General features: G+C 44.1%; 3 protein-coding genes, 1 long non-coding RNA gene and 1 other non-coding gene across 9 annotated transcripts; 4 read left to right on the top strand and 1 right to left on the bottom strand.

Moving 5' to 3' along the window:
• The first annotated feature begins 9,040 nt into the window (after window positions 1-9,040).
• On the top strand, window positions 9,041-29,429 carry ywhaz (tyrosine 3-monooxygenase/tryptophan 5-monooxygenase activation protein zeta). Of its 2 annotated transcripts, none has more exons than XM_033018948.1 (6): window positions 9,041-9,525; window positions 10,139-10,475; window positions 23,538-23,661; window positions 26,528-26,691; window positions 26,772-26,867; window positions 27,693-29,429. In XM_033018948.1, exons 2-6 carry the CDS (start codon window positions 10,182-10,184, stop codon window positions 27,750-27,752), a joined length of 738 nt encoding a protein of 245 aa, XP_032874839.1. In that variant the 5' UTR covers window positions 9,041-9,525; window positions 10,139-10,181; the 3' UTR covers window positions 27,753-29,429. The 2 variants fall into 2 exon arrangements, with proteins under 2 accessions (XP_032874839.1, XP_032874840.1); XM_033018949.1 differs by lacking the exon at window positions 9,041-9,525 and adding an exon at window positions 9,582-9,604.
• Window positions 29,430-90,329: 60,900 nt separating this feature from the next.
• On the bottom strand, window positions 90,330-90,521 carry LOC116972644. The gene has a single exon (XR_004411843.1). It is a non-coding gene; the product is annotated as a U2 spliceosomal RNA (small nuclear RNA).
• A 20,129-nt stretch (window positions 90,522-110,650) lies between these two features.
• pabpc1 (poly(A) binding protein cytoplasmic 1) lies at window positions 110,651-150,572 on the top strand. The gene is made up of 15 exons (XM_033018947.1): window positions 110,651-111,442; window positions 119,285-119,478; window positions 123,492-123,607; window positions 124,505-124,644; window positions 126,083-126,177; window positions 126,521-126,658; window positions 130,943-131,038; window positions 134,583-134,855; window positions 134,986-135,076; window positions 135,168-135,281; window positions 137,242-137,384; window positions 141,450-141,534; window positions 146,262-146,392; window positions 148,707-148,805; window positions 150,156-150,572. The coding sequence occupies exons 1-14, from the start codon at window positions 111,250-111,252 to the stop codon at window positions 148,791-148,793; spliced, it is 1,896 nt and encodes a 631-aa protein (XP_032874838.1). The 5' UTR covers window positions 110,651-111,249; the 3' UTR covers window positions 148,794-148,805; window positions 150,156-150,572.
• On the top strand, window positions 127,662-128,134 carry LOC116971819. Its single transcript, XR_004411629.1, has 2 exons — window positions 127,662-127,691; window positions 128,075-128,134. It is a non-coding gene; the product is annotated as an uncharacterized LOC116971819 (long non-coding RNA).
• A 26,054-nt stretch (window positions 150,573-176,626) lies between the features above and the next one.
• Window positions 176,627-283,398, top strand: snx31 (sorting nexin 31). Of its 4 annotated transcripts, XM_033018944.1 has the most exons (15): window positions 176,756-176,973; window positions 177,082-177,156; window positions 201,221-201,338; window positions 206,855-206,919; window positions 209,924-210,034; window positions 212,326-212,416; window positions 217,449-217,536; window positions 249,074-249,143; window positions 252,667-252,759; window positions 255,635-255,838; window positions 258,604-258,696; window positions 260,936-261,010; window positions 270,430-270,436; window positions 272,844-272,881; window positions 283,121-283,398. In XM_033018944.1, the coding sequence occupies exons 1-15, from the start codon at window positions 176,914-176,916 to the stop codon at window positions 283,217-283,219; spliced, it is 1,287 nt and encodes a 428-aa protein (XP_032874835.1). In that variant the 5' UTR covers window positions 176,756-176,913; the 3' UTR covers window positions 283,220-283,398. The 4 variants fall into 4 exon arrangements, with proteins under 4 accessions (XP_032874836.1, XP_032874837.1, XP_032874835.1 ...); XM_033018945.1 differs by lacking the exons at window positions 176,756-176,973; window positions 270,430-270,436 and adding an exon at window positions 176,627-176,682 and having other exon boundaries at window positions 272,822-272,881; XM_033018942.1 differs by lacking the exon at window positions 270,430-270,436 and having other exon boundaries at window positions 176,757-176,973; window positions 272,822-272,881.
• Window positions 283,399-288,358: the final 4,960 nt, after the last annotated feature.

Raw genomic sequence — 288,358 nt, 5'->3', positions numbered from 1 at the left:
CATGTCAGCATTCCTGGAAGAAGAAAAATCAGCTTGGTTTGCTGATTGCTGATTGCTATCCACTAAATGCTGCTCAAAATGCACACTTATAGGTGTTTGGTGAGAATAGAATAATGTAGATGTAGCTAAAATACTCGAACTTTCAAAATGGTAGACAATGCAATTTTCTGAGCTTTTAGTGAAGAGCCTGCTCTTAGATAAATGCGGCCAATAGCAATAGAGTTATACCCTAGAATTAGTCACTCCCTTCAGGAGGAAAAGGAAAAAATAGTGCAATAAAATTGTTGAACAATTTGTGATGTGGATAAGTGAATAGAGTGGTTGTGCAAATCCCACATTTATACAAGAGAACTCAACTCCCGATTATTTGCTATCCACATACTGCATCCATGTGTGGGAAACAGGTAAGGACTGGGGTTGCCTGTGACATTGCTCACTGAGGGACTGGAATGTACACAATGTTCAAGGTAATGTTTAGCGCGATACCAAATTAATCGTGGACCTCACATGGACTTCAGTTGTAATAGTTTACATGGATTTCACTCATACCTTTGAAAAAGCCACATACTGTATGGGAGATAAAGGAAACTCCATGGATCCAAGGCAATTTGGCAAATTGAATGTTAAACTGGTTTGGGGATGGGATCCAGAGGTTAAATGGTTATTTTGTGATTGGAAACCTGATACCAGTCACATACTATGGGGATTGGTGTTGGAACCCTTGCTGTTGATATATATATGATTATGATTTGGATATGAATGTGTGAAGTGTTAGAAAATTTCCAGATGATAGGAAAATTATTGGTGTTAGTGATAGAGAGGAGGGTAATCTTAGTCTTTGGAATTATACCGATGAAGGTAGTCACAGTTGCGCAGCGGTAGAGTTGCTGCCTTACAGCGAATGCAACACCGGAGGCCCGGGTTTTATCCTGATTACGGGTGTTGACTGTACGGAGTTTGTACGTTCTCATCGTGACCTGCGTGGTTTTTTTTCCGAGATCTATGGTTTCCTCCCACAATCCAAAGACGTACAGGTATGTAGGTTAATTGGCTTGGTAAATGTAAAAATTGTCCCTAGTGGGTGTAGGATAGTGTTAATGTGCAGGGATCATTGGTCGGCGCAGACCCGGTGGGCCGAAGGGCCTGTTTAGCGCTGTATCTCTAAACTAAACTAAAATAAAGTTGGCAAGATGGGCCAAACAATGGTAGATAGAAATTAATCCTGAAAAATGTTGGATGAATAATTTTGAGAGTTCCACTTTGCTTAGTTTAGTTTAATTTAGTTTAGAGATACAGTGCGGAAACTGGCCCTTCGGCCCACCATGTCCATGACGACCGATTACTCATACACTAGTTCTATCCTACATGCTATGGACAATTAACCAACAAACCTGCACACTTTGCAATGTGGGATGAAACTGGAGCTCCTGGGATAACCCACGCAGTCAGAGGGAGAATGTACAAACTCCGTACAGACAGCACCCGTAATCAGGATTAAACTTGGGTCTCTGGCGCTGTAAGGCAGCATGGTTAGGATATAATTAATGATACGACCCTTTGAAGTACTGAAGAATAGTGGTGTACATGACCAAGTATTCCTGACGGCAAAAACACAGTTGAACAAGGTCATGAGAAAGCATATGTATATGCATTTGTTAGGGCAGAAAATATAAGGACAGGGAGGATATGATACAGTATAAAACAGCAGTTAGACTGCAGCTGGAGTAGTGTGTACAGTTCTGGTAACCAGACTATAGGAAGAATATGAATGCTATATAAAAGAGATTCTAGACAATAAAAGATATTATAGACAATAATAGATATTATTATTATTATTATTATTATTATTATTATTATTATTATTATTATTATTATTATTATTATTATCTGGGATGTTGACAAGATAGAAAGTGCTGGAGGAATTCAGCAGGTCAGGTAGCATCTAGGGAGGAAATAGACAGGCGACCTTTTGGATTGGGACCTTTCTTCAGACTTAACAGACTAAAGGCACGGTTTAAACTGAGGTGCAGATGATTTTGATATTGATATTGTTATCTAAGCTTGAAAGAGTTCACAGAACATTTACTAGGATGTTGCCAGTCCTGGCCCAGGACTAGAGGGGGTGAGCTATAGGGAGAGGTTGAGTAGGCTGGGTCTATATTCCTTGGAGCGCAGGAGGATGAGGAGTAATCTTATAGAGGTATACAAAATCATAAGAGGAATAAATCGGGTAGATGCACACAGTCTCTTGCCGAAGTAGGTGAATTAAGGACTAGAGGGCATAGGTTCAAGGTGAAGGGGAAAAGATTTAATAGGAATCTGAGGGGTAACTTTTTCACACAAAGGGTGGTGGGTGTATGGAACAATAGACAATAGGTGCAGGAGTAGGCCATTCGGCCCTTCGAGCCATTCAATGTGATCATGGCTGATCATCCCATGATTGGGACGACAGATGGCACAATGGGCTAAGTGTTCGGCTGGCGACCGGAAGGTGGCCGGTTCGAATCCCGCTTGGAATGCATACTGTTGTTGTGTCCTTGGGCAAGACACTTCACCCACCTTTGCCTGTGTGTGAATGTGTGTGAATGTGTGTGAGTGATTGGTGGTGGTCGGAGGGGCCGTAGGCGCAGAATGGCAGCCACGCTTCCGTCAGTCTGCCCCAGGGCAGCTGTGGCTACAGAAGTAGCTTACCACCACCGAGTGTGACTGAGGAGTGAATGAATAATGCGATGTAAAGTGCCTTGAGTATTGGAAAGGCGCTATATAAATCCCATCCATTATTATTATTATCATCCCCAATCAGTACCCCGTTCCTGCCTTCTCCCCATATCCCCTGACTCCGCTATTTTTACGAGCCCTATCTAGCTCTCTCTTGAAAGCATCCAGAGAACCTGCCTCCACTGCCCTCTGAGGCAGAGAATTCCACAGACTCAGCACTCTCTGTGAGAAAAAGTGTTTCCTCGTCTCTGTTCTAAATGGCTTACTCCTTATTCTTAAACTGTGGCCCCTGGTTCTGGACTCCCCCAACATCGGGAACATGTTTCCTGCCTCTAGCGTGTCCAAACCCTTAACAATCTTATATGTTTCAATGAGATTTCCTCTCATCCTTCTAAACTCCGACTGCGGGTGCTCGGAAGGCCCCGACCACGGGTGAACATCTGGGAAGATCGGAGGGGAGGCTGGCTGGACTATGGTGCCTTCCTCACCAACTTTCTGTGTTTGTGCTTTTTTTTTAATTCTATTTTATTTTTAATATGTTTTATTATTTATTATTTATTTATTTTTATTTTTATGATACTGACTGTAAAGGGAAATTCATTTCGTTGTCTCTAATTGAGACAATGACAATAAATTTGAATACAATACAATACAATACAAGAATACAAGACAATACAAGCCCAGCTGCTCCATTCTCTCAGCATATGACAGTCCCGCCATCCCGGGAATTAACCTTGTAAACCTACGCTGCACTCCCTCAATAGCAAGAATGTCCTTCCTCAAAGGGGACCAAAACGGCACATAATACTCCAGGTGTGGTCTCACTGGGGCTCTGTACAACTACAGAAGGACCTCTTTGCTCCTATATTCGATTCCTCTTGTTATAAAGGCCAACATGCCATTCGGTTTCTTCACTGCCTGCTGTACCTGCATGCTTACTTTCATAGACTGATGAACAAGGACCCCCAGATCCCATTGTACTTCCCCTTTTCCCAACAAGCTGCCAGAGGTGGTAGTTGAGGCAGGGACTATCCCACTGTTTAAGAAACAGTTAGACAGGTACATGGATAGGACAAGCTTGGAGGGATATAGACCAAGCGCAGGCAGATGGGACTAGTGTAACTGGGACATGTTGTCCGGTGTGGACCTGTTTCCACACTGTATCACTATGACTCTATGACTCTATATGTAATGCTTCATTATTGCCACATGCACCAAGAAACAGTGAAAACCTTTGTTTGTGTGCTCTCCAGTCAAATCATAGGATACATGATTACTATGAAGCCAACATGAGTACAACAGCCCGATCTGATGTCCACAATATTGACCGTGGGTACGGGCAAGTTCACCAGGGTGGATGACGACATGCCACCAACTTTCTGTCCAATCAGCATAGTCTGATTATAAACGAGCATACATTATATGATTAATCTTGCACTTTAGCTTGCTGGATATCCCTTTAGATTAGATTTTAGAAACATATATTTTATCCAGAGTATAGTTGAAATCTGGAAACTGTTTTCTGATGGGTGGTGGAAGCAGTTCCACTCAGAACATTTATAAAGTGTTTAGATGAGCACCTGAAACACCATAGCATAAAAGGTGTAAGACAGAACTGCAGATGCTGGTTTAAACCGAAGGTAGACACAAAAAGCTGGAGAAACTGAGTGAGACAGGCAGCATCTCTGGAGAGAAGGAATGGGTGACCCGAAACGTCACCCATTCCTTCTCTCTAGAGATGCTGTCCGACCCGCTGAGTTACACCAGCATTTTGTGTCTATCTTTGGTTTAAACCAGCATCTGCAGTTCGTTCCTACACTGACACTGTACCCTATCTATGCCTCTCATAATTTTATATATTTCTATCAGGTCACCCCTCAGCTTGCAGCAATGAGTTACCATAACTTTTTGCGTATAGCATAAAAGGCAATTGATTGAATGCTGGTAAATTGGATTAGTATAGATTATTACTTGATTACAGCGTGGGCATTGTAGTCTGAAGGGCCTGTTTCCATGCTGGGTGATTTGCCAGTTCCCTGACTGATCATCTCCTAGTGTGAATGGAGTGTTAAAAATAATTTAATTTTCTTGTTGCTTTTAAGGTGACCTGAATCCTTAAAAGAGATACATGAAACTGCAGATGTTGGAATCTTAAGCAAAACCAAAAGTGCTAGAGAAACTCAGCGGGTCAAGCAGAATCTGTGGAGAAAATGGACAGGCGACATTTCTGTTCAAGAGCCTTCTTCAGACTGATTGAAGTAGGGGAACAAAGCTGTAAAAGAAAGATGGGAGTGTGACAAAACCTGGCAAGTGCTTAAGAGCTCTGCAGGTGAGAGAAAGAATATTTGGACCAGCCAGGAGAAAACAAAAAGGCGTGGAAACAGCCAGGATTGGGGATGGATACAATGGGAACTAAACTGGGAGAAAGAAACTAATCTACAACAATCAAAATAAAACTGTGGTGACCATAAATATTTTCTGCATCATTCTATGTTTTACAAGACCACAATACAAGGTTATAGTATTTAGCTACTGGTGGAAAAGCTTGCAAATGTCATATTGGCTGCAGGCAAACATCCTTCTCCACTGCTAGTGATACGATTTGAGGATATAGAATGGGGGACATTTTCTTGGGCAACATTTATCCCTGAAACAAGCTTCAAATATATTTTTATGATCACAAGCACTGTGGTTTTCATCATGGCCATGTACATCCCACCACAGGCTAATGCTAACCTAGTGCTAGCACAGCTGTACTCGGCCATCAGTAAGCAGCAGGATGCTCACCCCGACGGTGCCTTCATTGTTGCAGGGGACTTTAACCAGGTCGACCTATGTGCCACACTCCGCAAATTCCACCAGCATGTGCAGTGCCCTACCAGGGGCTCAAACACGTTGGATAAAGTGTACACCAACATCAAGGACGCATACAGAGCTCTCCCCCGCCCATCCCTGGGACAATCCGATCACCTCTCACTGTTTCTACTGCCTGCATACAAACCCCTCATCCGCAAGACCAAACCTGCAATAAGGACGGTCAAAATATGGCCCGAGGACGCCACCCTACAACTCCAGGACTGCTTTGATCACACCGACTGGGACCTGTTTGCACAACAGGCTTCCAGTGGTACAGAGATAGACTTGGAGGAGTACACATCCACTGTGCTCTCCTACATCAACTGCTGTGTGGAGACTGTCACAGTGGACAAGAAAATAGAGATGTTCCCAAACCGGAAACTCTGGATGAACAAGGAGGTTCAGGATCTGCTAAGGGCACGCAACAATGCCTTTAAATCCAGGGACACTTCTGCTTACAGTGCGGCCAGGTCGAACCTGAACAGAGGCATAAAAAAGGCCAAAGACATCCACAGGCAAAGGGTAGAAGACCACTTCAATACCGCGGACACCAGAAGCATGTGGCAGGGTGTCAGGGACATCACTGACTACAAGAGCAGCCCCGCCTGCCCCCACCGTTATATCACACTGGCCAACGAACTAAACACCTTCTTTGCCCGGTTCGAAACTGGCAACACCACCAGGTGTGGAATAACCCCGGCCATGGCGGAGGGACAGGCCTTAACACTGAGCACTCAGGAGGTACAGTGCGCTCTGCGTAGGATCAATCCACGCAAGGCTGCAGGCCCGGATGGAGTCCAGGGAAGAGTATTAAAGGACTGTGCTGGACAGCTGGCGGAGGTATTCACAAGAATCTTCAATCTATCTCTATCTCTGGCAACGGTCCCCAAGTGCCTGAAAACAGCCACCATAGTGCCGGTGCCGAAAAAGTCCAAAATCACCAACCTCAACGACTACCGGCCGGTTGCCCTGACTCCAATCCCTATGAAGTGCTTCGAAAGGCTGGTCCTCTCCCATATTAAATCCAGCATCCCTGCCTCACTGGACTCCCATCAATTTGCATACAGGGCAAATAGATCGACAGAGGATGCCATCTCTCTGGCCCTTCACACTGTCCTGACTCACCTGGACAGACAGGGCACGTATGTGAGGATGCTCTTCATTGACTATGGCTCTGCATTCAATACGGTCATCCCCACCAAGCTCACCACCAAACTCCACCAGCTAGGCCTCAGCTCACCAATATGCGCTTGGATCCTGAACTTTCTCACGGAGCGACCGCAGGCAGTGAGACTGGGCCCGCACCTGTCCTCCACCATCACCCTGAGCACCGGCACACCACAGGGTTGTGTACTAAGCCCCATGCTCTACTCCCTCTTCACTCACGACTGTGTCCCTGCATTCGACACCAACACCATCGTGAAGTTTGCAGACGACACAACAGTGATTGGGCTGATCACCAACGGTGATGAAACAAACTACAGAGCGGAGGTGCAGAACCTGGCGGACTGGTGCGCCAATAACAACTTGGCACTGAACACCTCCAAGACCAAGGAGCTGATTATTGACTTCAGGAGGTCCCATTCTGGAGAATACGCCCCAATCTCCATTTACGGAGAAAGTGTGGAGAGAGTGTCCAGCTTTAAGTTTCTGGGCACTCACTTTTCAGAAGACCTCACATGGTCCACCAACACCGCTGCGCTGGTCAAGAAGGCACAGCAACGACTGTTCTTCCTGAGGACATTATAAAAGACTGGTCTGCCCCAACAGCTGCTGACAACGTTCTACCGCTGCACCACAGAGAGCATACTAACGTATGGCATCTCTGTGTGGTATCTCAGCTGCACGGAGGCGGAGAGGAGAGCTCTTCAGCGCGTCGTCAACAGAGCGCAGCGGATCATCGGGACAGAGCTACCAGCCTTGGAGGGCATCTACCACACGCGGTGCCTCAGGAAGGCCCTCAGCATCCATAAGGACTCATCACACCCCTACCATGGTCTATTTCAACTACTTCCCTCCGGCAGACGTTACAAGGCCTTCTACGCCCGAACCTCCAGACTCAGGAACAGTTTTATCCCAAGAGCTATAGCGGCTCTGAACCTGCCCTAATGAGTGCCCCCCCACCCACCCCCTTTGGACAGTCTCCCTCAGATGGTCACGTCAATCAATTCAGCTTGCTTATTTATGTATTGTATTTATTTACCTTTCTTGTACATCAGTGGAGCTGCACACTAAATCTCGTTGCACTGACGTGCAATGACAATAAAAGATATTATTATTATTATTATTATTATTATTATTATTATTATTATTTATTAGATATAATTTATGAAATTTTGATCACTTCCAAAAGCAATCGAAAAGCAAAACTGTTGAAATAAGAAAATACAATGCTGCAAGTTCTCGGCACGTAAGGCAGCTTCCATGAAGAATTTCCAGGATTTTGTTTTTATTGCCTTCAAAAATACATTCATTGTCATTAAAGTATTTTAAGATGTCATAGAAACATAGAAAATAGGTGCGGGAGGAGGCCATTCGGCCCTTCGAGCCAGCACCGCCATTCATTGTGATCATGGCTGATCAATAACCCGTGCCTGCCTTCTCCTCATATCTCTTGATTCCACTAGCCCCTGGAGCTCTATCTAACTCAAATGGTGTGTGTGTGTGTCATGAAAATAAATGCTAGTTTTCTCTGATGTAATGTTAATATGCCAAATGGACCATAGGAATAATAAGGGTGCAGTCCATTATTTGTTATAAAATGTCATACATTGAATTATTAGATAGCCAAAGTATACTTAATTCTTTCTAAAAAAGTTTCACAATCTAAAATTGTGAATATTGTAAAACATCAGTGGAATGGGAGGCTGGTTTATGAATGCTGACACACGTTTTTTTTTTTGTCAAAACAGCATTGCAGATGGGGAAATCAATGTTAAGCTGACAAGTCATTTTGGGTTTTAGCATAGAGATATTCTTCTGACCACAGCATTGACGGGACTACATCTTGATGTACTGCGTTTGATTCTCTTGGAAGCTTAGCAGATTGTGTGATAAAAAAAATGTGGTGCATTGAAGAGGTTGACGTTTTCAAACACATTCTCTCCGAGTGCATTGTTTGCTCTGAGCTGTAATAAAGCTGCTGCTGGGTGTGTTAAGTGCCCTCATTGCCCCTGCTGGATTTCTACACACGTGTAGCATTGCGCAAAAAAAAAGCAATATCCCTGGCAACAGTCTCAAGGTGGAGCATTTTTTTTTTTTTAATTATTAATTTAACTGGAAGCTTGCATTTGATAAGAGGGCAGGGGTGGAGGGTGTGAGGACGATGCAAGATGCAAGAAAGAGCGCCTTTCCTTTTATAACAGAGATAATCGATGTAATACGTCATTCGTGCCGCCGTTGCCCCGGTAGCGCCTGACGTCATTGCGCCCTGCATCTCATTGGAGGAAACCCCGTGCGGCGGAGAGCCGCTGAAGGATCAGCTGAGAGGGAGAGAGTGGCCCCTCCCCCCCCCCCCGCAGCTCCTCCCCCACCCGCCCGCCCGCCCGGCTCACAGTGTGTGTGAGTGTGAGTGACAGAGAGCAACAGGCCCCTCCCATCCGCAGCCCCTCCCCCACCCGCCCGCCCGCTCACTGTGTGTGTGTGAGAGGGAGCAACAGGCCCCTCCCCCCCGCGGCCCCTCTTCCACCCGCCCGACTCACTGTGTGTGTGAGTGACAGAGAGCAACAGGCCCCTCCCCCACCCGCCCACCGCTCACTGTGTGTGTGTGTGAGTGTGAGGGAGCAACAGGCTCCTCCCCCCCGCGGCCCCTCCCCCACCCGCCCGCCCGCCCGCCCACCGACTCACACAGAGAGAGTGAGAGAGAGAGAGGGCGTCAAGTGAGGCGAATCGCGGCGGCTCCTCCTCACTCGCTGAGCGCCAGAGTCACCGTGAGGCTCACTCGGACAGCAGGTAAAAGGAATCGCCTCTCCTCATTCATTCATTGACCGGGCGGGGGCCGCAGTCGCAGTGCGGGATCGCGGAGGGGAGGGTAATTAAAGAAGAAAATAAAATAACAGAACGGAGGTTTAAGGGCGGAGGGAGGGAAGGAAGTAAGGGGGGGGAAGGAGGCTCCTGCTGCCGCTGCGGCCGCCGACACCACCGCCACCACCGCGGGCGAGGACGGCAGGCAGGCAGCGAGGCCCCGAGTGTGTGTGTGTGTGTGTCTGGCTCTACAGCCGGAGACCCTCGGCTGTCCCCGCCCCGAACCACGGCGCCGGCTGCTTTCATTTTGTCATTATCATCCCCCTTTTCTTCAAATATCTCGGTGGATTTCCCCCCGAGGGAGTCGCAATGGGGGGGGGGGGGGGGGTAGAGGGGACTGAGGCTTATTCTCTCTTCACCCCCCCTAGTCTCACTAACAATGAGGGGATCGCTGGGTGGGTAGATAGATGAAGGGTTGAAATCAATGGACGGAGGAGCTTTTATTTTCACGGTTATTTCTTTAAAATGATTCCTCCTCCCTCCCTCCATGTTCTTTATCTGTTCCATTTCTCTCCACCCACCCACCCACCCGCCGCCGCAGAGTGCGAGAGCGATCGACTCCCTCCCCCCCTCTTCCCATCGCCATGGACAAGAACGAGCTGGTGCAGAAGGCCAAGCTGGCCGAGCAGGCCGAGCGCTACGACGACATGGCGACCTCGATGAAAGCGGTGACCGAGCAAGGCCTGGAGCTCTCCAACGAGGAGCGTAACCTGCTCTCGGTCGCCTACAAGAACGTGGTGGGGGCGCGGCGCTCGTCCTGGAGGGTCATCTCCAGCATCGAGCAGAAGACAGAGGGCAACGAGAAAAAGCAGCAGATGGCCCGGGAATACCGGGAGAAGATCGAGGCCGAGCTGCGGGACATCTGCAATGATGTGCTGGTGAGGAGGGCACAGGGCGCACAGCAGGCAAATGTTCGGCTATCAGACCCTCTTTTAAAAAATATTAGCACTTTCAATTTAAACGAGGGTGCGGTGAATTCGGTTAATTTCCCAAGCCAATTACCTCATCTGTTTAAAAAGAACGTGTAAGAGACAGGATAGGTCGCCATTTACAATCATGCTGAATTCCTTGTAAATTTTTCGAATAATGCCCCAGTTTCTGCAGATTTTGTATTCGGAGGGTGGGGTGCCTTTAGAATGAGGGCGGTGTTTTCGATTTAGTGTTTTCGTCTGACGAAATTACGATCGGTTGTTTTCTTTAAAAATCATTTTCTTTTCTCCTCCCTCGCGTCTCGTTTCCCTTTCTTTCTGTAAATGGAGGAAACCTGGGGTTGTTCAGTCTGCTTTATCTCCGGTTTGGGGGCGGTGGTGGTGTTGTGATTGGTGGTTTGAGATACTACAATCCTTATTACAGAGGAGCCGCCGCATTTACTTGTCACCGCGTTGACCTTGTTTCTAATAAATCTAATAATTAAAAATCCGTCAAAAGGAAATGTAATACTGGGAAGAATAGTAACGGGCTTTTTTGGGGAGGTTCTAGTGAACAGTCTCGGATTAGGTGAAGGAAACGCAGCCAGATTTTTGGGCGTTGCCAGTCGAGGCCTTCCTTTAAACGCCTCCCGGCTATATTTTATAGTATTGTCTAATCCGTTAGTTACGTGTATGAGTTTAGATTTTTTTTAATTAACACCTCTTGGCTTTAGCATGTTGAGTTTGGTTGTTTGATCGCTTTAGATTACGCACATGCAAATATAACTCCTTGTTTAACTTTACTGTTTTATTGGCAATACTAGGCTTGGCTTTTATTGGGCGTGTCTTTGAAGGCTGCTGATAACGCTTTACTTTAGGTGACACTGTTGAAGAGAGACTATTTCACCAAAGGGTTATTACAAATCAGGGGCTGGTACCTCGTCTGTAAATCTAGTAAAGGGTGGGGAGAGGTGAGATTGTAGACGTCCTGTTTCTTTATCTTTGATTTCAGGTGAACTTTTCCTTGTAGGGTTTTTGTTGCAGTGGAGGAGAGTGGTAAGGAATTCTTGCACCATGAGGTCATTTTCTGTTTCTGCAGTGATCTTGATTTCATAGTTAAGTAGATTGGCTGATAGTTTATTTCCAAATAATTATCTGCGGTAACTGGCTGGTTTATTGTTCTTTTTGCTCACGTTTCATAGCCCCTTTCCAGAAACTTCCTCCTGCAATATGGAATAAACATGTACAGTGTTTTGATTGTACAGATTTATTTGTTCTGTCTTATTACACTAATCAAATGTGATAAATTGTAGTTTTTTTTTTAATACATTCATAATCTATACTGGATTGTCTGGGTAGAATGCCCAGACTGTTTCTAGGTTTTTCCTCATATTTATATTTCAAAAAAATGCTTATAATTTGAGGCCCACTTTCTTCAACCTATAACAGGATTGGACAGCTCAAACTGCACTTCCCACTCACTTAGTTTTAAAAGGTTTGGTGTAATATCAAAAGATTTGAAGCTCATCTGTCATTTTTACAGATTTTGTATATTAGTATTATATTTTCAATACATTTTTCTTTTGGTCTTCCTGGCTTATTTGTTAACTTTTTATTACTGATGCATTATGCAGCATAGGAAAATTAGTTGAGCTGACATTTCAATGCATGGACGGAGTCTGTGGAAACATTAAATGTTAGTTTGTGTGTTGGGCTTTATCCTAGCGGGATTCTTGGATAATTAGTTTGAAAATTTGTGCCCGATCTGGGAAATAAATCCCTGGCTACCATGAAGCATCATCACTCCAGATAGTTACATGTATGTCAGCTGTATTTATTGGAGATGGTATTAGGAATTTTACCAGAAAAGTGATAGTTGTGTCAACCAAAGTCAAACTTAGTAGAAGTTGGGGGTTGAGAATTCAATAACTTTTATTTTTGATCAGAGGTTCCAATAATTCCTGTACAAGAAACATTTGTACCATAATTTGTATTCATATAAGTTGCTATCAGAGATGAATTGTATAATTTAAAAAAATTTCCAATTGTTTTCAAGTTTACTTTTTTACGTCCTTTATGTGTGAATTTCTGAACGTGGCAGTTTTTATTTTACGGATTTGGTTTTAAATCTTTAAAATTAATGCACGTGTGTAAATCAACCATCTCAATGAGGCTGACATTAAATTTACTGGACTAATCTGTATTGACCATCCTGTTGCCTCTACAGATGCTGCTTTATCCACTGAGTTCTTTCAGCAAATTTTGCTTTGAGACGAATGAACAGCTTGGGCAAATAAGATTGCATATCTACAATTTAAAAACTACTTATACACTCAGGTCATTGACCAGAAGCATTAACTCTGCTTTTCTCTCCACATATTTGGTCTGACCGGAAGTGTTTTCTGGCATTTTCTGTTTTGTTTCAGATTTTCAGCATCTACGGTTCTCTTTTGCTTGCTTCTACAATGTACTTTCCAGGCCATTACATTGGATTAAAGCTGCAGAGCAATTGCCCGCCAAATATCTGTACCATACCCAACCTAGTCCATTTAGCTAATTTGTAGTGATTAGAAGCATGAGTTGTCAAATGCCACTTTGACCACTATTTTGCTAAATGCTACTATTTTGGTGCATCCAACACTGAAACTGTTTTGAATCATTCAGTTTAATTTGGTAAAATAATGAAAACAAAATCCAGACTTTGATGTATTGTTTTGTGATGATGCCTCAGCTTTGCAGCGGTCATTAATTGTTCTAGGCTGTGTTACCTTCACTATATTAAAACCAACCTCTGATACAACTTGCATTTATATTGTAATTAACGTGGTAAGACGATTCATTTTACAGAGTACCATTTTCTAATAGATTCTGACATCAATTTGCGTGAAATATTAATGCTAGTAATCCCTTTAGAGGAACATTTTACGATATATTGAGGGAAGTGGGAAATATTTGAGGGCTATTCAGATGGTGTGGCTGCCAGAGCCAAAACTGATGAATGGAAATGCTGGAAGATTTTGGGAGTAAGGAGACAAAGTCTAAAAATATTTTAGAATTAAAATCTGGACTTGGCTGAGTGGCTCAGGATCCTTTTTGTTTTGGGCCATAGACTGATAGACAAAAATGAGACTTGACTGCAGTCACAATCAGATGGATAATGGAAATATGCTTTTGGAGAAGGATTTCAGTGGAACTTTTCGCATCACTTTTTATGCAAAACTGATCAGTTGACAGTCTAAAGTATGTTTGATACATGACTTGACTGCATTGCAGTTGTATGTTGGGAAACAGGGAGAAATTCCTGTATTTACCTCCACTCAAGTACTCGACATTTATGCCCTGTAATACTGAATCTTAATACATTATTTATCAAGTTAGCCCAACCCAGCCAATATTAAACTTTATTGATATGCTCGCTTGCCCCCAAAAAATTACCTGTGCACAGGTCACCTATCAGACCCTAGTTCCAAAAGGGCATTACAGAATTATGAGTAGGAAAGAACTGCAGATGCTAGTTCTGAAGAAGGGTCTCAAGACAAAACTTCACCCATTCCATCTCAGATGCTGCCTGAGTTACTCCAGCATTTTATCTACTTACAAAATTATGACCTTGAAATGAATGCTGTCCTAAAGATTGTTCGAATGCAGGGGAGGATGAGATTGATTGTGTAAAGTGAGGAATGGACCAGATCTATGGATAATCCAAGAAAGAGCTGTCAGCAACATGCTGGAGAAATTAAATTAGTATCATTGAATTTCATTATATTTTGTCAATATCGGCAGCAGATTGGCCATAGTAGTGCTGCAAATGGACAAAGTTGGATGCAGAAGTAAAGAGCCATTTTTATTAATGGGAGACTATGGCATAAGGTGCTTGATGGTTATGGTGCAGTTACAAAGATTGTCAACTTGGGAATTGGCCTAGACAGGGAATGAAACCAGTGGATGGTAATCTGAAGATGAAAACGAGTTTTGATTATAGGGCGGTTCCATGTAGGGTCATCAGGTCAAAGGAGTAGCTCAATCATTCTGGAGTAATAGACAGCTTCTGGCATACACTAGTAACACATGAAACATGTATGTTCTTACCTGTTAGAAACTGCCAATATGGTCAAATTTTGTGCTGTAAAATATTGTGGAAATAGTGGTAACCGTGAGAGAAAATCGGCAAAATCACCAAAGAGCAGTATGCCAGCGGATTGAGGACACGTCCTGGCCCACGACCGCCCGGGGCTGGAGTCGCCCTCCAGTCTGAACCCGAGCACCAAGGTGCAAGCGGATCCCTCGGGACAGCCCCCACTCTCCCCCCAGGGACGGCCCACACACGACACATGGGGTGATTCACCCCGACCCCCACACCAGGGAGATTCATCCTCCCGGACCCCCACCACCACCATACGGGGTGATTCACCCCTGAACCCCACCACCACAGAGGGTGATTCACCCCCACAGGTGGTGATTTTCTTTTCCCCCCCCCTCCCCAGGCGGCCCGGGGTCTGCGAGTGTGGAACCACTCAGCGTGGTGTCCGGATGCTGGCCTGCTGTACTGGCAGCCATTTCTCCCCGCCTCCCCCCACCTCCTATCAGTCTCCTTTGCTCCATAGATGCTGCTGCACCCGCTGAGTTTCTCCAGCATTTTTGTGTACCTTTGATTTTCCAGCATCTGCAGTTCCTTCTTAAACACATTGTAAGTGCTTACCTGACGTTCGTAAGTGCTTGTACTCCAGAAGGTGATGCGTGGCAACAATACGGGTCACGGATCGTGACCTCGACTGCCGTGCAACCTCCCTATAATAGTAGATCATTAATGCGGGGATTGAGCAAATTTCTGCTGTTACAGGTGAGGAACATAGTCATGAAACCTGCTAGTTGTTAGCATATATATTTCTTGAGGCAAAGGCAGAAAATGCTAGAAAAACTTGGTTCAGCCAGCATCACTGGAAAGAGAAAATGAATCTTTTAGGATAATGACCCAAAACGACCACTTATCTCTATAGATGCTGTCTCAGTTTTTCTCGAAACTTCTGCTTTGTATCTGATTTCCAAAGTTAGTGTTTTGATTATCATATTTTACGTCTAATTTTCAAGAGGCATCTAGCTGAGTTAGAGCCCATCGGAAAAGTGCTAACGATTTTAAGGACTGGAAGAGAAAGACAACAATTGGCAAGCAAAGGGCTTAATGATTTTTAGGCGCTGATGGTTAGATTGCATTTTGGGGATGTGTTTGAAGAGGTGCAACATTTTCAAAAGGAGATTCGGGGTTTATGATTTCTGCATCCCTTCCCTGCTACAATATTTTGATCAATGAAATTGGTATTGGTTTAAAGCAGGTACAGGATACTGAGTTGGATGATCAGCCATGATCATATTGAATGGCGGTGCAGGCTCGAAGGGTGGAATGGCCTACTCCTGCACCTATTTTCTATGTTTATTGTCAGGAACATTGCAATACTATGAAACTTCTGCTATTCAGAGAAAACATGCCACACAAGTACATCAAGTAGTGCAAAAGAGAAAATAATAGAATATATACTGCTACAGCTACAAAGTGCATTTTTTTAACTGCAAGGATACCAATGTGGTAGATTGAGAAGTCACCGTTGTTTTACGAGGCCCATTTAAAAGTGATAACAACGGAAGAAGCTATTGAAAATAGTGGAGTGTCTTTTCAGCTTTTGTATCTTCTGCCCAGTGGAGAAGTCCTTCATTATGTTGGGACCTCCACTGGGCAGAAGTGGGGGGGGGGGGGGGGGGGTGGAAATTTATTTGATGGGCTGAGGTTATGGTGAAAAGCAAGTACCTTTCATAACCGGAGGACTCGGTGATAAGGCTACATTTTTGGTAATCAAGGCTGAGATTGGCTCTCGTTGGATATAATTGGGCTTGTTTGAAAAAAGGACAAGTCTGTGAGATCAGGGAAAAGAAAAAAATGAAAAGAAGAAAGATGGAAATCAAAATTGCTGACCGCAAATGTTCCAAGAAAAAGAAATGGCGCTTTGAAACGTTGTTATCTTAGTAATTGTGACTTTAAAGGAGACATCATGAGTCTCCATCATAGGTGCCACTCACATTGAGGTACGGAAAGGTCCTGGGTGTCCTAAAGTTGAATGGCCAGGATACAGAGTGGAAATTGCTATGTGCAAACCAACTAACCATTTCCGATTGTGGAAAATATAATTAAGTAGATTTGGTGTTGAGTAGATTTATCACTCCAACTAATAATGCATTACACCTGATCCAAGAATTGCAGAGACTACGCACAAAGTACAGGGTACAAAACAATAAATCGCTTTATATTTTTATCCAAAAGCATTTGAAAATGGTGTACAAGTTCAACAAAATTAGCACAGTGTTGGCAGTCTGATTTGGACAAGTTGATTATTCAGAAAATCATTTTTGTTATCAATTGGATCTCCTGAGTTTAAAGTTACAGAAACATTTCTTTAGTTTCCTTATTCCAGTCTTGATCTGTTGTCCTGTTTAGTTCTTGAAGTAACCTTGTCCGTTGTTTGCTTTCTTGATATTTGAGGATGGGGGAATCTGATTGCACGTGTAATTAAAAATTGTATAACCAGTGATCATTGACCAGCCTTGCATTTGTACTAAACTTTAATGCAGTTTCTAAGAATAGTGCCATTTCCAATTATTAAAATTACTAATTATATTCCCAGGCATTTGGATGGTAATCTAAACCAAAATTCTGATTCATTTCAATAAATATTTAACCATTTACAAAAACAATGCAGATCAGAAATTAAACTGATGTACTGCCTCCTGTCTGTAGGCTACTTTTTAATGACTTTCTCTGCAGGGTTAAATGGGGTTTTGGACTCGAGTGGCTAGACCGCCTCCAGTTTTGTGGCACTTGCATTGGAGTATTGCAATTAAGCCCTGTTCCGTCATTGGTGAAAAAAACCCACGGTGTAATGTTTGAAAATGGATTCAAGTAATTGGAGTGTCCAATCCTAAATTTAAGTCAGTTGTAATTTTTACAAGTGCTCTTTGAAAGACATTTTAATTCTCTACTCTAACTTACCTGTGCATGTTTCTTGGTGTGATCCAGAAATTATACTTGGGAACTTGGTTGCATTGATGGCAAACTTGAGCAAGACTGCCGCATGTTATTGTGTGCAAGTACAGTGCATTTGTTTATCAAGTTATAAGTAAAATTTCTGGGGCACTCCTTTCCCAGTTGTGCACATGAACTGAGCAATGAGATCCATTCCCTCTAGTACGTGATCCTGGGAAAAATATTTGGAATGTCTACTGTATCTATTCCTCTATATACTTCTGTCAGGTCTGCCTGCAACCTCTGGCGTTCCAGAGAAAACAATTTAAGTCTGTCCAACTTCTCCCATTGAGAGTAGGGAAGATTCAAACAAGAGGAGATGACTTGAGAATTACGGGACAGAAGTTTAGGGGTAACATGAGGGGGAACTTCTTTACTCAGAGTGGTAGCTGTGTGGAATGAGCTTCCAGTGGAAGTGGTGGAGGCAGGTTCAATTTTATCATTTAAAAATAAATTGCATAGGTATATGGACGGGAAAGGAATGGAGGGTTATCGTCTGAGTGCAGGTAGATGGGACTAGGGGAAAATAAGTGTTCGGCACGGACTTGAAGAGCCGAGATGGCCTGTTTTCCGTGCTGTAATTGTTATATGGTTCTCCCTGTAGGAAATGCCCCGTAAACCAGACATCATTCTGGTAAACTTCCTCTGCACCCTTCCCAAAGCTTCCACGTCCTCTTGTAATGGGACAACCAGAAATACACGCACTACTCTAATGGGCCTGTCCCACTTAGGCGACATTTTAGGCGTGTGCAGGAGACTGCGCTCGCCACATGTTCGCTGAAGGTCTCTGGTGGGTCTCCTTCATGGTCGCGAGGAGTTCCCGCATTCTGGGAACTAGTCGCAGCCTCAGTATGGTCGCCGCAAAATTTTCAACATGTTTAAGAATTTTCTGCGACCACAAATTGGTCGCCATGGAGAAAATCGATACTCCTGTAGTCGTAGGTGCATTTGTGGTGAGGCCGCCATGTGGTTATGGGTAGTTGAGGTGATCGTAGGTAGTTTTAATTAATCGCCTTTGCTGACCAGTCATTTTCATTGGCTCATTGGGGAATAAAAAGGTAAGCAGGAGTTTTCAGAACCGAGGATAACTGGCCGGTAATGTTAAATGTCCACCGAACTTCACAGCTGTGTATCTCTAGCTTATTAAGTTGTCTGGCTTCTCCCCTCTTTCAAAGGACTTACTGTACACTGCTAGCCGTCTTAATTACAGCGCCAACCTTCCTGTTCTGTATCACCTGGGCTTTGTACCGTGTGAATTTCAGACAGCGCTCCCCCGCTTGCCCTGGCCCACCCCCCTTTGCTCTGTGTGTGTGTGTGTGTGTTCCACTCTGACAGTCGCCGTTCCAGTTCCCGATTTTTCAGGCGACTGCCGGCAAATTGACAGTCGGCGGCAGTCCGCTGAAAAATCGCCTAAGTGGGACAGGCCCACAAATGCGCTGATGTCCTGCATCGTTACTTCCTGATTCTTATTCTCAATGCCCTCTCCTATGCAAGCAAGTGTACCATATGCCTTATTTACTATTATATTTATTTATGTTGTCACTTTCAAAATCCTTCTGTACATCAATGCTGTTAATGCTCATGCTGTGGGGCGTTGGTCTGCCACGGGGTTTCCTGACGACTCCCTAGGGGTAGAGATAAGGGTGTCGTGGTGTGTACTCGGACTGCTGGAATTAAAAAGCTTCTTTTGAATCCACCTGGTGTCCGGTCTTTTCCTGACCTTGACCAGGCCACTACAATGCCATTAATTATATTTCCCCTTTGTGTGTGACACCCCACTCCATCTGTCATTGCTCCTCTTATTTCTGTAGTGGATCTACATCCTGCTTTATACCTTGACAGCCTTCCTCAGTCCGCGACCCCAGCAATCCTGGTGTCACCTGCAGATGTACTAAAACCAGCCTGTCTATGTTCACGTCCACATCATTTATATTATATCACACACAACATTGGTCCCAGGTCATATTTCACTGGTCATAGACTTGCAGCCTGAATATGGTCGTTCTACTACAGCCCTGCCTTTTGTTAGTAAACCAGTTCGGAATCCATACGACCAATGTACTATTAATCCAATTCAGTATGACCAATTCACTATTAATCTTCTGGATGAGCCCAATATGAGGAACTTTATCAAATAGTCTGTTGAGTCTAAAATGTTTGATCTTGTGTATATTGTCACAGTCATGTTGTGGTAACTAAACCTATATATTGTCCACCAGCTGGCGTTTAACAAGCCACCATTGAGTGTTACATTTATTTAAAATTTGCAAATAATATGAAAGCAATTTGCCTTTAAGAAAACAATGTTGACTGATTGGCTGATATGATCAGATTGATCACGATACCAAGTTCCAAATGCTCAACTAGTCTGTTCTCATTTATTCCTACTTTCTCTCAATTGAGAGATGAGCACACAGTCCTATAAATTTAAGTAAAGGCAATAATTGATGCAACTTTTCCTTATGGGCTGTTTTATTAATTACACTTCATTGTTCACATTTTAAGATTCGTGATATTCTCAATAGATTGTATTTCCATTCCAAGGAGCATGGCCATGATATTTTTATTGGCTATTGTGCAGAGGTTGGTCTTCCAATCACTAATTCTGAGCCTGTTGGAGAATTTGTGTTTTTCCCATTATGACAATGTAATAACTAGATCTGTGGAATGTTTTCTGCTACAACCTAACTAGCTGAAGAATTTCCATGGGAAATCTGGTTAATCTCCAGCCTGTTGTGGATATCCTTAATTTGGGTGTGGCTATCAATGACAATGCCAGAATGTTATTGTCGTTAATAATCTTGAAAGTGGAGAGTTTTTGCCATGATGCAACATGATGCAAAACTTATTCTCCAAAACTGTTAGTGTTCTATTACTGTGCCCAATTACAATGTAGGAAGAGTGATATTCCAAGTCAGCCTGGTGTGTGATTTGTGTGTCCCTATGAGCCAAAACTCAATGACAATAGGTGCAGGAGTAGACTATTCGGCCATTCGAGCCAGCACCGCTCAATGTGATCATGGCTGATCATCCCCAATCAGTACCCCGTTCCTGCCTTCTCCCCATATCCACTGACTCCGCTATCTTTAAGAGCCCTATCTAGCTCTCTCTTGAAAGTATCCAGAGAACCAGCCTCCACCACCCTCTGAGGCAGAGAATTCCACAGACTCGCAACTCTGTGAGGGAAAAGGTGTTTCCTCGTCTCCATTCTAAATGGCTTACCCCTTATTCTTAAACTGTGGCCCCTGGTTCTGCACTCCCCCAACAGTGCTAGATATTGTCTCTTTGGCAGATTGCTGGTAGATCAGATGGGTCACCAGTATATTTTGTAGACATATAGTAGCCATGGTTTATTGGTAGTGGGGCAGAATGTATAGAATAGTTAGATCATGGGAGATGAGCGTTGGCTAATATTAGATTCTGGTGCTCCAAATCTTGGGGCTGCACCATCAGGCCGACACAATATTTCATGCCCTGAACTCTCACTGAAGATCTTGACTGGCATATGTAGCATGAATGTTACTTGCCCTCGAGCCGATGCTTGACTGCTGATGAGGACTTGCTGTATGCAGTACAGTTGCTTCATTTACTGAGGAGCAATGAATGGCATTGAACATCCCCACATCTGTCTTTTAAATGGCTGGTGGAGCAAAGAGGGCGAGTCATGGAACAGATGATAATTGGCCCATAGGCACTGCCCTGAGGAATTCTTGAAGTGATGTCTTGGAGCTAGGATGTTTCCCCTACAAGCCCAACCATCTCCTTTTGATATATAATTCCAACGTTTAGATTGTTTTCTCGATGTCCATTGATTTCACATTTACTGCGGCCCATTGATGCCACACTCAGTCAAATTATTCCTCTGTCAATGGCTGTCACTCTTGACTTCTAGAAATGATCAGCCAGTGCTTAGATCAAGGCATTGGCGGTCTGGTGAAATTATGTGGACATTGCATCAACTCTTCACATCTTGTTCAATGTCATGAGATACTTATTGAAGTCTTTCATCACCTTTATCAAGGTAGGTGATAATTGGCTGAATTTGATTTGTACAGCGTCCTCCATAATGTTTGGGACAAAGACCCATCATTTATTTATTTACATCTATATCACATGTGGTTAAAGTGCACATTGTCAGATTTTATTAAAGGGCATTTTTTATACGTTTTTTATACATTTTAGTTTCACCATGTAGAAATTACAGCTGTATTTATACATAGTCTCCCCCATTTCAGGGCACCATCTTCACAGGTGTTTTTATTTGCTCATGTGGGTTTAAATGCCTCCTTAATGCAGGTATAAGAGAGCTCTCAGCACCTCGTCTTTCCTCCAGGCTTTCCATCACCTTTGGAAACTTTTCTTGCTGGTTATCAACATGAAGACCAATGTTGTACCAATGTAATTCAAAGAAGCCATTATGGGACTGAGAAACAAGAATATGACTGTTGAAGATGTCAGCCAAACCTTAGGCTTACCAAAATCAACTATTTGGAACATCATTAAGAGGAAAGAGCACTGGTGAGCTTACTAATTGCAATGGGACTGGCATGTCAAGCAAGACCTCCACAGCTGATGACAGAAACATTCTCTCTACCACTGGTTAGCTGCAAAAATAGGATGGCCAGTTTACAGTTTGCCAAGAAGTACTTAAAAGAGCAATCACAGTTCTGGATAAAGGTCTTGTGGACAGATGAGATGAAGATTAACGTATCAGAGTTATGGCAAGAGCAAAGTAAGGAGGAGAGAAGGAACTGCCCAAGCATACCACTCCATGTGTGAAACAGTGGTAGGGATGTTATGGGATGTATGGCTGCTGTAAATGTAAACATAGTTGAAGCAACCACTGAGTTATTCGAACTCCAAAAATTGTCAATTCCAGAGTGGCCAAGTCAGTTACCTGACCTGAACCCAATTGAGCATGCCTTTTATATGCTGAAGAGAACTGAAGGGTACTAGCCCCCAAAACAAGCATAAGTTAAAGATGGCTACAATACAGGCCTAGCACAGCATCACCAGAGAAGACACCCAGCAACTGGTGATGTCCATGAATCGCAGACTTCAAGCAGTCATTGCATGCAATGGATATGCAACAAAATCCAAAACATGATTACTTTCATTTACATGACATTGCTGTGTCCCAAACATGATTGTGCCCTGAAATGGGGGTACTATGTATAAATGCTCCGGTAATTTCTACATGGTGAAACCAAAATGTATAAAAATGACCTTTATTAAAATCTGACAGTGCACTTTAACCACATGTGATTTTTTTTTTTCTATTAGAAATCACAAATTGTGGAGTACGGAGGCAAATAAATAATGGGTCTTTGTCCTTGGACAAAGAGAGAGATGACATTTCTTCCTTAGTGAAGAATTGTGATATGTAATGCATCATAAGTCTTAGTGATCAATACAGTTCGAATACCACAGGAGTTCAGAAGCTCGTGCATCTTGAATGCTTCCCAAGTCTATACTGGTATGCAAGGTGGTTTGATGCTGTTCATGTTTTGCTTAATATTGCTAACCTGTTATGTCACTTGTATCTGCTCATAGTATGGGGGCACAGATTGTTGGTGCCCATCTTCACCTTTGTGTGTAATTGATCTTAAGATTCTGGCCAGCAGTTAAGAGGTAGTATGTGGTGAAGTTTGGGTGTAATGGCTGAAACCAATAAGTTGGTTGTTTGAAGTCAGTGAAGAATACATGTGCTGCTGAAAATGTATTGAATGCAGGCGCCTTGAAGTAATTGCAAATATAGTGCTTGGTCTAATGTTCTAATGCTTCTCTTAGTGTATCCATGGAATATAATATATTTACAGTATTATCCAATAGCGTGCTGCTCTATACTAGTAAAATGTTTCAGCAGAAATCTAAATTTTCTAATTCGCGTTTTAATTCAGTGCAGCGTGGAATGTTGTGTAATAATTTTTCATTTTTAATAGTTGTCCTGTACTTTCGAACAGGGTCTTCTTGAGAAATACTTGATTGCCAATGCTAGTTCTTCAGAGAGCAGAGTTTTCTACTTGAAAATGAAGGGGGATTACTTTCGCTATTTAGCTGAAGTGGCTTCTGGGGATAACAAGAAAGGTATGTTGAAATGTTAAATATTGTGATCTGGTTTCAATTATTAAAACCAAATAAGAGTATTGTAACTTCATTGTTTAATTTGGTGCTATGATACACTATTTTGATTTGTCTAAATTGCTTTCATTCCCTTCCATGATCAAGCCCCCACAATCCTCTGGTGCAGAAAATTCATAGATTTATATTCTCCAAAAACGACACCTCGTTTATAAATATTCCTTGTACTTGTTTCCTCGATTGAGACACTCCCTCCAGTGGAAACATACAAAATCCTAAGGAGCATTTAAATGTTTAATAAGATCATCCCTGGTTATCTATGCAAAAAAATTGAAACAACTTTTTTAGCAGGTTGGATGGGTAATTATTGACCTTGGTGCTGAGGATCAATTACTGCTCTATATATATTTGTCGCCTTGGGAATCTGAGATCCACGTAAATGCATGCTTGTCTATCTCAGATAACCTCAAATATCTAACGGTGCAACACATCACATTTGAATGGTGTAAATAGACGACAATTTTTTGGCACCATTATTCCATGTTAATTTATTTTTTTAATTCAGGGTAGCCATAGCAACTGAAAGTATTGTAGGCAGTAATTTAAATTTGGGAAGGCAGTTGTAGTTAATAAATGTAGACATCTTATTGGCCAGAAGAAAGAATTGAGACCAGGTCTGGAGGCAGTTAGTAAATGAGGTAAAGGGATAAAAATTAATAGTTTCAGTGTGGCCTTGAGGAAACAGTGGGCTAATTTGGCAAATATGGGGCGATGGGAAAATGTAATGTACAGTAGGGAGATTGGCAGCAGTTTAAAGGTTGAACGCAGGAGTTTGTGAAAGAGTGTAGGATGGAAATTCTACATCAAAGCCACCAGGATCATTCCAGCCTTGTCCCGTATGGATGCTTTATTTTCCTTACTGTCTGTGAGCTTTTTGCCTTGAACAAGTGGTTTTAAATTTGTTTATAATTGTACACCTTTTCAATGAAGTCGAGCATTTGGTTCATGTCCATGTAGTCCAGCAACTAATTTCACTCAGCCTTTGTAATAGGGTTTTGTCATAGACTAACTGGATTCATATGCCTTTCAAATTGGGGGGGGGAAGGCGGGCTGTTTGTCTTTTCTGTAATTATTACATTGCCTTAATTACATTACCTGCATTCTTGTTATGACTTCTGATAAATGGGTCCTTCCTGTTATTTCTATGATTCTCCATTATCACTGGTTATGACTAAATGTTGTCCTGATCCTCCATCTTTCAAATAAACAACCACACTAAGTTGGATTATCCTCGGTCAACTACCTTCCATAGCTTAACATACCTAACTTTAAAAACATATACAGCACGAGTTGTCTATCGACCTTTTCATACTGACCATTTGTCTCTATTGGTGCCTAGAAATCTATTAATCTGTCTAAAATAGACTTGGCAAATGGGCTCCCAGAGTTCTCATGGATGGAGAATTCCAGAATATTCTGGAATCGCTGATTTTGTGGCCTCTTGTTTTGAAAATGTTTGACCCTTTGTCTGATATTAGGGCTATTTGGAGCCATTACCGTATTTTATGTTTTAATGCAAATGATTGCTGTGGGGCACTCTGGAAGGCCAAATGACAGTTAATGAGTTGAAGCCCATCCTCCAAAAAGGGTTGAATTGATGCAACTCTGTTAAAATCACTGAGCAAGTTAAGTTGAAAGGCTCTTCCTAAACAAGATAAAGGCATTGATTGAAGGATATATGAAGCTTGGCATTGGTTTAAGCAATGCTTCCCTATTGCATATTGCAATATAAATGAATACAACAATGTGTTCACAGTTCAACGTGTCATGCTTTTAGTGCTTATGATGCAATGAATATGCTTGAAGTGAAAGCCAAGTTGTAAACAGCATTTACATTTTGGGTATACAAAAAAACTGCAAATGCTGGTATTTTGAGCAAAAATCAAACTGCTGGAGGAACTCCGCAGGTTAGGCAGCATCTGTATTGTTTTCTGTATATCATTTTGGAGATGAGCAGTGATCAGATGGGCCAGAATCCTCTGCTTTTCTTCTCCCTTGAAAGTCAGGAAGGCAGTCATATGTGTCATTATGGATCCCAGGTAATTGATAATGTAGGATGGATAAAGAATTAATTTTAGGAACTGGAAATTGCTCACCATTACAAAGATTGAGCTTAAATATCAAAGTATTTCAAATAAGACATGAAACATTTTGTATTCCAATGTTGAACAGCATTTAGATCTTAAATCTTTAGTGTGGTCAGGGTTTGGCCATACATGGCCTTTAACACTTGATCGCATCCTAAATGAGATTTCACCTTAATTTAGTTGCAGTCGTGTAGCACAGAAACAAGCTCGCACTGTCAATGCATACCACATAATCATCAACACGTTCCATTTACGAGTATTTTGCCCTTGGCTATCTGTGCAATGTTGATTCAAGTGCTTGTCTGGATATTTGAATATTGTAAATCTGTCTTCACTTGCAGTTCACTGTCTATGCTGGCCTCTTTTTCCATCCATACTATTACCATTTACCTGCATAAGGAATGTATTTGTGTATCCATCGTCACCTCTGGCAGTGTATTCCAGATATCAACCACTGTGCATTTCAAATTCCTGCCAAACAATCTTTCTTATTGTCCCTATAAAAATTGTTATTTCCTCAAAATTAAGGTGAAGGATTAGACACTTTTGCTAATCCTACCCCCACCCCCAATAATTTTGTGCACTTCTCATATTTCCCCCCCCCTCAAACTTCTGCTTCACGGCAGGCAAACAATCCCAAATCTCCTAAGATACTGTATATACTAATGTACACCTAAATGCTTTAAAACGAATGCCTTGTCTTGATCTACATTTTTTTTTTATAGCCACAGTGCAGAATTCGCAGAAAGCCTACCAAGAAGCATTTGACATCAGTAAAAAAGAGATGCAACCAACACACCCTATCCGCCTTGGATTGGCCCTTAATTTCTCAGTATTTTATTATGAAATTCTTAATTCACCAGAACAAGCTTGTGCTCTTGCAAAATCTGTAAGTACAAACAAGATTTGCTTGGGTAAAATAGTTCATTGTGTAGTTATTACATCTAACCATGTTTCTTGTTCTAAAAGGCATTTGATGAAGCAATTGCAGAGCTTGATACACTGAATGAAGATTCCTACAAAGACAGCACATTAATAATGCAGTTATTGCGAGATAATTTGACAGTAAGTACTTGAAAACTTAACATGAAGGACGACAAATGTAGATGTTTTTTGGTCCAAGATTCACAATGCTATGCAACGGATGCAAATCACAACTTTTCACTAAATGATTGGAATGTGTACATGACTGTACATGCAAGGATTTGAATTGCTATTCCAAGATATTTGAGTAAATTTGGATTTGCTGGTTGTGAAAGGAATAGTAATTTGTGATGTATGTTTTAAAGCAATTAGTTGCAAATAACATTTAATTTTCTCTAGCCTTCTTTCGAGCCATATCAATTTCCATTCTTCTACACACAAGCCTGACTTCCCTAACTACTTAAACATATGTGTTCAAGAAGGAACTGCAGATGCTGGAAAATCGAAGGTACACAAAAATGCTGGAGAAACTCAGCGGGTGCAGCAGCATCTATGGAGCGAAGAAAATAGGCAACGCTTCGGGCCGAAACGTTGCCTATTTCCTTCGCTCCATGGATGCTGCTGCACCCGCTGAGTTTCTCCAGCATTTTTGTGTACTTAAACATATGGATTGCTTTGTTGCAATGTAAGCATTCTTGCAATGCCCAACATGAGGCTATGTTTCTTTTTGCCCTTCCAACTTATTAATATGCCCTGCAAGAGCAATTTGTATGGGAGACATTTTAAATAATAGTGATTACAAACTTACAAATTGTACAAGATTTTAAATGAGCAAAGTATTTGTAATCTTGAAACTAAATTTATTCCAAAATGGTGTCCCAAGATAGGATAATCACTTTTTTTCTATATGCATCTATTGCTCTGATTTATTGCATTGTGGAACTAATTGGAATTTCATCTTTCTAGTTGTGGACTTCAGACAACCAGGGGGAAGAAGCTGATGCTGGTGAGGGAGGAGAGAACTAATCTTCCGCCTTCTAGTTCTGTCTGCCTCATTCCTGAATCTTTGCCATCAAGACTATTTGTAATCTCTGCTGTCCCACTAGTTTCTATTTTAGGTCTTTGGAGAGCTTCTGTCACTTTTGTTGGGTCTCTGTGTTTCCCATGTGGTTTGTGTTTGATAGGGGAGAAGAGCCAATTCATATTGGGAACTCTTGTATTGTATGTTTCAGGTGGCCAATGTAAATTCAGGGTGTGGAATTTTTATACAAGTTTTAAATGTTTGGTTAGTACTCTGTAGCTGTGGTTTCCACAAAGCTAATGTCAAATGTTTCCTGTACTAGCAAAGAAGGATGCCTTTAACGTAGTGTCTGTATTGGGGAAATGGCAGATTCAGTGCGAGTCGTGCGATTTCTAGAGAGTTGCTAATCTGTAGATCAAACCTGCACCATCTATTACATGTCTCAGGATTTTTGGAATAGGGCAGAGGAGGATTAACATTCCATGAGTTGCGAGATTCACCATTGCTCATGTCTTCATTTTGCTACACATGACATCTGAACATTTTATTTGTATTTAAAAAAAATTATTGTCAACGTAAGAACAAATGTACAAGCAAACATGCAGTAAAAATAAACGCTTAACTTTGATAATGTACGTTTAAGAGGTAACGGCCTTCCCACGTGTTTAACTGGTAACTTCCTTTTTGTTTTAGTTTTTGCTTTGTGGTCTTGATTGCCTAACACGCATGTGGCTGTGAAATAGTTAACAGGGAAGTAATGAGATATATTGCTGTATGGCTAGCTGCATTCATGTCTTCTGAACTTTTCATAAGATAAGAACACAAGCATAATTGTTATCAAGAAAATGTGTAAAGTTGATGTAAGTGGAATAAAATGTTTTATGAATGGATTTTTTTAAATTTCAATTTGATTTACTAAATTATATGCTAATATTTGTGTCTCCAGTGGAATGGAATTCACAAATATAGTCTGGATGTATGAAGTTTGGAAGCTTTGGATAAATGCTCAAACTGCTGCCTCATAAATGAAGGAATAATTGTTCGGCATATTTTCAACCTAGATTAGTTGTCTGACAATGTCTTGGCCTATTCCTGAAACTGTTCAAACCTAAATGAATGGATGGGGAAACTTCCATTTTAACTGTAAATAGTACATTGGCAGTGTTTTCAGTATTTGCCTGAAAATTGTTTAGCTGTGCATAAGTAAAATGAAAGATTATGCATCATTTCCAAAACCTATGGCCTGGTTTGCTTTTTGGTAGACATCTTTACCAGTAGCTTTATAGTGGTATTTTTTCCTAGTTCCCTGGTTAAACAATACCTGTTTTACAATGGCAACTCCAATGTACTATGTTAATAAATCAATTATCCTTTGAAAATGATAGCATTAGATTTTTGTTTAATCTTCATTATCAAAATTAATACAACCCATGCAGAAATGTCTGGCAGAATAAGTGAATGGACCATAAGGGATCAAAAGACCAAAAATGAGAGAACAATATTAAATTGAGAGGAGGCAGTGAAGAAGGAACCAGCTACAGCAAAGTGTAACTGTTCACCGCTGGTGTCAAACCAAGTTTGAATTTTTTGACGGCAAAATCTGTACTGTCTTGTCATTTGAGGTAAAGAATAAATGTACCAAAAACAAAATTAAATATCTGGAATAGTATGACGAACAGAAATGAGAGTTTCCAGATTGTCTTTGTATTTTTGTCTTTGTGCACCCTCCAATCATCTACAAATTTGTGTTGGCTGTACTGTGGGTTTTTATCATCATGACTATTTTTCAACTGAAACTGGATGTGGACAACCTTTTTGTGTTTTTCCCCTGCATTGACACCTTTGAAGGATGAATTTTATATTTTGTGCACACAATTGTCCACGTTCTTCAGTGTTGTTAATGTTAATAATACACGTAGAGGTAATAACCTGTTAACATGAGTGTTTAAATCACACACATGGGTCCTCTGTTCAATTCAGCACTCAGGCCAGAGTGTACCTCAGCAGTTGGGTCCTAATGTCACTTCATTTTAATTGGGCTTTCATCTATTCTTGGTTGATGTTAAATGTCTAAGTAACGTCCTAATTTATACAAAAACATAACCTTTGTGGTTGATCCCTATCAATTGGAGTCAGTGATGCCAATGGAAATGTTACCAAATGATAAGGCGATTTTAAAATGTTCTGCCTCCTGTGAGTTATTGGAAGCGGGTATGGGCTACTACACAATATTTTGGCCGTTGGATGCCAGTCTTGTGGTGGTTTTGGCTTCATATTACTGAACACTGGGCATTTCATATCTGATTACAGCAGTGCAGTATTCACTGGATTGATTGCCAATACTGAAATGGGAGAAATATTAGGTGGCTAAATGCAGAACAACATATCAAAATCTTGCTTTGGTTTTTAAAGTGTTCTTTCTATTTCATACATAGATATATTTTTTAAACTTAAGTTATTACTTGGTGTAACAAAATTAGTTATTTTAAGCCGTCGGTAGAGGACCATTAAAACGCGAATACTAAATGCAATAGAGATTATAAAAGCCATTGGTTTTCATTAATCTTTTCAAGAATATTTCCATTCTATTTAAATCAAATAACATATATGTCCTAACCAAATGCTAATTAGCCCTAATGTGAATTTCATTATTGATTCAATAATTCAAATATCACTACCTTCATTGCTCCATGTAACGATAAAATACTTTTGAAACCTTTACTGAGGAATCTTATGGGGCATCAAAGTGCCCAATTGTGTTCAGAGTAATATTGGTGGATGAAAAACTACAGTAATTAATCTAAGAGCAAGAAAATCTTTTGCCATTAGGAATAATTTTGCTTAAAAAGAAATTAGCACTGTATAAACTCTAGAATTTGTTGTATAGCAAATTTACCTTAGTCAGTCCATTCATAAGTAGCCCATAAATCTCCAGTGTGTCGGACGGAACTCCAGATGCTGGTTTACATCAAAGGTAAGACACAATGCTGGAGTAACTCAGCGGGGCAGGTAGCATCTCTGGATAGAAGGGATGGGTAACGATTTGGGTTGAGACACTTCTTCAGACTGAGTCAGAGGAGAGAGAGTTACAGAGATGAGGAATTATGAAAAATGCAGATCAAGGAAAATGTAGAATAGACCATTGTTAGCTAGGAGAAGGTGATGGCAAAGCAAACATAAAATGTCAGACAACTGGGGGGGGGGGGGGGGAGAGGGGAAGCAAAGGTTACTTAAAGTTAGAGAAGTCAATATTCATAACCATATAACAATTACAGTACGGAAACAGGCCATCTCGACCCTTCTAGTCCGTGCCGAACACATAATCTCCCCTAGTCCCATATACCTGCGCTCAGACCATAACCCTCCATTCCTTTCCCATCCATATAACTATCCAATTTATTTTTAAATGATAAAAACGAACCTGCCTCCACCACCTTCACTGGAAGCTCATTCCACACAGCTACCACTCTCTGAGTAAAGAAGTTCCCCCTCATGTTACCCCTAAACTTCAGTCCCTTAATTCTCAAGTCATGTCCCCTTGTTTGAATCTTCCCTACTCTCAGTGGGAAAAGCTTTTCCACGTCAACTCTGTCTATCCCTCTCATCATTTTAAAAACCTCTATCAAGTCCCCCCTTAACCTTCTGCGCTCCAAAGAATAGCCCTAACTTGTTCAACCTTTCTCTGTAACTTAGTTGCTGAAACCCAGGCAACATTCTAGTAAATCTCCTCTGTACTCTCTCTATTTTGTTGACATCCTTCCTATAATTAGGCGACCAAAATTGTACACCATACTCCAGAATTGGCCTCACCAATGCCTTGTACAATTTTAACATTACATCCCAACTTCTATACTCAATGCTCTGATTTATAAAGGCCAGCACACCAAAAGCTTTCTTTACCAACCTATCTACATGAGATTCCACTTTCAGGGAACTGTGCACAGTTATTCCCAGATCCCTCTGTTCACCTACATTCTTCAATTCCCTGCCATTTACCATGTACGTCCTATTTTGATTTGTCCTGCCAAGATGTAGCACCTCACACTTATCAGCATTAAACTCCATCTGCCATCTTTCAGCCCACTCTTCCAACTGGCATAAATCTCTCTGTAGACTTTGAAACTCTACTTCATTACCCGCAACCCCACCTATCTTAGTATCATCTACATACTTACTAATCCAATTTACCACGCCATCGTCCAGATCATTGATGTACATGACAAACAACAGTGGACCCAACACAGATCCCTGTGGCACCCCACTCGTCACTGGCCTCCAACCTGACAAACAACCATCCACCATTACTCTCTGGCATCTCCCATTCAGCCACTGTTGAATCCATCTTGCTACTCCACCATTAATACCCAACCATTGAACCTTCTTAACCATTGAACCTTCATATTGCTGGGGTATACGGTGCCCAAGCAAAATGAGGTGCTGTTCCTCCAATTTGCCCCACGTTGACAATGGGGGAGTCCCAAGGCAAAGGTCAGTGGGAATGGGAGGGGGGTTTATAGTGTTTAGCAACCGGGTGATCAGGTAGGTTTAAGCAAACTGAGTGGCGGTGTTCTGCAAAACGATCGCTGAGCCTGAGCTTGGTCACGTCGATATATAAGAGTCCATACCTGGAACAGCGGATACAGTAAATGAGGTTGGAGTTGCAAGTGTGCCTCGCCTGAAAAGACTGTTTGGGTCCTTGGATGGAGTTGAGGGAGGAGGTATCGGGCCAGGTGTTGCATCTGCAAGGGAAAGTACCTGGGGAGGGGTATCACACTTTTTTTTTAAATTGCACCTTTTGGACTTCCCTTTGCCCACAAAGCTTGCTCCAATCAAAGTTGGTCTTGCCCTAATTTAGAACTATCTTGTGGACCAGCCTGCTCCTTATACATAACTATTTTAAACCTAGTAGAACTTTTGCCCAATTCGCAGAGAGTAGGTCAAGGTTTACCTTCTCCCATGGACGGCCTTCATATTGCCTGTGGCAACTTTCCTGAACACACTTGACAAATTCCACCCCATCTAATCCCTTGGTGCCATGGCAATCCCAGTAATATCCCTAATTATGACAACCCTGTTACTCTTCCAGCTGTCTGAGGTATTTCAGCACATTTTCCTTCCAATTCCTATTGTGCTTTGAGTGTGTATAGTACACTGCCAACAAAGTGATCATAACTAACTTTTTCTTTGCTCCCTGCCTATTCAGTCTATTCAAAACATTGAAGGTAGACACAATTCTGGAGTAACTCAGTGGGTCAGGCAGTATCTCTGGAGAGAAGGAATGGGCAACGTTTCGGGTCGAGACCTGACTTGGGTATCAACTGCCTTACCACTGCATTGCATCCTGTCACCTTGCCAATCTATTTTAAACCCTCCTGAGCAGCACTAGCAAACTTGCCCACCAGGATATACAGTAGGTCTCCTTCCAGTTCAGGTGAATCTGGAGATTAGTTCCCTTGAGTGCTTTTTAACCTTTTGCCTAACCGTATATTCCCTCTACAAGATCGCGTGCCTTGTCCTACATATGTTATTGTGCCAGTGTGCACAACAGCCTCTAGCAGCTCCCCCTCCCCCTTGTGAATGTTCTGCACCACTCTGAGACACACTGCACTGGGAGGCAGCTCCCATCCTGGAGTCTCATTTGCTGGCACAGAATCTGCTGTCTGTCCTAACAAATAAGTCCATCACAATAGCCCTGTCTGACTCCACTCTGCTGTGCTTCAGAAGCAGGCCAGTTGCCACAGACCTGACTGCTGCTACTCTGCTCTGAACAGACATCCACGACCGAGAATGGTCCACAGGGATTCATGCACTGTCTATTCCCTTCCCTGTAGATCACCCATCTACTTTCTGCCTAACTAAAGGGCCTGTCCCACTTGAGCGTCATTTGCGCAACATCATTTACGCGTCACGACGCACGGCACGTGGGACAGGCACTAGATGTGGCCATTCACTTACTCCGACCTATGACGCGCTCAATCTCCCAGACAATCCTGAGGGCGGCTGACTGCAATTCCCTTATTTGGTTAGTCAGGGTCTGCAGCTGGATTCATTTCCCTGACTTCCCACATCCTGCCGGAGGAGCATACCAGTGCACTAACTACTATTTGAACTGCATGAAGACCAAGAAAGGGTTATACAAATAAAGTCCTTACTTTATTCTTCCCACCCTCTGCTCAGCCTTTTCACCATAACCTCTTGAGCCAAAGCTTCAACACCTGACCTCAAACGCACAACACTTGCACTTCAACACAGAGCCTCTCCCTAATGCCCCTGTCCCACTTAGAAAACCTGAACGGAAACCTCTGGAGACTTTGCGCCCCACCCAAGGTTTCCGTGCGGTTCCCGGAGGTTGCAGGTAGTGGAAGCAGGTAGGGAGAACCTCCGGGAACCGCACGGAAACCTTGGGTGGGGCGCAAAGTCTCCAGAGGTTTCCGTTCTGGTTTCCTAAGTGGGACAGGGGCATAAAGGAGGCAGGCTCCGCTGGTGCCTATCTTCCTTTTCTACACCATCCGGTGCAGTCAATCCGAAATGCTAATGTCAGTTTATTAATTAAATCTCCCACATTGCTCCTCTCAGCTGCTCACAACGGAGAAACTAACCTGGCCTAAATCTGGTGAATTTTTACTACATTCCCTCTAACAGGCACATTGCTTTATGTGTAAGGAGATTAGAACTCTATGATATTCCAGATAAAATCTCAGTAGGAGCCTACAAATTGATGCATGATGACTCATTCTTTTGTGATTAAGACATTCCTAATTGACTTGTGTACTTTCAGCTGAATTTTCAGTGGTTCAGGTATAAGGGACCTGAGGCACCAAAGCCTTTCTTATCCTTCATTTACTGTATATAATCCACTTCAATTCAGTTCAGTTCTTATGCATCTGATTATAATGTGGGATTAATGTCTTATTCTTTCTGTATTCCGTATTGTATTGGGATGCAATTTGTCAGGTCGATCAATCTTTTGTTACATTACCACACTTTGTGTACATCTACATGACAAGCATTTTCAGGACATTGATGAGAGCAGCAAAGAAAATCAAAATTAGACCTGACCGTATCCTTACCTAATGAAGAAACGAGTATATGTTTGCGGTGATGTCATTATGCATGAATCGGAAGCTGGAATTTAGGCATATTGGTCCACAGCCTGCTATTGACTCAGGTTAAGACATTGTCAGCTTGTTACCTTTGTGGCCATTGATACCAGTGGCCATTGATAAGTTATTCAATCATTGATGGTTGAATGTCTAAGATTGTTCAGATTACATTTTCTTACTGAAATTGCTGGATTTTAATCCGAAAAGAGCGCACTGACCTTTTTCCTTGCCAAAGAATGAAGCCAATTGTAACTGTTGACTTGGTCACTGATTAAAATCTGCAAACAGCTCAAAGCAGGAATTGAATATTGAATGTGGCTCATTGGCATATCTATAGCTACATTGTTTACATGCATCAGAGATGGAATATGTCTTTAGTAATAAAACTACACAATACCACTTTTGCCAATATAGCTGTTTGCAGACCATTGCATTTGATTTATCTGGATTAGCTACGTAATATATATAATATATATCTGTGACTTGGTGTTTTTGACAAAGGTATTATGGAACTTTGACATTAGGATTTCAGGCGTAACAACTGATTCTTTATCAAGAGATTTGCGATCCGGCCCGTAACCCGAAATCATCCGGCCTGCAGGCGTATTTGTTTTCAATTAGTAAAAATAATTTTACATCTTGTTCCAGGCTCACCAGCTAATGGAAGTTTATAAACTCAGTAACACTTAATTCGACACACTAAACAGCAAAAGTAGACTGTATATAATCATTTATTTCCCCAATCTTTTGGTTTAGATTTCATATGTCATGAATGGCTAGTTTACAAACAGAAACATTGCATTTTTATTTGTTTTTTCAGTGCACGCGATGTACGAAAGAAAACACTATAATCTCACAATAATAATCATGTCGGATCGGTCTCCTTTTTGGAGAACATTGTTACTTTAGTACAGTTGCGTATTACTCAAAGTTGAACTCTTTCAAACGTATGCGTGCACAGTAATCTGCAGTTCACTTGCAAAAACTAGATGAGAACTTGCTGAAAGTTCACACTAATCACCGATCATACTGTCATGGTTTATTATGGTGTACGATAATCATGTGAGGTTATTTGTATTATTGGTCCCGTCACCGTGATCCCAGTGTGCTCCCTGCCGAGCTAGCCTGAAACAAAGCCCGTGATTGGTCAATAGGCGTCCGACACAATGTCAAACGTGCTTTGATTGGACAATTACTACTTGGAAAATTTGAGTTTTTTTCCATATTTTAAAAATATGTGCAGGTCTTGACAAGTTTCAGACGTGATTACTATTATATTTTTACATAATATATTATAAATACAGCAGATATAGGATGTGGGTCATGAAATGAAACCAAAAAGCACCTCGGCCCACGGTCTATAGCAAGATATTACTAGGAATAGGTATGTTACAATACTTACCTTCAGCGGCGCTGTAATTCTGCCACTGGCCGTGTGCGCGATTTTGGCGCCTTTGAGGGGGGGCGGGGTTAAAACGCATTTTTTTTCCTACCTTGTCCTGGAATATATTTGGTTGGAGTGCAAGCTTTTGCTGAAGAATCGTTCCGACGGGCGTTCTGTGTATTTTTTCTTTTTAAATCGCCCGACAATTTCAACGCTGGATTTTTAAATCAGCTTCTAAAGCCGTCAACGCCACCAACGGGGACGGATTTCAGGTACGGGACAGGTAAAAGAAAGCCGTTTATTTTATGTATAAAAGTGGTCCTTAAGATGCCTTTAATTCACATTTTAAGTTGCGAAACGGTGATTCTTTCCCCATACGAACCGGCAGTATTTTTGCTGCCGATATGGGTCTAACTTCACCGCAAACCGCAACGTTCCAAATGATCGAGTTCCAGAAAAACCCACTCGCAAGATGATTTAAATGGCCATTAATTCACAGGTATTAAACATTAAATTCCTTCCATTTGGCCTATAAATCCATGACAATGAGATTTAAATATTATGTTTTATTGTGAATTCTTGTGTGAATGTTATTTGGACGCTTAGGCTATTTAAAATGTTAATCTATTCTTACGAAATTGATAGATGTTTAGATCTAGTAATTGAATTTTGTAATTACCTACAATTAGGTAATTAACTAATTATATGCTTTAATTTCAAGTCATCTAAGTAAGATTGTTTCATATTTGTTTCAGAATGCTTCAATCTATAGTAACTGAAACATTTCTTTCAGTTCTCTTAATTTTTAAGTAAGTTATGGGCTTTTGACTGTCCTCGATCACAGCTTTTGTGTTAAGTCAATGGAAAAGCAATAGGGAACAAGACGCTAATTTCCGAGTATGAAAATGGCCATAACCTTTTTAATACTGAAGATATGAAAGTGAATTAGGTGTCAAATTAAACTTCTTTTTATGCTTTATCTGATGGGATAAATTACAGACTAGATTTTTTAAATCTCAGAATTTTGTAGCATTGCTACTAGGAAGCATACCTGTTTGGTCTGTTCAAATCATTGTACAATTTGTGTTTCACCCCACTGTTGTCAATTAAAAGGGCAATTGATTTGGCCACCACAGCCTTCTGTAGCAAAGAAATCCACAGATTCACCACCCCCTGACTGAAGAAATTTCTCCTTTTCTCCTTCCTCCTTTAATTCTGTGGCTATGACCTCTAGTCCTGGATTCTCCCACTAGTGGAAACATCCTCTCCACATCCATTCTATCTAAGCCTTTCATTATTCTATATCTTACCTTAGCAAAGGCATGGCCACTTAATCGCTTCCTCTCCAAAGTAATCTACACATGCCCCCACAATATTATTCAAGAGTCCGAAATAAAATTCTTAAAGGATTGGACTGACTAGATGCAGGAGAAATGTTCCCCATGTTGGGGGAGTCCAGAACCAGAGGTCACAGTTTAAGAATATTGGGTTGATCATTTAGGACTGAGATGAGGAAAAGCTTTTTCAGCAAGAGAGTTGTGAATCTGGAATTCTCTGCCACAGAAGGCAGTGGAGGCCAATTCACTGGATGTATTCAAGAGAGTTAGATATAGCTCTTCAGGCTAACATAATCAAGGGATATGGAGAGAAAGTAGGAAAAGGATACTGATTCGGGATGATCAGCCATGATCATTTTGAATGGCGGTGCTGGCTTGAAGGGCCGAATGGCCCACTCCTGCACCTATTTTCTATGTACCTAAAAAAGTTGCCAGTCACCCAAAAATGCCCACTATTTACAGCAAGTTCCCAATTGAGATACATAGATACATAGAAAATAGGTGCAGGAGTAGGCCATTCGGCCCTTCGAGCCTGCACCGCCATTCAATATGATCATGGCTGATCATCCAACTCAGTATCCCTTATGATACATTATGACCTCCAGCCATGGCAAGACTTGTACTATGCATAGTTACTTAATTTATACCTTAATTGTAACAAATCAATGACACTCCATAGCTTAGATGTATATGCACAAACAATTTAAGCAAACATAAGTGCACAAAAATTACTTCCCTGTGTCTCTGGATAAAACTGCCATCATTCCTTGGTCAACGACATTTTTGCATGGATTTTCACACAGTACAGTTTTACAGAACACACTACAGCATGTTCAGACAATTTGCGCCCATTGTCTGAACATGCTTATGCTTACTTGAGCTAGTCCCCAGGTCCAATCTTCCACGTGGTCTCTAAGCAAAATAGTAAAGCAGAATAGCTAGATAGACAATGAAGAAATCTTATCGACAGGATGACAGGTCTGTCATAACTATCAAAGATTCAATATTTCTGTTCTGACATTCACAAATATTAAAAAAATTACAAAGTATTTAAACACTAACTCATAATTGGAAGCAATTAAATACTTTTAGATTAGTTTATTGTCATATTCATTGAGGTACAGCAAAACACTTTGTTGTGTGCTATCCAGTCAGTGTCATACAGACATAATAATAATATCTTTTATTGTCATTGCACGTCAGTGCAACGAGATTTAGTATGCAGCTTCCAACCGATGTAAAAGAAAAGTAAAATAAATAAATAAGCTGTGTTACGTGACCATCCGAGGGAGACAGTCCAGGGTGGGTGGGGGCACTCAGCAGGGCCGATTCAGAGCCGCTATAGCTCTGGGAATAAAGCTGTTTCTGAGTCTGGAGGTTCGGGCGTAGAAGGCCTTGTCTGCCGGAGGGAAGTAGTTCAATCAGTCCGTTACAAGGGTGTGAGGAGTCTTTATGGATGCTGACGGCCTTCCTGAGGCACCGTGTGTGGTAGATGCCCTCCAAGGCTGGTAGCTGTGTCCCAATGATCCTCTGCGCTCTGTGGACGATGCACTGAAGAGCTCTCCTCTCCGCCTCCGTGCAGCTGAGATACCACACAGAGATAAGTTAATATGCTCTCTGTGGTGCAGCGGTAGAACGTTGTCAGCAGCTGTTGGGGCAGACCAGTCTTTTTTAATGTCCTCAGGAAGAACAGTCGTTGCTGTGCCTTCTTGACCAGCGCAGCGGTGTTGGTGGACCATATGAGGTCCTCTGAAATGTGAGTGCCCAGAAACTTAAAGCTGGACACTCTCTCCACACTTTCCCCGTAAATGGAGATTGGGGCGTATTCTCCATTATGGGACCTCCTGAAGTCAATAATCAGCTCCTTGGTCGTGGAGGTGTTTAGTGACAAGTTGTTACGTGCGCACCAGTCCGCCAGTTTCTGCACCTCCACTCTGTATTTTGTTTCATCACCGTTGGTGATCAGCCCAATCACTGTTGTGTCGTCTGCAAACTTCACGATGGTGTTGGTGTCGAATGCAGGAACACAGTCGTGAGTGATACAGTGTGGAAACGGGCCCTTTGGCCCACCTTGTCCCACCATCCAACATGTCCCAGCTACACTAGTCCCACCTGCCCGCATTTGGTCTATATCCCTCCAAACCTGTCCTATCCATTTACCTGTCAAATTGTTTTTTAAATGTTGGGATAGTTCCTGCCTCAACTATCTCCACTGGCAGCTTGTTCCATACACCTACCACCTTTTGTGTGAAAAAGTTACCCCTCAGATTCCTATTAAATCTTTTTCCCTTCACCTTAAACCTATGTCCTCTGGTTCTTGATTCACCTACTCTGGGCAAGAGACTCCACCCGATCCACTCCTCTCATGATCTTTTACACCTCTATAAGATAATAGATAATAGGTGCAGGAGTAAGCCCTTCGAGCCAGCACCGCAATTCACTGTGATTATGGCTGATCATCCACATTCAGTACCTCGTTCGTGCCTTCTCACCATATCCCCTGACTGCTAACTTTAAGAGCTCTATCTTACTCTCTCTTGAAAGCATCCAACGAATTGGCCTCCACTGCCTTCTGAGGCAGAGAATTCCACAGATTCACAACTCTCTGGGTGAAAACGGTTTTCCTCATCTCCATTCTAAATGATCCCTTATTCTTAAACGGTGGCCCCTGGTTCTGGACTCCTCCAACATTGGGAACATGTTCCTGCCTCTAGCGTGTCCAATCCCTTAATAATCTTATAAATTTCAATAAGATAGCCTCTCATCCTTTTAAATTCCAGAGTATACAAGCCAAGCCGCTCCATTCTATCAACATATGACAGTCCCGCCATCCCGGGAATTAACCTTGTGAACGTATGCTGCACTCCCTCAATAGCAAGAATGTCCTTCCTCAAATTTGGAGACCAAAACTGCACACAATACTCCAGGTGTGGTCTCACTAGGCCCTGTAAAACTGCAGAAGGACCTCCTTGCACATACTCAACTCCACTTGTTATGAAGGCCAATGTGCCATTAGCTTTCTTCACTGCCTGCTTTACCTGCATGCTTACTTTCAGTGACTGATGAACAAGGACCCCCAGATCTCTTTGTACTTCCCCTTTTCCCAACGACACCACTCAGAAAATAATCTGCCTTCCTGTTTTTGCCACCAAAGTGGATAACCTCACATTTATCCACATTAAACTGCATCTGCCCACTCACCCAACCTGTCCAAGTCACCCTGCATCATCATAGCATCCTCCTCACAGTTCACACTGCCACCCAGCTTTGTGTTATCTGCAAATTTGCTAATGTTACTTTGAATCCCTTCATCTAAATCATTGATGTATATTGCAAATAGCTGCAGTCCCAGCACCGAGCCTTGTGGTACCCCAATAGTCACTGCCTGCCATTCTGAAAGGGACCCGTTAATCCCTACTCTTTGTTTCCTGTTTGCCAACCAATTTTCTATCTATGTCAGTACCCTACCCCCAATACTATGTGCTCTAATTTTTCCCACTAATCTCCTATGTGGTACCTTATCAAATGCTTTCTGAAAGTCCAGGTACACTACATCCACTTGCTCTCCTTTGACCATTTTCCTAGTTACATCCTCAAAAAATTCCAGAAGATTAGTCAAGCATGATTTCCCCTTCGTAAATCCATGCTGACTCGGACCGATCCTGTTACTGCTATCCAAATGTTCGGCTATCTCATCTTTTATAATTGACTCCAGCATCTTCCCCTCCACCGATGTCAGGTTAACTGGTCTATAATTCCCTGATTTCTCTCTCCTGCCTTTCTTAAAATGTGAGATAACATTAGCTACCCTCCACTCCACAAGAACTGATCCTTAATAAATAGAACGTTGGAAAATGATCACCAATGCGTCCACGATTTCTATAGCCACTTAAGTACCCTGGGATGCAGCCCCTCAGGCCCTGGGGATTTATCAGCCTTCAGTCCCATCAGTCTACCCAATACCATTTCCTGCCTAATGTGAATTTCCTTCAGTTCCTCCGACACCCTAGATCCTCTGGCCACTAGTACATCAGGGAGGTTGTTTGTGTCTTCCTTAGTGAAGATGGATCCAAAGTACCTGATCACCCCTCATCCTCCTGCTCTCCAAGGAATAGTCCCAGCCTACTCAACCTCTGCCTATAGCTCAGACCCTCTTGTCCTGGCAACATCCTCGTAAATCTTCTATTCACCCTTTCCAGCTTGACAGCATCTTTCCCATAACACCGTGCCCAGAACTGAAGACAATACTCTAAATGCAGCCTCAACAACATCTTATACAACTGCAACATGACCTCCCAACTTCTATACTCAATACTCTGGCTGATGAACTCTGTGCCAAAAGCCTTTTTCACCATCTTCAAGGAACCATGCGCCTGCACTCCAAGATCCCTCTGCTCTACAACACTACCCAGAGCCCTACCATTCACTCTAGGTCCTGCCCATGTTAGACGTCCCAAAATGCAACCTCACATTTCTCTGCATTAAATTCCATCAACCATTCCACAGCCCACCAATTGGCCAATTGATCAAGATCCTGCAGCAATTTTTCATAATCATCTTCATGATCTGCAAAACCACCCACTTTTTTTTATCATCTGCAAATCTTGCCGTCAATGTTCTCATCCAAATTATTTATATAGATGAAAAACAGTAACGGGTCCAGCACTGAACCCTGAGGCACACCATTAGTCACAGGCCTCCAGTTCGAGGAGCAAACTTCCACCATCACCCTCTGTCAAATTTTCTAACTATTCAGGTATTTCTCCCTGGGTCCCATGCGATCTAACCCTCCAGAGCAGCCTATCGTGTGGAACCTTGTCGAATGCTTTGCTGAAAATATTATTCAAGATTACAATCAAGACATACACGGTCTTGTAATATATAGATATAGGGTAAAGACTATAACATTAGCGCAGGATAAATTCCAGTAAAGTCCGATTAAAGAAAGATTGAAGGTCTCCAATGAGGTAGATGGGAGGCCAGGACCACTCTCTAGTTGGTGAGAGAACTGTTCAGTTGCCTGATAACAGCTGGAAAGGAACCTTCCCTGAATCTGGAGGTATGTGTTTTCAAACTTCCGTACCTCTTGTCCGAAATGAAAAAGGAACTACCTACACCAATTTTATTTCGGAGTCACGTGAGTGACTACGTGAAGAACCCCGCTAGGACGCATGCGTATCATATCGCTACACGCATTGCAACGAGTCACAGCAGGGGGAACGACGTTCCCCTTAGCGGCAAAATTTGAAACCCGGGAACAGCAGGTAAGAAGACTCTGCGTTCCAGAATTTGAAGGTCGGGAACAGCAGGTAAGAGACTGCGTTCCTTCCACTTACCTTTTAGGTGGAGACATGGACCGGATCCACGAAGGCTGCGGGAAAGCTGGCGGGAGAGAACCGCAAAATTGCGGGCAGCCGGCAGCAGCAGCAGCAGCAGCAAACGGCACGCTGATCTCCCGTAATGGGAACAGCTGTGCCCGATTTCGCTCCCGCGCCGGCCCCGGCCGGTCGGGAGAGGAGCAGCCGCGAGCGACCAGTGCCCGTGAGCACCGGGGTCGGTTGGAGCGGCTGCAGCATGCAGGATAAAGAGCAGCCGCGAGCGGCCAGTGCCCGTGAGCACCGGGGCCGGTTGGAGCGGCTGCAGCATGACGAGCAGCCGTGAGCGGCCGGTGCCCGTGAGCACCGGGGTCGGTTGGAGCGGCTGCAGCATGCAGGATAAAGCAGCCGGGAGCGGCCAGTGCCCGAGAGCATTGGAGCCGGTTGGACCGGCTGCAGGAGCAGTACCCCTTGTGGGGCTGCAGAGTGGAAATACTCCAAAGTGGCAAAGCCACAGTGGGCAACTAATAAGCCCCACAGCAGTACTCCTTGTGGGGCGGCACAGAGTTTCTCACTCATCAGAGGGGAACACCGAGACTCAATCCTGGGCTGGCTGCAGGAGCAGCTTCAGGAGCAGCCGTGACGGCCATTGCCCGTGAGCATTGGAGCCGGATGGAGTGGCTGCAGGAACTGCAGCAGGAGCAGCCTCAGGAGTAACGGCTTCAGGAGCAGCCGCGATGGGCAGTGATCATGTGCATTGGAGCCGGTTGGGTGCCCGAGAACATCGGGACCAGCTGGAGCGGCTGTTGGAGCAGGTAAGTGGCAGCTTCATGAGATGGAGACTAGTCACAGAGGGGCAGCTAGTAAGTCCTACAGCAGTACCTCTTGTAGGGCTGCACAGTGTTCTCCCTCATCAGAGGGGAGTATAGGGGGTCAAGTTTGGGCTCCACTTGAACAGGGAAGCAGAACATACCCCTAGTACACTTAGGGTGCGGAAAACCTATGGGAAAACACTTACCATCAGGGAACTGCAAAACCTGAATGTTCCCAGTATCAACCAAAACATGGTAGGGCAGGGAATTGAAACGAAAGAATGTTCTAAGTCCTAACAGATGATAACCTGGAACCTCCCAACCTCCAATATTAAAATTTGGAGGCATCTTATCTTAACAGGGAAAGATCTTCACATAGAGGGAACTCTGGGACACATTAAGGAACGTCTTAAAAACTACTTCCTGAGAAATGTGCTACCCTCATCAGACACCGGCACCTCAACGACCACGGAGGATGCCGAAATAGTAACTAACCTACTAATAGGAACCAGGGAGGTTGGTGGGGGATAACAGATCTATCTGTATGCATAGAATTATTCTACCGACACTTAAAATTCAGAAGTACAGGGGTATACCTTAGAATTCTTCATTCCATTATCCTCCAGTTCAGCATGTACCGAACTGAATGTTCATGCTTACAGGGAAAGAAACAACTAAAGCGCATACTGAACTACAGTGCCCATATATTATAGGAGTTATGGAGGACATCCAACACGAATCACAGGAATTCGTGTCCTAAATATCCTTATCATAATTTAGAGGTGGTTGTCACTTCATCTTAGATTGACTAATTTGAATACTTCGTACTTTATATTCATTACAGATGGGAACCTTTGGTGCAACTAAGGGATTGATCCTAGGGTACTACATGGCAAGCATGGTATTAAAATACGCTTGCTATATAGGACTCATTGAAGGTGCCCACAGATGTATTTAACACAACAGATCGTCTGCGGTCCACCGTTAACACACTTCACATGGCAGTAACTTTGCCGTAAGAAAGGGTACAGCCTTTATGGAGGCTTCCAGGGAACTAAACCAGCCATCAGACTGGTAGTAGAATAATTGGCATTAGGGGCTGTGTGACAGCCACATGATATCGGACCTTTACATAATCATAGTACAGAGCGCAACACGCGTCACTCAAGAAATTATGTGGGGGTCATTCTGACCGACTTATGAAACATCCAAACACAGTTACCCGTCTATGGAACCACATACTGATGGGCCTTGGATTGGGATGCAACTAATTCCATCTCCAGCTGTGGGGGAGATGGAATGCTCAGGAGGCATCACTACTAACGTTGGGCATATATACCTGGGGAAGTGAGAGCTAGTCATGGCTTTAAGTCAAATTGTTTTGGGTTATATCACCATTATGTTAATCTACAAATTGACAACACCACCGGGGTAGCATATGTCAACCATATGGGTAGAAACATATCGACACCATGTGACTATCTGGCCAACAATATTTGTGAATTGAATTGAATTGAATCCTTCTTGTCAATCAGACCTTTCGGTCTGAACGAGATGTTGTTGCCTGCAGCCATACATGTAATACTAGCAGCACACAATGGACACGGGCTGGCATCCGCCGCGGTGAGTTCACCGGGCACCTCCTCACTGTGATGCAGGCAATAGTCTTAGAGTTACTGTCTCTATTAATCTGGATTAATAGCGTATCCAGATAGAGATTGGATATCAGCTTCCAACTACCAGGGAAACTGAATTTAGTGGCAGACAACAGGTCACGCTAAGTCTAAAAACTCTATATGGATGTTGGATAAAATATGTATTGCTGGAACAGCTGGTATGGAACACCAGATAACGACCTATTCACATCCATGCTCTTACCAGTTATCAAATTATGTTCTTGGGAGCCAGAACCTGGGGCAGTGGTTCAGATGTATCTTCGCTGATTGGGGAATCATTTATGCATCCCTCCCTTTGCCTCATCAGTCGGGTATTTAGGAAGAATCTATAGACTCCACGTCTCGAATCTTGATATACCTGATTGCCCTACGCAACCAGGGGTACTGGTGATATCAACATGGGTCACAACCATACATCACCATCCATCATAGACCTAACTCACTGGGTCTTCCCGCAACAAGGGGAGTTACCCATGTCACTATTATATATTAACCTATTTATTTAGAGTTGAAAGCACCTCTTCTACACCTGGGACTGACGGACCGAATGCGGAATTATTTCAGCGGGTCACAGACAGTCCACCTAAACATCAGTACTTGGTATCATCTAGTAATGGGAAGTACTGTCACAACAATAATCATCACCCACAGATCTATGAACATCCCGTCTGTTCTGGAATTCCTGGCAAGCCTCCATTACGATGAGAGGCTCAGTCATAGTGCCATCAACTGCGCCAGAGGTGCTCTGTCAATATACCTGTCGAAGGTACAGAGCGGCATTCTGTTGGGACAAACCCTGGTAAACAAACTCATGAGGGGCATTTTTAAAATTAGTCCCCAAGAACCAGGTACTCCCAAATATGGGATGTGAGCATTGTACTGACCATGTTAAGAAACTGGTCTCCAGCTACAGCTCTGTTCCTACGGAAACTGACTATGAAAACAGTCATGCTGATGGTCCTGGTCACGCCACAAGGGTCCAGTCACCACAGAAAATAAGGTTGGACAACATGATTAATTCATCTGGAATTTAAGGTTTACATCAGTGTAATAGCTATACAGAACAGACGGGTCAACACGCCTAAAAAAAACACACAAAAAAAACAGAATTCAGGGCCTACCCTACAGATGGTCATCTCTGTATTATAACACACTTACTATCATACATGAAGTATACTAAGATCATCAGAGGGAAGGAATGTCACTTTAATCAGCTACTAACAGCCATTTAAAACAGTGACAGTCCAGACCATCTCTAGATGGCTAAAACAAGTCCTAAATAGGCTGGAGTGGAAACTAGCATTTCAAATCTCACTCCACCAGGGCTGCAGCTACATTGGCAGCTATGAAGTTGGACGTACCAATGGACCAAATCCTCAAGACAGCAGGATGGCCAACGGAGGAATTCTCCAACGACTTTATAACAAACCAGTCATTGAACCTGAAACATTTACAGAAACAAATTTAAGTTCTGTAATATAATATACCCATAAATAGGGGCAATAATTGGTGTTCATATTTTTTACTGTTGGATTTCAATATCGTATTGATGTCTAATGATGTTAACTCTATTCTCCCCAAAAAATCAAGGCAGATGTGATGCATGGACTCGTTCCACGGCATGAAATCACAGAGCTTTAAAATCTTCACGTAGTCACTCACGTGACTCCGAAGTAAAATAGTAAGATTAAACGAGAACTTACCAGTTTGAAGTTTGATCTTTATTTTATGAGGAGGAACGTTGAGGGACTACGTGCCCTCCGCTCCCACCCTTGATCATAGTCTGAACTGGTATCTGTTGTCTAATCTTACTATGTTTAGTCATTATAGTTATCTGTGATTCCACACCGCTGCTTTGAAGAATGACACGCATGCGTCCTAGCGGGGTTCTTCACGTAGTCCCTCAACGTTCCTCCTCATAAAATAAAGATCAAACTTCAAACTGGTAAGTTCTCGTTTAATCTTACTATTCTTCTTTTCACAGCTTCCTCTTCCCTTTTAAACCAATAAACTTTCCAGACTTGGCACAGCTCAGCAAACAGGCTTCCTAGCTGAGGTGTTGGGAAATCAGCTGAAGATTCCTCTCACACAATAGGAGAGTGCAGGTGTCTTGAGATTAATAATCAACTGATTAGAAGTTTGGGATTGCCGATTTGTCCTGCCAGTATCAAACATCTGCTAGTTAAGGAATTAAAAGTTCAGAAATACAATCACTGATTTTTAGTAGAAGATCCACCCCAAATCTTTCCCTTTAGAACTTTTGTGTCTAAGTTTCAAGATTGAGTACAAATATTGTATCCTTTTCCTTTCGGGTTCATGGAGAACAAGGTTACTTTTAAAATGGACCCTTTTTTTCTGTTCTGTTTTATTTCTCTTTTTTTTCCTTTCTATTATCCTCTTTTTTTAAAATATCTTTATGGGTTCTTTCTCTCTATCCTTCCACGGACTATCAATTGTTAAATCCTGGAGTTGTACTCCAGGGGTTTAGACATCACTGCTTTCCTTAATCTTCTCTGTTCTCTCTTTTTCTTGCTTCTGTTATTTCTCTATTGTTAAATTTAAAACAAGAAGTTGTACACGAAATGTATTATGTTATATGCCACGGTTTAAACTACTGTACATTGCTTCTAATAAAAATATTAATTAAAAAAAATGGACCCATCATCATTCAACATTCAGACACTTAACCTAGAAACACAGTGACTAATTAATAAGGAGGTGGAAAATAGTCTAAATGTTGGGACCATAGCAACAAAAAGCATGCTGATAGCAATTCTGTAAAAACAAAGTACTGGAAATACCTAACAGGTCGGGCACCATACGTGACTGAAAAACACAAGTATTTCATCGTCTGTGGTCAGTGAATGCCACTATTTTTGATCTTATAATGGAAGCAAGGTCATTGATGGCAGAACTATATATGGTTCTAGTGGTAGTGGACCTAGTGAAACCCAAAATGAGCGTTACAGTGACTAGTACCATTTCACCACACCATTGATAACAATTTTTTTTACCTTTGCAGATGCTGAGTGTTAGGCAGCTCCGTGTGATTTTCCCGTATTTGTGAACACAATACATCTATTTTTTACACAGTCTGGTGGATGCCAATGCTGCCGTCCTGAATAAGGACTTGCTACCTTTCCGTTTCTTTGACACCTGAGGTGACTTATGAGACCACTGTGGGAGCTGCAGATGCTGCCATAAGTGGGTCGGGAGGTGCTGAGCATTGCCGAACATATGAAAGAGGACCTCGTTTACCAGGGTCTAGACGTGAGCCTTTATTGTCAGAGGGTGGTGCTGTAAAGCAGGGGAAAGGGCCTTGGTAGAGGACCTTTGTTTTTAATTTAAGGTTAAGTTTAATTATAGTCACGTGTGCCAAGGTTTAGTGAAAAGCTTTGTTTTGCATGCTATCCCAACTGATCAGAAATACCATATAAACAAATCAAACTCAAGTACAAGTCGGGGTGGGACAAGTCTTTGATTATGTGCTGCTTTTCCGGGAAAAAGCTGCTTTTCCAGAGAACGATGGCACAGCCTTTCTTGTCAGTGATCAGCAATGAGATTGGGTTTGTTAATGACCTGTTGGTTAGAATCATATTTTGTATGGCTTCACGAAATCTTGGATTGTTTTCTCTGGAGCATCGGAGACTAAAGAGAGACCTAATAAATGCATAGATAAGTTAAACAGTCAGAACCTTTTTCCTAGGGTGGAAATGTCAAAGACACAGCTTTAAGATCAATGGGGGTAATTTAAGTTTAAAAGAGATGTGTGGGCAAAGTGCGATGGGTGTTTGGAACACGCTGCTAAAGGGGCTGTCCCACTTGGGCGACCTAATTGGCGAGTTTAGAAGAGTTTAGCAGAGTTTGAAAAAATGTCATGTTGAAGACCTCCTTCGACTATGTAGATGACCTCCTTCGACCTCCTTCGTCTATGTTGAAGACTCGCTTCGACTAGCTACGACTAACTTCGGGAACACTGAATGGTTCTACCTCAGCTGCTATTGTTATTTATCTGTAATTTTTTTAAATATGTATATATTTTTACCTTTTCTTATATATTTAAAATTGCTCTTATGAATCGCACCGTGGGATTGACTTTTAAATTTCATTGTACCATGTGCAATGACAATAAAGAGATTCATTCATTCATTGGACACCGAATAGTGGAGAGTGAAGACGAACTCCTTCGATCTCCTTCGACCTCCCTTCGACTATGATGAAGACTATCTACAACTACCTTCGACTAACATGCCGACCTACTACGACTAAACCTACGAGTAAAAAAAGTATTGATTTTTTTCCATGGCGACCTTTTTTTATTCGCGGACATTTTTCAACATGTTGAAAAATACGCCGTGACCTTGCTGAGGCCTCGAGTACACGGGGACTACTCTCGAGCATGAAGGAGATTTACAAAAACCTCCTACGACCTCGTGTCGACCATGCTGCGAGTGAGTTGAGGGCAAACTTGCCAGAACTCACGGATTAGGTCGCCCAAGTGGGACAGCCCCTTAAGGGTTCAAGAAGGAACTGCAGATGCTGGAAAATCGAAGGTACACAAAAAAGCTGGAGAAACTCAGCGGGTGCAGCAGCATCTATGGAACGAAGGAAATAGGCAACGTTTCGGGCTGAAACCTTCTTCAGCCCCTTAAGGGTGCTGGTGGAAGCAGATACAACAGCTGTGTTTAGATACGGTTCATTGGCTATATTTAAGAGGGAGTTAGATGTGGCCCTTGTGGCTAAAGGGATCAGGGGTTATGGAGAGAAGACAGGTACAGGATACTGAGTTGGATGATCAGCCATGATCATATTGAATGGCGGTGCAGGCTCGAAGGGCCGAATGGCCTACTCCTGCACCTAATTTCTATGTTTCTATTCTATGTTCTATATTCATGAAGCAAATGTATAATTTAGCAGGACAGGCAATATGGACCACCTCTCAATTGATGGAGTCAAAGGTTGTAAAAGACAATAGACAATAGACAATAGGTGCAGGAGTAGGCCATTTGTCCCTTCGAGCCATTCAATGTGGTCATGGCTGATCAACACCAATCAGTGCCCCATTCCTGCCTTCTCCCCATATATCCTGACTCCGTTATTTTTAAGAGCCCTGTCTAGCTCTCTCTTGAAAGCATCCAGAGAACCTGCCTCCACCTTCCTCCGAGGCAGAGAATTCCACAGACTCACCACTCTCTGTGAGAAAAAGTGTTTCCTCGTCTCCGTTCTAAATGGCTTACTCCTTTTTCTTAAACTGTGGCCCCTGGTGGGGAAAATTCTGGAGTCAGTTATTAAAGATGGGATAGCAGCACATTTGGAAAGTGGTGAATTCATTGGACAAAGTCAGCATGGATTTATGAAAGGTAAATCATGTCTGACGAATCTTATAGAATTTTTTGAGGATGTAACTAGTAGAGTGGATAAGGGAGAACCAGTGGATGTGTTATATCTGGACTTTCAGAAGGCTTTCGACAAGGTCCCACATAAGAGATTAGTATGCAAACTTAAAGCACACGGCATTGGGGGTTCAGTATTGATGTGGATAGAGAACTGGCTGGCAGACAGGAAGCAAAGAGTAGGACTAAACGGGTCCTTTTCAGAATGGCAGGCAGTGACTAGTGGGATACCGCAAGGCTCAGTGCTGGGACCCCAGCTATTTACAATATATATTAATGATCTGGATGAGGGAATTGAATGCAATATCTCCCAGTTTGCGGATGACACGAAGCTGGGGGGCAGTGTTAGCTGTGAGGAGGATGCTAGGAGGCTGCAAGGTGACTTGAATAGGCTGGTTGAGTGGGCAAATGCATGGCAGATGCAGTATAATGTGGATAAATGTGAGGTTATCCACTTTGGTGGCAAAAACAGGAAAGTAGACTGTTATCTGAATGGTGGCCGATTAGGAAAAGGGGAGATGCAATGAGACCTGGGTGTCATGGTACACCAGTCATTGAAAGTAGGCATGCAGGTGCAGCAGGCAGTGAAGAAAGCAAATGGTATGTTAGCATTCATAGCAAAAGGATTTGAGTATAGGAGTAGGGAGGTTCTACTGCAGTTGTACATGGTCTTGCTGAGACCACACCTGGAGTATTGCGTACAGTTTTGGTCTCCTAATCTGAGGGAAGACATTCTTGCCATAGAGGGAGTACAGAGAAGGTTCACCAGACTGATTCCTGGGATGGCAGGCCTTTTATATGAAGAAAGGCTGGATAGACTCGGCTTGTACACGCTAGAATTCAGAAGATTGAGGGGGGATCTTATAGAAATTTACAAAATTCTTAAGGGGTTTGACAGGCTAGATGCAGGAAGATTATTCCAGATGTTGGGGAAGTCCAGAACTAGGGGTCACAGTTTAAGGATGAAAGGACCGAGATGAGAAAATCATTTTTTACACAGAGAGTGGTGAATCTGTGGAATTATCTGCCACAGAAGGTAGTTGAGGCCAGGTCATTGGCTATATTTAAGAGGGAGTTAGATGTGGCCCTTGTGGCTAAAGGGATCAGGGGGTATGGAGAGAAGGCAGGGATGGGATACTAAGGGATGATCAGCCATGATCATATTGAATGGCGGTGCAGGCTCGAAGGGCCGAATGGCCTACTCCTGCACCTATTTTCTATGTTTCTATGGTTCTGGACTCCCCCAACATCGGGAACATGTTTCCTGCCTCTAACGTGTCCAAACCCTTAACAATCTTATATGTTTCAATGAGATATCCTCTCATCCTTCTAAACTCCAGTGTGTACAAGCCCAGCTGCTCCATTCTCTCAGTATATGACTCCCGGCATCCCGGGAATTAACCTTGTAAACCTACGCTGCACTCTCTGTGTGAAAAAGTGTTCCCTCGACTCCGTTCTAAATGGCTTACCCCTTATTCTTAAACTGTGGCCCCTGGTTCTGGACTCCCCCAACATCGGGAACATGTTTCCTGCCTGGTCAGGTCTGGCAAAGGTCAGGTCTAATGGGTTTTTGCCGCCTCCGGCATTTCTCTCCGAGTTGTCACACATGACGATCATGTCCACTGTGTCTTTAGATGCTTTTAGTCTATGATTAATGGAGCAGCATTTCAGTTATTGGGAAGATTTAGGAGAATCCTGGTGGTAAATGTCCATGTAACAGACTGCAGGAAGATCTCTCTGTAGTTACAGCGGTCAACTTTATCCATATTCTTGGAAGTGGTCACAATTGCAGTGACTCTGAGATGTTTTGGCACATCTTTTTCTTCCCAGATGTAAGAAATTTGGATTTGTGACTCATTCCAAAGATTTAGAACCTCAGATAAGATACCTTAAAATCCCGAGGTTATTTTTAAGGTGGCATATGGCCTTTTTGACTAGTCAGCCGGCAATAGTGGCAACGTATTACTGCACTGTAATGTTTGGTTGGGGATGCAGCTCCTTCTGCAGTGCAGGATTTCAATACAACACTGAGATATTGTCTGAACCATTGCCCTTTTTCATCTCGTGCACTCAATCCTTTCTTTATCAGAAGGTTCAGTTCAGTTCAGTGTATTGTCACATGCACCAAGGTAGAGTGAGACTTTTGTTGCGTGCATGCTTTTCACGTAGCGAGTCAAATTGGTTAAAGACTAGATTCAACAATGGTGGAGACCTCAGAGCAAGGCCGATGTGGATTACACGCTGAATGTCCTCAGCGATCACATCCTGACCACAACATTATTGAGAATGGGAACTTCATCTTTGGTTTGTTGTCCACCATCATTCACACCAGGTCTGGTGAGACTATAGAGTCTTAATTTGATCGGTTGGTTATTGGATCATCTAGCTCTTTTTTGTTATTTAACATGGGGTGTAGTCTTATGTTAGTGTTGATGGTGTTCTCTTCCCTCTGCATTTCTTATTAGACCATGGTTGGCCTTGGTTTGCCAGTAATGATAGAGGGAAGGATATGCCAGGCCATAGAAACATAGAAACATAGAAAGTAGGTGCGAGAGTAGACCACCAGGTCCGTCGAGCCCGCACCGCCATTCGCTCATGGCTGAACACTAAACAGACACACTTACCCACAAACAGTAGACACAAGACACAGAACACAAGACACTACCCTCCCCTTTATACCGCTATCACCCCTCTCCACCCCAAGAACCTCGTGATCTCCTGGGGGAGGCAAAAAACCGGATAAAAACCCAGGTCCAATTCGGGAAAAAAATCCGGGAAATTCCTCTCCGACCCCAATCCAGGCGATCGACACTTGTCCAGGAGATCACTCAGGTCTTACTATACTAACCATACCTAGGTCCATATCCCTGCCCTCTCCCCGTAGCCCCTTATCCCCTTGGCAGCTAAAAAACCATCTATTTTAGTCTTAAATATATTTAAAGTTTCTGCTTCCACTGCTCCCTGGGGCAGTGAATTCCATAAATTAACCACCCTCTGGGTGAAGAAGTTCTTCCTCATCTCAGTTTTAAAAGAGCCCCCCCTTATTCTGCAACTATGTCCTCTAGTTCTAGTTTCCCCGATCATTGGGAACATCCTCGGTGCATCCACCCGATCAAGGCCCCTCACGATCTTATATGTTTCAATGAGATCGCCTCTCATTCTTCTAAACTCCAAAGAGTAGAGTTCCAGCCTACTTAACCTTTCCTCATATGTCAATCCCCTCATTGCAGGAATTAATCTTGTAAACCTTCGCTGCACTGCCTCCAGGGCTAGTACATCCTTTCTTAAGTATGGACCCCAGAACTGTACACAGTATTCCAAATGTGGTCTCACTAATACTGTGTACAGCTGCAGCAAGACCTCCGTGTTTTTATACTCAATCCCCCTAGCAATAAAGGCCAAAACTCCATTGGCCTTCCTGATTGCTTGCTGCACCTGCATACTAACTTTTAGTGATTCATGTACTAATACCCCTAGATCCCTTTGCGTTGCATTACAACGCAGCTCCTCCTCATTTAGAAAATAACTTGCCCTATCATTTTTTTTCCCAAAGTGAATGACTTCACATTTATTAGTATTAAATTTCATCTGCCAAGTTGTTGCCCACTCACCTAGCTTATCTATATCCTTTTGCAGACTCTTCCTATCCTCCTCATCCCCTACTTTTCCTCCCATTTTTGTATCGTCCGCAAATTTTGATATATTACACTTGGTTCCCTCCTCCAAATCATTTATATAAATTGTGAACAACTGGGGTCCCAGCACCGACCCTTGCGGAACCCCGCTAGTTACCAGTTGCCATCCCAAGTATGAACCATTTATCCCCACTCTCTGCTTCCTATTTGTTAGCCAATCCTCTACCCATGCTAATATATTACCCCCAATCCCATAATTTTTTATTTTTAGCAATAGTCTCTTATGTGGCACCTTGTCAAAAGCCTTTTGGAAGTCCAAGTATACCACATCCACCGGTTCCCCTTTATCCACCCGGGTTGTTACTTCCTCAAAGAATTCGAGCAGATTCGTTAAACAGGACTTCCCCTTCACAAAACCATGCTGGTTCTGTCCGATGAAGTCATGTTTATCCAAGTGCCCCGTTAGTGTTTCTTTAATAATTGTCTCTAACATTTTACCCACCACCGATGTTAGACTAACCGGTCTATAGTTACCCGCCTTCTGTTTACTTCCTTTTTTAAATATAGGTGTTACATTGGCCATTTTCCAATCCACTGGGACCGTTCCTGCCTCCAGGGAGTTTTGGAAAATTATCACCAATGCATCCACAATCCCCACCGCTATCTCCCTCAAGACCCTTGGATGTAATCCATCAGGCCCAGGGGATTTATCCTCCTTCAGTCTCATTAATTTCCCTAATACCACCTCCTTGGTGATCTTAATAGTATTTAGCTCCTCCATTCCTACCGCCCCCTGTTTATCCAGCGTTGGAATATTTTTTGTGTCTTCTATGGTGAAGACTGATACAAAATACTCGTTTAATGCCTTTGCCATTTCCATGTTCCCCACCAACAACTCTCCAGTCTCACCCTCCAATGGACCAACGTTCACCTTAGCCACCCTTTTTCTTTTTATATAGCTATAAAAACTCTTACTATTAGTTTTTATGTTGTTCGCTAAATTCCTTTCATAGTCTATTTTCCCCGTCTTAATTAATCTCTTAGTTATTTTTTGCTGACCTTTAAATGCTTCCCAATCCTCTACCCTCCCACTATCTCTGGCTACCTTATATGCCCTTGCCTTCAGCCGAATACTATCCTTTATAGTTTTACTGAGCCATGGCTGACTGTTCTTACCCTTACCCCTTTTTTTCTTCATAGGAATAAATTTTTCTTGAAGGTTATACAGTATACCCTTAAACGTACACCACTGCTCATGTACCGTCTTATTCTTGAGTCTGCTATCCCAGTCAACTTTGATCAGCTCAGTCCTCATACCTTCATAATCCCCCTTATTTAGACTAAGCACCCTAGCCTGAGTTTCAACCTGCTCCCCTTCTATTTGAATATGGAATTCGACCATATTGTGGTCACTTGTTCCCAACGAGTCCCTAACTATGACATTTTTAATTAATCCTGCTTCATTACACAGGACCAGATCCAAGATTGCCTCCCCCCTTGTCGGTTCTGTGACATACTGTTCTAGGAACCCGTCTCTAATACATTCTATAAACTCTTCCTCTAGTCTACCCTGCCCAGTTTGGTTTGCCCAATTAATATGAAAATTGAAGTCCCCCATGATTACAGCAGTTCCCTTTTTACATGCGTCAACTATTTGCAGATTTATGTTCTGACTAACAGCGTCACAGCTATTTGGAGGTCTATAAATTACACCCACTAGTGTTTTTTTCCCCTTATTATTCTCTATCTGTACCCAAGCTGTTTCACTATCCTGATCCTTCAACGCAATATCCTTCCTCTCTATTGCCGTTATTCCCTCCCTTATTAAAAGGGCCACCCCTCCTCCCTTTCTTTCCTGTCTATCTTTCCTAATTGTCGAGTACCCCTCTATATTTAACTCCCAGTCCTGATCCCCTTGCAGCCATGTCTCCGTAATGGCCACGATATCATAACTATATATACTTAATTGCACCGTTAATTCATTTATCTTATTACGAATACTCCGTGCATTTAGATAAAGCACTTTCAGATGATTTTTACTACCCTTCCTTTCCGTTTTTGCCCCTTTTACATCTAGAGCTTTATCTTCACACATTCTGTCTCCTGTCTCATTTTGACTTACCGCTTCCCCACTGATACCCTGCTCTATTTCCTCTACCCCTGCCGTTATTACCCCCCTTGATACCTCCCCCCCGCTACTTAGTTTAAAGACCTCTCTACTGCCCTAGTTATATGATTTGCCAGGACCCCAGTCCCAGCACCGTTCAGGTGAAGTCCGTCCTTACAGAACAGATCACCCCTGTCCCAGTACTGGTGCCAGTGGCCCAAGAAACCAAACCCATTATTCCCACACCAGTCTTTGAGCCACGCATTTAGCTTTTTAATTTTACGTACCCTCGCCGATTTGGCCCGTGGCTCAGGTAGCAATCCGGAGATCAGTACCCTCGAGGTTCTGCTTTTTAATTTATTCCCTAACTGCTCAAACTCCTTCAGCAGATCCTCCTTCCTCGTCCTTCCTATGTCATTGGTCCCCACATGGACCACGACCACTGGATCCTCCCCCTCCCACTGCAAATTTCTCTCCAGCATGAGGCTACTGGTGGTGGTGCTGCTATTGATAATTCTCAGAACCTTTGTCAATGCTTGGATTTGAGCTACCAGGTGTTCTGTGCCTATTCCATTTTGTGCACAAAACACTGCACTCAAAGCACTGCAGAGGGTGGTGAAAACTGCCCAACGCATCACCGGTTCCTCACTCCCCTCCATTGAGGCTGTCCAAAGCAAGCAATGTCTGCGAAGGGTGCGCAGCATCGTCAATGACTGCTCTCACCCCAGCCATAGACTGTTTACACTCCTCCCATCCGGGTGGCGCTACAGGTCTCTCTGTTGCCGGACCAGCAGGTTCAGGAACAGCTTCTTCCCTGCGGCTGTTACACTACTTAATCTGCACCTTGGTGACTGCCAATCACCCCCCACCCCCCCCCCCCTCCGGACACTCCATCCCCCAGAAAAATTGCACTAATGTATGTACATATATATATTCTGCTGCTCATTATTCTATGTTCGCTCTTCTGGGTGAGATACTAACTGCATTTCGTTGTCTCTGTACTGTACACAGCACAATGACAATATAGATTGAATCTGAATACACATTATGTTATTCTTGGTGTGAACACAAGACTGTGCACTGGTCACTCCTAGCAATTCTATCATAGTCAGTGACAGGTAGATTGATAAGAATTAGATCAAGTAGGTTTACCTCTTAAGTTAGCTCATTCATTACTTCCTGTAGATCAAGTGTGGTAGCTTCATCGTTCTGGACTCAGCTAGTTGGAGCTACCCAACCAGTGTAAGCGATGGACAATGAAATCCCTACCCAGAGTACATACTGCTTCCATGATACTCTCAGAGCTGCTTCATATGTTGTTCAACAAAGAGGAGCATTGATTCATCAGCTAATGAAGAATGCTAATCTGTGGATGGTTCCTTGCCCACGTATAGAAGGACTTAGTTCATGTTCAGATGAATGGAATAAATGTCAAGGATTCCCAAGGCTACTTCATCCTGAGTATATACCACTGTCCCACCACTTTAGGTGGGTCGCTTGGTCTGTTCTGCCAGTGGGTTAGAACATATCCAGGTCGTAGCAGGTCGCCGAAAAACCGGCGACTGGACCCCCTACGACAATGTCTACGACAACCTCCAACCTAGTCGACGTCAAGCTACCGACAACCGGGGACCCATTAGGACGTCCACCTACGACCACACCTACGACAACCTACGTCCACCCGCGACAAGCTACGACCCTGTCAGCGACAACCGAAGACGACTTAAGACAATTCAGTTGCCGGTACCTGTCGCCGGTTGATGCCGGTAGTCGCCAATGGAATTCACCTAAATCAGCACTGGCGACAACCTACGTCATCCTGGCGACAACCTACGACAGCACGTACTTCAGGAGAAGACAAGCTACGGTCGTTGGCGTCAAGCCCACTGTTGCCGAAAAGTTTTGAACATTTCAAAATCCCGCGGTGACCAGAAAAACCAGACCAGAAAGGTTAGTTTACGTTGCGCAAGATTAGTCAACCTGTTTATTTGGCAGTACTTGCTGAAATTTGAGTGTAGGCCAAGGTAGCATATGAGCTCATGAAATGCAGTCAGGAAAGGCGCATTATAATATTTAAATGGTAACCACGTCTTATGAATGGATTAGTTGCCAAGCATTCGTGTTGCCATTGTTGAAATTTGAAGTGGACGATTCCCAAGTCAGATGTGATTGCTTATTAACCTTTCATTGGATTCTATTGCCAGGAAGCGAGCGGGCAAGATCACCCCTGACCCCTCTCATCCTGGCCTCAATCTCTTTGAAACACTTCCCTCTGGAAGGCGACTCCGGATTGTCAAAGCTGCCACAGCCAGACATTAAACAGTTTTTATCCACGAGTAGTTGCTCTACTCAACAGTCAAAAATCTGTAGCCTCCCTTTGATCTGGTATTTTGTTGGTTCACATGCTTGATCAATGGTGTTTTATCAATAATGTTTGATTATTATTAATGTTCAGTGTTTTCTGAGTCATTCGTAACTGTCACTGTATGTCATGTTGTTACTTGTGGGCGGAGCACCAAGGCAAATTCCTTGTATGTGAATACTTGCCCAATAAACATACTTACTTACTTACTATTCCACTTGTTTTCAGGAGTTAATATTAAGATGGCAGATACATCTTCCCGATGAAGCTCCATAAGACTTGTTAGGCTGCATTTGGAGTATTGCATGCAGTTCTGGTTGCCGCTTTACAGATGTGGAGGCTTTGGGGAGGATGCAGAAGAGTTTTACCAGAATTCTGCCTGGATTAGATGGCATTAGCTGCAGGGAGAATTGACAGACTTGTCTGTCTGTCTAAGCGCCGGCACGTAGGGCGGGCGGACGAAAGATCATTGAGCACAATAGGTTACATTTCGGGTCGAGGCCCTTCTTCATACTGGGTCAGGGGAAAGGGAAACGGGAGTTATAGACGGTACTAGAGAAATGAATGGAAGATATGCCTATATCTCCTATTTCCCTTTCCCTTGATTGTAAGTCTGAAGAAGGGTCTCGACCCGAAATGTCACCTATTCCACTCTATGATCGTTGCTTTCGTCCGTCTGTCCGTGCGTTCGCTCGCTCTTGGTGCCGGCGCTTCTCCCCTCAAACGCCGCCAAACAAACACACACACACAGCATGTCCGGCAGATCAGTGCGAGCCGAGACCAGGAGCAGGGCGAAGGATGACATCAAACGGCTCATGACAGCTATCGAAAAAGTCGACCCGAAATATCACCTATTCCTCTCCAGAGATGCTGCCTGATCCACTAATTTACTCCAGCCTTTTGTGTCTGTCTTCGGTTTAAACCAGCAGCTGCAGTCCCTCCCTGTACAAGGTATGTGCCGTTTAAAAAGAAAATTTAAAAAAACATATAAAACATTTAAAAACACACAAACTGTTCCCCCACGACGCTCATTACATTGCGAGACTGAAGTCGGTCGGGGTTACTGAAATGGCGGAAGTTACGCTCCGGTGCGTACTACACATCAGTCCATTGTATTTCGCAGAAGTGGGCCATCTTGCTCTGCTCTAAGATGTTTGCTGTTGGCAAGGCTGCCATCGTCAGCGCCCCTGGTGGTATACGCAAATAATTGATGGGATATAGATCATGTTAAGGCAGATGAGATTCATTTATTTTGGCATCCTGGTTGGCACAGACATTGTGGACCAAAGGGACAGTTCCTGTGCTGAACTGTCCTATGTAACATCAGCAAACATCTTAGAGCAGAGCAAGATGGTCCACTTCTGCGAAATAAAATGGAACGGCGCTCCCGTCGGAGCGGCCCAGCTCGAGGGAGGAACGGCACTCCAGTCGGAGCGGCCCAGCTCGAGGGAGGAATGGCACTCCCGTCGGAGCGGCCCAGCTCGAGGGAGGAACGGCACTCATGTGTGGGCGATCCGGCTAGGGGCTGGAACGGTGCTCCGGTGGCTGGGACGGCGTTCTGGCGGCGGTGACCTGAGTCCGGGGTTCAGCCGCGGGCCAGCGGCTGCGTCCGCTGGACTGGAGGGCGGCAGCTTCGACCACCCCGGGCCGCGGTGTTTGAGCCGGCCCGTTTGCGGGGTTCGGTGAGCCGCGGGACTGTTTCTACCATCGCCCGGTGGGGAATCGCCTCAGCGCAGAGGGAGAAGAGGAGGGAAGAGACTGCAGCCCTAAGATTTTTGCCGCCACCGAGGAGGTGCTTGGAGGACTCACTGTGGTGGATGTTAATTTGTGTTTATTGTTGTTTATTATTGTATTATTGTATGTATGACTGCAGGCACGAAATTTTGTTCAGACCGTAAGGTCTGAATGACAATAAAGGTAATTCTAATTCTAATTCTAAAACAAATGAATACAAAGTCTAAAATTAAGTTTGAATGAGATGTGTGATCAGGTATCATTTGATATGAAAGAGCATGTTCCCTTTGCTATATTAGTGCCACAGTAGAAAAATTGACACTGATGTTTTAGTCTGATTTTTTTGTGCTGAATTGGGCTGTCTCTGAACTTTAAGTACTGGAATAACTCAGTCAGCATATCTGAGTTACTCCAGCATTTTGTGGCTATCTTCAGCATATCTAGTGGACTGGGTCCAGTCTTAAGAAGTCCAACCTGAAAGGTCACCTATCCATGTCCTGCAGAAATGCTGCCTGACCTGCTGAGCTACTCTGGCTTTTTGTGTTATGGCCAGGATTGCAACACCAGTTCTTTTGTCCCTAAACCTTTGTGCATCTGCACCTGACTGCGCCTACAGAGGGCGCTACAATGCAAGTTTCAAGCAACACTGTCAAGTCAAGAGAGTTTAGTGTCATGTGTCCCAGATAGGACAATGAAATTCTTGCTTGCTGCAGCACAACAGAATATAGTAGGCATAAATACATATCAGATCACTGTGTCCATATACCATAGAATATATATATATACACACATAAATAAACAGATAAAGTGCAATAGGCTGTTATAGTTCGGAGGTAGACAAAAAAGCTGGAGAAACTCAGCGGGTGCAGCAGCATCTATGGAGCGAAGGAAATAGGCAACGTTTCGGGCTGAAACCCTTCTTCAGACAGTTATAGTTCGGAGTTTATTTGAAGTTGTGTTTCTGATGAGTGTGGGGGAAAAGCTGTTCCTGAACCTGGGTGTTGCAGATTTCAGGCTCCTGTACCTTCTAGCTTCTACGATGGCAGCGGGGAGATGAGTGTGCGGCCAGGATGGTGTGGATCCTTGATAATGCTGGCAGCCTTTTTAAGGCAGCGACTGCGATAGATCGCCTCGATGGTAGGGAGGTCAGAGCCGATGATGGACTGGGCAGTGTTTACAACTTTTTGTAGTCTATTCCGCTCCTGGGCACTCAAGTTGCCGAACCAAGCCACGATGCAACCAGTCAGCATGCTCACTACTGTGCACCTGTAGAAGTTCGAAAGTGTCCTCCTTGACATACCGACTCTCCGTAATCTTCTCAGGAAGTAGAGGCACTGATGTGCTTTCTTTATGATTGCATAAGTGTTCTGGGACCAGGAGAGATCTTCAGAAATATGCACACCCAGGAATTTGAAATTCTTGACCCTTTCCACCATCGGCCCGTTGATATAAACGGGACTATGGGTCCCCATCCTACCCCTTCCGAAATCCACAATTAGTTCCTTGGTTTTGCTGGTGTTGAGAGCCAGGTTAGAGTGCTGGCACCATTTGGTCAATCGGTCGATCTCACTTCTATACTCTGACTCGTCCCCATCAGTGATACGTCCCACAACAGTGGTGTCGTCGGTGAACTTGATGATGGAGTTCGCACTATGTCCGGCCTCGCAGTCATGAGTATAGAGTGTGTACAGCAGAGGGCTAAGCATAAAGCCTTGAGGTGCTCCCGTGCTGATTGTAAAATTAAACTCTTATTAAGAACAGATTCAGGGTAGATTTCTTCCAAAATATAGTGCTGCTGAATTCAGAGCTGCAGGTTGCATGCATTGAGAATAAATTGGATAGAATCAACAGGGCACAGAGAGTGGGAGGGATGGAGATAGCAGCACAGAGCTACATTGACTGATGATCCAGAGACATGGGTTAAAATCAAAGCCACTTTATTGTCACATGTACCAATTACGGTACAGTGACATTGGGGTTACCATACAGCCATACTAAGTGAAAAGCAACAAGACACACAACCAGATAAAAGTTAACATAAACATCCACCACAGTGGATTCCACATTCCTCACTGTGATTTTTTTTTTTTTTTAATTTATTTATTTTTATTTAACCTTTATTTAACCAGGAGAAGTCTCATTGAGATTAAAAATCTCTTTTACAAGAGAGTCCTGGCCAAGACAGGCAGCAGCACAGTTCCACAGTTACAGACAATAATTTAAAAACAACAGAGAACATATAAATAGAGTCACAGTCAGAACATCATCAAACAAAGCATGTACAGACAGAAGAGCCCGCTTCAACATCATTAAGAAGGGACTTAAATCTGTTTATAGAAACCAGCTCCTTAAGTTTCAGTTCATTCTGCAGCTGGTTCCATGCGAGGGAGCAGCATAACTAAATGCCCTTTTCCCCAATTCAGTACGGACTTTAGGTACAGTTAGTAAGAACAAGTTCTCAGAGCGGAGCTGATAAGTTCCTGTGCTTTTTCGAATTACATACTTCTGCAGGTATGAAGGAAGAACACCGAGGATAGTCTTATAAATAAGGATATGCCAATGATGGAGTCTGCGGGTGGACAGGGCAAACCATCCAACTAGAGGAAGGCAATAAAGTTCAATCCTTCCTCTTTGTTCTCCCGCAGTCGGGGCAGTCAAACCATCCACAGTCGGGGTGATCAAAGACCCGCAGCCGTCGATCGAAGCCCCGTAGGGGTGATCGAAACTCCCGCGTCGGGGCGGTTGAAACTCTCTGGCATGAAGCTCCCGAGTCGGACTCTTCTTACCAGAGACCGCAGGCTTCACGATGTTAAAGTCCACAGGGCCCGCGGTTGGAGCTTCAATCCCCGGCTAAGGGATCGCAAGCTCAGCGATGTTAGTCCCGCAGACTCCCGCGGCTTGGAGCACCCGTCGGTCTCCAGGAAAGGCCGTCAACTCCACGAAGTTAGGCCACAGTGGGGACAGAGATACGATGCAGAATAAATTCTCATCTCCGTCAAGGTAAGAGATTGAAAAAGTTTCCCTCCCCCCCCCCTCCCCCCCCCACCTAAAACAAACAAAGGAACACATTGAGGAGGATGGAGGCCTTTACCTCGGGGGTAACATTAAGGTGGGCTGCACGAATGAAAACTCCAAATTCCACCTCGAAGATGCGCCAACGTTCTGCGAGGTCGCTGACGATTACCAAAGGATCGGGTTTGCGAAAAGACCCAGCCATAGCAAGATACAGAATCCGTGGCACTAAAATAAACTCAGGCAGAACAAGCTGGAGAAGTGGTTCAAGCACTCTGACACCATGTTTGTGTGCGATCCATTACAAAGTCAAGAGTGAACCATCAGTCTTTTATTAAGATATAAAGGAGGGAGAAAACCATACATTTCAAAATCATCTAAGTTCCGGCTGCAGTAACCTGACTAGCCAAAACCCGGACTGGATTACTAGGTGGAATGTGTGGCATGCATAATATGTGTAGTGGGGATTATATAGGCAAGGATTAATATAGTTAATCTACAGTATCCTCCACTGCAAGTGCAGGGTAATCACTCCAACTCTTGACCTCCATTACTAGGACCTCATACACTGCCTCTTACAACTTCTCCATCCGCTTTCACAGCCCCTGAGACATTCTGCATTTTACGACACATCTTGAGAGTAAGCGTGCAAAGAGCCTGCATGTGCTGCTCTAGGAAGGTCGTAGCTAATCACCATTTCTATTTTACTCAAGGGAACTGATGGTTTGACAGAGCCAACATTAAGTCTCATCTCTGATTGGTAGGTAATGGAGAACCATGGCGTGGAGGACAACCGTCCTTATAGTGAAGGTATTCCCACACGCTTGATAAGGCAAGTTTTAACCCAATTCAAGATGAGGGAATTACCCATATATTTCTAAATGAGAATGGGATAAAAAAAATTAGGGGATACACATGTGCCCTGCTTTTATCCTCTTTTGGCAGCAAGACAAGCATCCCATATGGTTTCCTCATCACCTTCTTAGAATCATAGATGGTTACTCCACAGAAACAAATCCTTAACATCAACCTTCCCAATGCCAACTCTAATGCCTATGTACACTCACCCCATTTTTGCACATTAAGTCTGTACAGTTTCTTGTATCTCCAAGTTAAAAAGTAATTTGGGAACTGAAGCCCAGGGAAGTGCATGAACCAGGGGCCCAGTGAGTTTCAGGGCGGTGCAGGAACCAAGGCCTCACTGAGTTTCAGGACAGTGTGGGAACCAGAGCTTGGTTGAGTTTCTAGGAGATGCTGAACCACTGGGAGATTTGAATAACCAGATAGCAGTTTTTCAAAATTGCACTGTACTTCCTGTGGCCTTACCATTCTTTATTGATGTCCTGGCCTTATTAGTCTTCCCAAAGTGCATAACCTTGCACTTATCAGCATTAAATATTATCTGCCATTGCTCTGCCCATCCTACCAACAGACTACTATCATCCTGCAGTCTCAAACTGCTCTCTTAGTAATTAAAAAAATACTTTGCATAGAACTCCTGTGGCATAAATATTATTTAAGTCTTCCTCTCCTCATCTTGAAAGAGTTTTACCTTAAGAGAGCAGACTTGAATTACCATCTGACAGAAAGTATTGTGGTCAAGTGTCAGCCAAGATTTTTGTGCATGAGTCTTCGAAGAGTGAATATTAAACACCAAGTCCAAGGCAAGAGAGCTATCAGCTAAGCTTATTTGTGGGTGGTGGTCAAATATCAAGTGAAAGGCATGAAAACCAACATTTTGCTTTGATCACAAACTATTAATTTAAATGATTAATTGTATGCAAAGTATGCTGAGAAAAAGCCAATCACCTCCCTAAGGAGAATACTTTTGCCCATGTGTTGTTAAATACAGCTTTGCAAATTGGCTTCTGCAAGACAGATTCCCACAGTAAAGGGATGGTGCTTTGCTGACACAACAGCATTAAGGGATCAGTGTTTAAGAAGGAACTGCAGATGCTGGATAATCGAAGGTACACAAAAATGCTGGAGAATATCAGCGGGTGCAGCAGCATCTATGGAGCGAAGGAAATAGGCAACGTTTCGGGCCGAAATCCTTCTTCATACTGATGGGGGGTGGCGGGGAGAAGAAAGGAAAAAGGAGGAGGAGGAGCCCGAGGGCTGAGGGAGAGCTGAGAAGGATCATACTTGTTGAAACGCAGGAAGCTTCCCGAGATTCTGTATGGCTGATCCATCCCTAAATGACCTTTTGGCAAGCTACAATGGCGAGGGGCACTAGATAGAAACATATTAGATCCTGAAGTGTTTAGTTTAGTTATTTTAGTTTAGGTTAGAGATACTGCGTAAAAATAGGCCCTTCGGCCCACCGAGTCGTATGCCAACCGGTAACTGGTTCTATCCTACACACTAGGGACAATCTACAATCCTGGATCACGGGAGAAAATGTACGCGATCACGGGGAGAACGTGTAAACTCCGTACAGACAGCACCCATAGTCAGGATTGAACTCGGGTCTTTGACGCTGTAAGACATAAACTCTACCGCTGCACCACTGTGCTATCTTGACAAGATGGGTGTGGGGAAGGGATTTTCTTTTGTTGGGAGAATCTTGATCTCAGAATCACTGTTTGAAAGCAAGGGGACTGTGATTTAGGACAGAGATACAGTTAAAATTAAGTTACTTCTCTAAACGGATTACTGATCTTTGGACCTTTCTCAAAGAATGGTGGAAGCAGTTTCTTTAAATACTGTTAAGGCAGAAGTAAATGGATTCTTGATAAGCAAGAGGAGGGGGCAAAGATTACCACAGATAAATGGGAATCTGGAGTTAATGTTATGATCGGTCAAGATCTTATTAAATGGTGGCTTATTTTTGCCCCTTATTCAATCTGAATTCTGACGATGCATTGTTAGCGATTTCAACATGACTTCATGCCTCAACTCTCCCACCAGAGCATAACTAAGTGTCAAAGAAACTGATAAAGGCACATATTGTTTCATGTTTCTCTAATTTTGTAGAGGGCTTCAGTGAATTCCTTTTTATTTCCTGATGACTCTGGAACAATCCTGATGGAATGGATACAAGGTCAATAGTTCATCTCAGGACTAATCACACCCGCAGGATTGTGAACATAAGGCTTCACTTCAAACATTTACCAGACAGAGGGTCAGTTAGTAACTTGGAACAGATTGATGACTATGGGCTGAATTGCGCTGGGCAGAAGCCAGTGGGTTTAGATTGGAGTTGATCGTTTTCTGCTGCTGAAACTTCAGTAAGTCTCGGAATTCCAGGCATGGACTAGCGAACATGGGAACCTGAGGCTTACTGAGTGACAGATGTCAATGCTCCTAACACAATGCTCCATTCCTGGACACTAGCAGCAGAACTTCATCTACCTATCATTTTGGTCTCCTAATCTGAGGAAAGACATTCTTGCCATAGAGGGAGTGCAGGGAAGGTTCACCAGACTGATTCCTGGGATGTCAGGACTTTCATATGAAGAAAGACTGGATAGACTCGGCTTGTACTCGCTAGAATTTAGAAGATTGAGGGGGGATCGTATAGAAACTTACAAAATTCTTAAGGGGTTGGACAGGCTAGATGCAGGAAGATTGTTCCCGATGTTGGGGAAGTCCAGAACAAGGGGTCACAGTTTAAGGATAAGGGGGAAGTTTTTTAGGACCGAGTTGAGAAAAACATTTTTCACACAGAGAATGGTGAATCTGTGGAATTCTCTGCCACAGAACGTAGTTGAGGCCAGTTCATTGGCTATATTTAAGATGGAGATAGATGTGGCCCTTGTGGCTAAAGGGATCAGGGGGTATGGAGAGAAGGCAGGTGCAGGATACTGAGTTGGATGATCAGCCATGATCATATTGAATGGCGGTGCAGGCTCGAAGGGCCGAATGGCCTACTCCTGCACCTATTTTCTATGTTTCTATGTTTCTACCTGGGTTACACACCTTTACGCAGGGGAATCAACACTTGTATCCTGTGCCAGTAACTCTTATATCAGAACTGAAACTCCACTGGATTTCTAGACCTCTGGATTAAAAGACAAAGAAGATAACAATACGTTTAAAATTGCAACATCTCATATTCCACGGATAACTTACAACCTAATGTTATGAGTGTTGAATTTTTCAATTTCTGATAACCCACACCTACAGGGTTCTCCTCGCATACACACACTCACATGTCCACTTAATTTTCTTCTCACCCGTACCCTCCTGCACCCAGTTCCATCTATCACCTACCAGCTTCTATCCCACCCTCTCACATACTGCTGCATGCTGGCAATCTTTCCTGTTCCCTCTCAGTTTTGACATGGGGTCTCGATCCAAAATGTCAATTTACATCTTTTACCCCCACAGATGCTGCTTAACCTGCTGTGTTCTTCCAGCATATTGTTTTAAAAAACTATATTTAGTTCCAATTTGTTTTAAATCATACTGCATGGAAACGGGCCCTTCGGCCTACTGAGCCCAAAACAAACATTATGCATCTATTTCCACTAATCTTATTTGTTCTGCCCACTTTCCTGTCAATTCTTCTTGCATTCTAACATTCAGCTAAACAGTAAAGACAATGTGTGGCAGATATTTAACCTACTGACCTGCAAGTCTTTGGGATATTGGAGGAATCTGGAGCACCTGGAAGAAAACCTATGCAGTCACGGAGAGAGCCTGCACCTCCACACAAGCAGTTCCAGAGTTCAGGATTGAACCCAGGTGACCAGATTTGTGAAGCAGTAGCTCTACCAAATATGTAATTGTACTGTCCAAATAATTACATATTTCAAGAAGAAATTGAAAAAAATATTTTCTCCAATTTTAGTATATCTTTGAATGTTAGAAATTGTTTAAAAGTGTTTAAATGCTTTAAAGCTTTCACAACTGGTTTGTCACAGTTTGCCTTCTGTCATAGCCTGCCAAAGCATTCATGGGACAGAACTTCTCAATTAGTTGCTTGTGGCTGGTGAGTTTGGCTGTGGACATCTGGTCCAGCTGAGAGTGAATGGGCAGGGAAGGCAGGCAGCAACTGCAGACAGCAGACTGAGTGCCATAAAATACAGCCGAATCAATTTGGCCTTCCTCATATTTATTTTAAAGACATTTCTACAGGCCAAAAGCTGGAAGTCAGACTATCAGAATCAGTGAAGGCTGGTAGGGTTGCCAACTTTCGCACTCCCAAATAAGGGACAAAAGGTCAAAATAAGGGACAAATTCCCGATGTTGCTGCACTCCATGGGCTGTACTATGCCGGGACAGGTGAGGCGGGGCCAGACGCGGTGCTCCCACCCTACAGACACCTCGATCAGGGTAGTAGCAATCAAATACGGGACAAGGGCGGTCCCGTATGGGAGAAACCAATTTAGCCCAATATACGGGATGTCCCGGCTAATGCGGGACAGTTGGCAACCCTATGGGCAGGAGAGATGGTGATGAGATACAGTTGGGTGGCCTCATGTGGAACCTGACATTGTGTAATGCTCTCCTAATCACTCTGCCTGTTATTAAAGTCCAGCATTCTCTTGTTTAATTTATCACTCTAATTGTTGTGCAGTATTTTATCTTCACCTGATTGTCTTCATATATACACCTAAATATCTTTATCTTTATTTAGAAAATGATTGCATTTCTCTCAGATTATATTACCAAAAATGGTTAATAAACAAAAGAAAAGATAATAGTTTAAAACTAATCTTAAATTTTAAATAACTATTAACACTAGAAAGAGTGTATGAAAATAAATTTCTGGGTGTGATTCTTGATCATAAAATCTGCTGCAAACCCCATATAAAACATGTGAGAGCAAAAGTAGCACGGAGTATTGGAGTGATGGGGGAAAGCAAGGCATGTTTTGAATGAGAGAGCACTGTATATTCTGTACAGCTCACTTGTGTTACCGTATTTAAATTACTGTGTGGAAGTATAGGGGCAACACCTACAAAACCACCTTACAATCACTAAGCACACTACAAAAAAGAGCTATTCGTATAGTAAACAATGTAGGATATCATGAACACACCAATATACTGTATTTAAAATTACACACCTTAAAGATTAAGGATCTGGTAGAATTTAAGACTGCACAAATAATTTATAAAGCAAAAAATAAACTGCTACCTGTAAACATACAAAAACTGTTCAAAGACAGAGAGGGGGGTTATAACTTTAGAGGGAAACTAAACTTGAAACAGCATTATGCTCGGACCAATTTAAAAAGTATGTGTATTTCCATTTGTGGGGTGGTTTTGTGGAATGGTCTTGACGAAACGATTAAACAAAGTATGAATATAATGCAATTTAAAAAAAATGTACAAAAGATATATCTTTGAAAAGTACAGTAATGAGGAAGGAGAATGTAAATCTCACAGATGTTAATGGTGCTTGTTCTTTTTGTTCTTTTCTTTTTTTGTTCTTTTTTTCTTAATAGCTTGATTGGAGTAGTTTTATTTGAATTGTCTGTTTAGTTTATTTTATTGAATTTTGCATTTGTTAATGGTGAAGAATGGGGGTAGGACTTGACAAGCATAGGCTTCTTCCTACCCCTATTCGAACAAGTCTAATGTGTATTATGTTGAAATTGGCTTTTGATTTTTTAATTTATGTATGTACATATATGTTATGTATATGTGTATGTGTGTATATGTGTATATGTATGTATGTATATATGTACATGTATATGTGTGTGTGTATGTATTTATGTATATATATATGTATATATATAATTTTCCTTTTATTTATTCATTTTCATCTTTTCTTTTCTTCTTATTTTTTAATCGTTCGAAATAAAGATATCATAAAAAAAAAAAGATATCATATCATACTCTAGCCTTCCTCTTTATCTTTGTCTCATTTATTCTCGTCACAAAATGGTTTTGTCCTTTATGGAAGATTTAGAGTTTTCATGCATCATTCAGTCAGTCAAAATACGTCCATATTACACTGTTACTGGTAAACCAGATATCCCTATCCAGGTTGCATCAGATCTGCAACACATTCACCTTAAAAGAATGCAATGATTTAATCAAAACCTTTGTGAATTTAAGGACTGAATATGAGATTACTTTCAACTATTTGTTTCAGTAACAACTATTGTCTATAACAGTTACATCCCATGCCCATATTTCTGGCCTGTCGTGGCTTCAAAACATTCCAACTACTTTAGTACTTTAGAAATAACTACTTTACTTGCTTCATGTACAACGTTGTCATTGCTACACTGAATATTTAGTGGTCTCTTGGCTAAATTCTAACTTTATACTGTAAAATTGAGTTTATTCAACACTCTTTTGCTTGCATTCAAATTTACACCCAAGCAATCTCTTGGTCCACTTTCTACATTAAGACACAAAATTCGGGAGTAGCTCAGCGGGTCAGGCAATAATTCTGGAGAAAACAGATAGGTGGAGAACATCCTCGAGAAAATGTATTTCAAGTTGGGACTGAATGTAGTCAATCTACCCGAAACATATCCCTTTTCTCAAGTGATGTTGCCTGACTCGCTGAGTTGCTCCAGCATTTTGTGTCTATCTTAAGTATAAACCAGGATCCGCAGTTTATTTTATGACATTCAAATTTACTGCCATGTTTTCATCCCTCCATGGCGCCATTACGCCAGCTTACGCACAAAGACACTGCTTGGACCTGGCACGAGCAACATTAGAGGGCGTTCGACACTCTTAAGCAGCAGATGTCTTGTGCTCCTACTCTTGCTTATTTTGATCCCACTTCTGACACCATGTCGAGCTCTGTTGGAATAACTTAAGTCACGCACAGTGATTAAGATCCAAAGACTTTATTAGCGTTACAGCATAGGCGACTTCATCTTAACACATAACTCAAGAGTGAGTGAGAAAGGACAGAGAAGCTTTCTGTTAAACTAGTGGGCATAGTTACAAAGAATGACTCATAACATGAGTGATACAGATCTACAAGTTCCTTGAAAATTATTTCCTGGTATCATCAGTGGCACAAACCTTTTTGCATTTTTGCCAGTAGAGGCAACCACACCTCACAACAAGGGACGGGACGGGGGGGGGGGGGGGGGGGGGGGGGGGGGAGGGGGGAGGGGGGAGGGGTACAATTTGCACACAACATCAAACAAAGAACTATATTCAATTATGTTGCTGTCCAGGGGGGAGTCATCACCCAAACATTTTCATAATTTGTACACAGTAACGCCAACCCCTCAAGAACATGCTACAAACCTGCAGGACTTTGTTGCCAGCACTCTTGGCAGCCAATCAGAGACGCAATAAAATAAATTACATCGGTGAAACAAATTTGTAAACTTTCATTAATTAGTTCGAAAAGTAATAGGTATGGGGAAAAAATCATTACCTGGGTGACGATTAGTAATCATTCAATTAGGTGATAAAGTCTATTTGATTTTCAAATAGCATTGGAAATGTTTTCTCTAACCCCTCCCCACCTCTCTCCTTCTTTTAACATGCTCAATAAAACCTATCTCTTTGCCCAAATTTTTAATCCCATCTTCTAACATCTTTCCATGTGGCTTGGTGTCCATGTTTTGATCACTCGTGTGAAGTCCTCCTAAATGTAATTTGTCTCTGTCATTTGAAGTGCAACATAAGTGCATGTGTTTGCTGTGCATGTATGTATGCTGACATCTGATTAAAACAAGGTGAGTCAGCACAGTCCAGGAAATGAACCAATGATTTTTCTGACCAGTGGGATTTACCGGATAAACTGCTCCATGCAAATCATTTAAGGTTTTTATAATGCTGCTATTATAGTCATTCATTTGAAGTAGTGCACAGAGGCCCTAAATAGTGAAAGATTTGTGTTTCTTCTTTGCGTGTATGTAAACGATTTAGCCCATTGCTTATATCCATCAGGAAATAGAAACATTTTATGATTAACAAGTTCATTTAAAAAATTACTGCAGTTGTCTTCTTGCTGGGACCCACGATTCTGACCATATAACAATAATTTGTCACTTGGTTGTGAACTGTTTTAAAATGTAGCTCTTTTACTATGAGATTTCCACATCAGCTACAGTGAAAGCTAATTTTACCTTTTGAAATCCTAACATTCACATTTCTCCTACTGTCAGCATGTCTCAATCTCCATAGCTGTGCTGCTTTGATTCTGCAGCAGGGATGAGTTTGTTAGTCGGGTCATCAATGGAGCTAAGCATATGGAAAAAGTGAGTGTGGGTGGTGAACCTGTAGACATCAAGTCCTTGAATAAATTTCGAACCATAAAAGTCTTCGAGGTATGGAGGAGGTTCAGCCATGGTTATATTGAATAGCAGGTCAGGCTTGAAGGCCCAAATAGCCTACTTATGCTGCTATCCTTTTATAGCACCCCGGAGACATGCAGCATAAAAACAAACCCTTTGGCCCACTTAGCCTGCACCCACCTTGTACCAATTTACACTAATCCTGCAAAAATCTCATTATATTCCCCCACATTCCCATAAACGCCCTCCAGATTCCACCACAGAGCTTACATGTATGGGCAACTTACAGTGGCTGATTAAACTACCACCATGCATGTATTTAGGATGTAGGAGAGAACTGAAGAATGGTCATAGGGAGAACATGCAAAATCCAAGCAGATAGCAGTCGTCAGGATTGAATGCCAGGCCGTAGAGGCTATGGAACTGCAGCTCTATAGCTGTGGCACTGCACTACCCTTTCTATGTGTGCATTCTTAGAAATGTTTATAATATACTTGGGACACATTGGGCTGGTCCCCAAATGCAATATTCCACCACTCACCCATAGCCCCCAACTACGCAGGCGTGGCTGACGAGTTCCCATTGTGACACCAGAGATTCCCATTATGATGCAAGTGAGGGCAACCCAAAGTCAGTCCGAGGAGGCCTTCAGCTCCATCGATGGTAGGCTGCACATCGGCCGGAGATGCCACCCGGCAAATAATTACATCTCCGGCAAGGTAAGAAACTGAAAAAAAGTTTCCCCCGAACCCCATCCCCTTGCCCCCACATAAAACAAACCGGGGAATATTTATACGAACTTTTAACACACACTAAATATCTTTTTGAAAAGACAAAAAGACAAAAAGACAAAAAGACAGACATACGATTGGCGGGACTGCCAATCGTTCGGCGCCCCTGGTGCACTCTTTTGCAGTTTTCAATGATTCAATGATACTTCAATGTTACTTAACTGTCATAAATTCTTTTGTTTAAGAAGGAACTGCAGATGCTGGAAAATCAAAGGTAGATAAAAATGCTGGAGAAACTCAGCGGGTGCGGCAGATTCTATGGAGCGAAGGAAATAGGCAACGTTTCGGGCTGAAACCCTTCTCCAGCATTTTTATCTACCTGTCATAAATTCATGTTTTTGCACACAATCCGGTAAAATCATACAGCATACCTCACCTAGGCGGTAGGCGAAGAGTCGCCAGATTTCTGGTGCCGACAAATTTACAAAAGTTAATCGAACACTTTTGGCGGTCCACCTTGCTCTCAGCGGCCCGTCTCTCTCGGTGACACGCCCGCCAGGTCGTTCGGCTCTGTGGCGCATCTTGGGAACCTTCTGCCACCGTGCGCCGTATTTCAGGAGCCTTTTACTTCCCTTTTTACACTTCCCTTTCTTAACACTTCTATGTGATGTCACTCTGGGTTCAGCAGAGGTAGAGGCAGGAAGGTGGCTCAAATTCCCATTCTGTCTGCTATTTTTAATTTCAAAATACTTTATTCAGGAAATAAATATATACAATACAGGTTCCGTGCAAGAAACTCCATCCGACATACACGGAGTGTATACATACAGTACATTTAATTTACTGAATTCACTCCCCAAGCACAATTTTACCCCACACCCTTGCCACTCATGTGGCCCACTGGTGTAAAATCCCGTCCCTTATTTTGAGGGGCATCTCCACCTCACCCTGCCCCCCATGTCCAGCAGCGGAAGGACACTAGACTGTGGTCCTCCCCCACAGAGCCTTGGCGTTGGCTGCACCAAGCTTCAGGGCTTCCCTCAGCACGTACTCCTGCAGTCTGCAGCGGGCCAGTCGGCAACATTCCCTGATGGACATCTCGCTCCGCTGGGTGGTCAACAAACCTCGGGCAGACCAAAGAGCGTCTTTCACCGAGTTGATGACCTTCCAGCAGCACTCGATGTCTGTCTCTGAATGCAGCCCTGGAACAGTCCGTAAATCACAGAGTCCTCTGTGACGGAGCTGTTCGGAATAAATCGTGACAGGGACCCGTGCGAACCACTGCAGACTCGCTTTGCAAATCCACACTCTGTGAAGAGGTGGGCAGCCATCTCCTCTTTAAAGCAGCTGTCCTGAGGGCAGCGTGCGCTGGTAGTGAGGTTCCGATGGTGCAGGAAGGATCTGACTGGGAGGGCTCCCTTCACCGCCAGCCAAGCCAAGTCTTGGTGCTTGTTGGTGAGTTCTGACGATGAGACATTTCGCCAGACAAGCTATGCAGTCTGCTCCGGGAACCACGCCACAGGAGTAATTTCCCTGCACTGCCTGCAGGACGTTCCGTGGGACCACTGTCTGATGGACTTGTGGTCAAAGGTGTTGGTCCGGAAGAACCTTTCCACAAACGACAGATTGTGCCTGCTGAGATGCTGTTGACTGGTGTCTTCTGGTTTTGGAGATGGTGAAGAAGCTGGCAAAGATTGATCCAGCTTCGCATATGCAGGTGCAGTCTTCATCTCTGGGAGAAGCGACAGTATTTGGTAGATTTACAGAATGGGAGGGCCTTGAGCAGAGTTTCCACTCCCATTTCCCCGTTCACACAATTTCTCCCTCATGGCCCGGCTGCAGATCAATTTTGACAATGAGTTGGAAAACAGTTTACTGCATATCAGTGGTCAAGGCAGTGAGGAGAGACATGCTCCGTCGAGAAGATTGAGACTGAGGAGTGCCTACGAGAGCAATCCAACAGGGGGGTCGCTGATAACGTAGGGGAGCCCAGAAGGGGCAGCCGAGAACAAACGGGAGGATTTGGCGGAGGGCTGCTGGGAATGAAGGAATGAAGTGTGGATCACCAAGAATGAAGGTGTGCAGTGGTCAATGGACAATAGACAATAGGTACAGGAGTAGGCCATTTGGCCCTTCGAGCCAGCACCGCCATTCAATGTGATCATGGCTGATCATCCCCAATCAGTACCCCGTTCTTGCGTTCTCCCCATATCTCCTGACTCCGCTGTTTTTAAGAGCCCTATCTAGCTCTCTCTTGAAAGCATCGAGAGAACCTGCCTCCACCGCCCTCTGAGGCAGAGAATTTCAGACTCACCAATCTCTGTGAGAAAAAGTGTTTCCTCGTCTCCGTTCTAAATGGCTTACTCCTTATTCTTAAACTGTGGCCCTTGGTTCTGGACTCCCCCCAACATCAGGAACATGTTTCCTGCCTCTAGTGTGTCCAAGCCCTTAACAATCTTATATGTTTCAATGAGATGCCCTCTCATCCTTCTAAACTCCAGAGTGTACAAGCCCTGCTGCTCCTTTCTCTCAGCATATGACAGTCCCGCCATTCCGGGAATTAACCTTGTAAACCTACGCTGCACTCCCTCAATACCAAGAATGTCCTTCCTCAAATTAGGGGACCAAAACTGCACACAATACTCCAGGTGTGGTCTCACTAGGGCTCTGTACAACTGAGTCTCCCGTGTCCTGAGTCTCCCGATCGAGGATGGCGGTCAGTCAGTCGCTGGTGTACATTCGAACCCAGTTGGCGGGCTCTCCACCTCAGGACCCTGCAGAGATACCTGTATTCAGGGTGTCCTCCCAGGTGGCACGTGCTGGCGACGCACTTTTTCCAACGGGGCCGCCGACTTCAAGGTGATCCCGATGGTGGGCGTCAGCCGTGCCATCCTGCTGCGGATGCCCGGCTTCTACCGGGACGTGTTGAGAGTCTGGAACCTGGTTGCCATCGACCGGACCCCCCCCCCCCCCGCTGGAGGAGGACGATGGCCCAGGATTGAGAACAGCCGGCCCTTGTCCCGCCCCACCGGGTATCAGGGGGGCTCAAACGTGTGGCATACTTGCAGCTGAGCAAACCCCCGCTCAGTCGGAAGTACTCGTCGGACCCAGGCACCGTAATCCTACCTGGGAACAGGTCCCATACAACTTGAGCCGCCTTTCCTCAACACCCTTCATCTCCCTCCGAGACGCAGGAAGGCGTGTCCTGTACGGGCTCCTCCTCCACACTCTGCAGTTCCTCGCCCTAGTCCACTGTCTGGACATTAAGTGGCGATTGGTGTTGCCTTCCGGTCCCTCCACACAGGGATCTTCCCCCTCTACATCGGGGACCTGGGGTGGAGGGTACTGCACCGATGAGTCCACTGCAACCTGTTTCTCTTGCAGTCCACAGACTCAATAGACAGTAGACAATAGGTGCAGGAGTAGGACATTCGGTCCTTTGAGCCAGCACCGCCATTCAATGTGATCATTGCTGATCATCCACAATCAGATTCTCCCCATATCCCCTGACTCTGCTATCTTTAAGAGCCCTATCTAGCTCTTTCTTGAAAATATCAAGAGAATTGGCCTCCACCACCCTCAGAGGCAGAGGATTCCACAGACTCACAACTTTCTGTGTGAAAAAGTGTTTCCTCATCTATGTTCTAAGTGGCTTACACCTTATTCTTAAACTGTGGCCCCTGGTTCTGGACTACCCCAACATCGGGAACATGTTTCCTGCCTCTAGCCTGTCCGAACCTCTCATTCTTCTAAATTCCAGAGTATACAAGCCCAGCCGCTCTATTCTCTCAGCATATGACAGTCCCGCCATCCCGGGAATTAACCTTGTGAACTTACGCTGCACTCCCTCAATAGCAAGAATGTCCATCAAATTAGGGGACCAAAGCTGCACACAATACTCCAGGTGTGGTCTCACTAGGCCCTGTACAACTGCAGAAGGACCTCCAACCGCTGGCCCGCGGCCTGTAACATCCTGAAACCGCGGTCTGAGGAGCTTCTAGCCATGGGCGGGGCGTGGACTTAGTATCCAGAGCGCAGCGTAGGTTCACGAGATTGATCCCTGGGATGGCGCGGACTGTCATATGAGAAAAGATTGAAAAGACTAGGCTTGTAGAAGGATGAAGCGGATCTTATAGAAACATATAAAATTATAAAAGGACTGGGCAAGCTAGATGCAGGAAAAATGTTCCCAATGTTGGGCGAGTCCAGAACCAGGGGCCACAGTCTTAGAATAAAGGGGAGGTCATTTAAGACTGAGGTGAGAAAAAACTTTTTCACCCAGAGAGTTTGAATTTATGGAATTCCCTGCCACAGAGGGCAGTGGAGGCCAAGTCACTGGATGGATTTAAGAGAGAGTTAGATAGCGCTCTCGGGGCTAGTGGAGTCAAGGGATATGGGGAGAAGGCAGGCATGGGTTATTGATAGGGGACGATCAGCCATGTACACAATGAATGGCGGTGCTGGCTCGAAGGGCCGAATGGCCTCCTCCTGCACCTCTTTTCTATGTTTCTATGGAGCCTGGGATCCGTCGCCAGGGATCGCTGGAGAAGAGCTCCGACCGCCGGCCTGCGGCCTATAACATCCTGAAGCCGCAGACTCCGGTAGAAAAGTGCTGATTCGGGACCTCCAAGCCGCGGAGTGTGTTCCACCGACCTATACATCAGGCCGTCTGTAGCGGCGACTACGGAGGGTCTATGGCCCCAACCACGGGTGAACAAAGGAGGACTCGCTGAACTTTGTTGCCTTCCACCACAGTGAAGAATGCTGTGGTGGATGTTTGTGTTACATTTTTTGTTGTGTATTGTGTGTTCTTTTTAAGTGTATCGCTGCTGGCAAATTCATTTCACTGCACGTGATGTGCAGGTGACGAATAAAATTGACTTTGACATCGGACTTATAGTAACTCCAAACATCGTCCGGATTTCTCTCACTCGCTGGATTATTTGGACATACTCGTCGGCGGGGCTGTGGCTGCGTTCAAGGTCTTGAGATGGAGGAGGACCCGTGGGAAGCGCTCAGGAGCACTCACCCAACTCCGGCGACGAGGATCACGCACACCACTCCCGAGCATATTCCTGGCAAACGTACGTTCTCTCAATAACAAAGTGGACGAACTGCAACTCCTGCGCCGGACAAACAAGGACTTCTCTCGAGCCGCTACCCTGTGCTTCACCGAGACCTGGAAGTGTGAGTCGACCCCGGACAGTGCGCTGCAACTGGCTGGCTTCCAACTTCACAGAGCGGACCGCGGTGGAGGCAGTGGTGACATCAAGAGGCGGTGGAATATGCTTCTATACCAACCAGGACTGGTGCAGCGACATCACGGTAATGTCAAACTTCTGCTCTCCGAACCTAGAATCATTCTTTATAAACTGCAAACCCTTCTAATCTCCGAAGGAATTTATTCTCGCTGGAGTTTACATCCCACCCCGTGCCTGCGAACGTGTGGCGCAAACGCAACTCGCTGACCAGGTAATGAGGGCAGAGAGTGACTTCCCGGACTCCATGGTCATTGGACTTTAACAAAGCTAACCTCAGCCGTGACCTTCCAAAATACAGACTTCATGTTACCTGCCCCACCAGAGGGGAGAGAACACTTGATCATTGTTACACGTCAATCAAGAACGCATATCGTTCTGTTCCCCGGGCAGGTCTGGGTCTCTCTGATCATTGTTTAGTTCACCTTATTCCGACCTACAGGCAGAAACTAAAATCTGCTAACCCTGTGGTCAGAATAACGAAAAGGTGGACAAGCGAGGGCATTGAAAACCTTGTGGATGTGTTCAGGGAAGCAACCACAAGCCTCGATGAGTATACAGACACTGTGACATCATATGTCAGCTTTTGCCAGGACAGTTGCATTCCAACTAGGACCCGGACCTGGTTCAACAACGACAAGCTCTAGTTTACTGCAGAACTCAGACAGGTCCGACGGTCTAAAGAGGAAGCCTACAGGAGTGGGGATGCAGACCTCTATAGGCAGGCCAAGTACAAGCTGAGAAGAGAAATCAGAGCTGCCAAGGAAAGGTACTCTGAGAAGTTGAAACATAGAAACATAGAAAATAGGTGCAGGAGTAGGCCATTCGGCTCCTGCTGTCGACCGTGAGGGTGTGGAAGGTCAGACACCCCGGTTCTCCTTACGGGCCTTTGTCCAGCATCCGCCACCATCGCCAACTCCCTCCACCTTCTCTCCGGTTCCCTTTCTTCGGAGACAAGCACGGGCCGGACTCGACAGCTTCCCTCTCCCAGTTCCATGGCGGACGAGTCAGGCCTGCTGTCAGGGTTTGGCCTCAGCTCGCCGGGACCTTTTAGAAACATAGAAACATAGAAATTAGGTGCAGGAGTAGGCCATTCGGCCCTTCGAGCCTGCACCACCATTCAATATGATCATGGCTGATCATCCAACTCAGTATCCTGTACCTGCCTTCTCTCCATACGCCCTGATCCCTTAATGCCCCTGTCCCACTTAGGAAACCTGAACGGAAACATCTGGAGACTTTGCGCCCCACTCAAGGTTTCCGTGCGGTTCCCGGAGGTTTTTGTCAGTCTCCCTACCTGCCTCCACTACTGGCAACCACCTGCAACCTCCGGGAACCGCACGGAAACCTTGGGTGGGGCGCAAGGTCTCCAGAGGTTTCCGTTCAGGTTTCCTAAGTGGGACAGGGGCATTATAGCCACAAGGGCCACATCTAACTCCCTCTTAAATATAGCCAATGAACTGGCCTCAACTACCTTCTGTGGCAGAGAATTCCACAGATTCACCACTCTCTGTGTGAAAATGTGAAACATAGAAAATAAGTGCAGGAGTAGGCCATTCGGCCCTTCGAGCCTGCACCGCCATTCAATATGACTATGGCTGATCATCCAACTCAGTATCCTGTACCTGCCTTCTTTCCATACCCCCTGATCCCTTTAGCCACAAGGGCCACATCTAACTCCCTCTTAAATATAGCCAATGAACTGGCCTCAACTACCTTCTGTGGCAGAGAGTTCCAAAGATTCACCACTTGTTCCTGAGAGGAGCAAGTTCTCCGCTAGTGACTCTTCTTCAGTTTGGTAGGGCTTGCAAGAAATCACCAGCTACAAGAGGAAAGCCCCCCCACTCTTTGGACAATCATCAGCTGACCAATAACCTGAATGAGTTCTACTGCAGGTTTGACAAGCAGAAACGTAACCCTGGTACCCCCTCCCCAACTAACACTTCTCACCTACTCACAGCCTGACTCCAGTCTGCAAAGACTGGACCCTTCTACACCCACTCCTCCCCAATTACCACTTCACACCTACTTAAAGCAAGACTCCAGTCTGAAAAGATTGGACCCTTTGCGACCCCAACCAACACTTCACACCCACTCACAGCCTGACCCCAGTCTTCCCATCCACCCCTCTCCAATTACCACTTAACACCCAATTACCCACTGTGATGCAAAGTGTAAACATCACTTCTCCACCAGCAACAATAAAATTAAAGGAGGTGGAGAGGCTGTTCAGAAGTCTGAAAAGCCGGAAATCTCCAGGACCGGACAATGTATCCCCCTCTACTCTCAAGCTCTGTGCCGAACAACTGGCACCGGTCTACACAAACATTTTCAACCAGTCCCTGCAAACCTGTACTGTCCCTGCCTGCTTCAAAGTCTCCACTATTGTCCCTGTACCCAAAAAGACAATGATTTCTGGTCTTAAAGACTACTGGCCAGTCGCACTGACCTCTGTAGTCATGAACAAAGATCTTAGAGCAGAGCAAGATGGGTTACTCTCACGCAAACGCGTAGTACGCTCATGGGCAGATTCATGGGTGATTATAGGACCCATTTTAGCAACCAGCCCCCGCCATCTTGCTCCGCCATCTTGCTTCCGGCCAAAGATCGGATCTTTGTTTCCGCAGCAGGGAGAGGGAGTGTGGGGCCCGGGGCAGCGGGGAGAGGGAGTGTGGGGCCCGGGGCAGCGGGGAGAGGGAGTGTGGGGCCCGGGGCAGAGGGGAGAGGGAGTGTGGGGCCCGGGGAGAGGGAGTGTGGGGCCCGGGGCAGCGGGGAGAGGGAGTGTGGGGCCCGGGGAGAGGGAGTGTGGGGCCCGGGGCAGCGGGGAGAGGGTGTGTGGGGCCCGGGGAGAGAGAGTGCGGGGCCCGGGGCAGCGGGAGAGGGAGTGTGGGGCCCGGGAGAGGGAGTGTGGGGCCCGGGGCAGCGGGGAGAGGGAGTGAGCGGCCCGGGGCAGCGGGGAGAGGGAGTGAGCGGCCCGGGGCAGCGGGGAGAGGGAGTGAGCGGCCCGGGGCAGCGGGGAGAGGGGCATAGGAGGGGGGGAGACATTGTAGTGTGGGGGCAGGCGAGGGAGTGCCGGGGGGGGGGGGGGTGAGAGTTGAGGGGTGGGATAGGGCCTAGTGTGTGTGAAGTTGCGGGGAGGTTTACAATGTTTCTTATTTAATGTCCCTTATCTAGTGTGAAATAAAGTTTATCATTGGATCAGAAGAAATATAATTGTGTGTGTTATATGATTATATACATTTATATCACATTCATGTATATGTGTTTATAAACATTTTATTCTTTAACAAGAATTAACAGAATTATGAACTAACAGAATTATGAATCTAACCCTATATCACGCACAAAAACTCCCCCCGCAATGTCAATTACCCTGCGAGTCGGGTCGGGTCGGGTAGGTTCCGGTTACTACAAAATCAACTCAAACACTGCTTGTGAGCCATTTAAAAAGAAATGATTTAAAAAACATTAAAAAAGACAATTACCAGAGTCAAATTTTATTCTTGACAAGAAGTATGAACTAACAGAATTATGAATCTAACCCTATATCACACACACAAACTGTTGCCCCGCAACATTGATTACACTGCGAGTCGGGTCGGGTCAGGTAGGCTCCGGTTACTAAAATGGGCGGTGAAAAATGCCCAGGATCCCCTCCGTAGCGTACTACACGTCAGCCCATTGTATTTCGCAGGAGTGGCCTATCTTGCTCTGCTCTAAGATCTTTGGTCATGAAGACCCTTGAAAGGCTTGTGCTGACCAAGCTGAAAAATATCACAACCCCCCTGCTGGACCATCTGCATTTTGCATATCGGGCCAATAGATCTGTGGATGACACAGTCAACCTGAGCCTGCACTTCATCCTCCAGCACCTAGACCGCCAGGATTTTGTTTGTTGATTTTAGCTCTGCATTCAACACCATTGTGCCAGAGATACTACACTCCAAACTTTCCAAGTTGACTGAGCCTGAACCCATCTGTCGGTGGATCACAAGCTTCCTGACAGACAGGAAGCAGCATGTGTGGCTGGGAAAGCACATCTCGGACCCGCAAACGCTCAGCATAGGAGCACCGCAAGGCTGCGTACTCTCCCCTCCCCTCTACTCTCTGTACACCAATGACTGCACCTCCACTGACTCCTCTGTCAAGCTTCTCAAGTTTGCGGACGACACAACCCTGATTGGACTGATCCAGCATGGGGAGGAATCTGGCTACAGACAGGAAATGACACAGCTGGCGTCCTGGTGCCATCTCAACAACCTGGAGCTCAATGCTCTTAAGACAGTGGAATTGATTGTAGTCTTTAGCAGAGCTCCCCATCCCACTCACCATCAACAACATCACACTCACATCTGTGGAATCTATTAAGTTCCTGGGACCCATCATCTCCAAGGACCTTAAGTGGGGGGCACCATTGACTCCACAGTCAAAAAGGCACAACATAAGAATGTACTTCCTGTGGCAGTTGAGGAATCACAATCTGCCACAGGCAATGATGGTACAATTCTATACGGCCATTGTAGAGTCTGTCCTCACCTTCTCCATCATGGTCTGGTTTGGCTCAGCCACCAAGCATTACATCCGAAGGCTGCAGCGAATCGTCCGATCAGCTGAGAAGGTTATTGTAATCTTCCCCCACACAGCAAGGGCCATGAAGCGAGCAGGTAAGATCATCTCTGACCCCTCTCACCCTGGCCACAAACTCTTTGAATCACTTCCCTCTGGAGGGCTACACTCCGGACTGTCAAAGCTGCCACAGCTAGACATAAAACAGTTTTTTTCCACGAGGAGTAGCTCTACTCAATAATCAAAAATCTGTAGCCTCCTTTTGCTCTGGTATTTTATTTAATTCACATGTTTAATCGATAATGTTTTATTATTAATGATTAATTTTTTATGTGTCATTCCTAACTGTCACTGTATGTCATGTTGTCACTTGTGGGCGGAGCACCAAGTCAAATTCATTGTATGTGAATACTTGCCCAATAAATTTATTAATTCATTCATTCATTCAATGTGTGAGGCTGCAGCCCCTGTTCCATTGTCTAAAGGGGCTGCTCCTTGCCTTCTGGCTGCATTTTTCACCCACCATCCTCATCTTTGGACACCCTGTGCATAGGGGAGAGGGTAGGGCCGAAGATGTCCTAGTTGAGTTACTCCTGGGCCTGGCCAAGCTGGCCATCCACAAGACAGGGCGCCAGGTGGAAGAAGGCCTGCCCCTTTTCCGGGGTTACGTCCGCACCCGAGTGGTGTTGGAGAGGGACTACATGCTGTCCATGGGCACCTGGGGGATTCCCGGGAACTGCGGGGGTTGAATGCATCCTTGACAAGGATTGTAACATAGTTGTATAGTTGTTTAATATATTAAATAAAAAAACAAATTTCGTTTGAACCTCTGGGTTCAAATGACAACAAATAAATTGTATTGTATTGTATATTTGTTTGTCTTGTATTATGGTGGTGGGTTCTGTTTTGGTTTTATTGTATTATATACGTTTTAATATTTGAATAAATATTTTTGATTTAAAAGAAAAATTAAGGTAGGCCCAGTGGGTCACTGCCTGCTACTTCGTGCAGCAGCAAGCCTATTTTGCCACTGCGAGGAAATATACTGATCAGTGAACTTTTGTAACTTTGTCGGTGCCAGAAATGTGATGACTCTTTGTGTACTGCCCAGGTGAATTTTGCTGTATGTTTTTACCAGATTGTATGCAAAAACAAAGAATTTCACTGTACCTACATAGGTGACAATTAAGTATCATTGAATTGAATTCCAATTCTGACTGCTTGTCTTTAAGGTGTGGCTAGGTTCCCTACCAGCATATCACATATTCCTGTGTTTAAGAAGGAACTGCAGATGCTGGAAAATCGAAGGTACACAAAAAAGCTGGAGAAACTATGTTTCCTTATGTTTGTTCATAAAACATTGTGTTGTTGGGCCGTTGGCCTCTGAGGTCCAGCAATTCTGCTCAGCTAAGCACAGTTTGCAGTGCACTGCGGCCTCTGAACGGGCCACTCTCCTTCCATTCCGACTATTTAAATTATTGAAAACTTTGTTAGTATTGTACCACAAGTGTGGTCCCATAATCCTCCAGAACTGTCTCCTTAACTTCACTGACAGGCTTCTTCCTCCCATTGGAAGCTAAAACTATTTCCCAGTGTAACTGCATACCAACAAAACACATCCTCTGAAAGATCAACTGCATTCTGCTTCTCCAAACATGTTGTTGAGTTAAAATCCAATTTACGATCTCAGATTCCTACCACTACATTAAACATTGAAACATAGAAATTAGATGCAAGAGTAGGTCATCAGTACCCCATTCCTGATTTCTCCCCATATCCCTTGATTCCGTTAGCCCTAAGAGCTACATCTAACTCTCTCTTGTAAACATCCAGTGGATTGGCCTCCACTGCTTTCTGTGGCAGTGAATTCCAGTCTCAAAACTCTCTGGGTGAATAGGTTTTCCCTCATCTCAGTCCTAAATGTCCTACACTTTATTCTTAAACTGTGACCCCTGGTTCTGGATTCCCCCAATATCGGGAACATTTTTCCTGCATCTAGCACGTCCAATCCTTTAAGAATGTTAAATGTTTCTATAAGATACCCTCTCATCCTTCTAAACTCCAGTGAATATGAGCCCGGTTGATCCATTCTTTCACCATATGTCAGTCCCGCCTGTAGTGGCCATTTGACTTATTTTATGTGTCATTAATTATGGCATTTGTCTTTAAGTTTTAGTCTGCCCGTAATTATGTGGGTGGGATTTATTCCGTAGTCAGGGGCGTGTTTGCTGCTGGGTTTCTTGCGCAGAAGCTTAGTTTTAGAGCTACATGGCAGAAGGAACACCCTTCAACCATGTAGAGTTTTGCCGAGACACGAGGAGTTTTCTTACGTTTAAAAGCGATATGCTGGAGTTTGACGAAGATTAAAGCATACGAGTCAGAGAAGAAGGTCGGATGAATATCTTATTGTTTTTCTTCTACTATAAAGAAACTATTAATCAAATGACTGTGGTATGAAGATTTATCTTTTGAGAAGCTCTGAAAGTCTCACGGAGAGCTCACATGCATAATACGACATTCTCCTGAAGCCATGTTGTCTCTTAAATGGCTAGAGGGAGTAATCTCTTGAACGATATAAAAATCTGCCGCTGCATAAAATCGAAGGGTACCTCTGACAGGTGGTGAGAGCCGCGTCACGAAACCAAGAGGGACAGATGACTTGGCCAGGATCTCAGTAGAGGTTTTGGCCAGAAGACCGGTTCCAGAAGAGGAACTGAAGACAATAGATCTCGTCCAGAGATGGCCTAGAGGTTTATCGACACGACTTATCTGAAGATTGAAGACATTATGACAGAACCGTGAGTAGAACAACATACTTTTGAATTTTAAAGCTGGGAAGCTTTAACCAGAAAGCTTGTTCTGCTGGCTTGGAAGTAAGCCGACAAAGTGTTTTTCCACTTTGCCTGGAGAAATCTTGTCTTCAAAACAACCTTAAGTTGTTTTGAAGCAAGATAAGACACATTCCTTTTGAACTAGCGTCATTATTAACTTTGTAGATGTTGAGGGATGTTGTCTAGAAATCCAATTTGTTATTGTTCTTGAGAAGATGTTTATCAACAAGACTAAAGCAAATTGAAGAAGTCCTTGTTTGTTCAATTTAAAGACTTGGCAATCTGCCAAGATCTGTTTTAAATCCATGGACCAAGAAGATAGAAACATGGAAACATAGAAAATAGATGGAGGCATAGAGACATCAGAGGAACCACAAGGTGGTGAAGTCAAGCTCAGACAAGGACAAGCTGCCTACCTGGAAGGAACCAAGAAGGAGGAAAACTCGATTTGGGAACAAGTTAACGAGTCAATTGAAAGCTACAGAAAACTCATGTATCAAGAAGATGCAGATAATATCTAGGCTGCCTACCAGAAAGAAACCGAGAAGGAGAGAAACAAGTTATGGGAACAGGTTGCCAAATTAATTGAGAAACAGAAGAAACTAATGGACGTTCAGTTAAGAACGTGATCAAAGTAGAATCTAATCTGAGACAACTATGGAACCCGTGCCATGAGGTTGGAGAGAAACAAAATGTGCTGCTGTATTCACAGCCGCCTCGGGAAGAACGCGAAAGACACACCCAGTGGTGGGAAGCAAGGGTGAAGTTATTCAATGAACAGATGAAAGAACAGCTGAGGCGACAAAAAGAGCAGCGGGAACTAGACACAAAGATGGCGGTGGTCAAATCAAAGAAGGAGATATTGGAAAGTGAGGGTTCAAGATGCAGCTCTAGAGCATCGAAGACGATGAACTCTGGACCAAGAGGAAAAACTGCTCCAAGTGAGTCAGCAGTTGGATCAATTCCACAATCGAGGTCCACCCTATTTCATGGCTTTGAACACCCATTGAAACAGTGGAAGATGGGTAAAACGTCATCTCATCAAATGGGGGCTAGACCGAAACAAAGTACTTACGGGGCCACTGGAGAGGCTCGGGACAAACCAACAGCTGAGTCTGCTTTTCCAAGGCCTGATGCACAGGCTCAAGCAAGCCAATTTGAGGCACAGAGGCCTACCTATTGTCTGTCAAGGCGCCAAGCCAAGGTTATCAGGATGGATTATTTGCATTGGTGAATAAGCAAGCTGGAATCCAACCAGATCATAGCTCGACAAAATACCTATCTCATTCTACTAAAAGAAATTCCTACAAATGATGGAGATCCTTTGCGGTATGAAGCTTTCATATGGGCATTAGAAGAAGTATTAGAAATGAAAATTACGGATGAAAAGGAGCGCTTACGATTTCTGGAGAAGTACACTAGCAGAAGTGTTAAAGTACTTGTAGAAAGTTGAAAATTAGCCTGACAGCCAAGGCTATAAAGAGGCAAGAGGGTTACTTAATGTTTTGGTAATGAACAGAGGATTGCTAACGCATACATGGGGAAGGCCCATGCTTGGAAAGAAATTAAGCCAGAAGATGGGGAGGCATTGAGTGATTATGCAATATTTCTTAGAGATTGTTGCAGCTCGATGAAAAATCTCGATCACATGGAGGAAATGAATCATGCAAGTAATACTAGAGTCATCATTAGTAAGCTGCCCAGAAGATTGGGAGAAAAGTGGTGAGATGAAAAAGGCGGAATATTGGATAAGAAGAAACGAATAGCCAGGCTACCAGACCTGGTGAATCTCTTGGACAAGGAAGGACGGCACATGTTAGAGCCACACCATGGGACTATTGAAGATCATAAACCAATAGCAACTAATAGTAAGATTAAACGAGAACTTACCAGTTTGAAGTTTGATCTGTATTTTATGAGGAGTTACGATGAGGGATTACGTGAAGAACCCGCTCAGTGCGCAGGCGCGGCATACTTCCAAGCAGCGGTGTGGAATCACAGATAGACACAGTTATTTGAAGTAAACATAGTAAAGATAAGGAGACATCAATTTATTAGTTTGATCCATATAATGAGGGTGGGAGCGGAGGGCACGTAATCCCTCATCGTAACTCCTCATAAAATACAGATCAAACTTCAAACTGGTAAGTTCTCGTTTAATCTTACTATTTTACGTCGGAGTCACGTGAGTGACTACGTCAAGACTTCAAAGTTCTGTGATTTCAAACCGTGTAACAGTTCATACTTCACTCGCTGCCGAAGTTATTCGAGGGAGGAAGTATGTTATCGTAATCAACCATGAATCTGTTTGTAAAAACAATAATGGTGTTATTAACAACAACAAGACCAATTGCTCCCCCGGGCTTAAATTATATATTTTTTGCAGATTCTTTTTCTGCAAACGATACAGGTTCTGTCAGTGGTTTGTTATAAAAGTTTGGAACGTATACTCCCTAGACCACCCTGCAGTAGCCAGGATGTGGTCCATAGGCTCGTCCATCCTCTTAGTTACTGACGTGGAAGCTGTCCTGGTGGAATAAGATTTTATACACGTTAGTATTTACTCCAGCAACTCCCAGTACCTGCTTGAGCCACTAGAGATAGTTTAGCTCGTCACCCGACCATGAGGTTTCCTGTGGCTGACCCATAAGGCTTTTTCCTCTCCCTCGGTATTCCTTATTGTGTCGATCTCTAAGTGGGTCATGACACATAAAACGTGGTTCAGGTGGGTATGCCCGGAATTTCATGACTGGACCTGATGTTCCTGGTCTGTTCTGTTTGGCCAACCCTTGAATGGGCATGTGACACTATCTGGTGTTATAACCATGTTGTCCCATCGCAGTAGATGGGAGAGCTGGCTCTTTGTGTTGATGTAAGGCCACCAGCATGTCCATCTTCAGGGTAGGCTGTTCCAGGGTGAGTGACCTGGCTGGTGATCATCCCCTAAGGTATGTCAGGATTTCACTGACATCCCAATTTGGGTGTACCTATTTCTGGGGAATGGATTGATATACCTCTCCTGTATCTGATCACCAGTGAGTGGTACCCAAGTTGAGTAGGCTGACAGAACATGTCCTTCATTGTGGTGAAGACCTGCCAGGAGCTCCAGTACAGTTTTTGTTATAGTTGAATGTGTAATTCCTGTTTTGGAAAACAGTGTACCATTTCTTGATGCTCCTCAGGTATGTTCCCTAGGATATGCGACGGAATGCTGTCATCAGGTTGATAGTGCTGCTGATCCAAGCACAGCAATGGTCTTCCCAATTCTGCAATTCTTTTAATGACCATGTCGAGGATCACTGGGAACCATGCTTGTGGACTTGGTCCACTGTAATTTGCGTAGTACCCGACTGATGAAGCCGTAGTACCTATTGAAGAGGTAGAAGGAAAGGAAAACATAGAGATTAGGTTCCCCCCACCCCTCAATACGCGGGAATGTCTCCATTGCCGCTGCCTTGAGATTGGTTTCATGTGACGTAAATTAGTACGTGGTGATTTAATTGGATATAAGGAATCGATATCTGATGTCCATATTGCTTAGTAATTTCAGCAAATATTTTTGGTTTAAATGTATGTTTACAGTATTTAGCTCACCTGATAGGTGAGTTACTGATGGTCAAACATGTTTGACGACATACGGTTTCCAATTGTTAGTAAATTGTCACCTAATATCGATGTTCTCCGCCCAAGTGGTTTGGTATATGCCACCACTGTGATGTTGTTATCTTATAAACGAACATGCAAATTTGGTGGATTACTGAGCAAATGCTTTACTAGAATTAAGTAAGTTAATATATAACATGTTTAAGTCAATTCATATTGGCATTAAGTATTACAAGCTCAGTAACACATCAGGACACATAAGATGTTACTCAAAACAGGTGGAAGTGTACAACCATAATCCTTCCTGCCGATAAATTGCATGATAGCACTACAGATTAATCCATTTGCCCCCATATTACAGGTATGGAGATAATTTTGAACACTAGTATCTCAGCTCAGAGGAAAGGTACAAAGTTCAGTAGCTGGTAATGCTGCTATATCCCAATTACTTTGCCACGTAGTTGATTGGTGGTTAATGCACCATGGCTGATAGTCTTAATGAATACCAGATAACAAAGTTGTGGATGGTCAACGTAAATATCTGGATATATATTTTGTGCACCGTTCCCAGAGGCACTGCAATACTGGGTCGATGCGTGGAGTGGACGGAGCAAGCCCCTATTCCATCTCCCTGTTCCAAAATTCAATTTAATATATGGTCCCTAGATAAGGGACGTATCAGATTATTAAACTGATAAGAACAGATACTACACTTGATCTTAGCCAAAAGGCCGAGAAGCGATGCAGCTAAAGCTGTATCCAAGGATAGTTTGTCGTTAATATATAGACATGCCATGACGGAATGTTTCTAAGTGTCAGGGCTAGTTGATTCTGGATAACTTTGACTTAAATGCCGCAACGCTCATCATGGTTACTCCATCCAGGTAATTGCGGTATATCCGAAACTTATATGAGAAGGTACTGAATAGTGTGCATCTTCAAGGTAGATGTCTACCATAAAGTATCCTTGGATCCATGGTAGTAGTTACAAATCCCATGAATGGGTATACCTGGTGAAATACTCAAGTGGTTTATCAACGATGGTGCGACATTCACCATCGTGGGAGGGTAGACCCCTTGGGGTGCTTGCTGAATTGGTGGCAAGATATTAATTCTATTCCCCTTGTATTTATTTTTTGGTATATAACTACCAAGAGTGATAGCTTCCTAACCAGGCGTGATTCACCCACCCCTTGTTAGTACAACCCTTAACCTTTATGTGATGGTAGGAACCATACTTATCTGTCTTCATTGTTGTTTTCTTCGGTTTCTGGTTCCTTGTTCTTGTAGGGACGATGCTTGTTGGGGGGTGGTGCATTTTCCCCTGGGGCCTGCTCTGGGCCGTGGCCTAAAATGCTACGGGTTTGGCATGCAGGCCCCGAGCTTTCACCAGTACCATGAGGTAGACGCACCTGGTGGACACGTTGAGGTACTGCTGTCTGGTTTAGTGTGGTGCTCATTCCAGACTCTGCCCTCTTGTGCCGAATAGTTTGAACACTTCGTCCAGTTTTTTAGGACTGGTTTGGTAAGTGCCAGGTAGCAGGATCTGTGCTTGTGAGGTCGGCGTTCTCATAGTCCTGTTAATTTCATAGATTGAGGGCAGGTTTGTGAGTTCATTTGAGAAGTTATGAGGTATACCGTTGAACAGTAGGGTCAGGTGTTTTGCCATACTACCCTGCCCTTCTGGAATGAGCAAGTGGACATGATAGCCGACGTCAGGGTACCAATTGCATTTAAAAAATATTTGGGTTAAATGCGCTGCTCAATGTATCCCCCAATAATGGCGGGCATTTTGAGTAAATGCAATTTAGGGGAGGCGTGATAAAACCAACGCCTCATGGCTACCTGTCTTGGAGAGGTTTTTTTTTTTTTGGAAAAGACAGGTAGTAAGCTGGCCATCAGTTGAGACTGAAAAGCCATCTCGCTAGTGGTGGAGCCACATAGCGGCCACACCCAGCAGCTCTTCCTGATCCTGTACCTCAAGCATACTCCCGATATTGTTCAGCCAGTGACCCCTCTTCATGACCAGCCCAGCCACTGGTCACCCCAAAGCTAACCACACTAAGGAGGAAGCGATGGGCAGTGCCTAGGCACTGTGGAGGGTATGCCTGAACCCTCCAGCGAGACTGCCCCTCACGTAGCGTGTCTCGCAGGAGCTCCTGTCTCTCTCCCATGCGGGTGGAGAGACGTCCCCTCCGACAAGTCGGAAGCCACCGGCCGGATGCCTCTTCGGATGGCTGAACATCCAGCCCGCAACTCAGGCACTAGCGGGACTGGCCTCGGCGCGGTGTGGGGATAGTGGAGCGCCCGGTAAATGTTCCTACCGCCTTCTTCTAGAGCTTTTGTGCCTTGTAGTAGCGAGAGCGCCCCTCTAGCAGCGCGTCTCGCAGGCACCTGCTCCGAGAGCCGCTCCAGCGGCTCAGGCGGCTCTCTCTCCCCCCGTGCGGGTGGAGAGACGTCCCGTCCCAAATCGGGAACACCTGCCGGATGCCTCTTCGGGTGGCTATACATCCAGCCCGCTATCGGGCTGGGCTCGGCACGGTGTCGGGGAATTGCGGAACACCGGGTTGCTCCTACCGCCTGTTGCTGCCCCCCTCCCCGACGGAGACCGTTCCTCCTCGAAAGGGGGACAGTTTTGTTCCAGAGCCTTTTTCTCTGCCTGTAAAACACAAGCAGAAAAAGGGGCTCCCCTGTAAAAGAAACCCGACCTCAGGGTACTCACCTGACGGTCCGTTTCATTCTGTTGCGGGAGAGCCTAACTCCCGCTGCCGCTGTTGCACTGCTGGCGTAATGCCGCGCCTGCGCACTGAGCGGGTTCTTCACATAGTCACTCACGTGACTCCGAAGTAAAACAAAGGTTCTACCTTTACCAAAACTGAAGAAAGATCAGGAACTAAGAAAAGCCGTTTTCCTACCACTATAATACCTGTGTTAACGACAGATAGAATGAAAGGAGATGTATATGCTATCAAGCAAATAGGATTTTGTTTGTTATATGTTGAAGTTGGTCACACAATAAGATGTTGTCGAAGATTCAAGAAGAAAGAATATGAAGAAAAGGTGGATTTCTTGAAAAAGAGGGGAATCTGTTTTGTATGTTTGAAAAAAGGACATATGGTGAGAGATTGTAAGAGTCCTATAATTTGTTATAGGTGCAAGCAATATCATCCTGAAGCACTTCACACTGTAAAGAAGCCACCAGAGCAAATAGAGATGGAGCCGGAGCAAACAGAACAGAAGGAGGTCAGCTACTAGTGATGCTATCACCTCGCCTCAAGTAACTGCTCATACTGGGGCCGGGGTTGAAGCCTAATCGGAACAAATGTTTTGAAGGCATTGGAATTTATACAGATTGTGAGAAGCTAAGGTGATGGACTGTATGCTGCGAAAACCCACCTTGGATGGGTTATCTAAGGCTCCTTGAGAACGAATAACTGAAATGGGAATCGGAAGAACTACCCTGCCATTACTAGTAATCAAATATCTACTGATGAATTAGAAAAGCTGGTGATGAAGCAATACAATCATGACTTCAATGAAAGTACCAATAAGGAATATGAAGAAATGTCTAGAGAAGAGAAGTTTGTGGATATTATGAACTACTCAGTAAAGATTGACGGACACTATTGTCTGGACTTACCTTTCAAACAAGAAAGTGTTAGTCTGCCGAATAATCGTCGTATGACCCAAAATTTGAAACGCAAATTTGGCAAGAATATGAAATTTCATGAAATAATAATCACTATGAAAAATAATTTCTACGTGGATAATTGCTTAAAATCCATGTCTAGTGAGCAGAAAGCAATTCAAATGGTAAAACATCTGATTTCTCTCTGCAATAAGGAAGAATTCACACTTTCCAAGTGGATCAGCAACAATTGTGATGTATTGGAAAGCATTCCACCAGATGATAGAGCCAATGAAACCAGAGAGTTGGATTTGGACAGACAATCTGTCAATGGAAAGAGCATTGAGAGCTATTAATGTTTCACAATTGAAATATGTTAACACAAAAGGAAATCCTGCAGATGAAGTTTCTGGAGAACTGACAGCAAACTGCTTCTTAAGTGATAAGAGTTGGATCAATGAACTAGAGTCTCTCTGTTAGCCAGAGAGAGAATGGCCAAAGCTTGAGCTAGGATTTGAAATCTCTGCTAATGATCCGGAAATTAAATCAAACTTAACGGTGAACGTTATTGCTAAAAATCCTGTTATAGTCTCGAAGAATTTTCACACTTCAACATTGTTGTTACAATACATCCATGAGTTGATCGGACATGGAGGAAGAAGTTTCTTGCTATCAAAACTTTGGACTTTTATGTTTTGGACTATGTACTGGGTATCATGCCAAACTCAGCGGCCTTGGCATCAACACCTCCCTCTGCAACTGGACACTGAATTTCCTCACCAACAGACCCCAGTCTGTTAGGATTAACAACCTCACCTCCTCCACTCTGACACTGAACACCGGCGTGCCACAGGGCTGTGTGCTCAGCCCTCTCCTCTACTCCCTCTTCACCCACGACTGCGTCCCTATGTATGGCTCCAACTCCATTATAAAATTCGCTGACGACACCACGGTGGTAGGACTGATCAGTGACAACAACGAATCAGCCTACAGGGAGGAGGTCCAGCACCTGGCAGCTTGGTGTACCAACAACAACCTTGTCCTCAACACACAGAAGACGAAGGAAATCATTTTGGACTACCAGAAGACCAGAGGCGGCAGACACACCCCCATCCACATAAACGGGATTGAGGTGGAGCGCATCTCCAACTTCAAATTCCTCGGGGTACATATCTCTGAGGATCTGTCCTGGTTCTTCAACACCGCCAAACTGATTTAAAAGCGCAGCAGCGCCTCTACTTTCTGAGGCGGCTTAAGAAAGCTCACCTGTCCCCTCAGATCCAGTCCAACCTCTACCACTGTACCATAGAAAGCATCCTCACCACCTGATTCACGGTGTGGTACAGCGGCTACACCACAGCTGACAGGAAGGCACTGCAACGGGTGGTGAAAACCGCCCATCACATCATTGATGCCTCGTTCCCTGCTATGGCTGTCCTTCACCGCACACGGTGTCTGACCCCTCTCACCCCAACCATGGACTGTTTGCCCTCCTCCCATCAGGGAAGCGGTACAGGAGCCTCAGGTCTCGCACAAGCAGGCTAAGGAACAGCTTCTTCCCCAACACCATTGCCCTGCTGAACTCACAGGCCCCGCGCTAGCCCCCCCCCCCCCCCCTTCTCATCAGTATTATTTATAGTTTATATAATTTATAGTTAAGCTCTTATTCACCAGAATATAGCACATGTCAATCTTTTGCACCTTAACAACTATCTGTATATATGTATATGCCTATGTACATACACCAATATATCCTCATTTGTATATATTGTCTTAATCAGCATTTTACTACTTTGCACTCTGATTAGATGCAAAACTGCATTTCGTTGTACATGTACTTGTACTATGTGCAATGACAATAACATTGAATCTAATCTAATCTAATGTTACGGGTTTGGTGCACATGGTACGACTTTAAACTAAAAACAGTGTTTTAATAAGATTAATAATCAAGTCATGCTTGCTTCTAGAAGGTGAAGGTGAAGCTGGAAGTCGATGAAGAATTCTGAATGCAGATATATAGTGCATTCTTTTTTTTTGGTTTTGATATATATTAAGCCTTTATGGCTACATTTTTGATGTTTATTAGTAATTGCCTCATTATATACTCGGAACAATTAGGGGCCAGTATGAAGTGGCCTTTTGGCTTATTTTGTGTCATTAATTATGGCATTTGTCTTTAAATTTTAGTCTGCCCGTAATTATGTGGGTGGGATTTATTCCTTAGTCAGGGACGTGTTTGCTGCTGGGTTTCTTGTGCAGAAGCTTAGTTTTAGTTTAGTTTTAGAGCTACATGGCAGAAGGAACACCCTTCGACCATGTAGAGTTTTGCTGAGACACGAGGAGTTTTCTTACGTTTAAAAGCGATATGCTGGAGTTTGACGAAGATTAAACTGTACGTCAGGGAAGAAGGTCGGATGAATATCTTATTGTTTTTCTTCTACAATAAAGAAACTATTAATCAAAAGACTGTGGTATAAAGATTTATCTTTTGAGAAGCTCTGAAAGTCTCACGGAGAGCTCACATGTGTAATACAACATTCTCATAAAGCCATGTTGTCTCTTAAGTGGCTGGAGGGAGTAATTTCTTGAACGATATAAAAATCTGCCGCCACACTGCCATCCTGGGAATTAACCTGGTGAACCTACGCTGCACTCCCTCAATAGCAAGAATGCCCTTCCTCAAATTAGGAGACCAAAACTTCACACAATGCTCCAGGTGCGGTCTCACTAGGGCCCTGGACAACTGAAGGACCTCTTCTTTGCTCCTATACTCAAATCCTCTCGCAATGAAGGCCAACACACCATTTGATTTCTACACTGCCTGCAGTATCTGCATGCTTACTTTCAGTGACTGATGTACCAGGATACCCAGGTCACATTGCACCTCCCCTTTTACTAATCTGACACCATTCAGATAATAATTTGCCTTCTTGTTTTTGCCACCAAAGTGGATAACCTCACATTTATCCACACTATCCTGCATCTGCCATCCATCTGCCCACTCACCCTGCAGCCTCATAGCATCCTCCTCACAGCTCACACTGCCACCCGGCTTTGTGTCATCCACAAACTTGGAGTTGTTATATTTAATTCCTTTGTCTAAATCATCAATATATATTGTAAATAACTGGATCCCAGCACAGAGTCTTGCGGCACCCCATTAGTCACTGCCTGCCATTCTGAAAAGGACCCGTTAATCCCTCTCTTTGCTTCCTGTCTGCCAACCAATTCTCTATACAAGTCAATACCCTAACCCCAATACAATGTGCTCTAATTTTGCACACTAATCTTTTGTGGGACCTTGTCAAAGGCTTTTTGAAAGTCCAGATACACCACATCCACTGGCTGCCCTCATCCATTCTACTTATTACATCCTCAAAAAATTCCAGAAGATTAGTCAAACATGATTTCCCCTCCATAAATCCATGCTGACTTTGACCAATCCTGTCATGGCTTTCCAAATGCGAAACAAATAATGGGGTTATCCAAGTAGTATCCAATTAGATAATTGTTAATAGATGAACAATGACTGGTAACATCAGAGGATAGCAGACACTTAAATAAAACACAAGGTGCTGGAGTAACTCAATGGGCCAGGCAGTATTTGTGGAAGGAACGGACAGACGACATTTCAGGTTGGGACCTTTCCTGAGACTGATCGGAGGACAGAAAGCTGAAAAAGAAAGGTTGGAAGTGAGCCAAAGCCTAACAAGTGATTAGTTGATGCGGTGAGGGGAGTTTGATTGGCATATGGGTGGAGTATATGAAACAGATTAGAGGTGAAAAGGGGACAAAAGGTTTTCAACAAAGAAGAGGTGTGAAATGGAAAGCCAGGACGAAAAAATGTGGGTGGAAGCAGACAGGGGGTGGGGGGATGAAGGGAGTAAAAGGGAAATACGGGTACAGTACAGTACGAAGGAGGGGCGAGGAGCAGAATGCCGGGGGGGGGGGAGGGTGCAGATGGTGGGAGAATGGATGCGCAGCTGGGGGGACAAGGGAAAGAATGAGAGGGGATAGGAGGAATATTACTTGAAGTTGGACAATTCAATGTTAATACTGGTGTTGTAAAATACCCAATCGAAATATGATATGCTGTTCTTCCTGTTTGGGTGCAGCCTAACTGGCAAAGGACAGTATGGGAAAGTGAAAGAAAGTTAAAATGGTGAGCAACCGGGAGATGCAGCTGTCCTTGGTGCACCGAGCACGTGTTCAGTCTTCAGTTTTGTCTCTTTTCTCTAAAATGTCTTGCACCTCAGGCTATGATTCTAGCTGTGAATAATTTCATCACTGTTTGCAATCTTAGTTAGCAGCAGCAAAATGGTCTCATTATTAAAAGATTCTCTTTCTAATGTACAGTGGCTTGCAAAAGTTTTCATACCCCTTGAACTTTTCCACATTTTGTCATGTTACAACCACAAACGTAAATGTATTTTATTGGGATTTTATGTGATAGACCAACACAAAGTGGCACATAATTGTGAAGTGGAAATTTTTTTACAAATAAAAAACTGAAAAGTGTGGCGTGCAAAAGTATTCAGCCCCCTTTACTCTGATACCCCTAAATAAAATCCAGTGCAACCAATTGCCTTTAGAAGTCACCTAATTAGTAAATAGTGTCCACTTGTGTGTAATCTAATCTCAGTATAAATACAGCTGTTCTGTGAAGGCCTCAGAGGTTTGTTAGAGAAAATTAGTGAACAAACAGCATCATGAAGCCCAAGGAACACACCAGACAGGTCAGGGATAAAGTTGTGGAGAAGTTTAAAGCAGGGTTAGGTTATAAAAAAATATCCCAAGCTTTGAACATCTCACGGAGCACTGTTCAATCCATCATCCGAAAATGGAAAGAGTATGGCACAACTGCAAACCTACCAAGACATGGCCGTCCACCTAAACTGACAGGCCGGGCATGGAGAGCATTGATCAGAGAAGCAGCCAAGAGGCCCATGGTAACTCTGGAGGAGCTGCAGAGATCCACAGCTCAGGTGGGAGAATCTGTCCACAGGACAACTATTAGTCGTGCAATCCACAAATCGGGCCTTTATGGAAGAGTGGCAAGAAGAAAGCCATTGTTGAAAAAAAGCCATAAGAAGTCCCGTTTGCTGTTTGCCACAAGCCATGTGGGGGACACAGCAAACATGTGGAGGAAGGTGCTCTGGTCAGATGAGACCAAAATTGAAGTTTTGAGCCTAAATGCAAAACGCTATGTGTGGCGGAAAACTAACACTGCACATCACCCTGAACACACGATCCCCACTGTGAAACATGGTGGTGGCAGCATCATGCTGTGGGGATGCTTTTCTTCAGCAGGGACAGGGAAGCTGGTCAGAGTTGATGGGAAGATGGATGGAGCCAAATACAGGGCAATCTTGGAAGAAAACCTGTTAGAGTCTGCAAAAGACTTGAGACTGGGGCAGAGGTTCACCTTCCAGCAGGACAACGACCCTAAACATACAACCAGAGCTACAATGGAATGGTTTAGATCAAAGCATATTCATGTGTTAGAATGGCCCAGTCAAAGTCCAGACCTAAATCCAATTGAGAATCTCTGGCAAGACTTGAAAATTGCTGTTCACAGATGCTCTCCATCCAATCTGACTGAGCTTGAGCTATTTTGCAAAGAAGAATGGGCAAAAATTTCAGTCTCTAGATGTGCAAAGCTGGTAGAGACATACCCCAAAAGACTTGCAGCTGTAATTGCAGCGAAAGGTGGTTCTACAAAGTATTGACTCAGGGGGGCTGAATATTTTTGCACGCCACACTTTTCAGTTTTTTATTTGTAAAAAAATTTGAAAACCATGTATAATTTTCCTTCCACTTCACAATTATGCACCACTTTGTGTTGGTCTATCACATAAAATCCCAATAAAATACATTTACGTTTGTGGTTGTAACGTGACAAAATGTGGAATAGTTCAAGGGGTATGGAAACTTTTGCAAGCCACTGTATATTCTCCCTAGCACTGGGCACGTCAAAGGCCTGAACCAGCCAGATTCAACTGTGTACTGACCCTGGACCCCTTGATCTGCATGGTCTATGATTGCACCCGCTGATACTTAAGGGCCTCTGATGTACAGTAGTTAAATCAGTGTGCCAGTTGAATGTGGTTGCTTTCATCACATTTCGAAGGTAGGTACTGGTTCGCTCAATTAATTTACATGATGCTGGGCCTACATTATCTTAATTATTTATCACAGTAGCTACATTGATGCCTGGATCATGGGAGATCAGAGGTAGAATAGTCTGCAAGGACGGATTGTACCTGAAATCAAGTATAGTAGAAAACCCGCCTGAGGCATAAACAACAACCTGTAATGTTATTAATTAAGATACACTATGCAACATGGCTGAGAAAGGCCAAGTAATTGCTGAGAAAGATAAGGTTGGTTACCATTTTTTAGTTACAACAGCTTCATCTGAGTGTCAAAGTCACTGCAGCACAATGTTGAAAACATGTTTTTAATTAAGTACCACCTTATCCATCATCCAGCTCTGTTTGATGTTACTTATCTGAAAATGTATATCCTGATATGGAAATCATTACAGTAAAATAAATTCTGAAAAATTGGAAAGGCAGGCCAAAGAATTTATTACTCTAAAACTATAATTAAATATATTTTCTATGGATCACCAAAGCCTAGGCCTTAGTAAGGCTGCATTTGGAGTTTTGCATGTAATTATTAGCACCCCATTGCAGGAAAGATGTGGAAGCTTTGGAGAGGGTGCAGAGGAGGTTTACCAGAATGCTGCCTGGATTAGAGGGTTTCAGTTACAGGAAGGTTGGATAGACTTGGATTGCATTTTCTGGAATGACGGAGATTGAGGGGAAACTCGATGGAAATGTATATAAATCTGTGGCATAGAGCCTTTTCCCACCATGGTGAAAATGCCTATCACTAGAGGGCATAGGTATAAGGTAAGAGGAGAAATGTTTAATAGAGATGCGCAGGGCAAGTTTTTTTACACAGTGTGGCGGGGGCCTCAAACGCATTGCTAGGGAAGGTGGTGGAGGCAGATACGACAGTGGCGTTTAAGAGGCTTTTGTATAGGCACATTGGAAGTGCAGGGTATAGAGGGATATGGATCATGTGCAGGGAGATGAGATCAGTTCAACTAGGCATCATGTTCGGCACAAACATTGTGAGCCAAAGAGCTCGATCCTGTGCTGTTCTATTTCTTAATTTCCTTGTCTGTAAATTACCTGTTCCATATAAAAGCACATTCCACAATCTTTCCAGACCCTCTGCAAAGAAGTTTCTCCTTAATCCTCTTTGGATTTATTGCTGACTACTCTGCATTTATGGTCTGAAGAAGGGTCTCGACCCAAAACGTCACCCATTCCTTCTCTCCAGAGATGCTGCCTATCCCAGAGTTACTCCAGCATTTTGTGTCTACCTACATTTATGGGGAGGTCTCCGACAAAGAGCAATCCAACCAAGACCTCAACGGTGGAGCAGGCGGAGGACGATGACTGGCCTTAGTGGAGCACATCACAACGGCTGGGAAGGCGGATGAAGGCTGCAGCAGAAAAGGGTTTCCGGTCGTCTTGGACTCCATGCCACTGGATCCTGACCCAGATCTGTTAAGGACCGTGGGGTGGCTGCCTGTGCACCAGTCTCCCCACGTTAACCAAAGTCTCGCACAGGTGTCCTCCAGATAGCACCCTGGATGGGGTGAAGGAAAACACCAAATGTAAACCTCCACTGCCTTGTGGCTATTACCTTATTCAGGAAAGATGAAGATTGGATCCGGCGGAATACGCGGAGGAGACCACCATTTGGCGGTCCAACGGATAGGAAGGCGTCGTGGAGCGCAATTAGGGCACAATGTTCACGCGGAACACTGATGGCCATCCACTGCATCCTGACCTATCGCCAGCCATCTTGACTATGTCTTGCCACTGGATCCAGATAGGCCGGGACGAGAGAATGAGGCTGACGGTTTGCGCAACTCTCCCTCACTTTAATCCAAGTCAAGCGCAAGTTATGATTTAAGGACCCGTACCGCCCAACTGGGCGAAGCAAGATCACCACAGGAGCGCGTGCAGCTGAGAAGAAGCGCACCACAGCTCAGAGGAAATGCGCCGCGCGAAAGGCTCGAGCCACTTCAACTTCTACTGCAGCAGCCAGTCAACTGTGTCCCATATGCGGGCGAGCCTTCCAGGCCCAGATCGGTCTCACCAGTCACCTCCGGACCCACAAACAAAAAAACTGAAGTCATGGTCTTCTTTGTCTATGAAGGACAAACAACAACAGTACATTAACTTTGAGGAGGCTGTAGATTAGGCATTGGTAAGAGGTACAGCTGGTGAAAATGATTCTTTACAAGATGCGATTGAGATACGGAGCTGACTGTGAAGCATGAAGCATCCTCCTGCTTCTTTGTTTCAGAAAGCCAGACATTTGCACATCTCAATGTTTTTGAGCCTGTGAGTTTTGAGATGGAGATGTCTATAAAATTCTCCTTCATTCCCATTTTCCAAAGTCCAAAATAGGTTACACAACAACTTACTGTCACTATGTATACAGACATATTCTAGTCTTCTAGTCCTAGAAAAGTCAACAAATTTAAATGTTTCTTGGATAGAATGTAGTGTGTGTGTGTGCATCTGCTCGAAAAAACGACGCTCTAACGGTAACATTTTTACATATTCTGGTAGAGATTTATCCCGTGGACTCTGAAATAAATTTACCTGAAAAATTCATGCTTTATTTCTCGAATTATTAATCAAAATGTTAAAAAATCTGAAAGACCTAAGAAAAAACCCCGCCTTGCTTTGGCTGATGACGTGATGACATCACAATGGATCTGCTTCGCGCGGCCTGCGCTATGTTCCACGCGCTGCGGGTGACATCATCCCCCCGACCACTCCCCCCCGTACTAGGGCTCTGGAGCGTGGAGCCTGCAGCCTCAAAAGCCTGCAGCCGGGAGCCGCCATCCGGGAGCGAGGGTGTATTGCGTTCGGGAACCAGCTTTCCCCTGTGATTACCCCTCCCCCCCCCCCGGGCTCTGGATTGAAGCCGCTGAACACGCAGTCCTTTGGTTGACGCACGCCCCGCTCCCTTCCTCCTTTCCCTCCTCCTCCTCCTCCTCCTCCTCCTCCTCTCCCCTCCTCCTCTCCCCTCCTCCTCCTCCTCTCCCCCCTCCTCCTCCTCCTCCTCCTCCTCTCCTCCCCGGCCACTCTCACTCTCCCCCCTCCTCTTCCCCTTCCCCCCCTCTTCTCCCCCCCTCTTCACCCCCCTTTTCCCTCACCTCTTCCCCCTCCTCCCCCCCTTTCCCCCTCCTCCCCCCCTTTCCCCCTCTCTTTCTCTGCCTCTCTCTCGCTCTCTGCCCCCCTTTCTGCCCCCCTCTTCTGCCCTCTCTCTCTCTGCCCCTCTCTCTGCCTCTCTCTCTCTCTCTCTGCCCCTCTCTCTGTGTCTCTACCCCTCTCTCTGTGTCTCTGCCCCTTCTCTCTCTACCCCCCGCCTCTAGATGTGTTGGGGGCTATGCATGAGTGGATAGGGCGGGGGATGGGGTAAAGGGAGCGAGTGAATAATATTAATATAATATATTGTGTGTGTGTGGGTGGGGGGGGGGGGGTGGTGTGTGTGTGTGTGTGTGTGTGTGTGTGTGTGTGTGTGTGTGTGTGTGTGTGTGTGTGTGTGTGTGTGTGTGTGTGTGTGTGTGTGTGTGTGTGTGTGTGTGTGTGTGAGAGTGATGCCGCAGGCCGCCCCCTCCCCTCGCAACCGCGCGTTGAGGGGACGGGACCCAACGGGTCCCCCTTGGTTTAGTTAAGTATAAAAGTTGGAGGTCCTGTTTCAGCTGTGTAAAACTTTAGTTACACTACATTCGGAGTAAGGTGTGCCATTCTGTTTGTCGTTCTACAGGAAAGATGTGGAAGCTTTGGTGATGGTGCAAAAGAGGTTCAGTTTCAGTTTAGTTTATTGTCATGTGTACCGTTGTACAATGAATAGCTTTTTGTTGCGTGCTGGTTAGCAGAAAGACAATACATGATTACAATCAATCCATTTACAGATACATGAAAAAGGGACAACGTTTAGTGCAAGGTAAAGCCAGCAAAGTCTGGTCAAGGATAGTCTGAGGGACATCAGAGGTAGATAGATAGTTCAGCACTGCTGTCTGGATGTGGTAGGATGATTCAGTTGCCTGATAACAGCTGGGAAGAAACTGTCCCTGAATCTGGTGGTGTGCGTTTTCACACCTATACCTTTTGCCTGATGAAAGAGGGAAGAAGAGGGAGTGGCCAGATTGCGACTCGTCCTTGATTATGCTGCTGGCCTTGCCGAGGCAGCGTGAGGTATAAATAGAATCAATAGAAGGGATGTTGGTTTGTGTGATGGCCTGGGCTGCTTCCACAATTTGCTGCAATTTCTTACGGTCCTGGATGGAGCTGTTCCCAAACCAAGCTGTAATGCATCCTGATAAAAAGCTTTCTATGGTGCATCTGTAGAAGTTGGTGAGAGTTGTAGGGGGCATGCCAAACTTCCTAAGCCTTCTAAGGAAATAGAGGCGTTGGTGTGCCTTCTTGGTTGTTGCTTCAATATGGGTGGTCCAGAAGTTCACCAGAATGCTGCCTTGATTGGAGCATATTAGCTTTAAGGAGAGATTGGACAAATTTGTATTGTTTTTTTCTTGGAGTGTTAGAGGCTGAGCGGCAACGTGGTCAACCTATCTAAAATTATGTTTGGCAGATATAGGGTAGATAGGGCGGAATGTTAGACAATGTAAGTTTAAGGTGAAAGGGGGCAAGTTTAAAGGAGATTTGCAAAGATTTTTTTAAATACAGTGTTTGGTAGGTAGAAACAAGTCCAACAGCAATGTTCAAGGGGCATTTAGACTGGGGAAGAGGCAGGGAATAGAGATACAGATCATGTACAGGCAGATTGGATTCATTAACTTGGTATCATGATCTGTGTGGACATTGTGGCATGAAGAGCCTGTTTGTGTGCTGTGCTGTTCTATGTTCTATGATTGCATCAAAGCCCCTGGGAGTCATGAAGATATGTGGATTAAGCATGTGGTCATGGGTTCCCTATTAGTTCATGGACAATGGGATGGTTTGTATAGCTGGGATCTAATCACTTTTCCCCGCCATTTTCCCAAGACACAGAAACCAGAGTCACAATATCTCCATTTTATAAGGAACATTGTTTCAAAGGGAAATTGACTGTTCTGTATTCAAGTTATTGTTGTCTGATTTTATTCCAATTTTCTACTGATTTTCCAACCAATAAAAAGTCTAATTCTAGGCTAGGAAAACTCCAAAACATCATGGCTTTACAGTTTCCAGTGACCTGGGAATATCTGAGGAGTCTCGTCGAGTAATGTTTCACAACGTGCCACAGTAACAAGCCCCATTAAATGCCAGATTATTGTAGCAACTGGATCTTGCCTGCCGGCAGTTTAATACCATATTTTGCCAGCTGGTTCCATCAAAAACAACTCCAAAGATTGACTTTAAACTTTTGGGAGCAGAATGCTGTAAGATGAGGAAGTGAGGGAGATGGAGAATGAAAGAAGGGCAGCACAATTGCCATTCATCCCAACATAGAAATTAGGTGCAGGAGTAGGCCATTCGGCCCTTCGAGCCTGCACCGCCATTCAATATGATCATGGCTGATCATCCAACTCAGTATCCCGTACCTGCCTTCTCTCCATACCCTCTGATCCCCTTAGCCACAAGGGCCACATCTAACTCCCTCTTAAATATAGCCAATGAACTGGCCTCGACTACCCTCTGTGGCAGAGAGTTCCAGAGATTCACCACTCTCTGTGTGAAAAAAGTTCTTCTCATCTCGGTTTTAAAGGATTTCCCCCTTATCCTTAAGCTGTGACCCCTTGTCCTGGACTTCCCCAACATCGGGAGCAATCTTCCTGCATCTAGCCTGTCCAACCCCTTAAGAATTTTATAAGTTTCTATAAGATCCCCTCTCAATCTCCTAAATTCTAGAGAGTATAAACCAAGTCTATCCAGTCTTTCTTCATAAGACAGTCCTGACATCCCAGGAATCAGTCTGGTGAACCTTCTCTGCACTCCCTCTATGGCAATAATGTCCTTCCTCCGATTTGGAGACCAAAACTGTACGCAATACTCCAGGTGTGGTCTCACCAAGACCCTGTACAACTGCAGTAGAACCTCCCTGCTCCTATACTCAAATCCTTTTGCTATGAAAGCTAACATACCATTTGCTTTCTTCACTGCCTGCTGCACCTGCATGCCTACTTTCAATGACTGGTGTACCATGACACCCAGGTCTCGCTGCATCTCCCCTTTTCCTAGTCGGCCACCATTTAGATAATAGTCTAATCCCAACATGGATTAGATAATTCATATTTATAAAGAAAACATGCTGTCCACTACAAATCATAACAGGATGCCCATTTTTTTTGTTTCATATCTCTGACCTGAGCACCTAAACTATACGTCCTTGATTAGTCCAAAGCTAAATGACTAAGTAATAAGTAAGGACCCAGCACACCTGACAGGCACACAATCTGAGAATATTTTCATCAGCAGTGAATACTTCCAGTTTTCCACTGATTTCTGAATTAATCAAAATTCACTTAGGAGCATTCCTCCCAGAGGGGAATTCCAGGAAAGGCCAAAGGAGGAGGGAGATGGCAGCCCTGCCGGCAGTCTGTTCGTTTTTTCATCCCTTTTGTTATTTTTAGCATTTTGTTTAAAGTTTGTTTAAAGGGGGGGTGGGAAATCCCATTGAAACCTACCAGATAATGAAAGGCCTAGGTAGAGTGGACGTGGAAAGGATGTTTCCAGTAATGGGAGCAGGGCTGCCAACTCTTACGCTTTGAGTGTGAGAATCACGCATTTGAACAAATTCTCATGCTCTCACGCTGATCACAAATTTCTCACGCTCTGTCATGAGAAATTCTGTAATTAACGAAAATGTCAAAACTCATATAAACTGCATGGGCCGCGGAGGGGGAGAGGAGAGAAGGGGGGGGAGGAGAGAGGGGGGGAGGAGAGAGGGGGGGAGGAAGAGAGGGGGGGAGGAAGAGAGGGGGGGGAGGAAGAGAGGGGGGGGAGGAAGAGAGGGGGGGGAGGAAGAGAGAGGGGGAGGAAGAGAGAGGGGGAGGAAGAGAGGGGGGGGGGAAGAGAGGGGGGGGAGAGAGAGGGGGGGAGAGAGGGGGGGGAAGAGAGAGGGGGGGAAAGAGAGGGGGGGAAAGAGAGGGGGGGGGAAGAGAGGGGGGGGGGGGGAAGAGAGGGGGGGAAGAGAGGGGGGGGAGTAAGTGAGGGGAGAGAAAGCTGGGACCAGGGGAGTGTTCAGCACTGGGAACCTAATCAGCTCTGATCAGAGTAGAATAGAGGGCTAGGTGTAAGGCTGGACTCAGGGTCAGGAATGAGAGAAGGTATGCAACTGGAGTCAGGGTCAGGAGTAGTACCAGGTGTGCAGTGAGACCTAGGTTGATCAATATGGGCCAAGTGTTTGATTATAATCTGGGTTAAACATAGAAAATAGGTGCAGGAGGAGGCCATTCGAGCCAGCACCGCCATTCATTGTGATCATGGACGATCGTCCCCTATCAATATCCCGTGCCTGCCTTCTCCCCATATCGCTTGACTCCACTAGCCCCAAGAGCTCCATCTAACTCTCTCTTAAATCCATCCAGTGATTTGGACTCCATTGCCCTCTGTGGCAGGGAATTCCATAAATTCACAACTCTCTGGGTGAAAAAGTTTTTTCTCACCTCAGTCTTAAATGACCTCCCCTTTATTCTAAGACTGTGACCCCTGGTTCTGGAGTCGCCCAACATTGGGAACATTTTTCCTGCATCTAGCTTATCCAGTCCTTTTATAATTTTATATGTTTCTATAATATACCCCCTCATCCTTCTAAAATCCAGTGAATACAAGCCTAGTCTTTTCAATCTTTCCTCATATGACAGTCCCGCCATCCCAGGGATCAATTTCGTGAACCTACGCTGCACTGCCTCAATCACAAGGATGCCCTTTCTCAAATTAGGAGACCAAAACTGTACACAATACTCCAGATGTGGTCTCACCAGAGCCCTATACAACTGCAGAAGAAAGCCCTATACAACTGCAGAAGAACCCTATACAACTGCAGAAGATGATCCATACATGAATATACTAAGATCATTCATGTGCTGCACATGTTGATCAGAGCCTGGGCTCTACTGTGGAATGTAATTAGGAATGTAATTTAGTCTAACCTTATTCATAGCTAATCCACTTTAAAGCATATATTGCATTCAAGTGCAAGTTAAAAGACTCCCTACAGTATGCACCATATTGCACAATTTCAAGCTGAAAAATGCAAAAGCTCCGTACCAACGGGAGGGGGGACACAAAATAGATCAAAACAAAAAATTGACTACAAAACAGATCAGTGTGTCCATATACAATTATATAAATATATACACACATGAATAAATAAACTGATGAAGTGCAACTAACAGATAATGGGCTATTAATGTTCAGAGTTTTGTCCGAGCCAAGTTTAATAGCCAGATGGCTGTGGGGAAGTTGCTATTCCTGAACCTATTTCTTCAGGCTCCTGTACCTTCTACCTGAAGGTAGCAGGGAGATGAGTGTGTGGCCAGGATGATGTGGGTCCTTGATGATACTGCCAGTCTTTTTGAGGCAGCGACTGCGATAGATCCCCTCGATGGAAGGGAGGTCAGAGCCGATGATGGACTGGTCAGTGTTTACTACTTTTTGTAGTCTTTTCCTCTCCAGTGCGTTGCGCTCAACAACAAATAAACCTTATGTTGCAACAATTGTTGGAACAAGTTTAGGCTCTGTAATTCCTCCTTCCTCTCTATTTCTTCTACAGATGTGTACCTGACCACATATTGTTGGAGCAAACTGGAAATTTTACATTAATAAAATGAATCTGGCCATTTTACATATGTTACATCATAAAGTCTTGGCTATGGGAAATACCAAATACTCGGCTTGTACTCGCTAGAATTTAGAAGATTGAGGGGGGATCTTATGGAAACTTACAAAAATTTTAAGGGGTTGGACAGGCTAGATGCAGGAAGATTGTTCCCGATGTTGGTGAAGTCCAGAACAAGGGGTCACAGTTTAAGGATAAGGGGGAAATCTTTTAGGACCGAGATGAGAAAAACATTTTTCACACAGAGAGTGGTGAATCTGTGGAATTCTCTGTAGGTAGTTGAGGCCAGTTCATTAGCTATATTTAAGAGGGAGTTAGATGTGGCCCTTGTGGCTAAAGGGATCAGGGGGTATGGAGAGAAGGCAGGTACAGGATACTGAGTTGGATGATCAGCCATGATCATATTGAATGGCGGTGCAGGTTCGAAGAGCCGAATGGCCTACTCCTGCACCTATTTTCTATGTTTCTATCATGTCTGAGGCAATGGATGAAGCAAATAGTACATTTGCACGTTATAGAGGCTGTAAAAGTACACGAGAAAGATCCAAATAACAGCTTATAATGTTGTGTTAAATGAGGAAAGACCAGAGGGGATCATAGAAACTTACAAAATTCTTAAAGGGTTCGACAGGCTAGATGCAGGAAGATTGTTCCCGATGTTGGGGAAGTCCAGAACAAGGGGTCACAGTTTAAGGATAAGGGGGAAATCTTTTAGGACCGAGATGAGAAAAACACATTTTCACACAGAGAGTGGTGAATCTGTGGTATTCTCTGCCACAGAAGGTAGTTGAGGCCAGTTCATTGGCTATATTTAAGAGGGAGTTAGATGTGGCCCTTGTGGCTATAATGCCCCTGTCCCACTTAGGAAACCTGAACGGAAACCTCTGGAGACCTTGCGCCCCACCCAAGGTTTCCGTGCGGTTCCCGGAGGTTGCAGGTGGTTGCCAGTAGTGGAGGCAGGTAGGGAGACTGACAAAAACCTCCGGGAACCGCACGGAAACCTTGGGTGGGGCGCAAAGTCTCCAGATGTTTCCGTTCAGGTTTCCTAAGTGGGACAGGGGCATTAACATAGAAACATAGAAATTAGGTGCAGGAGTAGGCCATTCGGCCCTTCGAGCCTGCACCGCCATTCAATATGATCATGGCTGATCATCCAACTCAGTATCCCGTACCTGCCTTCTCTCCATACCCTCTGATCCCCTTAGCCACAAGGGCCACATCTAACTCCCTCTTAAATATAGCCAATGAACCAGCCTCGACTACCCTCTGTGGCAGGGAGTTCCAGAGATTCACCACTCTCTGTGTGAAAAAAGTTCTTCTCATCTCAGTTTTAAAGGATTTCCCCCTTATCCTTAAGCTGTGACCCCTTGTCCTGGACTTCCCCCAACATCGGGAGCAATCTTCCTGCATCTAGCCTGTCCAACCCCTTAAGAATTTTGTAAGTTTCTATAAGATCCCCTCTCAATCTTCTAAATTCTAGAGAGTATAAACCAAGTCTATCCAGTCTTTCTTCATAAGACAGTCCTGACATCCCAGGAATCAGTCTGGTGAACCTTCTCTGCACTCCCTCTATGGCAATAATGTCCTTCCTCAGATTTGGAGACCAAAACTGTACGCAATACTCCAGGTGTGGTCTCACCAAGACCCTGTACAACTGCAGTAGAACCTCCCTGCTCCTATACTCAAATCCTTTTGCTATGAAAGCTAACATACCATTCGCTTTCTTCACTGCCTGCTGCACCTGCATGCCCACTTTCAATGACTGGTGTACCATGACACCCAGGTCTCGCTGCATCTCCCCCTTTCCTAGTCGGCCACTTAAGGGATCAGGGCGTATGGAGAGAAGGCAGGTACAAGATACTGAGTTGGATGATCAGCCATGATCATATTGAATGGCGGTGCAGGTTCGAAGGGCCGAATGGCCTCTACTCCTGCACCTATTTTCTACGTTTCTAATAATGTAAGAAGGGTCTCGACCCTGAAACGTCTCCAGAGATGCTGCCTGTCCCGCTGAGTTACTCCAGCTTTTTGTGCCTATCTCCGGTTTAAAACAGCATCTGCAGTTCCTTGTAACACAAATAATAACGTGACATTTCCACTCAACATTACACATACCAACCACTTCGACAGTCTCGGAAAAACCCCCCCAAAAGGGGGCGGAGGATTACTTTCAGGTCAGGGCGGAACTATTTCCACAGCGCGGAGGAAGCGCTCTGACGCCCGATTGTGACGTCGGCGCCTGTGCACGCGCCGGCACGATCGGTTGGCTGTTGGCGAGCGCGAGGGAGGAAAGCGGGCGTGCGCCGCCGGAAGTGACGCGGGCGCAGCTATAAATACGGGCGAGTCTACCGGTTGGACCCTCCGATCCCCGGCTGTGTGTGTGTCCGTGTGCACCAGGCTCGATCCGAGCTCTCTCGTCAGCACACTTTTCTGTTCTCTCTCTATATATAAATGGTTTAAAAAAATAGAAAAAAATTTAAAAAAGAGGAAAAATCTTAACCCAAAAAAAATTTAAAAAGGAAATCCCATAAAAAAAAAAAAAAAAAGGCGGTGGGGGGTTTTAAGGAAAAAATAAAAGGAAAAAAAAAAAAAAACGCACCGGAGTCAACGAGAAGATTCTCAACGTCTCGGAACTCGAGAGGAAAAAAATTAAAAAAAAAGAAACCGACGACTCGACAAGCAAAGGAACCCGCGAGGAACGGCTCGGAATCGTCACCAACCAACCAACCACCCGCAGGCGCCGCCATCTCCTCCCGGGACCCCCTCGCCGCCCGCCCGCCCGCCCGCAGCTGACATCTCCCTCTCTCACCTCTTCTTAGTTAAATCTGGTAATCCGTTCCCTTCTCAACCTTCAACGGCAAACAGATCAATTGGAAAAAAAGGAGCCCAGCACCGAGTGAATCCTCCGTCTTCGCCAGCCGCCGCCACCACCACCACACACGCTGTCCGCCGCCGCCATGAACCCCAGCGCGCCCAGCTACCCCATGGCCTCGCTCTACGTGGGCGACCTACACCCCGATGTGACCGAGGCGATGCTGTACGAGAAGTTCTCGCCGGCCGGGCCCATCCTCTCCATCCGCGTCTGCCGCGACATGATCACCCGCCGCTCGCTGGGCTACGCCTACGTCAACTTCCAGCAGCCGGCCGACGGTGAGACCAGCATGGGTGTTGGGGGGGCGACTGGCGGGGAGGGGAGGGGTGTGGGTCGCCGGCCGTCCACGGACAGAGCCCCAACACTCGGGGAGAGAGGGGGGCGGGGGGGTACCGGCTCCATGCCCAGCCAGGCCCACGGTCGAGGCGGGCCATGTGGGCCCAGAGTGAGATCCCGGAGGCCGCCACGCGGCTGGCGATTCGCGATCGGCGCGGCCTACACATGCGAAGTGTGATTTGAAAGGCGTTGGGGCGGATGAATGGGTGTTAGATTTTGTAAAAATATCATTTCGTGACACGGGGTCCAGCTCCTGTTAATGAGCTGATTGAACCATTTTGTGTGGCGGAAAAAACTCGCCCTAGTGGTCATGTGGGGGTGGCCTTGCATTTCGACAACTTGGTGCGTACCTATCAGCATGGTTGCAGATTATCGCAAAGAAACAGATATGTTTCTTTGCAATGCCCTCGTCTCCCACCCTAAGTTATAAACTTAGCTGACCAGGGATCAGGCGTCCAGCTTGTTATATCTGGTCAGCGAGGAAGTGAAGATCGGTATGTGCTACCGTTTCACGACACGTATTCCGTGTCATTCTCAGCATAATCACATTTAGGAAAATCCGGCATTGAATCATGTATTTGAATGAGCAAGCGCTGAATTAGCAAACATTTGTTCATCAAGTATCACTAAAGACAGATTGTAGGGATATTACTGATTTGTGCTGATTGAACTGTTCAAAATTGACATTGACAGTTAGATCATTGAAACAAACCATTTCTAAATTGGGCTAGGATTGCGGGGGTAGTCAACAATAAGAAACTTGCAGAATGGACAAATGGCAGGTAACGTTTCTTGGCAGGCGAGTGGAGGATTGATATTATCTCTAAACCCAAGGTGTCAGCAAGATCATTTAAAAAAAACTAGGCACTGCTGGAATATTTCTGGAGGGTTAACTTGAAAAGTGGTTAAATTGGTGTTGGGCCGCATTTTACATATTTACACAACCGTATCCAGTTAAGCTTGCCATATTAGAAAGGACAAAGCCCAGTTGAAAGGTTGTACACAAGATTTACAAAGCTGGTGAAAATGTCTCAGAAAAGAAAGCTGAGGGGTGGCCTAATAGAACTCTTTGAATTTGTAAATGTTCATAGCAGTAGCTCCAATTAATACTTCTGCTAGAGAAAGAGATGGACAAGTCAATATTAAGCTAGTCATAAAATCTGATGGGTAAATGGATTTAAATTTGCCAGAAGTGAAAATGAGGAACAACAGCAGTGAAGAAAGCGAATGGTATGTTAGCATTCATAGCAAAAGGATTTGAGTATAGGAACAGGGAGGTTCTACTGCAGTTGTCCAGGGTCTTGGTGAGACCACACCTGGAGTATTGCGTACAATTTTGGGCTCCTAATCTGAGGAAGGACCTTCTTGCCATAGAGAGTACAGAGAAGGTTCACCAGACTGATTCCTGGGATGTCAGGACTTTCATATGAAGAAAGACTGGATAGACTTGGCTTGTACTCGCTAGAATTTAGAAGATTGAGAAGGGATCTTATAGAAACGTACAAAATTCTTAAGGGATTGGACAGGCTAGATGCAGGAAGATTGTTCCCGATGTTGGGGAAGTCCATAACAAGGGGTCACAGTTTAAGGATAAAGGGGAAATCTTTTTAGGACTGAGATGAGAAAAACATTTTTTACACAGAGAGTGGTGAATCTCTGGAATTCTCTGCCACATAATGTAGTTGAGGCCAGTTCATTGGCTATATTGAAGAGGGAGTTAGATGTGGCCCTTGTGGCTAAAGAGATAAGGGGGTATGGAGAGAAGCAGGTACAGGATACTGAGTTGGATGATCAGCCATGATCATATTGAATGGCGGTGCAGGCTCGAAGGGCCGAATGGCCTACTCCTGCACCTATTTTCCATGTTTCTATCATGTCTGAGGCAATGGATGAAGCAAATAGTACATTTGCACGTTATAGAGGCTGTAAAAGTACACAATAAAGATCCAAATAACAGCTTACGATGTTGTGTTAAATGAGGAAAGACCAGAGGACGCTTTCACAACATAAGCACTCAGCATTACTTTTGCTGTGCCATCTATCTGTATAGGCTGATCACATCCAGTGCTCATGATGGGATCTATAAATGCAAGTTTAATTGATTACGACCTCACTCTTGAGCCATATACCGAAACTCAATATACATTTATACATTGGCCGGAGTGCGCCTCTGGGGCAAAAAAGGAAATTGGTGTTGTCCAATTTGAGAATATAAATGAAAATGTCTCCACTTATCATTGTCATAGCTTAAAAATGCTACTGAATATTATTTTATTACATTAGTGCAGTTATTACCCATTACCTATTTCTTGTCGCAGACCCTACAAGTCTTCATTGGCATCTCCATGCACAAATATATGCACATTTTAGTGCTATCCATCAAGGGAACATGTTGCAAGGGCTCAATCATTTGTCTGCAGTTAAAGACCTAACAAATAGGCCAATATAAGTTTTGATTCAAGCTTTTGGGAATGACTGACAGACTCATTGAGAGGCTGAGCAGTGTTATAGTTAATAGAGGTCTTGTAACTTTACTCTTCGGACGTAGTCAGGATCATGAGTAGGTCAGTGCTATGCTCTTACAGCATGACTGGGGAATTTAGGGAAACCTCTTGTCCCTGGTGAGATGTGTGTATGAAGTGTGCCTGGCTGCAGCTCCTGACTGACTGCATCAATGAACTGGCGATGGGCATATTCAGGATTATCTGGGAAGCCAAGAGCATCATAGATATGAGTTTTAGCAAGGTGGCCACATCTAAGGTGCAGGCTATTGGTTGGTTGTCCACTATGAAAGTAAAAGGAGTAGCAGACAATGCAGGGGAGATGTGTTAGAAAGAACTACAGATGCTGGTTTAAATTGAAGGTGGACACAAAATGTTAGTAACTCAGTGGGTGAGGCAGCATCACTGGAGAGAAGGAATGGGCGATGTTTCGGGTTGAGACCCTTCTTCAAACTGATGCAGGGGAGATTACAGATATTGAGAGATTAGAAACTACAGATATACTTTGGATACTGTTGGGTGGGGTGAGGGATGTCTTTTTGGAAATGCCCGTAGCAGCAGCAGCCATGTTTATGGCATCATGACAGGCTCTGAGGCTCAGCAGGAAAGGGTGGGCTTGAGCCACAGGTGATATTTTGGAAGCTGGGTATTGTACCATTTCAAAAGTGCTGCAGATACACAACAGAGAACTGCATGCTGGTGAGTAGCCTGCTGTAGAAGATTGTTTTATTTACTGGGAGCCCATGACTAGAGTCATGGATCTATACAGCACATGAATGGGCCCTTGGAATCACCATGTCCATGTCGACCAAGTCGCTCGCAATTTGCCTACAGTTCTCTAAACCCTGGGAATTCATACAAACCACCCAGGTGAAAAAATAACCCCACTAATCCTTTAATCTCTCATCTCACTTTAAGGCTATTGCCATTAGTTTTAGAATCCCCAACATCTGAGGGAAAGACTGAGCATTCATGTCATCCATGTCCCTTATGATCTTTTGTACCTCAATAAAAACACCCCTCAGCCTTCTACACTCCAAATAAAGTCTCGGCATATCCAACCTCTGCTTATAGGTCATGCCCGGGTAACATTCTGGTGAATTTCTTCTGCTTAATTTCTTTCCACTTAATGACATTGTGACCAGAACTGCATACAATACAGGGTATTTAGGGTCTGAAGAAGGGTTTCGGCCCGAAACGTCGCCTATTTCCTTCGCTCCATAGATGCTGCTGCACCCGCTGAGTTTCCCCAGCAATTTTGTGTACCTTGCATACAATACAACATTGGTTGTCTCACCAATGGAATACGTCGCAACCTTTGTACTCAAAACCATTGTCCTTGAAGGAAATGTGCCAAATACCACCTTCACCATATCATCTACCTGTGTCGCCAATTTTAGGGAACCATGCAGATCTACTTCAAGATCATAGTGATAGGAGCAAAATTAGGCCATTTGGCCCATTAAGTCTACTCTGCCATTCAATCATGACTGATCTATCTCTCCCTCCAAACCCCATTCTCCTACCTTCTTCCCATAACCCCAGACACCCGCACTAATCAAGAATAAGGGGTAAGCCATTTAGAACGGAGATGAGGAAACACTTTTCATACAGAGAGTTGTGAGTGTGGCATTCTCTGCCTCAGAGGGCAGTGGAGGCAGGTTTTCTGGATACTTTCAAGAGAGCTAGTTAGGGCTCTTAAAGATAGTGGAATTGGGATATGGGGGGGGGGGGGGGGGGATGGCAGGAACGGGGTACTGATTGTGGATGATCAGCCATGATCACATTGAATGGCGGTGCTGGCTCGAAGGGTTGAATGGTCTACTCCTGCACCTATTGTCTATAGTCTAATATATCTATCTCTGCCTTAAAAGCATCAATTGACGACCTCCACAGCCATCTGCAGCAAATAATTCTACAGGTTCACAACCCTCTGACTAAAGAAATGTCCTTTAATTCTAAGAGTCTGATCTCTAGTCCTAGACTCTCCCACCAGTGGAAACATCCTTGGTTCTGCTACTCTCCCCAAGGTTCTACCATTTATTGTGCAAACCCAGCCTTGTTTGGTATACCAAAGTGCAAGACTCCGCACGTGTTGGAGTTAAATTCCATTTGCAAATCCATGGCCTACTTTACAAACTGATCTCGAACTTGTAAACTTACATATCTTATGTCACTTTCTTCTGCACTACCAGTTTTGATGTACAGGTAATCTGCAAGTTAGCTGCATTATCGTCCAAGACATTGGCGAGGGTGTACTTGGAGTACGGTGTTCAATTTTGGTTGCCCTGCTAAAGGATAGATGCCATTACATGGGGACAAATGCAGAAAAGATATTGTGAGAAATCGCACGTTATTCTTTGGAATGGAGGCGACTAAAGAACATATACACAGAGGTGTATAAAGTCATCATGGGCATTCCTACGATTGTGGAATGAAGAACAGAGGATGGTATGTACAGTTGCTCAATTGGTTGAGGCAAGTACAGAAACATCAATTGGGCATGTAAATGGATAGGAAAAAATTTGAACGATACGGATACCAAACATTGGCAGGTGGAAATAGTGGAAATGGACATCTTGGTCAGTCTGGGCTAGTTGGACTGAAGAGTGCTTCCATATTATTTGGCTCTGAGGGGATTAGGTGGGACAGAATCTAATAGCATTTGAATAGAAAAGGATCGTTTAGTAGTCAGCATTGCTTTTTTGCGTAGAAAATCATGCCTCACACATCAGTTTTTTTTTTAAAGAGGTGGGTAAGTAATCGAAGGAACGTCAAATGAATCTTGGGAAGTCAAACCTAAAAGTATGACTTTTGCAGTGAACAATAGGGTCTAGAGCAGGGGTTGGCAACCTTGTTCTGCATAGGGGCCAGGACACAAGTCTGAGCGGATGGCGGGCCACATCTATCACGTGTACGCATGGATCCCGCCCTGGATGGCAGGCATCAAATTCGCAGCAGGTAGACACAAATGCTGGAGAAACTCAGCGGGTGAGGCAGCCTTGTGCAATACTTGCATGTCTCACCCGCTGAGTTTCTCCAGCATTTTTGGCTACCTTCGATTTTACCAGCATCTGCAGTTCTCTCTTAAACGTGTTCACAGAAGGTACATGACCGTGCCCGCGGCTTTGTGCAGGATGCGGTACAGCCAGAGTCTAGAGGTTTGTTGTGGAATAAAGCACTCTAGGAGTACAAATACATAATTCCCCAAAGGTTGTGACAAGCCATCTTGCTATCCCCTGCCTGATATTTCTAGCAGATTATTCCACTTTTGTGCCAGAGTCTGTAGCCATATTTGCCCTTCAGGTCCCTTTTAATTCTTTCTCCTCTCACCATAAACTCATATCCTCTTATCTTGATCCCCCTGCTTGTGGAAAAAGCATTCACTTTATCTGTTCTAATTTATATGCTCCAAGGTGTAGTTAGTCTAACCTCTCCTTTTAACTAAAACCTTCAAGTACTGGTGACATTCTAGTAAATCTTCTTTCACTCTTTCCATCTGAATGAAATCTCTCCTATGGAAGGGTATCCAAAACTGTACCCAATACTCCAAAGCCCAAAGACTTGTACAACTGCAGTGTAGTATTCCTGCTCTTGTACTCTATGCCTTGACTGGTGCAGGACAGTGCCAAAAGCCGTCATCACTACCCTATCTGTGACAAATCTAGTTTTGATAGGCACCTTAATTTGCTGTTCAAGTAGTTGTGGCTTCGGTTTAAACTAGCATCTGCAGTTCCTTCCTAGATAACTTTATAGTGAGTGGTTTAAATCAGTATGGTTGGCAGTTTTGAAGTAAAGGATAAGGTGGGAGGGGGATTAAAGTGGATCTTTTGGAAACTGGTCGAATCTCATGGAAACTGGATATTGACATATTGAAGACCTGCTGCACCAATCTGCAGTGTATGTTGGAGGCAAACCAATATCCTAGCAGGCAGGTTTGCGACTGCTACATGGTGGGTTTAAAATAGATTGGCGGGGGGTGGTATATAATTCAGGATTGAGGAAGGTGATAGGCTGGAAGTTATATGGAAAGTGATAAATTCAGTGGACAGGATAGGCAGGGGCCATGACAAGGAGAGGGAGGAAGGACTATTAGAGTGAGCTGCATTCATTTTAATATGAGAGGCCTGACAGTTCAGATAGATTAATGTATATCTTGCCATTTTTAGCTTGTACAGAAATCTGGCTAAGGGAGGGGGATAGTACTGGCAGTTTAATATTCCAGGGTACAGGTGCTGCAAGGAGATGGAGGTGGGGAGTAAAAGAGGAGGGGCTGTTGCTTTATTAAGGGAGAATGTCATGGCAGTAATCCAAGATGACATTTCTGATGGTTTACCTGAGAAATAAAAAAAGTGGATGGTCTCCTTGTATGGAGTGTACTCTCAGCCCCCCAAATAGTCAATGGGAATAATGTTTCAAAATATTGGTAGGTATTGGCAAATATCTCTGCCAAACCTTTGAACGCCCTTAAAGTGCCATTTCAAAACAATAAATATTTAATACAGGTGGTAACTTATTTTAAGGGAATAGTTTGAGATTGGTGAAGTGTATTTTGATGATCAAATGTTGTTTTATTTCTTGTAAATAAAAATAAATATACCTAGTTTGATATTTAATGACAATCACCAATACTGTGCATGGAAGATTTGGTTGCTAGCATTACAAATTATTATGGCCATATATGAAATGGCAGCATTAATATTGCTTTGTTCCAGGGAAGGCATTGCCGTTCACAGAAGAATACATAGTCATGTTCAATCCGATTATCTCATGTCTTTCCAAGGATGGATATGTGCAAATTATTGTGTGTGGAAATTGAGAAGATACACACTTGAAATAATACATTTTACTCAAATTAAATAGGTCAGGAGTGTAAGGGGTGGAGAAGATGAGCAGAATATAAGGACCCTACAATATTGCTGTTCCAAGTTTATGTTGTATGCATGGAATTGTCAATGGTAAGCTCTGTTCCCCAAAATCAAAACTTTCGGGATATAAAACCTAATCCAGGGACCAGCACAAAATTCTCAATGAACCAATTCTTAATTGCAACAGTGGAAAACTGCATTCTCAGAAGTGGTTTGTTAGCTGTGGTTAAAACTGGAATCCCATCTGTATTGTCAAATAGATGTAAAATTCCGGGACATTTTATCAGCATTTTGATTTTGTTGGAGGTTTGCTAGTTCCAGATTGGCAACGTTTTCCATGTTTGACCGTGACTGCATTTCATACCTAACAGTTGTCCACAAAATACTAAACAAGCATTGATTTTTTTTCCTTTAGCTGAGCGTGCTTTGGATACAATGAATTTTGATGTTATCAAAGGCAAGCCTGTTCGTATCATGTGGTCTCAACGTGACCCGTCTTTGCGGAAATCTGGTGTTGGCAACATCTTCATTAAGAACTTGGATAAATCGATTGATAACAAAGCACTGTATGACACATTTTCAGCTTTTGGGAACATACTTTCTTGCAAGGTGAGCATTAATTATGTCTGAAATTGCATGTACCTTTCTCAATTTTGAATTCAATTTGAAAATTGTGCTCATATAAAAACACATGAGCTTACTACCTATATTACTATCCACAATGTGTTAAAATTGATTGAAAAGCATTCTCTGCTATAGTCAAAATAACCATATAACAATTACAGCACGGAAACAGGCCATCTCGGCCCTTCTAGTCCGCGCCAAACACTTACTCTCACCTAGTCCCATCTACCTGCACTCAGACCATAACCCTCCATTCCTTTCCCGTCCATATACCTATCCAATTTATTTTTAAATGATAAAATCGAACCTGCCTGCACCACTTCCACTGGAAGCTCATTCCACACAGCTACCACTCTCTGAGTGGTATTCAAAAATAGTGTGCCATCCTTCTGAACTGGAGGCAATGGTGACTATGCTCCACTTGTTAAATGTATGTTTTGAGCTTAGTTTTTATTATTTTTTAGCTGTGTATATGTGGGGGGTGGAGGGGGGGATGTGGGGGAAACCGTTTAATCTCTTCCCTGTACGGGGACCCAACATTTTCCCTGTCGGATCTCCGGTGTCGGTGGGCCTAACATCGAGGAGCCGGCGGCGGCCTCCATCCGGGACTAACCTGAGGGCTCCAGTCGCGGAGCCTGCGGACCTGACATCACGGAGCTGGCCGACTTTGGAGCGGGAAGAGCTGTGGTGGTGCTCGACTGCAACCCGACTTTGAAGCTTCGGAAGCTCCAGCTGCAGGCCTGGTGGACAGGAACATCGGGAGCTCGCAGGTCCCTGGTGGGAGACTGCTTTTCGGAGCTCCCGCAACGGCAGCTTCTCCCGCTGGAATAGCGGGGTTGAAAGGACACGGAGCGTGGCCTAACATCGCCCGGTGCGGGTTAGTGGCCACGGGGACTTACGATCGTCACCGGGGGCTCTAACATCGGAGCCCCAGTTCGCCTAGAAGCTGCAGTTGGACTGCTGGACCGCTGGTTGGCCTGCTTGATCCGCGGGGTTTAAAGGACACGGAGCTGGGGCCTAACATCACCACGTCACCTAACATCACATCACTAGTGTAGCGAAATGGCCATGGGACTTACCATCTTACCAAGCGGGGGGCTTTAACATCGAAGCCCCAGTTCGCCTCGATGCTGCAGTTGGACCGCGGGAGAAGAACAAAGGGAAGAGATAAGACTTTGCCTTCCATCACAGTGAGGAGGTGTTGGAGACTCACTGTTATGGATGTTTATGTAAACTGTGTTAAGCGTGGTCTTGGGTTTTTTTGTAATGTAAAAAACTGTAGTAAATGTAATTTCGTTCAAACCTAGGTTTGAATGACAATAAATAGCATTCCATTCCATTCCATACCATATATCTGCATCCTTACCGATTTTGCATTACATCCCCTGTTTAGAATAAACAAATGCAGGCTCTTTGCCCTCTTTTCAACCCAGATACTTTTAAGGCAAATCCCATTTTTCTCAAAGAAGTCTGAAGAAGGGTCTTGACCCGAAATGTCACCCATTCCTTCTCTCCAGAGGTGCTGCCTGTCCAGCTGAGATACTCTAGCATTTTGTGTCTCTTTGGTTTAAACCAGAATCTGCAGTTCCTTCCTATATTTGCACATATGAATATTTGTTTTATATTGCATCGTAAGTTCTCCTTTCTGTACCAGTATCCTCTTATTCCAGGTCAAGGACTACAACATCCACAGCTTTATGATTTTGCAGAATTTGGCTTATCCAAAGCTAACTATGTATCCTATCTTGCATCCTTTGAAAAATTGTGGCATAATTTTTCTGGGTGCTGCACTTATAATTTTTATCCTCGTCTTCAAATCATACAAAGGTAAGGATGTGGACAGGAACATGCGACTGGGATGTTATAGAGGTCACGGATCCTGACTGGGGCTTGAAGCCTAATGTTCCATGGTACAGGTACCATGGGTGAGATGGATCAGTGAGTAAAAGGAAGATAGTCTGAGATGACATTACTGAAAGGTTGTCCAGTGAGGCAATATGGTGTCGCTGAGAAATAGAAAGGGGATGGTCTCCTTGTTGGGATTGTACAAGTTAACAGGAATTGGAGGACCAATATGCTGAGAGGTTGTCAACAGCTGCTCGTGTATGAGAGTTGACATGGTAGATGTTCAAACTTTTCCACTGTAGACTGAAACTGCCATTTAAAATGGGGTGGAATTTATCAAGTGTATTCAGGAAAGTTTCTTCAGGCAATCTGTAGGGCCCTACGGGGGCAAGGGCAAAGCTTGACATACACTTGGGGGATTGGGTAGGGCAAGTCTCTGAAATGTGCCTTTTGGGACCAGCGATCAGTGTTTTATTAGCTTTCAAATGGTTATGGATAAGGACAGGGCTGGTTCACAAGTTAATTTTTTTAATTGGGGCCCGGCCAACTACTATGCAGTTGGCAAAAACTTGTAAGAGTATGACTAGGTTGTTGGGCAAAGGGATGTCTGGAAATATGATACTTTCAAAAGAGCGATAGTGAAAGCTCGAGGTATGCATATTCCTGTTCATGAAGGGCAAGGTTGGAAGGAATAAGGAGCCCTGGCTGATGAGAGAAGCATGGGAAGTTAGTTTTTGGCAGCTGGGATCAATGGATTCCTGTGGAAGTAGGGGCTTGAGGAGCATATTTAAGGAGGAAATTTGGAAGAGCATAAAATGTATCTGGCAGATAAGAATCCAAAGATATATTATGTGTATTTTGAAAAACAGAACAGGAGAGATTAGGGCTCCTCAATAACCAAAGTAATTATCTAAGTGGCAATGTGGGTGATGGACATGGTCCTCAATGAATATTTCTCTTTTTATTGTGGTGAACGACATGAAAGCTAGGGAGACACAAAATGCTGGAGTAACTCAACGAGACAGACAGCATCTCTGAAGAGAAGGAATTGGTGACGTTTCGGGTCGAGACCCTTCAGACTGATGTCAGGGGAGTGGGTGGGACAAAGATAGAATGTAGTCGGAGACAGTAAGACTGGTGGGAAAACTGGGAAGGGGATGGGTTAGAGGGGGAAAGCAAGGATTATTTGAAGTTAGAGAAGTCAATGTTCATGCCGCTGGGGCGTAAACTACCCAAGCGAAATATGAGGTGCTAGGGAACTTGGGAAAGTTAATGGAAATGTCTTGAGGACAGTCTGTATCGCAGTTGAAGTGGTGCTGGCTGTTGTAAGATGTATGAAGGTGGATACATTTCCTGGACCTGACCAGATATCTAAGTATACTGTAGGGAGCTAGAGAAGAAACTGGAGGTTTCCTGACTGAGATGTACAATGCTTGGACAAGGATGAGGTGCTAGAAAACTTGCATGAAAGAGGCTAATGTTGTGCCTCTATTTAAGAAGGGCTGCAAATAAAAACAAGGCCACCTGGGTTGACTTTTTAGCCCAACACCTGTGGCAGGAAAGTTGCTGCAGAGGATTTTGAGGGATAAAATGGGAGTGTGATGTGTTGTATTTTTGAAGTCCAACCAGGTTGGACAGTCGGTGAACGGTAGGATCTTGGAGTGTTGCAGAACAGAGGAATCTAGGAGTGTAATTACATAGTTCCCTGAAAGTGAAGTCACAGGTAATGGCACGTTTGTTTAATGTAGAAGTTGGGATGTAATGTTACAGTTGTACAAAACATTGGTGAGAATGAACTTATAGTAGTGTTTGTTTGACTATCTTTGCTTTGATAATATCTTGGATTGCTTTATTCGCTTTTGCGTCCTTCTGTTTCCTGTATACCCCACAAAACATTTTAAGCCTGCCTCTAAAACGTTTGATCACCCTCTTAATTTTTTCTATCTAAATCCACGTCTGTTTTGATCCGATTATGCCTATTGATGCGCCTTGGGAGCTTTACTTTTAAAGGTGTTGTTTAATTATATGTTGCTGTACAGTTTCAGAACTTAATATAGAATGAAAAAAACTATTTTGATTTGCTGGTAAACACTTCAAATTGCTTCGCCTGAGTGTGTGTGTTCTTGACCAAGAATTTTGTTTTCCACACTTAGGTAGTCTGTGATGAAAATGGTTCTAAAGGCTATGGATTTGTCCATTTTGAGACCCATGAAGCGGCAGAACGAGCCATTGAAAAAATGAACGGCATGCTTCTTAACGATCGTAAAGTGTAGGTATCAAGATTTTAAATACGTAAAATAAAGAATTGAAACCATTCGCTAGTATTTTGCAAATATACAACAAAATCTTGTATAGTGATTTCATAGTACTTCATAGGATTATTATCAAATATAAGTAGGTATTGTTTTAGACAATTGAGATTACATATTTGTTTTATATAGCGCCAGAGGGGAGACATTCTGGCAATCCTTTTGAAGAGCCACTGAAGACAGTAGCTTCTGATGATGTTACCACAATTAGAAATAGCCAAGCTGCTGAACAAGGAGGGTAGTTCTTAATGGGCTTTTAATTGTTATCTAGTTGAAATTGTAAATTTGTTGTTTCCAAAAAGTTTTTGGTGAATGTGCTTAACTGTTTTTTTAACACTTTGGATGACAATCAATTTAAAGTGAGGAAACTTAAATATGCAACATGTTCTCTATCTTGAATAATATTTGTGTAGCACCTAGTTTTTTTTAAATCCACAGTGTTCTTTTAAAATATTTATTATCAAAATAATTCTCATGTTCAAAAGTGCTGTGAATGAGCTGGTGAATTGCTGGGCAAAATAGATTTGGAAGTTGTGTATCCTAGGATTATTTGGTTGGCTAGATACACTCGTATGGTAATGGAGTCAGATGATTAGGCTTAGTTGGGTTCTGAAGGAAACTATTCAATCTTGGTTTATTCTGCTAATTTTTAGTGGCTTTTAATACGATAAATTTGTCAAGGTCAGGAAATGAAGCTTGAACCCGACAGCCCCTGTTCAGCTGTTATTTGCTGTTCAGTTTCAAGACTAAAGACTGTATTGAAGTGGTTACGCCCAAATATTCTAAGTGCCAATCTGTAATCTGCGGAAGAATTGTAAAAATTAAAATATCATATCAAACTCACTGCTTTCTTTTAGTTTTGTAGGTCGCTTTAAATCCCGCAAGGAGCGTGAAGCTGAACTTGGAGCTAAAGCAAAAGAATTCACCAATGTGTACATCAAGAACTTTGGGGAAGACATGGATGATGAGAGGCTGAAAGAAATCTTTAACAAATTCGGTGAGTTTTCATTTATTTTTAATTTGTCAAACAAAATTTAGAGAAATCACAAAACAGTTTTTATGCAAAAGTAAAATTAGCCTGACTTCATTGGAAAATACTTGCAATTTAGCTACACTATTGATAGACTTCTCAGCCCCACCCATTCCCTTTGATTGATCAGAAATGAATTATATTTCCAAATTTTTGTTTATGGTTTAATGCCCATGCAGTCATTCTAGTCCAAATTTCCTGACTGCCAATGCTTGGCTCAAACATCTACCTGCAAATATCAGTAGTTAATTATGTACATTATGTATGCCATGGAGCTGTGACAGATGTATATGAACATTTATGTCTGAATATTCTCAATTGATCTGCATGCTTATCAGGCACAGAATCAAACATATCCTGAATAAAATGTATCTACCCATGAGTCCAATTTTAAACTTCAATTAAACGGAAACTATCTAGTTAATGGCAAGATATACAATCACAGGGATCTTGGAGTCCAAGTAATTTCCTGTAATTGGTAATTAAGGCATATGGTATATTTCCTTCATTGGTTGAATCATTGAGAGGAAGTCAGGATGTCATATTACTGCTTTGTAGGTCTTTGGTCAGGCGACATTTGGAGAATTGTGTGCATTTCTGGAGATGTGGAGACTTTGGAGAGGATGCAAAAGAGGTTTACCAGAATGCTCAATGAACAAACTTGGATTGTTTTCTCTGAATGCAGAGGCTGAGGGGCGATGATTCTGATAGAAGTATATAAAATTGAGGTATCGATACGGCAGGTAATCGGAACCTTTTTCCTAGGGTGAAACGTCAAAGGCTAGAGGACGTGGTTTTAAGATGAGAGGCAAAGTTTAAAGGAAATTTGAAGGGCAGTTTTTTTAATTCAGTGGTGGATGCCTGGAATGTACTGTCGGATGGGTGTGGAGCAGGTATGATAGTGGCATTTGAGTCTTTTGGATAGGCACATGAATGCGCAGTTAATCGGGGGATATGGACCACGTGCAAGCAGAATAGTTTACCTTTGGCGGGGACTTTGTATGTGAAAGAGCCTACTCCTGCACTGTACTGTTTATGTTCTATGAAAGAGGAGGTGCCACGGTGCTGCAATATCTGCATGATGGCCCAGAAATATGTCTTGGATAATTGGCACGCTGCGCCTCTGCTCAATTGCTCGTAGCTTGCAAGAAAATAATTTTGCCCTGCAACTAGTTGTTCAACATGAAAAGTCAGTGTTAAAATTCCAAATTGTTTCATTAATGGATAACACCAGTTAATTATTTCCTTTTGTAACTAGATTCATCCCCATTCCTTCCACGTGGCGCATAATGATGTAACTGTTTCTGTTTGCTTTTTTTAGTTCATTAGATTTTTTGACTAGCGAATGCCTGTCAGATGTAACTGCCTCTCTAACGCTCTTGAATTTTGTTCAATTTCCTTTTAGGAGCATTCCTTAGTGTAAAAGTTATGACAGATGACAGTGGAAGATCGAAAGGTTTTGGCTTTGTCAGCTTTGAAAAGCACGAAGATGCACAAAAGGTAAGCAGTTGCAGTAATGTTCTGATGTTTGAGATTGTGACAAGTCTGTATGGACTTTCTACATAACTTGCATAGCTAAGATTTAAATTCCGTTTAAGTTCATAACATGTTTCAACCCCCTGCGGTGGAGGCCTTGTAGGGAGAGTTTTGTTTGAACATAATATTAGCACATGAACACTCTGAACAGAGATATTAAACAGAAATTTAACCTGCATTATTTATGCTGTTCTACTAAAATGTACTACTAAAAAATACTATGGCTGCCACAGATTAGTTTTGCCTTCCGTATGTGCTCTTGTTGCATCAAGATCCTGCTTTTAAAGTTGTTAAATGTTTTTTCCAGGCTGTCGATGAGATGAATGGAAAGGAAATTAACGGGAGACAAGTTTACGTTGGCCGGGCACAGAAAAAAGTTGAACGACAGACAGAGCTGAAGCGCAAATTTGAACAGATGAAACAAGATCGGATCACAAGATACCAGGTGAATAGCAAAATTGCTGGTGTTTAAGGGTATTGAACTAAAGCAAGAGGAATTTAATCAAAATTAGCGATAAATGTTTCATAAAAACATACTCAGTGGGCTAGACAATATTTGTGGCGATAAACGTGTTTAACATTTCTGAAACCTTGGGTTAAGGCCATCTCATTTTGTTCTGTTATTGCTGTTCTTAAAGTACCTGTTTATAGTTTTTCCTTTAAAAAAAAAAAGCTGCTTTATTGATCTTGAAGTTTGACCCACCTACTCCAATTGTGATTTTCTTTACCCAAAATCAAATCAAATGAGTGTGAATGTAATTAATGGATTACAAATGCTTGGCTGCCAACCTGGCTGGTGAATGTAGTTTAATTTATTGTCACGTGTATCACGATACTATGAAACATTTTAAAAGATATCTGTTGTCATCTTTGTGTGTTTAGATTAAGCGTTCGTGTTTTTCATTACCAAACTTGGTGGTGTACTAGGGCCTACTCTAGTTAAATGTTGTGCATGGATATTGTAATTTTTGTTCATGAGATGTGGCTAAGAATGTGTTAGATTTATTGTGTATCCCCATTTGACCTTTGGAAAGCAATTACCTACCATGAGACATTGAGAGTGCTTTCACAATGTTTCAAGGCAGCTCGCCATCTTGTGAAGGTCAGTGGTGTTGAATAATAAGCGATGGATTTTAGCAATATCATCCACAACTCATAAATAGCAAGGCACCTTGCATGATATACCGTATTTCCCGACAATGAAGACGCACCCCATTCTGAGTCGCTAAATTTTGAAAGAAGGCTGGCGGGACCGGATCATGGGTTTGATTAGTCAGTAGAAAGGAAGACAGCAGTCAGCCCTCCGCCCAGTAGTTACCTGCCAACCACCACCTCCACCGGTTGCGCCTGTGCTGAAGGACACTGCCGCTGTCCGGTCCCGGCCGTTGCTCGCAGCCACACGGGTCAGTTGTGTGCCCCGTGAATGACTGCAGTTCCCAGGTTGGCTCGCTTGCCCCAGGTCTGGCTGTTGCACCCAGGTCAGCTCACGTGCCCCAGGTCTGGCAGTTGCACCCAGGTCGCCTCGCTTGCCCCAGACCTGGCTGCAGTTCCCAGGTCGGCTGCGTACCCCAGGAATGGCTGCAGTTCCCAGGTCGCCTGCGTGCCACGGGACTGGCTGTAGCGCCCTGTTCGGCTTGCTTGCCCCTGGACTGGCTGTGACACCCAGGTCGGCTGCGTGCCCCGCGAATGGCTGCTGTTCCCATGTCGGCTTGCTTACCCCAGCTCTGGCTGCAGCTCCCAGATCGCCTGCATGCCCCCGGGACTGGCTGCAGATCCCGGGTCAGCTCGCCTGCCCCAGGATTGGCTGTAGCGCCCAGGTCAGCTGGCTGGGGCGCCCAGGTCGGCTGGCTGGGGTGCCTAGGTTGCCTGCGTGCCCCGTGACTGGCTCCAGTTCCCAGGTCGCGAAAACTAATTGGGGGAAAAAATACCCCTTTGTTAGACCTCATTGTGTCCCTCCATGTTTTAAAAGCGATTTGGCAAACAAGCTAACCTTCGGCATCCAAGACGCAGGTAAATTTTCGGGCCTTATTTTAGGGTAAAAAATAGTGTCTTCATTACCAGGAAATACGGAATGTATGCACATCGAACTCGGCAACAGGCTTGACAGTAAGGGCTTTGATTTTGAAGATATGATAAACATCCAGTCGAGATGCGCTATTTTGTGGTGTTTTCAGTGCAAGATTTGCCTGTTGCCTTCAAAATAGGTGGTTTTGCTTTGTTGTGAGCCAAGGTGAGCTTCTTCAGTAGTTCACTGATGGTTTTCGTGAACCATTAATCCAGTTCCTTACATGATGCCTAGTTGCTGCTTTGGAGCTCCATTCTACATTTGGAGAGGATTTGGGTTGTTAGGCAGTGAGCCACCTCCTCCAGAATGAACTATCTAACTTGTCATTCTAACTACATTACGTGTGGCTGGTCCAGTGAACCTTATCGTGTTAGTGGAAGATTTAATGTCAGTACATTATGGAGGATTTAATAGTGATGCCATTATATGTAAAAAGTCAGTGGTTACATGCTAGTGATTGAAATTTGTGTGAAACAAAGATTTGCCACTTATTAACCAGACTTGCTATATGCAGCCACAGTTTATTTATAATGAACTGTAAGCACAGCTCGACACCACATTCTACAATAACCATTTCCATTTCTGATTTTTAAAAAAATATTTGAGGCAGTGAAGGGTGATTGATATTGAGCATGCTCCTTTGTATATCTAATTGAATGTTTGATCATTCCCAGCACTTTATTCAATTTCCACTGCCACCCAATGCTTTTAAGGTTTCTAGGGATCTTTGATAGCATGGAAACATAGAAAATAGGTGCAGGAGTAGGCCATTCGGCCCTTCGAGCCTGCACCCCCATTCAATATGATCATGGCTGATCATCCAACTCAGTATCGTGTACCTGCCTTCTCTCCATATCCCCTGATCCCTTTAGCCACAAGGACCACATCTAACTCCCTCTTAAATATGGCCAATGAACTGGCCTCAACTACCTTCTGTGGCAGAGAATTCCAGAGATTCACCACTCTCTGTGTGAAAAATGTTTTTCTCATCTCGGTCCTAAAAGATTTCCCCCTTATCCTTAAACTGTGACCCCTTGTTCTGGACTTCCCCAACATCGGGAACAATCTTCCTGCATCTAGCCTGAACAACCCCTTAAGAATTTTGTAAGTTTCTATAAGATCCCCCCTCAATCTTCTAAATTCTAGTGAGTACAAGCCGAGTCTATCCAGTCTTTCTTCATATGAAAGTCCTGCCATCCCAGGAATCAGTCTGGTGAACCTTCTCTGTACTCCCTCTATGGCAAGAATGTCTTTCCTCAGATTAGGAGACCAAAACTGTATGCAATACTCCAGGTGTGGTCTCACCAAGACCCTGTACAACTGCAGTAGAACCTCCCTGCTCCTATACTCAAATCCTTTTGCTATGAATGCTAACATACCATTCGCTGTCTTCACTGCCTGTTGCACCTGCATGCCTACTTTCAATGACTGGTGTGCCATGACACCCAGGTCTCGTTGCATCTCCCCTTTTCCTAATCGGTCACCATTCAGATAAAAGTCTACTTTCCTGTTTTTGCCACCAAAGTGGATAACCTCACATTTATCCACATTATACTGCATCTGCCATGCATTGCCCACTCACCCAGCCTATCTAAGTCACCTTGCAGCCTCCTAGCATCCTCCTTACAGCTAACACTGCCACCCAACTTCGTATCATCCGCAAACTTGGAGATGTTGCATTCAATTCCCTCGTCCAACATTAGTGTCAAGACCATTTGTATCACTTTCTTGCTCCATTTTTGGACCAGGGCTGAAAAAGGTGTGGAGCAAAATGAGTCGAGCTTTTTCAGTGGGTGCATTATTGTAGCACATGGATCGGCACATCTGAACAGTTCCCACATTATCAAATAAGTAGCAGTGTTAGTTGTATTGGAAAAAATGGGGCATGATGTATCTAGAGTATTTTGTTCCTTGACATCCCATGGAGTGAACTATAGTTGAGGAATGACATTTCATGTGACGGACTTGAAGATCAGATGGATTATCCAATTTGTTTCTGTCTCATAAATCCAAATACTTGAGTTGGACTTAAAATAAGCTGCATGTGTTAAGTACTGTGATTTTAACAGAGATTCCATATATCAGAAACTCCATGTTCACTTTCAGGTGGATGTAAAATATTCTGTTTTGCATTGTCATAAGGAATAGGCCATTTGGCCCATCAAGTCTATTCTGCCATTCAATCATGGCTGAGCTATCAAGATCATTTTAATAAAGAGAACCGTGAACTTGGTGTAACAATTGTCCTTCAATCAATATATTTGAAAGTGACCTGGTTATTGCAGTGCCGTTGACAGGAATTTGCTGTCTTGAAATGGCTGTTTCCTAGATTAGAGTAGTGACTGCATTCCAAGGAGTTTACAATTAATATGCCATGGAACATCTTGTGCCTATCAATGATGATAGGTAAATACAAGTTTTTCTTCCTTGTTTTTGTAATCGGGAGTTGGCCTCTGTCGTTGATGGAAGTGTTAACAAATCTCTTTTTCCAATGAAGTGGAATTCTTAAGGAACTGCGTCATTTTGTTTGTGTCGCTGCTGTGATATTTGCTGCTTGTTTGTTTAAAGGACAAGGCAATGTCATTGTAACATAGCTTGTGCTTTTTAAAGTACATTAATGTTTAACTATCATTTAATTTAACGTGGACGTTTTTTCAATTGTAGGGGGTCAACCTTTACGTCAAAAATCTGGATGATGGTATTGATGATGAGCGACTGCGCAAAGAATTTTCACCATTTGGTACAATTACAAGTGCTAAGGTACAAAGCTTTTTTGTGCTAATATTGCTACCATGTAGCCTGTTATAGGAAGAATGATTTTGTGCCAGAATTATAAAAGTGGTACGTTCTCCCTGTGACTGCTCTGGTTTCCTCCCACATCCCAAAGGCGTGTGGATTTATAGGTTAATTGGACTCTAAATGTTCCCCTAGTATGTAGGAAGACAAGAGTGTTTTATTGTCATATGTCCCAGATAGAACAATTAAATTCTACGAACACATACGTACACACAAAAAACAAACAATAGTAGTACAATAATAATTCAGAGTTTATTTGAGGTTGTAGTGTTTAATAGCCTGATGGCTGTAGGAAAGAAGCTGTTCCTGAACTTGGACGTTACAGTTTTCAGGTACTTCTTCCTGTAGATCCACAAGCACCCTTAATTTTGCCACAGAAGGCTGTGGAGACCAAGCCAATGGTTATTTTTTTAAGGCAGAGATTGATAGATTCTTGATTAGTACGGGTGTCGGGGATTATGGGGAGAAGGCAGGAGAATAGAGTTAAGAGGAAGAGGTAGATCAGCCACATAGTATAGTAGGCTTGATGGGCTGAATGACCTTATTTTCTGGGCAGTATTTTTGAAGATACATTATTTTCAACAAGAACATAATTATTCTTGCTTTATTGTGTGAAAGAAACAATCCTGTCCAATCCTTTAAGAATTTAATGTTTCTATAAGATCCGCTCTCATTCTTCTACATTCCAGTGAATTTCTGTTTATATGTTTATGTACATCAATATACTTCAGGCATTACAAGAGAGAGTTAATGATATAATTCCATTTACCAGGACTAAACCCAATGTTTGATTTGCATTGTGTTTGGGAGCAGTGACAAAATATCTACCACCTTTACTCATCACACCCTTTTCAGAGCGTACACATGCAGTATCTTGTTCCACAAAACAACTTAACATAATAGGGAATGTTCTGTTCCATCCATTCACACGTGTTCCCAATAATGCAATGTATTTCTGAAATTGTAAATAGGACTACTTAAATTAAGTAGGGTGAAGGAAATTGATATTAATAAACCAATGGAACTAATGGAAACATTCAGTAGAGCAGGTAGTATTTGTGAAGACATAGAGTGGGTTATGTTTCGATTCCCTTCCCTCACAGAAAGAGAGGTTCTAGTTAATTGTTTTTGATAGCTCCAGATGTGGGAGTCAAGTTTGCATAAAATGCGGCGATTTTCTTTATTTCGGTTTTGAGGAGCCATTGAATAAGCGGGTTCGGTATTCCGACTGCACATGTCCAGATCGTAGATCACTCGCCATAAACATTGCTGGTAGGTGAGCAGCCAAACAGACCTTCCTTTCATCCGTATTTTCCAGCTTTGAATCTTCTAGATAAGAAAATACTGCTTTTAAACTGCCTATCTCCTTGTCCAGTGGCTGTCGGTTGGCCCCCTTGGTGCTGGCGGGGGCCAAGCCCTAGTCATCGGCGGGGATGCACACGGGGGGTGCTGCAGTGCCTCGGTGGGTCAAGCAACATCTCTGGAGAAGGGTCTCGACCGGAAATGTCACCCATTCCTTTTCTTCGAGGATGCTGCCTGTCCAGCTGAGTTCCTGCAGCGCTTTGTGTGTATCCCCGTTGATGGTGTCGGCTTCTGCTGGGGGGTTGGGGTGGGGCGGGGGGAGCGGGTCAATGCAAAAAGGTGTTGGGGTCAGGAGAGAAATCCAAAACATTACAGCTAATAATGTGTTCGGGTTTGTAGTAATAAAGGAGAGCAAGGAGAAGAAGCATGAGAGGAATGGAAATTGAGAAGCAGAGGACATAGCTTTAAGGTGAGGGGGGAAAGATTTAATAGCAACTATGGGGTAACTTTTTCACACAAAGGGTGATGGGTGTATGATTCGAGCTGCTGGAGGAAATAGTTGACGCAGGTATCATTGCAATGTTTAAGAAACCATTAGGTAGACAAAAGTGCTGGAGAAACTCAGCGGGTGCAGCAGCATCTATGGAGCGAAGGAAAGAGTCAACGTCGAACACCTCCGCTCGGTCCGCATTAACCAACCTGATCTCCCGGTGGCTCAGCTCTTCAATTCCCCCTCCCATTCCGAACCTGATATCTGTCCTGGGCCTCTTCCATGGCCAGAGTGAGCACCACCAGAAATTGGAGGAGCAGCACTGCTTGGGCAGTCTGCACCCTAGCGGCATAAACATTGAATTCTCCAATTTCCGGTAGCCCTTGTTGTCTCCTCCCCTTCTCAGCTCTCCCTCAGCCCTCGGGCTCCTCTTCCTTTTTCCTTTCTTTTCCCCCCCATCCTACATCAGCCTGAAGAAGGGTTTTGGCCCGAAACGTGGCCTCTTTCCTTCGCTTCATAGATGCTGCTGCACCCGCTGAGTTTCTCCAGCACTTTTGTCTACCTTCAATTTTCCAGCATCTGCAGTTCCATTCCTTTAAGAAACCATTAGGCGGGTACATGGCTAGGACAGGTTTAGACAGATATGAGCAAAACACAGACAAGTGGGACTAGTGCATTTGGGACATGTTGGCCAGTGTGGGCAAATTGGGCTGAAGGGCCTGTTTCCACGCTTAAAGACTATGGAATTGCAAAGTAAGGCAGCTTGTATGTGATAACTTTTAGCCAATTAATAGTGATTGGGAGGAAGCAGCTGGAAGGAGCAATATGACCAGGGGATATTTGCATAAGATCATAAATGAGAGAAGTAGAAATAGGCCATCAAGTCTACTCCACCATTTCCCTCCTGACCTCATTCTCCTTTCTTCTACCCATAACCTCTGACACCAAAAGCCCAGCTGGAGTTAGGCTTTAAATATAGCATCCTTAAAAATCGTCACATGGGGAATATGAAGAGGATGTGTCTGTCCTTTTGTCGGAGGATCTGGAACTAGGGACCACTGCATAAAAATAACGTATAGCCCATATGGAACAGAGATGAGGGAAAATCTCAGACAGTGGATGCAGATTCTGGGAATATTCCTAAAATAGATTGTCAATGTAAATGGTGAAGAGTTACAGTGGGTAGGTGGGAATGCCGAGTTTACAAACAGATCAGCTGCCGTCTGAATAAATGACAGAACTCCAGGAATGAGAAGCCAACTCTTCACTCACATGTGTGCATGTCTTAAGGAGCTGCCATTCAGGACAAGTAAAGTGGGCAAGAAGGGAAATGCCATTGCCTGTGACCTAGCTGCCTGATGGTGAAAGGCTGAGGGGATGCCCAAAGGCTGGAGCTTTAGTTTAGTAGTTTATTTTTGTCATATGTATCGAAGTACGGTGAAAAGCTTCAGTTTAGTTTATTGTCACGTGTACTGAGGTTTGTCAGTGAAGACTCGATTAAATTTGTAATAAATCAACATCTTAAAACAAAGAACACCTATTGGCATTTTGCTTAATCTGTGGAACTTCAGGTATTTTTTGACTAATTGTTTAAATTAATCTTGATGGTAGATATTGCCAAAATGAAATTTTAAAGGAAAAATATATCAACTTTTTACAATTTTATAATCTACACGTAATGCTTATTTATCAGGTCATCTCTCTTTTACTGTACAGGTGATGATGGAGCATGGGCGCAGTAAAGGCTTTGGATTTGTCTGTTTCTCTTCACCAGAGGAGGCTACCAAGGCTGTAACTGAGATGAATGGCCGGATTGTTAGCACCAAGCCTTTGTATGTTGCTCTGGCTCAGCGCAAAGAAGAACGGCAAGCTCATTTGACAAACCAATACATGCAGAGAATGGCGAGTGTCAGAGCTGTTCCCAATCCTGTTATCAATCCTTATCAACCTGCTCCACCATCTGGGTATTTCATGGCAGCTATCCCTCAGGTAAATATAGTAAAAGAAAAGGTGGTAGTGGGGGTGAATTTTGTATTTACAGAGCATGTAAATGAGCTTTTAATGTAATCACAGCAGATATTTTTAGTTTTTGATAAATGATTAACTAAATTATTCACAGGCTCAGAACCGTGCTGCATATTACCCAGCAAGTCAGCTTGCACAGCTTCGACCAAGCCCTAGATGGGCTGCCCAAAGTGTCAGACCCCAACGTAAGTACAAGTGGTTTTAAATGTACTTAACACTTGTGTAGGTTGCTGTTTGGATAGTTTATCATAACTTAACTTGGATTTTTCTTGTTAGCATTCCAGGGTATGCCCGGGAGCATGCGTCCAACTGGTCCCCGACCACCAACCATCAGCTCCATGAGACCAACTTCAGCTCAGGTGCCACGTGTCATGAGCACTCAACGTGTTGGTGAGTTGACAGTTAAGAATGTGTCTTAAACTTGGTGAAATTCGTAGAGTTATTAGTCGGGCATGTTCCACTATTTGATTACATTTGGTCTTGTGTCTTTGATCTTTCTTCAACTGTTTATTTTATCTTTGTAAACTACCTCTGGTAATTTGGTCATATAGGCAAGGTGACTGGTGGTTTAAAAAAAAAAGTGGTAGCACATTGGCTCTTTAAAAGAAGTAGAAATTATTTTTACGGTGAAGGTTTTACTACAGCTGTTAGGATTTCATGCCCTTCAGAAGGTAGAGGTCCCACACACTTCACAACCAACTAATTATTCTTAAAACTGGTCTTTGTTTTACATTAGTGTGATAAAACTGCATTCATCTTAAAATCCACACTGTCATGTTTATAGTAATCAATTTCATTGGGCTGGAGCTTTCATTGCTGAGGAATCCTGATAATTCCATTCAAATCTATTGGCAATTCTTGGTATAAGTGCTCTGAAATTCAAGATTTTTGCATGTGGGAACCCCTGAGCTTTGTTAATCAAACCTTACCTGACCCGGGAAGTGATTTCATGAAGTGCTGCAATTGCCCTGAAGTTTACTTATTGCGCTTGTAAATCAGGGCAAGAAGGGTAACATTTACATTTGATTTTTTGTTTTCAATGTCTCAATTGTTTTCTGGGTGAGACATTAGTTTTTCTTTAGATCATTTTGTCATTAATGTTGCTGTTCGTGCAACCCTGTTGTGGCCAGAAACATTTGGAAGTATTAGATGTACTTGACAATTTGATAGCTGACAAACGGGGGTTGGGGAGGGGCGTGATATACAGATTTTATAGCAGATTTGTGGGCGATGTAAGTGTGGCCCTCCCAAGTAACAGCAAGAACAAATGCTATGTTTCCTCTTCAGATTTGATTGTCTTGGGGTAGTAAGTTGATGTAATTGGATCTGGGGGATAAATGTGTACATGATATGCACATTAACAATCCATGTTTTGTGGAAGTTTACCAATGAAAGATTGGTGAAACATGGTGTTTTGATTTTCATGCTATATTAGTTGGGACTGTTAATGTAAAATTGTACGCCTTGAATTGCCGTTTAAATATTTAAAGCTCTTCCATTTTTGAGAAAAGGCTTTGTATACAGGGTTTAGCTGCCAAACGTTATTGAAAGGGAGCTTCATTTGATTGTGTTCTGCCATTCTGGGTTGTGATGAACACTTTGGCTTTCTGCCAACGGTGCAATGCTTTAGGAATGCTGAATCGTCTCGTTATAATGAGACTTGCTAAATCAGGCCCCTATTTGTCCTAGTGTGCCATATTTAATAAAAATATATTATTAGCTTTTATCTCATTACTAGGTGCAGCCATTCGGCCCTTCGAGCCTGAACTGCCATTCATGGCTGATCATCCAACTCGGTATCCTGTACCTGCCTTCTCTCCATACCCCCTGATCCCTTTAGCCACAAGGGCCACATCTAACTCCCTTAAATATAGCCAATGAACTGGCCTCAACTACCTTTGTGGCAGAGAATTCCAGAGATTCACCACTCTCTGTGTGAAAAATGTTTTTCTCATCTCAGTCCTAAAAGATTTCCCCCTTATCCTTAAACTGTGACCCCTTGTTCTGGACTTATTAGGCTTCAACAATATTTTTCATTACTGTGAAATGTTTTGGGGCATTGAGTTGTGTGAAGATTTTTGAACAGCTAAAATGTTATATGTTAATGGTTGCTGCGACTAAAGCAGGTTGCACCTTGAATATTTGGGTGGGATCATGCTTTTGCAGTCAACTTTTCCTTGGTGAGCTGTATCATTTGAGTCGGAACTTGTAAATCTGCTGAACAACTTAGAATTCAAATTATGAAGTAGGGTTTAAGTTACTACCTTGATTTTAAAGTAACAAAATATCAAACTGAGATGGCTTTTTCTGGCCGTGAAGGTTTTTGAACTTTGAGAATTTTTTTTTAAAGCTAACACTGCAACACAGACAATGGGACCTCGTCCTGGTGCTACTGCTCCTGGTGTTCGTTCGTTTACACAATACAAATATGCTGCAGGAGTCCGCAATCCTCAACAACATCTAAATACTCAGCCTCCAGTTGCTATGCAACAGGTACTTTTTTCATTTCTGATTTGGGCTGCACATGTTGAATAGTGTGCGGTATTAGTCAGTGCAGGAAAGATGTCATTGTGGTGGAGCAACGATTCACTATGTTATTGCTTGGATTGGAGGACTTTAGTTATGGGGATAGGCTGGGCTTATTTTCGCCTGAGCTTAGGAGGTTGAGGGGTGACCTGATATGACTGAGGCATCGATAAAAATATCATGAGACCCTAGGTTAAAGATGAGAGAACGAGCATTAAAGAGGGTCTAAGGAATAGGTTTTACAGACTGGTTAATATCTGAAAAGTGCTGCCAGAGGTGGTGGTGGAATTGGATACAATTTCTATAACAGAATGTTTATATACTTGCATACCATGGTATACTATAGTCTGAAGAAGAGTCTCGACCCAAAACGTCAACCATTCATTCCTTCTCTCCAGAGATGCTGCCTGTCCCGCTGAGTTACTCCAGCTTTTTGTGTCTACCTTTGGTTTGAACCAGCATCTGCCATTCCTTCTTACACATACTATAGACTATCCAGCTTTGTAATATTGCAATCTAGATTGGTTCAATGCGCAACTAAGTAATTGTCTTCTGGGTCAGACAGTAAATCAGTTCATCTTTAAATATATTACTCTAAAACAAGATAATCTCATTTATATTGAAAATCAAAACAGCTGTAGGTGCTTGAGTTTGGGGAGGTAATCAAACGCTCAGGCGTGGAAAGAAAAACATTAATTTCAAGCTGCAACTTCATTAGAAGTGGGACAGGGAGAAATGCAAGTAGGAGAAAAGGTAGGGAGAGACATGTAGATCAAAGTGTGATATAAAGAGGACTTGAAATGACTTAATGGGGATAGTAATCATTACCTTAAGACGCAAAGACCTGAAGTTTAATATTGATTATAACAAGTGGCCTGCATTTTACCTTGCACAAAGATTGGAGCTTCATTGTCCCAGCCTCCAACATTGTTTAGTGCCCAAGGCCAGATTGCTTTTTAGCTACTTTTCCAATGTTATACCTTAAGAATGGAAGTGGGAATATTTGCTGCTGATTGTGTAACTTTCCATTCCATTTTTATTTCAGGAGATGAATATCTAGATAATGTTTAACTATTTGATATGTGATATTTGTGCTGCATTAGTGCTAGCAATGACCATTGAGCCCTACACCAACATTGAGCCCTACACCAACATCTATAACATATAACAATTACAGCACGGAAACAGGCCATCTCAGCCCTTCTAGTCCGTGCCGAACACTTACTCTCACCTAGTCCCATCTACCTGCACTCAGACCATAACCCTCCATTCCTTTCCCGTCCATATACCTATCCAATTAATTTTTTAATGATAACATCGAACCTGCTTCCACCACTTCCACTGGAACTCATTCCACACAGCTACCACTCTCTGAGTAAAGAAGTTCCCCCTCATGTTACCCCTAAACCTTTGTCCCTTAATTCTCAAATCATGTCCTCTTGTTTGAATCTTCCCTACTCAATGGAAAAAGCTTATCCACGTCAACACGTTTATCCCTCTCATAATTTTAAAGACCTCTATCAAGTCCCCCCCCCTTAACCTTCTGCGCTCCAAAGAATAAAGACTTATCTTGTTCAACCTTTCTCTGTAACTTAGGTGCTGAAACCTAGGCAACATTCTAGTAAATCTCCTCTGTACGTACTCCCTTTATTTTGCTGACATCTTTCCAATAATTTGGCGACCAAAATTGAACACCATATTCCAGAATTGGCCTTGTACAATTTTAACATTACATCCCAACTTCTATACTCAATGTTCTGATTTATAAAGGCCAGCACACCAAAAGCTTTCTTTACCATTCTATCTACATGAGATTCCACCTTCAGGGAACTATGCACAGTTATTCCTAGATCCCTCTGTTCAACTGCATTCCTCAATTCGCTACCATTTACCATGTTCGTCCTATTTTGATTTGTCCTGCCAAGATGTAGCACCTCACACTTATCAGCATTAAACTCCATCTGCCATCTTTCAGCCCACTCTTCCAAATGGCCTAAATCTCTCTGTAGACTTTGAAAATCTACTTAATTATCCACAACACCACCTATCTTAGTATCATCTGCATACTTACTAATCCAATTTACCACACCATCATCCAGGTCATTGATGTATATGACAAACAACAGTGGACCCAACACAGATCCCTGAGGTACTGCACTAGTCTCCGGCCTCCAACCTGACAAACAGTTATCCACATTGAACGCTGGTATCTCCCATTCAGCCACTGTTGAATCCATCTTGCTACTCCACTATTAATACCCAACAATTGAACCTTCTTAACCAACCTTCCATGTGGAACCTTGCCAAAGGCCTTACTGAAGTTCATATAGACAACGTCCACCTCCTCAATTTCCCTAATAACCTCTTCAAAAAATTCAAGAAGATTAGTCAAACATGACCTTCCAGGCACAAAATTGTTGCCTGTTGTCTGTTCCTAATCAGACCCTGTTTATCCAAATGATTATATATATTATCTCTAAATATCCTTTCCATTAATTTGCCCACCACTGACGTCAAACTAACAGGTCTATAATTGCTAGGTTTACTCTTAGAACCCTTTTTAAACAATGGAACAACAAGCGCAGTACGCCAATCCTCCGGCACCATTCCTGTTTCTAATGACATTTGAAATATTTCTGTCATAGCCCCTGCTATTTCTACACTATCTTCCCTCAATGTCCAAGGGAATATCCTGTCAGGACCTGGAGACTTATCCACTTTTATATTTTTCAAAAGTGTCAGTACTTCCTCTTCTTTGATCCTCATAGTTTCCATAGCTACCCTACTTGTTCCCCTTACCTCACATACTTCAATATCCTTCTCCTTGGTGATTACCAAAATTGTACACCATATTCCAGAATTGGCCTCACCAATGCCATGTACAATTTTACTTCTACAATCTAGGGGTTACAATTAACAAGTATCTCAGATGGTTCAGGCACACTTTCTGTAAATATACAAGTAGCAGCTGTGTGGAATCCTATGATGAATTATTCAACTCCTTGCAGCCCAAAGCCTTTCACTTTCTTATTGCACATCAGGTGCCAAATTATATACTCTTCGTATTCATGAATGCAGGTTCAACAAGCGTGATGCCATTCAGAACATTCTTGATTTATTGGCATCCTTGTCCTGAGCATTCCATCTCTATTGCTATTATATGATGGCTGCATTGTTATAGTCTACAAAATGCACCGCTATTACTTGCTGTGGTGAGCACCTCTGATCTCAACCACCAAGTATAAGGGCAGGATGTGCATAAGGACACTGCAAATTCCAATAAAGTTACATGGAAGTACATTGCCATTGCTTGATTGTCTAAACACTAACATTTCATATAATGTTTGAGGGAGTACCATCACAAATTAAGTGGATCAACTACCTAACTCACCACTGAAGGACTGATAAGTAGTAAATAGTAACCTTGCCAGAACTGTAAATATGTTAAGGAGAAGCTTTGATGCATGATGTAACTTACCATGCAAATGCAAGGTTTAGTGTCTTGCTGTATCAAGTGCCTATTATGGTAATGTTCAGTGGTATATTGTTTCCTGACATTCAGTGATATAACAGCAACACTAGAACTCATGCAGTCAATGTCATTACTGACAAATTTAGCAGCCAGTTTGTTCACTGTATGACTTTTTAATATTTTGAAGTTCATGCTTTTCAATTGGACTCATATTTTAATTGCTATGACCACTCTTGGGTTGAGTCCATTCAATAAGAGAACATTGGTGTTGTACAATAGGCTGTACATTGGCAATGAAGCCATTGGTTAAATAAAAAGGCTTTTTGGACATTTTTTTCTATTCTAGTATGTATATTCTCTTTACATAATCTAATAACCAGAGAATAGCAATAGTTACCAGCAGAATAGTGTGCCAGAATTCCATGGTGCATAAAAATAATGCATCTCTGGTGTGGAATGGGCATTAAATCCATAGGTCATAAATAGGATTTTAAAATATAGTTGGGGGCTGGATAAAATGCAGGAAAAAACATTATTTAATGTGTACTCTTCCATTACAGCCTGCAGTTCACGTCCAAGGCCAGGAACCCCTGACTGCCTCCATGCTGGCCGCTGCCCCTCCCCAAGAACAGAAGCAGATGCTGGGTAAGAATCTGCGGTTAATGCTGGATCTGGGAACAGGAAATGCAGTTATTTAACTATTGAGATACTGCTTTAATGTTGGAATTTTTGCGGGATGACTTTCGTTAAAATCAGTCATCTCGATGGTTGATCTCTTGCACTCAAAACTGCAAATAATTAAAATTAAATCCCAAATCTGGCTGCGTCCATGGTGAGGAAAATAGTTAATTCCAGGTCAATGACCTTTCATCAAAATGGCACCAAATGCAACATTTGCTATAATGGTAATTTCAAAGTGGTTGGTCTGGGTGTGAATAGTGAACATTCTTGACTTGGTTAGTGGTGTTATAGAAGTGCCTGCTCTAGTTTTGTAGTATTTTCAAAAGAATTGATGCTTCAAACATGGATGAAAAGCTTGGAGAAGTGAAAGCACAGCACAGCTTTCACAGCTGCATTGAATATGTCAGTATAATTACATAGAAAATAGGTGCAGGAGTAGGCCATTCGGCCCTTCGAGCCTGCACCGCCATTCAATATGATCATGGCTGATCATCCAACTCAGCATCCTGTACCTGCCTTCTCTCCATACCTCCTGATCCCTTTAGCCACAAGGGCCATATTTAACTCTCTTAAATATAGCCAATGAACTGGCCTCAACTACCTTCTGTGGCAGACAGTTCCAGAGATTCACCACTCTCTGTGTGAAAAATGTTTTTCTCATCTCGGTCCTAAAGGATTTCCCCTTTACCCTTAAACTGTGACCCCTTGTCCTGGACTTCCCCAACATCGGGAACAATCTTCCTGCATCTAGCCTGTCCAACCCCTTAAGAATTTTGTAAGTTTCTATAAGATTCCCCCCTCAATCTCCTAAATTCGAGTACAAGCCGAGTCTATCCAGTCTTTCTTCATATGAAAGTCCTGACATCCCAGGAATCAGTCCGGTGAACCTTCTCTGTACTTCCTCTATGGCAAGAATGTCTTTCCTCAGATTTGGAGACCAAAACTGTACGCAATACTCCAGGTGTGGTCTCACCAAGACCCTGTACAACTGCAGTAGAAACTCCCTGCTCCTATACTCAAATCCTTTTGCTATGAATGCTAACATACCATTCGCTTTCTTCACTGCCTGCTGCACCTGCATGCCACAGCTAACACTGCCCCCCAGCTTCATGTCATCCGCAAACTTGGAGATGTTGCATTAAATTCCCTCGTCCAAATCATTAATATATATTGTAAATAGCTGGGGTCCCAGCACTGAGGCTTGCGGTACCCCACTAGTCACTGCCTGCCATTCTGAAAATGACCCGTTTACTCCTACTGTTTGCTTCCTGTTTGCCAGCCAGTTCTCTATCCACATCAATACTGAACCCCCAATACCGTGTGCTTTTAAGTTTGTATACTAATCTCTTATGTGGGACCTTGTCGAAAGCCTTCTGAAAGTCCAAATATAACACATCCACTGGTTCTCCCTTATCCACTCTACTAGTTACATCCTCGAAAAATTCTATAAGATTCGTCAGACATGATTCACCTTTCGTAAATTCCTGCTGACTTTGTCCAATGATTTCACCACTTTCCAAATGTGCTGCTATCCCATCTTTAATAACTGACTCTAGCAGTTTCCCCACTACCGATGTTAGACTAACTGATCTGTAATTCCCCGTTTTCTCTCTCCCTCCTTTTTTAAAAAGTAGGGTTACATTAGCTACCCTCCAATCCTCAGGAACTACTCCAGAATCTAAAGAGTTTTGAAAAATTATCACTAATGCATCCACTATTTCTTGGGCTACTTCCTTAAGTACTCTGGGATGCAGCCTATCTGGCCCTGGGGGTTTATCGGCCTTTAATCCATTCAATTTACCTAACACCACTTCCCGGCTAACCTGGATTTCACTCAGTTCCTCCATCTCATTTGACCCGCGGTCCCCTGCTATTTCCGGCAGATTATTTATGTCTTCCTTAGTGAAGACGGAACCAAAGTAATTATTCAATTGGTCTGCCATGTCCTTGTTCCCCATGATCAATTCGCCTGTTTCTGACTGCAAGGGACCTACATTTGCTTTAACCAATCTCTTTCTCTTCACATATCTATAAAAACTTTTGCAGTCAGTTTTTATGTTCCCTGCCAGTTTTCTTTCATAATCTATTTTCCCTTTCCTAATTAAGCCCTTTGTCCTCCTCTGTTGGACTTTGAATTTCTCCCAGTCCTCTGTTAGGCTGCTTTTTCTGGCTAATTTGTACGCTTCATCTTTTGTTTTGATACTATCCCTGATTTCCCTGGTTATCCACGGATGCTCTACCTTCCCTGATTTATTCTTTTGCCAAACTGGGATGAACAATTGTTGTAGTTCATCCATGCAGTTTTTAAATGCCTTCCATTGCATATCCACCGTCAACCCTTTAAGAATCAATTGCCAGTCAATCTTGGCCAATTCACGTCTCATACCCTCAAAGTTACCTTTCTTTAAGTTCAGAACCCTTGTTTCTGAATTAACAATGTCACTCTCCATCCTAATGAAGAACTCAACCATATTATGGTCACTCTTGCCCAAGGGGCCATGCACAACAAGACTGTGCACAACAAGACTGCTAATTAACCCTTCCACATTACTCAATACCCAGTCTAGAATAGCCTGCTCTCTCGTTGGTTCCTCTACATGTTGGTTTAGAAAACTATCCAGCATACATTCCAAGAAATCCTCTTCTTCAGCACCCATGCCAATTTGATTCACCCAATCTATATGTAGATTGAAGTCACCCTTTATAACTGTTTTACCTTTGTTGCACGCATTTCTAATTTCCTGTTTGATGCCATCCCCAACTCCACTACTACTGTTAGGTGGCCTGTACACAACACCCACTAGCGCTTTCTGCCCCTTAGTGTTTCGCAGCTCTACCCATATCGATTCCACATCCTCCAAGCTAATGTCCTTCCTTTCCATTGCGTTAAACTCCTCTCTAACCAGCAACGCTACCCCACCTCCTTTTCCTTTCTGTCTATCCCTCCTGAATATTGAATATCCCTGGATGTTCTGCTCCCAGCCTTGGTCACCCTGGAGCCATGTCTCCGTGATCCCGACTATATCATAATCATTAATAGCTATCTGCACATTCAACTCATCCACCTTATTGCGAATGCTCCTTGCATTGAGACACAAAGCCTTCAAGCTTGTTTTTATAATGCTCTTATACAAATATGTTGAAAAGTGGCCCTTTTTGATTTTTGCCCTGGATTTGTCTGCCTGCCACTTTTACTTTTCACCTTGCTACCTATTGCTTCTACCCTCATTTTACACCCTCTGTCTCTCTGCTCACACATTTAAGAACCCCACCACCTCTCATTGTCTATTATTTTTTTCTTCTTTCCTCCCTACATGTTGGGTCTGAGTGCTTCCCTTCTCTGCCTCCTGCCTCACACACTGTCTACTAGCCTTCTCTATTTGAGTCCCTCCCCCCCAACCGTTCTAGTTTAAAGTCTCCGCAGTAGCATTTGCAAATCTCCCTGCCAGGATATTGGTCCCCCTCGGGTTCAAGTGCAACCCATCCTTTTTGTACAGGTCACACCTTCCACAAAAGAGGTCCCAATGATCCATAAACTTGAATCCCTGCCCTCTGCACCAGTCCTTCAGCCACGCATTTATCCTCCACCTCGCTCCATTCCTACTCTCACTGTCGCGTGGCACAGGCAATAATCCCGAGATTGTTACCTTTGCCGTCCTTCTCCTTAACTCTCCTAACTCCCTAAATTCTCCTTTCAGGACCTCTTCTCTTTTTCTACCTATGTCATTGGTACCTATATGTACCACGACCTCGGGCTCCTCTCCCTCCCATTTCAGGATATCTTGGGCACGTTCAGACACATCCCAGACCCTGGCACCAGGGAGGCAAACTACCATCCGGGTCTCCTGACTGCGTCCACAGAATTGCCTATCTGACCCCCTAACTATAGAGTCCCCTATTACTAATGCCCTCCTCTTCTTTTCCTCTGTACCGGAGGCCCGGCCGCTGTTGCTACCCCCAGGTAGGCTGTCCCCCCCCCAACAGTACTCAAATAGGAGTACTTATTGCCATGGTGTACAGCCACTGGGGTACTCTCTAGTCCCTGCCTCTGCCCCTTGCCCCTCCTAACCGTGACCCACTTGCCTGACTCCTGTGGTCTTGGAGTGACCACCTCTCTGTAACTCCTCTCTATGACTTCCTGGCTCTCCCTGACCAGACGGAGGTCATCGAGCTGCTGCTCCAGGTTCCTAATACTGTCCCTTAGGAGCCCCATCTCGTCACACCTGGCGCAGATGTGGACCTCTGGAAGGTTATCAGATTCCTTGACCTCCCACATCTGACATCCAGAACAGTAAACTGCCCTGGCCCTCATTCTCCCCCCTTACCTAGGATACAATACAATACAAAATACAATACAATACAAACTGCTGGAAGAAATCAGCAGGGATCTGACTCCCAATCAGCTGGCTCCCTCTTGTCTGCTTCCACCAATCAGCGGCTTCCTCATTCTTGTGAACATTCTAGTGAACATTCTTGACGTGGTTAGTGGTGTTATAGTAGTGCCTGCCCTAGTTTTGTAGTGTTTTCAAAATAATTGATGCTTCAAACATGTTACATTGGATGAAAAGCTTGGAGAAGTGACAGCACAGCTTTCACAGCTGCATTGAGTATGTCAGTATAATTACTGCTAATTTTTAACGTAATAAGAAGGTTGTCTTTGCTATATCTTACAATTGAATACTTCCTTTCAGGTGAACGCCTTTTCCCACTGATTCAGAGCATGCACCCAAGTTTGGCGGGTAAAATTACTGGGATGCTTCTTGAGATAGACAACTCTGAACTGCTTCATATGCTGGAGTCCCCAGAGTCTTTACGCTCCAAGGTAAATCTTTGGTCTTCATTTCAAATTTGAGATACTTTTATCATTTTGCAGATCTCTACAAGTTTATAGAGAAAGTGGATTCAACATGCCGTCTAATATAAACATGCAGTCTAATAACAATTATAGAATCATAGAGCTGTAGACCAGTGAGCCTCAAGTCAATGGTAGGGAAGCTATTTGAGAGAAGGGGTTATTTAGGGATAACCAGCACAAGTTTGTACACTGCAGGTCATGCCTCACTAACTTGATTGGGTTTTTGTGAGAAGATGATGGAGAATAATGAATGTAGGGTGTTTGATGTTGTACACATGCATTTTAGTAAGGCTTTTGATAAAGTCCACTCATGATCTGGAAGATTAAAATGTTGGGGTGCACAATGTCTTGGTCGTATAGATTCAGAGCTGGCTTATTCATAGAAGACTCTTGTTGTGGTGTGGTGGAAAGTAGATATTCTGGCTGGAGGTAGATAGGTTGGTAAGTAGGTTTGTTGACAACAATAAAATTGGAAGTGTTACAGTGAAGAATGCTGTCACTGATACGCGGGATTTAGATCGGCTGCATAAATGTGGAGAAATGGCAAATAGTTTAACCCAAACAAGTACGGTATTGCAGTTTGGGAGGTTGTATGTAAGCAGGGAGTTAATGGCAATACCCTTAACAGGATTGATGTGCAGAGAATCCAAGTTCATAGCTCACTGAAGGTGGCAGCATAAGATGCGATGGCAGAGAAGGCATATGGGGTGCTTGCCTTCATTGCTAGAGCTTTGAATATAAGAGTCAGGAAGTCATGACACAGCTCTAATGGACTTTGGCTAGACATCCATTGGAGTATTGGGTGCAGTTCTGGTCGCCCAGAATAGGAAATATGTGAAGGTTTTGGAGAGGGTGCAGAGAAGGTTTACCACAATGCTGTCTGGATTAGAGGGTATCGGCTACAGGGAGAGGTTGGATAGACTTGGATTGTTTTCTCTGGAATGTCGGATGTTGAAGAGAGACTTGAAAGAATAATATAAAATGATAAGAGGCATACATCAGTGAGAACGTTTTATTTCTCCAAGGTGGAAATGTCCACTAGAGGACGGGATGGGTGAGAGGGGGAAATGGAGATGTGCAGGGCAAGTTTTATTTAGAGTGGGCACCTAGAATGTACAGGCAGGGGTAGGAGCAGATACAATTGTGGCGTATAAGGCTTTTAGATAAGCACATGGTAGTAGAGTGTTGAACTGTGCACCGTGTTCGGCACAAACATTGTGGGCTGGCCACAGTTCTTGTGCTGTACTGTTCTATGTTCTATGATCAAGAGTTTCTGTATAGATTACTGTAGCTCCCTCTGATTTATGTTTAAGAAAGAACTACAGATGCTGGTAAATCGAAGGTAGACACAAAATGCTGGAGTAGATAGATAGATAGAATTTATTTGCCACACAACCAGGGTCGGTGGAATTTTGGGTTGTCAGCAGCGATACAATAATAAAGAACACACAACTACAATAAAAATGTAACAGACATCCACCACAGCATTCATCACTGTGGTGGAAGGCACAAAATTTGGCCAGTCCTCCTCCATTTCCCCCCCCGTGGTCAGGACCAGAGTCCAGAGTCGGTCCAGGAACGGCTCTTCCTCACCGGAGACCGCGGCTTTAAGTTGGTGTAGTGCGCAGGCCGGCGGTCGAGATTTAAAGTCTCCGCCGCAGCCAGAAGCACCGTAGACTGCAGGGCCGGCGGTCGAAGCTCCCCATCCAGGGGTGATGTTAAGTTCACGTTTGGCCGCGGGCCGACAGTGATGGCTTCTTCTTCCCCCCCCCCCCGGGTCCCCCACGAGGGATCCCGCCCGGGCTGTAGACGCCGCGCCAGCTGGAGCTCTGCAGACCGCGACTTCAGGCTGCCGGCTGCCCCGGGCCAGCGAAACGGAGCGCTCCCCTCCAGCGAGCCCCAGTGAGGGCTCACCCGCTCCACGACGAGAGTCCACGCTGCGCCCGCCGCTGAAGCCCCGGCGCGTCTCCGGGAAAGGCCGCGCCGATCCTTGATGTTAAGGCCACGGAGGAGGCGACCTGGAAAAAGTCGCCTCTCCATGGAGGAGGTGACCGAAGCGGTTTCCCCCACACCACCCCCCACACAAAACACATCAAGAAACATCAGTAACATCAAACCAAGAGTAACTCAGCGGGTGAGGCACCATCTATGGATAGAAGGAATTAGTGATGTTTTGGGTCGAGATCCTTCTGATTTATGTTCAATATTTAATTTGGTTCTACTAAAATATTTTACTATGTAATAGGTTTGGTGAAGAATTAACATTTTTATTGTAATTCAGGTTGATGAAGCAGTTGCTGTACTGCAAGCCCATCAAGCAAAAGAAGCTGCTCAGAAAGTAGTTGTGCCAAATGCTGCTGGGGTTTAAAATTTTCAAGAGGTGAGTAATAAAACAAAGTGCCCTTTCTCAAAGATCAGAGCTTGGTTACTATGAGTAGTTTGTTGTATCGAATCTTTGCAGTAACGGTTCCAGGATTGGCTGTGAGGAAGTAAGCTGTTGCCTAGAAGCGTATCAATTAACAAATATCCAGATTCTAGAAGAGAGTAAGATGGTTGGATGTCGTGGTTATGAAGCTGTTTTTTGCTAATGTGCCACAACTGTTCCTGTCTGTGCTGAATGCAAGACTGTACTTGAATGTTATAAAACACTTAAGCTATAGCTACAATACTGCATTCAGTAACAGAACAGGAAGTGATAGTATTAGAAAGTGTAGAGTGGGGATTAGAGGGTCCCATCTGACTAGAATTTTAGCTATGAACAAAGATTGACTAGCCTGGCTGTTTTCTTAAATAGTCAGCTAAGGATATTTTAATAAAATGATGTAAGCAGGCCAAAGACTGGGGCAGCTGTAATGATGAGTGTTTTTATACATTTTATTTGAATTATCTTTATAAATTCTCCCCTATTAATGCTTTTTGGACATCCTGTGGTCTCTGGCACTGTCTCCCTGTGGAGCTTGCACATTGCATGTTCAAATTGTTGTAATTAACTCCTGTGGGAAATTATCTGTGGAATGGAATTGGACGAGACAGCCAGCTTTTGCTCAGCAAGGAGCTGGCTGTGTGGGGTGGGGGGGGGGGGGTGAACTCGGAGAAAAGACAGGGGAAGAGCCATGGGGGGGGAGGTGGGAAGGAGCAAGTGAGGGGGGGGGGCAGATGGGTAGTGGCTGGAATTGGCGGTGTGATGGGGACTCACAGCGGGCACTGGTCGTTCTCCTCTGTCGGGATCGGAGTCTCCGCTTTCTGTTTGGTGACATCTCCGGGCTGGGCTGGAGCTCCCGCGCTGGGTCGGGTCTCCCACGCTGGGCTGTTTGGGGCTGGGCTGCTTCGGGTCCCTCTGGAAATTGTGTCCAGTTGGAAACCTCCGCCAGCCATCCTCTGCTCCAGTAAAGACGCGATGGCGCAGGAAGGGGGCGGACCTTCCCGGGGAGTGACAGGGGAAGAGACTAATTTGCGCAGCGCTGACTGGCAGGAGAAGAGGTGCAGATTTTTTAATTTATAAACTTTGCTAACTTTTATGACATTCAACCGATCGGACGAATTGCACTCGCAGCACAGGCGAAGGGTGAGTGAACTGGCGATAAATCGTAGTGCTATCTTGAACCGTTTTTGCGCAAATAGAAAGACCGCCAAACTGGAAGATAAGATTAGAGTTTTAGTTATGTATAGTTGTATGCTTTAGAAGCTTTCTGGGTGGAATTAAGTAAGATTTGTTTTTATTTTCTTTTAGGAGAGGAGGACAATGAAGCTCGCATTACAGAAGAAAAAAATATCTAAACATTGGAAAAAGTTAAAAAATTTTAAAACATCGTAAAATAAAAAATGTATACAAAAAAAGAAAGGAAACCTCTAAGCTTATGAAATGAAGTCACTGCCAGGTCTGGCATAAGTGATGCTAGTCCTTGACTTAATCGGAAAATACCCAAAAAAATTGTAAAATGAAAAGTTTTCTAGGCCGGGGTAGGTGTTTTATGCACAGAAATGTTTGATGCATTCCTTTCTTTAAAGTTTTGTAATCCATTACTGTGGAAATGCTCAGCAGATCCACACTGTGTTTAGTTGGCAGTGTGTTTGATGGTTGAGCATTAGAAACTGAAACTGAATTGGATTATAGAATGCTTGCTTTAATAAAAATGCTGAATAATGATTTGGTGTTCTGAATTCTTTAATATTCATGCTTGGACTTTCTGTAGATACAGTGGTATTTATTATGCAGAAATAGTATGATAAAAGATTTGATGCCTGGTCTGTTTTATGGAGGTACAATAAACCTTTGTTTAAACTGACCCCTTTATAACAGATTTTGGTCATAGCAGACGGACTTGCTGACCCACAGCTGGTTTGCACCACCTCCCCAGCCCCCTGGCTTCAGAATCGACCCCTAGCTTGCATGGTGCACAAGCAAAACCATCATTCAGCATGGTGTGGTTGTGGATTTATTGTAGCCCCTGGAGGCAGTGCTTTCTTCAGGTTACTGCCACCGACAGGACGTGCTTGGTCACTGGGGCTCCCTTTGGTTGCCGCATCTGATCGGTTGGCCCGTTGCTTTATCCACTCAGCCTCACGTCTCCTCCCCGGAGTCACTGATCTACTCCGCCCTGGAAGCGATGGCTGACAGGAAGGAGGGGTAGCTGGTGAGAGGAGAGGTGGCCCCACGGTGACTGATCATGTTCTATTGGTGACAGTGGCAACTGAACTATAGTTTGTTGCACAAAAACAAAATCGGGTTTAGGAATGATACTCAACGCGAGTGCATGCCCTGACATTTTTATGCTCATTTTTGCAATGGCTTCATGGAATAGTTAGCACAACCAAATGAATCTAAAGCATAGAGGGACAGAATTAGAAGAATCTGTTCCAATGTTGACCCATCGCTCAATGAAAAGCAAAATAAATGACTTTAAGAACTGCAGATGCTGGAATCTTGAGCAAAATATAAAGTGCCACGCTTGAAAGGGACAGACAGAATGGGGAAGTGGTTTTGAGATCAAGATCCGAATAGTCATAATCTTACTGAAAGGCAGTATAGGTCTTGAGAGCTAATTGTTTTTCTCTACCATGGCGATTCCTTCAACAAAGTATATAAGATGGGCATTATAATCGACACCCGAAAGACAAATCCTCTGCTTTTCAACTGCACCCTTGATGATGAGCTCCCGGTCAAAGATGGCAGATGGATCTAGCAAGGACATCTTTTGGTCGGCACTAGCAAGTTGGGCCGACTAAGGATCACTCGTCATATTTCAAGTGCAACTACAATCTAGACATTGTTGGTGAAATCTATGGCTTTTCCAGTACTCCAATTCTGCCTTCAATCCTTTGAAGAAAAAGGTGGTTTGAAAACCAAAATATCAAACTTGATACAAAGCTCATGGTTTATAAAATAATGAATCCATGTTTGAGATGTTTAATAGAATTTTAAAATTACATTCAGACATATTTTCATCGAGGATAGGGAGAATGGCCTGTTTTTTGTAGAACATCTTGAGAGGGGAAAGAGTAGATTAGGATTAATTTTTTCCCCCATTATTTGATTATTTTAAACCCTGTGGTTGATTTGGGTTCAGATCTGGCTTTAATTTTATATCCCAGCAAACCTCTGTCAATTGGTAAAGGCAAAGGCTAGGATGTGAAATATTTACAACACAAGACTGATCAAAAGGGGGTCAATGTGGTTGCAGAAGGAGTACAGGAGTACAAGTTGCATTTTGTTATAGCACCTCTCACAGCCATGACATTGCAAAATGCTTTTCCAGTCTATATTGGTACAGGAGCTTCAGGAGAGATGGGGGTGAGGAAAAAAGAGGGGGAATTACATTGTTGGTTAAGGAGGATATCACGGCTGTGTTTAGAGATGACATTGCAGACGGTTCGTCTAGTGAGGGTATGTGGCTGGAGCTGAGGAACAAGAAAGGGATGATCACCTTGTTGGGGTACTATAGACCCCCGAATAGTCAACGGGAATTAGAAGAGTAAATGTACCGGGAGATTGCAGACAGCTGCAGGTCAAATAAGGTTGTAGTAGGGGATTTCAACTTTCCCAATATATACTGGGAAAATCATAGCATGAAGGGTTTAGATGGGGAGCAATTCCACAAGTGTTCAGGAGAGTTTTTCTTAAGCAGTATTTGGAGATCCCACAAGTGATAGGGCAACGCTGGAATTAGTATTGGGAAATTGGGACGGGCAAGTTAATGAAGTGTGTGTGGAAGAGCCTTTTGGGACAAGTGACCACAGTTCGATTAGGTTTAAGATAGTTATGGATCGGGACGGAGAGGGTCCACGTGTTAAAATGCTCAACTGGGGTAAGGTCACTTTGAGGGTATGAGAGAAGGTTATTTAAGAAGGTTCAATTGTTGGGTATTAATAGTGGAGTAGCAAGATGGATTCAACAGTGGCTGAATGGGAGTTGCCAGAGAGTAATGGTGGATGACTGTTTGTCAGGTTGGAGGCCGGTGACTAATGGGGTGCCTCAGGGATCTGTATTGGGTCCACTGTTGTTTGTCATGTACATCAATGATCTGGATGATGGTGTGGTAAATTGGATTAGTAAGTATGCAGATGATACTAAGATAGGTGGTGTTGTGGATAATGAAGTAGATTTTCAAAGTCCACAGAGAGATTTAGGCCATTTGGAAGAGTGGGCTGAAAGATGGCAGATGGAGTTTAATGCTGATAAGTGTGAGGTGCTACATCTTGGCAGGACAAATCAAAATAGGACGAACATGGTAAATGGTAGCGAATTGAGGAATGCAGTTGAACAGAGGGATCTAGGAATAACTGCATAGTTCCCTGAAGGTGGAATCTCATGGAGATAGGGTGGTAAAGAAAGCTTTTGGTGTGCTGGCCTTTATAAATCAGAGCATTGAGTATAGAAGTTGGGATGCAATGTTAAAATTGTACAAGGCATTGGTGAGGCCAATTCTGGAATATGGTGTACAATTTTGGTCGCCAAATTATAGGAAAGATGTCAACAAAATAGAGAGTACTGAGGAGATTTACTGGAATGTTGCCTGGGTTTCAGCAACTAAGTTACAGAGAAAGGTTGAACAAGATAGGTCTTTATTCTTTGGAGCGCAGAAGGTTAAGGGGGGACTTGATAGAGGTCTTTAAAATGATGAGAGGGATAGACAGAGTTGACGTGGATAAGCTTTTTCCATTGAGAGTAGGGACGATTCAAACAAGAGGACATGACTTGAGAATGAAGGGACAGAAGTTTAAGGGTAACATGAGGGGGAACTTCTTTACTCAGAGAGTGGTAGCTGTGTGGAATGAGCTTCCAGTGGAAGTGGTGGAGGCAGGTTCGATGTTATTAAAACATTAATTGGATAGGTATATGGACGGGAAAGGAATGGAGGGTTATGGTCTGAGTGCAGGTAGATGGGACTATGTGAGAGTAAGTGTTCGGCATGGACTAGAAGGGCCGAGATGGCTTGTTTCCGTGCTGTAATTGTTATATGGTTATTTGAGGTAAAAGGAACATCGGCGGAGTGGGATGTTTTTAAAAGTGTTCTGAATAGAGCTCAGGTCGTGTACGTCCTCATTAGAGTGAAAGGCAAAGCAAGCAAATGTAAGGAAGCTTGGCTGACGAGGGATAGAGGCATTGGTTAAGAATAAAAAGAACGCATGGGACGGGTATAGACAGCTGGGATCACGTGCATCCCTGGAGGAGTTTCGGGAACTGAGGAGCAAACTAAAAAAGATCAGAAGGGCAAAAAGGGGCCAGGAGATAGCTCTGGCAGGTAGCATAAAAGACAATCCCAAGAGATTTTATAAATACATTAGGGGTAAAAGGGTAACTAGAGAGAGAGAGAGAGAGTGGGACCTCTCAGGAATAAAAGCAGTCACCTCTGTGTGGGGCCACAGGAGATGGGCAAGGTCCTCAATGAGTATTTCTCTTCTGCATTTACCGAGGAGAAAGACAGTAGGACGGAGGAAATTGGAGCAGTCACTGGAAGTGTCATGAGAGCAGTGATGGTTACCGTTGAAGTACTGAAGGTACTGTCGTGTTTGAAGGTAGACAAAGCTCCGGGGCCTGATCAGATAAATCCGAGGACATAGCGGGAAACCAGAGGATTGGAGGGTGGCAAATCTTGTGCCTCTTTTCAAGAAGGGCTGCAGGGAAAATGCTGGGAACTATAGGCCAGTGAGCTTAACATCTGTAGTTGGTAAGTTATTGGAGAGTATTCTGAGGGATAGGGATATACAGGCATTTGGATGGACAAGGACTGATTAGGGACAGTGGCATGGTTTTGTACGTGGGAGGTCGTGTCTCACAAATCTGATTGATTTTTTTGAAGACGTGAGCAAAAAGGTTTATGAAGGCAGAGCTATAGATGTGTACATGGACTTTAATAAGGTGTTCGACAAGGTAGGCTGCTCTGGAAGGTTGTATCTCATGGGACCCAAGGAGAGAGCTGAATGGATAGCAAATTGGCTCCATGGAAGGAAGCATAAAGGTTGATGAAGGCGAAGATGTAGATGGAAGGAAGCAGAGGGTGATGGTGGAAGATTGCTTCTCAGAATGGAGGCCTGTGACTAGTGGTGTGCCACAGGGTTCGGTGCTGGTCCTGTTACTGTTTGTCATCTACATCAATGATTTGGATGAGAACATACAGGGCAAGATTAGCAAGTTTGCTGATGATACAAAACTTAGTAGTTTTGCAGATAGTTGTTATATTCCGGTCGGCAGAATAAATAACAACTTACACGCAGGCTACCTGGATCACGAGAGAGAGCTTTATTACCCAACATTCCCTGCTTATATGCAACACCAACTCATTAACATATACATTACATTGCTCTCCTTTTTTAAGTATTAAATCTAAGTACACAATTACAATTTTGTTGTGATGCTTGATTTAAACCAGTATTTATGAAATCTTAAATGATAAACATAATATTTTATTTTACAGTTACACATTTTCATTTTACCTAGACAGTGAGTTACGTAAATTACAAACCTAATCTGACTACTGGTTTACAGATCCTGTCTGATCGTCTAACAGTAATAGGTGTAACAGGTTTAAGTGTTGACTCAATTGTAGGCTTGTTTGGCTCTGTTTTAGTACCCTGACTTTGACCAGAGGAATCTGTTCCTTTGTCTGTACTAACTGAACTTTGTGTTTCAATCACAGTGGTCTCTTCCATCTCAATTTCAGATAAAAACGCAGGGATTAGGACTTTATGCTCAGTTTTTGGTTCATCTTTGGCAGGAATAATTTGATCAACATTAACACTTTTGTTCCTATCTCCAATTTCAACTAAGTAACTTTTTATTCCACTCACTTCCACTATTTTCCCAACATCCCATTTGTCTCGACTGGCCTTGTTGGGAGGACTGAGAACACAAACCTGCTCATCTGGCTTGAAGTACCTCTTCTTTTTGTGGGAGTCAAAATGGCGTTTTTGACTTAACTGTTTTTGCTCAACTCTCAAGGCCAAATTGGGTTGAACTAGGCTTAGGCGTATTCTTAGCCTTCTCTTCATCAACAGCTCTGCAGGTGAGTAACCTGTTGTGTGTGGTTCTGTACTTCAGCAAGAAACATAGAAAATAGGTGCAGGAGTAGGCCATTCGACCCTTCGAGCCTGCACTGCCATTCAATATGATCATGGCTGATCATCCAACTCAGTATCCTGTACCTGCCTTCTCTCCATACCCCCTGATCCCTTTAGCCACAAGGGCCACATCTAACTCCCTCTTAAATATAGCCAATGAACTGGCCTCAACTACATTCTGTGGCAGAGAATTCCAGAGATTCACCACTCTCTTTTTCTCATCTCAGTGTTTACGCTCTGCTGCACAACCAGACTCGACTCCCCGACCCATCGGTTTTGTTACTGTTAATGACAAGACCTTCACTGCGAAGTTGGACACTGGTGCCAAGGTCAGCGTAATATCAACATCACTCTTCCACCAGATAAGGTCTAATGAAAGTTTGACTGCAGACCGCTCTGTGCTCCGATCGTACGGAGGGGAGGAGCTGACACCTGTGGGGAGGGTAACTTTCCACTGCAAGCTACAGAAAACATCTCGTGACCTGTCTTTTTTTGTGTTGGATTGTGATTGTGTGCCTCTGCTGAGCAATCAAGCATGCCAGGATCTGGGTCTGGTTGCTTTCGACAGCACAGTCCATGAGGTGAGGGTGGTGCTGGACCCTGTCTCTGAATACCCTGACCTCTTCGATGATCAGCTCGGTAAGCTGCCGCTTGTATATAAAATTACTACTGACTCCTCCATAACTCCTGTGTGCCGTCCGCCTCATAGGGTCTCTTTCGCGATGAAAGACAAAGTTAAAGCAATGCTGGACAACATGGTAAACTTGGGGGTGCTAGAAGCTATCAGTAAGCCCACGAGCTGGGTGTCTACGATGGTTGCCACTATAAAAAAAGGGAAGAATGAGATACGGGTCTGCATCAACCCGAAGGACTTGAACTGCCATTAAGCGGCCCCACTACCCTATGCGGACTGTTGAGGACGATCCAGCATTGCTTAATATTGTGCTGTTTGATTAAATGATGCTGTTACTATGTTGCAGGCTTGTATAATTACCCTGCCGCTGTTTATTCTACAGGAAAGGATGTAGGTGGTTATGCATGCAACCAAATATGTAGCTGCCTCATTACCATTTGACACTCCCACCTTAGGTAGTATAACTGTAGTATCTGCATGCACCCTCCCTCTCTTGGTTCCAGTACGTGTGTAGACCAGTTGTGGTCAGTGCTGGGACGTGTGGATGTAGTGTCTTAATAAAGACTTAGTGAAGGATTAAGGACCACGTCTAAATACATCTACATGGTGTCAGAAGCGTCTTTGATGCCATCTCCATTGTGGTAGCAATCTTGCATGCTTTCTCGAATGTAAGATCTGGAGTGTTCATGAGTTTGGACATCCACTAGACCACAAACAAACCTGTCGCGTAGTGTCCGTATTTACTGTTTAAACTGTTAAACAATACTGCATGTTGCAAAACAGTCTTGCACTGTATTTAAAGGATGAGTTCACAAACTCTATCCCATCCTCATCGCCAATTTTGTTATATTCCGGACGGCAGAATGAATAACAACTTACACACAGGCTGCCTGGATCACGAGAGAGAGCTTTATTACCCAACATTCCCTGCTTATATACAACACCAACTCATTAACATATACATGAATATGTATGAATACATTACAATAGTGAAGATGGTTGTGAACAATTGCAGCAGGATCTGGATCGATTGGTCAGGTGGGCAGAGGAATGGTTGATGGAATTTAATACAGAGAAGTGTGAGGTGTTCTATTTTGGGACGTCAAACAAGGGCGGGACCTACACAGTAAATGGCAGGCCTCTGGGTAGTGTTGTGGAGCAGAGGAATCTAGGAGTACAAGTGCATGGTTCCATGAAGGTCGAGTCGCAGGTAGATAAGGTGGTCAAAAATGCTTTTGGCACTTTGGCCTTCATCAGTCAGAGTATTGAGTATAGAAGTTGGGAGGTCATGTTGCACTTGTATAAGACGGTGAGACTGCATTTAGAATATTGTGTTCAGTTCTGGGCACCATGTTATCGGAGAGATATTGTCAAGCTTGAAAGGGTTCAGAAAAGATTTACGAGGATGTTACCAGGACTCTAGAGGGTGTGAGCTATAGGGAGAGGTTGAGTAGGCTGGGTCTCTATTCCATGGAGCGTAGCAGGATGAGGAGAGATCTTGGAGGTATACAAAATCATGAGAGGAATAGATCGGGTAGATGCACAGTTACCCAGAGTAGGGAAATCGAGGACCAGAGGACATAGGTACAAGGGAAAATATTTAATAGGAATCCGAGAGGTAACTTTTTCACACGGTGGTGAACAAGCTGCCAGATGAGGCAATTGAGCCTGGGGACTATCCCATCGTTTAAGAAACAGTTGGACAGTGTTACGACTCCCGAATGCAAGTACTTCAGAGCCACGTAACACAAGTCAAAAACCAGGTTCAGGTTCAAAAAACAGTTTTAATTGTTCATTGGAACACAAAACTCAAACCTGATTTAAACAACCCAGTCAGGGATATGGATAAACCGACAAACAATTTAACAATGCTCCAGCCAGCCACACCATGGGCCGTCGAACCGGAGATTCCAAAACCTGCCCAAAGAGATACAACCCTGAAACCAAAATACACGAAAACTCTAAGGTCAGCCCTTATCCGTCCCAATACAATATCTGATAACAAGGAATGGTGAAAATACACAAAGTTCTATGCCATGTGGTCAGGCTGCCTCAGCCCCCACCAACAGACTGCTCATCAGTCAGAGTCCACGACGAAGAGAGGAATCCTGGGAAGTTCTCGTATTTATACTTCAGATGAGTCACCCGTCACCTGACGCAGCTGGGCCAATCGGGTACAGGAGCCTTTAACCCCTCGATTCCAGACTCACAGCCACGAGGCCTGTACTTGGGATAGAAACAGAGAAGTAAGTACATAGCATTCACCAGGGGGGGGGGAAGTGCCTAACAACAGGCACATGGATAGGACAGGTTTGGAGGGTTATGGACCAAGCGCAGGCAAGTGGGACTAGGGTAGCTGTGACATTTTTGGCCGTTGTGGGCGAGTTGGGCCGAAGGGCCTGTTTCCACATTGTATTAATCTATGTCTCTTTATCTAGCCAATGAAGTATGCCCTGAAGTGTAATCACTGTTATAGTACAAGAAATGCGGTGAAAGTGTCTGGTACACCAAACTCGCAATCGCAAAATCACATTAACCAGATAACCTGTTCTGTGTTGAGAATAACACACTGGGCAGGAAGGGTATGTAGAAACAATGAGAGCAGTTCTCCAGGCCTGAAGAAATCAACAAGGAACAGAACAAACAGGAGCAAGACCAGTTGGCTTCTCAAGCCTATTGTGCCATTCAGTAAGATCATGCCTGATCTGGTCTTGGCCTCAACCACTTCTCCACTCACTCTGCCTGTCCCTTTATATCCCTTGCAGTTTAAATGCCTGTGTGTCACAATACAATACAATACAATACGGTTTATTTGTCACATTGCACATAAAGTGCAAGTGAAATGAATATGTCAGCAGCGGTACAATGATAAAGAACACACAAAAACACAATAAAAATTTAACATAAACATCCACCACAGCATTCATCACTGTGGTGGAAGGCACACAATTTGGCCAGTCCTCCTCCATTTCCCCCCGTGGTCGGGACCTCAACCCTCCGCTGCCGTTGCTGCGGGCGTCCAGATGGTAAAAGGACAAGGTACAAGTCCAGGTAAGTCCAGGATCGGCTCTTCCCCACCAGAGACCGCGGCTTTAAGTTGGTGTAGGCCGCAGGCCGGCGGTCGAGATTTAAAGTTTAAAGTTCCCGCCGCGCCGCAGCCAGAAGCACTGCAGGCCACAGGGTCGGCGGTCGAAGCTCCCCTCCAGGGGTGATGGTAAGTCGCCACCGCGCCCGCGGTAGAAGTTGGCCGCGGGCCGGCAGTGATGGCTTCTTCTTCCCCCGGGTCCCCCATGAGGGATCCCGGGCTGTAGACGCCACGCCAGCTGGAGCTGTGCAGACCGCGCGCGGCTTCAGGCTGCCCCGGGCCAGCGAAACGGAGCGCTCCCCTCCAGCGAGCCCCAGCGAGGGCTCACCCGCTCCACGCCGAGAGTCCACGCTGCGCCCGCCGCTGAAGTCCAGAGCGCGTCTCCGGGAAAGGCCGCGCCGATCCTTGCTGTTAGGCCACAGGGGAGGCGACCTGGAAAAAGTCGCCTCTCCATGGAGGAGGCGGCCAAAACGGTTTCCCCCCACACAAAACACACAAAGAAACATTAAAAACATACTTTAAAACATACTAAAAAAAATAAAAAAAGTTGAAAAAACTAACGCGCTGCTGACAGGGCTGCCGCCATTGCAGCGCTCCCACCGATAGTGTCACAACCTTCAATCTATCCAATGACTGTCTCCACAGCAGTCTGGTGGAGAGAATCCAAAAGATTTGCAACCTACTGATTTACATCTGAAATGGGCAGCCCCTTATTCTGAAACTATACTATGTCATATCTCCAATGGAGGAAATATCCTATCTGCATTCATAGAAACATAGAAACATAGAAAATAGGTGCAGGAGTAGGCCATTCGGCCCTTCAAGCCTGCACCGCCATTCAATATGATCATGGCTGATCATCCAACTCAGTATCCCGCACCTGTGTCAGAGAATTCCAGAGATTCCCCGCTCTCTGTGTGAAAAATGTTTTTCTCATCTCAGTCCTAAAAGACTTCCCCTTATCCTAAACTGTGACCCCTTGTTCTGGACTTCCCCAACATCGGGAACAATCTTCCTGCATCTAGCCTGTCCAACCCCTTAAGAATTTTGTAAGTTTCTATAAGATCCCCCCTCAATCTTCTAAATTCTAGCGCGTACAAGCCGAGTCTATCCAGTCTTTCTTCATATGAAAGTCCTGACATCCCAAGAATCAGTCTGGTGAACCTTCTCTGTACTCCCTCTATGGCAAGAATGTCTTTCCTCAGATTAGGAGACCAAGTTATTCACCTTGTTATGCCCCCCTAATTGTTCCGTTCAGCTAAGCTACTCATTCTCTGCACTCCATTGTCTTTCTATCCTTTGATTGTGTGTGCAACTCAATGACCGTGGGTGGCGTGATTGTAAGATATAAACATCAAGCCAGCACTGCGAGTCAGTAGACTTCAGTGAAAGATCTATCTTAGAAAATAGAGGTAAAATGGACACTGAGACAGATGGACTGTCTGACTAACGGAGAGGCAGAAAATGGTGGCAATCAGTAGCAGGTCAGGCAACATCTGTGAAAAGGAAAATAGATTTAACATTTCAAGTCAAAGACCTTTTTCTCTATTTCATTCACAGATGCTGCCTGACCTGCCGAGTGTTTCCAAGAAATTTCTATTTCTATTTCACGTTTCTGCCATCTAGTTTTTCTTTTGCATTTCATTTACTGGAAGTCAGAGGCGTTTGCAATTCAAGTGTATTTGCTGCCCTCTAGTGGCCTACCCAACCTTAATAGTTGTTTAACAAAGTGGATAAGACAAATACAAGGAACTGCAGATGCTCTCATCTTGAGCAAAACATAAAAGTGCTGGAGGAACTGGATGGCATCTGTGGAACTAGTGGTTTGGCGACTTTGGGATCAGGACCCAGAAAGTCGCCTGTCCATTCCTTCCACAGAAGCTGCCTGACTCATTGAGTTTCTTCACTCAATGAGTTTCGACCCGAAACGTTGCCTATTTCCTTCACTCCACAGATGGCTGCCTCACCTTTCTTTAGCATTTTTGTCTACCTTCGATTTTCCAGCATCGGCAGTTCCCTCTTAAACATTGAGTTTCTCCAGTGCTTTGTGTTTTGGATAGGCCAAATATTGCAATAGCACAACATTTGATGGATTCTACAATGACTTAGATATCCCTATTTAAGATGTAAAATGTTGGGGTACCAAATGCTGCCAATGTGCACAAAGCAAAGTACAGGACTGCATGAAGAGATACACAAACACACCTGGTTTGGTGCAGTCACTGGCATGTCTATGTGGGGTAAAGGCTAAAGCATATAGCCTTGCTGCCACAGAATCTTAAAGCACTGGGCCCAGAAAACCAACTCTCAGGTCTTTCACTTGTAGATCACCTGGGGATGAAACATTCATGGCCTGTTGACATATTGTAATGATATGTTTGTACAGTAAATGAAGACAGTGCAATTACCCAATTGCTTTGCTTCATATTCAGTGGAGAATGGGTGCAGAAAGAGAAAGGCCAAAAGAACATTTGAATTGGGAAGGAAAAAAAGACAACTTTTGGTAGTGGGTCGGGTCATTTTCTGGACTTGCCTCCGCATTAGACCCCCTCAATTGCAAACATTCCTGATGCGGTCTCACTAACATTCTATATAGTTGGATTCCCCCACTCCTCACCTTCCCCCAATAATGTTTGTGGAACCTGTGGATTAACCTGTGATTCTTGCGCAAGAGCAACCAGGTAAACTCAAAAGGATTTTCGATATCTATTTAATGAATACTTTCCCATTATGTTTTTGCTGACATTACATGTTTCCAGGTTGTATTCCATCTGCCACATCCTTGCCCATTCACCTGATCTGACTATATACCCTGAAGCATCTCGGCACCTCCTCACAGCCCACCCTGCCATCTAACTTTGCTCCTGTATTTATTCAACACTAGACTAAATGGGACCCGTTGGGTCCCCCAATGCAACCCGTTCCCCCAACGCTATATTCCACAACTCGCCCATAGTCCCCAACTGCACAGGCGCGGCTCATTTCCCCTCATCACCAACGCTCTCTCCCCTCTCTTCCTCCTCCCTCTTCTTTCCCCTCTCCTCCTCCCCTCCCCCAATCCCTCCTTCACCTCTCCTTTCCCCTACCCTCAGTCACTCCCTCCATAACCTCTCCCTTCCCTTTCCCCTACCTATCGTTCTAGCCCCCTCCTCCCCCACTCTCCCTCAACTCCCTCCCTACCCCCTACTCTCCCTCAATCCTCCCAGTCTCCCTCCTGTGTATAAACAGCTGTCATTTCTACATGGTGAAACCAAAATGTATAAAAATGGCCTTTATTAAAATCTGACAATGTGCACTTTAACCACATGTGATTTTTTTTTTCTATTACAAATCTCAAATTGTGGAGCACAGAGGCAAATAAATAAATGATGGGTCTTTGTCCCAAACATTATGGAGGCCACTGTATCTCTTTGGGTTGCCAGAGCTGTTGCCTCATCCCTGCAGCGATGATGCAAACGTAATCCTATTCTCCGATGCTGCCTGAGTGGAGTTTATATGTTTTCTCTGTAATTGTGGGCTTCTTCCGGGATCTCTGGTCTCCCACTTCCCAAAAACATGCAGGCTGTTGTGTTAATTGGCCACTCTGATGTGCCCTAATTGGTTGGGGGGGGGAGCTTATGGGAATGTGGGGAGAGTTAAATGGCTTTGGTGGAGGATTAGTGGAGATTCTAGTGCTTAACAAAATGTTGTACTATCAGATGTTATTTCGAACAGATCCCATCGTGGTAATTGAAGAACATTATTTGGATAATATTGTAAAGCACTGATCAATATTTATCCCCCAATACTTGCCCAAAGATAGAGTCTGTTTTATTGTGGTTTGTGAGCTCGCTGTGCACAAATTGGCCATCATGTTTCTTCCATTATAACAGTGTCTGCGTTTCAAAAGTCATTCCTTAGCCATAAATAATTTGAAAGAAATAGAAAAGATAGACTTGTATTTACATCGCATCTTTCTGCAGAGAGAGGGCATTTCTATCCTCTGACACTCAATGATGGATTGGGTAAGATATCGCTCGAGTCCTTCCTCGTTTTTGAAGTAATATTGTCCTTCATCTGAAGGAGCAGACAGGGGTTTTGATTCATTATCTCAACTGAGAGATATCAGCACCAGTATTGTTCCCCTATCTTAGTATAATCTAGATCCTAGACTTTTGTTCACAATTCTTTGGAGTCAGGCTTTAACCCTGTGACATTCTAAGGCCATTCAAAGGATCAATACGTTGTCCTGTTTAATTATAAATAATTACAAATGGTTTACTTATACAGGGCCCTCTTTCAAATGGAGATTACTTCTTTTTACTTTAGGGATACAGCATGTAAACAGGCCCTTCGGCCCACTGAGTCCCTGTCGACCAGCGATCATCCCGTACACTAGCACTATCCTACACACCAAGGACAATTTTTTTTCAACTTACCAAAGCGAATTAGCCTACAAACCTGTACGGAGCACCCGGAGAAAACACATCACTCAATCAATCAAAGACTTGATTGTCATTCAAAAATACATCAACAAATGCAAGTCTAAACGAAATGTTGTTGCATCTGGCTCACCGTGCAACATAAAATAACAAAAGGATAAAATAGATAAAAAGATAAAATAGATAAAAAGATAAATAGATAATGGTGGTGGCACTTTATATGGAATTCAAGAGTCTGATGGCTCGGGGGAAGGAGCTGTTGCAAAACCTGGCCGTTCTGCTCCTTATACTGCGATACCTTTTGCCCGAGGGCAGCAGAGTGAACAATCCGTGATGGATATGTGTGGGGTCTTTTATAATGCTGTTGGCCTTGGACAAGCAACGTTTGCTCGCAATGTCCCGGATTGAAGGAATAGAAGTCCCGATGATTTTTTCAGCCGTCCTCACCACTCTCTGCACGGACTTCCAGTTCGGAGGCTTTGCAGTCCCCAAACCAGACAGAGATGCAGCTGGTCAAAATGCTCTCTATGGTGCCCCTGTAGAAAGCGGTGAGGATGGGATGGGGGAGGTGAGCTCTTCTCATCCGGCGGAGAATGCGCAAACGCTGCTGCGCTCTCTTAACTAGTGAGGCAGTGTCCCATGTGGTCACAGGGAGAACGAACAAATGCCAACCAGACAGCAGCTGTAGTCAGGATCGACCCCAGATCTCTGTCGATGTAATGCAGCAACTCTACCGCTGCGCCACTGTGCCACTTGTTCTATCAATTGTGCTACTTTTCAATTTTTATAAGCTACCTGAACATTTTTTTTAGATTTATCTTCACATTATTAACAATCATAGTTAGCATTAAAACTTCTTGGGCTTTTTCTGGTTGGCTGCCAGTGGCTAGTGGTGTTCTGCAGGGGTCGGTGCTGGGGCCGTTACTCTTCATGTTGTATATCAATGATTTGGATGAGGGAATTGATGGCTTTGTGGCCAAGTTTGCAGACGATTCGAAGATAGATGAAGGGGCAGATAGTGCAGAGAAAGCAGGGACTCTGAATGTATAGAAAAATATGTGCAGGAGTAGGCCATTCGGCACTTCGAGCCAGCACCGTCATTCAATATAATCATGGCTGATCATCTAAAATCAGTACCCCATTCCTTCTTTTGCCCCATATCCTTTGATTCATTTAGCCCTAAGAGCTAAATCTAACTCTCTCTTGACGACATGGACAGGTTGTGGGAGTGGGCAGATAAGTGGCAGATGGAATACAGCTAAGCAAAGTGCAGTCATGAATTTTGGGAGTAGGAATAAAGGCGTAGACTATTTTCTAAAAGGGGACAGATTCCAGAAATCGGTGGTGCAAAGGGACTTGGTGCAGGATTCCCAGAAAGTTTATTAGCAAGTTAAACTGGTAGTAAGGAAGACAAATGCAATACCAGCATTTGTTTCAAGAGGGCTAGAATACAAAAACAGTGATGCCATGCTGAGGCTTTATAAGGCACTGGTCAGACTGCGTCTGGAGTATTGTGAGCAGGTTTGGGCCACGTATCTGAGAAAGGATGTGCTGGTGTTGGTGAAGGTCCAGAGGAGGTTTATGAGAATGATCCCAGGGATAATTGGGTTAACATATCATGAGCATTTGACGGCACTGGGCCTGTACTCGCTAGTGTTTAGAAGGATGAGGAGGGACCTCAGTGAAGCTTACCGAATAGTGAAAGGCCTTGATAGAGTGGATGAGGAGAGGATGTTTCCACTAGTGGGAGAGTCTACGACTAGAGGCCAGAGCCTCCGAATAAAAGGACATACCTTTAGAAAGGAGATGAGGAGGAATTTCTTTAGTCAGAGGGTGGTGAATCGGTGGAATTCATTATCACAGAAGGCTGTGGAGATAAAGTCATAGATACCTTTTCAGGTGGAGATTGATACTTTTTGATTAATCAGGGTTTCAGGGTTATGGGGAGAAGGCAGAAAAATTGGGATGAGACAGAAAGATAGATCAGTAATGATTGAATACCGGGATAGACTTGAATCCCAGTATAATTGCTCGGACACACGGAGAATGTGGCGTGGTCTGAATAAGATAACTTGCTGTCAAGCACTGTCAGGCAACATCATTGGTGATAGTTCGACCCTACCTGATGAACTGAATGAGTTCTATGCTCGCTCTGAGCAGAATGCCAACAGGATGGTGACACCTGGCCCCTTCAGACACCAACGTGCCTCTCCCCAGGGTGACTGTAGCAGAGGTTAGATCGGCCTTCCTGAGGGTAAACCCACAAAAAGCAACTGGACCAGACGGAATTCCTGGCGGTGCCCTTGGTAGCTGCACGGACCAGTTAGCAGAAGTATTCGTGGTCATCTTTAATCTCCCTACTCCCGTCCTGAAGTTCCCACCTGCTTCAGGAAGACTACCATCATCCCAATGCTGAAGAAAAGCAAGGCCTCATAGAAAAACATAGATAAAACATAGAAAATAGGTGCAGGAGTAGGTCATTCAGCCCTTCGAGCCTGCACCGCCATTCAACTCAGTATCCTGTACCTGCCTTCTCTCCATACCCCCTGATCCCTTTAGCCACAAGGGCCACATCTAACTCCCTCTTAAATATAGCCAATGAACTGGCCTCAACTGTGGCAGAAAATTCCAGAGATTCACCACTCTCTGTGTGAAAAATGTTTTTCTCATCTCGGTCCTAAAAGATTTCCCCCTTATCCTTAAACTGTGACCTCGTGTTCTGGACTTCCCCAACATCGGGAACAATCTTCCTGCATCTAGCCTGTCCAACCCCTTAAGAATTTTGTAAGTTTCTATAAGATCCCCCCTCAATCTTCTAAATTCTAGCGAGTACAAGCCGAGTCTATACAGTCTTTCTTCATGTGAAAGTCCTGACATCCCAGGAATCAGTCTGGTGAACCTTCTCTGTACTCTATGGCAAGAATGTCTTTCCTCAGATTAGGAGACCAAAACTGTATGCAATACTCCAGGTGTGGTCTCACCAAGACCCTGTACAACTGGAGTAGAACCTCCCTGCTCCTATACTCAAATCCTTTTGTTATGTGGCCCTTGTGGCTAAAGGGATCAGGGGGTATGGAGAGAAGGCAGGTATGGGATATTGATTTGGATGATCAGCCATGATCATATTGAATGGCGGTGCAGGCTCGAAGGACCGAATGGCCTACTCCTGCACCTATTTTCTATGTTTCTATGTTTCTATGAATGCTAACATAACATTCGCTTTCATCACTGCCTGCTGCACCTGCATGCCTACTTTCAATGACTGGTGTACCATGACACCCAGGTCTCGTTGCATCTCCCCTTTTCCTAATCGGCCAACATTCAGATAATAGTCTACTTGCTGCGCGCTATCCCCTCAGTAGCGACCCCAGTAAGTGAAATTCCTCACCGACAACAACACAGCCCCGCGGTTAACTCTCAATAGGGAGGTTGCACGCAGTCTAGGTCATGACCCGTACTGTTGCCACGCAACGCCAACTGGAGCACACGCGATGAACTGCAGGTAAGCATTTGCTATGGCTGCCAGCACAGCAGGACCTTCTCCTGGGCCAGCATCTGGACTGGTGGCCTACTCGCGGACCCCGGGCCATCTATCCCCGTGGCCGGGGATGGTGGCGGAGGAGGGGGTCGGAGGGGGGGGACATAGAAACATAGAAAATAGGTGGAGGAGGAGGCCATTCGGCCCTTCGAGCCAGTACCTCCATTCATTGTGATCATGGCTGATCGTCCCCTATCAAAAACCCGTGCCTGCCTTCTCCCCATATCCCTTGATTCCACTAGCCCCCAGAGCTATCTATCTCTCTCTTAAATCCATCCAGTGGATTTTCTCGTAAATCCATCCAGTGTTGAATACTCTGTCACAGATTTCTTCATGAGCCTGGGTTTGATCCTGACATTGGGTGCTATCTGTGTGGAGTTTGCATATTGTCCCTGTGAACCACCGGGTGGCGCCAGCAATGGCTGCCGCGCCAACAGTCTGTCTGTTTTTTCCTTCTTTGTGTTTTAATAGTGTGTTAAATGCATGTTTTTAGTATTCTTTAGCTTGTTTTTTGTGGGGGGCAGGGGTTGGAGGAAACTTTTTCTAATCTCTTACCTCGACGGAGATGCGATTTTTTTACCGTATCATATCTACGTCCGCACCTCGGCCTAACGTCGAGGAGTTGGCGGCCTTTGCTGGAGACCGACTTTTGAGAGCTCCACCGCTGGTGCCTGCGGACTTACCATCGTGGAGCTTGCGATCCCTTTGCCTTGGGTGCCTGCGGACTTGAACATCACGGAGCCCACGGTCTCCCATCAGAGACCAACTTCGGGAACTCCAAGCCGCAGAAGGTTCGATCGCCCCGACGCGGGAGTTTCGATCGCCCCGACTCGGGAGTTTCGATCGCCCTGACTCGGGAGTTTCGATCGCCCCGACTCGGGAGTTTCAACCACTGGCTGCGGGAGCTTTGATCTGCCCCGACCGCAGGAGAATAAAGAGGAAGAAGCTTGGACTTTTTTGCCTTCCATCACAGTGAGGAACGTGGGGAATCAGCTGTGGTGGATGTTTATGTTAACTTTCATATAGTTATGTGTCTTGTTGTTTTTTTTTTAGTATGGCTGTATGATAATTCGCATATCACTGTACCTTAATTGGTACATGTGACAATAAAAGATCTTTGAACCTTCTAAACCTTTGCTGAATGGGTTTCCTCCGGTTTCCTCCTACATCCTACATCCCAAAGTCATGTGGGTTTGTAGGTCATAGAGTCATGGAGTGATACAGTTTGGAAACGGGCCCTTTGGTCCAACTTATCCACACCAGCCAACATGTCCCAGCTACAATAGTCCCACCTGCCAGCATTTGGTCCATATCCCTCCAAACCTGTCTTATCCATGTACACGTCTAACTGCTTCTTAAATGTTGGGATCGTCCCTGCCTCAACTACCTCCTCTGGCAGCTTGTTCCATACATCCACCACCCTTTGTGTGAAAATGTTACCCCTCAGATCTTTTCCCATTCACCTTAAACTTATGTCCTCTGGTCGTCTATACATCTACTCTTGACAAGAGACTGCATCTACCCAATCTATTCCTCTCATGATCTTAAACACCTCTATAAGATAATCCCTTATCCTCCTGCGCTCCAAGGAATAGAGTCCTAGCCTACTCATCCACTGCCTATAGCTCAGACCCTCTAGTCCAGGCAACATCTCGTAAAGTCTTTTCAGGTGAGGCAGAGGTTCACTTGCACCTCCTCCAACCTCATCTACTGTATCCGCTGTTCCAGGTGTGGACTCCTATATATCGGCGAGACCAATCATTTTGCTGAACAATCGTTTTGCTCAGTCTGCCTAAACCTACTTGATCTCCCGTTTGCTAAACACTTTAACTCCTCCTCCCATTCCAACACTTACCTTTCTGTCCTGTGCCTCCTCCATTGTCAGAGTGAGGCCCAGCCCAAATTGGAGGAACAGCACCTCATATTTCGCTTGGGCAGCTTACACCCCAGCGGTATGAACATTGACCTCTAACTTCAGGTAACCCTTGCTTTCCCCCTCTCTCCATCCTTCCCCTTCCCAGTTCTCCAACCAGACTTATTGTCTCCAACTACATTTCATCTCTGTTTGTTTTATTGTTACCTTCGCAAAATAACAATGATCTCTTCAACATTTTCCTTGCTCTCCATTCCCTTTGTCCTATTTTCACACCTTACACTTCCTTATTTCGGTCCCTCTCCCTGACATCAGTCTGAAGAAGGGTCTCGACCCAAAACGTCACCCATTCCTTCTCTGAGATGCTGCTGAGTTACTCCCGCATTTTGTGTCTAACATCCTCGTAAATCGTCTCTGTACCTTTCCCAGCTTGACAACACCCTTCCCTATAACATGGTGCCCAGAACTGAACATAATATTCTAAATGTGGCCTCACCAATGTCTTATACAACTGCAACATGACCTCCTAACTTCTATACTCAATACTCTGGCTGATGAAGGTCAATGTGCCAAAAGCCTTTTTGACCAACCAATCTACCTGCGACTCCACTTTCAGGGAGCTATGCACTTGTACTCCTAGATCCCTCTGCTCACAACACTACCCAGAACCCTACCATTCACACTGTGTTGGTCCTGCCCATGTTAAATTTCCCAAAATGCAACACCTCACATTTTTCTGCATTAAATTCCCCTCAGCCATCAGGTTATTAAACCTGGCTCGGACAAAACTCTGATTATTACCAACCACTTTCTGTTATTTGCACTATCAGTTTATTTATTCATGTGTGTATATATTTATATCATGGTATATGGACACATTTATCTGTTTTGTAGTAAATGCCTACTATTTTCTGTGTGCTTAAGCAAAGCAAGAATTTCATTGTCCTATACAGGGACACATGACAATAAACTCACTTAAATTCCATCAACCATTCCTCGGCCAGTGTTTCCACTTTGAAGGAAATTACCCGAAATTCAGGAAATTCTGGTTGTCTTTGGGTAATTTCAGGGAATTTCCACATCCTGCCCGCGAAGGGGTGTAAAGGTAATACAGCACTGCCGGTTTGGCGCTCACAGGTTTAAAAAGAGCGCTGTCAGTTTAACGAGTGGGAATTTAAGCAAAGAGCTGTCAGCTGCAGCGCTATGGGTTCTAAATATAACGCTACCGACTGCAGCGCTAATGGGCTTTAAACATAGTGCTATGGGTCATGGGTGGGCGGCGCGACTCACGTTGCAGCGGTCTCTGCAGTCCGTCTGTTGTTTTTTTATTTTTTGTCTCGTTTGTATGTAGTTTTTATTTTTTTTAAACTGGGTATGTGTGTGGGGGGCGGGGGGGGTGGGGAAACTTTTTAAAATCTTTCCCCTGCACGGAGAACCCGACCTTTTCTCTGTCGGGTCTCCGTTGTCGTTGGGGCCGAGCACCGTGGAGCGGCCTCCAATTGGAACGACCTGGGGCTCCAGTCGCGGAGCTGCGGACTTACCCACCATCGTGGAGCTGGCCGAGTTCGGAGCGGGAGGAGCTGTGGTGGCGCGCTGCTGCGGCCCGACCCAGGAGATTCGGGGGCTCCAGCTGCCAGCCCGGTGGACGGTGACACCGGGAGCCCGCGGGTCCCTGCTGGGAGACCGCTTTTCGGAGCTTCCGCAACGGCGACTTCTCCCGCCCGAGTTGCGGGGTTGAGGATGACCTTACATCGCCCAGCGCGGCTTTAAATGGCCGCGGGACTTGTTAGCGCACACCGGGGACTCCAACACCAAGACCCGGAGCAGGGCCTTGCATCACCCAGCGCGGCTTTATAATTGCCGCGGGACTTATTTACCATCGCCCGCCGGGGGCTTTGATTCTGACATCGGGAGGAGAACGAGTAGTGCAGGGGAGAGATAAGACTTTGCCTTCCATCACAGTGAGGAGGAGATTCACTGTGATGGATGTTCGTGTAAATTGTGTTGTGTCTTGGTTCTTCTTCTTGTTTGTATGACTGCAGAAACCAAATTTCGTTTGAATTTCTGGGTTCAAATGACAACAAATAAATTGTATTGTATTGGGTCACAGACTGTTCCGGAAAATTATTGTATGACAATGAGTCTTGAATTCTCTTTCTTAGTGGAAGTTGAGCCTTTGATTATTTTTCAGGCAGTGGTAGAATTCTGGATAAGCCTACTGGTGAAAAGTTACCAGTGGGATTGGAGTTACATTGGGATTGGCCTTGATTTTACCTTTGAGTATAGGAGCAGGGAGGTGTGTGGGGAGGTTGGTGAGACCACACCTGGAGTATTGCATACAGTTTTGGTCTCCTAATCTGAAAGACATTCTTGCCATAGAGGGAGTACAGAGAAGGACATTGAACTTTTAGCGGTTAGTTTAAGACCATATTACCTACCCAGGGAGTTCACTGTGGTGGTAGCCATTGTTGTTTATATTCCTCCATCTGCCAAGGCGGAAGTCGCGTGTGACGTGCTGCACACCACTATAGCGGGACTCCAGTCCAAGTACCCAGAAGCGTTCATTGTTGTGTCTGGAGATTACAACCATGTCTGTCTCTCTAAGACTTTGCCCACTTTTAAACAGTTTATTGACTGTACAACCAGAGGTGATAAAACGCTGGATCTTTTGTATGCAAATGTGAAAAATGCATACAAATGTACTGCACTGCCCCCTCTTGGTCGATCAGACCACGACATGCTACATCTCTCTCCCTCCTACACCCCAGCTGCCAAGAGGCTGCCTGTCACCACCAGAACATCAAGAGACTGGTATCCTGAGGCAGATGAAGCCCTGAGGTGCTGTTTTGAGACAACAGATTGGGATGCGTTCTGTGAGGAGTATGGGGAAGACATTGACGGACTAACAGAATGCATTACCCATTACATCAATTTCTGTTATGATGACATCATGCCATCCAGGGTAATTCGTTGCTACCCTAATAACAAACCTTGGATTACCAGCAGCCTGAAGGCCTTACTAAATGAGAAGAAAAAGGCTTTCAGGGAGGGCGACAGGAATAAAATCAAAGAACTTCAAAAGGAACTGAAGGTGAGGATTAAGGAGGGGAAAGAAGCCTATAGGTTCAAATTAGAACGACAGCTGCAGCAAGATGGTGTGAAGCAGGTATGGGCTGGAATGCGAAAGATCACGGGCATGAAGCAGAAAGGTGGTACACTGCCTGATGGTGAACAGAGTCTGGCTGATGATCTGAACAGATTCTTCAACAGATTTGACTGCCCCACACCACCCCAGCCTCCCCCACCTGGTCTGTTGACCATTGCGGCTTCCTCTCCAGCTCCCCTCCCTCTCTCCATCATCTCCATCACTCCTGAGATGTCACCTGTACGGAGTCCCCTCTTTCCACCTCCCACTCCACCAGCAGCCCCACCTATGACTCTTCATACTGCTCAGGTCAAGGTGATGCTGGACAGACTGAAGCCAGGGAAAGCAGTGGGGCCTGATGACACCAGCCCAAGGCTACTGAAGACTTGCTCTTCAGAGCTGTGTGGTATTCTAACACACCTGTTCAACCTGAGCTTGCGTCTACAGAAGGTTCCAAGGCTGTGGAAAACATCTTGCCTGGTACCTGTCCCAAAGAAGACCCATCCCACTCATCACAATGACTACAGACCAGTAGCGCTCACTTCACATATAATGAAGACATTTGAGAGACTTGTCCTTTCCTACATCAGGACTAGTGTGTCAAATCAAATGGATCCTTTACAGTTTGCATATCAGCCTAACATCAGTGTCGATGATGCCCTCATTTACATGCTGCAGAGGGTGTACACACATTTGGACACTACTGATGCATCTGTAAGGATTACATTTTTTGACTTCTCAAGCGCCTTCAACACAATTCAGCCCCGACTGCTAGGGGAGAAGATGGAGAAGATGAAAGTGGATCCATCACTGGTACTGTGGTGTTTGGATTACCTTTCCCTCAGACCACAGTACGTGCGCCTACAGAACAGTGTCTCGGGCACCATCTTGAGCAGCACAGGGGCTCCACAAGGAACTGTGCTGGCTCCGTTCCTGTTTACCATCTACACAGCGGATCTCCAATATAACACCAACAGCTGCTTTTTGCAGAAGTTTTCGGATGACACAGCTGTTGTCGGCCTCATTAAAGGGGGCAATGAGGAGGAGTATAGAGACATAATAAGTAACTTTGTGGAGTGGAGTGCACACAATAACCTCCATCTTAACACCAAAAAAAACAAGGAGATAGTTGTGGACTTCAGGAGGGGGAGGAGGAGGACTCAAGCAACACCAATCACCATTAAGGGCACTGAGGTGGAGGTGGTCGCTAACCACAGGTACCTTGGGGGTGCAGCTTGACAGTGAGCTGGACTGGAAGTGTCATATGGAGGCGATGTACAGGAAGGGACAAAGCCGACTGTATTTTTTAAGGAGGCTGAGGTCATTTAACATCTGCCAACCCCTACTGTGCAGTGTCTACCATTCAGTGGTGGCCAGTGCTCTGTTTTTTGCTGTGGCCTGTTGGGGAGATGGCGCCCGCATAGCGGACAAAAACAGACTGGACAAGCTGATCAGGAAGGCCGGCTCAGTGGTCGGGGCTGAGCAACGAACGGTCCAGCATGTGGCAGAGGCCAGAACTCTGAACAAACTGGGTTCAATAATGACCAACCCCACTCACCCACTCCATGCCCTGAAGGTGATCAAGAGCAGCATCTTCAGTCAGAGACTGATTGCACCAATGTGCAAAACTGAGAGACATAGGAAGTCCTGTTTACCAGCTGCTATAAGGTTATATAATGCGCATAAATAACTGCACTTTTTTAAATTAATTGTATTTTAACGTATTTTAACTTGTATTTTAACTTGTTAAGTATGGAAGCTATTTGAGGAAATGTGTGGTGTTATGTCTGTCTAGAAGCTGTCGTGGCTGTAATTTCCTGTAAAGGATTATTAAAGGTATAATCAATCAATCAATCAAGGTTCACCAGACTGATTCCTGGGATGTCAGGACTTTCATATGAAGAAAGACTGGATAGACTCGGCTTGTACTCGCTAGAATTTTGAAGATTGAGGTGGGATCTTATAGAAACTTACAAAATTCTTAAGGGGTTGGACAGGCTAGATGCAGGAAGATTGTTCCCGATGTTGGGGAAGTCCAGAACAAGGGGTCACAGTTTCAGGATAAAGGGGAAATCTTTTAGGGCTGAGATGAGAAAAACATTTTTTTTCGTGAACCTCTGGAATTCTCTGCCACAGAAGGTAGTTGAGGCCAGTTCATTGGCTATATTTAAGAGGGAGTTAGATGTGGCCCTTGTGGCTAAAGGGATCAGGGGGTATGGAGAGAAGGCAGGGATGGGATACTGAGTTCGATGATCAGCCATGATCATATTGAATGGCGGTGCAGGCTCGAAGAGCCGAATGGCCTACTCCTGCACCTATTTTCTATGTTTCTATGTTTACAGAACGGTGGGCCGAGAGGGAGGGGTGGAGAGAGGGAGAAGGAGGGAGGGAGGGGGAACGAGAGAGGGAGGGAAGAAATAATAGAGGGGGAGGAAAAAGGAAGGTGATAGAGAGAGGGAGGGAGGGGATGGAGAGAGGGAGAGGGGAGGGAGATAGAGAGGGAGGGAGAGCAGAGACTGAGACACAGAGCAGGTTGAAAAAAACAAAGACAGCAAAAGCTGTTGGAGGCAATGATAGTTGCTTTGCATAACGCTGTACAAGTGAGTAACAGAAGCAGGCAGATACGGTGTAGTTACATAGATCTATTTTGCCTTGTTCTTCTTTGTGTTGTTAGCGTGTGCCCGCGAAAAAACCTCCAACAAGTAGCACGCAGAAACCACTTTTGAAAATTTCAGGAAATACCATCAAATTCCAGGAAATTTGGGATTCTATTTAAGGACAATTTTTTTGAGGTGTGGAAGCATTGTCCTCAGCCCACTTGATCAAGATCCTGCTGCCATTTTTCACAACCATCTTCACTACCTGCAAAACCACCCACTTTTGTATCATATTACCTCTGTAATTACCTTGTTAATCATCTCTGTAAATTGTCCCTCGTGGCTAGCGAGTGGTCGAGAAAGTCGTATAACATAGAACTAATGTGAAGGGGTGATCAGCATGAACTCAGTGGGCTGAAGCACCCGTTTCTCTTGTCCGCTGGATACCAGACAGGAATGAGGATCTATATATATATTTAATTTTTATACATCTCTAGGACTGATGGGTCAACGATGGAGTAATGAGGTCTTTGACATCACCTGGTAAAGAACCACTTAGGATGTCCGTATGCCAGCCAGTCTGCATTATAATCTTACCGCAAACCACCCGAGAGGCCAACTGAGCATTTATCACCGTTTTCGTATTTTAGGAGTTCATGCACCTCATCATTTGGTGACAACTTGCAGTGCTCTTGGATTGGGCACACCTCTCACGTTGGATGTCCAACATCAAGTTGTGAGAGGACAACATCGGAGGCCTGGATCGCCTCAGCGCAGAGGGAGAACAAGGAGGGAAGGGACAGTGACTTTAAGATTTTTGCCTCCATCACAGTGAGGAGGTGTCTGGTGAACTCACTGTGGTGGATGTTAATTTGTGTTTATTGTGTGTTTTGTTATTTATTATTATGTGTATGACTGCAGGCAACGAAATTTCGTTCAGACCGTAAGGTCTGAATGACAAATAAAGGAATCTAATCTAAAAAGTCTAGTCAGGAAGCCCTCGTCCAACCTAGTGCTTCAGTTTGCATTGCCCTGGGGCAATAGCAAGTTGTGGCCAGGAAAAATAATCTCCCTCTCCCTCTCCCTCCCCCTCCTCCTCTCCCCTCTCCTCCCCTCCCACGTCACCCAATACCTTGGTTTTCAACAATGACAAGAAATAGACAAAGTGTTTAAGAAGGAACTGTAGATGCTGGAAAATCGAAGACAGACAAAAATGCTGGAGAAACTCAGGGGGTGCAGCAGCATCTATGGAGCGAAGGATATAGGCGACGGTTGCCTATTTCCTTCGCTCCATAGACGCTGCTGCACCCCCTGAGTTTCTCCAGCATTTTTGTCTACCGACAAGAAATAGACCCCAGGACGAGGGCTGTAGGTGGGAGGGAAGCTTGTGCCGTGCGATGCAAAAGGTACAAGTTCTCTGCTAGGTCGCGAGGGAATGTTGAAGCATGGTATTTGAAGAAGCCGAGGTATTTGAGGAAGCCGAGGTATTTGCAGCGGTGAATTACAACGTCCCAGAAATCTCCGCTCCTGACACCGCCCTTGGAGCCAAAGATCCTATAGCGATGTTTGCTTGGAGCCGTGCAACCGTAACAAGCGTGTGCTGCCAGTCCCGTGTGCGGCTGCACGGATAGAGAGAGATGCACCTCACCATTGGGGCCACCGAGGAAGGCTGCGACTCTCTGGGGACGCGCTATGTGGTAAAGGACACCTTCTATTGCCCGGAACGACATGCGGGACACTTACTGTTTCAATTACTCTGTTAAAATATATTTATTTCCTTCCCCCCTTCCCCCGATTTGTGTCAGGTGTACGTTGTTCATCTGGAGGGATTTCTATTCTGCAAAGTGAGGTACAGCCAACTGCACAGATGGAATGAAAAGGTAAGGCACATATTGTCGCGGTGGGGCAGTGGGTGGTATTTGTTATACATGCTCACAAACCAAAGCACATGGGAAAGGTGTGGTATTGTGGAGAAATTGAATTGATAGGAGTTTCAATTTTGTTCTTGCAAACTTTAATGTTTCCAGCTGATGATTTGTGTCTGTTGACCTGACCCGAAAGGCTGAAGGTAGCTTATTTTGTTTGGTAGCTTCATCTCTTAAGGAAAGCTGTGTAACAAAAACCACTGCAGAAAAACTGCAGCAGCCCTGATTTTCTTCTCTTGCCCATTCATTCCCCCTGGCGTGTGTCAAGAAACAGAAGTTCTGAATTCTTGACCTGTTCCTTCTCCAGTGCTGCTTGACCTGCTGAGTATTTCCAGCACCTTTTAAGTTTTCGCATTTATTTATCTCCATTGTTGCCCCCAAAAATGTAAGTAGTTGAAGAAGTGCGGGGGACTTCTCTGCTCTCTCTACCCATCAATATTTATGCCCTATGAAAATTGCTAATCTGCTTATTTTATCACTTGTGGGATTTGACATTGTCTTACATTACAGCAGTGATATTTAGAATGACATAGTAAAGAACCTCGTTACTTGATATTGCATCTGCACAAATTAAGACCTATCTATCCTGTTCTGCTACCCTTTTCCAAACGCCCTGCAGTTATTTTTTCAGCCTTTGTCTAATTCCCAATTTAAAGCCTGCTGAGTTCTACCAGCAGTTTGCTTTTTGATTTGTTTAAAAAAAATATTGCTTCTACAATGTTTTCATCCTCTGTATTCCAGATGAAAACGTGTTGCATTGTTATTTAAAAAGTTCTCCACATCCGGACATGTTTGCTGATTATGTTCTCTGAAGTTCTGCTCTCTGGCTTCTGACCACTGGGAGGCTCTTCACTTTATTTGTTCTCAAAATAAATATTGGCAGTCCAGTTAGACCGCTCATTAATCTTCTTTGCTTTAATTGTCGATGAAGTGCTTTAGTTGTCTGTATAGGATGGTCTAAATGCAGGTTACATTTAAAACATTCTCTATGCATGAATAACTGATGATGAACAGTATTGATAATCAAATAACATATGACACCCACTGATAATAAAGTGTGTTTACCTCAGCAGAGTTTCGGTCTGCGATTGCTCAATTTGTATTTGATGTGAGTGTAATTTGAAGGACGATTTTGTGATGATCACAGAATGTATAAGTCAATATTAGTTCTAGGTTGCATGACTCAAGGCATTTTCATGGAATAAGTTTGATATTTTACTGTGGAAATAAGAACTTGGCTACAGTACCATATTGTATAATCTTGCAATGATACAATCTTTTGTAACTAACTTGCAGTTAATAATAATTGCATATTATTGTACTGAAGTAGAAATTTCCAGTACGAAGAAATTGTAAGTACCCCCAGTAAATCAGAGTTATGAAAATAAATCCTGCAGGCCAACTTGTTCATGCCAACCAAGCTAGTCCCATTTGTCTGTGTTTGCCACTATACATGTACCTGTTTAAGTATTTATTGTATCTCTTTATCTCTTCCCCTGTCAGCTTGTTCTGTACACCCACCTATGGAAAAACCTGCCTCAGAATATTTTCTAAATCTTTTTCCATTCACTTGAACTAATACCCTTTAGTTTTAGACTCTGTGTGTAAAAAAAAAACCCGACAGTTTATCCTATGCCTTTCATGATTTTATAAATCTCTATAAGGTGACCTTTCAGCATCCTTTGGTCCAAGGAAAACAATCCCAGCCTATTTCCTTCGCTACCTAGATGCTGCCTCACCTGCTGAGTTTCTCCAGCATTTTTGTGTACCTTTGATTTTCCAGCATCTGCAGTTCCTTCATAAACACCCAACAAGCAAGGGTCCTGACAACATCCTTCTCAATATTTTCTGCACCCACCCTAGCTTGAACTACAGTTTTATTTCATTAGTTGCCCGTTAATTTTCGAATGTGAACATTCACATTTCACTAACTAAATTTATATGTGTTCAACAGTGTGACAATAAAACAATTGAATTTTACAGTAAACTAACTCAAAGAGCTTGGAATGTTGTGGGCAGGTTTGCTATAACTAATTGCCAAGTAATTGTCACTTTTTTAAAGAGATAAAGCGAATTGAGGAATGCAGTTGAACAGAGGGATCTAGGAATAACTGTGCATAGTTCCCTGAAGGTGGAATCTCATGTAGATAGGGTGGTAAAGAAAGCTTTTGGTATGCTAGCCTTTATAAATCAGAGCATTGAGTATAGAAGTTGGGATGTAATGTTAAAATTGTACAAGGCATTGGTGAGACCAATTCTGGAGTATGGTGTACAGTTTTGGTCGTCCAATTATAGGAAGGATGTCAACAAAATAGAGAGAGTACAGAGGAGATTTACTAGAATGTTGCCTGGGTTTCAGCAACTAAGTTACAGAGAAAGGTTGAATAAGTTAGGTCTTTATTCTCTGGAGCGCAGAAGGTTAAGGGGGGGACTTGATAAAGGTCTTTAAAATGATGAGAGGGATAGATAGAGTTGACATGGACAAGCTTTTCCCATTGAGAGTAGGGAAGATTCAAACAAGAGGACATGACTTCAGAAGTTTAGGGGTAACATGAGGGGGAATTTCTTTACTCGGAGAGTGGTAGCTGTGTGGAATGAGCTTCCAGTGGAAGTGGTGGAGGCAGGTTAGATGTTATCATTTAAAAACAAATTGGATAGGTATATGGATGGGAAAGGAATGGAGGGTTATGGTCTGAGTGCAGGTAGATGGGACTAGGGGAAAATAATTGTTCGGCACGGACTTGTAGGGCCGAGATGGCCTGTTTCCGTGCTGTAATTGTTATATGGTTATATAACTACTTATTTCAGGGACAGGAAATTGTCCATTGCAATGACCATTATGAAATCAAGTCAAATTTATTGTCATATGTGCAAATATGGTGAGGTCAGTGGCGGACCTACATTTTTGGTGCCCTGAAGCTTGAACTGTTATGGGGACCCCATCGAAACCAGCAACGAGGTCTGGGTAACCACTGTTATCTTCTTCAATGAGGTTGTTCCATGACAGATCACCACAAATTTTAATTTCAGTCTTGAATGTTAATAGTGTTTTCAATTATCTATAATTATTTTATATTAAATATATTTAGAATAAAACATCCTTAATTTGAACGTATTTTCATTTACGGCTAGCTTACATGATACTTTAAAAACCTTTTCATTTTTACTTTATTTTGTATTGAATCACACTTATTAATGGGTTTTTAAAAAAAACCCTTCTCATACAGTAGACCCAACATTTTTAAGCAATGTGGACTAAGCATGATATTCACCTCCAGTAGGAAGTATTGGCCGGGGGTCTAGGGGGTCCAAGTGATTCTCAAGCTTTCTGCTGGTAGTTTACATAACAGAAGCTTAGAATTTCCCTAAAACAAGCAGTAAAATAACCCCCAAAAGATATATTTCATGAAATAGACAATAGGTGCAGGAGTATGTCATTTGGCCCTTCGAGCCTGCACTGCCATTCACAGTGCTGATGGTTGATCATCCACAATCAGTATTCCATTCCTGCCTTCTCCGCATATCCCTTGACTCCGCCATCTTTAAGAGCTCTATCTCGCTCTCTCTCTTGAAAGCCTCCAGAGAATTAGCCTCCAGCAGAGAATTCCACAGATTCACAACTCCAAGTATTTCCTTATCTCCGTTCTAAATGGACGACCCCTTATTCTTAAACTGTGGCCCGTGGTTCTGGACTCTCCCAGCATTTCCTGCCACTAGGGTGTCCAAACCCTTAATAATCTTATGTTTCAATAAATGGCCTCGTACAGCTAAAAATTTTTTTACAAAAAATGTTACTTAAAATGTCTCGTTGCCTAGCACTGAGATGAGGAGAATTTTTTTTCACCCAGAGTTGTGAATTTGTGGACTTCTCTGCCACAAAAGGCAGTGGTCTCGTCTCCTTCAGCAGCACCTCGGTCTCCCTTCCTGAGCTGAGACACCCACTTCTCCTCACCTCACCTACCCTCACCTACACCTCGACTAATCCCCTTGCCTCACTAAACCCCTCGCCTCGACGATACCTCACCAGCAAACTTCTCCTCGCACCTAAACCTCGCCTCGACTAAACCGTACCTCACTAAACCTCGCCCCTCAAATAAACCTCACACCTTAACTCCACCTCAACTTAACTAAACCTCCCACCTCACGACTAAACTCCACCTCACACCTAATCCGCTCCTCGACTAATCGCCGCCTCCCGCTCCCGCTATTTATAGCCCCCCTCCACCGTCCGTTGGTGGCGCCTCACGTGAGCGGAACGTACCCAACCAGGGGGGCGGGGCCGAGAGCGGCGCAGGAGCATTGCCCGAGAGAGCCTGTGGGAGTTGAGGGACGCTTGCGTGTTGACGTCGAGCCCAAGCCCCGCCCCCCACCTGCGGCAGCCGCAGCCCCTCCACGGAAGAACGCGAGAGAGGCGACGATTAGTGGAGGCGGCGATTAGGTGTGAGGCGGGAGATTTAATCGAGGCGAGGTTTAGAGAGTTGAGGTTTAAGTGTGAGGTGAAGTTGAGACGAGGGGTTTAGTTGAGGTGAAAAATCTGATTAATTTCTAGGAAAACAAAAAAATCTGAATTCCGATTTAAATTGGAAGAATATCCTGACTAAAGTTGCGTCTGGGGCCCCTCCGGGATTAGGGGCCCTGAAGTTTAAGCTTCAATAGTTTCATAGTAGATCCGCCCCTGGGTGAGATACAGGCATAATCTAAATCTTGCTTGCAGCAGCATCACTGGCACATAGATAACACTTGAAAATATATATATACATAAATTACACAAATTCTACACGATAGTGAAAAGAAAGACTACAAAAAACAAGATATTTGTGCAAACATTTAGAGCATAATTCAACAGTAGTGCAAGAACGGGTCCATGGAGTTCTGTTACTGAAGTAGGATTAGGGTTGTGCAGATAGTTTCAAGAGCCTGATGATTTTTGGAAAGTAGCTGTTCCTGAGCCTGGTGGTTTGTGACTTCAGACTCCTGCGCCTCTTACCCAACGGCAGCAGTAAGGAGAGACCATGGCCTGGATGGTGGGGGTCCTTTATGATACATCAATGGTTCTTTATTATCAGTCTGACGAAGGGTCCTGACCCAAAGCATCACCCATTCCTTCTCTCCAGAGATGATGCCTGTCCCACTAAATTACTCCAGTAGTTTGTGTCTATGTTCTTCATTATTGCACATGTTGTGTTCAACAAATCACCGGATTCAGACAACAGAGTTTGATTCACTAGTTATTTTATTACACTATTAAATATGGCACATACACTCGCGTATCCCATACACACTCACAAACCCCGAGTGCACAGCACACCGCAGGATGTACCTGTTCTTGATCACCTGGCACCGTCCGTGACATGGACCAAGGCTGGGGCTCTCTACTTGAAAGTGTGCCCAACACCACTAGCGGCAGGGGGTGTGGGTGGTCTACCCAACTATTGCTGTGTGTTTTACTCACCTACACAACTCTTTCCCATAGAATTGTATGAGGAAAGCTACGCTCCCAGGCATGATACTATACCAAGGTACAGTGAAATTCTTTTTTTGCATACTGATCAGTAAGATTATTGCCAATCCCCGATATGACAATCCCCGATTATGTATAGAATGCATAGAAACAGCCACTGGGTCGGTAATGCTTTCTTGAAGGAGCTCCTCATGCAGATGCTTTCCATGGTGGGGATGATTGTGCCCATGGTGGACAGGGCTTAGTCCACTATTCTCTGCAGCCTTTTACATTCCTATGCTTTGAAATTGCCATACCAGTCCATGATGGACCATGCCAGGATACTTTCCACAGTGCATCTGTAGAAGATGGTTAGCAGGTTTGCTGACATGCCAAATCTCTTTAAACTTATAAGTAAGTAGAGTGCTGTGGATTCTCGTGTTCCTGATGCAGTTCCCAACTGCATGTTTATTGATGCTTTCAATTCTTCTAGAAAAAGAGTTGAGAAGTGAAATTTAAATTAAACAATTTATGAAATGCAATATTCAATGTTTCTCAAGCAGAAAAACAAACGCTAAAGTACCAATGATCCTGCAAAGTTGAATAGATGAAATTTTGTTTTCAAAGTTCTGCCAAGGTCTATCCTCTTTCTATTTTTGTGACTTTATCCAGCTGCATACTTTTCAATTTGGGTCCCTTGCAAAACCCGTATGTTATTTGTCGCACCTTTGGCAGCTGCCTTAATCGTCAAGGCTCAAAACTATAGCATTCTCACCTCAACTTTACGAAGTACCCTTTTTGGGGCACTCCTTTCAATACAGCCTGCACAACTGAGCATTTGTTTAATGGATGTGATGACTCCTGTGAGCCTCACTCTGAAGTTTTGTTTAATAGCAAAAGAGCCTTGGGACCTTTGTTGCAAAAAAAAAAGGCACAATCTAAATGGAACTTGTTATCGCAGTATAACAGTGAAGATTGATTTGATGAAGGCAGGGGAAGTGGCATTCAATTTTCCTTTTGAGCTATTTTGAGTTCCCGTGTCCATGCTGTATTTTCTGTGCTTCACCTGTGTGACAATGCATTATTTGAAGGAAGAAAACTACACCTTAAAATAATGCAAATGTTAGCAAATTAGTCTTGCTGTGGTACTGAAGTAGATAGCAGCAGGAAATGCTGAACACATCCAGTGGCATCAAACATTTTCTGTTTTCATCTCTGGTTTTATCTCTAGTTTCTGACATCTGCAGATTTTGTATTTTTCTGAAAGAGGTGACAAATGTGGCAGCACCTATATTGATTGGTTTGATTGAATATGGGCAGCATTTTACTGGAAGGCTTATTTTTGAACAATGGTTTGTTTAAAAAGACAGAGGAGTATTGAAGACATACTTGTGCATTTTATCTGAGCCTCAGAAATGAATAATATAGTGTTAAATCCAATTCATTTCCACTTCCTTTAGGTACAGCGCCTTCCATAATATTTGTGACAAAGACCTATAATTTATTTATTTGCCTCTGTACTCCACAATCCGGACATCACCAGTTGCTGGGTATCTTCTCTGGTGATACTCTGCCAGGCCTGTATTGCAGCCATCTTTAGCTAATGCTTGTTTGGGCATTAATAAATTTACTACAATGAATAGACAATAGGTGCAGGAGTAGGCCACTTGGCCCTTCGAGCCAGCACCACCATTCAATGTGATCATGTCTGATCATCCACAATCACTACCCTGTTCCTGCCTTCTCCCCAGGGAGTGGGTGGCGTTTCGGGTCGAGACCCTTCTTCAGAGAATCACAAGTACTCTCACCGATGAGAGTTCAGTTCAGTCCGAAGAAGAATCTCGACCCGAAACGTCACCCATTCCTTCTCTCCAGAGTTGCTGCCTGTGCCACTGAGTTAGTCCAGCTTTTTGTGTCTATCTTCAATTTCAGAGTTAAATAAAAAAACATAGAGTGCTGGAGGAACTCAGCATGCTAGGCGGCATCTGTGGAGGGAATAGATTAGGAGTTGTTTTGGGCCAGGGTTCTTCTTCAATAGGAAGGAACTGTTGATCAGGCATGATATTCTTCCGATTTAAATTGAAATTTCCGATTTTATTCTTTTCCTATTTGTCAATTTTTTGTGCCCGATTATTTGGCGGCCAATCAACCGCTGTCTCTAAGGGGGTTGCGTCCAATCACCGACCAGCTTCCCTTAAAATTCCCGTCCAATCGACAAATCGGTCTCCTCCCGTCCAATCAGCCGCTGTCTCCAAGGGCCACATAATGTGCTCATCACTCGGCGGCCAATTAGGTGCAGTCTCCGAGGGGCATCGCGACCAATCACCAACCAGCTTCCCTTACTGAAGCAGACTATGTCTGCAACCAACAGAGAGAGAGAGAGAGGAAAGCAGCTATGACATATAATACACAATAAACTGTATTACAAATATACAATAAACAAGTTCTGCATTCTTGTACTCTTACATGGATGTGACCGCACATTTAAAAAAAATGCTAGAATACTGAAGTGCTCTGACAAAACTTGGCAGCTCTGCCACACCTCTTGATTCCGCACCATAGAGCTAATAGCTCTATCGAATTATCTTTTGAATGCCTCCAGTGAATATGCCTCCACAGCCTACTGAGGCAGAGAAGTACTGGGTCGCAGCAGCCTCAGCAGTCCGTCTGTCTTTTTTAATTTTTTGTCCCGTTTGAGTGTAGTTTATAGTGTTTTTTTTAACTGGGTCTGTGTGGGGGGGGGGGGGGGGGGGGGTGGAGGAGTGGGGAAGCTTTTAAAATATTTTCCCCGTACGGAGGACCCGACCTATTCCCTGTCGGGTCTCCGTTGTCGTTGGGGCCTAGCACCGTGGAGCGGCCTCCAAACGGAACGACCTGGGAGCTCCAGTCACGGACCTACTTACCATCATGGAGCTGGCCGAGATCGGAGCGGGAGGAGCTGTGGTGGCGCGCTGCTGCGGCCCGACCCCAGAGATTCGGAGACTCCAGCCGCCAGCTCGGTGGACGGTAACATCGGGAGCTCACGGGTCCCTGGTGGGAGACCGCTTATCGGGAGTTCCGCAATGGCGACTTCTCCCGCCCGAGTTGCGGGGTTGAGGATGACCTGGAGCGGGGCCTTACATCATCGCCCGGTGCGGCTTTAAATGGCCGCGGGACTTGCTAGCGCCCGCCGGGGGCTCCAACACCAAGACCCGAAGCGTGGCCTTGCATCGCCCGGCGCCGCTTTAATGGCCGCGGGACACTTACAATCGCCTGCCGGGGGCTTTGACTGACATCGGGAGGAGAATGGGGAGTGCAGTGGAGAGATAAGACTTTGCCTTCCATCACAGTGAGGAGGAGATTCACTGTGATGGATGTTTGTGTAAATTGTGTTGTGTCTTGGGTTTTTTTCTTGTGTGTATGACTGCAGAAACAAAATTTAGTTTGAACCTCAATGAGGTTCAAATGACAACAAACAAATTGTATCATTGTATCCACAAATCGAGAGCATGCTGACCGGTTGCATCGTGGCTTGGTTCGGCAATTTGAGCGCCCTGTAGAGGAAAAGACTACAAAAAGTAGTAAACACTGCCCAGTCCATCAGCTCTGACCTTCCTTCCATCGAGGGGATTTATCGTAGTCGCTGCCTCAAAAAGGCTGGCAGTATCATCAAAGACCCACACCATCCTGGCCACACACTCATCTCCCTGCTACCTTCAGGTAGAAGGTACAGGAGCCTGAAGACTGCAACGTCCAGGTTCAGGAATAGCTACTTCCCCACAGCCATCAGGCTATTAAACCTGGCTCGGACAAAACTCTGATTATTAATAACCACTTTCTGTTATTTGCACTTTACCAGTTTATTTATTCATGTGTGTATATATTTATATCATGGTATATGGACACATTTATCTATTTTGTAGTAAATGCCTACTATTTTCTGTGTGCTTAAGCAAAGCAAGAATTTCATTGTCCTGTACAGGGACACATGACAATAAACTCACTTGAACTTGAACTTGAAATTCAAAACTCTCTGAAAAGGTTTTTACTCATCTGTTCTAAATGGCCTACCACTTATTCTTAAACTGGGGCCCCTGGTTTTGGACTCCCCCAACATCGGGAACAAGATTTCTTGCATCTAGCGTGTCCAATCCCTTAATAATTTTAAATGTTTCTATAAGATACCCTCTCATCCTTATAAATTCCAGTGAATAAAAGCCCAGTGGTTCCATTCTTTCATCATATGACAATCTAGCCAGCCTGGGAATTAACCTTGTGAACCTTTGCTGCACTCCATCAATAGCAAGAATGTCTTTCCTCACAATAGGAGACCAAAACTGCACATAATACTCCAGATGTGGTCTCACCAGGGCCCAGTACAATTGCAGAAGGACCAATACTCAACTCCTCTCATTATGAAGGCCAACATGCCATTCGCTTTCTTCACTGCCTGTTGTACCTGCATGCTTACTTTCATTGACTGATGTACAAGGATACCCAGGTCTCGTTGTACTTCCCCTCGCCCAACTCACCCAACCTGTCCAAATCACCGTGCATCCTCATAGCATCCTCTTCACAGTTCACACTGCCACCCAGCTTTGTGTCATCTGCAAATTTGCTAATTTTACTTTTAATTCCTTCATCTAAATCATTAATATATATTGTAAATAGCTGCGGTCCCAGCACCAAGCTTTGCGGTACCCCACTAGTCACTGCCTGCCATTCTGAAAGGGACCCGTTAATCCCTACTCGTTGTTTCCTATCTGCCAACCAATTTTCTATCCCTGTCAGTACCCTTTCCCCAATACCATGTGCTCTAATTTTGCCTATTAATCTGTGTGGGACCTTATCGAAGGCTTTCTGAAAGTCCAGAAACACCACATCCACTGGCTCTCCCTTGTCCATTTTACTTGGTACATCCTCAAAAAAATCCAGGAGATTTGTCAAGCATGATTGCCCCTTCATAGGTCCATACTGACTTGTATGCAGGTAGTTTTTTAAATTCCTGATTCTTTCTGGAGGGAAAATGCCAATATCTGATGTACATTCCAACACACTCCGATTTCAGTGCTCATTACATTTTATCTTTGCATTATATAGCTCTTAACAGCTGCAACTTTCTGTCAATGAAAGAGCTCTGTACTTAACCAGATGCTGCTCTGGAGCTTGTATCAATGTTTTGCCAAATGTCGGCATGCTGAATTGAGGAGATCTCTTATTTCAAGTTCAGGTGGATGTTGAAATGCACATGATAACTTTATATATCATAGTTTCAGGGCAGGGTTATGAGTGTACAAATGTAGCATTGTTTCGTTTTCATAAGAATGCTTCCTTGTTCTATAAGGATGATAGGTGAAAAAACAAACTGATGGTGCAACTCTGGGTGATAGAAACATAGAAAATAGGTGCAGGAGGAGGCCATTCGGCCCTTCGAGCCAGCACCGCCATTCATTGTGATCATGGCTGATCGTCCCCTTTCAATAACCCGTGCCTGCCTTCTCCCCATATCCCTTGACTCCACTAACCCCTAGAGCTCTATCTAACTCTCAAGCAGAGGCCTGGGGGGGGGGGGGGGGGGGGGGTTAAGGAGAGGGGAGAGATATTGAATTTGGCTAGGGTCTCTCACTGGCAGTGGAGGATAGTTGGGAAAGGGAGTGAAATGGCATTCAACTAGGAGTTTGGGAAGGTCATACAGACAGGCTTTGCAAATTGGTCACCTTGCTTGCACATGTAGAGGAGGCCACATCAGGAGCAGCGAATGCAACAGGTGGATGGAGGAAGTGCACGTGAATCTTTGCCTCACCTGGAAGGACTGTTTGGGTCCCTGTGGAGTGATGTGGGAGAAGGTGTAATAACAAATGTTGCATCTCCTACAGGGGAAAGTGGCAGAACGGGATGGGTGGGGAGGGAATCACAGATGTAGTGTTTCCTGTGGAAGGTGGAAAGAGGCGGGGAGTGGAAGATTGCAGGTTGTGGAATTGACAAAGCATCACTTGATGGAGGTGCAGACTAGTAGTGTGAAAGATAAGGAAAAGGAAACCACACTGTTTTGTTTGGAGTGAGGGAGGCTACATGAGCAGATGTTTAGGAAATGGAGGAAAGGTGAGAGAAAGCTCCAACCACAGTTAATGGAGACGGATGTCTAGAAAAGGGAGAGAAGTGTCAAAAATAGTCCAAGTAAATTTGAGTGGGCTTGAAGATGGTCAGGTTGATAGAATGAATGGGTTCCCAATGCGAGTTAGCATTGTAAAAATGTTGGAAGGCATGCAAGATGTCCTGGATATAGGTGGAGAGTGATTGGTTGATGGGAGACAGGACAGAGTCGAAGGATGATCAGCCATGATCACGATGAATGACGGTGCTGGCTCAAAGGGCCAAATGGCCTCCTCCTGCACCTATCTTCTATGTTTCTATGATGAGGAGGTGGCTTCAGTGGGGAAGAGGAGGCAGAAACAATAGGTCTCTCAGGACAGTCCAGTTTGTGGCTCTTGGCCAAGAGATAGATGTGGGAAGGGCAGGATTGTGACACGTAATTTTATGGTGAATGTAAGTATTACTAGCTCCAATTTATTTCCACATTAAGAGTTGAACCAAATCAGGCCCACCAATTCTCTGTGGACCATCAAACACCCAATTTTACATTAGTTCAACCTTAACCTGTTTTATTAGTTGCATTAAGCAAAGTGCTGGAGGAATTAAACAGTTTGGGCAGCATTTGTAAAGGGAGGTAGGCAGTCAATGGTTTGAGTTGGGGCCTTTAATAACTCTGAAGAAAGGTCATGACCCAAATGCCTCCACACAGATGCTGCTCAAGTGCTGAGTTACTCCAGTACTATGATTTTTGCTCAAGTTTTCAGCACCTGCAGCCTCTTGTTTGCATCTCTTTGTTTTATTGGTATGTAGGGAAGTGATAGAACTTGGGGGAATTGATATGAAACATGTGATTAATGTAGGATTAGTGTAAATGGGTGGTTTGTGATGGCTGCTGACTCGGTGGGCCAAAGGGCACTTTTCTGTTTCGAGAGGAACTGCAGATGCTGGTTTAAACTGAAGGTAGACACACACAATGCTGGAGTAACTCAGTGGGACAGGCAGCATCTCTGGAGAGAAGGAATGGGTGAAGTTTTGGGTCAAGACCCTTCTTCAGACTAGTTGGGGGAAAGGGAAATGAGAGATATAGAACAATTGAATGAAAGAAATGCAAAAAAGTAATGATAATAATTGAAACGGGCCATTGTTAGTTTCTCTGAACACCTTCGCTCAGTCCGCCTCGACCTACCAGTTATCCCAGTTGCCAAACACTTTAATTCCCTTCCCATTTCCCGCACTGACCTTTCTGTCCTAGGCCTCCTCCATTGTCAGTATGTGGCTAATTGCAAATTGGAGGAGCAGCATATCATATTTTGCTTGGGCAACTTGCAACCCAGTAGTATGATCTCTCTAACTACGTAATCCCTGCACTCCCTCTCCCCTCCATCCCTCTCCCACCCAAGTCTCACCAGGTTCCCGTTCTCACTTAGCATACAGCTAACAATGGCCTGTTCCCTTTATCATTGTTACTTTTTTGCATATCTTTCATTCATTGTTTTTTTTATCTCGACGTAATTGTCCACATCCCTCGTTTCCTTCTCCCCAGACTAGGGTTTGGATGCGAAATGTCACCCATTCCTTCTCTCCAGAGAATCTGCCTGTCCCGCTGAGTGACTCTAGCATTTTGTGTCTATCTTCAAGCCTTTCTCTGTGCTGTGTATCTTTGTAACATTGAGAAACAAACCTAAGTAATCTATAGTAGACACAAATGCTGGAGAAACTCAGCGGATGAGGCAGCATCTATGGAGCGAAGGAAATAGGCAACGTTTCGGGTCGAGACCCTTCTTCAGACTGATGTGGGGGGCGGGGGGGGGGGGGGAAGAAAGGAAGAGGTGGAGACAGTGGGCGGAGGGAGAGCTGAGAAGGGGAGGAGAAAGCAGGGACTACCAGAAATTAGAGAAGTCAATGTTCATACCGCTGGGGTGTAAACTGCTCAAATGAAATGTGAGGTGCTGCTCCTCCAATTTGCGGAGGTCCTCACTCTGGCCATGGAGGAGGCCCAGGACAGAAAGGTCGGATTCGGAATGGGAGGGGGAGTTGAAGTGCTGAGTCACCGGGAGATCAGGTAGGTTAATGCGAACCGAGCGGAGGTGTTAGGCGAAGCGATCGCCAAGCCTACGCTTGGTCTCACCGATGTAGAACCATACAATCATAAGTAATCTGTAAATAGCTTTGACTGAGGAATAAGAACAGTATTGTTCAACGTGGCAGGAAGATCTTTATCTCTCCCTGCCACCCCTCCGTAATATAATGCTCTAGGATTTATTAAATGCATCTGCAGTTTCGGTAAATAACTGAGTGTAGCTCTATCAAGAGTATAGTACTGGGAATGTAAACCTAGATTTTGTGCTCGAGGCTTTGGAATGGGACACGAAACCATAGACTTCTAATTCAGGTGATTCAAGATTCAAGATACATTTAATTGTCACATGTACCAGATGACACAGTGAAATGTAATTCCCATACAGCCGCACAATAAAAAATAAAGGACACAACACACTATAGAATTTGACATAAAACATCCCCACACAGCAGAATCAAAGTTTCCCACTGTGTGGGAAGGCACCAAAGTCAGTCTCGATACAGGATCAACCTGTATATGTTGTTGATGTTGAAGTCATTGCCCTGTTGCCCTGTAAGAAAAGTGGTGTACTTATGATTGTCTTTGTTCATGGGTCTTATCCAGTTTGTGTCCACATTTAGGCAATTAAAGCCAAGATAGCCAGCTGATTCTAATGCATGGTGCACACAAATGCTGGAGAAACTCAGCGGGTGCAGCAGCATCTATGGAGCGAAGGAAATAGGCAACGTTTCGGCCCGAAACGTTGCCTATTTCCTTTGCTCCATAGATGCTGCTGCACCCGCTGAGTTTCTCCAGCATTTTTGTGTACCATCGATTTTCCAGCATCTGCAGTTCCTTCTCAAACACTGATTCTAATGCATATTGACTTTTCCACAGATGCTGCCTGACCCGTTGAGTTTCCAGCATTTTTTTGTACTTTTTGTTAAATTTTATATTTGATTTTGGAGTAGTCTTTTCCATAGTACAGGTGCACAACCTTTTATCCGAAAGCCTTGGGACCTGACACTTTTCGTAATTCGGAATTTGTCGGCCTTCGGAATGGAATTTTTTTGCGTAGATATTAATGGCTGGCTCAGTGGTAGAGTGCTCCGCACATATCCGCAAGGTCGCGAGTTTGCGCCTCGATCCCGGCAGTTACTCGGTCGCGAGTTTGAGTCTTCAATGTAGTTTTTTCTTGCAGAATAAATGGGCGGGGAGCTGGAGAGGGGAGGGAAGGGGTCACACACATGGCCGGGAAGCAGAGGGGTGTAGGTGGGGTGAAACTGAAAGGAGCGACAATCTGCTGCTGCCTGCCCGCTGAGTTAAAAAGTTCCCACGCAAGACTCACGATACACTGTGTATCATGACCGTGGGAACTTTTTAACTCAGCGGGCAGGCAGCAGCATATTGTCAATTATTAACCCTCCTGCGCAATATACCCTCACCTTCTCTTTTATGAATGGGGATTTAGTTCCCCTTTCTTCGAGGACCGACCGGAGGTTCCGCTGTCACCTCTGCGGGCCGCCCTCGGTGAACGTTTTCAAGGACCTTTCTTCAAGGACCGAAAAAATGTCCGCTATTCGGAGGTTTTCGTTATTTGGATCTTCGGATAAAAGGTTGTGCACCTGTACTTCCAAAAATATTTACTTATAGCACGGAACGGGGCCATTTGTCTGAGGTTAATATTCCATTCAAGCTCTTTCCCACATCTCTGCATCAAATTATAATAACACAGTGAGGCAGATTGTCTGCCGTTGTGCTAGTGCTGCCGTCAGAATTATTCGTATTTCTTTGGGTGAGACCTAAAAGCTAGAACTAGAATTGACTTGGGCATCTTCTATTCTCTCAGTGCTGTGGGCTGCTCTTGTGTTACACCAACTATGGAGTCCAAAGTGGCAGAGCAGGCGTTTCAGTTGTTTCAAACTGCCTGGTGATCTAGTTAGACTTGTCGCAAGTACAGTGGTTCCATTTAAATGAATGGGCAGAAATGACTGCCCGTAAATCCGTACATGCACGCTGACGTAGGCTGTCTTACGGGTGACGGACGGTTAGGGTTGAGGCTGTGAAATATTCTTCCTTCAATTGTGCAAATGAAAAGATGTCTGAGTTGTTCTGTTTTATTTATAGATGTATTGGGCTGTTTCCAGATCTGAACATCAGGGATGGATTCAGTGAGTGTAGACTAAACTTGCCTCTCCCCTCTTCCCCCTACCTTTCTCCCCTCTCCTCTCCCCTCCCCTTCTTCCCTTCCCCCTCTCCACTCCCCCCTACCCTTCCCCCCTCTTCCTCCCTTCTCCCCGCTCCACTCTTCTCCCCCTTATCCACTACCCCCTCCCCTTTCACATCCCGTTCTCCCCATCTCCCTCCCTTATCCCATTCTCCACCCCCCCCTCCCACTTTCCCCGCCCCCCCCCTCCCCATTTGCGGACCCAGCCTGCGACCAGCGATCCCCCGCACACTACCCCACACACGCTAGGGACAATTTATACAAATCTGTGCGCCTTTGGAGTGCGGGAGGAAACCCAACCCCTAAAGGGCCTGTCCCACTGCCGTGACCTTTCAGCGACTGTCTTCGACCTTCAAAGCGGGGGATCGCTGGTCGCAGGCTGGGTCCATAATGGGGTGGCGTCGGGAAAAGTGGAGGGGGGGGAGGTGGAGAGGGGGATGTGAGGGGAGTGGGTAGTGGATAAGGGGGAGAAGATTGGAGCGGGGAGAAGGGAGGAATGGAAGAAGGGGGGGAAGAGGGGAGGTGGAGAAGGGTAGGGGGGAGTGGAGAAGGAGGAATGGGGGCGGGAGAGGGGGAGAGGGGAGTTCGGTCTACACTCACTGAATCCATCCCTGTGAAAAGAGACGGCGATCGGATCTGGAAGTGGACCAATACATCTATAAATAAAACGGAACAAATTGATTTTATTGTATTAATTTTAATATATTAATGTTTCAAATCCATGCATTGTAGGAAGAATATTTTACAGCCCATCTGTGATCCCTAACTCTAACCCTAACCCTAACCGGTCGTCACCCACAGGACAGCGTACGTCAGCGTGTGACAGGACGCACGACATGATGAGACCCCCAAATGTCGCCCCAGGATTTTGAACATTCCAAAATCTTGGGACGACAGGGAAGCACCTCGCGTCACCACGCCTCTGCAAGCATCACGCGCGCCAACCTATTTTTAGGCTGTCGCGTAAATGACCCGCAAATGTCGCCCGTGGGACAGGCCGTTATATGAATTTCACTTTCTTGTCATCGTCCCATTGGAAAGTGGACATCTATGGATGCTTACAGGACTAGCTGGACCCTGTGCTCAAAGAGATTTCCTAGGCTTGTGCTTGGGTATTGCCTCCACTCACTACATAAAATTCACAAGTTCCAGGTATTGCCAGCCTGGGGTCCCTGGATTCGTATTCAGACAGGAGATTACTATGGGAACACCATCACTGGAGATATGGCACATTAGACTTGCTTTGTACCACCATGACTTGGAATAAGGCAGCACTTTTAGGAAGTGGAAAATATGCGGTGAGGGCCGGGGAGAAAGACTTTAATCATATTTTGAGTATCATATTTTGAGATTTTCAAAGGTTTGCTTAGATGGGCCTGTATATGTTTGGGGACGTAGCAATCACATTTTCATTTTATGAGGGGAGAAAATGAAAGAACCTCTTGATCTTATATGGTGGAGATAAAGAAGGGAATTGAACTGGTGTTGGTGTTGGGGAACATGTTAAGATCATAAGTGATAAGGGCAGAATTAAGCCATTCGGCCTATTAAGTCAACTCCCCCATTCAATCACCTACAGTATCTCTCCCTCCTAACCCCATTCTCATGCCTTCTCCCCATAACCACTGACACCGTACAAATCAAGAATCTATCAATCTCTACCTTAAAATGATCCCTAGATGTAGCGATGTTACAAAACCTACCTTCAGCGGCGCTGCAGATCTGCCACGGGCTGTGTGTGCTACTCCGGCACCTTTGGGGGGGGGGGTGGGGGGGGGATTAAAATGCAGGTTTGTATCGCTTGTCGGAGAGGGATTTCCTCGGGCTGCTAGTCGATGAAGAAAAATCGATCGGACTTCCGTTCGCCGTTTAAAAAAAAAAAAAAAATCACTGGACAATTTAATATTCGGATTAAAGTAAAAAGCGACTTCTAATGCCCTTAACACCTTCAATGTGATGGATCGTAATATCAGGACAAAATAAAGGGTAAGTCATTTTCACACATAATCTTGCTTCTTGGGGTGGCTTTAGTCTAATTTTACGACGCAAAAATGTTATTTAGTCCGCAGACGATTCGGCCATGTCTTTGCCTGCCGATATGGGGTTAAAATTCACCGCAATGGCAACGTTCCAATCGATCGCATTCAAGAAACTCCCACGCAAGATGATTAAAATTCTCATTTTTTTGGACAATCATGTCATGAATCGTCTGTGTTTTGTGTAATTGTCTATCCATAATCAATATTTTTATGCTATATACCGTTTTAGTCACATGTACTGTGCAAAAAATAATAATTTTGATTATATTGTGCATGGATGTTTCTAGATTAATTTAAGGGAATTAAACATGCTAGAGTCTGCTAGATAACTGCTAGAGTCAGTTATTAAAGATGGGATAGCAGCACATTTGGAAAGTGGTGAAATCATTGGACAAAGTCAGCATGGATTTACAAAAGGTAAATCATGTCTGACGAATCTTATAGAATTTTTCGAGGATGTAACTAGTAGCGTGGATAGGGGAGAACCAGTGGATGTGGTGTATCTGGACTTCCAGAAGGCTTTCGACAAGGTCCCACATAAGAGATTAGTTATACAAACTTAAAGCACACGGCATTGGGGGTTCAGTATTGATGTGGATAGAGAACTGGCTGGCAAACAGGAAGCAAAGAGTAGGAGTAAACGGGTCCTTTTCACAATGGCAGGCAGTGACTAGTGGGGTACCTCAAGGCTCAGTGCTGGGACCCCAGCTATTTACAATATATATTAATGATCTGGATAGGGAATTGAAGGCAACATCTCCAGGTTTGCGGATGACACTAAGCTGGGGGGCAGTGTTAGCTGTGAGGAGGATGCTAGGAGACTGCAAGGTGACTTGGATAGGCTGGGTGAGTGGGCAAATGTTTAAATCAAGTATCACAACAACAAAATTGTAACTACTTAGATTTAATACGTAAAAAAAAGAGCAGTGTAATGTATTCATTCATATTCATGTATATGTTAATGAGTTGGTGTTGTATATAAGCAGGGAATGTTGGGTAATAAAACTCTCTCTCATGATCCAGGCAACCTGCGTGTAAGTTGTTATTCATTCTGACATCCGGGAATATAACAAAAGTCAAAGTTTTGCTTGTGGAGACACAAGAGATTGCAGATGCTAGAATCTTGACCAAAGCACATTTTTTTCCACAGACGACGTTGAGTTCCATCAGCAGTTTTTTTTGTGTAAGAAGGAACTGCAGCCTTAAATTACTTCCTTTTATGCACTGTGCCTTTACAATAAATCCACGGGCGTTGTTGTTCTATCGAATTGTCCTGCATATTTGAGTATGATCTGGATGAATATTAATGATCTGGATGAGGGAATTGAAGGCAATATCTCCAAGTTTGCGGATGACACTAAGCTGGGGGGCAGTGTTAGCTGTGAGGAGGATGCTAGGAGACTGCAAGGTGACTTGGATAGGCTGGGTGAGTGGGCAAATGTTTGGCAGATGCAGTATAATGTGGATAAATGTGAGGTTATCCATTTTGGTGGCAAAAACAGGAAAGCAGACTATTATCTAAATGGTGGCCGACTAGGAAAAGGGGAGATGCAGCGAGACCTGGGTGTCATGGTACACCAGTCATTGAAAGTAGGCATGCAGGTGCAGCAGGCAGTGAAGAAAGCGAATGGTATGTTAGCTTTCATAGCAAAAGGATTTGAGTATAGGAGCAGGGAGGTTCTATTGCAGTTGTACAGGGTCTTGGTGAGACCACACCTGGAGTATTGCGTGCAGTTTTGGTCTCCAAATCTGAGGAAGGACATTATTGCCATAGAGGGAGTGCAGAGAAGGTTCACCAGACTGATTCCTGGGATGTCAGGACTGTCTTATGAAGAAAGACAGGATAGACTTGGTTTATACTCTCTAGAATTTAGGAGATTGAGAGGGGATCTTATAGAAACTTATAAAATTCTTAAGGGGTTGGACAGGCTAGATGCAGGAAGATTGCTCCCGATGTTGGGGAAGTCCAGGACAAGGGGTCACAGCTTAAGGATAAGGGGGAAATCCTTTAAAACCGAGATGAGAAGAACTTTTTTCACACAGAGAGTGGTGAATCTCTGGAACTCTCTGCCACAGAGGGTAGTCGAGGCCAGTTCATTGGCTATATTTAAGAGGGAGTTAGATGTGGCCCTTGTGGCTAAGGGGATCAGAGGGTATGGAGAGAAGGCAGGTACGGGATACTGAGTTGGATGATCAGCCATGATCATATTGAATGGCGGTGCAGGCTCGAAGGGCTGAATGGCCTACTCCTGCACCTAATTTCTATGTTTCTATGTTTCTAAACATTAAATTCCTTCCATTTGGCATATAAGTTCATGACAGTGAGATTTAAAAATCATGGTATATTGTGAATTCTTGTGTGAATGGGATTAGTTTGTTTTTTGGAAACGTAGGCTATTTAAAAAATTTAGCCTTTAAGAAATGGATAGATGTTTATATCTAGTAATTGAATTTAGATGAATTTAATTGATTAGATGAATTGATTGATTTGATGAAACTGATGAATCTGAATTTTTTGTTGGGTATTTACTATCTGTTTTAGCGTTTAACTTTATGATTTCTATCTTTTTTCTAAAACTGCAAATAATAACTTGTTTCTACTAATGCTGTTCAGTGTTTTTTTTCCTTTACATTTTAAAACAGATGCCTCCGGAGAAGAAATACAAAATTGTCAAAATCCAAATGCCCAGCAAAAGAGACTGATTTAGACAGCATTCGCAGAGATTATCCGAATTTGGACTACTCCAAATGTGATGATCTACAGGACATTGTTAATAACCATATAACCACATAACAATTACAGCACGGAAACAGGCCATCTCGACCCTTCTAGTCCGTGCCGAACACGTATTCTCCCCTAGTCCCATCTACCTGCGCTCAGACTATAACCCTCCATTCCTTTCCCGTCCATATAACCATCCAATTTATTTTTAAATGATAAAAACGAACCTGCCTCCACCACCTTCACTGGAAGCTCATTCCACACAGCCACCACTCTGAATAAAGAAGTTCCCCCTCATGTTACCCCTAAACTTCAGTCCCTTAATTCTCAATGGGAAAGTAGTGGGCAGAAAGGCATGTCATGTGTAGTTTGAAGAGCAAAAACTTGTAGTTTACAATGGCAAAATTGAAAAGTTGAGGAAAAACAAGTTGTACAGAGTTACTTATTGGTTACAATCTGAGGAGTATGATGATGCTACTGATTATGATATGCCAATGTACCAGCTAGCAACTGATCTTCCCCATACAGACTTGGTCTATTGCTAGAAATTGTAATTTATTTACCTGTCTGTTATAGACTTGCAGCATATTATACAATAATATTAAAGTTCTGATCTTGAGAATATCACATTTTTGAATTTTCAAGGCAGTCTGGGTGTTTATTACTATTTCCGTCACAACGGTCAATTTTGTAATTAGCTACAATTAGGTAATTAACTAATTATATGCTTTAATTTCAGGTCATCCAAGTAAGATGTTTCATATTTGTTTCAGAATGCTTCAATCAATAATAACTGAAAATTTCATTAAGTTCTCTTAATTTTTAAGAAAGTTATGAGCTTTAGACTGTCCTCGATCACAGCTTTTGTGTTAAAGTCAATGGAAAAGCAATAGGGAACAAGATGCTAATTTCCGAGTATGAAAATGGCCATAACTCTTTTAATACTGAAGATATGAAAGTGAATTAGGTATCAAATTAAACTTCTTTTTATGCTTTATCTGATGGGATAATTTGCAGACTTGATTTTTAAAATCTCAAAATGTTGTAACATTGCTACTTGCTGGCCTCCACAGCCTTCTTTGGCAAATAATTTCACACATTCACCACCCTCTGACTAAAGAAATTCCTTCTCACCTCCTTCCTAAAGGAACACCTTTTAATTTGAGGCTATGGCCTCCAGTCCTAGACTCCCCCACTAGTGGAAACATCCTCTCCACATCCACTCTATCCAAGCCTTTCACTATTTGGTAAGTTTGTTGTTGTTGTCTACAACAGGAGCTTGTTATAGACCATCTTTTACGTCCACCTGTCTGAGGAAAATCATGAAATTGTCACAACCAGGCGTTCTTCTTGAGATATGAGGTAGGAGAGTTATTTTAATGTCAACGTGGCCTCTCCATCTATTTGATGGTAAAAGTCAGGTCAAAGATAATAGACAATAGGTGCAGGAGTAGGCCCTTCGACCCTTCGAGCCAACATATGATTGGATAAAGGGTTCAAAGTATGTTGATGAAGCCTTTCAAGTGTTAACAAGCCAGTCATTGAAACATTTGTGGCATCAGCTAATACACAGACCACTTATGGTCGAACCCTCGTCAGTAGCTACGAGGGCTGGCACGTGACGTCACGGCCTAGGGGGAGTGTCCTGCTACTTAAGGTTATCTCACCTTGAGATCCACGCAGTCAACAGGTAGCTGAGCCCGAGAGAACAACCTCGCTCAGCTACAGCAGCAATGATAATTGCGTTAGCGGACCAACTTAACACCTGAATAAAACTATGTTTGAACCTGCCTGACGTCTGGCCTTATTCACCACGTTTGGTGCCGCTACACCTTATCCTTGACAATCTCTGATAATAAGTGAATCATAGTTTCGAATGCCTTCAGTATTCACTCTCTCATGGGATGGTGTTCTAAATATGTGTAATAAAAACATCACTAGGTTGGGTATTGTATGTTGAGAGAGAGAAAAACACCTAATGTTTTGATCAATGACCTTCCAACTGTTAGCTGGAGGCAAGATGAGCTGGCCAGGTTTAGTTACCGTATGACACAAAGTGCTGGAGTAACTCAGAGGGCCAGGCTGCATCTCTGGAGAACTGAAGGACTCTTCTTCAGACTGAAGGGACCTGACCCGAAACATCACCAATTCATGCTCTTCAGAACTGCTGTCTGACCTACTGAGTTACTCCAGAACTTTGGGTCTTTTTATGTAAGATAGCATCTGCAGTTCCTTGTTTCTACTCTGTAGCTGTGTGGTTAACCAAACTGGGTCCCTAATTGGATTCATTTGCTCTTCATCATGTTTCTGGAGATTTACTAACTCATTGGTTATAGAAACAAAAATGCTTCTCCGAATTCTCCGGATTTTTTCCTTCCATATTAAAAAATGATTTTATGTCAGCTGCTGCTGTTCATGTCTACATCTGTCTAGATATGATGTTGGAGGTTCTCTGGAAATGTGCACACCCACACTGCACTGTATGAGAGTTGCATTGTCCAAATTTGTCAGTTAAAACATTAAAGTTAAGCTGTACCCTCCTCCTTGGGAGGAAGTAAAATATGCCATGGTGCTCATCTGAAGAGCAGAGATATTTCCCTCCAGTATCTTGGATAATATTTATTTCCCAGCTATTTATATATTCTATGTAAAAGATGATCAGTTTGTGAGACCATGCTTTGAATTATTTGACTGTATACATCCTGCATTGATCATTAAATTATGACGACATTTTGAACTATGTTTTATTTTTATTTATTTTTTATTTTTATAGAGCACTTTAAAAACAACCACTGTGCAACAAAGTGCTGTACATGACTAATCATAAACATAAAACAAAACAATAAAAACATTAAAAGACAGTAAAAACAATAAAAAACAATAATAGAAACACTAAAACAAGAGCAAAGTCTCATGCAGGGTCGAAAGCCAAGGAATAGAAAAGGGTTTTAAGACTAGTTTTGAAGATGGACAGTGAGGGGGCCTGTCTAATGTGCAAAGGTAGAGTGTTCCATAATGTCGGAGCAGCAACAGAGAAGGCTCTATCCCCTCTGAGCTTCCGCTTAGACCTCGGTACCTCCAGGAGCAGCTGATCAGCTGACCTGAGGCATCGAGCAGGAGCGTAGGGATGAAGCAGCTCAGAGAGGTAAGGCGGGGCGAGACCATTTAAAGATTTAAAAACAAATATAAGATTCTTAAAATGAACTCTAAAGTACACAGGCAGCCAGTGGAGGGAGGCCAGAATAGGCGTTATGTGCTCCCTCTTACGTGTTCCAGTTAAAAGGCAAGCAGCAGCATTCTGGACCAACTGGAGACGTGCAAGGGAAGATTGGCTAACTCCAAAATAAAGTGCGTTACAGTAATCCAGCCGAGACGTAGTTTTATTATATGTCGTTTTTTAACACAGTACTTGGAAATGTATGTATCTTAGTAAATACTGTCATTTTTTGTTGCTTTCCAGTTAAGAAGATATTTTGGGAGCAAATGTGTTCCTAGTTTTCCGCCTAAGAGTTTTCTTGCACAAACTGAGTCCATGGCCGAAGAAAGAAGACTTCAATTACAGTCATATCTTCAAACAGGTAGGTCCTCGAGTCTGAGGTCGGGGAGAAATTCTTAAACATTATGGACTGGAGTGACTCAAACAATATTATGCATGCTGAGAAGATAAATCTGGAGACCAGAATGGGACTCTCCTCCCACTCTGAACATAGACAAGCACTCATTATGTGCGTGCAGATGTGTGCGTGCACGCACATGCATACTCTTTTTACTCATTCACTATGCAACATATGAAAAGAATCGTATGCAAGATGAGGACACAAAAAATATTGCAGGTGCTGGAATCTGGACCAAAAACCAAACTGCTGGAGAATTCAGCAGGTTAAGCAGCATCACTAGAATAAAAAAAACAGTCAACATTTCGACAGGATTGGTGGAAGTCCAGTACAGTGGAAGGGTCTCGCCCTGAAATGTTGATTGTCCTTTTTTCACTCCATAGATGCTACCTGACATGCTTTGTCTTTCCAACAGTTTGTCACCTACAAAGTGAGTGGTCTGGAATTCATGCAACCATTTCCCAGAAACGTCAAGAATAATTTTTGTTTAAAGTTTAATAAAAAGTAAGAACTAAGATATGCGTTCTTCAAGAAAGTTAATGGACATGAAACTGGTCCATAAATTGAGCTAGTTTTGATATTGTGAATATTATCTTGTTTAAGAAGGAACTGCAGATGCTGAAAATTGAAGGTACACAAAAATGTACAAAATTCTTAAGGCGTTGGACAGGCTAGATGCAGGAAGATTGTTCCCGATGTTGGGGAAGTCCAGAACTAGGGGTCACAGTTTAAGGATAAGGGGGAAATCTTTTAGGACTGAGATGAGAAAATCATTTTTTACACAGAGAGTGGTGAATCTGTGGAATTCTCTGCCACAGAAGGTAGTTGAGGCCAGTTCATTGGCTATATTTAAGAGGGAGTTAGATGTGGCCCTTGTGGCTAAAGGGATCAGGGGGTATGGAGAGAAGGCAGGGATGGGATACTGAGTTGGATAATCAGCCATGATCATATTGAATGGCGGTGCAGGCTCGAAGGGCCGAATGGCCTACTCCTGCACCTATTTTCTATGTTTCTATGCTGGAGAAACTCAGCGGGTGCAGCAGCATCTATGGAGTGAAGGAAATAGGCAAGGTTTCGGGCCAAAACTTTTCTTCAGACTCAAGAAGAAGGGTTTCGGCCCGAAACGTTGCCTATTTCCTTTGCTCCATAGATGCTGCTGCACCCGCTGAGTTTCTCGAGCATTTTTGTGAATATTATCTTGCTGGCAACAGGATTCAAGCATAGTTCGTTTCAAAGGGACTGGTTGTTGGAATTGCTGTTTGGTTTAGTTTAGAGATACAGCATGGAAACAGGCCCTTCGACCCACCGAGTCCATACCGACCAGCGATCACCCATACACCAGTTCTATCCTACACACTAGGGAATATTTACAGAAGCAATTAACCTACAAACCTGCATTTCTTAGGAATGTGGGAAGAAACTGGAGCATCTGGAGAAAACCCTGCAGTTCCTGAAACATCCATACAGTGGAGCCAGTGTGGCTCTGCCTGCTGTATGTTTTACAGCTTGGCTTCCTTCAATGTGTGTGTGTGTGCTCACTAAGCCACCAAAGCAGTTTCCATAAGCAGGACTGCATCTCCTGTGAACTGGAACTTGTGTAGTTTATGTGGCTAAGAATGTCACAGTTAAATAGTACACCTTGTTTTCATTTACACATAGCAAAGAGGCGAACTATACCACCATAATTATTCTATCTCATTACAGTGACTGACCACACACTGCAAGTTTATTGATCTTAAATTTCTGTAAAGCAAAAGCCGCAGACAAAGCTGTTTGGTAATTAGCTATCAAAGGGGCATTTCTGAGCTGAAGTATTTTCAGACATTTTTATTTTTCCGAGCATAGTCATGGAGTGAAGTGCATGGAAACAAATGCTTTGGCCCACCAAACCCATGCTGACCATCAAGCACCCAATTACACTAATCCCTGTGCCTCTCAACCTTCATCCAGCCCCCCCCCCCCCCCCCCACACATACACACACACACACACACACACACACACACACACACACACACACACACACACACACACACACACACACACACACACACACACACACCCATCCACACACACACACACACATCCACCCATACACACACACACATCCACCCATCCATCCACCCACCCCCACACACACACACACACACACACACACACACACACGCATCCACCCACACCCACACACACACACACACACACACACACACGTAATCCACAGTGGCAAATCAATCCAGCAAACCAACCATCTCCGTGATGTGGATGGTAACACGAGCACGCAGGTTGAATTCCCCTCACTGTTGCGGCACGAAACACAGCAATTGAACGAGAATTAAGAGCTTGCTAGGTCTCTTGCGGCCCGGGGGATCTTTGGATGCAGGGCTGCCAATGCTGCACATCTTCTTCTTCTTCTGTCGTATGTCTTTTAGACCTGCAGCTCCGTTGAGGCGAGCCAGGCCAACGTGTCATCGCCCAGGTCAATCAGACCTCGTTCACCATTCTGAAGAAGGGTTTCGGCCCGAAACGTCGCCTATTTCCTTCGCTCCATAGATGCTGCTGCACCCGCTGAGTTTCCCCAGCAATTTTGTGTACCTTCGATATTCCAGCATCTGCAGTTCCCTTTTGAACACTCGTTCACCATTCGGTGGCCGGTGTTTGGGGCAACTGGTGACGATGTGCTCCGCTGTCTGTGTTGGGTCCCCACACTCGCAGGAGGCGCTGTCCACGAGGCCCCACCTCTTCATCGCTACTCCATAGCGTCCGACGCCTGGCCTCAAGCGGTTGAGGGTTGTCCACTGCTTTCGGGGCAGGGACGTCCATGGGGTCATCGAAGTAATGGTGTAGCCTAGATGGTTCCGCTGACTTCCACTGGTCTCTCCATCTCGTCTTGACCCAGGCGGCCTTAGAAGCGTCAGCCGGTGTTGTGCAGAGCAGCTCGTGGGCAAATCATAGGGTGGGATAGTTGAAATTGCAGTGAATGAAACATAATTTCTAGTGACTGTTACCAACAACATGTGCACATCTAGTTTTGCAGACCTGTTTCAGCTTGATGGCTGGATTATTAGAATAATGACAAGATATAACCTTACATTCTCTGACATTTGCTGGGTTGAAATTGACAGATATACTCCTCTGTTTTCAGCTTCATCTATCCATTGTTAAAATGACAATGGTGGGTAATAACATGCATGTTTGGAGGCTGGAGTTGTCATTTCAATGTTAAACCACCATAATTAATGTGTTTGTAGTGGGCGTGTGAGCTTGGCAGATGTCTTCACTGACAATACGTGTGTGTGTGTGTGCAATACACATAACAATGGGAAGACACACAAGAAATGACAGGAAGACCCCGTTAATAATGATGATTCCGACAGTGTGAACAAGACGTATGCTGCTCCATAAACATCAGCCTCCTTTCACTCCTTTATATGCACCACACAGCAAATGTAATATAACTTGTAAGTTTCATCTAAACACACATTACTGGAGAAACTTTTTAATTGGGCACCATAAATAGATGGTGAATTTAAAGTATCTATGGAAATTCACGAACCTGCAGATGATGGAATCTTGGAACAAAAAAATAAATGCTGGAGGAACCCAGTGGGTCAGGCTGCAACTGTGGAAGGAATGGGCATATGACGTTTTGGGTTGGGACACTTCTTCAGACCAATTGGAGTTGGGGGAGAGAGGTGGGGCAGGAAAAAAACAGGTACGTGATAGCTGTATACAGGTGAGGGGGTGGGAGTGACTGGCAGATGGGTGGAGTAATTGACAAAGGTTATAGATGTATAAGAGTCAAAAGGGTGTCAGATAAAGGAAAGAAGGGGGGGGGGATGAAATGTAAAATAAGATGGGATGTGGGTGGGAGAAGTGGGAGAGAAAAGAGACGGGGGAATAAAAGGAAACTGTGAGATTCTGGGATGGGAGATGAGCGTTCGAAATAGTGGAGAGGACCAGGATAATTTGGGAGGTAGGAGAAATGTGTACGCACCAGTGAGGTGCGAACACATTTCAGTGAGGAAGGGGTATGGGGAAGAAGGGGGACAAGGTTGTTACTTCTTCTTCTTGCATATGGCGTGCACAGCCTAAAGTTGTAGGACAACTTGTTTTATTTGATTGTGCATTAGTCGAAACAGGGCGGCCCACTTGAAGGTTTCAATCTTCCACCCTGAGGTTGTTACTTGAAATTGGAGAATTTGATGTTCATGCCATTGGGTTGTAAGCTACCCAAGTGGAGTATGAGATAGAAACATAGAAAATAGGTGCAGGAGTAGGCCATTCGGCCCTTCGAGCCTGCACCACCATTCAATATGATCATGGCTGATCATCCAACTCAGTATCCTGTACCTGCCTTCTCTCCATACCCCCTGATCCCTTTAGCCACAAGGGCCACATCTAACTCCCTCTTAAATATAGCCAATGAACTGGCCTCAACTACCTTCTGTGGCAGAGAATTCCAGAGATTCACCACTCTCTGTGTGAAAAATGTTTTTCTCATCTCTGTCCTAAAAGATTTCCCCCTTATCCTTAAACTGTGACCCCTTATTCTGGACTTCCCCAACATCGGGAACAATCTTCCTGCATCTAGCCTGTCCAACCCCTTAAGAATTTTGTAAGTTTCTATGATCCCCCCTCAATCTTCTAAATTCTAGTGAGTACAAGCCGAGTCTATCCAGTCTTTCTTCATATGAAAGTCCTGACATCCCAGGAATCAGTCTGGTGAACCTTCTCTGTACTCCCTCTATGGCAAGAATGTCTTTCCTCAGATTAGGAGACCAAAACTGTACGCAATACTCCAGGTGTGGTCTCACCAAGACCCTGTACAACTGCAGTAGAACCTCCCTGCTCCTATACTCAAATCCTTTTGCTATGAAGATGCTGTTCTTCCAGCTCTCATGTGGCCTCACGTTGGCAATGGAGGAGGCCAAGGCTTCATGACTGCCTAAGATGCCATGCAGTTGCATGACATGCCCAAATGGTGTCCCAAATCGAAACATTATCTGTTCATTCCCTTCACAGATGCTGTTGACCCACTGAGTTCCTCTGGCACTTTGCTTTTTTATTTTTAATGGGTCAATGCTAAGTTGTTGATACATTTTTTTGATATCATTTATCTGGATGAGGGAGATTTCCCCAGACAAGATTTAAAGTATACAACATGAGGATATTAATGTTAAAATACTAAATGAAAACACTGGATCAATACAATGGATTTGACAGTATGTGTGTGGGGAAGAAAATAGGGTCAAGCTTTCAAGTCAATATCCAAATATTTATACAGGTTTTTTCTTCAAGAAACTGAGTAGATCGTATCATTTTCCAAAAGAATGTTCTTCAATTTTCGGCAAATTCTTCATTGCAGCCTCTTTGTCCCTTATCTGAGATGCAAAACTATTGAATAATTTACAACTTTATTTTATAATTGTGATTATGCAGAAACAAAATTAACTGCTAAATATCCATATTCTTGATTTTGCAGTTGCCGAGGATCCTGTTATCAGTGTCAGTGAAATATTCACTACTTTATTACAAAATGCGCAACAGGTAGGAACATTTCTTTTGGATGATGCAAGTTCACAGTAAATATATGCAAAGTAATTCACGAAGTGTATCCACACCAAAATAATTCTTCCCGTGTCCACGCTGTTGCAGAAGACGATCAAAGAACATTTTAAAGAAATGTAAATGCTGGAAAACTGTAATGAAAATTGAAAATACAGGAAACACTCAGAGAGTCAAGTCAAGAGTATTTTATTGTCACATGTCCCAACACAGAGAATAGGGTGGCGCAGTGGCGCAGTGGTAGAGTTGCTGCCTTGCAGTGCCAGAGACCCGGGTTTGATCCAAACTATGGCCGCGCGCGGTCTGTACGGTGTTTGTAAGTTCTCCTGCGTGGGATTTTCTTGGGAGTCCTGGTTTCCTCCCACGCTCCAAAGCCGTACAGGTTTGTAGGCTAATTGGCTTTGTAAAATTGTAAATCACAGCCTGTGCTGGATAGTGTTAGTGTGCAGGGGTCGCTGGTTAACACGGACTCAGTGGGCCAAAGGCCCTGTTTCCGTGCTGTGTCTAAAAAAATATAAACAAACAATCATAGTGAGAAGTCAAAAATAATGCCCCCAAGTCTATGTCGTTTGGAGCTTATTTGGAGGTTGTAATGTTTTAATGAGAAAAACATTTTTTCACACAGAGAGTGGTGAATCTCTGGAACTCTCTGCCACAGAAGGTAGTTGAGGCCTGTTCATTGGCTATATTTAAGAGGGAGTTAGATGTGGCCCTTGTGGCTAAAGGGATCAGGGGGTATGGAGAGAAGGCAGGTAGAGGATACTGAGTTGGATGATCAGCCATGATCATATTGAATGGCGGTGCAGGCTCGAAGGGCCGAATGGCCTACTCCTGCACCTATTTTCTATGTTCTGTGTTCTATGTAATAGCCTGAAGGTTGCCAGGAAAAAGCTGCTCCTGAACCTAGATGTTACAGTTTTTAGGCTCTTATAGCACTATCCCGATGGCAGGAGTGAAATGAGAGTGTTGCCAGGGTGGTGTGAGTCTGATGATCAGGGGCGGATCCACTATGAAACTAATGAAACTTAAGCTTCAGGGCCTCTAATCCCGGAGGGGCCCCAGAAGCGACTTCAGTCCAGATATTCTTCCGATTTATATCTGAATTCCGATTTATTTGTTTTGTTAGAAATGAATCTGATTTTTCACCTCAACTAAACCCCTCGCCTCGATTAAACTTCACCTCACACTTAAACCTCAACTCACTTAACTTAGCCTCGACTAAACCTCCCACCTCACACACAATCCCTGTCATCTGCAAATTTGCTAATGTTACTTTTAATCCCTTCATCTAAATCATTAATGTATATTGTAAATAGCTGCGGTCCCAGCACCAAGCCTTGCGATACCCCACTAGTCACTGCCTGCCATTCTGAAAGGGACCCGTTAATCACTACTCTTTGTAAATGGTAGAAATGTTTTCATTGCATTAGGCACCTAAAATTGGAGGGCAGAATTTAGGGTAAGAGAATTAGAAAGGAGTGCAGGAATGTTTCTTAGAGAGCTGTTGGAATCTGGAACTTTCTGATGAATGCGTGTTGAGGCAGGTACCTTCATAATACTAAGTAAGTATGTGGGTGAGCTCTTGAATCACCAAGGAACAGAAGCCTATGCTTTAGAGCTAAATTGAGTAGTTACATTAGATTAGATTTGTATATAGCAAAAAAAGTGGCCAGCTCATTGATTTGATGCAAGAAATTAGTGTGGAAAATTGGAAGAAACCATTTTCGTTCTGGAGGAATGGAGAACAAGGTGGCCATGACATTAAAAAAAGACATTGGGTGCTGTCTAGAAGTACTGTACTAGGTCAGACAAAAGATGTTATGGACCTAGGATACATGTTATTCCCCCACACTTCCTGTCCTCAACACCACTTACAAGCTGAATGTTTTGGAACTGAGATGGATGAATTTTTCTAGGTATGCACATGACTGGTTCCAGGATTGTTATGGGTGTAGGACTGTTAATTAGCGTTGGACAAGCTGTGATCAGTTTGCCTGGGAACACGGGTTTGAACATACATGCCAGCTTTTTGTGCTGTTTAAATAATAGCAATCACGATGAGCATTCTCTATGCTGAGGGTGGTACACTCTACCTCAGAGGGCTGTGGGGGCTCAATCATGAGAACTATTTAAAGTGGGGTAGATAGATTTTTGAAAGGTATGTGAATTGGGAGTATGGTGAACAGGCACAGTAGAGGAGCTGAGGCTGCGGGAAGATCACCATGATATTATCGAAGAGTTGATCAGACTCGAGGGGCCAAATGGTCTATGTCTGTTTTATTTTTTGTGTTCTTGTCAGGTGGAATACAAGAAATATTGTTCATAAGACAATTTATGAAGCATTTAGGATTATTGGATTCAATACAATTACAATGAAGTTGTGTTTCATTAAAGGTGATTGAAATATGTTTTACTGATTTTTCTTTTTTGCCCTTTAGTCCAGAGTGGGATTGATGGGTTATTTGGATGGGGGAAAGAGGTTGGCTGGTGTGTAAAGAACTTTGACTCCACATGTTATAACTCTTTTTCTCAGGAGACTTTGTGTTGTAATGTGAAACGATCTGAAGAAAGTGTTATATTGTTGAAATGTAGTTTAGCTTAGAGATACAGTACCCTTCGGACTACCGAGCCTGCACTGACCAGCGATCCCCGCACGTCAACACTATCCCACACGCTAGAGACAATTTACATTTATACTAAGCCAATTAACATACAAACCTGTACGTCTTTGGAGTGTGGGAGGAAACCAAAGATCTCCGAGAAAACCCACACAGGTCACAGGGTGAATATACAAACTCGTTACAGACAAGTACCGTAGTCAGGATGGAACCCGGGTCATTGGCGCTGCAAGGCAGCAACTCTACCGCAATCCCACCGCGCTGCCCTAGTTGCTTAGAAGAAATATGAACGCCTGTCTATGTTTCTATGTTTCTATCTCTGCGCCCTTGAGACCAGACCACTGAGCTTTTTGTAATTTTCATTGCAGGAAACATTTAAAATCCATCCTCAAGTTATCGTCTTGGAGATTCTTCTTGCAGACAGAAATAAGCTTCTAATTGACACCCATACATACGACTCAGCGGAGAGGATGCTTTCGGTAAATATTATTCTTAATAAATCTGGGGATGGGAAAATAAATGTTGTACAGCTTGAAAGGGCAGGGAAGTGACCGAAATAATCTCATAGCTTCTCAGCAGCAAGCAATCCCACAAATTCCCTTGCCTGTAGTAACATTGCTGCAATCATATAAAAGGCATCAAACAGAGAACTTTTGCTCTCCCTAAGGGTTAAAAAAAAATTCCATTGCAATATTTCAAAGTGGAGCAAAGTTCTCACTGTTGCCTTGGCCAAAATGTATTGCTTAATCAACGTTACTGACAAGGAGTATCTGGTTATTATTCATGGGGCCTTGCTGGATGGAAATTGACTACCATATGATACATCTCCTCCAGCAACTCAGTGGGTGATCTTATTGCTTTTATTTCACTTATTACAGAGCATAATGATTTCATTATACAATTAAAAGGCTGTCAGCATAAAAGCATCTAGTTTTCTAGAGGTATTTTGGAGGCTGAGAATAATTGCTGGATCAGATTTGTGTGCTTGGGACTTGTTTTTAACTAAAAAAAAGGAAATTTTATGGAATGCAAATTCCCAGCTGGGTGTCATTAATGTGCTCTGCAGACTAAACAGTTGTACTGGTATGAAACGTTGTCATGAGCATTGTGGAACTTTCCCATGTATTGAGACTTAGTCCAAAAAGCAAAGATTGTTGACAGGCAGGCATACTGCACGTTCTGGAACTGTAGCAAGAATAGAGAGCTACTGAAGGAACACAGCAGGTCAGGCAGCATCTGTGGAGGGAAATGAAACATAGAAAATAGGCGCAGGAGTAGGCCATTCGGCCCTTCGAGCCTGCACCGCCATTCAATATGATCATGGCTGATCATCCAACTCAGTATCCTGTACCTGCCTTCTCTCCATACCCCCTGATCCCTTTAGCCACAAGGGCCACATCTAACTCCCTCTTAAATATAGCCAATGAACTGGCCTCAACTACCTTCTGTGGCAGAGAGTTCCAGAGATTCACCAATCTCTCTGTGAAAAATGTTTTTCTTATCTCGGTCCTAAAGGATTTCCTCTCTATCCTTAAACTGTGACCCCTTGTTCTGGACTTCCCCAACATCGGGAACAATCTTCCTGCATCTAGTCTGTCCAACCCCTTAAGAACTAGTGGACATTTTGGGTTGTGACCCTTCGCATTGACTGAAGGTGGGGACTGGGAGTATTTAGTATAATGGAGGGGTGGAAGCAATAGAGCTAGCAAGCAATAGGTAGATACAGGTGAGGAGGGGTTGATTGGCAGATTATAGCTGAGTGAGGTAATGATATGGAAAGCAAGAGGCTGGCACTGGAGAACAACGGCTGCAGGTGAAGAGTGGAACTGAATGGCAACAACAGGGAGGGAAGATATGAATGGCTTACTCCATTCCTCCCTCTGTTGCCATCTGCCACCGCCCCTCATTCATTCCCACCTTCACCTTGCTCTCTTATCAGATTCCAGAATCTGCAGCCTTTGTTCCCGACTCGATTCCTCCGTCTTGTTATCTCCACCTAACCTTCCACGACCTGATTGACGACCTCAATGACCTCCGACCTTTACCACCGGCACCCCCATTAACTGCCGCATCGACCTCGTCGATCATTTGCCGGGTCCACTCGTGACACCTCACGGCACCGACCCAGAGTCTTGCCGCAGTGGTCCGCCCCCCTGGCATCTTCAGTGCCTACCGGGTGGCGTCTGCCGCTCGTGGCCTCCGGGTGGTTTGGGAGGCCGTGTGCTCCTTTCACCCATCACGCTGCGCTTCTTTGTGCCCCTCGATGCCCCAGTGCCACTTCAAACGCTGCGCCTCAGCTTTGAGCTGTCACGTGTTAGGAATTCCCACATGTCAGGGATTCCCAAGGGTGATTGGGGATATTCACCTGGTGATCTGTGGAGGATACTCCCCAAGAGCAGCTAAGATTGGAAAATTGTGGGAAGGGATAGAAAAGGAAGCTCTTAAGTGTGGACTTTGGTGCAGGTTTAAACAGAGATGGCTTGAATATATGTTAGAATCACACAAGATTTACAAACCCTTACGTATTGCAGAACATCATTGAACACAATTCTCATGCCCATGCTATTCTTTGAATTGTTAATAAGGAGGGGGAATGGAACTGATGGGCAGAATGGCCGCTTGCTGTGTCTAAGGAACTAACTGATAACTAAGGAAGCTTCTCTTGCAAAGTCGAATTGAGAATCTTAAATCTATTAGTTCCTTAAATGGCTTTCATTTCTGCACCAAATGTTCTACAGTAAGACAGTGATTATTTTTTTTTCTCCCAAAGATTGCAGCCCAGAAAATTGAATTGTCCAGGCAATTTCTGGACTACATTGCCTTGTATCTTGTTCGTGAAGATACTAACGGAGGATACACTGGTGAGTTCATAATTTGTTTCACTTCGTAAGGTAGTCAGGATGCTGTCTTCATGAGAGAAGCAGCAACTTAAGAGGTGAAAGGACATTCAAGATATGTCCTAGATTTCCTGCAGGAAATTCTGCCTGGTCTACTTCTCTCTTCCCCCGGCCTCCCTCCCGTTGAAGAATGGCTTTCAATAGCAACAGACCACTCAATTAATACGATCAATGTTTCTTGTCTTTCTGACGTGAGGAAGATAATTCCCGATGTAGGAAGATTGTTCCCGATGTTGGGGAAGTCCAGAACTAGGGGTCACAGTTTAAGAATAAGAGGGAAGTCTTTTAGGACCGAGATGAGAAAATCATTTTTTACACAGAGCGTGGTGAATCTGTGGAATTCTCTGCCACAGAAGGTAGTTGAGGCCAGTTCATTGGCTATATTTAAGAGGGAGTTAGATGTGGCCCTTGTGGCTAAAGGGATCAGGGGGTATGGAGAGAAGGCAGGGATGGGATACTGAGTTGGATGATCATATTGAATGGCGGTGCAGGCTCGAAGGGCCAAGTGGCCTACTCCTGCACCTATTTTCTATGTTTCTGATGCATTGATGTCTATATGCAGTCATTACACCGCACCAGGCTTTCAAGATAATTTTTTGCATCTCTCAATTTGATCTTTTAAAGGCAGAAACTGAAATGGCAATATCTGGATTATTCAATTGACAGCAGTACATCGGCAGCAAAATTCATCCGATTTCTCCACATTTGTGTTGATTGTCTTGCAAATTATTTGCGAGTTTAACAATACACCGCTTTTTATCATACTGATTCAAAAACTGATATTTGAGCGTGTGTAGCATGATGATGGAGGAAGCCTGGCCTAGGGTTGCATAACCTATTCCAATGCAGAACTTTCAAAAGCTCTCCCCTTGAGCCACTTCCTCTGAATCTGCTGCGTCATGCACATTACACATACATTTGCCGGAATCCCTGTCTTTCTCCCCTATTTTCAAACTTCTGAAAACTGCATTTATTTTTAGCACGCTCCTTGGCTCAGTGCAATGATTCGCATTTCTGAGATGGAAGTAAATTCAAGAGCTAGAGACTTAACTACCCAACTGCGGATGACTGTTAAATGAGAGATGAGGGAGAGCTTTCGGCCAAGGCACTAAACAGCTGTTCAATGGTAGACACAAAATGCAGGGCTGCCAACTCTCACGCTTTGAGCGTGAGACTCACTCATTTCAGCAAATTCTCACGTCCTCGCGCTGAAGACAGAATTCTCACGCTGTCTTCAGTCCCTGCACAGCAAGGATCCTATAGCGGAGCTGTATAGCGGAGCTGTATAGCGGAGCTGTATAGCGGAGCTGTATAGCGGAGCTATAGGATGTTTGCCGCACAGTTTGTCTCTTTGCTCCACATGACAGCGATCTGCACGGTCTGGGGAAGCGCGTCGGTTGACGGCTGTGAGTGACGCCGCGTCTCTTCTCTCTTGGTTGGATGTGCAGCCGCCGTTGTCAGCTCCTCTGTGTGAGCGCTGCGCTGCCGCCCGCCGCTGTAGCCTCCCTCCCTCCCTCCCTCCCTCCCTCCCTCCCTCCCTCCCTCCCGCCCTTCAACTCACGTGGCAGCACCAGCGCCGCCAACCCCGCTGCACCGCGCCCGCCAGCCAGACTCCCCATTGGGCGGCCGGGGAGAGAGAGGGAGGGGGGAAAGAGCGAGAGAGAGAGAGGGAAAGAAAAAAAGGGAGGGATGAAGGCAAAGAGAGACAGGGGGAGGGAATGTAGAAAGGGGATGAAGGAAGGGAAGGAGAAAGGGGAGAAAGAGGGAGGGTGAGGAAAGAGAGGGATGGATGGGGCAGGAGGGAGGAAGGGAAGGATGGAGGGAGGGAGGGGTAAGGAAAGGTGTGTGTGTGCTTGTGTGTGTATGTGTGCCTCCCTGTGTGTGTCTCCTTGTGTGCGTCTGCCTGTGTGTGTGTGTCTCCTTGTGTGTGCGTGTCTGTGTCTCCCTGTGTGTGTGTGTCTCCCTGTGTGTGTGTGTGTGTGTCTCCCTGTGTGTGTGTGTGTGTGTCTCCCTGTGTGTGTGTGTGTCTCCCTGTGTGTGTGTGTGTCTCCCTGTGTGTGTGTGTGTGTCTCCATGTGTGTGTTTCTCCATGTGTGTGTGTGTCTCCCTGTGTGTGTGTGTGTGTGTCTGTGTGTGTGTGTGTGTGTGTGTGTGTCTCCCTGTGCGTGTGTGTGTGTTTCCTTGTGTGTGTGTGTGTGTGTGTCTCCATGTGTGTGTGTGTGTGTGTGTCTCCCTGTGTGTGTGTGTGTGTGTCTCCCTGTGTGTGTGTGTGTGTGTCCCTGTGTGTGTGTGTGTGTGTGTGTCTCCCTGTGTGTGTGTCTCCCTGTGTGTGTGTATCCATGTGTGTGCGTGTGTGTCTCCCTGTGTGTGTGTGTCTCCCTGTGTGTGTGTGTGTCTCTGTGTGTGTGTGTGTGTGTGTGTGTGTGTGTGTGTGTGTGTGTGTGTGTGTGTGTGTGTGTGTGTGTGTGTGTGTGTGTTGTTGTTGTTGTTGTCACATCCTGGCCTTATACTACAGGGCTACCAACTCTCACACTTTGAGCGTGAGTCACGCATTTCAGCCAATTCTGACGCTGATGACAGAATTCTCACTCTGTCCTCAGTCCCTGCACAGTTTGTCTCTTTTGCGCACATCAGAGCGATCTGTGCGGTCTGGGGAAGCGCATCAGTTGGCGGCTATGAGTGACGCCGCATCTCTTCTCTTTCTTGGTTGGATGTGCAGCCGCTGACAACATGAAGCAGCCGGAGATAAAACTAACCAGGTGAATTGGTTGTAAAACATGGGGGGGATCACAATGAGGCCAAACATCTAGGACAGGGTTCGGCAACCTACGGCACACTGGCCGAATCTGGCCCGTAACCTGAAAAACCCGATGGCGCGTGGTAAGGCGTGGTGACGTATGCAGTGACGCACGGTAACGCGCGGCGCCCCAGGATTTTGTAATGCTCAATATCCTCACTCGCCACCTGCGTGACATGTCCCTTGCGCTCGCTGACGTACTGATGGCATATGTGTAGCGGGTGGTGACACATGGTTACGCACGGTGACGCACGAACACTGCCTATGTTGATTTATTATGCATCACCGTGCTTCAACGTCCGTAACCATGCGCCGCCCTAACGCCGTCGGCGCCTCATTTGAGCGCCGCACTAAGTGACCACCCTGGTATAAAGCGCGCGTAGTTTTGAAAAATTTTCACTGGGAAAATCCTTGCCATGGAGATCGAACTAAGTATGAACGACATCGCAAATGGCTTCCAAAAGAAGCAGGGCCTTGTGGGGTAGACAAAAATGCTGGAGAAACTCAGCTGGATTGGCAGCATCTATGGAGCGAAGGAAATAGGCAACTTTTCGAGCCGAAACCCTTCTTCAGACTGATCAGGCTTGAGGGGGACTTGGCGCGCAACTGTCGTACTGCTAGACGATTTTTGCATGACAATCGCGCGTCAGTCACTACCAGCCTGACGCGTAAATGATGCACAAGTGGGACAGGCCTTTTATTCATTTAGTGTGTGCAAGTACTGAGATTCAGTAGCTTTTATGATGCTAATGGAATGAAGGGATTTGAGAGTAAAAGTGTGCTTGAGGTAAAGGACTAGTCATGGTCCTACTGAATGCAGAGCTGATTCAAAGTGTTGTAGCTTACTTCTATTTCTTCTGTTCTTGCACTTCTGCACCAAACATTCCTAAATTCTACATAAGCTTTTGTACTGTCAGCACAATTAATCATAGATGAGACAGGTCATGCAAAAAGTAAGTTAATTACTTTGTCAAGTACTATATCCACTGTTAGCATAAGATCTTATCAATAAAGGATATTGGCCATTTGCAAGTTTAGCCTTTAAGCAAAATTCATGTTCGAAATGACTGTAAAATTGTACATTTGGATGATTGCAGACCCTGTCAGCAATGTACGTTATTGTGTTGGATTGGGGAGTAACTATTCTTTAACAGCAATGCCCCATCTGTAACCAGAGAATCTAATTCATTTCAGTTAAGCTGCCAGTTTGTGGCCAGAAAAGTCAAGCAACTCAGTTCAAGCGGACAGGGAAACAGTTACAATGAACTGTCTTTGACCTGAAATTTTAACTGTTTCTCTTTCTCCAGAAGCCGCCTGATCTGCTTCCACAACCATTAAAAAAAAAAAATGTTGATACTAAGAATCTGCAGTTTATTTTATCTTTACTTAGTAACCCAGTGAATAATTCAAATTTCAAACTTATCCACTCAGTGACCCGTGTGCAGTCGTACAAAATATCACTTTAAATCTTCAGTGATAACTTGGATAGCATCATTAAAATCCACCTTTACCCCAGTCTCAACTACCTCTTTGTTTAAGCAATTTAAAATTCTGAAGCATAGAATATTTCTGTAGAGCCTGTTGTGCTTTTCTAGTTATCTACTGTATATCGTGCCACCTCTACACTATTCCTCTATTGATCTCCATTAAAACGAATTAAATGTAATTATATAAATACACATGATTTTAAAAAAAACATTGACATGACTTCTTACTTCTGTCTGCAAAAAGTTGTAAACACTGCCCAGTCCATCATCGGCTCTGACCTCCCTAGCATCGAGGGGATCTACCACAGTCGCTGCCTCAAAAAGGCTGGCGGCATCATCAAGGACCCACACCATCCTGGCCACACACTCATCTCTCTGCTACCTTCAGGTAGAAGGTAGAAGAGCCTGAAATCTGCAACAACCAGGATCAGGAATAGCTACTTCCCCACAGCCATCTGACTATTAAACTCCTCAAACAAAATCTGAACTTTAATTAGCCTATTGCACGTTATATGCTTATTTATGTGTGTGTGTGTGTGTGTGTGTGTATATATATTCGATGGTATATGGACACACTGATCTGTTCTGTATTTATGCCTGCAATATTCTGTTGTGCTGAAGCAAAGCAAGAATTTCATTGTCCTATCTGGGACACATGACAATAAACTCTCTTGAACTTGAATCTTGATATACTTTTCTCTTCTTGGACTAGTGCTGAGAAAGCTGAATGCGTTTGAGTTGCCATATGTGGGTCTATGGAGTATGCAAAATGAAAACAGCAGAATAATGATCAGAAAAAGGTAGGTTAAAATAAAGTGTTGACAGCAATTTCTAAAAAGGATTTTCTTTTCAATATTATCTATTCCCATGCTTCCGAGCCATATTGTTTATCTTCAGTGTATGTTCTGTAGCATAGCAGCTTTTCTGAAGTTGTTAGACTTCTGATGGTTACTGCAATGGCCATAAGACATAGAAGCGGTATTAGGCCATTCAGCCCATCAAGTCTTTTCTGCCATTCAATCATGGCTGATCTATTTTTGCCCCTCAACTCCATTCTCCTGCCTTCTCCCTGTAACATTTGATATCCTTACTAATCAAGAACCTATCACTTTATCAATGCAATCTTCAAAAATACCTGATATCTTGGCACCCACGGTAATTTATAGCAATGAATTCCACAGATTCACCACCCTCTGGCTAAAGAAATTCCTCTGCATCTCCTTTCTAAATGTACGTCCTTTTATTCTGAGACTATGCCCTCTGGTCCTAGACACTCCCACTAGAGAAAACATCCTCTCCACATCCACTCTATCCAGGCCTTTCACTATTCGGTAAATTTTAATGCGGTCGACCCCCTCATGCTTTAAATAGCTAATCAATTGTTTTAAATGTTCTGTGTTTCTCTCATCACATCATAACCATTGTCCTGTGTTCTTATTTTTTAACCACAAAATTGCTGAACATTCTGGTTACAGTATCGGTGTAGCTCAATATACAGTAAAACATTCCTCAACATCGTACACAAACAATGTACAACACTTTCCTTGCTGCTGCCATCGAGCAGGAGGTACTGAAGCCTGAAGTCCCGCAGCATCAGGTTCAGGAACAGCTGCTTTCCTATAATCAGGTTATTGAACCGATCTGTAACCCTAATCCTACCTTGACATCAGAACATTGCAACCACCTCTTGCACTACCATGAACTTTTCTAGTTTTTCTAATTGTATTCTACACTAATGTCTTGCTTTATTTTCAATGTCTTGGAGAATTTATGTGTAATTTATGCATAATATGTTTTTGTGTGTTGTGTGTGTTTGTGTCTTTCACAATCACAATCAGTTTTATTTAGTGCAAGTGAAATGAATTTGCCAGCAGCGGTACAATGATAAAGAACACACAATACACAATAAAAATGTAACACAAACATCCACCACAGCATTCATCACTGGTGGAAGGCACAGAATTTGGCCAGTCCTCCTCCATTTTCCCCCGTGGTCGGGACCTCAACCCTCCGCAGCCGTCGCTGCGGGCGTCCAGATGGTAAAAGGACAAGGTAAAAGTCAAGGTAAGTCCAGGATCGGCTCTTCCCCACCGGAGACCATGGCTTCAGGCTGGTGTAGGCCGCAGGCCGGCGGTCGAAGATTTAAAGTTTGCGCCGCAGCCAGAAGCACCGCAGACCGCAGGGCCGGCGGTCGAAGCTCCCCTCCAGGGGTGATGGTAAGTCCATGCCGGGTCCGCGGTAGAAGTTGGCCGCGGGCCAGCGGTGGAAGCTTCTTCTTCCCCCCGGGTCCCCAACGTGAGATCCCGGGCTGTAGACGCCGCGCCAGCTGGAGCTCTGCAGACCGCGACTTCAGGCTGCGACTTCAGGCTGCCGGCTGCCGCGGGCCAGCGAAACGGAGCGCTCCCCTCCGGTGAGCCCCAGCGAGGGTTCGCCCACTCCACGCCGAGAGTCCACGCTGCGCCCGCCGCTGAAACCCTGGCCGCGTCTCCGGGAAAGGCCGCGCCGATCCATTGCTGTTAGGCCACGGGGGAGGTGACCTGGAAAAAGTTGCCTCTCTATAGAGGAGGCGACCGAAGCGGTTTCCCCCTTACCCCCCCCACACCACCCCCACACAAAACGCACAGAGGAACATTAAAAACATACATTAAAACATACTAAAAATACAAAAAAAGGAGAAAAAAACGGACACGCTGCTGACAGGGCGCCGGCTTGCAGCGCCCCCACCGACCAGAATGATCTGATCCGTCTGATGCTGCTGCTGCCAGCATGATTTTCATTGTATCTGTACCTCACAGTACTTGAGCTTATGCAAATAAACTTGAATTGACCATGTATCAGACACCTCAGGGCTTTGATGGTTTCTGGACATTCAGGCTCCATTCTATCGCATGTGAGTTTAATGTCTCCTATTATTTAAAACAACTTGTTGGATATGCTAACTTGGAAGAGCAGGGATATCATAAGGATGCACTTCTTATTTTCAGCATCTGTTATAAAATTTTATAGGAGGTACACAAAAATGCTGGAGAAACTCAGCGGGTGCAGCAGCATCCATGGAGCGAAGGACATAGGCAACGTTTCGGGCTGAAACATTGCCTAACTCCATCGCTCCATAGATGCTGCAGCACCCGCTGAGTTTCTACAGCATTATTTGTGTACCTTCAATTTTAAAGCATCTGTAATTCCTTCTTAAATAAATAAAAAATATGTTAATAGGATTTCTATTTCCTAAAAACTCTAATCAATATTTTTTCCAGAAAAAATCCTGATCTGGAATTTCCTGCATCACAAATGTTAATTCTATCACCCCTAGAGGGCAATGTATGTCATTGGTGGAACCATTATAGAGTAGTGTTGATCATATTCAAAATAAAAACTTCTATCAATTTTTTCTGGAACATTTTGAAATGAAATTAGGTTAAGTGATGCATACTTGCATTATTAAAGATAGACGGATCTATGTAACACCATGCCTTGCTTTCAAATAAATTTACTACAATGAAGTATGGTCACTGTTGCGAACTTGCTCAGCCAACATATGCATGGCGTGGTCTCCCAACAGGAATGGGATTATGGACTAGCTAACGACTAAGAAGTAAATATTGGTCAAAGCATATTGCATATTGAGAGAACCAGCCATTATAATAAGGCGGTGCCATGGAACCTGAGAGAGGACAGACATGATCTTGGTTTCCTGTCTCGCCTGTGAGGTCATATGTCCACAATGCAGCATTCCCTTTGCATTATTCCAGAGTTTGAGCTGCGTTTCTTTTTGTGTGGGACTCGCGACATGATAGCTGAAGGAGATATCTGGTACTAAGGGGCTTTGATCTATAATAAGCCATGCTCCATTCTCCATCATGCAATGCGACCTCCCTCCCATTGACTCCATCTACACTTCACGCTGCCATGGTAGGGCCATGAGCATAATCAAGGATGAGTCTCACCCTGGGCACTCTCTCGTTTCAACTCTCCCATTAGGCAAGGTACAGAAGTGTGAAAATGGTTGCAAAAGATTCTTCACTGTTTCTTTTTTAATTCCCCCAACCCACTGCGGTCCCTCTGGCTTCCCTCTTTCCCCACCATCCCTATTGCATTTTTCCTTTGTTTTCCCACAGAAAGAGTTCCTCACACATTTTGATTGGGAAAGAGGTTGGGGTTGAGAATGAATTTCAGGAATGCAAAGTGTCAGTGTGGAATTGGGAGAGAGGTCCGTCGAGATGTACTGCTGGGGTTGGATATGCACAGAGTTTCAGGGGGTGGGTATGGATTTGTATTTGGCCGAGTGCAAAGATGTTTATCAATTGAATCAAGTTACCTTTTATTAATGTAATCGATTGGAACTTTCCCTCCTTTTGAGGCAAATTAAAATTAATTGCTTATTGATGTAATGAGTGCGACCTATTGAGGGGAAGATATCTTCCATGCATGTTTCCAAGAGGCTCCTATGAAGGCAGCTTTGAACAAAGAGAGAATAGAGAGCATCTCCCACCGGATCACCTACAAAATCCTGGTCCTCACCTACAAAGCCCTCCACCATCTGGCCCCCCCAGATCTCACTGACCTCCTCTCCCCCTACCAACCCTCACGGTCCCTCAGATCCACATCAGCCGGTCTCCTCTCCATCCACAAGTCCAACCTCCGCAGTTTTGGGGACAGAGCCTTCTCCAGGGCAGCTCCCAGGCTCTGGAACTCCCTCCCCCAACTGATCCACAATTCCGTGTCCCTCACCATCTTCCAGTCCCGCCTCAAGACCCATCTCTTCACTTCTGCCTATCCTTAGCCCCACGTCCCCCTCCCTTTTCATCTGTGCATTAATTGCCCCATATTGTGTTTTGTATTGAATTCTGTCTTTACTCTGTGTACTAGTCATGTCTCTACTATTTATTTCATTCCCCTTACATGTTTTTCCTCTACATGCTAAATTTTTGTAAGGTGTCCTTGAGACTCTTGAAAGGCGCCCATAAATAAAATTTATTATTATTATTATTATTATTTGTAAATGGAGAAATAGCTGTTAAATTGGGCTACTGAACATCTGTTTTCTTAGGTGTGGTCTTCTAGATCTCCAGTGTAGCAGGCAGGAAGCACATGCTCACTTCAAGATAGAAATGTGCATCCTACCATATACGTAATGGCCTGAAAATCAGTGTGCAATGCCCGGGCCCGAGAAATTACATTCAAATTGTAAATAGAATCAAAGAAATCATACCCGTCTAAGGACTCCTGCTCAACGTAGTTATCTTTAGTTCTGTTCGCCGCAAGAAAGGCAGATACAGATGCAGGCAAGCAGGAGGATGCAGGCTGTGACAATAAAGTAAATGCTTAAAGTGTATTTATTGAAATGTGAAGCCAGGGGGGAGGGGGGGAGCAAGGGTGTTCAAAGAATGCAGCTGCTGTCTCAGTCACGGTGGTTGCAACACAAGGATTTTCAAAGGCCTTGTTATTTCATTACCACGAGCTGTGGGGTAAGATGTGGACAGGTGTCGGGGCCGGTATAGTGGCATTGCTTTCTGCTCCATAAATATCTGTGTCTTGGGACACGCGAGTGGTGGCGGTGGTTGGGAGTTGCAAACCTTGTGGTATACAAGACATCCTCTCTTGTATCCAGCTGCTTAGCCAGATGGATTACGTGCATCCTTGAATCCTGCTTGCAATATTCCGCTTCCAAATTTAGATGCGAAGAGATCAGTGTATAAACAAATCCATTTGGCTTGGTTTGAATCGGGTTCTGATCCAACGTTGTATGAGGAATTATATTTCTTGATGTCATTTTCAGGAACTTGTGCTATTTTCTTGTACGCTCTCAGACATCATTCTGACATTTCCCTGAACTGACACCAGCTCACTTGTGTCTGTGTGACCAGCACTGCGCAAGGGAGTTCAGTGTTTTCCAAGAAGTCAACTGTTTGCACCTTCCTCTAGTGCCGAGGACTGGGGTTTACTTGTGAAAATCATCGAGGGCGGGGTTCCTTCGCCATAATTCTGTTCCAGACAATGGCCACCAGTTTCCAGTAGAAATCAGTGGTTGTACCATTTTAAATAGGTATAGCAGAGAAATCATGGATGAAATTGTGATGATCCGGTGATCATCACAATTTCATCCATGATTTCTCTGCTATACCTATTTAAAATGGTACAACCACTGATTTCTACTGGAAACTGGTGGCCATTGTCTGGAATGGCTTAATGTAAACCATAGGACACCAGTTTGACCATGAATCCCAGCCCTATTGAAACTACAGCTTCAGAGCAGTTATGGGTGTTTGGCAAAATGGCCCTTTGTAGAGCCAAATGACACCACTCTCCTCAATGTGGCAGTTAGTGACATTGATCTCAATTTACTACAGTCATTGTCCTCTTCACATCGTTGCATGGCTGTCTTGGGTTTTATAGTTTCCCAATTGTTCCATTATTAACACTCGGATAGAAGAGAGAAGCCTAGAATTAATTCAAAAGGGAGAAGTCTGTTAGATCGATATGGTAAGGAAAGCCATGGCAAGTTTCATCGTTGGTGTAAGATTTTATTACGCTTGAGGTCATGAGCAGAAGGAAAAGTATGTTTAAAAACACAAAGGTCTTTCCTCTGCTTGTTCTAGTGTCCTGGGGGGTTTGGAATGTTAAATTTCAGGGATGTGTGGAAACTGGGATTTCATGGGTTGCCACGGGCCGGGGTAGTGAAGATGCTGGGATGGATTTCGATCAAGAGGGATCTGCAGGAAAGAGTACATTTTAATTCAAAGGGTATCCGCCTGTATCTCTTTCCAAATTCCAGTCCCCATGTCAAAAGTTGTCAAAGCAGGCCACCTATTCCCATACAAATGGACCTCTTAATGAAAGATGCCTGCATTCCATGGTGTATTAATGTACGACTGGGTTTCCCAGAAGTACATTCCATGAGGTAAACATAATTGTTGAAACAAGGAACTGAAGATGCTGGTTAATACACAAAAGGGCACGAAGTGCTGGAGTAACTCAGCTGGTCAGGAGACCGTGGACAAGTAACATTTTGGGTCACAAACCAGAAAAGGTCACCTGTCCATGTTCTCCATAGATATTGACTGACCTGTTGAGTTACCCCAGCACTTTGTCCCAAAGATCCTATAGCAAGCAAGATAGAGCACTCGACGAAAAAGACGTAGTACGGTCATGGGCAGATTCATGGGTAATTTTTGGCCCTATTTCCGTAACCGGCTTCCGTCTCCGCACCAAAGATCCTATAGGATACTAGTGCAGAGACGGAAGCCGGTTACGGAAACATCCTCGTAAAAGTAAAAGTTATTTGGTAAAAATCTTCTCCTCATTTTCAGAATTTAAATTTATTAACACAAACTGTTCCCCCGCAACGTTGATTACACTGCGAGTCGGGTCGGGTCGGGTTACAGAAATGGATGAAAAAAAGGCCCATGTTCCGTTCCATTGCGTACTACACGTCAGCCCATTGCATTTAGCAGGAGTGGTCTATCTTGCTTCTTTGATTCTATAGGATCTTTGCTTTGTCCTGTCTAGACATCATTGTACATGTCTGGGTGTCACTGAAGTGTTGAAGTGTTGTGCACACAGAAGACCTGAAGTAAAATTGTGAACTGCATTCAGAGCACGATCTGTTTACCAATAAAATGTTACTTCATAACAAGACTTAGGAGGAATTCTCAGTTGAAGTTAGTCAGGAATTGTGGGCCTCCACCAAATATCATTCCATGTTTTCACAGTTAATAATCAGCTTCTCCTTCTCCCCCTCAGTAATAATTTCCCTGTCAGTAATATTTGCCAGCCTCAAGGAAAAATCTCTCAATTATTGTTAGAATGAACAAGGTGTTTTGACAGAGTTGATAAGAAAAATCCTTCTGGAGGCCCCAGAGATCAACCCCTTTTCTATGCCCTAAATTGTTTATCTGTGACCCCAGATCTACCAAGGTTGTTTACACTTGATTGCCCTGAAACTCGATGGTTTGCTTGGCCAATAAGGATGGACAATAAATGTTGACCTTGCCAACAAAATTGACGCACCAACAATTTTTGAAACGTCAAGTGAATTTAAACCATGAAGCTGCTGAAATGTCATTAAAGGTCCACTCATTCTCTATTACCTTTCAGGGAAGGAACACGCTGCCATCTTTAACCTGTCTTTATTACAAGTAGCTCCATATGGTGGTCGTTTAATTCCCTTTTAAATAGTAAGCCAATGAATTCAGGGGTAATCAGGGTTGGGTAGATCATGCTGGCCTTTCTTGAATGAATAATCTGTGTGGGGTGGGGGAACAAATCTGCTGATTGCATCATGTGACAGGACAGTTTATCAGTCTTGTATTAATCCCCAAAGATAGACACAAAAAGCTGGAGTTATGCCCCTGTCCCACTTAGGAAACCTGAATGGAAACCTCTGGAAACTTTGCGCCCCACCCAAGGTTTCCTTGCGGTTCCCGGAGGTTGCCAGGTGGTTGCCGGAGGTAGCAGGTAGTGGAAGCAAGTCGGGAGACTGACAAAAACCTCCGGGAACCTTGGGTGGGGCGCAAAGTCTCCAGAGGTTTCCGTTCAGAGAAGGAATGGGTGACGTTTTGGGTCGAGACCCTTCTGCAGATTAATTCCCTGCTGGTCAGCAAATTACTGTCTTTTGTCGACCCTACTACAAATCTTTCACAAATTTGGCTGTTCCTCGACCTTTAGAGAGAACTATTGGTAAAACTTGCACCAGTGGACAAAGTGAACTCAATGAGAAGGAAAATAGAATTGATTCTGTGACTAGTCCAAGAAGAAGTGGAACCAGATACTTCCCTTTTCCCTTGGGGCTACCAAATGTGGCTGACCACTCTGAATTATCTCCATATCCGCCAGTGATACCCTTGAGCATGATCTACTGAAGGGCCCTGATCCTCAGGGGGAGAAGTGGTGGGGAGCGGAAATGAGGCTTCCACATTGTTCAGCCTCCCAGCTATTTTGGATTTGGAAAAATTACCATAACTAGCCTACCCAGCAATTTACTTCAATGCACAGCTCTCTGGTGCAAAAGGATTTGAGTATAGGATCAAGGAGGTTCTACTGCAGTTGTACAGGGTCTTGGTGAGACCACACCTGGAGTATTGCGTACAGTTTTGGTCTCCAAATCTGAGGACAGACATTCTTGCCATAGAGGGAGTACAGAGAAGGTTCACCAGACTGATTCCTGGGATGTCAGGACTTTCATATGAAGAAAGACTGGATAGACTCGGCTTGTACTCGCTAGAATTTAGGAGATTGAGGGGGGATCTTATAGAAACTTACAAAATTCTTAAGGGGTTGGACAGGCTAGATGCAGGAAGATTGTTCCCGATGTTGGGGAAGTCCAGAACAAGGGGTCACAGTTTAAGGATAAAGGGGAAATCTTTTCGGACCGAGATGAGAAAAACATTTTTCACAGAGAGTGGTGAATCTCTGGAATTCTCTGCCACAGAAGGTAGTTGAGGCCAGTTCATTGGCTATATTTAAGAGGGAGTTAGTTGTGGCTAAAGGCATCAGGGGGTATGGAGAGAAGGCAGGTACAGGATACTGAGTTGGATGATCAGCCATGATCATATTGAATGGCGGTGCAGGCAGGGCCGGCGTTAAGCCGATTTGACCGATTGCTCCAAATTGGGCCCCGCGCCTAAGCGGGGCCCCGCACTAATGTTCAGTATTTCGTACGGAAATACGAATTCTCTTTGTTAAATAAAGATTTTTTTAAATTCGCCATCCGGATTTTTTTTAAACGAACATGTATAACAACCGCTGCACGGCCATCATACACAAACGATTTGTTAACTAGTGCTGTTAGCACTTCTTAACGGTAAGTACTTAACACCTTGTTATGCAATGTCATGAATCTGTATCTATCCGCATTCCTCAGTAAATGTTATAGTGTTTTGAACAAGTATTAATGACGCCGTGTTCCTTTGAATAAAATTCACGCGGCGTCATTAATACTTGTTTAAAACACAATTACATTTACTGAGGAATGTAGATCGATGACACGTTGAGAATTTCATTTAACTCACCATCATGAGTGAGGGCCCCGGACAGCGAGAAGGGGCTTCTTCCTGGTGTGCAGGTTAGTCATTCACCTACCGACCCACGTTGCGTCCAAAGATCTTATAGCGGATCTTTGGTTGTGTCTCTCTGTCTTTTGCTCACTCCCTCCCTCCCTCCCTCTTTCTCTCGCGCTCTCTCTCCCGCTCCCCATATTGTCTCTCTCTAGCTCTCCCACTCCCTCTCTATCACCCTGTCCCCTCAGCATTCCCGGAATCATTGCCGTTTTGCGGTAGACAAAAATGCTGGAGAAACCCTGCGGGTGAAGCATTCGCCTGGCCCGCTGAGTTCCTCCAGCACTCTGTTTTTTGTTTGGCTCTGAAGTTGAAGGTGGCTCAGCGGGACGGGCAGCGGCTCTGGGGAGAGGGTTGTGTTTCTGGTCGAGACCCTTCTTCAGACAATCACAAGTACTCTCATCGACGCGAGTTCAGTGCGGTCTGAAGAAGGGTCTTCTCTCCAGAGTCGCTGCGCTGCCTGTCCTGCTGAGTTACTCCAGCTTTATGTCTATCTTCAATTTCAGAGAATTACAATTTCTCACGGGGGGCTTATAACGTCTCTAAACCCCTCTGGGACCCTCTGAACACGTCTAAACCCCCTCTAGCCCCCCTATTTCCCTCTATTCCCCTCTAAACAATTGTAAACACACCTGAACCCATCTGAAGCCCTCTAAACATCTCTAAACCGTTTAAACCCCTCTAAACTAGGAGGCTGCAAGGTGACTTGGATAGGCTGGGTGAGTGGGCAAATGCATGGGAGATGCAGTATAATGTGGATAAATGTGAGGTTATCCACTTTGGTGGCAAAAACAGGAAAGTAGACTATTATCTGAATTGTGGCCGATTAGGAAAAGGGGAGATGCAACGAGATGCAACGAAAAATGCTCACGGCAGACCAAACGTGTTAAACAGAAATTGGTCAGATATTGAGCTTTACACAGTGAGAAATCATGTGAAATAATCACTGAATTTAATTTTAAATGAATGTACCTGCATGTTATACTGTTTAGTTTGGAGATACCACCAGATAGTCTGGTTGATACAACCAGATCAGTTTGGAGATACAACCAGATTAGTTTGGAGATACAACCAGATTAGTTTGGAGATACAACCAGATAGTCCACTGAGTTCGCACCGACCAGCGATTTTTGTTACAGATTTGACAAATTTATTTGGCGGCCAATCAAACGCTGTCTCTAGGGGGGTTGCATCCAATCACCAACCAGCTTGCCTTAAAATTCCCGAAACTACACGAAATATAAACATACATAAATTTTTACTTTTCTAGAGTAGGGGCCCCGCCATCAGTTTTCTAATTGGGCCCCGCAATTCCTAGCACTGGCCCTGGGTGCAGGCTCGAAGGACCGGATGGCCTACTCTTGCACCTATTTTCTATGTTTCTATGTAAGTTGCGCCACTTCCATGGGCCTGCAATGGCTCACAATATTTCACATCATTGGATTTGCAAGGTCAGTTCAATCTTTTGTATGTGATGTCAGACCTACACGTAATTGCCCAGCCAAGCAGTGGGTTCAGGAACAATTAAGGATGGACAATAAATGATAGCCTTGCCAACGACATTGACGCACAATTTAAAAAAAAAAGTCAACTGACTGCATCAAAGTGTGTCACTGGTTTTCATGCTTGTGCTAATTAGCAGTGCATTTCACTGGGCAAGATGTGGTGAGAGCAAGGTCATTGGAAATGACGTCTTTAACAAAGCTACAGATTAGCATGTTCATTGGGTGCCTGGGAAATGCTCTGAGGTTTACATCAAAGGTTGGCTGGTGTGAACACTGTAATTAGTAATTCTGCCAAATACAGTGGTCAGGGAGAGAGCAATGTACAGGTTCCATTGTTTTCACTACATGGCAACTGTACAGGCTCCAATCATGCTCGCCTGCCCTTAACTTTGCCCCTCTCTCTTTCTGTCAACCGGTTCCATTGTTTTCAGGTATGTTGGCAGAAATTGTAGGTGGTTGAGGATGTATTACCTTTTACATTGCAAAGTAGTGCTTGAAAACAATGTGTAGAAGGGAGGGTCGTACAGCAAGTTTTTGGAGTGAATGAGGGAAACAAGGTGAATTCCACCAGTAATCAGTTGTTAATTAGTTGTTCATGTGCCTGTTACATTAAAGTGTCATTTTTAAAATATATTAACCTTAATGCATTATCGCATAAACTGCTAAACGAAACTTGCTCTGGAGTTTAGAAGGATGAGAGGATATCTTATTGAAACATATAAGATTGTTAAGGGTTTGGACACGCTAGAGGCAGGAAACATGTTCCCGATGTTGGGGGAGTCCAGAACCAGGGGCCACAGTTTAAGAATATCTGGAATTACCTGTCCTGAATGTCGAAGAACTTTCAAAGCCAGGATTGGAGTCATAAGCCACCTGAGAGTCCATAAAAACAGCAGAACGTAGACCATCATCCTCGACCTTGAGGGATAGCCACGACTGAGGTACAGTGAAAAGTTTTTGTTTGTTGCTCTCCAGTCAAAGAAAATGCTCCACATGAATACAATCAATCCGCCAATATTGCACAGAAAAAAAGGCACAACATTTAGTGCAAAGATATAACCTTGACTATTTGTCATGCTAATCTTATCAGTGAGTGTAACCGTTATTTGATAATGAGCCACATGTGATGGAGTAAAGCAAATTGGGGGTGCATAGCTTAGAGCATTGTGGAACAGGAGACATTTGCAGAAAGAGAGAGGGGCAAAGTTAAGGGCAGGCGAGCATGATTTTAAATGGCACATTAGGGATTATTAAGGCAAATCATTTCTCATTGGATCATTCAGTAACATAGATATTCTATTATAATTTAGCTGAACAGTTTGAACATAGAAACATAGAAAATAGGTGCAGGAGTAGGCCATTCGGCCCTTCGAGCCTGCACCGCCATTCGATATGATCATGGCTGATCATCCAACTCAGTATCCTGTACCTGCCTTCTCTCCATACCCCCTGATCCCTTTAGCCACAAAGGCCACATCTAACTCCCTTTTAAATATAGTCAATGAACTGGCCTCAACTACATTCTGTGGCAGAGAATTCCAGAGATTCACCACTCTGTGTAAAAAATGTTTTTCTCATCTCGGTCCTAAAAGATTTCCCCTTTATCCTTAAACTGTGACCCCTTGTTCTGGGCATCCCCAACATCGGGAACAATCTTCCTGCATCTAGCCTGTCCAACCCCTTAAGAATTTTGTAAGTTTCTATAAGATTCCCCCTCAATCTTCTAAATTCTAGCGCGTACATAGAAACATAGAAAATAGGTGCAGGAGTAGGCCATTCGGCCCTTCGAGCCTGCACCGCCATTCGATATGATCATGGCTGATCATCCAACTCAGTATCCCATCCCTGCCTTCTCTCCATACCCCCTGATCCCTTTAGCCACAAGGGCCACATCTAACTCCCTCTTAAATATAGCCAATGAACTGGCTTCAACTACCTTCTGTGGCAGAGAATTCCACAGATTCACCACTCTCTGTGTAAAAAATGATTTTCTCATCTCAGTCCTAAAAGACTTCCCTCTTATCCTTAAACTGTGACCCCTAGTTCTGGACTTCCCCAACATCGGGAACAATCTTCCTGCATCTAGCCTGTCCAACCCCTTAAGAATTTTGTAAGTTTCTATAAGATCCCCCCTCAATCTTCTGAATTCCAGCGGGTACAATCCGAGTCTATCCAGTCTTTCTTCATATGAAAGTCCTGCCATCCCAGGAATCAGTCTGGTGAACCTTCTCTGTACTCCCTCTATGGTAATAATGTCCTTCCTCAGATTAGGAGACCAAAACTGTACGCAATACTCCAGGTGTGGTCTCACCAAGACCATGTACAACTGCAGTAGAACCTCCCTGCTCCTATACTCAAATCCTTTTGCTATGAATGCTAACATACCATTCGCTTTCTTCACTGCCTGCTGCACCTGCATGCCCACTTTCAATGACTGGTGTACCATGACACCCAGGTCTCGTTGCATCTCCCCTTTTCCTAATCGGCCAGACTGGGTCATTTGTGATTAAACTAATAGTTTTTTTTCATGGATGTGTTTGCTTATGATTCCTCTTTTTGTGGACTTCCTCAATTATTTGAAGTTGTTAATAATAATAATAATAACGATAAAGTAAAATGCAGATAAGGAAGTTATTCTGTTCTTTGTGCCTGTAATGGCTTCTGAATGGCTACTCTGTCCCTTTTTGTCAATAGACAATAGGTGCAGGAGTAGGCCATTTGGCCCTTCGAGCCAGTACCGCCATTCAATGTGATCATGGCTGATCATCCCCAATCAGTACCCCGTTCCTGCCTTCTCCCCATATCCCCTGACTCCACTATTTTTAAGAGTCCTATCTAGCTCTCTCTTGAAAGCATCCAGAGAACCTGCCTCCACAGACTCACCACTCTGTGTGAAAAAGTGTTTCCTCATCTCCGTTCTAAATGGCTTAAACTCCTTATTCCTGGTTCTGGACTCCCCCAACATCAGGAACATGTTTCCTGCCTCTAGTGTGTCCAAGCCCTTATCAATCTTATATGTTTCAATGAGATAACCTCTCATCCTTCTAAACTCCAGAGTGTTTAGAAGTGTTGTCTATCCCCCATGGCGTTTAAAAATGTTTTGGACTCGATAACCGTTTTCCATTTCCTCCCTTTAAAATGGTAATCAGGATTATATTATTTCTACACTTCATCCTGTTTAAAGTTATTTGTCAAAACATTGGATGACCTGGCAAGTTTATTGAAGGAACCGTTTATTTCAAAATCTTGTGTTAGCAAAGAACATTTCAAATTTCTTCAGGAACTCAACCATAAACTGTTGTGTGAATGAGGCTGCGAAGCAGCTGGTTATTTGGGATTTTTGTTTTTGCAAAGAACTGTAGTCCACATCCTGTGCTGTAATGCAGGAACGCTCAGGGACAGGGATGGAGACTATAACCAAGTCAAAGAAAGATAAAAAAGGAAGGTCTAAAAACTTGATGAAAGTGTTGGGGAAGTCCAGAACAAGGGGTCACAGTTTAAGGATAAGGGGGAAGTCTTTTAGGATCATTTTTTACACAGAGAGTGGTGAATCTGTGGAATTCTCTGCCACAGAATGTAGTTGAGGCCAGTTCATTGGCTATATTTAAGAGGGAGTTAGATGTGGCCCTTGTGGCTAAAGGGATCAGGGGGTATGGAGAGAAGGCAGGTACAGGATACTGAGTTGGATGATCAGCCATGATCATATTGAATGGCGGTGCAGGCTCGAAAGGCCGAATGGCCTACTCCTGCACCTATTTTATATGTTTCTATGTTTCTATTAAAGGTGGAGAAAGAGGCAGAGGTTTGGGGACTGGACAGCACTCAACAAAGGCTCTGTACACTTGACAATAAACTAAACTGAAACTGAGTGAATTCCAGACGGTTGGCAATGAGTAGATTGAAGGCAGTATTGAGGGGTGATGGAGGGAATCAGGTGTACACAAGGCTGGAGTGGGAATTGAGTATATTTTTTACGGCTTGTAAAGTTGCAGTGATGGGAAGTGATGAGGCTGCAAAGCTAGTTGAATGGTGCTCTAAAGATAGGCATGGGGTTGAGGAATGATGTGCTGGGTTAATACGAGTGGATGGGAATTTGGATGCAGACAATAAAAGTCTGGATAAGTTGATGTATGTGGACAGTGGGAGGTCAGACAGAACATTAGAATGGATGTGCAGGAAGGAATTGCAGATGCTGGTTTAAACAGAAGATAGGCAGGTACAGGGTACTGAGTTGGATGATCAGCCATGATCATATTAAATGGCGGTGCAGGCTCGAAGGGCCGAATGGCCTACTCGTGCACCTATTTTCTATGTTTCTATAGACATAGAAAGCTGGAGTAACTCAGTGGGACAGGGAGCATCTCTGGAGAGAAGGAATGAGTGACGTTTCGGGTTGAGACTTCAGAGTGGATGTGTTGCAGATGGGAATGGCTGGCTTTGACAACAGGTGATCCGGGCAGGTTTGGAGACATGTCAATGCAGAGGTGGAAGTGGCCAATGTCTGTGTTGGAGAGGATAAGCAGCTTGGAGAGGAATGGAGGAGGAAGCTATTTTCTCTGCACTGGATATGGCCAAGGTTGGTTCAACAGAATTCAGAGTGAAAGTTCTCAGCAATTGTTCTAATGTTTTAAAATGGTTTAAAAAAAAAAAATTTGACCTTCAATTTTTAGCACAGAAACTCCAGCTAAACAAATAATAGGCCCCAGTGTGTGAGAACAGAATTATGACAGGAGGCAATGTTTACACTATGGGGTGGGGGGGTTGGGAAAAAACTGTTAGTGCGATCAGATTGGATGCATGGAATCTCTCGAGCATTAAGGCCACATTTACAGGAAATCGTTGAGCATAGAGGATTATAACTATTTCATTCCAAAGGACAAATGGCAGAGTAAACTGGTGGAATTTAAAAGTGGATATGGAGCAAAGACCTAAAGTTGAGAGTTCAAACGTCATTCCTGTTATGATGTATCTGTACACTCTGGATGGCTCCATTGTAATCATGTATTGTCATTCCGCTGACTGGTTAGCACGCAACAAAAGCTTTTCACTGTACCTCGGTACCCGTGACAATAAACTAAACTCATAGAAACATAGAAATTAGGTGCAGGAGTAGGCCATTCGGCCCTTCGAGCCTGCACCGCCATTCAATATGATCATGGCTGATCATCCAACTCAGTATCCCGTGCCTGCCTTCTCTCCATACCCTCTGATCCCCTTAGCCACAAGGGCCACATCTAACTCCCTCTTAAATATAGCCAATGAACTGGCCTCGACTACCCTCTGTGGCAGAGAGTTCCAGAGATTCACCACTCTCTGTGTGAAAAAAGTTATTCTCATCTCGGTTTTAAAGGATTTCCCCCTTATCCTTAAGCTGTGACCCCTTGTCCTGGACTTCCCCAACATCGGGAGCAATCTTCCTGCGTCTAGCCTGTCCAACCCCTTAAGAATTTTATAAGTTTCTATAAGATCCCCTCTCAATCTCCTAAATTCTAGAGAGTATAAACCAAGTCTATCCAGTCTTTCTTCATAAGACAGTCCTGACATCCCAGGAATCAGTCTGGTGAACCTTCTCTGCACTCCCTCAATGGCAATAATGTCCTTCCTCAGATTTGGAGACCAAAACTGTACGCAATACTCCAGGTGTGGTCTCACCAAGACCTGTACAACTGCAGTAGAACCTCCCTGCTCCTATACTCAAATCCTTTTGCTATGAAAGCTAACATACGATTCGCTTTCTTCACTGCCTGCTGCACCTGCATGCCTACTTTCAATGACTGGTGTACCATGACACCCAGGTCTCGCTGCATCTCTCCTTTTCCTAGTCGGCCACCATTTAGATAATAGTCTGCTTTCCTGTTTTTGCCACCAAATGGATAACCTCACATTTATCCACATTATACTGCATCTGCCAAACATTTGCCCACTCACCCAGCCTATCCAAGTCACCTTGCAGTCTCCTAGCATCCTCCTCACAGCTAACACTGCCCCCCAGCTTAGTGTCATCCGCAAACTTGGAGATATTGCCTTCAATTCCCTCATCCAGATCATTAATATCATCAGATCATACTCAATGCAGGACAATTCGATAGAACAACAACGCCCGTGGATTTATTGTAAAGGCACAGTGCATAAAAGGAAGTAATTTAAGGCTGCAGTTCCTTCTTACACAAAAAAAACTGCTGATGGAACTCAACGTCGTCTGTGGAAAAAAATGTGCTTTGGTCAAGATTCTAGCATCTGCAATCTCTTGTGTCTCCACAAGCAAAACTTTGACTTTTGTTATATTCCCGGATGTCAGAATGAATAACAACTTACACGCAGGTTGCCTGGATCACGAGAGAGAGTTTTATTACCCAACATTCCCTGCTTATATACAACACCAACTCATTAACATATACATGAATATGAATGAATACATTACACTGCTCTTTTTTTTAACGTATTAAATCTAAGTAGTTACAATGTTGTTGTTGTGATACTTGATTTAAACCAGTATTCATGAAATCATAAATGATAAACATAATATATTTATTTTACATATCTACACATTTTCATTTAACTTATACAGTGAGTTATTTAACTTTCAAACCTAATCTGACTACTGGTTTACGGATCCTGCCTGATCGTCTAACAGTAATAGGTGTAACAGGTTTAGGTGTTGACTCAACTGTTGGCTTGTTTGGCTCTGTTTTAGTACCCTGACTTTGACCAGAGGAATCTGTTTCTTTGTCTGTACTAACTGAACTTTGTGTTTTAATCACAATGGTCTCTTCCAACTCACATTCAGATAAAAACTCAGGGATTAGGACTTCATACTCAGTTTTTGGTTCATCTTTGGCTGGAATCATTTGATCAACATGAACACTTTTGATCCTGTCTCCAACTTCAACTAAGTATCTTTTTGTTTCGCACACTTCCACTGTTTTCCCAACATCCCATTTGTCTCAACTGGACATGTTGGGAGGACTGAGAACACAAACCTGCTCATCTGGCTTGAAGTATCTCTCCTTTTTGTGGGAGTCAAAATGGCGTTTAGTTGGGGTATGGGCTGGTGCCTGGGTAAGGGGAAATGGGGCAGGAATGGACTGAGTGGGGTTGGAAGAAATGTGACCATCACCACATAAGTAGTCAACCTCCACAATCCTCCAAATGGTAATTTCTTTGTACTCTATAGTTAAAAACCTGTGCCTTTATCAAGTTCAAGTGAGTTTATTGTCATGTGTCCCTGTATAGGACAATGAAATTCATGCTTTGCTTAAGCACACAGAAAATAGTAGGCATTTACTACAAAACAGATAAATGTGTCCATATACCATGATATAAATATATACACACATGACACATACACACATACTTTATGAGTTTATACTTCAAATGTAATCGTTTTTAAAACTACTTGCATGGGAAAAGCCTTTTGATTTCTTCTTCTCTCTTAAAATTTACAAGGGAATTCACCCAAGATCTTCAGGATGGCGAACACAGTGGTACAGCTGGTAGCCCTGCTATCTCACAGCACCAGGCACCCAGGTTCAATCCTGACCTCGGGAGCTGTCTGTGTGGAGTTTGCATACCCTCCCTGTGATCACAAGGGTTTCCTCCGGGTGCTCTGATTTTCTCCCACAGCCCAAAGACGTGTGGTTAATTGACCTCTGTAAAATTGCCCCTATTGCTTAGGGGGTGGATGAGAAAGTGGGACAACATAGAACGAGTGTGAATGGGTGATCAATGGTCGGTTTAGACTATGTGGGTTGAAGGGCCTGTTTCCATGCTGAACCTCTAAACTGAATGAAATCTGCAGTGATAGAAACATAGAAACATCGAAAATAGGTGCAGGAGTAGGCCATTTGGCCCTTCGAGCCCGCACCGCCATTCAATATGATCATGGCTGATCATCCAACTCAGTATCCTGTACCTGCCTTCTCTCCATACTCCTTGATCCCTTTAGCCACAAGGGCCACATCTAACTCCTTCTTAAATATAGCCAATGAACTGTCCTCCACTACCTTCTGTGGCAGAGAATTCCAGAGATTCACCACTCTGTGTGAAAAATGTTTTTCTCATCTCGGTCCTAACAGATTTCCTCCTTATCCTTAAACTGTGACCCCTTGTTCTGGACTTTCCCAACATCGGGAACAATCTTCCTGCATCTAGCCTGTCCAACCCCTTAAGAATTTTGTAAGTTTCTATAAGACCCCCCCCTCAATCTTCTAAATTCTAGCGAGTACAAGCCGAGTCTATCCAGTCTTTCTTCATATGAAAGTCCTGACATCCCAGGAATCAGTCTGGTGAACCTTCTCTGTACTTCCTCTATAGCAAGAATGTCTTTCCTCAGATTAGGAGACCAAAACTGTACGCAATACTCCAGGAGTGGTCTCACCAAGACCCTGTATACATTCCAGCATGCTGCAGCAGGACACATGGAGACATGACAGATAGCCTGAGTGCAGCCATCTATGCCGTTCCTCAGGCACTTCCATTGGTCTCTCACTGGAAAACCTGCCAAACCTGCCAGACTGTTTCTATTGTGTTCAAAAAGGAACTGCAGATGCTGGAATATCGAAGGTACACAAAATTGCTTGGGAAACTCAGCGGGTGCAGCAGCATCTATGGAGCGAAGGAAATAGGCGACGTTTCGGGCCGAAACTATTGATCAGCAATATCATTTGTAAATCGTCACACTAGTTATATCTGGGCCTTTACAAGTTGTGCTTCTGCCAGTCAGAGTCTGGAGAGGGACATGGAATTGTAGATAACCTGCAGGGAATACAACACTAAAATAAGTTATCAAAAGGGAACTGCAGATGCTGGAATATCGAAGGTACACAAAATTGCTGGAGGAACTCAGCGGGTGCAGCAGCATCTATGGAGCGAAGGAAATAGGCGACGTTTCGGGCCGAAACCCTTCTTCAGACTAAATAAGTTATCTTTGTAAAAACTGTACTGGAGTGTCCAAGTCAGCCTTACCACACTTGTGTGAGTCATGTGATAATGTAGTATCTGAAGCACAGAAAATGCATATGTTTTGTTACTGTTTAGAGAATGGGGCCCTAAAGTTTGGGCAAGAGTTTGTTGTTGTTCTCTCATGCTACATTCTGAATCCTATCACCGAGCTCTGTGTACAGTGGCTCATTTATGTGAAAGCCAAAAAAGGGTTTAAGCTTTTTATGTGGCAGCAGAACCTCCATGACATTGCTTGGGAAGATGTTGAACATGAGCATCATCGACCCATGTCTCTTGTATTATTAAATTCCTTTCTGAGTAATCTTCTGAACAGCATGTGTTTAGTTTCTGGTCCAGCCATCTTCCTGTCTTAAATTAAAAAATTGGATAGGTTTTGCCGGTCTGCTCTAATATGACTCATGCTAACTAACTCCAGAATATCAAGATATTTACTAAAGATTACCAGGGAAGTGTATTTGTATGTTTTGTTCAAGTTCAGTGTAGGGGGGGGGAGGGGGGGGGGGGAGGGGGGGGGGGAGGGGGGGGGGGGGGAGAGGGGGGAGGGGGGGGGGGGGGAGAGGGGGGGGGGGAGACACATCATGTTAGTGTGACTAGTTTCAAACTACATTTAAAGTATTTGAAGTTTTTTTTGTTCCATGCTTTGCCTAAATGCAAAGGCAAATTCAATTTGTCAACACATTTGCTTGTGAATTGCCTGCAAAAGAATGAATGTTGTATCTGGGCTTGGAATTTCACTGCTGGCATATGTTCTGAAGCAGTCTGAGTGTTTCAAGCATATCAGCTCTGTAAACTGGAGGCTGGGGAGGGGAATTTAAAGAGAGTTGTGTAACCATAAATACTGTAACTTATTTTTTTACGGGATTTTGTACGTTGCCCCTTTGTGCCCCTTCTAGTGGAAAATCAATGCAGATTGAACTGAGCAAACTCCTCATTTCCAGCTGGCTTTTGTATTATACTTGAATCATTTAGGGATTTTCTTCAGAAAGAATTGCTATATCAACACCCATGCACCTTTTTGGATGTGATTCTATCGCTTGGCTTTCACCATGTAGTTTCCTTACTGTCTGTACATTTTGTTTTCATAACAGCTGCTTGGCAATAATGCACGTTATCTGTTTCTATTCACTCCATGTTGGCTTTGGTTGCAAGCCAGTGTTCATTTATTTTATGCTATCACATAAAATAAAGAGGAACTGCAGATGCTGGTTTAAACTGAAGATGGACACAAAAAAGCTGGAGTAACTCAACGGTACAGGCAGCATCTCTGGAGAGAAGGAATGGGTGACGTTTCGGGTCGAGACCCTTCAGGCTGGGTAAGGATAAGGGAAACGAGAGATATAGAAGGTGATGTGGAGAGATATAGAGCAAGGAATGAAAGATATGCAAAAAATGGAACGATGATAAAGGAAAAAGGAATGCCGGGACTACCTAAGTGAGAGAAATCAATATTCATACCACTGGGCTGTAAGCTGCCCAAGCCAAATATGAGATGCTGTTCCTCCAATTTGCGTTTAGCCTCACTGTGACAATGGAGGAGACCTAGGACAGAATGTGTCCAGCAACCGGGAGGTCAGGTAGGTTCAGGCGGGCTGAGTGAAGGTGTTCAACGAAACGATCGCCCAGTCTGCATTTGGTCTTTCTATCCTTCCCCTACCCATCGCACCAGCTTCTCGTTTGCACCCAACAAACAGCTAACAATGGCCTGTTTCCTTTATCATCTTTACTTTTTTGAATTCATTGTTCTTTATCTCTCTACATTACCGACTATATCTCTCGTTTCCCTTTTCCCTAACCAGTCTGAAGAAGGGTCTCGACCCGAAACATCACCCAACACCGCCCAGCCAAACTTAGCAAACGGGGGAGAAGGGTCTTGGTCAGGGAGGTGACCAAGAACCTGATGGTCACTCTGACAGAGCTCCAGACTTCCTCTGTGGAGATGGGAGAACCTTCCATAAGGACAACTATATCTGCAGCACTCCACCAATCAGGCCTTTATGGTACAGTGGCCAGACGGAAGCCACTCCTCAGTAAAGGGCACATGACAGCCCGCTTGGAGTTTGCCAAAAGGCACCTAAAGGACTCTCAGACCATGAGTAACAAGATTCTCTGGTCTGATGAAACCAAGATTGAACTCTTTGGCCTGAATGCCAAGCATCACGTCTGGAGGAAACCAGGCACCGCTCATCACAGTGAAGCATGGTGATGGCAGCATCATGCTGTGTTTTTCAGTGGCAGGAACTGGGAGACAAAGTCAGGATTGAGGGAGTGATGAACGGAGCAAAGTACAGAGAGATCCTTGATGAAAACCTGCTCCAGAGCGTTCTGGACATCAGACTGGGGCGGAGGTTCACCTTCTAACAGGACAACGACCCTAAGCACACAGCCAAGACAATGCAGGAATGGCTTCGTGACAAGTCTGTGTATGTCCTTGAGTGGCCCAGCCAGAGACTGGACTTGAACCCGATCGAACATCTCTGGAGGGACCTGAAATTAGCTGTGCATCGACGCTCCACATCCAACCTGACAGACCTTGAGAGGATCTGCAGAGAAGAATGGGAGAAATTACCCAAATACAGGCATGCCAAGCTTGTAGCGTCATACCCAAGAAGACTTGAGGCTGTAATTGCTGCCAAAGGTGCCTCAACAAAGTACTGAGTAAAGGTTCTGAATACTTATGTAAATGTGATATTTCAGTTATTTCTTTTAAATTACTTTGCAAAAATTTCTAAACACCTGTTTTTGCTTTTTTATTATGGGGTATAGTGTGTAGATTGATGATTTAAAAAAAATGTAATCCATTTAGAATAAGGCTGTAACGTAACAAAATGTGGAAATAGTGAAGGGGTCTGAATGCTTTCTGAATGCATTGTATAACGGCAACTAAATCCTTCTGTACGCTAGCAACCTTCAATCGGTTACCATTTAAACATTGTGAAGGAATTTTCCCTTTTCCATCTCTGCTGCCACCTTGCTCAAACCTTACGTTGCAGATCATTGGATCTCAGAAATTTATTGGCTATTAGTCTCTAAAGTGTTTCAAATATTTTTTTTAATCAATGTTAATTTATTTCACTTTCTTATTCATTTAAGGTTTGTATTTTTTTTAATGTCCGCTATAACCATGGGGTTTCTATCACAACTCCCATAAAGTTGGACACAAAATCATCTTTGCCATTTTCTTATTTCCCTAAATATTTTTTCCTGTCTTGGCCTGTAATGTATCCAATTTAATTTTTGACAACCCTTTCCTCCTTGCATATTCATCAGCTTTTAGCAAAAAAAACCATACTGTATTTTTGTATTCAACTTTCCCCTTATTAATATCCCCTCTTCGATAATTTTCAAATTTTCCAATTCCTCATGCTAACTTTTTTGTAACATGAGAATCTTTTTCTTTGAACTACTATTGTCTTTAACTTATCTTTAGAGTCATGGCTAGGCCACTTTTATTATTTTTTATCCTTGTGCTGTCAAGTAATATTTCTTCATTACTATTTGTTCAATTACTTTCTTAGCTTTTAATCTAGTTTTTGAATCTTCCACAGCAAAGTCATGCCTTATGTTTTAGTAATTTCTTTACCAGAAATTTGAACCAGATTGTTTTCAGTATTTGTGTAAATTCCTATTATACTGGAATTGCTCTACCCTAAAGGCCCCTTAACTCCCAGATTATTAATTAACCCATTCTCATTAAAATATACTGGATCTATATTAGTCTCTTCCCCTGTTTGTTCTTGATATGCATTGCTCATCAACATAATTAATTCATCTTCTACCTTCTCACTGCTAATTTGGTTTAAAATGATACAAAGTCCTTATTATCATTGTATTCCCCTTGAAGCATGCACCTCTAATTTCCTGATTTATAGTATGCCCTGCTAAATTAACATTAGGTTAGAGATTTATATGCAGCGCCCACCAATATTTTTAAAAGCTAAATAATTGACAGTTAAAAGATAATAAGGTTTCATTATTCAGGCTTGAAGGATGAATGGGTGACTGCAATGTCCCTTCATGGGTTTGTCTGTCCTTCCTGACAGGTCACTCAAAGAACAATTAATTGTCATCAGAGGTGACAAGCTGGCAAAGTGATGTAATTGAGGCATAAAATGCAGAGTCAAATCTGCTTTTCCTTGTGTCTTTGAAAATTGCTGGGCAAAGCAGAGAAGAGCTGAACCAGGGTACACAAAAATGCTGGAGAAACTCAGCGGGTGCAGCAGCATCTATGGAGCGAAGGAAATAGGCGACATTTCGGGCCGAAACCCTTCTTCAGACTGATCCAGAAAGAGCTGAACCAGAATTTGTTCCAGGTTCAATCTGCGCTCTTTGCTGAGATGGTAGGTTACAGTTTGAAGGGAAACTTCTAATTTTTCTAATTTGCATCAAAGTCTAATTTGCTAATTATTCTGTCAGTATGCACTCAAATTGGTACACCATTTTTCCCACCAATAGTTTCAATATCTAATAGTGGCAGCTTTAGAAGATATCATTGCGATCTCCTCCTCCTCCTTTCCAAATGTACATCTCCACCAAGACCTGCTGGATCTCACATTCTCATGTTGACCTTTCTGTCCTGGCCTTGTTCATTGCCAGAGTAAAGGGCCTGTCCCACTTGGGCATCATTTGCACGTCACGCAGGTGGCGCGCAAAGATTTTGTGAATCCCAAAATCCTGGGGCGCCGCGCGTGAAATGCACGCAATGCGCGCATAACGTGTGCGCCGTGACGCGTAAATGATGTTGTGTAAATGATGCCCAAGTGGGGCAGGCCCTTAAGGCCACATACAGACTGGAGGAATAGCACCTAATATTCTGCCTTAGGTAGTTTATGGCCCAATGCTATGAACAATGATTGTTTGATTTGTCTGAAGAAGGGTTTCGGCCCGAAACGTTGCTTATTTCCTTCGCTCCAGAGATGCTGCTGCACCCGCTGAGTTTCTCCAGCTTTTTTGTGTACCTGCTATGAACAATGAATTCTCCAGTTTTAGGTAACAACCCCATGTCCCTCTCTTCCCTGTGTCCTCAGCCCAGTGTGCACCCATATCTCACCTCTCTTCCCCCCATTCCACCTACATCCTCTAGATTTACTTTTTACTCCTCTTCTTTCCATATCTGACACTCTTTTGTCTCCTTTTCATCTCCAGTCTTTGGTCATCCGTTTACCAATCAAGGCCTCCTCACCTGTATCCACCTATCACTCATCAGTCCCGCTACCACTTATTTTACAGTTTTCTTTCCCCTACTGCAATTAGTCTGAAGTATATTAAATCTGCTAATAGTGGAGTCTTTATTTCTTTCCAGCCCACCATCTGTCCACTGGCAAGTTTCTGAAATCTAGCCATGTTGTTAATAATCGTGCTGGAATGTTTGTCCCCAACCTGATCTTTTGACCTTCAGTAAAGCTCTCTATTTCCATCTGTGTAACTTCACTAAATTCAATTCCTGCCTTGGCTCATCTGTTGCTTCAGTCCTTATCAAGACTTGACTATTCCAACTAGCTCTTGTGGGTCTGTTTCTATGTACTATCCATTAATTCTGCTGCCTATGTCAACAAGCATAAAAACCAGTCCAATTACCAATATTTTGCTTCCTAATCTTATTAATTAAGCAACTTTTGGTTGAAACAAATATGTGGAACACTCTGCAGGTCAGGAGTATCTGTGGAAAGTAAAATATTTTGAGTCAAAGTTGTTTTCTGTTTTGTTCCAAATTTCCAACATTTTCAATTTGCTTTTAAACCTTCCTTTCTTTCCAAATTCCATATGCTGCTCTATTTCTGTAATCTTCTCCAGCCGCACACCCCTTGGATACTTGGCTTCCTGTTTATTCTGCCCCAATGAGCTGGCCAAATTCACTTGCTCTAAAATTGGTGATATTAAGCTGCTTAAGGCCTCGAATTCTAGAAATCCCTCCACACATCTCCGCCTCTTTAACCAAGCTGGCAAGGCCAGCTGTTATGATCTTCAAGTTGCTTTGGGAAGATAATGGTGAGCCAACTACTTGAACCTCAGCAGCATTCTGGTGAGAGCACTCCACTAGTGCTGTTGGACACACAGTTCCAGGATTGAGACCTGCAGTGATATAGGAACAGTGATATACTTTCAGGCCAGTTTATGTGTGTGGCTTGGAGGGCAACCTACATGTGATGGCTTTCCCCTGTACCTGCTACCTTAGTCCTCCTTGGAATAGTGATCATGGGTTTGGGAGGTTACATAGAAACATAGAAAATAGGTGCAGGAGTAGGCCATTCAGCCCTTCGAGCCTGCACTGCCATTCGATATGATCATGGCTGATCATCCAACTCAGTATCCTGTACCTGCCTTCCCTCCATACCCCCTGATCCCTTTAGCCACAAGGGCCACATCTAACTCCCTCTTAAATATAGCCAATGAACTGGCCTCAACTACCCTCTGTGGCAGAGAGTTCCAGAGACTCACCACTCTGTGTGAAAAATGTTTTTCTCATCTCGGTCCTAAAGGATTTCCCCTTTATCCTTAAACTGTGACCCCTTGTCCTGGACTTCCCCAACATCGGGAACAATCTTCCTGCATCTAGCCTGTCCAACCCCCTAAGAATGTTGTAAGTTTCTATAAGATCCCCCCTCAATCTTTTAAATTCTAGCGAGTACAATCCGAGTCTATCCAGTCTTTCTTCATATGAAAGTCCTGACATCCCAGGAATCAGTCTGGTGAACCTTCTCTGTACTCCCTCTAAGGCAAGAATGTCTTTCCTCAGATTTGGAGACCAAAACTGTACACAATACTCCAAGTGTGGTCTCACCAAGACCCTGTACAACTGCAGTAGAACCTCCCTGCTCCTATACTCAAATACATTTGCTATGAATGCTAACATACCATTCGCTTTTTTCACTGCCTGCTGCACCTGCATGCCTACTTTCAATGACTGGTGTACCATGACACGCAGGTCTCGTAGCTTCCATTGGTAGCTTAAGTGAATGCCTCCAGTTCATTTTGTAGAGGGTGTGCACTGCAGTTAGAGTGGAGAGAGTGAATTATTAGGTTGTTGCCCTAGTCCTCCTTGGAATAGTGATCAAGGGTTTGAGGGGTACCATCGGTAGTTTAAGTGAATAACTCCAGTTCACTTTGCAGAGAGTATGCACTGCAGTTAGAGTGCTGCTGATGGAGAGAGTGAATGATTAGGTAATAGGTTGTTGGATATGGTGCCATTTACTCCTGCTCTGTCATTTTTCTTTGATGAGCTTTTTGTTGGAGCTGCACTCATCCAGGTAAATGAAAAGTATTCTACACTACAGCACTCCTGACCTGCCATGTAGACGATGGGAAGACGAATGTATCAGGAGGTGGATTCCTTGCAGCAGGATATCCAGCTTCTAAACTGCTCTTGCAGTGACAATGCTTGTGCAGTTGGTTCAGTTGAGGCCCTGGTCAATGGTGATTCCAGGATATTGATCACGAAGAAAGTGATGGTTGCAAGGTTATCGAATATCTAGGGTAGATGGTTAGGCTGCCTCGTTGGAAATGATTGTTGTCTAGTATTAGTATAGTGCCAATCCTACTTATCAGCCCGTGCCAGTGGTGATGCTTGCTGCACACTGGCATGTCCTGCTTCATTTGCTGAAGGGTTGCACATTGTGTGATCATGCCCACTGTTGATCCTACAATGGGGGAAGGTCCCGGATGAACAAGTTGTTGGGTCTAGGACATTGCCGTGAGGAATTCCGGTAATGTCAGGAATGATGGACCTCAATGGTCCAATATTTAATGTGACACATTATTCTAACCATTGAGATATTTCCTCGTGAAGCGCAGTAGATTTAGTTTAATCTGGCTCCCTGATGTCAAGCGCATTCACTTCAAGTTATACTGGAATGTGAATGCTTACTGGTTTTTTGCACTCACATGATGGACATCTCCATTGTTGAGATGGTGAGGTTCTTGGAGTCCATTCTAGTGGAAAATCAGGAATATTGATGATGGTGAGGAGGTGGTGCTCTGTTGATGAGATAGGAAGAGAAATGGCAGATGCAATCTAATCCTGATGAGGATGAGGATGAGATGCTCACTTTGGGAGAACTAATAAGGTCAGGATAAACAACAAATGGTGAGGCACCAGGGAGTGTTGAGAACAAGAGGGAGCTTGATGCACTAGTCTCAGGATCCCTGAAGGTGGCAGCATAGGTAGAAAAGCTGGTAAATATGTAATTTGGAGTACTTGCCTTCATTATCCAAGGCATTAAAGGTAAGAGCACCTTTACTAAACTTTGTGTATGCCACAGATCATTATCTTATCACTATTCCATTGAAAGGAAATGATTGAACTGGAGAGGGCATACAGCACATTCACGATGCTGATGACACAAACTTCAGATGCTGCAATCTTGAACAAAACACAAAGTGCTGGAGGAACTCAGCTGGTTAGCAGCATCTGTGGAAGTGATGGACGGATGATGTTTTGGGTCAGGACCCTTCGGACAGGCAGGGGGGAGAAAGCTGGATCATTTAAAGACCAGTTCTTAGAGAAATATGCCATTTCCGTTGTTATTGGAATGAATTCGGGCGGATCTGGGTGATTATTACAATGAAGAAATGTTGTCCTCCTACTCCATTCTTGAGGTTATGAGAGTTTCAAGGTAAGCTTTCATATAAGCCTTAAATTGATGTAAACACAGGAGTTAATCTGATTCCTCTGATAGTTGTCCAATTCTATTTCATTGGCTTTATTATAAAAGGTACACAAAAAAGCTGGAGAAACTCAGCCGGGGTGCAGCAGCATCTATGGAGCGAAGGAAATAGGCAACGTTTCGGGCCGAAACCCTTCTTCAGACTGATGGGGGGTGGGTGGGGGGGGGGGGGGGGGGGGGGGGGGAGAAGAAAGGAAAAAGGAGGAGCCCGAAGGCTGGGGGATTGAACATTGAATTCTCCCAATTTTGTTAGTCCTTGCTGTCTCCTCCCCTTCCTCAGCCCTCCTGCTAGCTGTCTCCTCCCATCCCCCCCATCAGTCTGAAGAAGGGTTTCGGCCCGAAACGTTGCCTATTTCTTTCACTCCGTAGATGCTGCTGCACCCGCTGAGTTTCTCCAGCATTTTTGTGTGCCTTCGATTTTCCAGCATCTGCAGTTCCATCTTAAACGGCTTTATTATAAAGTTTGTGGAAAAAATAATTTTGTAAAAATCTATTTTGATATTTAAAGAGAAATATTTGATGGATAAATATTGAAATTAAATTGAATTAATATACTGAGTAAATTCAGCATTCTGGGAGATCCACACACCTGGAAGGCTAACAATTCCTAACGATGTCTTATCAATTGGCTATTCCAATTTGAAGCTCTGTAATTCACTAACAACACAAAAATTGAACTTAAAGCGGAAACTGAGAAGGAGAAGTGATGATAATTGGTTATTAAGGAAGTAAAATGAAGAAATGAAAAAGGATTGATCTGAATTTTTGCAGCAGAACAGTTTAAAAAAAAACATTTTAAAGAATGGATTCAGTGTTTCTGTCGTTAAGTTAAATAATGCAAAATACCATTTCCCTTTTTGCTGATAATGTTAACTTTCAGCACAATAATTCGACCAAAGAAAACAATACCAAGCAACTTGAATTCAGGTGCACTGTTGTGTAGAGCGGACTTATTTTTACCTAGTTTGCATACAAACCAAGCAAGAAGGATGTTATATATATTTTTGAATTGAATTTGAATTTTTAAGTTAAATTGATGTGTTGAATGTCCATTTACTTTGTGGGTCCAAGAAATATGGGTGAGGCTGTACCTGGCTTCCACCTCTGAGTCAAGGTCTCAGCCTGGACTAGCATTCTCTACTACGTCTGCAGAACCATGAAGAGTCTGATATTTAAAAGCAGTTTAAAGTATTGAAGAAAGCATGGTTTACCTGGGTTTCCACCAAATTAATGGATCTTTGGTATAGCTCAAATGACATAAAAAATGTTGAAAATACTCAGCCGATCGAGCTACATCTGGTGCAACAGAAACAGTACATGTTTTGGGTTGAAGACCCTTTGTCAGAACTGGGAAGGAGAAAAATCAAACTGCTCAAATGGCAGGGACCACGGGGGAATGGGGAATGCTCTGATGAGTAAAACTGGGGTGACCATGGGGGTAGGTCGTAATTAGGTTATCTGGTAAATGAGAGCAGAGAGTGCGAATGTAGGCAAGGGATGTACGATTTGTAAAATGCAAGGCAGGAAGACAGGACCGGCAGGTTGTATGGGCATGTCCCCCACTTCCAGAGGGGGGAGAAAAACAAACCAGCTGGACCAATAGAACAGATCGATAACTGATATGAACAAAGCAATCATGTCACCTGAAGTAATATAATTCAATATTGAGAACAGAAGGGGGAAGGGGGGTGGTTGGTGTGGGGGAGAGGGTGGTCTGGGGGGGCAGTGTGGGTGAGGGGGAGGGGGAACCTTAAAAACCTTCGTAACTTGTACTATTTCACCGATCGGAACAAAACCTATTTGACGCAGCAGAGGAGAATGCTGAGTAAGGTGGCAAAAAATCGTAGCACTATGGGGGGTTGTTTTTGTGCAAATTTAAGTACAACGCAGACAAGAAGTAGTCAAGATGAGAGTTTTAGAAATATATAGATGTCTGACATGAGATGGGTGTATTTAGATTTGTGGCAGCATTAATGTTCAAATCACAAATCTGTTCTCATGCTGCACATTCCTATGCTTCTGTGTTGGTTCAATCGATCTGCATTCTACAGATTGTTTTTACCTTGCTCAGGAATATGGATCCACATTGGGTGATTAGTCAGCAGCCTTTTCACTATATTACAGAACTGGTCCCTGGGATAAATGACTTCCTGCTGTTCCATTGACTGTCCTCAAAAGAATCCTTAGTCATCCTTAGATGTAATGTCTAGCCCAATTCCTATTCCAGTGATTGAAAGTAATTTGGGTGATTTTTTCCTTCATTGTAAAATTTCTCTTTGGCAGAGAAACAAAGTGTTACAAAACAAAACATTGCTAGGAAAATGTTTGGACAATGCAGTTACACTTTCCAAATAAGACAAGGTAGACTGAGGAATGAGGGAGGTGCCCTAGACTTCAACGTCAATCTGTGGTTGTTAACCTAACACTTAAATAAAATTAGTCATTTAATATGTGGTGTGAATATTTTAGAGATGAAGTCCAAAAGAATCTAAGTAGAAAATAAAATCATATGATGAAAATCTGAAGGGGAGAAATAGAAATAAGCAGGACTTGGATTTGATGTGCGCTGTTTTATAGCTGCAGCTGGATTGCAATATCATGTTTGGGAGCAAATTTTTTTCCAACTAGAGGGCCTGTCCCACGAGCATGCGACTGCATGCGGCATGCGCGACCAAACCGGAAGCGGGGGCCGCGCGGAGGTCGAGTGATCCCGTACGAGTTGACGTGAAGTTCGCGCTAGGCGTACGCCGTCAAGTCGCTGCGTATGGCGTCGAGACGGTGCGTACGCCCATCGAGATGGTGCGTACGGCCTCAATGCGGATGCGGGCCGGAAGGCCGTTGCCGCGTGGAATTTTTGGACAGTGTCTGTTTTTCGGAGCCCCGCGCGATGTCGGGACCAGCTCCGCACAATCCATACGGCTCCGGCGATCGAAGTGGGACCGGCCCCGCGAGGTCGTACGGCTCAAACGACCACGTTAGGTCGCGCTTGCCGCATGCAGTCGCATGCTCGTGGGACAGGCCCTTAGAGCTTTGGAAATACAGATACAATGTATTTGTTTCAGTGAAAGAGCCAAGTTTCTATTGTGTATTGAAGTTTTGTCTTGCAGTTGAACTGGTCCTAATTAAATTGCTGACATGGATTTCATTTCTTTGCAGTTACTTGGATCCCATGAAAGACAGAATGTTATTGGGAATTACTGCTGGAGTCCTCCTGTTGTACAGCCAGGTAAGGGGGAAAAATCTGCAACATCAACAGCAATGTTATAAATACTCCAGCTGCAAGTGGAACCGGCTGTGTAAATGCCAATGGAACAGAATAAGGATATGAGCTGTATTGAACAAAAGGACAGTTCACTCATCAAATGTGTTTCCTACATGTATTTGGCACTAAATGTATCCTTATGGAGTTTGTGTTTTTACTATTCTGCACCAGATGACGAGTTTCAATAACACGGTGTAAAGATAAAACCGATTTTCTTTCCGCCTCTAAATTGCGTCTTACAATTTTGACATTTAGAGACAGGAAAAACAGGCTTTACAGGAGGTAGAAATTGAATATCATTTGTTGCAATCGAGAAAATAACAAACTTTAGGTAGATTTTGTGGATTTTGCCAAGACAGGAAAACAGCAGGAAAAAGCATTTTATCATTGTGGATAAAATGTCTGATCATATGGAACTTTACATTCACATAACTTTCACTCCTGCAAAACAACTTGGACTGTAATTGTCGGATGAATCTCATTCTGTGTGTGTATGAAAAGGTAGCAAAATCTTCACGTGTGTTCTGTCAGCCAATAAATTCTGTTGCCCACTTGATATAAACTTTGCTTTGGTACATTGACATTCCAATATTCTCCTGCAGCAGCACCTCCACTGGCAGAAGAGTGCATTGGCACTTTCCTTTATGATGGTGGACCTGGAACTTTGCAATGGAAAATGATGATGCAAATTGTATGATGTTTATCCAGCATGGAGCTATCACATGGAATGCATGTTTCTGCTAGTTTCATATGTATAATTAACTTTGAAAAGGCCAGGCCTGCAAAAGATGATGCAATTTTAAGCACAACTATACTAAGTCATACAGGAGGCCTGGGGGTGAGGAAGGAGGGGGTGTGTGGGGGAAGTGGGAGGGTGTGTGGGGGAAGATGGGGTGCGTGTGGGGGAAGGGGGGGCGTGTGGGGAAGGAGGGGTGGGGAAATGGGGGAGGGGGGTGTGGGAAGGGGGTGATCGCAGTAGACGCAGTTCGCACTCCGCACCTTCAGCTTTCGGCCTCACGCAGGCCTCTCGGTCCTACTCCGACTTCACTCAGAGGCTTCTGGTTCAACTTAACAGCTCCTGGCTCATGCTGTTCTCTGCCCGCACGCTGCTCACAGACTCAGCCCCGCCTCCGGGGGTTTATTCTCTGTGTGTGCCGGAAGGGACGTGGTGACTGACAGGCGAGAAGACCAATCTTCTGATCTCACGATTTTCTAAACCATAACCTTTCTAATATTTCACCGATTGGAACAAAACTTGGTGCACTTGGAGCAGAGGAGAACGGTGAGTTAGACAGCGAAAAATCCTAGCGATATAAATCACCATTTTTGTGCAAATTTTTAAAAACTCCATAATGTTTGGCTGCAGCGGTTACGGAGGTACGATGCGGAAAAAAATCGCATCGCCGTCGAGATAAGAGATTTGAAAAAAAGTATCCCCCACCCCTCACGTAAAACCACGGAACACTAAAACATACTTTTAAACACATACTAAAAATAACATAAAGAGGAACGGACAGCCAGATCGGTGGCGGAAGCCTCTGAGTGAAGTCGGAGTGGAACCGAGAGCTGCTGCGTGAGGCCGAATGTGCTTGACGTTGATAATGGTTAAACATCATCGACTCTATGCTAACTACTTAGCACCACCTTACATTAATCCTACCTTAATCCTATTTGTTTTCCTTCCCAGCCCATTCCCATTAACTCTACTCAATTTCTACCAGTATATAAAGTCATCTTCTTCCTCGTGTCCGGCCATCTTCTTATCGGTCCGGTCGGTTGCAGAATTGGCTACTTCAGTCAGTCACTGTTGTACAGTTTCTGTCATCAGCATTCGATGAACAGGCCATGTGGTCTGGATGGATGAATTCCGCATGCCTGGTCAACTCCTGTACGGAGTTCTGTCACGGGGTCAAAGGAACCCAGGGCGCCCAAAGAAACGGCTCAAAGGCTGTATCAAGGACCACCTCCAGCATGTAGGCCTAGCCCCAAAAGAACTGGTAACTCGTGCCAGGCCTGGTTGGTGTACAGCCTCTAGGAAGGCGGTCAGCAGTTTATAAGATAATCGCCGAAGCCAATTTATTATTGTCAGAAACAGGAGGAAGGCAATCCTAAATCTATCTCCCCCCCCCCCCCCTCCCCCCAGCAACCTTCATGTGCTCCCACTGTTCCACGAGCATCGGAATTGTGAGCCACACCCGATCCCTCAAGACGAGACTGCACAACCATGCTATTGTCTACGACGGGCCACCACCATATATAGCATTATCTGATCCTATTGAATAGCACGCAAAACAATCCTTTTCACTGAACTTTTGGTACACGTGACAATAATACACCTAATCTTATCCTAATATTCCCAATATAATAACATTGCCTTCCCAGTAGAGTGCAAGATCGTGATGTTTGATGGCAAACTGAAACTATTGTCCTGTGCCTTTTGAGCACTTTTGTGCATCGTAATGATCTACTCCATCACACCTGCCCCCCCCCCCACCCCCCCCCCCCCCCCCCCCCAGTGATCCTTCAGCTGTCCGGCCCCAGCACCAGGGAGCCATATCTGGAGCATCGCATCAAACCCCCCATGTCTCCCCTTGCATGCAATAGTCAAAGTTGGAAGAGGTGCTGTGAAAGTAAGAGAGATGTAGGGGAAGGTATTTCATCTGTGTTTGCGGGGGAAGTTGCCTGGGACGGGGGTGGAGAGGGTGCGAATGGAAGAGTAAACCAAGGAGACATGGAGAGAGTGCTCTCAAAGGAAAGCGGAAAGGAGTGGAGACCGGAAGATGACTTATGGTGGGATCATGTTGAATGTGATGGAAATGTTGAAAGACATGTTGGATGCGGAGGCTGGTAGGGTGAAAAGTAAGGATCATGAGATCTTATAGAAACGTACAAAATTCTTAAGGGGTTGGACAGGCTAGATGCAGGAAGATTGTTCCTGATGTTGGGGAAGTCCAGGACAAGGGGTCACAGTTTAAGGATAAAGGGGAAATCCTTTGGGACCGAGATGAGAAAAACATTTTTCACACAGAGAGTGGTGAATCTCTGGAATTCTCTGCCACAGAAGGTAGTTGAGGCCAGTTCATTGGCTATATTTAAGAGGGAGTTAGATGTGGCCCTTGTGGCTAAAGGGATCAGGGGGTATGGAGAGAAGGCAGGTACAGGATACTGAGTTGGATGATCAGCCATGATCATATTGAATGGCAGTGCAAGCTCGAAGAGCCGAATGGCCTACTCCTACTATTTTCTATGAATCTATGAGTGAGAACCCTGTCCTTGTTTGACCAGGGAGGAGGGGGAGCGAGTGTCGAACTCGCAGTTACCGCATAATCAGATGATGCTTTTTAGTAGCATGTTGCTCTTAGTATCGATTGTACAAAATGTTTACAGCATGTCCTTCCTGGAACGATTACAGAAAAGTCAATGGCAGGAATTTTATTGGTTCCTCCTCACTTATTCTCACCACCTTTTTCATTGCTTCCATTATCAGGCTAAATATGAACTGGAGAGAGACTGGGTTAAACCTACTCCGAACCAATACCGAAAACTGAAAGCTTCCCAGGAGGCTGGAAAGAAACGAGAGGTACAATCAATTAGTCAGAATTTGATGAAATAATCGGCCATGAACTGTTAGTTGCTCTTAATATGTGCTGTTGAGTAGCCTGTGATGAGGATGAGAGATCCTGTGAATTTTGGATTGTAAGTTTTTTTTAAAGATATGTTTTACTTTTCTGTTTTTAATGTTGTGGTCCTCTCTTTATTTTCTAATTTAATGCTAAATGCAATGGCATACATTTGTTCTCCCCTGTTGATCACCTGTTTATAATCACTGAAATCCAATATATTTAGTTGATTGATTAAGGAGACACTGTTCGTTCCACAGCTCACCACAATCCCAGGTTCCTTGTTTCTTGCGCTGCTCCATTAGCAACTTGCACTTTCTGGATCATGAGGGCAAAAGGGCATTGGCACTGAAGGGTGTGGGAGGAGCTGTACCTATTGGGATGTGTCACTGGATGCAGCAAGTTGCATTCTTTTCCTGTTATCAAATATCAAATTGGATGCAATGCATAGTGCAAAGATTATACTTCTACTAATGATCCACATAGATACCCTCTTTGATCAAATTACTGCCATATGTGTTGGTGGAGGCAGATACGTTAGGGCATTTGAGACGCATTTAGATAGGCACATAGAAATGCAGTGAATGGAAAGATAAGGATCACTTGCAGGCAGAGGAGATTAATTTAGCATCATGTTCATCACAGACATTGTGGGTCGATGCCCTGTTCCTGTGCTTTGGTGTTCTATATATGTTCTGTGCATTCCATGCATTTAATTTATTTCATTTAACACAGGGCTGCCAACATTGGGTGAGAGTTGAGAGTGAGAAATTGCGAGGGAGCGTAGCGACCGTGGGGGGGGGGGGGGGGGGGGGGGAGCTTTTGCATTTTTCAGCTTGAAATTGTGCAATCTGGTGCAAACTGTACCGAGTCTTTTAACTTGCACTTGAATGCAACATTTATGCTTAAAATTTGATTAGGTATGAAATAAGGTTAGGCTAAATTACATTCCTAATTCCATTCCACAGTAGAGCCAGGCTCTAATCAACAGGTGCAGCACATGAATGACCTTAGTATATTCATGTGTGGAAATCAGATTATAATTCATGCTGCTATGCATATATATAGAGAAACAAAAAGGTGTTAGACTTCCATTACTGTTCTGCACAAATAAGTCAATCAACCTTACCCTTAGAAACAAGACGAAAATAATGCCACATATTTAACTGTATATGGTTCAATGAAATTAAGATATATATGTAAAACATATATGGAAACAGGCCCTTCGGCCCACCTAGTCCACACCGACCAGCAATCTACGATACACCAGTTGTTTCCTACACGCCAGGGATAATTTACAGAAGCCAATTAACCTACAAACCTGCACTTCTTTCGGATGTGGGAGAAACCAGAATATCCAGAGAAAACCATGTGGTCATAAAGAGAATGTACAAATTCTGTACAGACAGCACCCGTAGTCAGGATCAAATCTGGGCCTGTGGTGCTGTAAGTCAGCAACTCTACCGCTGCGCCAACGTGCTACCCATTAAATTATTTTTTTTGTTATATATTTATTATGGTGTCACATCAATAAAGATGAACACATGATTCTGATTTCTGCCCTTGGTTGGATAACACACATCTCCAGTCATTGTGTTTTATGGCTGGTTTTCAACCTCTTCAGTCTGAAGGTCTCGACCCGAAACATCACCTATTAAGCATATAACCATATAACAATTACAGCACGGAAACAAGCCATCTCGGCCCTACAAGTCCGTGCCGAACAACTTTTTTCCCTTAGTCCCACCTGCCTGCACTCATACCATAACCCTCCATTCTCTTCTCATCCATATGCCTATCCAATTTATTTTAAAATTATACCAACGAACCTGCCGCCACCACTTCCACTGGAAGCTCATTCCACACCGCTACCACTCTCTGAGTAAAGAAGTTCCCCCTCATGTTACCCCTAAACTTCTGTCCCTTAATTCTGAAGTCATGTCCTCTTGTTTGAATCTTCCCTATTCTCAAAGGGAAAAGCTTGATCACATCAACTCTGTCTATCCCTCTCATCATTTTAAAGACCTCTATCAAGTCCCCCCTTAACCTTCTGCGCTCCAGAGAATAAAGACCTAACTTATTCAACCTATCTCTGTAACTTAGTTGTTGAAACCCAGGCAACATTCTAGTAAATCTCCTCTGTACTCTCTCTATTTTGTTGACATCCTTCCTATAATTGGGCGGCCAAAATTGTACACCATACTCCAGAATTGGTCTCACCAATGCCTTGTACAATTTTAACATTACATCCCAGCTTCTATACTCAATGCTCTGATTTATAAAGGCTAGCATACCAAAAGCTTTCTTTACCACCCTATCTATATGAGATTCCACCTTCAAGGAACCATCTGTACGGAAATGTGAATGCGGGTGAGGCAGCATCTGTAGAGCGGTAGCCAAAAATGCTGGAGAAATGCTCGAGTCTGAAGGAGGGTCAAACTCAGACATAGATGCTCTCACCCGCTGAGTTTCTCCAGCATTTTTGTCTACATTGCCATTTTAAATAGTGTACGATGGGCTTAAGCCAATTGCTCGTTCTTTACGGGGAACCCGCCGACAGAAAACTATTCTCATTAGTGAGTGTGGAGGAGTGTGACTTTATTTGTTAATTTATATTATTTTAAAATATTTTTTTGAGTGTGAGAACTTCTGTCATCAGCATGAGAGCGTGAGAATTTCGTCAAATGCGTGATTCTCACGCACATTGCGTGAGAGTTGGCAGCCCTGTTTTAACGCCCATCATCTGGCAGTGGCAGCTGCTGGACTGGTGAGAACCTGAAAGAGAATTTCACTTTTGATCATTTTACCACTTATTTTTAAATTGTCCTTCCTCAGTTCCTTGAACTTATGGAGGAAGTGAAGTTTTATGGCTACCAACATTTCGAGGCCTGCATCTGTGATTATCCGGAGCCTAACTGTCCTACTTCTGTTCGTGTGGGCAATAATGAAATTAACTGCTGCATCCAGTTACCAAGTAACCACATCAAGGAGGCCAGTTTCAAGGTTAACAGAATAAGATGTTGGAGAATCAGTGTACAGGCAAGTATTATTTCTTAAAATGTTGACTCAGTGTGACCTAATATTCCTGCACGTCTAGCAAATGGCGATTCCTGATCATTTAGTTTGTTTAAAATAAAATTTTGAAAGGATGGCTCAAAGGGCCGAATGGCCTCCTCCTGCACCTATTTTCTATGTTTCTATGATTGTTACATTTCTGAGACGAATCCTGTGTACCATCTGTAAAACCTTTGAGAAAATATTTTTAAAATCTTTTATTTACCGTTTTGAAACAGCTGCATCCTGTAAAGAACCGCTGCTTTTGTTTTGGCTTTTCGTGAACATGTTAAAATAAACACCAAGTTAGCAAAGGTTTTACTATCTGCCATGGCTGAGATTTATTTAAATCTATTGTCAACAAAGTGTAAGAAGGGTGTATGTTTGAGGTTTATTTGACTTGAATTTCATGGGAAATTGGTTGTTTATGAAAGCTTTTTTTTAAACAATCTACCTGTTTATCCCTCCTGGGGCTTTTAATGGATTTTAGGCATAAAAAAATATTTGAAGATGGTATTAAAATGATTATTTGATCAGAAAGAGGGATTGGTGACTTTTTGAGCATGAACCGATTCCACGGAGTGGGAAGGAACCTTGCGACATGGATTGGTAATTTATTGTAAGAAAAGCACTTGTCAAATCCTATTAAAGAAGATTTACGCCCCATGTCTGAAACGTGGGTTGTAAATCTTCCTTAGTGGGATTTGACATGAGCTTTTCTTAAGGACTAAACACTCATTAGGCATGGGAACTCAATCAGTTTTTTTTTCCATTTTATTTGACATACTGGAATTTCTTCATTATAATTTTGTATGTATAGTTATAAATGGACTCTAACATTCCTGGGTGAGAGAAGGTAAAGGCTGGTTTCAATCTGAAACCTTGTGGCCTGGCATCTTCCTCACTTAAATATCATCAGACAAGGCCAACTTAGGTCAGTGCAGAAGAGCATTCTGGGAGCAAGCCATGCAGGATCTTTGAATTGAATTGAAATAATTGAAATAATTTAATTGCCACACAACCAAGGTCGGTGGTATTTGGGTTGCCAGCAGCGGTACAATAATAAAGAACACAACCACAATAAAAATTTTACACAAACATCCACCACAGCATTCATCACAGCATTAAAATACCTACCTGATGGAACCAGGACAATGTTATGTAACTGTGCTGAACAACCAGAGCAGCAAGCTGTAGACAGGCCCAGCAATCTTCAGATCAACAGACCTGATCACAACCATCATATTCTGCCACATTCCTGAGTTGGGGAAGTAAACCACCAGAAAAGTGGAGGTTCCGCAAACATTCTTATCATGAGCCCATTGTGTTGCCAACATGCAGACAGGTGTTGAAGTGTGCCCACCTACATGTGAAAAATATGCCCTGCAGCAGAGCCACTTCTACAGTTGTCTTGCACCTTCTCTCTACTGGACCAAGATCATGCTCTGTCAAGTGGCTCATGTACGATGGTTAAAAGAGTCGCACGCTAGTGAATTCTCCTCCTGAATATGGAGTGGCAGATCCTTCATGGACAGCCCCAACAACAATAGACTTGATGCTTGCTTCACTATCAAAGCTCGGGAAAAACGATGTTTTGGCACTGACATTACTGTCCTCAGGGAAACACGATGGGCAGAAGAGTGTCACCTCAATCAACAAGATGGTGGCTGCATCTTCGGGAAGGGTAAACCATAAGAGGACTGACATCTTCCCACAGTGAGCATTGCCATCAAGTATTAACGTCTTTCTGTCTTGGCAACTCTTCACCTGTGGGCTAAGTGAATGTCTCACAAACCACTGGTGCACTCTAACTTGCAACAATGCACTCTGATTATCAGTGCTTATGTTGGGAATTATGTATGTGACCAAAAACGCCCCTGACTTTGTTCTAGCCCAAGATGTTGAGTGATCGTTCTGAATAACCTCAATGCCAAGGTTACATAAAAACTGACAAGTTCTCTGGCAAGGCGTGTCTGCCAATTGTGCTCTATGTTTCTCTGATGTACCAATGGCCAAAACCAGACTCCTGCAAAAGACATGTGTTCCAAGCTCAGTTATGGTACGAGGTTCCCAGGGAAAAGATTCAAGGATTTCATAATTGCTTCTTGAGGAAGTGTAACATCCCACTGCCACATTAGGGAAACATCTGCTGTATGACCAGTGGAATTATTGTAGCATTCAGAAATCCTGGGTCAAACAGATGGCCAACGTGAATGTCAAGAGGAATACACCACATCCCGAACCATCCACCCATTTGCTCCATCATGTCTCTCCTGCCCGACCTATGGCTTATTCTGCGGGCCTCGCCTCTGAAAAGATATGTAAGGAAATTATCTGCAACCACAGGAGACAGTCTGAGGCGGAAATTCCTTCTGCTAGGGCTACTTGGGTAACTTTTCTAAGCAATGATCCTGTACTTCTTCCAGGTTAATGTTTGCTGCCCACAAAGTGGTCCCCACTCCCTCTGGACTCAACACAGACTTCCGTGAAGACTTTGCAGAAATCCCTTTGCAATTTGATCCTGTGTTTCCAGTAGCTGCTTGTTTTCATTCTCAACCACCCTCTGACCTTTTTATGAATATTTCAATGAAGTTCAACTGAACATGTGTTTCCATGGTAATTAATACATGATTTAGGGCAATCTAGTAATTCAGGAAAAAATTTAGCTCGGGTGGCGTTTAAAAGAATTTTATTTTGGTCTAATTTTAACTCTAAGCAAATCATTTCTAAACTTTAGCATTCTTTTACAGATACCACTACAAGAAGAAATTGGACTGAAACTGAGTTTTGAATATCAGGATAGCCAAGATTTATGGCAATGGGTCACGATTTACACACACCAGGTAGGTGTAGCCTTGAGATTTATAAAAGCATTGAGAATGGGAATCCAGAGCAACAGAATGATAGCTTTATCCTTCTAAAGGGCATTTGTTCACACCTGTTTGAATCATTATGAATAGTCCAGAACCTGGTAAAACAATTTGTGTCGACATTATTTGAAGCTCGTGGATGGAGGAAATTAAAGTCTGTGGTCTTACTATCGAGTAGTTAATAGGAAGACCCTTTTATATTAGATTGTTTCCATTTAATACCATATCTTTGAAGGGACACAATAACTGCTGGGAAAGTAGGAACTTTGATTTCTTACCATATCATGAGTTTGCTTCCAAGGCACAGAATTCTATTTCTACGGAGTATTCCAGGTACTCTAAATCAATGTTGACATCTGCCCAAAAATTGTTGGTGTTTTGGCAGTAGTTGACAGCAACTCCAGTTGGTGGAGTGAAAAAATACAGGTGGGGGAGGCCATTCAGCCCAACTGATTTGGACTTCTCTTCAATTTTGGTTCTTCATTTTAATGGCTAGTTTCTAATATTTAATCAATATGAGAACTGTTTTGCTCTTTGATAGTTTTTCCCTGTTCACTCCCCCTCCCCATAAAGGGGGAAGGAGCACAGAAAAAACCTTCATAGAAACATAGAAACATAGAAAATAGGTGCAGGAGAAGGCCATTCGGCCCTTCGAGCCTGCATCGCCATTCAATATGATCATGGCTGATCATCCAACTCAGTATCCCATCCCTGCCTTCTCTCCATACCCCCTGATCCCTTTAGCCACAAGGGCCACATCTAACTCCATCTTAAATATAGCCAATGAACTGGCCTCAACTACCTTCTGTGGCAGAGAATTCCACAGATTCACCACTCTCTGTGTAAAAAATGATTTTCTCATCTCGGTCCTAAAAGACTTCCCTCTTATCCTTAAACTGTGACCCCTAGTTCCGCAACATCGGGGATAATCTTCCTGCATCTAGCCGTCCAACCCCTTAAGAATTTTGTACGTTTCTATAAGATCCCCCCTCAATCTTCTAAATTCTAGCGTGTACAAGCCGAGTCTATCCAGTCTTTCTTCATATGAAAGCCCTGCCATCCCAGGAATCAGTCTGGTGAACCTTCTCTGTACTCCCTCTATGGCAAGAATGTCTTTCCTCAGATTAGGAATGTCTTTCCTCAGAAGAAGCCATTTCTCACCGAGTCAAATGCACCACCAATAAATATTGGCCATTGGCCAATAAGGAATGGTATTGGCCTGAAATGTTGCCTCCTTCCTTCGCTCCATAGATGCTTGACCCGCTGAGTTTCTCCAGCATTTTTGTCCACCTATGTTAAGTAAAGTTTTTTTTCCTTCTTCAACCCTAAAAATCATCAGTACATTAAAATTGAGAATTTTCGTAATTTTTCAATCACATACTGAGTGCTGTTCATTTTATCAACCACTACCATGCTATTCTGATAATTTAAGAAGTAAATAATTTACTCTATAACTTCCTCTAGTTTATTTGTAGGTTTAAAAAAAAACCTAATTCACTAGGTAGCTATTTTTTCTTTATAAATGCCTTCATATTTCTTTATTCTCTAGTTGTAGTGAATTTTCCATTCTTGGGTATTCCCTGTCCATTAGATTATCTTTTCCATCTTAGTTTGAGCATGTCAAAGTCTTGAGCAAAAACCTCAGCCATTTGTTTTAATATGCTTTAAGAAAGATGTCAAGGTGGAACCAGCAATCTTTGGTCACGCCCTTTATTTTCGGGGGAAACTCTTATCAAAAGGCTCAGCACGAACTAAAAATATTGGTAAGAGGGTGGGATGGTGTTTGATTCATAATCAATTTAAGACCTTTATGTATCTATGTGGAATTCAGTGGCTGTAAATGTTATGTTCAAGAAGGAACTGCAGATGCTAGAAAATCGAAGGTACACAAAAAAGCTGGAGAAACTCAGCGGGTGCAGCAGCATCTATGGAGCGAAGGAAATAGGTAACGTTTCGGGCCGAAACCCTGTAAATATCAGTCTGAGGAAGGGTTTCGGCCCAAAACGCTGTAAATGTTATGGCCAGTTTATTGTCCATTTTTGCCTCTTTCTCGGATCGGAATTAATTAGTAGAACGGCCTGGTTTTCTGGTCTTTGGGGTGCTTTTTCATTTATATCCATGAACATTTAATCTCTTGGTATGACCCATCAAAATGTTATTTCTGAAGTGTCTGTATTATTTCATGCTTTGCTAATTGTTGAACCTTTTGCAGGCCTTTCTACTGGGCAGTTGCCTAAAGGAAATCTCAACAGAAAAACCAAAGTTAGCTGGGAACCATGCAGAAATGGTAAGTGTTGAAATACTTAGCTGCACCTCGCACAGAAAATAATGTCACATTAACAGTGCCTGCCGTATTCATGTGGAAATCCACGTGAATTCAGAAGAAATCTACAGCAGTTCCAAGAGAATGGGCTACACCACGTTGCAAATCCTCAGTAAATGTAGTAAATCCAAGCCATTGTGTCATGTTCTGCTTTTTATTTCACACATTAGCTATATTGAAAATTTGCTGAGCTGCACATAATTGCACATTCAATGCATTGCAAAAAACTTCCTGGTACCTGCACGGGCTTCCTGGTACCCACACGAGCTTCCTGGTTCCCGCACGAGCTTTCTGGTACCCACACGAGCTTCCTGGTTCCCGCACGAGCTTCCTGGTTCCCGCACGAGCTTCCTGGTTCCTGCACAAGCTTCCTCGTTCCTGCACAAGTTTCCTGGTTCCTGCACAAACTCAATGTTGCAAATACAGTTTAATGGAATGATAATTAATTAAATGTCAATCAAGCTGTGGGTTAACAATGTTTCAGTCTTGTTCCTGTGAATGGTTACAATTCTTAAATCTATATTACTAAATGTTTGATCTTGACCACTTCCTGTTGTTCTGTATATTGATTTTAGAAAAAACGCTACCACTTACGGCTGTAATTTTTGGCCTTCTTACTCATAGTCCCCCTCCGCTGCGCAGGACAAGAGGATTTTTCCCATCGATTAAAAATAAAAGAGTTATTAGTGTTGGTTTGTGTAAAGGAGTGATATCTGACACACTGTAACCTTTACTGGTAGTTTATTATAGCACATGGCACACACGTCCCAGCACTGACTGCATCCAGCCTTCAGGCGTACTGGGACCTAGTGGGAGGAACAAAGGGAGGATACTACAGTTATACTAATATGATGGGGCGTGGTTAGTGGTGATGAGGTAACTACATTATAGGTTGCATGCATAACCCATCTACATCCTTCCCCATACAATTTAAACAAGTTACAACAATGGCAGGTTTGTTATACAGAACCTGCAAAGCTAAGCATATTCTCCGTAGCGAGCCGGAGGTTTTACAATCCGACCCGAGCGAGTGCGCACAGCACCTTCACCCTCCCCACCCGAAAGAAGAGGAGGAGGGACAGGAACAGAAACAGGACGGGGAGAGAAGGTGGGCGGAGAACCCAGCATGGAGGGGGAACGGAGAGGCACAGGTGAGCCAGGTGAAACAGAAGGGGTAGAATGAGCAGAAGTGGGAGAAAGAGAAGACCTTGCAGGGGACAACAGAGCCTGAGGAGCAAAACCGGGAGGAGCGGGGGGGGGGGGGGGTACCCGAGGCAAAAGGACCGACCGTGGCATGCAGGGAGCAGATGGTACGTTAGTGGAGGAAGGCTCGACACGCGACGGAGGGGTATACGGAATCACAGGAGGTGGTTTGGGCTCGTTAACCGCCAACAGGTGCTGGCGGCTGCGTCGGTATACAGTCCCTTCAAAATCCACGAGGTAGGACCGTGGCGCGCTGTCAAACCCGACGACGGTGGCAAGTCGGGAGTAGCCGGTGGGCGTCTGCAAATGGACGACCTGTCCAGGCATCAGTGGCGAAAGAGGGCGGCAGGATTTGTCATGCGAGCGGCGCTGGATCTCGTGCTTCTGGGCAATACGTTGCTGGACATCAGCAGGCTGCAGGACTTTGGGCATCAGGGACTGCTGGGCAATAGGCATCGGAGGGCGGACAACACGGGACATGAGTCGCTGGGCAGGTGATCCCATGGTACTGTCTCTGGAAATGTTCCGAAGGTTCAGGAGACCCTGATAGAAATCCCCGTTCGAGAGGCGGGTTTGTTCAAGCAGGTGCTTAGCGCTGCGGACCGCCCGTTCAGCTAGACCATTGCTCTGCGGGTACTCCGGGCTGCTGGTGAAATGATTAAAGTTCCACTTTGCAGCAAACGCTCGAAATTCGGCGCTGGTGAACTGGCGTCCGTTGTCTGTCTGCAGCCGGACAGGGGAACCAAACGTGGCAAAGTGACGGCGAAGTTTGCTGATCACCATCTCGGAGGTGATGGCAGGGAGGAGGTCCACCTCGAACCAATTTGAGTAAGAGTCTACTAGCACAAGGTATTGCTTCCCACGCCAGTCGAAAATATCGGCAGCCAGAGAAGACCAGGGCATGTCAGGGGCAGGCTGCTGCAAAAGCGGCTGTCTTTGCTGATGCGGGGCAAGCGAGTTACAGTCCGGACAGGAATCCACCTGGATGTACTTAGCCATGGCCGGCCAGTAGTACTGTTCCTGGGCATGCGAGATAGTGGCATCTGCCCCGGGATGCCCCATGTGGGCGGCGTCAAAATACAAGCCATGCAGCGAGGCAGGGACGACCACTTTGTGTCCTTTGATAATAATGCCGTCACGGAGGACCAACTCATCGCGGACCAAGAAATAGGGGTGGACGCTGGCAGGCAACGAAGTCCGTTTGGTGGGCCACCCGCGCTTGATGACAGCAGCAAGCTGCTGCAGGTCGGGGTCGTTTGCGGTATGTGCAACCAGGCACTGTAGTTGCTGAGAAGGGACGAAGTTAACGTTCAGTACCTGTAAGTCCGACTGCTCGAAGGGGTGCTGGTCGCAGGAGGCCCGGGGGGCCCGGGACAGCGCTTCAGCCACATGCATCTCGGTGCCCCTCTTATATATGATTTTAAAGTCAAAGCGCTGTAGCTGCAGCATCATCCGCTGTAGCCTGGCAGGAGCGCAGTGTATTGGTTTGTTAAGTATCGTTACCAGTGGCTGGTGATCCGTCTCAACGGTGAACCTGGTGCCAAATAGGAAGTCCTTGAACTTCGAACACGCGAAAACCACCGCCAGCAGCTCCTTCTCTATCTGAGCATAGCGCTGCTCTGTGCCCGTCATGGTCCTAGAGGCATAGGAGATGGGCAGCAGCGAGTCATCAGCGTGGGGTTGCAGGCAGGCAGCACCCAGTCCAAATCGAGAGGCGTCGCAAGTGACCACGATCGGACGCAGTAGATCAAAGAACTTCAGGGTAGGTGTGCTGACCAGCCTCGTCTTTAGCAGATCAAATGCCTGCTGGTGGTGTGGAAACCATGCCCAGGCAATGTCCTTCTTTGTGAGCTGTCTCAGGGGTGCGCTCAATTCACTGAGGTCGGGGATAAACTTCCCCAGGTAATTCACCATACCCAGGAAACGCTGCAGACTGACAACGTCTGTCGGGGCGGGCAGCTCTGAGATGGCGCTGGTCTTTTGCGGGTCTGGCTTCAACCCTTGGGCCGTGAAAATGTGGCCAACATATGTGACCTCAGGCACCCGGAACTTGCACTTTGACCGATTAAGCTTCAAATTTATCTGCCGAGCACGGTCCAAAATCCGTCGGAGGTTGCGGTCATGTTCGGCCACATCCCTCCCATAGACCAGTATGTCGTCCACAATGATCGCGCAGGGCAGACCTGCAAACAATTGTTCCATTGAACGCTGAAATACCTCGCTGGCGGAGTTGATGCCGAACGGCATCCGCAAAAACTTAAACCTGCCGAAGGGCGTGCTGAACGTGGTCAGGCCCGTGGAGCGTTTGTCCAGGGGTATCTGCCAGAACGAACGTCTGGCATCGAGGACGGAGAACACTGTGGCTTGTCCCACCTGGGCGGCAACATCTTCGACAGTCCTCATGGGGTAGTGGGGCCGTTTAATCGCCATATTCAAGTCCTTGGGGTTGATGCATACCCGTATCTCATTTTTTCCTTTCTTCAACGTGGCAACCATGGTGGAGACCCATTCGGTTGGATCGCTGACAGCCTCCAGCACTCCCATGTTGACCATGTCTTTCAGCATACTCTCCACCTTGCCCTTCATTGCGAACGACACCCTATGGGGTGGACGGATCACAGGCACCACAGATGGGTCAGTCACGATCTTGTACACCAACGGCAGCTTCCCCAACTTGTCGTCAAACAAGTCTGGGTACTCGGATAGTGGATCCATCACAGGTTGCACCTCGTGGACCGTACGGTCAAACGACACCAGACCAAGATCCTGGCATGCCTGGTTGCTCAGCAACGTCACACAGTCACTGTCCAGAATAAAGAAAGACAGGTCCTGGGAAGATTTCTGCAGCACGCAGTGGAAGGTCGCCCTCCCCACAGGTGTTAGTTCCTCTCCCCCATATGCACGCAAAACAGAGCGATCTGCAATCAGCAGCTCATTCTTCCTTATCTGGTGGAACAGCTTTGTTGACATTACGTTCACTTTCGCCCCCGTGTCCAGCTTAGCAGAGAAGGACTTGTTGTTTACAGTTATATTCACAGAAGGATCGGGGAGGCGAGATCGGCTGTGGAGGAGAGTGTAAATACTTACATCTCCCGTGGAATAGCTGAGCTCAGAGTCGGCGGCAGCGTCAACAGAGGACTGAGAATCCATCTCGCTATCAACTTGCAGAAGGTTGTTTAGGAGTTGTCTGGGAGCTGAGGGCACTTTCCCACGGGACCGACAGGCAGCTGCAAAATGGTTCCTTCTCCCGCAGAAATTGCAGGTCTTCCCAAGGGCTGGGCACTGTGATTCTGTGGAGTGCACGTAATTGCAGTTTGGACACTTTTTAGATCTCGGGTCCCGGGATGTACGAACGGGCCGCGGTGGAGGGCGAAAGTTATCCCTCATACGACGTTGTCCAGCAACACCAGTTAGATTTATGGCTCGGCTGTCAGACCCCCTCTGCCCATGCGGAGGGGTGACCACTTCGGCAATGCGGCACGCATGCATTGCCTGAGTCAGGGTTAGGTCAGGCCGTTGCAGCAGGTCGGCACGTAGCTTCTGATCAATCATGCCAGTGACGAGAATGTCTCTGGTGAGCTGGTCGCGCATGGTTTCAAATCGGCACCGCTGGGCAAGGTGTCGCAGGTCGGCGATGAAGCACTCAACAGGTTAATCCGGCTGTTGCTTGCGTGAGAAGAACCTGGCCCGCTCCAGTATACGGTTGGAGGGCAGGTCACATATCTCCGCGAACTTGCGCAAAAGACATACCGGGTCGTCGGCCGATTCAGCTGGCTCGACCGGCTGCTCGTTGTCATCCAGGACTGCTGGTTCGTAGACAAAGGCTTGAGCTCTCTTCATTGCGTCAGGACCGGCCAGGTTGAACAGGAGTGATGCTTTGACCGCGGCTGGGTCGTTCCGGTGCGCAATATTGACGTAGTGAGTGTAGTCCATCACAAAAGTCGACCATCGCTCCGCAATGTCAGCGTCGAAGACAAGGGGAGATGGCTTTCGGCATGAGGATGCCATGTCAAGGGAAACCCAACACTGGGCACTAACGGGGACAAAATAAATGAAAGCATCCCACTTCTGACACCATGTAAAGGTGAAATATCTGACATACTGTAACCTTTACTGGTAGTTTATTATAGCACATGGCACACACGTCCCAGCACTGACTGCATCCAGCCTTCAGGCGTACTGGGACCTAGTGGGAGGAACAAAGGGAGGATACTACAGTTATACTAATATGATGGGGCGTGGTTAGTGGTGATGAGGTAACTACATTATAGGTTGCATGCATAACCCATCTACAGTTTGAAACACTGTTGGTTGGTAGTTGGTTTGAAATAAAGCACAGCAAATGGTCGGTGGCGGTGGTTGGTTGGAAATAAAACACAGCAAATGTTCGGTGGAGGTGGTTGGTTTGAAATAAAGCACAGCAAATGGTTGGTGGTGGCGGTTGGTTTGAAATGGCAAATGATTAAAAGTCTAAACTTGACAACCCTGTTTGCACTGTATATCGATTTTAGATAAAGCACTACCACTTCCAGCTGTGATTTTTGGCCATCTTCCTCAGTCTTCCTCCGCTCATCAGATGCAAAGGATTCTTCCCATCAATTAAAAATAAAAGTGTTATTAGTGTTAAAAAATGTTGAGAATCACTCTCCTGTCAATCACGCCATGAAGGCCACGCCCCTTCCGGTGGGAGGGGGAGGGATTATAAAACCCGGAAGTGTGGGTGTGGCTCAGTCTCTGCAAGATGGGGGAGGGAGAGGTCACAACTGTCTGAGCTGTGAATCAACTGAACACACTAAATGTCTACTGAAGTGTGAGTGTGGTGTTTTTGGAATGGAATTTCAAGGAATAGCCGTGAGTCAACTGCCAGCCCACCAGCCGTGAGTGAGCTGCAAACACATCAGGCTTGAGTGACTGAGCTGCCACCCCAAGAATCCATTTGGCCCACAATGTCCATACTTGCCCTCTGGAAACCAGTCCCTTCAGCCCACAACACCCAGACTAGCGCTCCAGAAAGACACCCCCCCTCCCCACTGGCCACCAATATTGGAATTGGTGGAGAGGTGGAATATTGCGTTGGGGGACCAGTGTGAACATGGGACCCAACGGGTCCCACTTAGTCTAATAAATTCTCAAATTCTAATTTTGTTATTACATTTCTCTATTCTTTATTCTCTTTTCCACTTTTTCCCCCCACCGCAACCTTTTATCTTACCCTCCTTCTCACAACATCTAGTCTTTTATTCCCCCATATCTTTCTGCAGCTGGTTTTATTTTTACTCGTCTATTGTTCCTGGTTACTCGCTCTTTGTCATGTTTCTTTCTCAATTATGTAACGGATTCGGCAATTTATCCCGGATGCCTATTTTTCCCGATCATGCTCTTGTCAGCTTACTCATCGAGCAAGTCAAAGGAAAAATATTTTTTGTGCTGGAGAGTCATTGTTATCAGGTCTGGTTCTGTTGAGTAGGTCCTCCACCCTTGAGTCCCACTCCAGAGGGTCTAGCGCAAAAGTCTAGATGGATTCCAGAGCACAACAAGATGGTGCTGACTCTGGATTAGCTATTAAACCAGTGTCCATTCCATTGCAATGTTTCAGAGAGCAACAATGAAGCTAACCCTGGTGTTAGGCCAATAATTCTTCCTCAATAGTACTGATTCACATTAGCAGGTCATGATCATATTGGCAAGTTATACTGTGATGGAAGATTCTATATTATGTTGTCATTGTTGCATTTGTCAGAGCTTGCAGTGCACTATCTGCCTGCTGTTTTTACTTTGCTATAGTAACAGCCATTAGAAAAGCTTTGCAGACCACCCCGTATTCTATCTGCAGGAGTGTCCCTATGCTTTCAGTTGTCTGCCAGTTTAACTCATCATTGCACCCCCACTTTGACCTTTCTGTCTGTTGCTTCCCAACTTGTTGCAACAAGACCCAAGACAAGTTTGAGGGACAACATCTCATCTGCTATTTTGGCACATTGGAGCTTGGAGGATTTCTTCTTCCCATCTCCACCGCTTTCTGCAGAGACCATTTCCTCCAACTCCCTGGTTAACTCATCCCTTTGCACCTAAACCACCCCCCTCCCAGGTACTTCCCCCTGCAGCCACAGAAGATGCAACACCTGTCCCTGTACCTCCTCCCTCGACTCCGTCCAAGGACCTCCTCCAACCTCATCTACTGTAACCACTGTTCCAGGTGTTGACTCCTATATATCGGCGAGAGACCAAGCGCAGGCTGAGGGATTGTTTCGCTGAACACCTCCGTTTAGTCTGCCTAAACCTACTTGATCTCCCTCTCCCATTCCCATACTGACCTTTCCGGCCTGGGCCTCCTGCACTGTCAGAGTGAGGCCCAACGCGAAATGGAGAAACATTACATCATATTTTGCATGGGCCGCTTACAACCCAGCAGCATAAATATTGATTTATTTAACTTCAAGTTACCCTTGCTTTCCCTCTCTCTCTCTCTGTCGCTCCCCCATCCTATTTCTCTGACTAGTTCTTCTGTCCTCCTGATTAAATATTACTAATTGTATGCTGCGTTGTAACTTTCCCTTCAGCTAACAAGAACCATTTCTACATTTCCCTATCAGCATCTGCTTTGATCTGTCATTTTCACACCTGACCCTTCCATATCTCTAGACTCCCTCTCCCCTGATTCTCAGTCTGAAGAAGGGTCTCGTCCCAAAATGTCACCCATTTCTTCACTCCAGAAATGCCGCCTGTCCTGCTGAGCCGCACACTCCAACATTTTGTGTCTATCTTTGGGTTAAATCAGCAACTGCAGTTCTGTCCTATACACTGTGGGTTCACGTCCCACCTCCATTCCCTCCGCGCCAGGGGGCAATTATCAGAGGCCAATTACCCTACAAACCCACACGTCTTTGGGATACGGGAGGAAACCAGAGCACCTGGATGAGCACCTGGATAGAAACATAGAAAATAGGTGCAGGAGTAGGACATTCGGCCCTTCAATATGATCATGGCTGATCATCCAACTCCGTATCCTGTACCTGCCTTCTCTCCATACCCCCTGATCCCTTTAGCCACAAGGGCCACATCTAACTCCCTCTTAAATATAGCCAATGAACTGGCCTCAACTACCTTCTGTGGCAGAGAGTTCCACAGATTCACCACTCTCTGTGTGAAAAATGTTTTTCTCATCTCGGTCCTAAAGGATTTCCCCTTTATCCTTAAACTGTGACCCCTTGTCCTGGACTTCCCCAGCATCGGGAACAATCTTCCTGCATCTAGCCTGTCCAACCCCTTAAGAATTTTGTAATTTTCTATAAGATCCCCCCTCAATCTCCTAAATTCCAGGGAGTACAAGCCGAGTCTATCCAGTCTTTCTTCATATGAAAGTCCTGACATCCCAGGAATCAGTCTAGTGAACCTTCTCTGTACTCCCTCTATGGCAAGAATGTCTTTCCTCAGATTTGGAGACCAAAACTGTACGCAATACTCCAGGTGTGGTCTCAGCAAGACCCTGTACAACTGCAGTAGATGAAACCCACGCTGTCACAAACAGAACATGGAAACTCCACGCAGATAGCAGCCAAGGTCTGGATCAAACCTCGGTATTTGGGGCTGTAAAGCAGCAGTTCTACCAGACGTGTCACCGTACACTTCATGTTAAATGTGCATTACCCACAGTCCATGAAGGTGAAAAATTACAACCTTCAGCACAACTTTCTTCTCATTTTAGCCCTACATGGCTGCTTCTTATCAGACTCTGTCTCCGATTTGTAGGTTATTCAGCCTGAGAAACAAGCCTCTCAGCATGCACCTGTCAATTACTGTCAGACACGAAACTTGCATGCATCATGTTTACACCACAAATGTTGCTTATCAGGAAGACCCATTAGAAACTGTAAAGAACTATGAGGAATTGGAGGTTTAGTTACTGGCATACACTCTTTTCACAACAATTGCAGATTGAAACACACTTCAAGCTTGTTTGTATCTTTCTACTCGGATGAGTATACTAATTCAAGTTATTTTCTTAGTGCCATGACCAACTACTATCAGTTCCTTTTTCATGTGAGCTTGCAATTAGTGTGAAACAATGCCATGCTGACATTAATAAACCTTGTTCATCTTTTGACATTTTGAGCCAACACATCTGATGATATAATCAATGTGTTAACTACAATGACTCTACTTGTTTTTGCATGGCGTTGCAGTTTGGTATTAATTTCTTGATTTATTATTTTACCTGTTCTCGCTTCACATCCATGGATAGTGAGATAATCTGTTGGTGGGACAACCAGAAGCATAAATTCATCTATCCTGTATTGGTGTCATTTGAATGTCGGATCCCTGATCTTCAAAGACAAATAGCTGTCCTCAGCTGCTGTATGATACGAGTTAACCCTCATATTTCACTTGGGCAGCTAACAACCCAATATCGATGTCCTCTAATTTCAAGTAACCGCTGTATTTCCTCTCTCTGCCCCTCCCCCACGCTAGTCGTCTTGCCAGTTCCACTGTCCGCATCCAAGCATCCCTTCGTTATCACCTGTTCCACAGCCAACAATGGACTATTGTGGGCTCCGCCTTTCTCCGTCATCGGTGCCGGCTCGTGATTTATCCTGAAGCTTTTCATACCTCTAGTTTCCCTTTCCCCTGACTCGCAGTCTGCAGAACGGCTTCGACCCGAAGCGTCACCTATTCTTTTTCTCTGAAGATGCTGCCTGACCCACTGAGTAACTCTAGCATTTTATGTCTATCTTCAGTGTAAAGCAGCATCTGCCGGTCCTTCCCACACAGGAGATATTTACTTTTGACTGACATGACTTTGCTTTGCTAATCACAGTGTAGTTTGTCTACCAATTCTTGCCAACTCCCTTAACTAATTGAAAATAAAATACTGCACACACTGGTAGTCTGAAATAAAACCAGAAAATGCTGGAAATACTTGAGAGATCAGGGAGCATCTGTGAAGAGACTTAATGCTCAGGCTTAAGGGCCTGTCCCACTTAGGCGACTTTTTAGGCGAGTGCAGGAGACTCTGCGCTCGCCACATGGTCGTCACATGTCTGCTGGTGGTCTCTGGTGAGTCTCCTTCATGGTCGCGAGGAGTTCCCGCATTCTGGCGCAAATTTTTCAACATGTTAAAAAAAAAATATGCGGCCATGGAGATAATCGATACTCCTGTAGTCGTAGGTATAGTTGTAGTGGGGCCGCCATGTAGTTATGGGTAGTCGTAGGTAGTTTTAGTTAATCCCCTTAGCTGACCGGGCATTTTCATTGGCTCATTGGGGGAATAAAACATAAGCACGAGTTTCCAGGACCAAGGATAACCGACCGATAATGTTAAATGTCCACCGAACATCACAGCTGTGTATCTCTGGCTTCTTAAAAGTTGTCTGCCTTCTTAAATGTGTCTCCACTCATTCTTCCCCCCCCCCCCCCTCTTTTAAAGGACTTACCATACATTGTGCTACCTGTCTTAACCTTCCTGTTCATCACGGTGTGTGTCTATATCACCTTGGCTTTGCACCGTGTGAATTTCAGACAGCACTTACCTTGGCCCCCGCCTTTGCGATGTGTTTGTGTGTGTGTTCCATTCTGACAGTCGCCGTTCCAGTTCCTGGTTTTTCAGGCGACTGCCGGGACCTCGACAGTTGCCGGCAGTCCACTGTAAAATCACCTAAGTGGGACAGGCCCTTGAATGATTTTGAGCTGAACATTACATCTATTTTTCCCTGCAGCTGCAGCCTAACTTGAGTATTTCCAGCAATTTCTTCCATGACCTCATTGTTGTTTCTATATACAAGTGTATGGTTTCCTTTTTCTGGCCATTGTTTTCAGCCTGTTAATAATTAGGCAGTACAATCAAAATAAAGACACAGATTTTCAGTTAACTCCAATGAATGTAATACTGAAGTATATCCTGTACTTCTATTTGTAGAGTTTTGTTTTTCTAAAAACAGGTATCTTTATACTAGGAACATCTCCTCTGGCATGCTTTATTATTGAAAAAAAACCTTGAGAATTGCAGCACAGCCTGTGTTTGCAACTGGCACAGTACTATCAGTTATTGAGATGTTTAACATTGAAACTCCCAATGTAGTTCGCTGCTCCAATGCTCTTTACCCAAGCCTTTCAGGTAGATTATTCTATGGTTGATATATTTGCCCTCCACAGCCCTTACTATATTAAGTGCTGCCAAAGCTGAAACAATGCTTTCAATACTTAGTAACTGGCACTCTCTATTTTGTATAATCTCAAACATTTACATTCTGCTAACATGACAGGTCCTTTTATAGGCTTTTAAAATATGACCATAATAGTATAATATATATAATAAACCTGTCATAAGCTGTTCCGGGATAGAATTTGTATCTTGAGGTAATCAAATCTCTATATTAACTTGTTCAAAAGGGAACTGCAGATGCTGGAATATCGAAGGTACACAAAATTGCTGGGGAAACTCAGCGGGTGCAGCAGCATCTATGGAGCGAAGGATGCTGCTGCACCCGCTGAGTTTCCCCAGCAATTTTGTGTACCCTCTATATTAACTTGTTTTGCCAAGATACATAAATTAATTTGTGAACTTGCATTCCACAGCCGTTTGAGAGTGTGGCACCAGATTGTAAACCAAAATCCTGGAATGCCCAGTCCACCCTGGTAAGTATATATTCAGAGTAAAAATGTAAGGAAAGCGTAAAGAAGTTGTGATTTTCTTCCGTTCCACATTCTCCAAATCAGAGCTTTGCTCCCTCATTGGCTCAGGAATGAAAATGGATATATTCCTACCACTGTGGCTTTTGCTGGCATTACCGTCAGCGTATTGTTCCCGATGTTGGGGAAGTCCAGAACAAGGGGTCACAGTTTAAGGATAAAGGGGAAATCTTTTAGGACCGAGATGAGAAAAACATTTTTCACGCAGAGAGTGGTGAGTCTTTGGAACTCTCTGCCACAGAAGATAGTTGAGGCCAGTTCACTGGCTATATTTAAGAGGGAGTTAGATGTGGCCCTTGTGGCTAAAGGGATCAGGGGGTATGGAGAGAAGGCAGGTACAGGATACTGAGTTGGATGATCAGCCATGATCATATTGAATGGCGGTGCAGGTTCGAAGGGCCGAATGGCCTACTCCTGCACCTATTGTCTATGTTTCTATGTAATTGATGGGGAAGGGAGTGGAGTTGAATGATGCATTAGTTAACTTATTAAAGTGTGGGTACACTATGTTAAAAGGAAGAGTTCCCAGCTTTTTTGGATGTATAAAATCATTCTTGGAAGTGCTGTACAATCAAAGCTTTTATTTCATAGAAACATAGAAAATAGGTGCAGGAAGAGGCCATTCGACCGTTCGATATGGGGAGCCAGCACCGCCATTCATTGTGATCATGGCTGATCGTCCCCAATCAACAACCCGTGCCTGCCTTCTCCCCATATCCCTTGGTTCCTCTAGCCCCTAGAACTCTATCTAACTATCTCTTAAATCCATCCAGCGAATCGGCCTCCACTGCCCTCTGTGGCAGGGAATTCCACAAATTCACAACTCTCTGGGTGAAAAGGTTTTTCTCACAGTCTTAAATGGCTTTATTCTAAGACTGTGGCCCCTGGTTCTGGACTCGCCCAACATTGGGAAAATGTTTCCTGCATTTAGCTTGTCCAGTCCTTTTATAAGTTTCTATAAGAAACTCCTCATCCTTCTAAACTCCAGTGAATACAAGCCTAGTCTTTTCAATCTTTCCTCATATGACAGTCCCGCCATCCCAGGGATCAATGTCTTGAACCTACGCTGCACTGCCTCAATCACAAGGATGTCCTTCCTCAAATTCGGTGACCAAAACTGGACACAATACTCCAGATGTGGTCTCACCAGAGCCCTATACAACTGCAGAAGAACCTCTTTACTCCTATACTGAAATCCTCTTGTTATGAAGGCCAACATTCCATTAGCTTTCTTCACTGCCTGCTGTACCTGCACGCCAACTTTCAGTGACCGGTGTACAAGGATGCCCAGGTCTCGCTGCACCTCCCCCTTGCCTAACCTAACCCCATTGAGATAATAATCCGCCCCCTTGTTTTTGCCACCAAAGTGGATAACCTCACATTTATCTATATTATACTGCATCTGCCACGCATCTGCCAACTCACTCAACCTGTCCAGGTCACCCTGCAAGCTCCTAACATCCTCTTCACAGTTCACACTGCCACCCAGCTTTGTGTCATTCGCAAACTTGCTAGTGTTGCTCCTAATTCCCTCTTCCAAATCATTAATATATATGGTAAACAGTTGCGGCCCCAACACCAAGCCTTGCGGCACTCCACTCGCCACTGCCTGCCATTCTGAAAAGGATCCGTTCACTCCTACTCTTTGCTTCCTATCTGGCAACCAATTTTCTATCCATGTCAACACCCTACCCCAATACCATATGCTCTCATTTTAATCACCAGTCTCCCGTGCGGGAACTTATCAAAGCCTTTCTGAAAGTCTAGATATACTACATCCACTGGCAGCCCTTCATCCATTTTACTTGTCACATCCTCAAAAAAATTTCAGAAGATTAGTCAAGCATGATTTGCCCTTTCATAAATCCATGTTGACTTGGACTAATCCTTTTACTGCTATCCAAATGCCTCATTATTACCTCTAATTGACTCCAGCATCTTTCCCACCACCGAAGTCAGGCTAACTTGTCTGTAATTCCCCGTTTTCTCTCTCGCTCCTTTCTTGAAAAGTGGGATAACATTACCTATCCTCAAATCCACAGGAACTGATCCTGAATCGATCGAACATTGGAAAATGATCACCAATGCGTCCACTTTTTCTAGAGCCACCTCCCTGAGGACCCTGGGATGCAGACCATCATGTCCAGGGGATTTATCATTCTTCAGTCCCATTAGCCTACCCAATACTATTTCTCGCCTATTGAAAATTTATTTCAGTTCCTCTCCCCCCTTAGATCCTCTGTCCTCCAGTACATCTGGAAGATTGTTTGTGTCTTCCTCAGTGAAGACAGATCCGAAGTACCTATTCAACTCTTCTGCCATTTCCTTGTTGCCCATAATAATTTCACCCGTGTCTGCCTTCAAGGGACCCACATTTGACTTTGCTACTCTTTTTCCCTTAACATATCTAAAGAAGCTTTTACTGTCCTTTATATTCCTTGCCAGTTTTCCTTCGTACTTCATCTTTTCAGCCCGTATTGCCCGTTTTGTTTCCTTCTGTTGTCCTATGAAAGTTTCCCAATCCTCTGGCTTCCGGCTACTCTTTGCTGTGTTACACATCTTTTCTTTTAGTTTTATTCTATCCCTAATGTCTCGTGTCAGCCACGGTTGCCTCCTACTCCCCTTAGAATCTTTCTTCCTTTTTGGAATGAAATAATCCTGCGTCTTCCGGATTATGCCCAGAAATTCCTGCCATTGCTGTTCCACCGTCATTCCTGCTGGTATCCCTTTCCAGTCTACCTTGGCCAGCTCCCCTCTCATGCCTTCATAGGACCCTTTGTTCAACTGCATCACTGACACTTCTGATTTAACCTTCTCCTTCTCAAATTGCAGATTAAAACTAATCATATTATGATCACTACCTCCAAGCGGTTCCTTTACCTCGAGTTCTCTTATCATATCTGGTTCATTGGACAACACTAAATCCAGAATTGCCTTTTCTCTGGTCGGCTCCATTACAAGCTGCTCTAAGAATCCGTCTCGGAGGCACTCTACAAACTCTCTTTCTTGGGGTCCTGAACCAACCTGATTTTCCCAGTCTAACTGCATATTGAAATCCCCCATCACCACAGTGGCATTACCTTGGTTACATTCCAGTTTTAACTCCTGCTGCAACTTACACCCTACATCCGGGCTGCTATTTGGGGGTCTGTAGATAACACCAATTAGTGTCTTCTTGCCTTTACAATTCCTCAACTCAATCCACAGTGACTCTACCTCATCAGTCCCTATGTCTTCCCGAGCAAGGGACTGAATTCCATCCCTCACCAGCAGAGCTACCCCCCTCCTCTGCCCACCTGCCTGTCCTTTCTATAGGCTGTATAACCTGAATATTAAGTTCCCAGGCCCGATCCTCCTGCAGCCACGTCTCAGTAATCCACACAATGTCATATCTACCAATCTCTGAGCCTCAAGATCATCCACCTTACTTCTTATACTTCGCGCATTCATATACAATACTTTTAATTCCTTACGCATCTCACCTTTCACATCGATCCCTATTACACTTGGCCATACTCTCCTATCCCTTTGTGAGCTTTCTTTCCCGTTAATTCTGGGGTCATTAACTATCCCTTTACTCTCTTTCCCTTTAACTCCGTCCTCGACTATCCCATTTGACACCCCACACCCCCCCTTATTCAGTTTAAAACCACCCGTGTAGCAGTGGCAAACCTGCCTGCCAGAATGCTGGTCCCCCACCTGTTAAGGTGCAATCCGTCCCTTTTGTACAGTTCCCCCTTACTCCAAAACAGATCCCAGTGGTCTAAGAATCTAAATCCCTGCCCCCTGCACCAGTTCCTCAGCCACACATTCAGGTCCCGTATCTCCCTGTTCCTGCTCTCGCCAGGTCGAGGAACTGGAAGCAAACCGGAGATAACCACCCTGGAGGTCCTGCTTTTCAGCTTTTTTTCCGAGCTCTCTAAAGTCACTCTGCAGAATATTCACCCCCTTCTTTCCGATATCGTTTGTGCCGACATGCACTACCACTTCCGGCTGTTCACCTTCGCCCTTGAGGATTTTCTGCACTCTGTCCGTGACATCCTGGATCCTGGCACCAGGAAGGCAGCACACCATCCTCGAATCCCGTCTGTTGCCACAGAAACCCCTGTCCGTACCTCTCACAATGGAGTCTCCCACTACAATGGCGTTGCCTGACTTTGGTCTATTTGGTTTTGGCTCAACAGCCCTATTTGCTTTGCAAGCCAGTCCGCCGCTCAGTGTTATAACGTCTTCTGTCCCGACAGCTTCTGTGGGTGAACCTGTTCACAAGAGGTACAACACCCGGGGACGTTTGCAATCCATGTTTCCCTCCCTTTCTCACCGTCTCCCACCTTCTCTCTTCCAGTACCTTAGGTGTAACAATCTTACTGTAGGACTTGTCGAGAAACGACTCGGTTTCACGGACGAACCTGAGGTCATCTACTTGTTTCTACAGTTCCCCAACACAGTCCTTCAGGAGCTGTACCTGGATGCACTTCTCACATTTGTAGGAGCCAGAGGCACCAGCAGTGTCCTTGACCTCCCACATACTGCAAGCATCACACTGAATCAGCTTGCCTGACATCTCCTTCTTTCGTCTCTCCCTCTCCAGCGTTTGGTGTGGCGTCCTCCCTTGGCCTCCTCGCCGAAGACTCGCAGCCAAAGACTGCACTTTTCTCACAGGGCACTTCCCTCGACAGGGCCGCACCCAGAGAGCAAGTCTTGCTTATATCAGATGCTAAATTGCCTAATTGTCCGATTTACCAATCTTCCAATCTAAGTGTTCAGCCAATCCCCACACTCACTCCTAACCCTCCTTCCTCTGATGAGCTTGTAAGTATGTGCTTTGTCCGATCTACTCAAAGTGCTGTTTGCCCGTTTTTTAAACCTGCACTCAAGACTCACCAAGTCCAGCCAACGGTCGTTCTCACTGCTGCTTTGTCCGACCTGCTCTCAAAGAGAGACATATTGTCACTCTTCAAACTTGCTACCAAAATGAATAATTTCACTTGCTTTGCATTTAAATTAATCTTCCTTGCGCTTGCCCACTTCACCAGTGCATGGTCTCTGTTACATCATCCTCAGTGTTTACTGCACTTTTGATTTGTGTGTCATCTGCAAACATTGAAATTATTCCCTCTAAATATATCTAGGTCACGGATTTGGATCAAAAATAAATATGGTCCACGTAGCCAATATATATATATATGGTCCACGTAGCATCTCCACACATTTTTTCTCCAAATTGATAAAAACCATTAGTTCCTGTTCCTTATGCCCCTGTCCCACTTAGGAAACCTGAACGGAAACCTCTGGAGACTTTGCGCCCCACCCAAGGTTTCCGTGCGGTTCCCCTGGAACCGCACGGAAACCTTGGGTGGGGCGCAAAGTCTCCAGAGGTTTCCGTTCAGGTTTCCTAAGTGGGACAGGGGCATTAGACTTCTCATATCCAAGTAGCCATTGGCTGTACATCATATGGGCTTTAACTTTATAAACATGTATTATTTTTAAATGTGTTTTAAAACTCCATGTGCACCAGGTTAATCCTTTCCATTATTTTGTCAATCATTTGTTGATTGCTAGACAAACACTATTTAGCCAATCCATTGGGACTTTCATTTATAAGCAATATATTTTCTAAATGCAGTTACTTTTGTCCCAGATTATTGTCTCTGAAAGTTTCTTCACCATTAACGAGTGACTCATTGGCTTTGAATTCCCAGTTCATTTTAAAACAGGGATGTACCAATTGCTGTCCTTCACCACTTTAATACCACCCCCATGTTTGAAGACAATTGGAAAATTGTGGCCACAAGCCTTTGTATTTCCCATCCTTTATTCCCCTGGCAACTTAAAATGCAAAGTATTCAGAGTAGATGTTATGTCTGCCAAGAACCTTTCCTTTTAACTCCTATTAAATAAAACTAAACTACTTCACTCTTTTGTGTTGCATTGGCAGATTTCCCTTTCATTGACGACAGATGCAAAATAATCTATTGTTCAGCCATGTCCTGAGATTCTGCTATATCGCATTATGTATTGTCAAGAGAGGTTTATATTTTTCAGTTTCGATTTTGCTTTTTGATTTTTAAAGCATTTTTGCATTAGTCACCTGACTGCTGGCTTAGCCAAGACATGTTTGCTCTCCATTTTAAAAGTTACTTCTGTGTTTTTACTTGTTCCAGCAAATGGTTTAGTGTATGTAACCACTTCCCATTTCCACGTATTCTTAATTCAACTATATTGTGACAGATTTGTGCCTTGACTTTTTTTTAGATATTGAACACATTTGGTCATGTTTGACATGATATTCCACTGGTGGACTCAAACAGGGTGCATGTTTTCCATGTAACTTCTGGCCTAAAAGTATAATCACCAACATGAGTTCAGTTCCACTGAATTTTACTTTGTCTATTCTCTTAAACAAACATAACATCATATTTTGCATTTTTGGGCAAACCTTCTGCTGCCTGAGTCACTGGTTGTCTGTTCTTGAACCAGACCATTTGTTACGAAACACAAAATTCCTCAGCTCCAGGCATGTCGGGGTTTATTAGTGCAGTTCCAGACGAGCTTTTTCCCGGCAGAACTGCCTGTCTGCTGACAGCGAATGCGATAGCTAGTGTGGCTAACCCCCAACTTCAATGGTTGCAAATTCTGACAGACATTCAAAGCACTTATGACCTGAAATTCTTTTTTAAATTAAATTAAGTTAAAAAAACATTCAAACATTTAAAAGAAACACACTAGAATAAACTTAATTGCAGGCCCTCCCAAGGTTACAACAGACTTGGATTCATAAGTCATAGGAGTGGAATTAGGCCATTCGGCACATCAAGTCTGCTCCATCTTTCAATCATGTACCCATTCCGACAGATGACCCAGTCAAGTTCAAGTTCAAGTGAGTTTATTGTCATGTGTCCCTTATAGGACAATGAAATTCTTACTTTGCTTCAGCACAACAGAACATAGTCGGCAAAAATAAATACAGAACAGATTAGTGTGCCTATATACCAATGAATATATATATACACACTTAAATAAGCATATAAAGTGCAATAGGCTATTAAAGTTCAGATTTTTGTTTGAGTTGAGTTTAATAGTCTGATGGCTGAGGGGAAGGAGCTGTTCCTGAACCTGGATGTTGCAGATTTCAGGCTCCTGTACCTTCTATCTGAAGGCAGCGGAGATGAGTGTGTGACCAGGATGGTGTTGGTCCTTGATGATGCCGCCAGCCTTTTTGAGGCAGCGACTGTGGTAGATCCCCTCGATGGTAGGGAGGTCAGAGCCGATGGGCAGTGTTTGCTACTTTTTGCAGTCCTTTCTGCTCCTGGGCGCTCAAGTTGCCGAACCAAGCCACAATGCAACCGGTCAGCATGCTCTCTACTGTGCACCTGTAGAAGTTCGAGAGTGTCCTCCTTGACACACCCACTCTCCGTAATCTTCTCATGAAGTAGAGGCGCTGTTGTGCTTTCTTTATAATTGCATCAGTGTTCTGGGACCAGGAGAGATCTTCGGAAATATGCACGCCCAGGAATTTGAAGCTCTTGACCCTTTCCACCATCGACCCGTTGATATAAACGGGACAGTGGGTCCCCAACCTACCCCTTCCAAAGTCCACAATCAGTTCCTTGCTTTTGCTGATGTTGAGAGCCAGGTTATTGTGCTGGCACCATTTGGTCAGTCGGTCGCTCACTTCTATACTCTACTCGCCCCCATCAGTGGCGAAATAGATGATGGAGTTTGCACTATGACCGGTTACGCAGTCATGAGTATAGAGTGAGTACAGCAGGGGGCTGAGCACGCAGCCTTGAGGTGCTCCCGTGCTGATTGGTATCAAGGCTGTCACTTTTTGGTGACACATAATGGTGGTGTAGCAGTGGTCGAGGGCGTTTGGTCCTTTGGTGCAGCAGGAGACATGTTGGTGGAAGTAAGGGAGCAATTTCTTAAGGTTGGCTTTGTTAAAATCCCCAGCTATGGTGGTAAGTGCCTCGAGGTAAGCCGTGTGGTGTTTGTTGACCATGGCGTGCAGCTCCCCCAGTGCCAGATGGAGGGATGTAGACCGCGGTCAGGATGATGGAGGTGAATTCCCTCGGTAGGTAGAAGGGACGGCACTTCACAGCCAGATGTTTGAGGTGTGGAGAACAGGAGTTGGACAGGACTGCCACGTCTGAGCACCACACAGAGTTGACCATGAGGCAGACGCCCCCTCCTCTCCCTTTCCCAGACGTCAGGGTACGGTCCATGCGATGGATGGAGAACCCTTCAGGCTGGACCGCTGAGTCTGGGGAGCTGGGGGTGAGCCATGTCTCTGTGAAACAGAAAACAGAGCATTTCCTGAGCTCCCTTTGATAAAGCAGCCTTGCCCTTTGTTTTCAAGGGACTGTACGTTGGCCAATAGGATGGTAGGGAGAGGGGGTCTAAGTCCCCTGCGCTTCATTCCTGCCCGTCGGCCACGTTTCCGGACACAATGGAGGCTTCCCCATAGTTTCCAGGTACTTTGCTTACTGTACCTGCTGTTTCTGCGAACCTGCGCTGGAACGGGGAATCCCTCACAGACAGCAGCTCCAGCTCCGTTGCTCCAGGGAGGACCTGCTCATCAACAGAGGACATCCCAGTGTTTCCAAATACAGTACCTGTGATTCCCAGTCGGGTTGGGTTCTCTCCAGCGATCCAGGGAACGCTTGATCCAGGGAGGCTCCCACAGCTGCGGGAGATGGCAAAATCGCTAGTGCCTTCAGATGCACTGGCATCTTGTCCGTTACAGCACCGATCTCTGCCGTTTTTCTGATCCAGGTAAGTTGCTTGTAGCTGTAAATGATCCTCTTCTGTTGGGCTGCTGGCAAAATGTCACCGCAGGTCGGTCAGAAATGCTACTGCCCAGCAATGTACAGAAATAAAAGCATAGGCCAACCAGGCTGTGTAATTCAACCATTTAGATGTTGCCCTGAACTGAGTTTTCACACGGCAGAAGATGCCTGCCATCTGCAGCAGCTGGCGAATCAGGGTTTCGGGGGTTATAGGGAGAAGGCAGGAGAATGGGGTTGAGAGGGAATGATAGATCAGCCATGATTGAATGGCAGAGTGGACTTGATGGGCAGAATGGCCTAGTTCTGCTCCTAGAACTTATGAAATCCATTCAGTTAGTCTCCCACAGCCTTGCTCGTAGGCAAGAGCGGAACTCGCTATCAAAACATGGAGGGGACGGGGGACACAATTTTTTGGCGGCCACGCGCGCATGCGCACACTCACACTTGAATGGCGGTGCTGGCTCGAAGGGCCGAATGGCCTACTCCTGCACCTATTTTCTATGTTTATATGTTTCTAAATGCAGCACAACTGCCTGTCTCACCGGGTTAATCTACAGCCCTGTCTGGACTGACGGGACACCAGCGCTGCTTCTCCGCGCTGACCATATTACCCGCAAGTCCAAGGAGGGCTGTAGGTTCACTTGGACAGGCAGAGTTGAGCTGGGTTTAGTGCTGTTTCTCTGCGCTGGCTGTGGACCTGGGAGCACCGCTCGCGTCTGACCACCCGTGGGGGGGGGGGGGGCACTCGGGACAGCGCCGGAGACCAGGCCGGGATCGATCCTGCCTGCGGATGAGACGCAGGTCTGTGCCACGTCTCCAATCTGCGCACTCTATCCTCAGTCCCACCCCCACTGTCTCGCGGAAAGCGGAGATTTTAAAATCCGGATGACAAAAACTTGGGGGGCATGTCCCCTACCTCTCAAAACATGGGGGGGGCGTATCCCCTCTGGCTCCCCCCCCCCCCCCCCCCGGGTTTTCCGCCCCAGGGTTCTCTGGTTCTCTGGTGGGATAGCAAGTTTGATGGTAGTGGTCAGAAGCTGGTAGTGGAGGGTTGCTTTTCAGATTGGGGACCTGTGACCAAAGGCAGGTGGGATTAGCATGGTTGGGCATCATGGGTGAGTTGGGTCGAGGAATCTGTTTCTGTGCAAGTTACCTCGATTAACCTATGAATGATCATGAAGTTATTTACTAAGTTACCAGATAATAGGTCAACGAGTAGACTTTGCAAATTTGTATAAAATATTATTGTTATCCTTTTCACAATTTTGTAACGTGTTGAAGATTTTTCCATTTTTGTAGAAGTTCACGAGGCTGTTTTAGTGGAATGTACGTTTTATGTGCAAATAGAAATGATTTGTGACAATTTGAATGCCAATGATTCTCCTTGATTTTCCAGAGCAAACATATCGGAACGGTGCCAGGAAAACAATGTAGGGAAGTGACAAGAAAAGATGAAGCCAGTGTCTTTGAATACATTGCTGATGATCAGTTATGATCTTGGTCGACATAAACACTATTTTGGTGCAGTAGCATATAGAGCTGTACTTTTGGTCGTGATCTTCTAATGTTACGGGGGAGTAGATTGCATATTGCCCACTCTCCCTATTGATAGGAGAGATGCTAGGGAGGTAGATACAAAAAGATGGAGTAACTCAGCGGGACAGGCAGCATCTCTGGAGAAAAGGAATGGTTGACGTTTCGGGTTGAGACTCTTCTCAGAGGGTCTCGACTCTAAACGTCGCCCATTCCTTCTCTCAGGAAATGCTGCCTGTCCCGCTGAGTTACTCCAGCATTTTATTTCTACCTTCGATTTAAACCAGCATCTGCAGTTCTTTTCTACCCAAGATGTTAGAGAGGTTTTATTCCTCCCTAGGAACTGGTTACCCAGGCTAAATGCATTGGATTATGTAAACCGAAAAGGACTACTGTGGATATGCCTGCAAAATAACTAGTGCAGGCGGTAGAAGTTACAAAGGCACGATTTTTGTTCCTTTTAAGCACGGATAACACAATTGTAGCACAGTCTCTAATATTAATTGTGGAATTTCATTACTTGAAGTGGGGGAAAAAGTTGTTCTTTAGTTTATTGGCAACAACTTATATTTTTACACTTTCTATTTGGTTCATTGTTCTGAACTTTGAGAATATAATCAGTATCTTCATATCCAAGTAGGAAGGAGCAGGATATGAGCGATGATTACATTTCCTTTCACAATCTTGGTGGGACTGTTTCAATCCCCTTTGTTGGGGTGGCCCTGTTGTGGGTCAGAAATTAGACACAACTGGTGAAATAGTTAGAGTTACTGCACTTTAAAAGCTGGTTATACTTCTGAATGTGTTGGCTGTGTCTCTATGGGATTACACTTTGCTGTTTCAACAAAAATAAATGTTACCACTATAGTATCACTGATGTAGATGAGAGTAATCTAGTGCATGAAAGCTCTAACATTTTCACTGGAGTTTGCCTGAAATGACTGATGATCTATACTAAATATTAAAGGAATCAGAAAACATTTCAGGGTATATTGGACTGCATATGAATTCCAGTGGAGAATCATAGCTGAAGTGAAGTATTTAGTCTCATATTAAGTGGTCACGCACAGTATTTTTTTTGAAGCTATCATTATTCATAAAATGTCGGTTTAACTTTGAAGTTCTCACATTGTTCACTTTGGTAGATTTTTATCTTTTGTATTTAAACGTTATGCGATGAAGCCATGCACAGTGTTACATGTTGAACCATAATAAACAGACTTGTTAAACAAAACTTTGATTCTTTTGCAGTTTGCACTTGGTGTAAAATTCCATTGAAATTGTAAACTGATTCACTCCTGACCTCGCCTTCTATCTCAATTTTTTCCAACTTCTTGTTCTAATACTAACATATTTAAAATTGTCCCAAGTCTTCTTCAAACTCACCCAATTGCATCATAGGCTGCTGTTGCATGGATTGCTGTATAAATGGCTCAATTGCTGTTAACAGGCAACTGAATAGTCCTACCACAACCAGAGAGCAGTCCTGAACTACTATCCCCCTCTTTGGTGACCCTCAGACCATTCTTGATCGGACTTTGCTGGCTTTACCTTGCACTAAACATTATTCCCTCATCATGTATCTATACACTGTAAATGGATTGATTGGAATCATGTAATGTCTTTCTGCTGACTGGATAGCACACAACAAAAAGCTTTTCATTGTACCTCGGTACACGTAACAATAAACTAAACTGTACTGTACTGTAGATATGGTCCCAAAGAGCTTGCTCTATTCTTGTCTGTTTTCTCCTTTACAGACATGCCATTCTCTTAAAAATACAAATGTGCTCTTGGCTTGGGATTCTTGGAGGACGTGGTGTTGTGGAGGTAGTAATTGATATTGAACAAATCTTTGACCCACTTTCCCCTCTCCATTTGCCTTTACAATTTCCCCATTCTGCAAATGATTAGGCCATCAGGAAAGGAGTGCCTCCTTCCACAATGTCTGATCTTGGTTGTATGAGCATGGATCAGATATCATGTCTTTCGTCTTATGATCCAAATGACTCAGTAAAACCCTGAATCTTAACTACTCAGTGACTGAGCGACAATTCATGGTATTGAATTGAATTGAATTGAATTTATTTCTCGTTCAGACCCTGCAGTCATACATATAATAAAAATGATAAAAACACACAGTCAACACAAATTTAACATCCACCACAGTGAGTTCACCAAACACCTCCTCACTGTGATGGAAGTCTCTGTCTCTTCCCTCTTTGTTCTCCCTCTGCGCCGAGGCGATCCAGGCTCCAGATGTTGTGAGCCCACCGGGTGATGGTAAGTCCCGCGGCTCAACTGTGCTCCGCGAACGGGCCGGTTCAAACTCCGCGGGTGGTCGCTGCCGCCGCCACAGCTCCGGGGCCGAATCGGGTCTCCACTGCCGATGCTGCTGCTGCCACCACAGCTCCGAGGCCGAGTCGGGTCTCCGCTGCCGCTGCTGCTGCTGCTGCCGCCACAGCTCCGAGGCCGAGTCGGGCTGCCGCTGCTGCTGGAGTGCTGCCACAGCTCCGAGGCCGCCAGCTCCGCCATTAGGCCTCGGCGCAGACGGAGACGGGGAATACGACAGAAAAAATGTCGCATCCCCCGAAGGAAGAGACCAAAACATGTTTCTCCCACCCCACCCACACACATACACAACTTAATAAAACAAAATTAACTAAAACATGACAAAGGATCAAAAAGAAAGAAAGAAAGAAAAAAACAGACGGACTGAAGGCGGGCCGCAGCTATTAAGCCAGCGCCGCCATCTTGAATTTCCTACATTTCCTAATGTTTGCTGACTTTGACATTGCTTCAAAGAAGCAAATGTCAGGGTAATTTTTCAATTCAGTTTACTTAGGTGGCACAGCGATAGAGTTGCTGCCTTGCATCACAAGAGACCCAGATTCGATCATAGAAACAGCAGGTAGGTCATTCGGCCCTTCGAGCCTGCACCGCCAGTCAATATGATCATGGCTGATTGTCTAAAATCAGTACCACGTTCCTGCTTTCTCCCCATATCCCTTGATTCCTTTAGCTCAATGAGCTAAATCGGCCCTTGATTCCTTTAACCTAAAAAGCATCCAGTGGATTGGCCTCCACTGCCTTCTGTGGCAGAAAATTCAACAGATTCACAACTCTCTGGGTGAAAAAGTTCTTCCTCATCTCAGTCCTAAATGGCCGACCCCTTATTCTTAAACTGTGACCCCTGGTTTTCCCCCAACATGAGGAACATTTTTCCTGCATTTAGCCGGTCCAATCCTTTAAGAGTTTTTTAATGTATCTATAAGATCCCCTCTCATCGTTCTAAATTTCAGTGAATACAAGCCCAGTCGACCCATTCTTTCATCATATGTCAGTCCTGACTGACTGAGGGTGTTTGGCTGTACGGAGTTTGTATGTTCTCCCTGTGACCTGTGTGTTTTTTTTGCCGGGATCTCCAGTCTCTTCCCATACTGCAATAACATACAGCTTTGTAGGTTCATTTGCTTGGTATAAATGTTTAAGAAAGAATTGCAGGTGCTGGAAAAATCGAAGGTGGACAAAAATGCTGGAGAAACTCAGCGGGTGAGGCAGCATCTACGGAGCGAAGGAATAGGTGACGTTTCGGGTCGAGACTCTCCTTCAGACTGAAGTTGGACAAATCTGTGTGATGTTTTGAGGATACAACTGAAATGGCGGATGTGGGGGGACCTTTGGAAGTTAATATTCGTGTGTTTTCAGGAGAAATGTTATATGTCACACAAAAGGCTGTCTTACTAGATAATGGATCATTAATTTGGGCGTGTTGGTACGGATTCAGATTGACAGATTCTGTGGAATTCATTGCCACAGAAGGCTGTGGAGGCCAAGTTAATGGATATTTTTAAGGCAGAGATAAGAGAGATTCTTGATTAGGGCCTATGGGGAGAAGACAGGAGAATGTGGATAGGAGGGAGAGAAAGATCAGCCATGATTGAATGGCGGAGTAGACTTGTTGGGCCGAATGGCCTAATTCTGCTCCTATCACAAGAAATGAAAATAAATGCAGAATTTTTTGGTGATTGGAAAGGTACCTGGAAGAACTTCGAGTTATTCAATTTGGTAGCGAGCAATATGTTCAAAAATGTGTAAGTACTGCTGTTGAGTGGGATTGGAGTCCTTGCTTATAAATTTAAATTTAGAAATTATATTGCAAGGCAAATTATGTATCAGTTTCTATCATAAAGCGGTTTATAAAGAGATTGAAACTGCACGGTTTTAGTGATTCGGAGCTAGATTACAATTTTGGTTTACTTCAGATGCAGCAAAGGTTCATTTCTTTCGAGGGCTAGGATTTAAAAACAGTTGTTAGCACCAATTAAGACCATTCAACCCATTGAATATATGCAGGCTGCTATCAGAGAAGACTTCTTAATCCCCTCTTTCCTTCCAGCCCTGTAAATCATTCTCTCTTAAATGACACAAATGTAGGCGATATTGTAGATAGCGTAGATGGTTATCAAAAATTACAGCAGGATTTTGATCAAGTGGGCTGAGAAATAGTTAATGCAGATAAGTGTGAGGTGTGGGATTTTGAGGTCAAACCAGGACAGGGGCTTCACAGTAAATGACAGGGATTTAAGGGGTGTTGGGGAACAGAGGAATCTAGGAATGCAGGTACATGGTTCCTTGAAAATGGCATCACAGGTAGATAGGGTGGTCAAGAAGGCTTTTGGCACATTGGCTTTCATCCATCAGGGTATTGCATAAATAAGTTGTGATGTTATGTTAGAACTGTACAAGACATTGGTGAGGCCACATTTTGAGAACTGTTTTCAGTTTTGCTCACCCTGCTACAGGAAAGATGTTGAGGTGGAAAGAGTGCAGAGAAGATTTAGGAGGATGTTGCCAGAACGAGAGCCTGAGCTATCAGGAGTGTTTAGGCAGGTTCGAGCTTTATTCTTTGGAGGGCATGAAGATGCAAGGTGATCTTATAGAGGTGTGATAAGATCATGAGGGGAATAGATGGGGTACTTTTATTCAGAGTAGGTAATTAAGAATCAGAGGACCGAGGTTTAAGGTGAGGGCAAAAATATAATAGGAGCTTGATGGGCTACCAGAGGGGGTAGTTGAGGCAGGTCCAAAAAACAAGATT

Source organism: Amblyraja radiata, chromosome 4 (assembly GCF_010909765.2).
Source record: "Amblyraja radiata isolate CabotCenter1 chromosome 4, sAmbRad1.1.pri, whole genome shotgun sequence".
Lineage (NCBI taxonomy): Eukaryota > Metazoa > Chordata > Chondrichthyes > Rajiformes > Rajidae > Amblyraja > Amblyraja radiata.
Note: the sequence above shows the minus strand (reverse complement) of the source record. Positions and strands in the feature narration are given on the sequence as shown.

Bases quoted from the DNA above. Each gene is read 5' to 3' on its own strand.
- ywhaz (XM_033018948.1), top strand. From the start codon at position 10,182: ATGGACAAGAACGAGCTGGTGCAGAAGGCCAAGCTGGCCGAGCAGGCC. The intron at 10,476-23,537 runs GTGAGGAGGGCA...ACTTTCGAACAG, and splicing joins ACATCTGCAATGATGTGCTG to GGTCTTCTTGAGAAATACTT. The intron at 26,692-26,771 runs GTAAGTACAAAC...TTGTTCTAAAAG, and splicing joins CTTGTGCTCTTGCAAAATCT to GCATTTGATGAAGCAATTGC.
- pabpc1 (XM_033018947.1), top strand. From the start codon at position 111,250: ATGAACCCCAGCGCGCCCAGCTACCCCATGGCCTCGCTCTACGTGGGC. The intron at 135,077-135,167 runs GTAAGTACAAGT...TTTTCTTGTTAG, and splicing joins CCAAAGTGTCAGACCCCAAC to CATTCCAGGGTATGCCCGGG. The intron at 146,393-148,706 runs GTAAATCTTTGG...ATTGTAATTCAG, and splicing joins CAGAGTCTTTACGCTCCAAG to GTTGATGAAGCAGTTGCTGT.
- snx31 (XM_033018942.1), top strand. From the start codon at position 176,914: ATGCACCTCACCATTGGGGCCACCGAGGAAGGCTGCGACTCTCTGGGG. The intron at 249,144-252,666 runs GTAAGGGGGAAA...TTCCATTATCAG, and splicing joins TCCTCCTGTTGTACAGCCAG to GCTAAATATGAACTGGAGAG. The intron at 261,011-272,821 runs GTAAGTGTTGAA...TGCATTCCACAG, and splicing joins CTGGGAACCATGCAGAAATG to CCGTTTGAGAGTGTGGCACC.